The sequence below is a fragment of the Lepidochelys olivacea genome (assembly GCF_965140295.1).
Source record: "Lepidochelys olivacea isolate rLepOli2 genome assembly, chromosome: 1".
Taxonomy (NCBI): Eukaryota; Metazoa; Chordata; order Testudines; family Cheloniidae; genus Lepidochelys; species Lepidochelys olivacea.
Genome location: NC_140411.1, coordinates 12,569,855 through 12,813,647, shown reverse-complemented (window position 1 = coordinate 12,813,647; position 243,793 = coordinate 12,569,855). Strand labels below are relative to the sequence as shown.

At 48.0% G+C, this 243,793-nt stretch overlaps 4 protein-coding genes, 1 long non-coding RNA gene and 1 pseudogene across 8 annotated transcripts; 3 read left to right on the top strand and 3 right to left on the bottom strand.

Moving 5' to 3' along the window:
- Positions 1-475: 475 nt before the first annotated feature.
- On the bottom strand, positions 476-7,290 carry LOC311517950 (sialidase-3-like; annotated as a pseudogene). The gene is made up of 3 exons (XR_014714657.1): positions 7,048-7,290; positions 5,872-6,102; positions 476-3,490 (listed from the first exon to the last, which is right to left on the bottom strand). The product of XR_014714657.1 is annotated as a sialidase-3-like (transcript).
- LOC311517963 lies at positions 4,648-21,972 on the top strand. 2 transcript variants are annotated; one of them, XR_014710841.1, is made up of 7 exons: positions 4,648-4,862; positions 4,981-5,173; positions 8,777-8,838; positions 8,966-9,045; positions 18,523-18,576; positions 21,309-21,365; positions 21,512-21,972. It is a non-coding gene; the product is annotated as an uncharacterized lncRNA (long non-coding RNA). The 2 variants fall into 2 exon arrangements; XR_014710842.1 differs by lacking the exon at positions 4,981-5,173 and having other exon boundaries at positions 4,708-4,862.
- On the bottom strand, positions 19,939-35,355 carry SPCS2 (signal peptidase complex subunit 2). The gene is made up of 5 exons (XM_084623292.1): positions 35,204-35,355; positions 28,088-28,171; positions 24,821-24,980; positions 23,488-23,623; positions 19,939-20,921 (listed from the first exon to the last, which is right to left on the bottom strand). The coding sequence occupies exons 1-5, from the start codon at positions 35,240-35,242 to the stop codon at positions 20,735-20,737; spliced, it is 606 nt and encodes a 201-aa protein (XP_084479418.1). The 5' UTR covers positions 35,243-35,355; the 3' UTR covers positions 19,939-20,734.
- An 11-nt stretch (positions 35,356-35,366) lies between these two features.
- On the top strand, positions 35,367-93,431 carry XRRA1 (X-ray radiation resistance associated 1). Of its 2 annotated transcripts, none has more exons than XM_084623258.1 (18): positions 35,367-35,621; positions 45,132-45,241; positions 48,483-48,661; positions 61,498-61,569; positions 62,590-62,662; positions 66,138-66,235; positions 68,246-68,379; positions 74,442-74,543; positions 76,766-77,025; positions 78,298-78,338; positions 81,237-81,374; positions 82,717-82,810; positions 83,777-83,895; positions 86,252-86,563; positions 87,990-88,167; positions 89,830-89,945; positions 91,112-91,217; positions 92,335-93,431. In XM_084623258.1, exons 1-18 carry the CDS (start codon positions 35,509-35,511, stop codon positions 92,604-92,606), a joined length of 2,517 nt encoding a protein of 838 aa, XP_084479384.1. In that variant the 5' UTR covers positions 35,367-35,508; the 3' UTR covers positions 92,607-93,431. The 2 variants fall into 2 exon arrangements, with proteins under 2 accessions (XP_084479384.1, XP_084479385.1); XM_084623259.1 differs by having other exon boundaries at positions 35,447-35,590; positions 92,335-93,361.
- Positions 93,432-95,619: 2,188 nt separating this feature from the next.
- RNF169 (ring finger protein 169) lies at positions 95,620-145,571 on the bottom strand (the record flags this gene model as incomplete). Its single annotated transcript, XM_084617370.1, has 6 exons — positions 95,620-102,464; positions 106,012-106,111; positions 107,304-107,416; positions 109,257-109,403; positions 125,857-125,933; positions 145,256-145,571. 6 exons carry the CDS (start codon positions 145,569-145,571, stop codon positions 101,253-101,255), a joined length of 1,965 nt encoding a protein of 654 aa, XP_084473496.1. The 3' UTR covers positions 95,620-101,252.
- Positions 145,572-178,478: 32,907 nt separating this feature from the next.
- CHRDL2 (chordin like 2) lies at positions 178,479-240,227 on the top strand (the record flags this gene model as incomplete). Its single annotated transcript, XM_084613997.1, has 11 exons — positions 178,479-178,560; positions 205,124-205,236; positions 206,537-206,630; positions 208,082-208,224; positions 215,893-215,986; positions 218,032-218,087; positions 220,084-220,255; positions 221,588-221,782; positions 227,249-227,431; positions 232,677-232,769; positions 240,140-240,227. The coding sequence occupies 11 exons, from the start codon at positions 178,479-178,481 to the stop codon at positions 240,217-240,219; spliced, it is 1,305 nt and encodes a 434-aa protein (XP_084470123.1). The 3' UTR covers positions 240,220-240,227.
- Between the last annotated feature and the right edge of the window lie 3,566 nt (positions 240,228-243,793).

Here is a 243,793-nt window from a genome sequence, read left to right as displayed (position 1 = left end):
TCAGTGATAGCAGATGACAGGACAAGGAGTAATGGTCTCAAGTTGCAGTGGGGGAGGTTTAGGTTGGATATTAGGAAAAACTTTTTCACTAGGAGGGTGGTGAAACACTGGAATCGGTTACCTAGGGAGGTGGTGGAATCTCCTTCCATAGAAGTTTTTAAGGTCAGGCTTGACAAAGCCCTGGCTGGGATGATTTGGTCCTGCTCTGGGCAGAGGGTTGGACTAGATGGCCTCCAGAGGTCCCTTCCAACTCTGTTATTCTATGATTCTATGAAAAACTGCTCAGCAAGTCACCTATCTCCAGCACCCAGACACCCAGTTCCCAATGGGATCCAAACCCCAAATAAATCTGTTTTACTCTGTATAAAGCTTATGCAGGGTAAACTCATAAATTGTCCGCCTTCTATATCACTGATCGAGAGATATGCACAGCTGTTTGCTTTCCCAGGTATTAATCACTTACTCTGGGTTTACTAATAAACAAAAGTGATTTTATTAAGTATAAAAAGTAGGATTTAAGTGGTTCCAAGTAATAACAGACAGAACAAAGTAAGTCACCAAGCAAAATGAAACAAAACACACAAGTATAAACCTAATACATTAAGAAACTGATTACAGGTAATATCTCACCCTCAGAGATGTTCCAATAATCTTCTTTCACAGACTAGACTCCTTCCTAGTCTGGGCTCAATCCTTTCCCCTGGTACAGTCCTTGTCAGTTCCAGCAGACATCTTTGGCCTTGGCTCCACTTACAGATGTACAGTGCTGTGAGTTAAACCCGCCTTCGTACAGCTGAGTAGGGAAAGTGCTGCAGCCTGTCCACACTGTCAGCTGCCAGCGCACTATCGTGGCCGCATTTGCAGCGGCAATGGGAGCGGTGCGTTATGGGCAGCTATCCCAGCATTCAAGTGGCTGCAACGTGCTTTTCCAGTGGGGGCGGGGGTGGAGTGTGACAGGGAGCGTGGCGGGAGAGAGAGTGGATGTTTGGGGGGCTGAGAGAGTGTCAGCGTGTTGCCTTGTAAGTACAGACCCTCCCCTCCCTCCCCCGCTTGCTCTCACTCACCGAAAGCAAACGGCAGCTGTTTCTTTTTTTCTCATAGACGAGATAAGCAGCTGCTCCCCGAAAGGGTCCCCAACTCCCCTCCCCGCCTCTCTCTTCAAGTAAACATTGGCTGTCGGTGCTCCAAACGGAGCCCCCTGCCTGCCTCTCACTCATTCAAAGCCAACAGTGGCTGTGTTTGGTTTTTTGATAAGCAGCCCCCGAAACGGAGCTTTGAAACGGCACTTCCGCACCCGGAGTTCACAACAAAACAAAAGAGGATGCTTCAGTTAAAAGGATTATAGGGACTTTCCGGAGGTCAATCCGTGCGTAATAACCTTACTGCCCATTTACACTGGAGCTGGAGCATCTCAGCCAGTGCGCAACAGCTGTTAATCCTCTCGGGGAGGTGGAGTACCAGGAGCACTCCAGCCAGGGAGTCAGAGCGCTCTCTGTGCCTTGCCAGTGTGGATGGGGAGTAAGGTAGAGCGCTCTGGGAGGCTTTATTGTGGTATAACGTGCAACTGTAGCCAAAACCTTAGATGGAAAGCCGGGGTATTCTCTGGAAGATCCCTTTGTTCTGTCCCACCCCCTTTTATATCTTTGGCACAAGGCGAGAATCCTTTGTCTTTCTCTGGGTTCTCCCCCCTCCTTCTAAATGAAAAAGCACCAGGTTTAAGATGGATTCCAGTATCATTTTTATAGTGGGGACGCTGCACCCCCCCTTACCCATGTCCGCTCTCCCTGCCATCCCTTAGAGCTGAGGCTGGGAGCAGGGCCGTGGCTCTAGGAGCGGGAACATGGACATGGTAAGGGGACTGAAGCTGGGGCCACAGCTGGGGGTGGGGGCAGAGCCCCAGGCTCAGGGCCAGGAGAGGACCCCGCATGTGGGGCCGGGAGCAGAGCCCTGAGGCTGGCAGCCGGGACCCTGGGCACAGGGCCAGAAGCCAGGACTCTGGGTGCAGGGCCAGCAGCCGGGACCCCAGGTGCGGGGCCAGAAGCAGAGCCCCACATAAAACCTGGGGTTGCTGCAGCACCCCCCAGACCCCTAGTTCCTGCGCCTATGAGTTGATGTGATTCTAACCAGCTGGGGGCAGTGGTGGTCATTAAGAATTTCCATTGGAAGGGCATAAGAATTTTAGCACAGGGCTGTGGCACATCAACTCTGACAAAACAGTTGTCATAACTCCACAGAAATTATTACACTCATTCCACGGGCCATAGTTTGCCCACCCATGCCCTAGGAAGTCTCAGGCCCTGAACCAGGGACACCCAAAAGAAGAGGCTGCTTTTGGAAGCCCAGGCCTCATGAGGGTGGGGATCTTCGGGAGGGGTTGCCTCACTTACTCCCCTGGAGGACACTGCTAGTCAGATTTTAGCTTTGGTTCGGGCTCCTGCTCCAAGGAGGGGAAGGAGCCTCTGCTCTTCTGGAGATCATCAAAGCAGAAGAACTGGAGGGCGATCTCCTCACACGCGTAACTCACCCCGCACTCAAACAAGCAGCCAAACAAGAGCAGCGCTGGTGCCTACTGTAACATGGCCAGGTCCAAGTAACCACACGGCCCTTGGTACAGGAGCCAGGGGTGTCCCCACTTGGCCTCATTCAATGGGGAGCGGTTGAGGTAGATGCTCAGGTTGACCTGCTTGCGTTTATCCATCGGGTGGGAGTAAATCAGCCATGACATGGTGCTTCTGTGGAGGGCGGAGGCGGCATTCCCGCTGTTCGGAACAGGCAAGTCATCTCGTGGGCTGGGGCGTCTGGCTCTTCCACGTCATCTGCGTCCAGAAGCCCCATTGTCGGCGGGAAGCTCACCATGCTGTCCTTGCAGCTGTGAGGCGGCTCGCACAGCTTCTTGCATGAGGAGGGGCTCTCAAATGTCAGCCCCTGGTCTGTGCTGAGCGCAGCCACCCGGCATCGGCGCGGGGTGCGGGCGTTGCAGTACAGGACGGGGTCACAGGCCTGGCCTGCCACCTCGGCCACCTGGCACTCCAACGTCTTCATGCCCTTAATCAGCTCGCCCTTGTGCCACAACTGCCCGCCGTCATCACGATAAAAGACCAAGGACCAGGGCTGGGTCCAGCAGGGCAGCGGCAGGCGGCAGCAGCGAGCGGTAATGTGGTAGACGTAAGCAGGGATCACCAGCCGCCCGGAGCGGAGCTGCACCCTGTGCCCTGGCCCCACCACAAACGTGGCCCAGTCCTTCAAGTCTTCCCCAATCACCTGCTCCGTCAGGTCACGAGCTCCAGGTCCGGCCGGCGTCTCCGCTGCAGACGTAGCACAGCCGGGCGGCGTTCTGTCCAGTGCGGATCTGCCGTTGCTCTGAGATGCGCTGCCTCACGCAAATGAAGAACAGGAAGACGGTCTGACTCTTCTGCTCGTACACCGGGCAGGGGTTCATCGGGCGGTGAGCTGGTAACACTGCGCTCTTCAAGGGCTCCGTGGGCCCCCACTGCAGCGGGAGAGAGGGGGCAAGAACAGGTAGGTCAGAGGGGTAAGTGAGCAGGGTCCACTCCTCAGTACATCAGGATGACCATTCTGTACTGCCGCCTCAGGACTGGATGGGCCATGGAGCTCACACTTCGCCCCACCGCCAGGGGGAGCTGATGAGTCCTCAGCACTTCTGAAAACCAAACAGGTGCCAAAACGGGGCTCTCAGAGCCTCATTTTAGGCTGTTGGTTCTGCCTTCCCCTAAGAGAGCAGGGGCTGGGCTGCAGTAGCTCCCCTGAGGGCTGTGCTGGCTTCTGCTCTAGTGGCTTGGCTCTGCTTTTCCTCCCTACATGGATCCAGGCCTGAAATTAGAGACAAGACACATGCCAATCATTCAGTCACTCCGTGGGACAGGAACTGTTGCAATCCCAGCCAGTTCCCAGGTCTGGCCTCCCTCTCCTGAGCTCCTCTCTTGGACATTTACACTGCATTAGGAATGAGCCTTCCAGCCCAGGTCAGCAGTAGGGTTGCCAGGTGTCTTCCCCCGTCATATTCCTTAGTGGTGTGATCCTGCAAGGTGCTGAGCAGCATCAACTCCCTCCTCACTTCAAAAGGCAGGTAAAGGCCCCCGGCACCTCATCGGAGCGCTCTGCCCCTCACAGAATCTAGCCCTGCCCAGTTGCATCCGATGAAGTGAGCTGTAGCTCACAAAAGCTTATGCTCAAATAAATTGGTTAGTCTCTAAGGTGCCACAAGTACTCCTTTTCTTTTTGTGAATACAGACTAACACGGCTGTTACTCGAAACCTGCCAGTATCATTAGTTACTGGGGGGTGAATAGCCTGGAGAGGGAACGGCAGCACCGCGGGTGTACGGGGAGACTTTGGCAAACCAGTAAAGTGCCTGAAACCACTATGGCTTATTGCTAAAAGCAGCGAAGTCAGCAGGCTGTAAATTGGCCATTCAACACTCTCAGTTTGACGAAGGCAGGGGGTGGGGGAGTTTTGGGTGCCACAGAGAGGGCAGCTTGACCCCGTCCTTCCTGATAAGAATTGTGTTGAAGTGGCTGATACATGCATTTTTGAAGAGCAGGATATGCCACAGGAATGTCTATTGGGGCCTCAAGGCTGCAAACTCTGGAAAAACCCACACCTGGTTAATCGATAATCAGAAGAAACCTCTTGCTTGACTATTGAAACTGCTTACTTAACAAGTTTTCTTTAAGGGACATGTCATTCTATTACTAATGTAGAAATAAGGGGGAAAAGTTTGAGGTAGTTGGACTTTTTTTTGGACTCTCCCTCTGGATACATCTTGTAGTCCCCACTGGCAGACGGAAGATTTGGCCACTGGAAGCCTGCCGCTGTGCCACTCGAGAGCCACACTCAGCTTTGGTAATTATCAAGGGTTGGGGGTGTTTTACTAACCTTTTGCGGACGTGTGTTAGTGCTTGAGACTAAATAAAGTTTGGCTTTAAGTGAAAGCACTCTTGTGTTGTCCTCTTTGTGCCAGCCATCTATCGGTCGGACGGCCGTGTCTCCACTGATTTGTTTCCTGACACCACCTCGCACAGAGTAAAAGTTACCAAGAGCTATGGATTGAAAGAACCCCGGGGAACAGAATTTGGAGGACCCAGCAAGGATGTGGTAGAGAGGAAGGAGACGGATGGTACAAACAGTTTGTAGTTTGTCCATTGCAATAGGAGGTAAAAGACGGCGAAGTGGGGTCGCTCCCTACAAGTTCCCGTGTCGCAGTTTGCGAGTTAATTTATGTATACATTCCGTTACTGGGACTCAGAACTCAGGCTGATTGCCTGTTCGAGTTGAGAAATTATGTCCAGAGACAGGGGAACAACTGGAAAGAATGAACAGTTGAACATTATGTTGGGAAACAGCTTGACAGATTTTGTACAAGAGTATGGGGGTAATGGACCCTGGAAGCCTGGTGCCTTCACTGGCCCCGGAGCCTTCCTGCAGCTCCACAAGCAATGGGATATCTGGGTTAATGCAGGAAGGTGGGGAGGTCCGAATGGTAGGGCAAAGAAAAGGGCTGCTTTGCTGGGGTTGTGGATGGTTGCGACAACACTGAATCAGGAGATAGATTGGTTAAAAGACCAGGTGCAGGAACTGGAAAGAATCAGAGCAGAAAAGGAAGGTGAAGTAATTAATTTGAAGGCAGAATCTGATGCTCTCAGAGCTATGTCTCTGACGCAAGCAGCACAGATCGTAGGAACGCAGAAGCAGGTATGTGACCGTCCACCTTGCACAGAGTAAAAGTTACCAAGAGCTTTGGGTTGAAAGAACCCTGGGTAACATGGGAAGCGCTAATGCTGAGACACCTCGGGCTGAGAGCGGCAGCAAGCAAGGGGGGGGGTCTGCAGGGAAACAACGCACAAGGAATTACCTCGACCGAAGTCCCTGTCTTCCGACTTCGTCTCAGCACCAGGTACTCAGCGTCCTCGTCCCTGGCAGAGGAGCGTTTCTCCGTGAACGCCAGGAGCGTGTCTGTGAGGATATACAGCAGTGCGGGGACCCGACAGGTGACCTCACTCTGCGGATCCTGGTGGAAGAGAGTCACCTTCCCAGAGCTCATCGAAGCCTTGATCATGATGTCTCGACGTACCAGACACGTCAGCTGGGAGAGAAAAGGCATCAAGGGGGTTAAACCAATGCTAGCTCTGGAGCTTCTCTCAGCTGCAGAGCTGCATCCACCTGCTCAGACAGGAAACATTATTGGGCTCCTCAGACAGAACAAGCAATAAGCCTGAGCCACAGAGGTAGGAGTGCATTAATGGCCTGCTGCAGAGCTCAGCCATACATGGTTACAGCCCACCTCCAGCTATGCACAATTGTATTTCATTTTCCTTTTGCTGCTATTTCTTTGGCTCCCAACTCCCCAAAATGGACTTTGTTTCCTCCATGCTCTGACGCCGCCCAGAGTTTCCCTCACACTTCAAAGGGAGATGGGGCAGTTTAAGCCCCACCTTGAGGTTTTGTAGATAACGTCGGGAGAAATGTGATCATAACATTTTTAATTAAAGTGTCAATGAAAAACTTTGGCCTGTCTTTCAAACCATGCCACAAACAACAGCTCGGAGGGAGGGAGGGCAGAGCCAGGAAGTGAAAGAAACAGAAAGAGAAACCCCAAGGGATCAACCTAGATTAGAAAAGGGACATTTCACCTTAGTTAAAAAAAGAACAAACGCTGGCCACAGCGAAATGTGGACGAAGGCAGGATGGCCCTGTGGTTAAGCCACAAGTCAGGAGATCTGGCTTCTTTCCCCATCCCTGCCATAGACTCACTGCATCAGGCAACCAGCTCAGAGATCAGTGCTGCAAGGGTGCAAGCTTAGCTCCTACTGATTTCAATGAGAGCAGGATCCAGTTCTGATCAGTGAGGGGGGGCTAGGACACTGAGTTAGGGCCAAATTCTGCTCAATTATGCCAAAGTAATTTCTGGCTCTGGGTTTACATGAGCGTGACAGAGATCAGAACCCGGCCCCCACTGCCTCCAAGTGACAAACAGGGGCCTTCCTCCAAGCCCAGACTTTCCCAGCACCAGCCCAGTGCAGTAATTTACCGTCAGCAGGTGCCTGCCCCGCTGGAGGTGATCTCTGCAGTGCTGTCTCCAATGCAGACCGGCTCTGGAGTCTCCCTCCTGGCCTGTCTTTCTGCTCTTTCCAACGGCGAAGGGGGCAAACTAGACCAAGGAGCCTAGAAACAGCAAGAGAAGTGAAAGTAGAAGCTCTAACCCTGGCAGGGATTCAAGCCCTACTGAGCCGAGCTCAGCCCGTCCCCACGCGACTGGCCTGTCCCTCCCCTCCCGCAGACACTGCTTGGCCCAAGATTACTGCTAAAGAGACGTGCTACAGTGCCCCAACCCCAAAAAAGGCCTCCACACTGTCCCCAGTCATGGCGAGTCCCCCCAACAGACCTGGCCCCCGCGAGCCCTCATTGCACTGAGTCCCCCCCACCCCAAATTGCACCGATTCGGACGTGGAGACCGGGTCCAAATATTCGCAGCCGCGCCGGCATGGAACATACCTGACGTCGGTGCAGGGCCATGGCCTGCGCAGTGTCACGGGCCAGCACCGTGGCCATTTTGGACCCCATGGGCATACCACTAGGCCCAGGGTGCCCAGCCCAAGGCCTCATGCTTAGTGGCGTCCGAGCCTAGGGTGCTGAAGGCAGCAGCCAGTCGCCCCACCCCTAAGGGTGCAGAGGATTCGGCGGTTGCACCACCTCCCCTGGAACCCAGCCCAGTTCCTGAGCCAGACCCTGGAGTGGCTGGCATGGCCCTAGAGGTGGGGCAGGAGGTCCCCGAGGACAAAGTGGGTCTGGCGGACCCAGTTCCTCCACCCCCTTTGTCCTTGGGGACCTCCTGCCCCACCTCTAGCTCCGTGCCAGCCACTCCAGGGTCTGGCTCAGGAACTGGGCTGGGTTCCAGATGAGGCGGTGGCAGGCACCTCCGTCTTGGGACCGCCCCCTATAGATAGCCGTGCCCACCAGGAACTCCTGCGCAGGGTGGCACGGAATATGAACCTGCAGGCTGAGGAGGTGATAGAGCTGAAGGACCCTATGGTGGACATCCTGGCATCAGAAGGACCATCCAGGGTCCCTCTACCCCTCATAAAAACTATACAAGCCAGTGCAAAGACCATTTGGAAGACCCCAGCCTCCATCCCTCCCACCGCTAAGGGTGTGGAGAGGAAGTACTCCGTGCCCTCCAAGGGGTTTGACTACCTGTTCACACACCCACAGCCTTGCTCGTTGGTAGTGTTGGCAGTAAAGGAGAGGGAGAGGAGAGGCAGGGTCAGCAAGCCCCAGCGCCTAAACCTAACGACGCCAAGCGCCTGGATTTATTCGAACACAAAATTTACTCCTTGGGAGGTTTGCAACTCAGGATTGCCAACCAACAGGCAATCCTGAGCAGGTACCTTTAACTCCTAGAAGTCAGTGCTGAAGTTTAGGGAGCTGGTACCAGCAGAGTCCAGGGAGGAGTTTGGGGCAGTTGTCGAGGAGGGCAATGTTAGGTCAAGGAATAAAATTTGGAAAGGCTGCAGGGAACTCCCCAACAAAAATATAGGCCCACAGTCCTTTACTGCGAGCTCCAGTATCTATCACCTGTTGGTAGCCAAGCTAGTCCTCCTTAGGTAACCTCTCTTCCCCTTCCTCTGCTGGAATGAGGCAAGTGGAATCAGGTATATATAAACCAAACACATTGTGTTTATTTTGGGGAAACTGAGGAACATAAATGGGAACGGGAAAAATGCATAAAACAATAACAGAAACTTATTCTATTGGTACAGTAACTCAGAACATCTGTGGCCTGAAGCCAAGACCCAAACTAGACACCCGTGGAGTACAAAAGGTAAGTAAACATACAATGTCACCCTTCTGATGGTTGCTCAGGACTTCGATCCTTTGGCTTGTACAGAGCCTCAGGAGAGGAACTCTGAGGAGATCCCTTGATGACTCGTCCTTCTCACTGGCTCCAGATGACACGGCGGCAGGCTCACGGATGACAGCTGGGTGTTCACAGGCGAATGACAACGGTGGACGTTAACTGCTGCAGATGGTAAGCAATAGCTGGAGATGGCACTTGTCCAGAGTTTTGATCACTTGTGGAAGCAAACCTGCGTGCACCTGCCACTCAGATGGGCAGCTCCGAACTGAGGTAACTGACGCTCTTATATAGACTATATAGCACAAAATCCCTTAGGGCAGGGGTCTCAAACTCAATTTACTTTACGGCCAGTGCCAGTCCTCAAATCCTTCCAGCAGGCCAATAATGTCACTCATGTCACCCAGAACCTGCTCCCCAAAACTCTGCCCCCCAAAAAACTCCACTCCCCACTTGCCTAAGGCTCTGGGAGGGAGTTTGGGTAGGGGAGGAGGTCTGGGATAGGGGATTGGGGTGCAGGCTCTGGGAGGGAGTTTGGGTGCAGAAGGAGTGAGAGGTTGGGCTCTGGGAGGGAGTTTGGGTGGGGGAGAGAGTCTGGGGTCCAGGCTCTGGGATGGAGTTTGGGTGCTGGGTGCAGGCTCTGGGCTGGGGCGTGCAGGAGGAGGGGGTGGGGTTGCAGACTCTGGGAGGGAGTTTGGGGGCTGGGGTGTGTGGGGAGAGGGTACAGGCTCTGGGAGGGAGTTTGGGGGCATGAGGGGGTGTGTGGGAAGGGGGTGCAGGCTCTGGGAGGGAGTTTGGGGGCTGGGGTGTGTGGGGAGGGTGTGAAGGCTCTGGGAGGGAGTTTGGGGGCAGGAGGGGGTGTGTGGGAAGGGGGTGCAGGCTCTGGGAGGGATTTTTGGGGGCAGGAGGGGGTATGTGTGGAGGGGATGGGGGTCCAGGCTCTGGGAGGGGTTCAGGGGGTGCGGCGCTTACCTGGGGCTCCAAGGTGGGGCGGGCCGGGGGGCCTCTGTGCACTGCTGCCCCCAGGCACCGACCCCGCAGCTTCCCATGGGCCGCAGGGGCACTTGGGGTGGGGGCAGCGCATGGAGGCACAGCCCCACCCCACCACGGGGCCGCAGGAAGGGGCCAGCAGACACGTGGAGCGAGCTGGCAGACGCCACTCAGCTCCGCTGCGCTGCCGGGACCCCGGGCCATTGTAAATCACCTGGGGTGTGTGTGGGGGGAGCACCCGGGGGTGGCAGGTGAGGCCAAGGGAGAGACCCGGCCCCAAAACTCCTGGAGTCCTGCGGGCCACACGGGGGAGGTTCGTGGGCCGCAGATGGCCCGTGGCCACGAGTTTGAGACCCCTGCATTGGGAAACCCCATAGAATCCGCGGGAAAATCCAGTTAAAACTGGAACTTGTTTACTACTTGGGCCACTGCTGACCGTTGGAAAGGGCGGGAAAACACTCCAACTGCACAACCCTCCTGATCACATGACCAAGTCCTCCATTTTAGATAACAAAATGGGTTTCATACAAACATCATAAATCATAATACCAATAACCTTACAAACACAGCTTTAGGAATTTGCCCCTAACAGCAAGGCAGTGCCATGGACCTCTTTACAGGCCACACTGGATGCTGCGGACTCAGCAGCCTGCACCTTGTCCTCAGGGATAGCTATGCGGCGTACTTCCTGGCTGCAGGCCTCGGGGCTCTCGCCCAAGGTTCAGCAAACTATGCAAGACCTACCCTTTGACGGGGTGGGTCTGTTTGCCGAGCAGACTGACTCCAGACGGCATAGACTCCAGGGTGACAATGAAATCTTTGGCTATGCACACACCCCGGCAACCCAACAAAAGCCCTTTAAGCCCCAACCGCCGCAACAGCACCCGTATCCTCCTCGGCCGAGGCAGGAATTCTACAGGTGCAAGGGTAGGAATGGCAGGTGTAAGCCTTCTCATCCCCCATCTGACAGGTCCAGGGTACGACTAAGTCTTCCTTGGGCTCAAAATAGATATTTCGAAGGTGCACCTGAGGACGGAGCACCTGTGTCAACACCGGATCCTTCCCCGTGGTTTTTGAACCATCTATCCCACTTCTACCATGCATAGTCCCAAATAACATCAGACTGCTGTGTTCTTCGCACGGTGGAAATGGGATATTCTCTCCAATTCGGCTCCTACCGTCCCTGCCACCCCCCTTCCCCAACCCTCTTCAGGGACTCTTCTCATGAACAACTCCTTATCCAGGAGGTGCAGGCGCCCCTTGCCATAGGAGCAGTGGAGGAGGTTCCTCAGGAGCTAAGGGGCAAGGGATTCTATTCCCGATACTTCCTAATCCGCAAAGCCAGTGCGGCGGGTGGGGGGCGGTGTCTCAGACCCATTCTAGACCTGCGAGGACTCAACAAGTTCATGGCAAAGTTGAAGTTCCACATGGTCTCCCTCAATACAATTATCCCTTCCCTGAATCCGGGAGATGAGTTCGCTGCCCTCGACATGAAAGACACGTACTTTCAGATAGCGATTCGCCCTGCTCACAGACGCTTCTTGAGGTTCGTGATCTACCGAAAACATTATCAGTTCATGGCTCTTCCCTGCGGCCTGTTGACAGCCCCATGAGTGTTCGCCAAGTGCATGTCAGTGGTAGCAGCCTTCCTCCGAAGGAGGCAGGTGCAGGTATACCCTTACCTAGATGACTGGCTACTCAGGGGGCGCACCAGGGAGCGGGTGGAGTCGCAGGTCAGTCTGGTCACATCCATGTTTGAGAGACTCGGTCTCCTCCTCAACGTGAACATGTCAACCTTGTCACCGACCCACAGAATAGCATTTATCAGGGCAGTGTTGGACTCGGTCCAGGCAAGAGCATGTCTGCCTGAGTCCCAATTCCAAGCCATGTCATGCGTGATTCGATGCATGAGCGAGTACCCGACTATAACAGCGAGGAATTGCCTCAGTCTCCTCGGTCACATGGCCACCTGCACGTACGTGGTCCGGCATGCTAGGCTGGGGCTCAGGCATCTACAGACATGACTTGCTTCGACATGCTGCCTGGGGTGCAACAGCCTGGGCTTAGTGGTCACGGTACCACAGAAGGACCTAGAGTCACTCCAGTGGTGGCTCAATGCTCCGATGGTCTGCGGGGGAGTCCCCTTCAGCAGCCCTCAACTCTCCTTGTCTCTGGTGACGGACGCGTCAGCTCTAGGTTGGGGCTCACATCTGGGAGATCTCCGAATGCAGGACCTGTGGTCACAGGACAAGCTCTCTCTCCATATCAATATCAAGGAGCTGAGAGCTGTGCATCTCGCATGCCAGGCCTTTCAGCCTCAACTGCAAGGCCAGTATGTGGCAGTCACGACGGACAACACCACTGCAATGTTTTACATCAACAAGCAGGGTGGAACGCGGTCCTTGTCCCTCTGTCAGGAGGCCCTCAGACTGTGGGAATTCTGTATAGTCCACTCCATTCACCTGGAAGCATCATATCTGCCAGGAGTCCAGAACGTACTGGCGGACCACCTCAGCAGGTCCTTTCACAGCCACAAGTGGTCCATCTGGCCGGACGTCATTCACTCCATTTTCCAGAGGTGGGGGTTTCCTTTTCGCCGCTCGGAGCAACAGGAAGTGTCCAACATTCTTCTCCTTCCAGAAAAGCAGCCCGGGCTCAATCGCGGACACATTCCCACTACCCTAGGGAGGCTGTCTCCTCTGTGCCTTTCCCCCGATCCCTCTCGTGCACAAGGTCCTGCTCAAGGTCTGCAGAGACGGGGCAGAAATAATTCTGGGGGTACCAGTATGGCCTTGACAACACTGGTACACCAAGCTTCTGGATCTGTCGGTTGATGCCATGGTCATGTTGCCGCTCCTCCCCGACGTTACCACTCAGGACCACGGTCAGCTTCATCGCCCAGACCTACGGCCCCTCCATCTCACGGCCTGGAAGCTTCATGGCTGAAACTCATGAACTTCTGTGCTCACAGCAGGTAAGGGAGGTCTTACTCAGCAGCAGAAAGCCCTCCAGGAGGGCCACATATCTGGCAAAGTGGAAGAGGTTCACTTGCTGGTGGGACCAGTGTCATACACCCCCACTTCAGGTACTGTTACCTCTTATTCTGGAGTACCTTCTGCACCTGAAACAGCAAAGCCTGGCAGTATCCATAAAGGTACACCGAGTGGCTATCTCAGCTTTCCACCCCAGAATCACTGGGCGCTCTGTCTTCACCAGCCCCATAGTGGGACAGTTCCTCAAGGGTCTGGAATGGCTACATCCTCAGATTAGACAGCCTGTCCCTGCATGGGACCTTAATTTGGTCCTCTCCAAGTTAATGGGGCCCCCATTCGAACCGCTGATGACTTGCTCCCTTCTCTACCTCTCATGGAAGGTATCCTTCCTAATTGCCATCACATCGGCAAGAAGAGTGTCTTGAGTTAAAGGCTCTTACCTCCGACCCACCTCATACAGTTTTCCACAAAGACATGGTGCAGCTCAGACCTCACCCTGCTTTCCTGCCTAAGGTGGTCTCTCATTTCCATACCAGCCAAGACATATTCCTGTCTGTCTTTTATCCAAAGTCGAATGCCGGTAGCCGTGAGCAGGGGTTGCACTCCTTGGATGTTCAGCTAGCATTATCCTTCTATTTTGAATGCACTAAGCCATTCAGGAAATCAAACCGGTTGTTCATAGCGGTGGCTGACTGCATGAAAGGACTCCCGGTCTCATCTCAAAGAATATTGTCCTGGATCACGTCCTACATCTGCATGTGCTATGAGCTGGCCAAGACACCAGTCCCGGCAGTTACAACACAGTCCATTAAGGGCACAGGCCTCATCGGTGGCATTCCTGGCCCAGGTCCCGAACCAAGAAATCTGCAGGGCAGTGAGTTGGTCCTCAGTGTATTTGTTCACCTCTCATTATGCCATCGTCCAGCAAGCCAGAGATGATGCAGCTTTCAACAGAGCGAATTCAATCAGGAATTCCATAACTCCACCCCACCAACTAGGTAAGGCTCAGGAGTCACCTAATTAGAATTGATATGAGCAATCACTCGAAGAAGAAAAACGGTTACTCACCTCTAATAACTTGTTCTTCGAGATGTGTTGCTCATGTCCATTCCAAACCCACCCGCCTTGCCCTCTGTTGGAGTAACCACAAGAAGGAACCAAGGAGGGGCCGGGTCATCAGGGTCATATATTGAGTGCCGTGGAGGCGCCACTCCAGGGGGCTCCGCAGCCAACCTGACGGGTGCTGCTAGGAGAAAAACTCTCCGACAGCTGTGCACACGGCGCACACACACCTGATTGGAATGGATATGAGCAACACATCTTGAAGAACAACACCTACAAGAAGGTGAGTAACTGTTTTTCCCCTCTATTTGGCACTGGTGAGGCCACATCTGGAGTACTGCGTCCAGTTTTGGGACTACAGAAAGGATGTGGAAAAATTGGAGAGAGTCCAGCGGAGGGCAACGAAAATGATTAGGGGGCTGGGGCACATGACTTATGAGGAGAGGCTGAGGGAACTGGGGTTATTTAGTGTGCAGAAGAGAAGAGTGAGGGGGGATTTGATAGTAGCCTTCAACTACCTGAAGGGGGGTTCCAAAGAGGATGGAGCTCAGCTGTTCTCAGTGGTGGCAGATGACAGAACAAGGAGCAATGGTCTCAAGTTGCAGTGGGGGAGGTCTAGGTTGGATATTAGGAAACACTATTTCACTGGGAGGGTGGTGAAGCACTGGAATGGGTTCCTTAGAGGTTTTTAAGTCCCGGCTTGACAAAGCCCTGGCTGGGATGATTTAGTTGATGTTGGTCCTGCTTTGAGCAGGGGGTTGGACTAGATGACCTCCTGAGGTCTCTTCCAACCCTAATCTTCTATGATTCCTTCTGTAACACAGCCCAGCTGTCCTCTGGCTGCTTTGGCTGCTTTTCACCCTTTTTAAAGAGGCTTGCATAAATTCAGGTTGCCAAGCCTCCAGGATTGGCCTGGAGTCTCCAGGAATTAAAGATTAATCTTTAATAAAAGATTATATCATGTGATGAAATCTCCAGGAATACATCCAACCAAAACTGGCAACCCTAATTCAGGGCCTGACTCCGGGTAGGAGCCCTGGTTTATCCACAGAACTAGGAATGGGCAGTGACAGTTCAGGGCTTCTCCTTTTCACAACATGCCTAACCGAGGGCCAGAAGCTCATACAGAACCTGCCTCGATGGAAAGGTTATTAATCTGGATAAAACTAAGTCTCTGGCTCTTACCACCAAGCCATCTCCAGCCCCACATTACAAACAGCTCCCTATTAATCTGTCCAGATGGGACATCGAGCAGGTGGCAAGGGTCGAATACTTGGGCAGTGTTACAGCGCTGGAGGATGCTCAAAAGATGTGGGCGCTTGTATAGCAGCAGCAGTTGCCACATTGCGGGCATGGCATCAGACTTGCCACAGAGCTGTGGATCGATGGAAACATGGTCATAGCAACTCTATTGCAGGGCAGTGAAACATGGGTGCTGAGGAAGGCTGAGGAACATGGGATTTGTGTTTTGGAGACTTTCTCAGTTGCTCCATATTAAGTGGCAGGATAAGACCAGAAATGGGATGCCTGAAGCTGAACCCAGCAGCTGCCTCCCACCTGCACTGGTTCAGTTTTGGAGGCTGTCTCGGTACAGACATATTGTCATGAAAATCAGAAAATTCTACGTGCCTGTGCCCAGGAATGCCGCTACCCAGCCAGCCATCATGTGGGCACCAAAAACTGCGATGGCACAATAAGATTGCCAGTGGGGCACATAAACTGAATATCCAGCCAGACCACCTTAAGGACCTATCTAAGAGGTTGGTCTGCAAGAAGACCATGTCCCTTTGGGATTTCATAGAATCATAGAAATGTAGGCCTGGAAGAGACCTCGAGAAGTTGTCAAGTCCAGTCACCTGTGCTATACAGGACCAAGTAAACCTAGACCATCCCTGACAGGTGTTTGTCCAACTGGTTTTTAAAAGCTTCCAATGATGGGGACTCCATGCCCTGCTTTGGAAGCCTATTCCAGAGCTCAACTATCCTTATAGATAGGAAGTTTTTCCTAACATCTCATTTAAAATCTTCCTTGCTGCAGATTAAGCCTGTTAATTGTCCTACCTTCAGTGGACATGGAGACAATTTGATCACTGTCCTTTTTATAAAAGCCCTCAAAGTATTGGAAGACCGTTATTAGGCCCCCTCAGTCTTCTTTTTTGAAGACTAAACATACCTTGTTTTTTCAACCTTTCGTCACAGATCAGGGTTTCTAAGGCTTTTAACATTTTTGTTGCTCTCCTCTGGACTCTTTCCAATTTGTCCACAGCCTTCCTAAATTGTGGTGCCCAGAACTGGACACAGTACTCCAGCTGGGGCCTCACCAGTGTCAAGTAGAACAGGACAATTACCTCCTGTGTCTTACGTACAACACTCCTGTTAAAACACCCCAGAATCAGATCAGCCTTTTTGCAGCTGCATCACATGGACAACTCATTTCAGTTTATGGTCTACTATAACCCCCACATCCTTTTCAGCAGTCCTGCCACCAAGACCGTTATTTCCAACTTTGTAGTTGGGCATTTGCTTTTTCCTTCCTAAGTGAAGTACTTTGCACTTTTCTTTATTGAATTGCAACTGGCTGAATTCAGACCAATTCTTCAATTTGTCAAAGACATTTTGAATTTAAATGTGCCCTCCAAAGTGCTTGCAACACCCTCCCAGCATGGTGTCATCTGAAAATTTTATAAGCACATTCTCTGTTCCATTCATGGGGGACAGGTAGAATAGGCCAAGCCAAGCCACGGCTCTGTGCACCCTACATCCTCTCCTCCAAGCCGGCAGCAGCTTAGCTCCAGCCAGAGGCCAGCAGGTGAGTGGGGCTGGCCGGTGACCCCGTTCTGGGGCCAGTGCGCAACCCAATGATAGGGTGGCAGCCGGGTGCTGGGGCCAGCATTGAGGCCAGCTGGCGGCCCGGGGCTGCTCGGCTGGGGCTCCTTCGGATGTGGGGAGGGGGTGGGCCTCATTGGGTGTGGGGGGGCCCCTTGGGGCTCCAGCAGGCAGTAGGGGGGACTTGGGCAGAAGGGACGGAGTTGCATAGCTAGCATCCCCGAAGGGGGGGCTCACGTGCTGCCCATAAATCCATTATGCAAGACATTAATGAAAATGTTGAATAGTACCGGATCCAGGACTGACCCCTGTGGGAACCCACTAGATACACCCTCCCAAACTGACAGCAAACCATTGATAACTACTCTTTGAGTAGTGTCCCTACCTTATAGTAATTTCCTCTAGACCACATTTCCCTACTTTGCTTACGAGAATATCATGCAGCACTGTGTCAAAAGCCTTACTAAAACCAAGGTATATCACATCTATTGCTTCCTCCCATCCACTGGACAGTAACCCTGTCAAAGAAAGAAATTAGGCTGGTTTGGTCTGATCTGCTCTTGACAAATCCATGCTGGCTATTCACCCTGTTATCCTCCAGGTGCTTACAAACTGATTGTTTAGTAATTTGCTCCTGTATCTTTCCAGGAATTGAAGTTAGGCTGACTGTCTATAATTCCCCAGGGCCTTCTTGTTCCCCTTTTTAAAGTTAAGTACTATATTTGCCCTTCTCCAGTCTTCTAGGATCTCTCCTGTCTTCCAGGAGTTCTCAAAGATAATTGCTAATGGCTCTCAGATTGCTTCAGCTAGTTCCTTAAGTTCCTTAACTCTAGCATGAATTTTATCAGGCCGTGCCAACTTGAATACATCCAAGTTATCTAAATAGTCTTTAACCTGTTCTTTTCCTATTTTGACTTGCCTTCCTTTCCCCCTGGTTGTTAATATGAATTGTGCTGAGTATCTGGTCATCATTAATCTTTTTAGTGAAGACTGAAGCAAAATAGGCATTAAACACCTCAGCCTTCTTGATGTCATCAGTTATTAGCTGTCCTCCTCCCCTAAGTAGAAGACCTATCTATCTTTCTCCTAATGTATTTAAAGAACCTCTTCTTCTTGTCTTTTACATCCCTTGCTAGGTGTAACTCATTTTGTGCCTTAGCCTTTCTGTGCTGCTTTTTTGTACTCCTCCTTAGAAGTTTGGCCTCCCACCTTGTTGAGTTTCAGAGCCTGGGCTCCAGCCCGAGCGGGAATGTCTACACTGCTATTTTTAGACCTGCAGCTAAAGCCCCGTGACCCTGAGTCAGTTGACCTGGGCTTGGAGACTCAGAGCCCCAGGGTTTTCTCTGCAGTGTAGACATATGCTCATCAGCCTGCTACTTCCTTAGGTGATTGACAAGCCTAGGCGGCTGATGACCTGCAGAGAACAGTGTGGCACTGCCAGGCTAATGCTGGCTTGGCCGGAGCTATCACAATGATGGTAAACTGAGTCAGTGGTGGGTGAATTGCAACCATGCTAAGCATGAATGGAGCAAGGTCACTGGGACCCAACAGCAGGAGGGGTAGGGGAAGAGCATTTGTCACTATGTGCTTGGTTTCCAGGGACCGCGCTTAGACAGGGAGCCCCATAACAAGGTCTGAAGTTTGACTTTATATCCCTCTCCGGTGATTCCTATCCCTGTAAAACCCCTTCTGGAAGGAACCAGCTGCAGTAAACAGACCTACAGCTGGAGGCTAGGCTGTATGAGTTGATTTCTCAACTTCATTATTCTGTCCAAAACAGATGGATGTGGTTTCCTGAGAGGTTTCGGAGACACAGAGCCCTCCAACGTACAAGGTATTTAGACGAATGTTGTCACGTTCATGCTCTTCCTCTAGCTGAGCTGCACCTGGCAAGAGGGCACAGTGGGTGTGGGAATGGCTGCTCTCAGAAGTTCCTCACCATCCTCCAATTCTCATTCAATTCAGAGAGCACCCTGAGCAAACACAGCTGCTTCTCTTCTACTTCCTCCCCTCAAAAAAATAAGAAGTCAGGGTGGGAGGTTTCAAGAGCACTCAGGCTTGGCCAATCACAGCTCTCATTGAAGGAGGCTGCCATTACTTTGGCCAAGGCCCCGTGCTTGTGAAAATTCCTCCCTTCATGACACTGGTCCCCATAGCAGCCCCCTGCACTGCTAACCTCTCTTCACTCCCCAGAACAGGAACAAATTGTTCTCCACTACTTCCAGCACATTCCATTGCTTCCCCTTTTATGTATTATTCAACAAAGACGGTGACAAAATTTGTAAATTTTTGCTGTTTTTTGTACAGTGTCTACCACTGTGCACTCCTGATCCTTGACTGGGACCCTGGAGGCAATGCAAATAAGCACAATACAAACAGGTCATGTAATCTCACTTTTTAACATGAAGAAAGCGAAGTTCCTTCCAACCAAATGACATCACAGCGAGGACAACTCGTTTTGAAAGACAAGATGGGCTGTCTTGGCCCATTGCTGTTCTTTAAAGGGTGACAACCTAATTGTTTTGAAATTGAATTTTTTTTTTTTTTTCAAATCATTGAGAGACAAAGAGTACTTTTACTCTCCTGCTGATGGTTATAAAGGTGTTTTCAGTTGGGCAGTTTCTCCCTTGAAGTTTCCAAGAAACAGTGAAATGGACTCCCGAGAAAGTGCTGTCAAATGCACAAACTGAAGGGAGTCAAAGGCCCAGATCCACAAAGGGACTGGGACATCCCCAGACCTTAGCTTGGATGCCTAGGCTATGCATGGGGAGAGTTTCGGCCCTGAGAATGAGACCCACAAAAACCAGCACCCTAGGTGGGTTGTCTTCTAAACTAACTTAGGGTGTGTCCTAAGTCTCACACCTCTCAAGAGTTAGGAACCTATGTCCGAGATGGATGGAGGTACCTAGCTGTGCTTGTGATTCACAGATGGAAACCCCTCTTCTGGAGGCAGGTGCCTAAGCAGTTTCTCGCAAGAACAGCAGTGGTGCACTTAACTCCACACAAAATGGCAAAGGAAGGGCTATAAGCACATAAATTCCTTTGGGGATCTGGGTCTAACTCTTCAGTGTTAGTGGTCTCAGGTATGTATGTAATGTGGTAGTGGGTACCAGGGTTTTCTAGACAGGAATGTGATTTTAAGACAACTGGGCTCCGGTAATCTCTCCCCCATGAAGACCGCAACACCGTTTTCACATCTGTTCTTTCCTTTTATTGAAAAAAAAAATCATTTAGAAAAATGACAGTTTATATCAGGGACACAACTGAACAGAATCTCAATACGAAATATGCCAGTTGGACAAACATGAAGGACATTTACAGCTCTAAAAATGCCATTGCTTTTTTCACCTTGTCAATAAATTTCGTGCTCTAACATACAGAAGTAGCATATTTGCAGTCTCGATATTTTTCTCTTCCAACAGATAAAAGGATTTGATATAAAAATCGATCCCACCCACCCACTCCCCAATCAGATAAATATAAAAATAAAGAAAACACTTGTTTGTGAATGGACAGAGTTGTTTTACATGAAGGTTTTGTCCTGAATTCCTAACATAAAGATTCACTAAGAAAAAGATAAAATGAAGTCAGCAAAATGTGAATGCTAAAATCCCCCAAACACTGCATGGCACAGAGCTACATACTATAAAGCACTGCCAGGTAAAAAGGAGGAAGTCAATACAGCATTGAGCAAAAACCTCTCTCCTAAAGGTCTTTGATAGGTCAAATGTCATCCAACATCATCTCAAAAGTGACAGAGCAACCTGAAAGGCAGGTTAAACACTGCAACCACACAGGTCAAGACCGTCTGTAGCTTTAATCTGACTGCATTAGCTTCAAGATTTCAGATCCAAGTTTAAAAATCCTGCTTTATCCAGAATTAAATAGGATTTCAGGACAAAAACAGAGGCAAGTAACATTCTTTGCTATTTCACTTTATTTATTAGTATTAATTTAGCATGATCCACGCAGGAAGATGGCCCTTGGAATCATTATTTTGTTTTTCTTTCCGTGGCCAAACTGTCATGAAGCTTGGAGATTTCCGGTTCGTAGGCCTCCATGACTAATGTTCCATTGTTATCAAAGAATTTAGCAATAGATTTGGTGAACTCTGCTTCTCTCGGCTGTTTGGTTTTCCCGCTGATGAAAGTCAATTTCAGGGTGTATTTGTCATCAAACCTTGAAGGGACACAGAAAGAGAACGTGAGTCACAGTTTAGAGAGGGGGCTACTCAGATTTGGCACAGCTGTGTGGCTACATTGGGCTGAGAGCCTAGTAGCCAAAAGAACACCCCGAATTTGAACAAGTGACACATGCTGCAGCAATCCCACATCTTCACCACAGGTGTACGGCCCAGGTCCCAGCATGCAATGCTCCACCGTCTATGCACAAAGATGCTGCAACATGCAGTATCAGTAAATAACTCAATATTAAAGGATTTTTTTACTGCTCTTTTTGGGGTTAGCACTTTCTTAAATTAACATTAGAGTTAAAATAACTAGTAAAATTCAAACTTCTCCATGGCTGTTGATTGCTCTGACCTTACTGCTATTTTAATTCTAACAGGGTGAAACTGATGTAGATGTTAATGGGCAAGCTCATGAATTGTAACCCTGCTTTTTGGTAAGCATCAATATGCATTTAAGAGGCAGTTTTGCTTGAAATTATCTTGTTTTTTGTTTCCTTCAGACAGAGGAGTCCTGAATTTGCAGGAGAGATTCTCGTCTCCCCAAGCGACTAGCACTAACCTCATTTCTTTTTCTGTTAAGGTGCTCAAATGACATAGCGATAATAAAAACCTAGGCAGAAAGGCCCATCCATTCCTGAGTCTGCAAACAGACAAAATGAAGTGCTTTCTTCACATGTCAGTAAAGATCAGTCTCTCCGTGTCACAGTGGACCTGACTTCCTGAAAATGACAGTTTCCATGCCGTGAGATCAGTTCAACAGCCATGGAAGATTTCCACCGTGTGTGTATTAATATGTATCTATATGATCTTTTAAGGAAAACTGTGTTTTTAAGTCAAAGATGAGGTTAATTGGGCCACATTTTAGAAGCCACACTTTGGGGTAATGCCTCCCTGTTTTAAATGACATGAACCAATTCCATGTAAGCAATTCCTCTGCCCTTAAAAGCGAACTAACATTACTCCCGCTCCCTCCCCCACCTACTTCCTTCCTGCTCTGCTTTCATTGTTTCAGTTAATAAAATGCTTGTGTCTCCAAAAGTCTGACTGTTTTACACTTTAATTAAAATATATTTTACAGGCCAGGAATAGAAAGCACAATTAAATCACAAACAGGGAGGCAACCAGCTATTCATATAGGGAGAGATGTGTGTCCCATCTCTTCTGGTGTCATATCTTACAGCAACCAGTACCAGATGTTTTAAAGGTACAGGATTCCTTCCTAACCCATCAGTCAGTGATTGGTTTATGCTGGAAGCATGAGGGTTTGTAACCCTTATTCTTTTAACCTATCTAAGCTAACACTCTCCCCATTTAAAAAGTTTCTTTTTTGAATCATGCTAAACTCTGGGGACTCCAATATCTTGTGGCATCAAGTTATATATATTAGTTATAATAGGGGACAGAAAATTGAATACTGCATAAAAAGTTTAGCCATCTCAAAACTAGAAATCATGATAGGAGCTCAAATAAAAGCAACTAAATGTCCAATACTGCAATCTGCATTCATGCAAATAGAGTTAATGGGTCTACTTTTCTAAGGGCTGAAGGATCAGGCCTAAGTGACGAAAGGACAGAAGGAGTTGACTTAAAGAGAAAAGAGACTTAACTTGGCTAAGTAATGACTAAAAGGGGATGTAACACCAGACAAATACGGACGCAAAAAGGGTGCAATATAGAGATCCTGCTTCTCAACCTTTTTGGGCTCAGGACCCATTTGCAAATGTTTATGGCCTGTTGCGACTCAGTAAATAGTCTGGAGGTGGAGGCCCTGGGGTGGTTTCGGTTGGGTCCTGCCCAGCACTCACCCCACAGTGGCAAATCCAGTGCTGTGAGGCTGGCTGGGCGTGGCTCTCCGCTTCGGGCACTGCAACCTCCAGGGTTGCAGCACCACTCAGGTTTGGCCCCACCCCCATGACTGGACCAAATTTGTTTGCGTGGAGTTGTGACCTGGTTCTTGGGGTTGCAATGCCACTGACTCAAATCTGGCCTTCAGAGCTGGGCGGCTGAACAGTGGCGACTGCTGGCCAGGCATCCAGCTCTGAAGGTAGCGCTGCGGTCAGCAGCAGTGCAGAAGTAAGGGTGGCAATACCATGCCCACTATAGGGCTCTACCAACGGGTTGAGAAACCCTGATACAGAGAGCAGAAAACATGTGGGGTGATTCCACGTGGGTATTAACGGCAATAGAGCACAGGAAGAAAGACAGGCTCTAAGGAAGCAGGTCTCAGGTCATTCAGGGCTTTTGATAGAACCAACACTTTGAATATTGCCCAGAAGCCAACTGGGAGGCAATGCAGTACATGACACAGATGTAATATAGAACACTTTGTATAAGGCTTATGCCACAGTGCTGCAAATAAACACAGACACCAGCCATTTGGCTCCTGCGCTGCTCTGAGTAAATCTGTACAGAGAAAGATGACAGAACTAACAGGAAGCGGAAATGACATTCCTGCCCCACAGTAACTAGTAAGTAGGCAAATCCCAGGCCTCAGCAGGGTGTGGATGTTCTGTCATTATGGTCCTTTGGTAAATGTGGTTCTAGAAGCAAAAATACCTTTTTAGACTGGAGGAAAGTTGCCAGATGTCATCAGGGTCCATCCCTGCAGGATCTTTTCGATGTGCTACCAGGAAAATGCTCTTCTCCTTGTATGAGGTATAGATGGTCAGGATTCCCATCATCACAAAATAAGTTCGGGAAAGTTAAAGAAATTAAGGGAATACGAGAGCCATGCAACAGTAACAAGGAGGACATGTGAACAATGGAATGCATACAAGTAAATGATTCATCTCCACACAGCGGCTGGGGATTTAATTGCTTCTGACAAGATCATTTAGAGCTTGGTTTTTGGTTGACATTTTTATTAGTATGAACAAGTTAAATGCAAATATAATGTGTCAATCTCTAGCTCTTAGAAATCTTCCCACTACCACAAGACCACAGATCAATGCCTGAAGTAACATGAATGGTGGGCAAAAGTTTATCAGAACCTCTCTTGAACGAGACTTACCAAGGAGTCAGACAGAAAAATCAAAAGATTAAAAGACAATTAAGCGTGAATAGAAAAGAATAAATGGTGTTTTCAGTTACTTGACTGAAATTTCACTGGCTACATCTAAAGGAGGCCTCATGAAAGCCTGAGGTAGAATAAGCAGTGGAAATAATCCGTGTGTCTAGGGTCACACAGCAGGTCAGTGGAATAGTAGGGGTTAGAAGCCCAAAGCTCCTGACTCTCAGCTTTGTGCTCAATTTACCAGCTCACACTGCCCCCCTGAGACTATCTGCACAATTCAGAGAGATTGCTGTATATACAGAGAAATGTTGCACGCTTTAGCCATCACTCTGGACATGGTTAGTGCAGACAATTCAGGAGACTAACTCCTATAGCCAAACAGCAGAAACAAAGTCAGTATTCAGAATGGCAGAGAACATTGCTGAAAAAAACCTGAATGATAAAAGTTACTCAATACTTCACATTTACTAACTGTTCTCTAAATGTAACTTACATTTATACTGCTGTCCTCTTCCCAATTTTTATGTACCTGTTATTCCTTGATGGCAGCCTCAGACAATTGCTCTTGCTTGCCATTTCACTCCCAGCACCTGATCTGTAGTATCACAGGAAGCAGCTGGTGCTATATGAGTCCCTTTGCAGAAATACAAGTTTCTTCCACTAAAATAATGTGGAAGAGGACTTGGATGTTAAAATAAAATACTAAAATAGAAACCTGGCAAGCCCCACTGCCTGTGAAATTCAGACAGGACCTACCAGTTTTACTTCTATGTCTTCTAAAAGGGGGAAAGACAATTATGGATTTTTAAATTTTTTTTTTTTACTTGTTGGGGAAAGACAGACACCTTAAACCTGCAGCACACAGGAAAGGATATGATACCACGCAGAAAGCGAGAACAGGTTTAGATTCAGGAAAGGGATGCAGATAATCCCAAATCAAAGCCACGACGGCAAAGAGACAGGAGACTGTGCAGATGATGAGGCGACCATCAATCAAACAGAAATTCTCCACATACTTGTACTTTTCCAGGAGAACCTGATGGGAAAGCAAAGAGCCCAGTTTATTGCATACTTGGCTACTTTTACAGATGGCTTCCAAAGAAGAGTTAAATTAATTCTCTATAGATGCACTAATTTTAACTGCATAATCCAGATGATTTTAATTAAAGCATCCGAAAGGGAAAAACCAATTCAACTCCAGGAGCATCAAAGAAACAGCAATAAATGTGGTGAGAGTGCTGCAACTTTAGATATATTTTATATCTAATTTAAATAGTCTTTAAATGTACATAAGTTCTTTAAACTTTTCCTAACATGAGTAAAAGCCATTTTAAGGCTAACTAGCCAATTTTATTAATGGAAAATGACATGGTAATTGAGTTGGAAACATCTAAGAAAGCAAGTGATTTCTGAGTCGTTCACAGCTCTAGGAGGAGACACTCAATAGGAGTCTGATCCTGGAAACGTCTGCACACAGATCTGTCACTGGCTTTCATGAGAGTTCTGTACAGAGCGAGGCTCCAACGTGGAATCCGTGAAGGGACTCAAGTGTTGCAACACTGAGGGCACCTAGAAAAATCACAGAAGCAACATTGCAACACCCCCCTTTTCCCCTCCCCCAAACCGGGTTAGGCACCTAGGCTCCCTATACGATGAACAGGGAGAGACAGGCGCCTAAGAAAGCACTCCACCAAAGCCAGCCTGCTAGGTGCGGAGCCACCTAAATCAGCCTATGGGAGATGCTGACCGGGGTGGGGTGGGGGTGTTAAACCCTGCCCCTCTCATAGACACAGGCGCCTAAGTCTGGGCTCCAGGGAGTCGCCCAGCTCTGCTTGTGATTCATGAACCAGGAGACGATAGGCCTAAATTGTGTGCAGAGCCTAAAACAAAATGGCCGAGGGGAGGGCGAGGACCTCCCATACAACTCATTAGCCTAGTGGCTAGGGTACTCCCCCAGGATAGAGACTCCTGGATCATGTCATTCCTCCTCCTGATCTGCCACCTCTCTGTTGAGTGCCATTAACTACTAGGCTACACAGGCATTCTAATTTGGTCACTGGCCCAATTAGCACTGAAGTATTCCATTGCTGAATTCAAGTGGAACAACTTCAGAAGGAGACATTGAGGAAATCACAACAGAATATCCCATAGCCTGGTAGCTAGGGCACTCACCTGAGAGGTTGTTGCTCCCTGTTCAAATCCCTTCTCCTGCTGGGAGGGGAAGGGGGGGGAATAGGGGACTTGAACTAGGGGTCCCCCACATCCTGGGTGTGTACCCTATAATAGAAAATCAGGGTTGGAAGGGACCTCAGGAGGTCATCTAGCCCAACCCCCTGCTCAAAGCAGGATCAATCCCCCAACTAAATCATCCCAGCCAGGGCTTTGTCAAGCCTGACCGTAAAAACCTCAAAGGAAGGAGATTCCACCACCTCCCTAGGTAACGCATTCCAGTGCTTCACCACCCTCCTACTGAAAAAGTTTTTCCTAATATCCAACCTAAACCTCCCCCACAGCAACTTGAGACCATTACTCCTCGTTCTGTCACCTGGTGCCACTGAGAACATCCTCTTTGGAACCCCCTTTCAGGTGAATACTGGGTACAGATGTAGTGCACTCATCTTCAAAAAGATATACTGGCATTAGAAAAGGTTCAGAAAAGGGCAACGAAAATGATTAGGGGTTTGGAACAGGTCTCATATGAGGAGAGAATAAAGACACAACTTTTCAGCTTGGAAAAGAGGAGACAAACAGGGGATATGATAGAGGTATATAAAATCATGAGTGGTGGAGAAAGTGAATAAGGAAAAGTTATTTAGTTGTTCCCATAATACAAGAACTAGGGGCCACCAAATGAAATTAATGGGCAGTAGGGTTAAAACAAATAAAAGGAAGTTCTTCTTCACACACTGCAGTGTCAACCTGTGGAACTCCTTGCCTGAGGAGGTTGTGAAGGCTAGGACTATAACAGGGTTTAAGAGAGAACTGGATAAATTCATGGAGGTTAAGTCCATTAATGGCTATTAGCCAAGATGGGTAAGGAATGGTGTCCCTAGCCTCTGTTTGTCAGAGGGTGGAGATGGATGGCAGGAGAGAGATCACTTGATCTTACCTGTTAGGTTCACTCCCTCTGGGGCACCTGGCATTGGCCACTGTCTGTAGACAGGATACCGGGCTGGATGGACCTTTGGTCTCACCCAGTATGGCCATTCTTTTGTAGTTGAAAGCAGCTATCAAATCCCCCCTCATTCTTCTCTTCTGCAGACTAAATAATCCCAGTTCCTTCAGCCTCTCCTCATAAATCACGTGCTCCGACCCCCTAATCATTTTTGTTGCCCTCCATTGGACTCTTTCCAATTTTTCCACATCCTTCTTGTAGTATGGGGCCCAAAACTGGACACAGTACTCCAGATGAGGCCTCACCAATGCTGAATAGAGGAGAATGATCATGTCCCTCGAACTGCTGGCAACACTCCTACTTATAGAGCCTAAAATGCCGTTAGCCTTCTTGGCAACAAGGGCACACTGTTGACTCATATCCAGCTTCTCGTCCACTGTCACCCCTATGTCCTTTTCTGCAGAACTGCTGCCTAGCCACTCGGTCCCTAGTCTGTAGTGGTGCATTGGGTTCTTCCGTCCTAAGTGCAGGACTCTGCACTTGTCCTTCTTGAACACAAGGCTAAAGGTTAGAAGGGAGGTCTTTCCCGCCCCTGGCTGTTCTGTGTGGGCCCCTTGGGTGAGTTTGATCTGGAAGGTGTGCTCAGAGGGTGCCAACTGGATTGGGCCCGCGCACATGACTTAGGGGACCAAACACCTGTCTTTCCTGGTTTGTGAATCACTCTGGGGCTGAGGTAGTAGATAAGCCTCCAAATACCTATCATGACGCAGTAGTGCTTATGTTCAGGAAGGGAACAGGCGCTCAGGTGCCTAGAGTGAAGCTGCAACGAGCACGCCCAGAGGAAAATACTTAGATGCCAAGTGAGTTTAAGCACCTACTGGGTTAGGCAGCAGCCGAGTGGGAGTTTTGTGCCTCACAGTAGTGCCTAAAAATGAAATGTAGGCACTTAAGTACCTTTGTGGCTCCCACGGCAGTGATTTCAAAAGGCCCATCGGGAGGCTAGCATAGGTCAGTCAGTCAGAATATACCTTTTTGGCAGAATCATCCAAAGAATTTTTCACAGCTGATCCATCCCACTTGTCAATTTTTACTGGTTTGTCATCAATCCTCCACTGCAATGCAAATTGAGAAATCAAGTCACTTCCAAGAACTTGGCATGAGTAAACATTTTATTTGTAAAACACGTGTTTCCACACTGAATAGGAAGAGAAGAGCAAATGGTAACTCAAAACCACACTCAAAGGAAGTGCTCCATAGCAAGTATTATTTGTATATGAACAACTGCCCAAAGATTAACGAAATCTAGTACCTATTACACAATTGTGCTGCAGTACTGTAAGTGGTTTGTACCGCAATTCAGCATGATGTTAGACCTTCCAACCATGCTTTTTTCAAAGCAAACCTCAGGTTTAGTAGATTTTATTGTTGTGGCCATGATATACCAAGTTTTGAAAAGGTTTAATCTGATGAGTCTTATAAGCAGTGCTGTAGAAATGATCTCATAAAGTGACAATTTAAAATGGAGTGATTGTAATTTCAGTTCTATGCTTGCCTTTGCCAACAGATGCCACTGCCAGTGATAGGAATGTTAATGATGCTGGATGATTTGTTAATTCTTTTCCATCAAATCTTCCAAAGTACTTACATTTGCTATGAAAACTGTCTTTCTCTCTCTCTCTCAGGTTACAGGCCCCCCACCCGGGTCTGAAGCCCTCTGGCTTTGCCCTCCCACCCCCAACCCAGGGCAGTGGGGCTTGGCTGGGCTCAGACTTCGGTCCCGCCTCCTGGGGTTGTATAGTAATTTTTGTTGTCAGGAGGATGTCACGGTACAATGAAGTTTTAGAACCCCTGTCCTAGACGAATGAGAGATTTTTAAAGAAAACAAGAACAAAAATAATCCCCACTCTTTTAACCCAGCTATACACTGGCCATCTAGCCACTTGGCAGTGTGAGCTAGTGGAAAGAGCACTGCACTGGAACTCTGGAGACCTGGGTGCTATTCTCAGCTTTGCCACTTGTGTGCTGAGTGGCCTTAGGCAAGTTACTTAGCCTCTCTGTGCCTCAGTTTCCCCATATGTAACATGGGGATGACGACTCTGAACTCCTATGTAAAGCGCTTTGAGATCTACTGATAAAAAGTGATATGTACGAGTTGGGTATTATTATTACATTCAAATTTTCCACAAGTTGTCGCCCAGAGATGCGACCCTATTGCTTATGATGGACCAAGTATAACTTCACATGTGTAATACAAGAGTTAACTCCCTCCCTAAAGTCCATAAAACTCATAGCAATATCTGTCTTAAATTCATTTGGCAGGACTTTGCAGTACTGCTTTGAGCTGTGTGTATTTTAAATGGCCCGATATTTCAGTAGAACTTGAACCACACGTTAGATCCTGGTAGGAGATATTCTGAACTTGCATTAGTTCCCCTAAGTGAAGTTGACAAGATGACTTACTGACTTAGTGCCAGAAGAGCACACTTCTCTCTCTGGTTAAAATAAACTATTTTAAAATAAGATGTTTGCCCTGATTTACTTCTATAGGCGCTGAAAAATAATCACACAATTCTGCTCCGAGAGACACAGGCATGAATTGCTGAATGCCTAGGAAACTTCAGCACGTGTGCAAGTGCAGGAGCTGATTTTACAAGGCAGAGTAGTAACAGGCCCTTTGCCAGTAGTTAATATAGCCCTTGTTTTTGTGTAAGTTTAAAATAGAAGATATTTATGGAAGATCACTGGACCCCGATTTTTACAGCAATACTAAGGTTAGTATAGAATGAATCATAGCTGAGAAAACCCTTTCCCACAGATTATAACGGCATACAAGTCAATGATTTTTAGATTTTTTTCCACCCTCCACATTAGATCACCCACAGGGGTTTAGTTGAACATGTGTGTTTGGAGTCGGTGGGTGGGGGGAGAGAAGGGAAAGTGAAAAAGGTTGAGGGGGAAGGATTTTTGAGTTTCTTTCTAATAACTAGACTGGTACCCAAAGGTCAAGTAAGCTTTACATCCCCACACCACCTCTGAGTCCCTCAGTCCCTCCTTATCTGTTGGCAGAAAGAAACCAAAAGGAAGTTGAAGAAAATAATTCAAATGTCATGACTGCACACGAGCATTTCCTAGGCATCCTTCGCCAAAATATCTAGGCTCCATTTCTCAATTGGGGTGGGAGGGGAAGATGGGGGGCGGGGGAGAGGGAGTTTTATGGGAAAATAATTGCCTACAGGTGATTGTATTTTGATTACTAGAGCCTTAACACGTATTACTGTTCCAAAAAGAAATGACGTAAAAATGGCAGCTTCTTATGCTACAGATCTGCTGTGTGTGTCACTCAAGTGTCAAAAACAAGTTACTACTGTTGAGTCAGAGTCCACATAGAATAGCTTGATCCTATTCTGTTGCTGATGTACAGACTAGAACTGTGAACTGTCAATTGCAGGACCATGTTCTGTCCTCTATTACACCGGTAGAACCCAATGAAACCAACAGTGTTACAAAGAAGCAAAAGTGTCATTTGACCTGTAGAATCTTCGTTACTGGTGATGAAGTACAAGGAGAGGCTGGATTTTCAGGGCTGATAGAAAAACTAGGTTTCAGAGTAACAGTCGTGTTAGTCTGTATTCGCAAAAAGAAAAGGAGTACTTGTGGCACCTTAGAGACTAACCAATTTATCTGAGCATAAGCTTTCGTGAGCTCACGAAAGCTTATGCTCAAATAAATTGGTTAGTCTCTAAGGTGCCACAAGTACTCCTTTTCTTTTTAGAAAAACTAGCTTTTTACTTGTGAAATTGAACAAATTTGATCTGGACTTACTGATATAACAGGTAAGTTCAACAAGCCATTTAAAAGTCTCTTTTTTGGAACTGACCTGCCCCATTTGAGATGAACTGTGAAAAATCAAAGAAATTCTCAATTATTTCTGTGTGCCCTTTATTAAATTACCAGAACACACGTTAGCTACCGAATTGCTTCCCATTTCTGAAGCGACAATAACTAGTTCTCTTCACAAAGTCATTACTGTATTCTTGGGCTTGTTCCTAAAATAGGAAATGAAGGGAAAAAGTGACTTGGAATCCAAAAATATTTAAAGGGAAGTTGTCTTCATGTTCCATGATTAAACATTTAATACTAACTTATGTTAAAAGTGATCTCTGAACATTTGAGCCACTGAATAAAATGTCTGTGTTATAATAAAAGAATCCCTCTCATAAAATGAGAAATGTGTAAGAATTCAAAGGTGTCCATTATAGGGCAATTAGGGATAGATGATAAATATGGAGATGAAAGTGATTCTTTAAAAAAGTTTATTGACATGTTGGTCAATAATGTTCACTGCTTTAGTAACTGAGTGCCTCACATTAACGAATTTTGCCTCAACCCAGTGTGTTAGGATTTGCCCCATCTTCCTTTTTTTGCCTCAGTGTAGCTACCCTCATGCCAACCCTAGAAAATGCACAGCAGCTTGTTCAGGATGCAGCAGCAAAGGAGAAGCCCTGCTGACAGGTAATAATCTCTTCTAGAGGCTAAGTACAGTAGAATCTCAGAGTTACAAACACCTTGGGAATGGAGGCTGTTCGTAACTCTGAATAAAACTTTATGATTATTCTTTCTAAAGTTCACAACTGAACATTGACTTAACACAGCTATGAAACTTTACTATGAAGAAGAAAAATGCTGCTTTCCCTTTATTTTTTAGTAGTGTACATTTAACACTGTACTGTACTTGCGTTCTTTTTGGTCTCTACTGCTGCCTGATTGCATACTTCTGGTGCCAAATGAGGTGTATGGTTTACTGGTCACTTCATAACTCTAGTGTTCGTAACTCTGAGGTTCTACTGTACTTATAGGCTTCCACCCCTCCCAGTAACCATGTGCTTACGATAACGCCAAGACTCATTTGTTAAGCTACCACCATGTTAATACTTCCTTAAAGCTCACTCCTGCATCTCAGCAAGTTAACACACACCAACCCTCCCCACCCCCCCAAACCCAACCCCACCCCATTATGGAAGGAATTCAACATGTTCACAAGTCATTGCATGATCTTTACCTTGGTCCTTCCTCACCCCTTTCACCCTGTTATTCTCATTTTATTAGACTGTGGCATTTTTAGGAGCGTGAACTTGTCTTTTCACATATTTCTAGAAGGCACACAGCACATGTTAGGGTGCTGTAGACATAAATAAGCAGATGTCTTGCAAGGTCATCCGAGGATAAGCAAGGATATAGTCTGCACAAGTTGCTCCAGTAAAAACGCACTCGTATACTACATCCAACCCACAGCCTTGTATGACAAGGACTGAGTGAAAGTGACACCCGAGTTCTTAAACCACCTCACTGCCTGGAAGCAAGTCTCCTCAATAAGCAAGGGGCATAAATGATATTCTCTCTTATATTTGCAAGTAATTTCACCAATGGGCCTCTACTACGTGGAGCAACAAGGGAGCTCAGATCAGCCCTCAAAAGACAGTACAAGTCAAATCCCTGTCATCACTACTAATTGATTCCCATCTTACACTACAACACCAAAAGAGAGGGTTTCAGACCTTGAGGATGGAGCGAACATCTGCATGTTTAAGGATGGTTGGCACCCTCTCCTCCACATGAGGTTAAGTAGCCAAGAGGAACAAGTCAGCAGCCTATGTAGACTATGGTTGTAATAAATCTATTTAAACTCAACTAGAAAGACAGTCTGTCAGGTTGTGGCTATCAAAATCAAAAGGGCTGCACCTGATCTAGCTTATGGTCAAAGATGAACTGCAAGCCCTACTAATGGAGCAAGACAGTATGGAGTAGTCAGTATGCATAGTACCCAGAAAAGTTCTACCTGACAGTATATTTATAAAACACGAGAAGTGTGCTAAATATTTGTCCCTTGCCATGGCATACCTCCTGGCCTTAGTCTTAGCTCTTCTGTAAAGCTGAACACAAACCCTTGTAACCAAAGATATTCAGACACCAGCAGTTCTCCAGATATCACTTCACCAACATGTGCCCCAACTGCTCTGCTCCCTGAGATCACCAGGTTTCATCAAAGCCATCCAAAGCATCCAAGAATCAACATGAGTGAGAAAGAACAGCTCTCAAGTAAGAGTGTGTGCATGCATGCAAACAGAAATCCTGAGAAGAATACATCAGATTATAGTTAGGGTTTCCAACAGATTCAATGCACTGTTACTGAATGACTCAGTTTCTGCACCAACTGGACAGCCGCCATTTCAGAAGATAAAGATATTTATATTCCCCAGCACACATTTGCTTTGGTTGCACTTTACATAACCACAATTGAAGGCTTACCAAGCACACTGAAAAATAACGAGGATACTTCCAGAAGGCATCACACTAAAACCACAAACTGCTACCATTTGAAATCCGAAAATTAAACACATTTGCTTGCAGCAAGAAACCTGGAAGTATTTAATTTTTAAAAAACCCCATCGTTTATAGCAACAGTTAACGCAAGTGTTTTTAAGAGATGACTGCAGCTCTAAAAACATATTGCCTACAGTATATTTTGATCTCAAACTCGATTGTCCCATTCCAGGCCAAAGTCAAGGCTGGTGCAGAGAAAGGGAGAAATAAAGATGCAAACACCTGGCCCTTCAAAACTGGGCTGAGATTACCAAACTCACTTCATATTAATAATCATAGGGATTAGGCCAGATCTACACTACAAACTTTTCCCAGTATAGCTATGTCTGTCAGGAGTACAATGAGGTACAATCTCTAATTGACAAAACTGTGCCAGTAAAAGCCCCTCATGTGGGCACAGCTTATACCAGCAAAACTCACACTTTTGCCAGTGGAGCTTATTTTGCTCAGAGTAAGGTGGTGGTGGTGAGCATTTGGAATAAGGAATGCTAACATAAGCTGAAGTCATACTAGGAGTGCTTTGCTGATCTTGTATAGCTGTACCAGCAATATGCTCTTAGCGTAGACCTGGCCTTAGTTTCCTTTGTTTCGTTACTTCTGCATTTTACTTCCTATCATATGCTGCACATGCCAGGCAAAGAGACAACGTTGAAAAGGGACAAAGCAGAGGGACCAGTTACAGCTGTCCATTATTTCAAATGTGCATTTACAGAACCACACCTCTGTGCTGAGTAAATTCCGATAGCAAAATGCTCCATGAAGCAGGGTTGGGTACTAAGGAGTGCCTGTAGAGGAGCACGTTAATTGCAAAATGGGATGTTGGCAGAAGAGGGCTTGCTTGCGCCAAGAGCCCTGTTTCAATGCTCACACATAGCACATACATGCTAAGAGCACCATTTCAATGTACATAGGTGAGGAAGCCTTATGGAACCAAAGAGTCCCCCTCCTACATTCAGGGTGGGGAAAGGGGACCACATATGGGCTCAAAAGCCCTGCTTCAATACTCATGGGGAGGGAGCCATGTAGAGGTCTCTCGACACTCAGATAAAGGGTGTGAGGGATGCTCTTCGGGGGGGGGGGGGGGACATGGGTGCCAGGACTCCTGTGCTGAGGGTCACAGGACCAGCCCCAGATGGATGCCTGTGCCCCTGTACCAGGTCTTCTGGAGATAATGCTCTAAGGGGCCAGGGCCCCCACCTCAGGGTTCAAAAGGGAGTGTGTGTGCCAGGATCAGCCTGTGCCCAGTGAGGGTGACCCCTGGGGGCGCACAGGAGATGGCTGGCCGCGGGGGGGGGGGGGGGGGAAGGGAGAGACAAGGAGCAGCCTGCACCCAGTGAGGGCGATGCTGGGGGGGAGGGGGAGAGGAGGCGGCTCTGGTGGGACAGGGAGCAGCCCGCACCCAGTGAGAGGGATGCCCGGGGGGAGAGGAGGCGGCTCTGGGGAAGGTGGGGCAGGGATCAGGCCCGGGTGCCCCCGCCCATGCCCACAGAGGCCCCCCAAGGGGAGGGGCCTGCACCCAGTGGGGGGGGGGGATACCCGGGGGAGAGGAGGCGGCTCTGGGGGGGAAGGGAGCAGCCCGCACCCAGTGGGAGGGGGGATGCCGGGGGGGAGGGGAAGAGGAGGCGGCTCTGGGGAAAGGGGGGCAGGCATCAGTCCCGGGTGCCCCCCGAGGGGAGGGGCCTAGCCCCGGGCTGCAGCGCCTGAGCCCGAGGCCCCAGCCGCGGGGCGCCCCGAGCCCGCCGTCCCCTCCCCCAGCCCGCTACCTTCTCCAGCAGCCCGTTCTTGCCGCCCTTCGCCGCCATCTTCTCTCCTCCCTCCACCCCGCGGCTCGGGGCGAGCTGTGCGCCGGCGATTGGCTGCGAAGGGCAGCCGCGCGGGGGCTGACGGGATTTCTAGCACGTCCACCTCGACAGAATATTACTGCTTCCGCCGCTTGGGGCACGTGGCCGGAAGCGCGCGCCCCGGGGCGCAACGGGATACGTAGTTTTTTGCGTGGCCCGATGTGCGCGAGCCCTCGGGAGCGTCCCCGTTGCTATGGGGACGGCACGGGGAGAAGGCAACATGGCGGATGCCTGGTGGCCCTGGCAGGCGGCGCGCGGAGACTCCGCCAGGGGCTGACGCTGCCCAGGGCGATGACGAGGGAAGCACAGGTACCAGCGGCACCCACAGGACAGAGACGGGGTGAGAGGTGCCCCGCGCAGCGTCTTCCCGGGAGTGAGGCTAAAGGCCTCTCCAGGAACTGGAGGACCAAGAACTCTATGATTTTAGCCTCACCCCCCATGGGGGACTCCCAACTACGTCAGGCCGCGTCTCCCGCGCCAACCGCGCGCCCACTCCCCCGCCCCTCCTCTCCCACTGGTCTCCCATCCCCCTCACGCGCCGCGTCCCCCTCTGGTACCCCGCGCCAACCGCCGACTCCCCCGCCCCTCCTCTCCCACTGGTCTCCCATCCCCCTCACGCGCCGCGTCCCCCTCTGGTACCCCGCGCCAACCGCCAACTCCCCCACCCCTCCTCTCCCACTGGTCTCCCATCCCCCTCACGCGCCATGTCCCCCTCTGGTACCCCACGCCAACCGCCAACCCCCCCGCCCCTCCTCTCCCACTGGTCTCCCATCCCCCTCACGCTCCATGTTCCTCTCTGGTACCCCACACCAACCGCCAACCCCCCCGCCCCTCCTCTCCCACTGGTCTCCCATCCCCCTCACGCGCCATGTCCCCCTCTGGTACCCCACACCAACCGCCAACCCCCCCGCCCCTCCTCTCCCACTGGTCTCCCATCCCACTCACGCTCCATGTTCCTCTCTGGTACCCCACGCCAACCGCCAACCCCCCCGCCCCTCCTCTCCCACTGGTCTCCCATCCCACTCACGCTCCATGTTCCTCTCTGGTACCCCACACCAACCGCCAACCCCCCCGCCCCTCCTCTCCCACTGGTCTCCCATCCCCCTCACGCTCCATGTTCCTCTCTGGTACCGCACACCAACCACCAACTCCCCCGCCCCTCGTCTCCCACTGGTCTCCCATCCCCCTCACGCTCCATGTTCCTCTCTGGTACCCCACACCAACCGCCAACCCCCCCGCCCCTCCTCTCCCACTGGTCTCCCATCCCCCTCACGCTCCATGTTCCTCTCTGGTACCGCACACCAACCACCAACTCCCCCGCCCCTCGTCTCCCACTGGTCTCCCATCCCCCTCACGCGCCGCGTCCCCCTCTGGTACCCCACACCAACCGCCAACTCCCCCACCCCTCCTCTCCCACTGGTCTCCCATCCCCCTCACGCGCCGCGTCCCCCTCTGGTACCCCACGCCAACCACGCGCCAACTCCCCCGCCCCTCCTCTCCCACTGGTCTCCCATCCCACTCACGCGCCGCGTCCCCCTCTGGTACCCCACGCCAACCGCCAACTCCCCCGCCCCTCGTCTCCCACTGGTCTCCCATCCCCCTCACGCGCCGCGTCCCCCTCTGGTACCCCACGCCAACCGCCAACCCCCCCGCCCCTCCTCTCCCACTGGTCTCCCATCCCCCTCATGCGCCGCGTCCCCCTCTGGTACCCCACGCCAACCGCCAACTCCCCCACCCCTCCTCTCCCACTGGTCTCCCATCCCCCTCACGCGCCGCGTCCCCCTCTGGTACCCCACGCCAACCACGCGCCAACTCCCCCGCCCCTCGTCTCCCACTGGTCTCCCATCCCCCTCACGCGCCGCGTCCCCCTCTGGTACCCCACGCCAACCGCCAACTCCCCCGCTCCTCCTCTCCCACTGGTCTCCCATCCCCCTCACGCGCCGCGTCCCCCTCTGGTACCCCACGCCAACCACGCGTCAACTCCCCCGCCCCTCCTCTCCCACTGGTCTCCCATCCCCCTCACGCGCCGCGTCCCCCTCTGGTACCCCACGCCAACCGCCAACTCCCCCGCCCCTCCTCTCCCACTGGTCTCCCATCCCCCTCACGCGCCGCGTCCCCCTCTGGTACCCCGCGCCAACCACGCGCCGACTCCCCCGCCCCTCCTCTCCCACTGGTCTCCCATCCCCCTCACGCGCCGCGTCCCCCTCTGGTACCCCGCGCCAACCGCGCGCCCACTCCCCCGCCCCTCGTCTCCCACTGGTCTCCCATCCCCCTCACGCGCCGCGTCCCCCTCTGGTACCCCACGCCAACCGCCAACTCCCCCGCTCCTCCTCTCCCACTGGTCTCCCATCCCCCTCACGCGCCGCGTCCCCCTCTGGTACCCCACGCCAACCACGCGTCAACTCCCCCGCCCCTCCTCTCCCACTGGTCTCCCATCCCCCTCACGCGCCGCGTCCCCCTCTGGTACCCCACGCCAACCGCCAACTCCCCCGCCCCTCCTCTCCCACTGGTCTCCCATCCCCCTCATGCGCCGCGTCCCCCTCTGGTACCCCACACCAACCGCCAACCCCCCCACCCCTCCTCTCCCACTGGTCTCCCATCCCACTCACGCGCCATGTCCCCCTCTGGTACCCCACGCCAACCACGCGCCAACTCCCCCGCCCCTCGTCTCCCACTGGTCTCCCATCCCCCTCACGCGCCGCGTCCCCCTCTGGTACCCCACGCCAACCGCCAACTCCCCCGCTCCTCCTCTCCCACTGGTCTCCCATCCCCCTCACGCGCCGCGTCCCCCTCTGGTACCCCACGCCAACCACGCGTCAACTCCCCCGCCCCTCCTCTCCCACTGGTCTCCCATCCCCCTCACGCGCCGCGTCCCCCTCTGGTACCCCACGCCAACCGCCAACTCCCCCGCCCCTCCTCTCCCACTGGTCTCCCATCCCCCTCACGCGCCGCGTCCCCCTCTGGTACCCCGCGCCAACCACGCGCCGACTCCCCCGCCCCTCCTCTCCCACTGGTCTCCCATCCCCCTCACGCGCCGCGTCCCCCTCTGGTACCCCGCGCCAACCGCGCGCCCACTCCCCCGCCCCTCGTCTCCCACTGGTCTCCCATCCCCCTCACGCGCCGCGTCCCCCTCTGGAACCCCACGCCAACCGCCAACTCCCCCGCTCCTCCTCTCCCACTGGTCTCCCATCCCCCTCACGCGCCGCGTCCCCCTCTGGTACCCCACGCCAACCACGCGTCAACTCCCCCGCCCCTCCTCTCCCACTGGTCTCCCATCCCCCTCACGCGCCGCGTCCCCCTCTGGTACCCCACGCCAACCGCCAACTCCCCCGCCCCTCCTCTCCCACTGGTCTCCCATCCCCCTCATGCGCCGCGTCCCCCTCTGGTACCCCACACCAACCGCCAACCCCCCCACCCCTCCTCTCCCACTGGTCTCCCATCCCACTCACGCGCCATGTCCCCCTCTGGTACCCCACGCCAACCACGCACCAACTCCCCCGCCCCTCCTCTCCCACTGGTCTCCCATCCCCCTCACGCGCCGCGTCCCCCTCTGGTACCCCGCGCCAACCGCGCGCCGACTCCCCCGCCCCTCGTCTCCCACTGGTCTCCCATCCCCCTCACGCGCCGCGTCCCCCTCTGGTACCCCACGCCAACCACGCGCCAACTCCCCCGCCCCTCCTCTCCCACTGGTCTCCCATCCCACTCACGCGCCATGTCCCCCTCTGGTACCCCGCGCCAACCGCCAACTCCCCCGCCCCTCCTCTCCCACTGGTCTCCCATCCCACTCACGCGCCGCGTCCCCCTCTGGTACCCCACACCAACCGCCGACTCCCCCGCCCCTCCTCTCCCACTGGTCTCCCATCCCACTCACGCGCCATGTCCCCCTCTGGTACCCCACGCCAACCACGCGCCAACTCCCCCGCCCCTCCTCTCCCACTGGTCTCCCATCCCACTCACGCGCCATGTCCCCCTCTGGTACCCCACGCCAACCGCCAACTCCCCCGCCCCTCCTCTCCCACTGGTCTCCCATCCCACTCACGCGCCGCGTCCCCCTCTGGTACCCCACACCAACCGCCAACTCCCCCACCCCTCCTCTCCCACTGGTCTCCCATCCCACTCACGCGCCGCGTCCCCCTCTGGCACCCCACGCCAACCGCGCGCCGACTCCCCCGCCCCTCCTCTCCCACTGGTCTCCCATCCCACTCACGCGCCGCGTCCCCCTCTGGTACCCCACACCAACCACGCGCCGACTCCCCCACCCCTCCTCTCCCACTGGTCTCCCATCCCACTCACGCGCTGCGTCCCCCTCTGGTACCCCACGCCAACCACGCGCTGACTCCCCCGCCCCTCCTCTCCCACTGGTCTCCCATCCCCCTCACGCGCCATGTTCCTCTCTGGTACACCAGGCCAACCGCGCGCCGACTCCCCCGCCCCTCCTCTCCCACTGGTCTCCCATCCCACTCACGCGCCGCGTCCCCCTCTGGTACCCCACGCCAACCACGCGCCGACTCCCCCGCCCCTCCTCTCCCACTGGTCTCCCCTCCCACTCACGCGCTGCGTCCCCCTCTGGTACCCCACACCAACCGCCGACTCCCCCGCCCCTCCTCTCCCACTGGTCTCCCATCCCACTCACGCGCCATGTCCCCCTCTGGTACCCCACGCCAACCACGCGCCAACTCCCCCACCCCTCCTCTCCCACTGGTCTCCCATCCCACTCACGCGCCATGTCCCCCTCTGGTACCCCACGCCAACCGCCAACTCCCCCGCCCCTCCTCTCCCACTGGTCTCCCATCCCACTCACGCGCCGCGTCCCCCTCTGGTACCCCACACCAACCGCCAACTCCCCCACCCCTCCTCTCCCACTGGTCTCCCATCCCACTCACGCGCCGCGTCCCCCTCTGGCACCCCACGCCAACCGCGCGCCGACTCCCCCGCCCCTCCTCTCCCACTGGTCTCCCATCCCACTCACGCGCCGCGTCCCCCTCTGGTACCCCACACCAACCACGCGCCGACTCCCCCACTCCTCCTCTCCCACTGGTCTCCCATCCCACTCACGCGCCGCGTCCCCCTCTGGTACCCCACACCAACCGCCGACTCCCCCGCCCCTCCTCTCCCACTGGTCTCCCATCCCCCTCACGCGCCGCGTCCCCCTCTGGTACCCCGCGCCAACCGCCGACTCCCCCGCCCCTCCTCTCCCACTGGTCTCCCATCCCCCTCACGCGCCGCGTCCCCCTCTGGTACCCCGCGCCAACCGCCAACTCCCCCACCCCTCCTCTCCCACTGGTCTCCCATCCCCCTCACGCGCCATGTCCCCCTCTGGTACCCCACGCCAACCGCCAACCCCCCCGCCCCTCCTCTCCCACTGGTCTCCCATCCCACTCACGCTCCATGTTCCTCTCTGGTACCCCACACCAACCGCCAACCCCCCCGCCCCTCCTCTCCCACTGGTCTCCCATCCCCCTCACGCTCCATGTTCCTCTCTGGTACCGCACACCAACCACCAACTCCCCCGCCCCTCGTCTCCCACTGGTCTCCCATCCCCCTCACGCTCCATGTTCCTCTCTGGTACCCCACACCAACCGCCAACCCCCCCGCCCCTCCTCTCCCACTGGTCTCCCATCCCCCTCACGCTCCATGTTCCTCTCTGGTACCGCACACCAACCACCAACTCCCCCGCCCCTCGTCTCCCACTGGTCTCCCATCCCCCTCACGCGCCGCGTCCCCCTCTGGTACCCCACACCAACCGCCAACTCCCCCACCCCTCCTCTCCCACTGGTCTCCCATCCCCCTCACGCGCCGCGTCCCCCTCTGGTACCCCACGCCAACCACGCGCCAACTCCCCCGCCCCTCCTCTCCCACTGGTCTCCCATCCCACTCACGCGCCGCGTCCCTCTCTGGTACCCCACGCCAACCGCCAACTCCCCCGCCCCTCGTCTCCCACTGGTCTCCCATCCCCCTCACGCGCCGCGTCCCCCTCTGGTACCCCACGCCAACCGCCAACCCCCCCGCCCCTCCTCTCCCACTGGTCTCCCATCCCCCTCATGCGCCGCGTCCCCCTCTGGTACCCCACGCCAACCGCCAACTCCCCCACCCCTCCTCTCCCACTGGTCTCCCATCCCCCTCACGCGCCGCGTCCCCCTCTGGTACCCCACGCCAACCACGCGCCAACTCCCCCGCCCCTCGTCTCCCACTGGTCTCCCATCCCCCTCACGCGCCGCGTCCCCCTCTGGTACCCCACGCCAACCGCCAACTCCCCCGCTCCTCCTCTCCCACTGGTCTCCCATCCCCCTCACGCGCCGCGTCCCCCTCTGGTACCCCACGCCAACCACGCGTCAACTCCCCCGCCCCTCCTCTCCCACTGGTCTCCCATCCCCCTCACGCGCCGCGTCCCCCTCTGGTACCCCACGCCAACCGCCAACTCCCCCGCCCCTCCTCTCCCACTGGTCTCCCATCCCCCTCACGCGCCGCATCCCCCTCTGGTACCCCGCGCCAACCACGCGCCGACTCCCCCGCCCCTCCTCTCCCACTGGTCTCCCATCCCCCTCACGCGCCGCGTCCCCCTCTGGTACCCCGCGCCAACCGCGCGCCCACTCCCCCGCCCCTCGTCTCCCACTGGTCTCCCATCCCCCTCACGCGCCGCGTCCCCCTCTGGTACCCCACGCCAACCGCCAACTCCCCCGCTCCTCCTCTCCCACTGGTCTCCCATCCCCCTCACGCGCCGCGTCCCCCTCTGGTACCCCACGCCAACCACGCGTCAACTCCCCCGCCCCTCCTCTCCCACTGGTCTCCCATCCCCCTCACGCGCCGCGTCCCCCTCTGGTACCCCACGCCAACCGCCAACTCCCCCGCCCCTCCTCTCCCACTGGTCTCCCATCCCCCTCATGCGCCGCGTCCCCCTCTGGTACCCCACACCAACCGCCAACCCCCCCACCCCTCCTCTCCCACTGGTCTCCCATCCCACTCACGCGCCATGTCCCCCTCTGGTACCCCACGCCAACCGCCAACTCCCCCGCCCCTCCTCTCCCACTGGTCTCCCATCCCACTCACGCGCCGCGTCCCCCTCTGGTACCCCACGCCAACCACGAACCAACTCCCCCGCCCCTCCTCTCCCACTGGTCTCCCATCCCCCTCACGCGCCGCGTCCCCCTCTGGTACCCCGCGCCAACCGCGCGCCGACTCCCCCGCCCCTCGTCTCCCACTGGTCTCCCATCCCCCTCACGCGCCGCGTCCCCCTCTGGTACCCCACGCCAACCACGCGCCAACTCCCCCGCCCCTCCTCTCCCACTGGTCTCCCATCCCACTCACGCGCCATGTCCCCCTCTGGTACCCCGCGCCAACCGCCAACTCCCCCGCCCCTCCTCTCCCACTGGTCTCCCATCCCACTCACGCGCCGCGTCCCCCTCTGGTACCCCACACCAACCGCCGACTCCCCCGCCCCTCCTCTCCCACTGGTCTCCCATCCCACTCACGCGCCATGTCCCCCTCTGGTACCCCACGCCAACCACGCGCCAACTCCCCCGCCCCTCCTCTCCCACTGGTCTCCCATCCCACTCACGCGCCATGTCCCCCTCTGGTACCCCACGCCAACCGCCAACTCCCCCGCCCCTCCTCTCCCACTGGTCTCCCATCCCACTCACGCGCCGCGTCCCCCTCTGGTACCCCACACCAACCGCCAACTCCCCCGCGCCTCCTCTCCCACTGGTCTCCCATCCCACTCACGCGCCGCGTCCCCCTCTGGCACCCCACGCCAACCGCGCGCCGACTCCCCCGCCCCTCCTCTCCCACTGGTCTCCCATCCCCCTCACGCGCCGCGTCCCCCTCTGGTACCCCACGCCAACCACGCGCCGACTCCCCCACCCCTCCTCTCCCACTGGTCTCCCATCCCACTCACGCGCCGCGTCCCCCTCTGGTACCCCACGCCAACCACGCGCCGACTCCCCCGCCCCTCCTCTCCCACTGGTCTCCCATCCCACTCACGCGCCGCGTTCCCCCCTCGTACCCCACACCAACCATGCACAGACTTTACTGATCCACATCCCCCTCTTGTATCCCAGGGCAAACACTCCCCGACTCCACTGTGCTGTGCCACTCCGCCGTGTCACGTCCCCCACCGGTACCCCATGCCAACCACCTGCCGATCCTGTTGCTCTGTGTTCCCCGTCAGTACCCCAAACCAACCACGCGCCGACTCCATCATGTCGCATCCCCCCTTCATAGCCCACACCAACACCATCATGCCACATCTCCCCACTGGTGCCCCATGCCAACTCTTTCATGCTTTGTCCCCCGTTGGCACCCCAACACCAACCACGTGCTGACTGCTTCGCACCGCGTTCCCTGTCAGCACCTCCACACCAACCAGGTGCCAACCTCACCACTTCCTTGTGTCCTTCATTGGTAACCCATGCCACTACCTCACCACTTTACCCTGTCATGCCAATGCCACACTGACCATCATCATTCCTCCATCAAATCACTTGTTTAGATGTTTAATATTTGACATCCAGATTTTCAAACGTTGGCCTGTGTGACTTGCTCAAGGCCTCAGAACATGAAGATAACAAAGGAAATGATTAGTGATTAATCATTAATGATCTGGAGGATGGCGTGGATTGCACCCTCAGCAAGGTTGCAGATGACACTAAACTGGGAGGAGTGGTAGATATGCTGGAGGGTAGGGATAGGATACAGAGGGACCTAGACAAATTAGAGGATTGGGCCAAAAGAAATCTGATGAGGTTCAACAAGGACAAGTGCAGAGTCCTGCATTTAGGACAGAAGAATCCCATGCACTGCTACAGACTAGGGACCGAGTGGCTAGGCAGCAGTTCTGCAGAAAAGGACCTAGGGGTTACAATGGACAAGAAGCTGGATATGAGTCAACAGTGTGCCCTTGTTGCCAAGAAGGCCAATCGTATTTTGGGATGTATAAGTAGGAGCATTGCCAGCAGATCGAGGGATGTGATCGTTCCCCTCTATTCAACATTGGTGAGGCCTCATCTGGAGTCCTGGGTCCAGTGTTGGGCCCCACACTACAAGAAGGATGTGGAAAAATTGGAAAGCATCCAGCAGAGGGCAACAAAAATGATTAGGGGTCTGGAACACATGACTTATGAGGAGAGGCTGAGGGAACTGGGATCGTTTAGTCTGTGGAAGAGAAGAATGAGGGGGGATTTGATAGCTGTTTTCAACTACCTGAAAGAGGGTTCCAAAGAGGATGGATCGAGACTGTTCTTAGTGGTAGCAGATGACAGAACGAGGAGTAATGGTCTCAAGTTGCAGTGGGGGAGGTTTAGGTTGGATATTAGGAAAAACTTTTTCAGTAGGAGGGTGGTGAAGCACTGGAATGCGTTACCTAGGGAGGTGGTGGAATCTCCTTCCTTTGAGGTTTTTAAGGTCAGGCTTGACAAAGCCCTGCCTGGGATGATTTACTGGGGGACTGGTCCTGCTTTGAGCAGGGGGATGGACTAGATACCTCCTGAGGTCCCTTCCAACCCTGAGATTCTGTGATTCTCTGAAAGGGGTAAGAAAAGGGAGGATGAGGGTTAAAGCAGAAAAATAATTGGAGTCATATTCTATACTGACTCAAGCAAACATGTTCTGATATTTTAAAGATGGATTTAGCTGCCTATATTTGGGAACTCAAGTTTGAAAATTTTGGCTGTAATCTCTCCATCTCAGTTTTCTCTTGTATATAAAAGTCGGGAATGCCTACCATGTACACTCACAGGATTGTTTTGAGGATTTACTAGCTAATCTTTGTACAGTGGTTTGAGTAATATTATTAGCTGTGAAAGTAAAAGTACCAGTGAAAGTGTAAACTGGTTTATTTGTGCCTTGATCTTCTTAGTAACTCTGCAGACAAGATGGCTACAACAAAGCTGTATAAACTGGACAATGGAAACAGTTATGCAACCAACTGCTTCCCTGCCAGAAACATTTTGCGGACAAGTGAAGAAGGTAACATTTTTTTGACTGCTAATAGCTTTGTCACCCCGCTGTATAATACCATGTCAGATTCCATAGAACTGTTAAAGGCTTGGGGCCAGATCCTAAGCTGGTATAAAGCAATGTGGCTCCATTATTTTCAGTGAAGTTATGCTGACTTACGCCACCTCGGAATCTGGCAATTGGACTTTTGATTTGTCTCCATCACCCATATGTTAAAATATATGCGTTAAGAGATGAGTCTCATTCAGACTAGAAACTCTAGACACTTACTTCAGTTTGTGTGCAAGAGTTCTTACATCTGCATGCACTTAATGTACGAAAAGTCACTGGGCCAAATTTAGCCTTGGCATAAATGGCTTTTATGGGAACTGCACCCTTTTACACCACGGCTAAATTTGGTTAAATGTGATACTTTTAATTAGATTATCATCACAGACAGTAACTCAAGTGTAACTGTCACTATAATGATCTGGGGAGGGGAAAACCAAAGAAAATAACTCATTTTTCATGACACATGTATTTGCTGTCATGTGCATGTCATAAATGTACACAATGCTGTACATTTATGCCAGATGAATAAGAGCCCCTGCCCTTACAAACTTAGTGTAGAGTCATGTGTGAACACAACAAATTAAGACTATGTCTGCACCAGGGAACTGATCTTTGGTAATGAACAGATGGGACATCATAAGGGTAAGTACTAATGGTGTATTGTGTACACACTATTCATGCACTTTTAAGTTTTGCCTTGCACCGACACTTGCATAAGACTATGCCATCTCAGTTGCATTGTCTTCTCGTTCTTCTTCACAGCTCCCAGCACAGCTCCCTGAAGCAGTGGCTTCCGGGAGATTTCAAAAGGCCTTGTGGGAGCCCAGAAAATTGTAGAAGTTGAGGGAGGGATAGCTCAGTGGTTTGAGCATTGGCCTGCTAAACCCAGGGTTGTGAGTTAATCCTTGAGGGGGCCATTTAGGGGATCTGGGGAAAAAATTGGGGATTGGTCCTGCTTTGAGCAGGGGGTTGCACTAGATGACCTCCTGAGGTCCCTTCCAGCCCTGATATTCTATGATTCTATTTCCTGGGAAAGTCCCAGAAGGTTCCAAGACATGGAGCCATTTCCAAGTCCTTTTAGCCAAATGGAGGCCAAGAACAACGCTCACCTTTTGCTTCTTGCTCAACCAGAAGGGTTTCTGCTGGAGCTTTTGAAAAGTAATTGTGATGCTGGGAAAAGGACTTGGAAATGGCACTGGTTCTTCCTTAATTTTCCTCCTTGACACCTTTTGAAATCTCCCATGAGCCACTACCTCAGGGAAGTGTGCTGGCTATTGTTAAGTATCCAGGTGACAATGCAGCTACAATGGTGCAGAACAGCACTCATATATATGTGCAGGGAAAAGCTGCACCTGAAGCAGAGTGGTTAGTTAAACATTGCACCATTGGTACAGGCACTGGCTTGCACATTCATTTACTAATTGTTCAATTCTGTAGCGCAGATGCAACCATTGAGTCAAAAGCTCTACTCCAGCTCTCTTTGGGGTGGTGCAAATCTGCACCTCCTGCTACTAAGGGCTGTACCTTCATAACACATACTAGCCCAGCGGTGGGCAAACATTTTGGTCTGAGGGCCACATCTGGGTGGGGAAGTTGCATGCAGGTCCATGAATGTAGGGCTTGGGCAGGGGGTTGGAGTGCAGGAGGGAGTGCAGGGTGTGGGAGGGGGTGCGGTGTGCAGGAAGGGGCTCAGGGCAAGGGGTTGGGGCAGAGGAGGGGTGCGGGCTTTACGAGGGGGCTCAGGGAAGGGGGTTGGGGTTCAGGAGGGAGTGTACAGTGCGAGAGAGGGCTCCGGGCAGTGGTGCAGGGAGGGGCCGGAGTGCGGGAGGGGGCTCAGGGCAGGGGGTTGGGGTGTAGGAGGGGTGCGGGAGGGAGCTCAGGGCAGGGGGTTGGGGTACAGGAGGAGTGCGGGGAGGGTCGGGAGCTTGGGGCAGGGGGTTGGGGTACAGGAGGAGTGTGGGGAGGGTCGGGGGCTCAGGGCAGTGGGTTGGGGTGCAGGAGGGGGTGCGGGAGGGGGCTCAGGGCAGGGCGTTGGGGTGCAGGAGGGGTTCAGGATGTGGGCTCTGGGCTGGCGCTGCTTACCTGTAGCAGCTCTGGGGTGGCAGCGGCACGCACTGGGGCTAGGGCAGGCTCCCTGCCTTCCTGCCCCAGCCCCGCACCACTCCGGGAAGCGGCTGGCATCACGTCCTTGCGGCCCTGGGGTAGGGGTGGGGCAGAGGGCTCCGTGCACTGTCCTCACCTGTGGGTACCTCCCCCGAAGCTCCCATTGGCCACGGTTCCCTGTTCCTGGCTAATGGGAGCTTCGAGGGAGGTATCCACAGGCAAGAGTAGTGCGTGGAGCCCTCTGCCCCCCCTCCCTCAGGGGCCGCAGGGACGTGGTGCAGGGCCCGCAGCGCCACAGAGGGTGGCAATCCCGCAGCCCGGATCCAAAGCACTCAGGGGCCGGATCCAGCCCACGGGCTGTAGTTTTCCCACCCCTGTTCTAGCCCCTGGACTGTAAAGTATTTTGGGCAGGGGCCATCTTTTTGTTTTGCATTTCTACAGCTTCTAGCACAACAGAGTCCTGGTCCAGGACTGGAGCTCCCAGATGCTATAGGAAGACACACAATAATAATCAGAATTTGTAATGTAAACAAGTACATTCTAAAACTATGTTTAAATGTACCTGAAAATGTTCCAAAACTTCACCTGATACAAAGTGGACAGTTGTATAATCTCTAGGGCTTCATTTTAATGAGAATTTCAATAGGAATCACAGCCTGATGACCGGGTAGGACAGGAACAGTACTGCTGCAGCCAGAGATCCAGGGAGCAGCATCTGTCCCCTGTCATTGTCTTTAGCTATGTCCTATATATTTTGTGGGATTGTTTTGGCTGAGTTGATATCCATGAAAAACTTAGAAATTACAGAAAAAATCCAGGATTTACTTAAAAACAGTGGTAAAATTCTGCTTTTCTGTGTCTCTGGCAACAGGCTTGATATTTCTGTCCTTAACTGATGATCGAGTTGCCCCCGATTAATTATTTTATACACAAATATTTTACAGAGAGGTCATTTTTAAAAAACAGTGATTTAGCCATGTTTTACATCAGATCAAATGCCGAAGTGCCTAGCACACTGTTGGTGCTGCACAAACACATTCTAAGGGTTGTTTGCTTACTTTGATGTCTATTCCAATCTTGTACTTCCTTATGCCAGGGGCCGGTCACTGGCTGGTGGCTCACAGAGCTGCCCAGAAGACCAAATTTGAAGCAGTGATCTGTGCGAAATCCCTTCAAGAGAAAGTAGGGGGGACTCCACAGTACCTGGCAGAGCTCCAACACCATGGGTACACAGATGAAATGGTTCAAGAGAATATCCTAGATGGGCCATTTCTGGTGAGTGCCAACCTAACTAAATGAGGAGGCAAAATACTTGTAAATTATACTTGGCAGTTATATAGCACTTTTAATCCCTCGCTCTCAAAGTGCTTTCCCAGCTAACTGAGGAAGCATCACAACAGTCTTGGGAGGGCGCATCTAAGCATCTGGTTTAATATACCTTGGTGATCTTGTTACTACAGTTTCCATAGTATTGGAGTCAACTTATGCTTTTATCCTGGGGTCTATACTGTTCAGGCTGTGTGGGTCACACAGGTGATACCTTAAAAGCTGAGGTTCTCTTCCTTCTGTTTGGACCCCGTGGCAGTTTTTGAAAGAGTTAGGGACTTGCTGCTGCATCTATAGCCAAGTTATTCAGTAGTGGTCTGCTTGGCTGCCATCTTCCATGCAATAGGTAATTTCATTTCAGTGACAATACTGTACCTGCAGGCACAGGTCAAATATTACTTAGTGTGATGGGGCAAGGCCAGAAGGCTATAGAAAAGTAGTGGGAGATAGATATATTAGCTCCAGGCTAAACAAATCCCTGGTACCAGGTTAAGTGAAATGGAAGCTGCTCCAGGTCAATTAAGACACCTGGGGTCAATTAAGAACTTTCCAGAAGGCAGGGAGAAGGCTAGATTGATTGGGACACCTGAAGCCAATCAGGGGCTGGCTGAAACTAGTTAAAAGCCTCCCAGCCAGTCAGGTGGGTGTGCATGTCAGGAGCTGTGGGAGGAAGTTGTGCTGTTGGAGAGGCTGAGTAGTACACACCATATCAGGCACAAGGAAGGAGGCCCTGAGGTAAGGGTGAAGTGTAGCTTGAGGAAGTGGGGGAAGTAGCCCAGGGAATTGTACATGTCATGTTTCTAAAAGGTCAGCTACCATAGCTGATACTATTAGGGTCCCTGGGCTGGAGCCTGGAGTAGAGGGTGGGCCCGGGCTCCCCCCCTCACCCTTGCCCCCTGATTAATCACTGAGACTGGGAGACAACAGAGACTGTGCAAGGAAGGATAACTTCTCCTCACCTCTCTTGCTGGCTTATAAGACTGTGACCCTTGTCTCGAGAGAGAGAAGGGTTACGTGGAGGGTCACAGTGAGCCCCTGAGGCTAGCGAAATCCGCCAGGAAACGCGGGACCCACAGAGGCAAGGACAGAGCTTTGTCACATTAGATTGTAAACTTTTTGGGCTAGGGACTCTCTCTTTGTTCTGTCCAGCACAGTGGGGTACTGACACTAGTGCAATGCAGCTAATAAATAAAATTTTGAATTCTCTACTGCTGGAAGCGCTGCAGAATCCATGTGAACAAAAGTCAAGACAGACGTTAATGTATGCCTGGAAAATCGACCCAACGCCATTCCCTATGTCTCTGCTGCCCGTTTAATTCAGAGATTCAAATAAAGGTGACACAAGTGGAGTTTGCTCTGGTATGTTTGACACTGAGGCACTGGGGATTGATGCTACAGTACTGCCTGATAAGTCGCTCTGCAGTGCAGGTCTCATCCCACCCTCCCGTGTGGCAATATGTGCAGACTTTTCTACTCTTCATCTTGATTTCCAGCCACCTTTTTTACTTTGGTTCAGCTTTGCACAGGTAGGGAGTTATCTCACAGTTGCAGCCAATATAAAAATTCAGTTTTGTCCTGGGATGTCCTCTGTATTTTCTCCTCAAACTGGCTAGGTGACAACTGACACATCCCAAGCACTAGTTGAATTCAGTGAGGAATGCTTGCAGTATTCTGGGGGTAGCCTAAGGGAGCTGCTCTCTCAAGGCATCTTTCAAAGGGCCCGTGTGCCTTGAATTTCTTTGTGATTCTGGCCAGACAATACACAAGTTTCCTGGTTCACTGTCCTATCTGGGAAACAGTGCATGGTCTTGACTCTGAATAGATTCCTGTGATCTGCTGTCTGAGGAATCCTGGCTGGAGTATACTGCAGAAATTCTGAATGGGAGAAAATAATAAATCTATTAAAACAACATATATGTGATGGGAATTAAACTAAAACCATGAGTTTTCTGTAGAGAGATGCTGTATTTCCTCAAACACATGGGAGAACCTTGCTGATGCTGCCCCCCACATAAACCTGCTGGAGCCTCAGCTAAGTTATTGGCACTGCCTACGTTCATGTTAATGTTTATGTATGGAAGAGGTATGGTATTGCAGTATTTCAGAGTAACAGCCGTGTTAGTCTGTATTCGCAAAAAGAAAAGGAGTACTTGTGGCACCGTAGAGACTAACCAATTTATTAGAGCATAAGCTTTCGTGAGCTACAGCTCACTTCATCGGATGCATACTGTGGAAAGTGTAGAAGATCTTATTATATACACACAAAGCATGAAAAAATACCTCCTCCCACCCCACTCTCCTGCTGGTAATAGCTTATCTAAAGTGATCACTCTCCTTACAATGTGTATGATAATCAAGTTGGGCCATTTCCAGCACAAATCCAGGTTTTCTCCCCCCCCACCAACCCACTCTCCTGTGTGGACTAGACCAGGCTGAGATTGATGGTGGGATGGAAAGCCCTTGAGGAATTCCACCATGATTTCAACAATTTCCATCCCACCATCAGCCTGGTCCAGTCCACACAAGAGATCCACTTCCTGGACACTACAGTGCTAATAAACGATGGTCACATAAACACCACCCTATACCGGAAACCTACTGACCGCTGTTCCTACCTACATGCCTCCAGCTTTCACCCTGACCACACCACACGATCCATCGTCCACAGCCAAGCTCTGCGATACAACCGCATTTGCTCCAACCCCTCAGACAGAGACAAACACCTACAAGATCTCTATCAAGCATTCTTACAACTACAATACCCACCTGCGGAAGTGAAGAAACAGATTGATAGAGCCAGAAGAGTTCCCAGAAGTCACCTACTACAGGACAGGCCTAACAAAGAAAATAACAGAACGCCACTAGCCGTCACCTTCAGCCCCCAACTAAAACCCCTCCAACGCATTATTAAGGATCTACAACCTATCCTGAAGGATGACCCAACACTCTCACAAATCTTGGGAGACAGGCCAGTGCTGGCCTACAGACAGCCCCCCAACCTGAAGCAAATACTCACCAGCAACCACATACCACACAACAGAACCACTAACCCAGGAACCTATCCTTGCAACAAAGCCCGTTCCCAACTGTGCCCACATATCTATTCAGGGGACACCATCACAGGGCCTAATCACATCAGCCACACTATCAGAGGCTCGTTCACGTGCACATCCACCAATGTGATATATGCCATCATGTGCCAGCAATGCCCCTCTGCCATGTACATTGGTCAAACTGGACAGTCTCTACATAAAAGAGTAAATGGACACAAATCAGATGTCAAGAATTATAACATTCATAAACCAGTCAGAGAACACTTCAATCTCTCTGGTCACGCGATTACAGACATGAAAGTTGACATATTACAACAAAAAAACTTCAAATCCAGACTCCAGCGACAAACTGCTGAATTGGAATTCATTTGCAAATTGGATACAATTAACTTAGGCTATCTTGCATAATGACTTAGCCACTCCCAGTCTCTATTCAAGCCTATTTCCCCATGTTCTTTCCTACCCCACTCCCCCCCGCCAGACGTTCTTGTTAAACCCTGGATTTGTGCTGGAAATGGCCCACCTTGATTATCATACACAATGTAAGGAGAGTGGTCACTTTGGATAAGCTATTACCAGCAGGAGAGTGAGTTTGTGTGTGTGGGGGGGGAGGGTGAGAAAACCTGGATTTGTGCTGGAAATGGCCCAACTTGATTATCATACACATTGTAAGGAGAGTGATCACTTTAGATAAGCTATTACCAGCAGGAGAGTGGGGTGGGAGGAGGTATTTTTTCATGCTTTGTGTGTATATAATAAGATCTTCTACACTTTCCACAGTATGCATCCGATGAAGTGAGCTGTAGCTCACGAAAGCTCATGCTCAAATAAATTGGTTAGTCTCTAAGGTGCCACAAGTCCTCCTTTTCTTTTTGGTATTACAGTAGTTCAGGGAGAGAGGAAAACATGCTATGTGCATGGTCTGTATGTGTACATATCAAAGAGAGGTTTCAGAGTAACAGCCGTGTTAGTCTGTATTCGCAAAAAGAAAAGGAGGACTTGTGGCACCTTAGAGACTATAAATTGGTTAGTCTCTAAGGTGCCACAAGTCCTCCTTTTCTTATATCAAAGAGAGAGAGAGAGACAGGAGAGAAGAGAGCGGTCTGGGTTCTGCACATCTTGTTTTCCTGTTAAAGTTACCCTTAATCCACGCCCTCCCCCGGCATCTGCTTTATTGCTATTATAAATTATTTGGATTACAGGCACTCCTGGAGACGCCAGCTGAGCTTGGGACGCCACTGGGCTAGGCACTATATGTACACATAGTAAGAGATAGATCCTGCCCCGGAGAGTGTACAGCAAGTCAATCGCTGATATGACAATAGAATCCATAGTCGCTGACTCCTTGTCCAGTGACCAGACCACGCTCCCTCCTTTTTCCTAGGATATTACTGAACAGCAGTATTATGTTACAGAATATCAAATTTAAAGGACCTCAGACTGTGTATCAATGTCTTATTCCCTCTCCCCTTCATTTCCCCCAAAAGGTTGCATTACATATTGTATATATACGTACACACAAAAGTTGAATTAGGGCTTGTCTAAACATGAAAAGTATTCAAGAATAAGGTAGGCTGTGACTTGAAAACAGAAGAGCTCTTCCAGAATAACTCTATGTGTTGACAGGCCCTTAATATCTGGGGTCTGATTAAACCTGTAACTTCAGAGACAATCAGAGTCATGACAAAACTTCTAATTTCTTACCTTCCCTGGTTGGACCTACATATTAAATGGGTCTCCAAACATAGGCTATTCCTTATCAAAAACAGATTTTTTAAAAAAGAATGGAAATATATAGGTGTGTGCATTTGTTGCAGGAATTAGACTGCGTGAGATATGCCCACTTCCTCTTAATGGTGGTTCCCTGCTGGATACTCCGGAGAGCCAAAAATGTTTAGGGTTCCTGCCAGTGTGATCTGCAGGAGGGAAATTCCTCCCTGATCCTGATGATCAGCGCAGCCCTGTCCACATGAGCACAAGTCTCTACGGCTAAGCATCTGATCCCGTATATACCTCAAAATGACGTTACACACACCCCTGACATCCCTTGTCCTTATTTAGACCCTGATCCTTCAAGTTACTCCATGTGGGTGGGCCCCTGTGCCTGTGCAGACCCAAATGGGACCATTCTTCCTCTTTTTATTTTAATTATATTTCACGGGGTGATTTTCAACCTGCCTAAACCAGGCTGCATGTAGGAGCAAGACTTTTTGCATTACCTTTGATAGATGCAGACAGGAAACAGTTATAGGAAATATTCTAGATCCTTCATTAAAATCAGTTCAGTTCAGGTTGTGAGTTTACCTATCCCTTGGATAGTGTTTATGAAAAGTTTCATGTACTCACCATATGTTTTCTTTGGCTTGGTCTTCTGTAGCATAAGCTGCTTAAAGTCTTCAGTATCTGTGGCACTCCTTAGTGCCTCTGTGAAGCCATTCCTAGTCTGTGCTGCTACCACCAGTTGGTCATTGCTCTAAATATGGCCTTGCTTGCACTTTTCTCTCTCCATAGAGACACAACTCAGCCTTCCTGAGACTGACTTTTCAGAGTTCATACTGTTCTCATCGGCTTGATAGAAACACTAATGCGTGTGTGGATATAGACAGTGACTAAAAATTTCTAGAAGAACAGGAGGACTTGTGGCACCTTAGAGACTAATCAATTTATTTGAGCATGAGCTTTCGTGAGCTACAGCTCACTTCATCCGATGCATCCGATGAAGTGAGCTGTAGCTCACGAAAGCTCATGCTCAAATAAATTGGTTAGTCTCTAAGGTGCCACAAGTCCTCCTTTTCTTTTTGCGAATACAGACTAACACGGCTGCTACTCTGAAAAAAATTCCTAGGTTATTTGATGTTCTCTAATATTGGCAAGGCATGTGAGATCTCCTTTGTTCTGGGAGATGGTCTCTACTGACGAAGCGCGTATACTTGGAAACTTTTCCAATTTCTTTTAAATCAGACTCTTAGGCTGGTTTTATCAAATGTTATTTCTAGTTCAGCAGCAGAGAACATGGCAAGTTCTCTTTCTAGAGAGTCCAAACTCAAATAATGTCTTCCTGTTTGAACATTGTTCTCTCAAATTGTAAGTTTCTAAAAAATACTCAATCATAATTATACAATCTTAGCATTAAATATTAAATGGTAACAAATTAGGGCACTTTACTGTTCACATAAAACAGATTTTAAAGAAAATAGTAGTGTAAAAATCAACAGTTTGTACACTAAACACAGTTATATGAAGCTTAAAATTATTGAATCTAAATGCAAAGGGATGGATCCCCAAGTGTGCTAGAGGGAGGTAAAACTGGCTTTACACCACTTTCCTCCTACTCTGATCCTAGGGGCTCATAGGGGTCAACTGGCCTCCATTGCATATCAGAGCAGCTCTGGGACTGGTCTAACTTGTGCTGATGGATAATGACCCTCAAGAGGCCACTCTGGTGTCACTGCCCCTGGCATACCCCCAGGATGCCCCCTTTGCTGGGGGGGAATTGGCATCAGGCTGGATACAGCAATGTTTTTCTCATTAAATGTATGATTCTTTAGTTTAAGGCTTAAAAATTCACTCACCCCTGGTGAGCAGAAACTCGTCCTGGTAATTGGGGATGAGACTTAAAAATCAGCAATTTCTGCAGAATTTATGCTTTAATTTGGAAAAAAAAACGTTTCTTGTCCTTAAGAATATAAAATAAGCTTCCAAACATGACCAGATGCAGTGCTTTCTTTCTGATACTGCAGACAGACAGCTCAAATGTCTCTGTTGCAGCTCCTGGCTTTCCCAAGCATCAGTAGGGGGACGTTAACAAGACTCTGGTCAGTTTCATGGCTAGGATTCAGAACTCACTTTGGACAGCAATGAAACAGACTCTTCCCACCTACCCCCTTCACAGCAGCCCCCAAGAGGCTGTGAAAAGAGAGTTGTGGAAATCCCAAACAATTAGCTGGTTCTGGGATGGGGAAGCAAAAGCTGTTTCTTTTCCAGCAACAGAATGGATGGAGATTCTAATTTATGAAGACATCAAGTACTCAACGGCTGACAAACAGTGGAACCCCTGAGCAGAGTTCAGGACCAAGCACCCTGATAGGAATCCCAACAACCTCCCTATTCTCAGCATTTGCGGGACAGAAGTGGGGTTCTCACCATGGCATTGTTGACTATTGCTGGTGCAACCAACTGATTTATCTATACTAAAGTGTTTAACTGACTGGAGCGTTAATTGATTGCCAGTTAGTTTGTACGTGCTAATCTGGACACTACAAATGTTTGTGCTTTATACCATAGGCTGAGCCCTCCTTCCCTCCCCTTACCCAAAGATTTCTTGTTTCATCAGTTTTGAGTTAACTGACTGCTAATTAATTTGAGGTAGTTATCACATTTGTATCTGCTAGTATGGACACTCGTCAAACATTCATTCCAAGAAACAAACGTTTGTGATTTGGACTAGATGACCTTCTGGGGTCCCTTCCAACCCTGATATTCTATGATTCTATGATTTGCCATAGCCTGATCCCTAGGATAAGCCACAGACATTTGTATCCTGGAACAAGTTTATTACTGGCAAAAGGTTCAAGCCCCGCTTCTATCATTAAAAGCGATGTCTCCTTTGTTGGAAAAACTGTTTTAACTCTGGAATGTGTGAAAGAGGGAGAGAGGGCTGCAGATTGAAAATGGCTGTGGTGTACCAGTTAATAATGCCGACATTTAAACTATCTACCACTGATACTGAGGTGAATGAGGAAAATTTATACTAGAGATATAGTGTCAAGCTGTTTGCAGATTCACTACACAGTATCTGGTTACTTAAGGTTGATTTTCTTTGCCCTTGTAAGTGCTACATGCTGAATTTATTTTTAAAATGAAAGCTTAGGGACCTGAATGCCTAGGGAATCCTCTGATACTGCTTCCAGTCCTCACTTCCCAGCTGCTCCATACTGTTGCTACCCAACCCTCCACTGAGAATTTCCCAGAACAGACCTCCCTTTACAATGTAGAGCCATCTCACTATGCCAGTTCTGATTCAGTTTCCATGTTTAGTCTGCACCCAATATGAAATGGCAGCATAAAAACTGTTGATGTTGCTCTGTTTATTGGGTACACAGTGTGTATAAACTCATAGACCAGTGCGTCAACAAGTCACACTCTGAACGCTTATTTTATTAAATTTGAAAAAGGACAATAAATGCAAAGAAGTGCATTCTTTTGTTATGGGCTCTTCAGCAACATCCTGTTTGAGCACTTTGGCACAGATCCTCAAAGATATTTAGGCACCTAACTCTGATTGATTTTAATGGGAATTAGGTGCCTAAATGCCTTTGAGGCCTCGCAATTAGAAGTATGGCTGAATGACAAATGTTAACCAGAGATCCCTGTATCGGAAAATGGGTGTAAGATGCAACAAGACATTACAGGCAGGACTAGTTCAGCTCAGTTCACTCTAGTTCAGCAGCAGAGAATATGGCAGGACTCATGCACCTTTGTTCAAAGTGGTTGTGAGGATCTCTTAGGCTCTTGGCAAGAGAGGGTAGGAAGAATCTTCAGAATGTTGGTCCTCTAAAGCAGAAGAGCTGAAAAATAGCATTCAGAGTTCTTTAGGTTAGTCACAGAGGAGTGGGCAAGGTATGCAAAGGCAATGGTGGGAGTCCAGAATATACAATGAATATTCATTCCGAATTTTTAATTACAGGTATTTCCTCCGACGTTTCTTCTTTTCCGTATTGGTTCATCTGTGGCCCTTCCTCTGCCCTAAGACATAGGGTTCTTTCTGTAATTTCCTATGCTTACAGTGTGAGCAAGCTTCCATAAGAGGCGGACGACCAATGTAAAATTTCACCAGGTACAAGAAGGACCCTATGGGTACCCTCTCACCTTGGTACCAATGGGTACGATTGTTAAGGCAGCAAGGATCCCACCACTTCTTCTCCAGGAATCTCCTCACATCAATAGTACCATCTACCTTAGTGAAGTAGGTGTGCACTTTCTTACAAGCCTCCAGCTCATGTTTGGTAGATCCCATCTCCCACAGGTAAGGTCGCAGGGATATTAATTCAGCATCCAGTATCCCCACCAGAAAACCTTCCGATTTCTTTAGCCCATAGAGGATCATTTCCACATTTTGCAGGAATAGAGAGGGATGAAACTCAGTCATGGCTCGGCACTGCAGGTAATGTGGGTATTTCCCCATCACCTGGAAGAAATCAGTCTTCAAAAACTGCACTAGCTCATTCTTGTCTTCCATTTGGCAGAACCTAAAGATGATTTCCCTCTCTAGTACCCAAACATTTTCTTCACGCTTACTCAATGTCACTGGTGGAAAGTAACTGCAAGGTTCCCCCCAATGTCTGTTCAATTTGTAGATCAACAGAAAAATGATACCAGAATGGTTTGCTCTGGTACATTTGACATTGAAGCACCGGGGATTGATGCCATAGTACTGCCTGATAAGTCGCTCTACAGTGCAGGTCTCATCCCACTCTCCTGCATGGCAATAATATGTGCAGGCTTTCCTGTACTTCATCTTGATTTCCAGCCACCTTCTTGACTGTGGTTCAGCTTCCCACAGATAGTGAGATATTTCATGGTTGCAGCCGATATAGAACAGTTTGGTTTTGTCTTGGGAGGTCTTTTGAATTTTCTTCTCAAAGTGAGTAGGAGGCAACTGGCACATCCTGTGGCATTGGATGAATTTGGTGAGGAACCCTTGCGGTATTCTAGGGAATGCCCGATGGAGCTTTTCTCCCAGGGCAGCTTCCTGGCTCCCAAAATGTCCAGCCGCTCTGAACTCTCTTCTGGTTCTGGCCAGATCATCCATGAGTTTCATTATTCTATTCTGGTCTACCATGATGGTCTACTATGGCTCTGAATTTTTTCCTATCAGGTGTCACTGGGATCCCTGTTGGAGTACAGAGGGGTGATCTTGACAGAAAATAAAAAACAATAAATATATAAAACTAAATCTCGGATGTGAAAATTAACCCTGGGCTCTTCTGGAGAGAGTTACCCAAGTACTATTAACAGCAACTGGAGCTGCATTGACTCCACAAGCTCATTTGGGTCCCATCAGAGCTACTGGCAGCCATGTTTATGTTAACAGAATCTACTGGCATGGACTCAAACTCTGTGTCCCCAGTGCGTCCCCAGCTCCCAGTGTGCGCGCACAGGTAGTTTTAAGGTCCCTTGCACATTTCTTGGTGCTAGTTGCCAAAGGCCTCAAAACCCCAGCCTGGCAGCCAGCCATCACTGGGCGGCATTGGCTACGTCCTTTTTTACCTGACTACTCTCCTGCCATGAGGGGCGGGGGGGGGGACGACGGGACAGTCCTGTACCCCCCAAAGGTTCCCCTAGGCAGTGGCTTTGATGCAGTGGGGCGCTGTTGCAGTGGTGTAGAGCCCCCCCTCCCCCACCAGGGAGGATCGGGGCAGAAGTCTCCCATCGGCTTTACCCCTCCACTGTTGTTAGTGCCATGGGGCAGGAGGTCGGAGGGGCAGCACGGCGAGCCCCGGGCACTGGCCGGCGAAGACAGAAGGGGGCATCCCCAGGGAGTGTGCGGGTGCTGGGGAGGAGCTCTGAGGGGGGTCGGTGGGGTGGGGGGTGAAGGGAAGGGGGGAGAGTGTCAGGGGCAGAGGGGCGCTGTGGGGATGGTGGGGCGAGGAGCTGGGATGGAAGGATGAGGGCTGGGGGGGGCGAGGGGTCAATGGGGTGAGGAGCCGAGGGGGCGGGGGCAAAGGGAGGGGGAGCGTGGGGCAGGAGTTGGCGGGGCGAGGAGGAGCTCAGGGCCGGCCGTAGGGAAACGTGGCCACGGGCCCATGTGTAGTTTGGTGCCTCTGGCCCCGGCGGCCTCCCCACCCATCACCCCGCGGCCTCCCCTCTGCCCGCACCCCAGGCCTGGCCGGCGCCGGACGCTGTTTCCGTTGAGGCCTCGAGGGCTCAAGGCACGGGTGCGGTGCGTGTGGGCTGGAGTCTGGCAGGGGCGGGCCTCACCCTTTGCGGCGCGCCCCGCTCCACCAGGACCCGGGCCCTGCCGGCAGGGGGCGCTGCTGGGCTGAGGCTGCAGGAGGGGGCAGCACCTGCTGCCTTCGCCCGATCCTGAGCCCAGCCCGCGGGGCGCCGGTTGCTCCCCAGTCAGCATGTGGTTCCGGCTCCCCGCACAGCGAGCGCCCCGCACGCTGTCAGCTGGGCTCAGGCCGGCAGAACCGGGTCCCCTGCACCTTTTCACGGCGTGTCCTGCGGCAGCGGGCGGCACGTGTTACATATGTAACCCTTCTGCCCGTCAGAGTTGGCAGCAACAAAGGCCGGGTTGAATATGTAGGGGATTCATTCCAATAACACAATGCAAACCGGCTCGAGCCCCAACCCAGTGACCTGGGACAAATATGTACCACCCCCGCTGGGCGCCTCCAAGAGGCAATACTTCCCCTCTCGCAAGCACATAGTCTGAGTGTAGCAAAAAGCCTTTTAATAACAGAGAGAAATAATGTGGCATTATGTTGGGGAAACACCACCAACAGGATTCGTAACACAACCCATGAGCAAAAAAAACACCCCAAGCAAATTGGGGCATGCTCTTTCCCTTTGGTTCTTGAGTCCAGCAACCCCGAATCACCCAAAGTCCCAAAAGTCCAATGACCCAAAAGTCTCTGTCCCTGGTCAGGGCAGCCCCAGAGTTCGAAAGTTTATCTGCAGAGCTTTACCTCCCAACCTGGGTGGAGATGGGGGAGAAGAGAGGTAAAAGGCACCTTACATGATCTGAAGCTGACCGCCCCATAGCTCCATAGCGGCGCTCCGCTCCACCAGCTGCCCCACAAACTGCTTCGCTTGGCTCTGTGGCCCACAAACTGCTCCACTCTGCATCCCACCAGCAGCTCCCACCATCCCTATGAACTGCTCCACCAGCCTGTCCACAAGGCACTCCAGCCATCCCACAAACTGCTCTACAATATATCTTCAGGCTCCCCCACTACTTAACACAACACTCAGTGATTTCAGCTCTTAGGTGAATTCAGCTTGTAGTAGGGGAGCCTCAGTGCTGGGACACCATTAGCCCCAAGTGAGCTCAGCAGCCTGTAACTAGACTCCTAATAGAATCAAAATTAGCTCTGATATTCCACAGTGGAGAGAGGAGGACGTGCAACTAGCATGTAAGGCCCTCACCCAGGAGCCAATACCACCAAGTATTAATACTTGTCCCCAACCTCTCTCCATTCACAGAGTTTTGGAACCCATGACCCTTGCCTAGCAAGTGCTACTTAGTTGATGGTGAGTCCCTCCATCATAACAAAAGGCCAAATACAGTTCCAAGCACAGTTCCCATAATCAGGGTAATAACCATTTATTCTTCCTGCCCCAATAACGGAAACACTGGGGATCCCACAGCAGCCAAAGTGACCATTTGGGCAGGTATGGCCTCATTCTAGGCTGGGTGGGTGTGCCTATGCAAATGAGATCAGCCCCTGAAGTTCTTTTCCACAACTTGCCACACTTCACCACCAGATGTCAGGGTGGAGCTCATCCTGACACTGCTTACACATACGCTGGTGCAGCTCCTCTGAGAGCAGGGCACGTGGCCCCAAGGCATCATCCAGATAGTAAACCCCTGGCAGTCCTGGTCCTGGTCCTGGTCCTGGTCCTGGTCCTGGTCCTGGTCCTGCGCCTTCCTGTGTCCCGATACCCAACGGCTGAACCTGGAATTGCCTGGCTAGGCTGCAGGGCTAACCCTTTGGTTTGTGTTCCCAGATTAAGCTCCACTGTGTGAAAATCCCTTCAGATCTATGCTCTGTGGATATAAGCAACAAAAATCTGGTCTCGGTAAGTAGGAGATATTCTCTAAAATAAATGTGCAGAACCACCTCAAATCCTGAGAGAGATCCACTGTGTTAGCTCGTGAGTGTCCATGCTGCAGGCAAACAACGTGTGAAAATGCGGACGCCTACTTCCTCTCTGCAGCCAGGCCAGGCAACTGTGCACTTCTAGTATAACTCAGTGGTCCTCGACATTTTTGGGGACAGGACCCATCTGTAAACCTTGATGGCCTGCTGTGACTCAATAAATAGCTTTAGTGCAAAAATATCTGGCTTATTAAATATTTCTTACCCATGATACGTAATATACATGTTCCCATACTAAATATTAAATAAGTACCCTGGACATACTGAAGTGGTGGCTCCTGTGGATAGATGACTGGTGAAAATGTTCTTGGGGTGTGCGTGGCTGAGTAAAACTGTCAGGTCCCACACTCCCATGTGTGTGGACGGCAGGGTACAGGGGTGTCCCTGTCTCTATCCCAGTCCAGTGCGGAGGGGAGGCCTCGGAGAGTCAGCGGGTACACGTACTGTGTTGGAGAGTGAGTGTGCCCTGCACTCACCCTGCAGTAGCTGCTCCTGTCCATGGGATTGGGACTGGCTCCCCGCTCTGTCCCATTGGCTCTCGCCACTTGCAGATTTTCGGTGTCAGGCTCCTCTGAACAGGGGAGGGAGTCTAAGCCATCTGCCCACCCCAAGAAGACAAGAGGGGAAAGGGAAAGAAGAGGTGAAAAGGTCACCAGTCCTTTTGTGAAGATGGGATGCTGATGCTGGGGTTAGAGGGGTGAGGGGCCCAGTGAGGGGCTAAAGTGGAGTTCCTGGCTGAGCCATAAGAGACTGGAGCAATTGATCACCCAAGTTAGTAACTCTGCAGTGAAGACAGACCCTCAGACAATTGCTGTCCATTTTCAGAATGCACAGTAGGAAACAAATACTAAGAAGTGCTACAGCTTAGAAGTTGTGAGAAAAAAAGATCCAGCTATTTCAAAATGGGTACGAACACTTGTTTTTCTTTCTCTTCTTTCAGGCTAAAGAAGATGACTTTGAGCAGTTTGATTCTGTTGCTTATATCAATGCTACAGAAAACCTATTGACTTTAGGTAAGAAGGGACATTGCTGAAATGTAGACATATCTCTTAGACAGAGGCGCATAATACAGAGAAGCTAAACATCTCTGAGATTATGGCTAGAATCTCACAAATAGGTTTAAACAAGAAGACACATGTGGCGCCTCTAGGCAGGAGAATTGCTCCCCAGCATTCAGAAGATCTCAAAGCGCTGTAAGAAGGAGGCCAGTATCACTATTCCCATTTTACAGATGGGGAAACTGAGGCACCAACAGGTGAATTGACTTGTTCAAGGCCTCCCAGCAGGCCAGTGGCAGAAACAAGGAATAGAAACCAGGTCTCCTTAGTCCCAAGTGTTGGGAGCACAGGTCTGACAGACACCTGCTCTGATTTAACAGAAATTGCAGAGTAATCTTGTTCAGTGTTGCACATAAGTAAGAAAGATGCAACGTAATCACGTTTGTGAGGAAAATCAGAAGATGCAAGCAACTACAGCACTGGAAGAAACTGGTCTGAGTTAGCACAAAACTTGTACTGGCAGGGGTGGAGGATTGATAGGGAGAGACTAATAAATAGGTATGAGAAAAGATAACAAAAAGTTATATATATATCAGCCTAACGAAGGGAAGTTGAAGCTGTGAATTGTTTGGTGCTGGACTTGACAGTGGTGAGATCATCCTGATGTGTTTTCCCACTTGTAAGTAACTGATCACTGCTTGTTCGCGCTTTGTCTTTATACAGATTTGTAGACCCACTTGCAGAGTGGTGTATTTCAAGCCAACACAAGCCTAGTGCTGTATGATCAGTTATTACTTTGGAGAAAATAAAAGAAACTAATTTCAGTTGAGAATAAAAAAGTTAAGCTAAATGTTTCCTTCAGTGGTTCAAGGATACACCCAGATCAGAGGGGAGGAAACGTGTGAAACTGACTTACATCTTTGAAAAAGAGCAAATTATACTGGGCCATCATGTACTGTAGAGATCGTGTTGAGTTGAGGTGTGGTTTATATTTTCTTTCAAACGTGTTTGTCAGTAATATCAAGAATTTCCAGAGTTGTAATAATTAATTACAACATTTTTGAAGGGATATTAAACATCATGCTACAAGATTTAAGCTTGTGTCTCTGCTCTTGGAGATCAGGATGAGACCTAATGTGGGGAACAGATTGCCCCACATCTGCCTACTACAGGGCTCTTACACCTTCCTCTGAACCATCTGGCACTGGCCACTGTCCGAGACAGGCTATTGGACTGGATGGGCCTTGGGTCTGATCCATAAGCTGACCATCTTCCATTGTACCTGTTTAACCTTTACTAGCTTTACGACAGCATGAGCATAAGAGAACACTGGGGCATGTAATCCAGCTGGTGGGTCATCTTTATGGGGAGATATCTAGGATAGGCCAGGAAGGATTGAAGTATGGATGGTTGGCCATGCAGAGGAAGACTAAGGCTTGGTCTACACTTGAAAGATATATTAGCATAGCTACCTCAATCAGGGGTGTGAAAAAACCCACCCCTGCCCAGCGTAGCAACGCTGACATAACTGCTCCTACACTGCGGGTTATGTTGATGGAAGAGTGCTTCCGTTGACATAGCTAATGTAATTTGGGGAGGTGGTGTTCCTGCCTTGACAAAAAAGAAACAACCCTTCTGTAGGTATAGGCTGCTATGGGGCGATGTTGGCATAGCAGTGCCAACCTAGCTATGCTGACATAGTCTCTGCAGTGTAGACATACCCTTAAATGAGACAAAACTGGGAAACTGAAAACAGTGATGGTCAGGCAAAAACATTGAGGGATCGAAGATGTCAGTTTATGGGTGGGGTCTGTGAAGGAGCACACTAGAAGAGTTTAAACACTCAGCATGATAGGAGTTCACGCAGGGTTTTAAAAACAAAGATGGCAGCAGTTGTGAACCGGATCCTGAAATATATTGGGAGCCACTGGAATGATCTGAGGATGGGATGATGTCATGCTTTCTTATTAACATGGGAAGAGAAGAAGCAGTATTCTGTACATTCTGGAATGTAGGGGTTGGAGATGCTACGGGGAAGGGAGTTGCAGCCATCAAGATAAGAAGCAACCTTGAGGCATGGATGAAGACTGCAGCTGAAACAGGTCCATACATGGTCAATATTACCGAGGGGGTGAGAGCTGCATTTGGAGGCATATTTAGGGATATGCAGGATTGCTCCTGACACAGCCAGTAGGAGAGGGGATCGGAAGAGAAGCAATGGCTGGCATTATTTTGTTGGAAGTGGACCAATGTTCCTGAACACTTTTGGCTCCAATCCGGTCATTGATAGCACCTGGAGGACTGCCTGTGACACTCCATGTGTTATTAATTGCAGGATTGGGGTCCTAGTTGTGATCCATGTGGAGGCCATTCCAAATTCCCAGGACCCACCATAAAATCAAATTGCAGACTCAGTTCTTTACTTAACAAAAAAGGACATTGTTAACTCCCACCTCTGCACTCCAGTGACTCTCCTAATCCTTGGTGGGACAGATTGTTTTGGGTTCCCAAACTCCCGCTCTTGATTGTTTAAAGGGGCTAGCAGTTAGCTTCCGTGTTGGCCAGTGTTTTGTTTCAGTTTGTTTTGCTCAAGACTGGGAAGCGATGCTGAAAATTAACATTGAGCATTTTACAAAAAGGAGCTCTGGATAGCCCAAGGGGTACGTAATAGGATATAGAGTCTTTCACTTTGACTGCCGCCCAGGTTAGTAATGACTAAAAGTTGTTATTGTCTGATGGCTGTTCACTGGCCCTTCAATGGTGACTTTGATGGCCTCAGTCCAGTTCCTAATGGACATGGATACACACCACTAAACAATCACTAGAATTGGTACTGAGACCAGAGAATAAATGGCAATGGAGACTGAGCTCATAGAGGTGGTCGGTCCCTCTAGGGCAGGCTTGAGGCCACAGTAGCTTTCACTGCCATTACCCATGATGCACCTGATGTTTATATAAATAAGGGACTTTGGTCTCCAGGCTTGTCAAGCAGGATTCTCTGCTTGGTGTTCCTTGTGGTTCCCTCATGTTGTACCTCTTCACCCCATCCCTGTTTGTTCATGTTTTTATCCCCCATATTCAGTTAAGTGCTAAATGCTGCCCCATCACTCACCTGAGGGGGCAGGCCTTCTCTTGCTGTGTGGGTTCTGCCCATCTCTCAGGCTTTAGGGGCCAGTGCTTTTCACCAACACTAAATTCACTTATGAGAGATTTTCAAGGCAGCATAAGGGAGTTAGCTGTCCATTTTCCATTGACTTTCAGTGAGAGCTAGGCCCCTCACTGTTAGCCCCCCCCTTTTTTTTAAAGGCTAGAATTTAAAAACAAAACCATATAAATGATCATTAGAAATAAAATCTCCTTTGTTTTTCTCTCCCAGAAAAACATGGTCCCACTCTCTCCTGCCAGCTGGGCACCTTGGCTGGTTCCACAGCAAGATGTCAATTGTGCTTTCAATTTCTCATACGACTTTTTTCTCTTTTTATCTATTTAGAAGCATTTCGTAAGTTTTCTGGGCTAAGGGAACTAGAACTTTCCTTGAATGGACTAAGAAATCTTAAAATCAGCGCTGGAGACTTTCTGCACTTGGAAGTAAGATCAGAGGGAAGGTGGAAACCAAACTCATCTTCTACCCACCCACATTTAGAGTTGTCATAACCAGGTGTAACATTATTGAATATTTGTTATTAACATTATTTAGCAGGGTATTTGGATTTCATTGTGGATATTGTAAAGGAAACCTGAGCAAAATGGTGAAGATGTGGGCAGAATATATAATGAGGAATTCAATAAGGAGATTTTTATCTTTTCACCTTGGGCACAGATGTGATTCACATACTCCATTGGTGACAAGAGTGAATGTAACTATAGGCTGGTTGAAAGAAAAGGAGTACTTGTGGCACCTTAGAGACTAACCAATTTATTAGAGCATAAGCTTTCGTGAGCTACAGCTCACTTCCTCAGATGCATATCGTGGAAACTGCAGCAGGCTTTATATATACACAGAGAATATGAAACAATACCTCCTCCCACCCCACTGTCCTGCTGGTAATAGCTTATCTAAAGTGATCATCAGGTGGGCCATTTCCAGCACAAATCCAGGTTTTCTCACCCTCCACCCCCCCACACAAATTCACTCTCCTGCTGGTGATAGCCCATCCAAAGTGACAACTCTTTACACAATGTGCATGACAATCAAGTTGGGCTATTTCCTGCACAAATCCAGGTTTTCTCACATCCCCCCCACCCCCATACACACACAAACTCACTCTCCTGCTGGTAATAGTGTGTGTGTATGGGGGTGGGGGGGATGTGAGAAAACCTGGATTTGTGCAGGAAATAGCCCAACTTGATTGTCATGCACATTGTGTAAAGAGTTGTCACTTTGGATGGGCTATCACCAGCAGGAGAGTGAATTTGTGTGGGGGGGTGGAGGGTGAGAAAACCTGGATTTGTGCTGGAAATGGCCCACCTGATGATCACTTTAGATAAGCTATTACCAGCAGGACAGTGGGGTGGGAGGAGGTATTGTTTCATATTCTCTGTGTATATATAAAGCCTGCTGCAGTTTCCACGATATGCATCTGAGGAAGTGAGCTGTAGCTCACGAAAGCTTATGCTCTAATAAATTGGTTAGTCTCTAAGGTGCCACAAGTACTCCTTTTCTTTTTGCGAATACAGACTAACACGGCTGTTACTCTGAAACCTGTCGTATAGGCTGGTTGTTACTCAGTATTTCATGTGATACCCATGTTGGAAATTGGTGGGATGAGATGGTGATGCCTTCAGAATTGCTTTAAATTCCCAGGCTGGCTATTTTGGGGCATCTTTCATTCAGACACTGAATAAGGAACATTGAAAAGATTTTTCTGCTACTTTTATGGGAAAATGTCATTTTTAGATACAATTTTTCAGTGTTTTAACTAAAGCCAGTTCCTACATTCTTTAGAGCTGTTCTTTTAAACCAGTTATGTTCGTGATTAGAGGAAGGAGCAAAGTGTAGTCTTTAGAGCGCAGGACTGGGAGCATGGAGACCAGGTTTTATTCCCGCCCCTGCCAGAGGGATACTGTGTGACCTTGGGTGAGTCAAGGAACCGCTCTGTGCCTCAGTTTCCCAATCCCCCGAGACCTCTTCCATTTGCAAGCCAAGCTAGGCTTACACTGCACACACTCAGAATCATTTTGAAAGTGCTTTGAAAAGCTCCAGTGGAAGGTGCATCAGAAGTGCAAGGTATTATAAAAATATTTCCACTAATGATGACTTGAAAACTCTTCTGTCACAAAATCTTCCTTTTTCAGGCACTTCCCTGACAATTTCTGTTTCCCTGCTCACACCTGAACTGTTGTCACAGGTATCAGATGCATCTAAGCAAGGGCTCAATGCTGAGCTCTTCCTGCAAAAGGCTGAGCATCCTCCACCCCCACCGAAGTCACTGGAAGTTGCGTGTCCCCATCATCTCATAGGATCGGGCCTCACTGAATATTACTTACTTATTATTATTTATTAATATCCTATATATATAGGAAGCCATAAATAATTCCAGCAGAGGCCAATGTGTTTGTTTTTTGCTACATTGGGAATTTATTTTACCTTTCCCCTAGATACTGGATCTTTCTTATAACAATTTGTCTCCTGAGGATGTTCGGACATTGGGAGTTTTGTCTCAACTTAAGGTTCTTCACCTAACAGCCAATGGACTTAGATCTCTTCCTTCTGACCTGATAGTCTCAGAGAAGTAAGTCCAGAAAGAGAGAGACTCGTGAAGCATTATTCATTTGAGCTGAATAAAAAGACAGACTCTCACTGTGTATTATCAGTCTTTCTGAAATGTAACCACGGCACTGTGCTGTTTAAAAGACATGCTGTTGTAGGTAAGGTGAGGATCATGTAGCAGGTTACGTTGTTAACATGACTGTTGGATGGCTGTTGTCACGGCTGGCAGGCCAAGGATTGAGCTTGTCTTGACAGCAATCACTTCTTACCTGGAAAACTGAAACCTGTTTTTTTTTTTCTGGGTGAAAAAAATCCATCAGTGAAAGAGCCTCATGGCTGATGGCAGAGTGAGTGTGACTCTCCTGCCCCCCAGGAAATACGGAGTTGGCCAGCAGGTTAGATTCCAAAAGCACACAGGTTTACCGTGGAAAATCCAGCTCGATCAGTTAGCTGAAGAAGAACTGTGTGAGCTGCAGACTTCTCTCTGTCAGTCAGCTCTGAAATGGAGCTTCACTGGCAACGGATGCCCATGAGACCAAATATTCCCCTTCCCCTCCCACGTATGGTGACCAGATGTCCCAATTTTATGGGGACATTCCCAATATTCAGGGCTTTTTTTCGTATAGGTGATTTACCCTCACTTCCCTGTCCTGATTTTTCACACTTCCTATCTGGTCACCCTACTCTCATGGGTGATTGGGCAGGACAGAGCCCCCCTTACTAAAGGCTTGCACACAAGGTGCTGAAGACTCTGGATACAGTTCAGCAAAGCACTTAAGCATGTGCTTAGCTATAAGCATGTGATCAGTCCTGTTGACTTCAGCCCCATGGGGACTATGACAGCACCTGTCCCGTGATCAAGGTGGGAGAAGAACCTCCCATCCACCCCAACACCCAAGTGTTGGGTTTTTTTTTTAACAGCTGCCTCCCCTAGAAATCTAGGCCCTGCTCCCATCCGTCTCCCCTACCACTGCACGCCCAGCTGCTGCCTCCCATCCCAGAGCAGAAGAAGAGGGCCAAGCTGGGAACCTTTGTATTGCAGAATCTTATTTGTGCACTCCAACAGCTCCTCCTGTGTCAGCCCATTCCTCTGTAACTTAAAGGGGCCCAACCATCCAAACTATTGGGTGTCTTCTGGGAAGTTCTGAGCACTTAAATTCCCATTGAAGTCAAAGGTCCTCCACACCTTTTAAGAGGAGCCTGTCATCTGTGTGTCTTCTGGTTTGAATCCAGCCCAGGTTGGTAATTACCCCAAGTTGTTACCTATTTGATTGCCTGTGAGAGGAAAGCATGGTGGCCTAATGGAAAGAGCACTGGAGTGGGACTTGGGAGTCCTTGGTTCTGTTCCCACCTCTGCTGCTGAGTGACCTTGGGACAAGTCACATCCCCTTTCTGTGCCTCAGTTTTTCCCGCTGTTAAATGGGGATGATGATACTGACCTCCTTTGTATAGTGCTTTGCGATGTACTGATGAAAAGTGCTATGTAAGAGCTAGGGGTTCTTATGTGTGAAATGGATTGGTGATGTCATTCCAGTTTGAAGTGATCAGAGGAGTCTTTGCAATAATTGGCCCCTGTGAACAATTCCCCCTCATTCCTGAGTGCCCCCTTGTGGCTGGGCACTCTGATGCTGTGATTACCATCCACTTACCCTCTTGAGCCCCTTCAGACTCTACAACAGGCTCAATAATACCCCTCCTTGGGACCGTTGTTACCAAAACATCGTGCAAACAATCTGTAAGAAAACTCCCCAAACATGGACCATTTATTGTCCCCAGTCCTTAAATTCACACAGCATCTGGGACATCAATGTAGCATATACCACAGTCTGGCATCTTCCACTACATCCATGCTCTTCTTTGGTCCTCACCTGTCCTTTTGCCTGGACAGTTACTGCAACCCTTCCAGATGAAGTGTAGCCCTGCTCTTCCCAGCAGGCCCTTCCCCAGCCTCTCTGCTGGGAGTTCATCCTCTGGCATGGGTTCATCCTCACCAGGGGACCACTCATCACTCCCCCAGTTCCATTAACCTCTCATCTCAGAAAGGCTGTCAGCTGGGCCTGCTCCCCTGGCCCTCAGTTCTCTCTGGTTCCAATGTGCAGACACCAGTGGGTAAGCCCCGCCTTCAGTGGATCAGTGGATACTCCCCTGCCTTCAGCGCTATCTAGCCCTTGGCCCCAACTTGGAAGTCAGGAGGCACCTCCCTCTGCTGCTGCCTTGAGCCTTCTCCAGTTTGGGGAAGTCAGCCAGCAAACCACTCACTCACTCGCCCGCCTGCCCAGAACCTCCGACAGCCTCCTTCAGGGGCCTTTTCCCTCTCTATTCCTGCCTTCCAAGGTCAGAAGGTATCATTGGGATCATCTAGTCTGACCTCCTGTATAACACAGGCCATAGAGTTTCCCCAAAATAATTCCTAGAGCAAAGCTTTTAGAAAAACATCCAGTCTTCATCTAAAAGTTGCCAGTGATGAAGAATCCACCACGACCCTTGGTAAATCGTTCTAATTACCCTCCCTGTTAAAAAATGTACATCTTATTTCCACTCTTAATTTATCTAGCTTCAATTTCCAGCCATTGGAGCGTGTTATACCTTTCTCTGCCAGATTGGAGAGCCCATTAGTAAATATTTGTTTTCCATGTAGGTAATCAAGTCACCCCTTAACCTTCTCTTTCTTCATCTAAATAGATTGAGCTCTTTGAGTCTACTGCTATGTCATGTTTTCTAATCATTTTCCTGGCTCTTCTTTGAGCCCTCTCCAGTCTATCAGCATCCTTCTTGAATTGTGGTCACCAGAACTGGACACAGTATTCCAGCAGCAGTCATACTAGTGCCAAATACTGGTAGAGTAACCTCTCTACTCCTACTCAAGATTCCCCTGTTTATGCATCCCAGGATCACATTAGCTCTTTTGGCCACAATATCACATGGGGAGCTCATGCTCAGCTGATTATCCAGCACGCCCCCAAATCTTTTTTTGAGTCTCTGCTTCCCAGGATAGAGTCCCCTGTTGTGTAAGCATAGCCTACATTCTTTGTTCCTGGTTGTATACATTACATTTAGCCATATTAAAATGCATGTTGTTTGCTTGTGCCCAGTTTACGAAGCGATCAGATGGTGCTGAATCAGTGACCTGCTCTTCATTATTTACCAGTCCCTGAATTTTTGTGGCATCTGCAAATTTTTATCAGTGAGGATTTTATGTTTTCTTTCAGGTCATCAATAAAAATATTAAATAGCATAGGGTCTAGAACCAATATGTGTGGGACTCCACTGGACACACACTCGCTCGATGACAACGGCCTGTTTACAAACACATTTTGAGACCTATCAGCCAGTTTGTAATCCATTGAATGTGGTGCCTTGTTAAAATTATATAGTTCTAGTTTTTAAATCAAAATTTCGTGCGGTACCAAGTCAAACGCCTTACAGAAGTCTAAGTATATTACATCAGCACCATTAGCTTTATCAACCTAACTTGTCATCTCATCAGAAAACGATATCAAGTTAGATCAGCTCTATTTTCCATAAGCCGATGATTCGCCCTGCCCTCTTAGTAGGCCAAACTGGGAGCTCCTGTTTGGGTATAGGGGAGCTGGACCTGCTTCATTTAGAGGGGCCAGCCACCCTATGACAACCCCCTTGTTGACAGTTGGAATGAAAGGGCCAAGGCTGATATTTATTAGTTAGTGCTTGCATAGTGCTTAGAAGGCAGAAAGCCTTAAGGTTTTGTATAACTATTTACTCACCGGGGGATAAAAATCAACGATTGTTTAAAAATTAGGGAAAATCAGATTCTTTTCATTTAAGTTGGATTTAAAAATAAAGTGATCATTTTTGTCTTTTTAAAAGCTAAGACATTTAACATTTTCTGTTTACAATTAAATCTGAATTTATGATAAACTACATAAAGGCCTAAACTTGCTTCAGTCTATTCATATATCATGTAAATCATTCTTTGAGCAGGGGGTTGGACTAGATGACCTCCTGAGGTTCCTTCCAACCCTGATATTCTATGATTCTATGAAATAAATGTAACAAATATACTGAGCACACCTCATAAACTTTGACTAAAAAGTTAAAGGCGGCTGTTTGATATACTCAGTCGGGGGGAAACTTCTTTAACTTTTTAGGTAAAGCATTATAAATATGGCACAATATTCTGTACCTCTTTAAGTTAAGTATCAGGATTATTTTCAGTCTTTACAAAGGAATGATCGTTGATTACTTCTTTTTTCTAAATGTCAGTATTTTCCTCTTTCTCTGTGTGTGTGTATGCAGAAAGTCTTTTACCTAGTTACTTTTAGTTTCCAAATTCCATTTTGTAGAAACTTGAAAAATGTGTTTTTTGTGCATATTTGAAATTGAGTTTCAATTTTCATCCAGACGAAGCTTGATACAAGTAAAAAGTGAATTATCTAGTAAATAAGAAACACATCATTCACCATTTTCTAGCATACTTTTGCCTACTCTCATGATGTCTCACTTAAAGCTCTGGGCTCTTGGAGAGAGGTGATTATATGAGGATCTCAGCTTTCATCTGAAAAAATAAGAAGTTGCTAGCCCCCCTGGTTGCAGAGAATGAAAATGTGACCCAAGTGAAAGCTTAAAACCAGAACCCAACCTGTACTTTATTTTTAAAATCTCTTGATTTTTAAGATAATCTTGTGATGGGGGGTGGGGTTGGGGTAGGGGTAGGGGGGGCTGACTCATTATTTTTGAATGTTTGGGGTTGGCAATACTGCTGACAAAAAATGGAGATATTCCAACGTCAATAAATGTTACACTGAGCTGTAGGATTGCTTAAAGAGATATGTACAGTCGTAGTGTATCCTTCACGTTAGCAAAAGAAAAGTACAATATGTATTGCAAAGGTTCTATTTAGCTGTAAGTAATCAAATTAACATGTTTGAATGGTTATCACAACCAATGAGAATGAACTTTTCCTTGGGAAAATATCTAAACATACTCTTGGAAATCAGTTGTTTAAATCCAGGGTTTCTGCTTGCTAATTTAAACTGTGATTGAAACCAGTGGTTGAAATCAATCCGTCCTGCTGACCCCGCTCTTGCCCCTGGAGGGGGTCCTGAGGTCGGGGGTGAGGCACATTAGTGGGTGGTGAGAGGGAAGCTTGCGTTGCTGCAGTGCGCTACCTGTTCGGTGGAGAGGTAGTCAGCGTCACTGTCCAGAACAAGGAAAAGCAAAGAATAAATACGTAAAAATGAAGGGTTGGATTTAAAGAGCAAACACACAGGGAGAACTTCATGTAACTGACCATAATAATTTAGATTCCGATCCCCCATAGGCCTTTGCTCCTGGGGGTAGACCTCACTCACATGAACAATGCCATTGAAATCAGTGGGACTGCTCTCCTGGTGAGGGTGACTCCCTCCCATAAGGGTTTCAGACCCTTACTGAGCCCAGACCTGAAGGCCTAATTGTTAGGGGTACTAAGCACCACCAACTCCCATTGACCTCAGAGGCGTCATGGGAGGCACGGTGATCAGCTCCTCCCAGGATCAGGCCTTCAGTCCTTGCTCAGACAGCACTCCCATTGAAGTCAGTGATCTTGACTATGGGAATTTGACTGAGTATGGCCCTTAGGCCCAGTCCTGCTCCTTTGATGCCAATGTCAAAACTCCCATTGTCTTCTATAGGAGCAGGATCTGCTTCTTAAGGACTGTTGCCAATACTATGCTTAGAACCATCTTTAACATCGCTAAACCATGCCAGAAATATACCTAACGCCTCTAAATCGTGCCAGTAACATGCTTAGAACTACCTATAACATATCTAACCCATGCCAGAAACATGCTTCATGCATCTAAATGTCAGTAATATTCTTAGAACCATCTAATCTTGCCCATAACATACTTAAACAGCTATTAATAAGTTATTAACCCTTTATAAACCATTTACAAATGAAGTCTTAATGGAGCCTGTATTTTAAAAAGGTAACATGTAAAGTCTAAGGCTTATGTCTCTGGTTGAACCAGTGAAGATCTGTTTCTTGCACAGCAGCCAAAAATGTGTTTTTTGACTTCTCTCCACCTGTTTGATTTATTAATGAGATCCCTTTTGTACTTGCAGTGACAGCCCACGTTTAAGGTTTCCATCTCTAGAAGTCTTGTTGCTGGATGACAATGATCTTTCTCACCCGAGCATCTTTGTAAGCCTGGCTAATCTCCGCAGGTAAAGAAACCATCCTGCTGCAGATGTTTCTGACTTCTCTTGGCACACGGCCCGTCTCTGCTCACTGCCCTTAGCAACACATTGAAACTTAAAAATAAATGAGTCTTTTAACTCATTTAGGGTATTTTCCTTTCCACTTTGTTCCATCTTGGGAACTGTAGGTCAAATGAAAACAGCAGCAAAGTGACAATGACCCTCTGGCTGCCCTAAAATAAATGGGTGGGAAGTAATTCGGAATCATGCCAAATGCTTTTGCTCATGTCCCAAGGCTCAGGTAGACCCAGTAGGTTATTTCAGTCCAGCTGAGTTACGGAAGCCAGTGGGAAAAGTCCCTTTGATTTATTATCAGTATTAGCTATTCATACAGCCCACTGGTGGTTTGCGCTGCATTTTAGAGGCATCTGAGTCGAGGAGATCAGTAGGTGGAGAATCAGGCCCCAAGTTCTCGCCAGGAGGGAGCCACCTGCTGAAATAGAATCATGAACACAGTGGTGTGGTCTTTACACATGCGGTGTGTTATAGAACAATAGGATTTGAGAAGGTTTTTGAAGAGGGAGGAGTCTTGTAGGGGGCATGCAGCGGAGCAGCAGGGAAAGCTTGGAGGCGGGCGGAGGAGAGCCGAGTGAAATTTTTCAACTGAAACTTTTTTTCGATGAAAAAAGCAGATTTGGGGCACAAATTTGTGTCCGTTTTGCCAAATTATTTCAATTGTAAGTAGCCAAACAAAGTAAAATCCAAAAAAAAAAAAAAAAAGGGATATGTTTTGCTTTGATATTTTAGAGACAAAACATTTTGATTTTTTGCTTCAAAATGACTTTGTTTCCAACTTTCCTTTAGTTTCATTTTTTTTAAAAAAAGCAAAACCCTTAAACCACGGTCAAGATTGAAAGATTTGGTTTTGAAGGGTTTGAAATGAAACGTTCGGTTAGACCTGAAGCAGTTTTTCTCCCTTTTTTATTTGCTTCAAATTTGAAAAAATGTTTTTGGTTCAACCTGAAATAATTTTTTTCAATTTTTCGGAATTGCCATCAACCTGAAAACTCTCCCAGCTTTCGTGAGGAGTGTGTGAACAAGCCACGGGGAACTGGCAGGAGAGCATTTTATAATAATACCCTGCACTTCTATCACACTAAATGATCTGAAAGCCCTTTGTAAACATTCACGAGTCAGACACCACAGCACCCTGTGAGTTGGCTAAGTGTTGTTAGACCCATTTTACAGGAAGGGAAACTGAGTCACAAAGCGGTGAAGTGTCTCATGCAAGATCACTCAGGCAGTCAGTGGCAGAATTGGGACTAGAATATAGCCACTGTGGGAAGATACTGGGCTAGACAGACCTTTGGTCTGATCCCGTATGCCATTCTTATGTTCTCCTCTGACTTCTAGTGCTGACATTAATCACTAGATTGTATTTTTTTGCAAGCATTTTGGAACTGTAAGTGGCCTGGAGGTGGTGGTTTGGTCTGAATTCAAAGAGAGGCTCTATATGTTATTGTTCTTCCTCAGTGTAGACTTCCTGGAGTAGAATTTCATTGTCTGTGAAGTTCTGAAGAGAGGAGGACGGACAGATTGGGTGGGGATATGGGACTAGGTATCAGGAGCCCTTGATTTTGTTTCTGTTTCTTCAATAAATTTCCTTTGTGACCCTGAACCAGTCAGTTAATCTCTCTGGGCCTCAGCTTCCCCATCTGTCAGCTGGGGATAACCATGCTTACCTTCCACACAGGTTAAATTCATCAATGATTTTTAGCTGCTGTGGAGGTACAAAGTGTCGTTCTGTTCTTACAGCAGGATCCCACTTACCCAAACCCCAGGATCAGCACCTCCTGCTTTAACCAACTGCCAGCTAGTCTTCCTGTCTGTTAGAGCCCAGATAGCTGAGCAAACCTGGGGTCACTCAGGCTACAGAGCCCAATCCTGCAAGACGCTGAGTCTTTCCTGTGAGCTGAGTACTCCCATCGGCTTCCATGGGAGGGAAGGACCCTCAGCACCTTACTCGAGCAGGCCTGTGATTGTTACCTTAGCGTATTGCAGCATAGAGGAAGATCTGAGGGAGAAGCAGCTCTCTCCGAAATCTTCCTCTTGCGTTGTTATGGAGAAGTACAGCGTCCACAGAGGTTCAGGCACGGTTTCCCACTCCGGGTGCTAGTAACAGGGCTTTGTTGCATATTGTGCAGTGGTACCTTTCATTAGGCTTCACGGTCACTTCCTCTTCTGATCAGCCTGAAGCAGTTAAATCTGGACAAGAATGGGATTGCAGAGGTCCCTTACCTGCATCAAATGGAGAATTCCCAGTTCTCCCTCCACCCACCATCGGCAAAGATGGGCACCAAGGCAGAGTCATACAGCTTTCCGCCTAGATTTGGACAGAAGCATGAGCAGCCGCTGCAAGCTGGGGCAGGGTTGCAAGGCCAGCTGGTGACGGAGAAAGAGCAACTAGAATACTTAATTTTACAAAACAACCAGGATCCAGACAGGACAGGTAACAGCGCTGCCTTTCATTCCCGGCTCTCAGGGCCTGCTCCTGTTCCTGTTGAAATCAATGGGAACATTGCCATTGATTTTAGTGGGAGAAGGATCAGGTTTCTTAATCCACGGCTGAGCCTTTCCAGAACCATGTATCAGAGAGACTGCATGCCATGATTAAAACAGCAATACTGTGGAGGATAACGTGTGTGTGTGTGTTATGGGGAGTGTGGGGGTGGGTGGAGGAGACAGGTAACTCAGAGAGTGCCGTTCATTATGAGGTCAGACAAGGTGATCTTAATGGTCCCTTCTGGCCTTAAACATCTATATGGGGTGAAATCCTGGCCCCATTGAAATCAACAGCAAAACTCCCATTGACTTCAGTGGGGCCAGGATCATAGGCGCCAACTTTTCCCAGCGCCGGTGGGTGCTCGATCTCCCCCCCTCCTGGCCCACCGCGACTCCACCCCTGCCCCGCCCCTCCCCGCCCTGCCCCCCCCCCCATTCCAACCCCTTCCCCAAAGTCCCTGCCCCAACTCCGCTCCCTCCCTGCCCCTATTGGACTCCTTCCCCAAATCCCCGTCCTGGCCCTGCCCCTTCCCCAAGCGCGCCGCGTTTCCCCTCCTCCCCCCTCCCTCCCAGCACTTCCCGCTGCGAAACAGCTGTTTTGCAGTGGCAAGCGCTGGGAGTGAGGGGGGAGGAGGGGAAACGCGGCGCGCTCAGGGAAGAGGTGGGGCCAGGACAGGGATTTGGGGAAGTGCTGGGAGCTAGGGGGAGTGCGGTGCGCTCAGGGGAGGAAGCGGAGCTGAGCTGGGGCCGGGGAGCTTGGCTGGTGGTGGGTGCAGAGCACCTACCAATTTTTCCCTGTGGGTGCTCCAGCCCCAGAGCACTCACGGAGTCGGCGCTTATGGCCAGGATTTCACCTGTGGATTACAGTGCAACCAACACGCCCAGTATGTTGAGGCCCTCATCCTGCGCCCTTGACATCCATGGATGTTTCGCCAGTAGGCCGTGAGCAGTACTAGTTGCTATACTTGTTGGCAGACTCAGCCAGAGGCTTTGTTCACCATGAAGACGGTCTCGTCCAGCCTCAGACCGACACTGCATATATGTTTCCGATTCCCCTAGTTACGGGATGGGCCAACACAAAACACAGCTCCATTATGATTTATTTATCAATTATATTATCACAGTAGAACAAAAAGATGGTCCTGCCCCAAAGAGATGACCAGCTAAGTCCCATGCAGTTGTATTTAGAAGACCATGATTTGTTTGTGTTTTATTACAGAGGTCGTTGTCACTTCTGTCTCTCGAGAACCACCATTGCTGGTAAGAATTGTCTGCTGGCTTATAGAATCATAGGACTGGAAGGGACCTCAAGAGGTCACCTAGTCCAGTCCCCTGCACTCATGGCAGGACTAAGTATTATCGAGACCATTCCTGACAAGGGTTTGTCTAACCGCTCTTCAAACTCTCCAATGAGATTATGGTATAGGATGTGCATTCCAAAGTTCTCCTCCTCCTCGGGTTCTTCTCTTTAGGAGCATTAGCCTCTTTCTGCCTTATTCTTTAGAAACCCTTCTGGGAATGCCAAGGCCTTAGCAGCCGGAATGATTTCTGATCAATCGCTTGCCATAACCTGGAGTCTTGTTCAGCTAATTTTCACATACCCTGTTGGATTGAAGGTTTCAGCTCTTCAATCTGCGGTGTGCGTTCAAACTAAAGCTGTATACCATGTTGCTGTGTGGTGCTCCCCACACAGAGGGAAAGTGCGTTCTAACGGTTTCTGGGTCAGGCTGACAGGAGTCCAGAGTTCTGTCCCACCACTGCCAGTTTCTTAATCTGGGATCATGGTCAGGTGACATAGGCCATAATTTGGCAATTGGGTGCCTGAAGTTAGGCTCTGAAATCCATATTTAGGCACTTAAATAAGTGGCCAGATTTTCAGAGATGCTAAGCACCTACACCTCAGCTTCGCTCTCTCTCGGTTTATATCTGTGCTTCAAGCGAGGGGTGAAATTCCCATCTGGAGAAGACATACCCGCGCTAGCTCTGATCAAGCGAGCGCGCTAAAAAGAATGTAGCTGCGGTGGTGTGAGCAGTGGGAGGGGCTAGCTGCCCTGCGTACATACCTAGCATCACAGACAGGTATGTATGTGGGATGGCTAGCCCTTCCTGCCACTCGCAGTGCTGCTATGTTTTGCATGCTAGCTCACTTAGAAGCATGTGTGCACGCACACCCGGAGGAGAGAGAGTAGTTCTGATTCCATCCAGTAGGGGGCAGTTCATTACCCATTTCAAATATTAAACAACAAAGTTTGATGTATTTAAAAATTCTAGAAAATTCCACGCAGAACTCCAGCATTAATGCAACACGCAAAAGCAAGTTCTCTCAAGGCTCCCTGGCTCTGATGGATTAGTCTTTGTTTAAAGCAGATTTAATGCACATTTCTGTTGCTGTTTAAATAACACAGTTGGTCCTATGAACTATCCCAGTGGGAGCATTTTCTGAGGAAGACTCTGTTCATTTCTACTACTCCCAGGCACTTACACAGTGCCTTGCATGCAAAGGTCTCAATGGGCTTTACAAACACACAGCGGTGAGTGAGGGGAAAAAAGGTAGGGTTGTCACCAAACCAGTTGTGCCATTCACTGGTTGGGGCAGATTTTCCTAAAATGATCATTCCACTCTCCTTTCAGGCAAGCTCTCATCAACGGTGATAAAATATTGAATCACAGAATATCACGGTTGGAAGGGATCTCAGGAGGTCATCTAGTCCAACCCCCTGCTCAAAGCAGGACCAATCCCCAATTTTTGCCCCAGATCCCTAAATGGTCCCCTCAGGGATTGAACTCACAACACTGGGTTTAGCAGGCCAATGCTCAAACCACTGAACTATCCCTCACCCCCTGAGGAGGGTGACCCATCACCATTAGACTTCAGAGTTAACACCCCCTTGAGACTGAGAAGGGTCTGTGATGGGGTGTTCACCCTGCAGCAGCACTGAAGGGGTTCAGGTGGCTCAGAAGGGCCCAATTAACCTTATAGGCAGCACCTGTGGGAGAGTCTGGCTTGACTGATAAGCTCTAATTGAGGTGCAGGAGCAGGCTGGGCTTGTGTAAAGCCAGATGCTGAGAGCAGAAGGGGGCATTAGGAAGACTCTACAGTCACTCTCTGGGCACAGAGAGGTAGTAGGAGACCCAGTGAGGAGCAAAAACCCTGGTATTCTGTCCCTGACGGAAGGGGTTTATCTCGAGGAGTTGTGGGGAGAAATAGCCTGTGGGAGGCAGAGGAGGAAAGAGCAGTGAGGACTGATACTGTGCAGACCATGGCTGCTGATTTTAGGGTCCCTGAGCTGGAACATGGAGTAGCAGGTGGGCTCGGTTTTCCTACCCGCGACTGGGGAAGTGGCACCGACTGGGAATTCTAGAACACTGCCTGAGATGGCCCATGGGCAGATTGTCTGGTGGGACTTGGCTCCCTGGAAGGGGAAAACTGTATCGTGACATAGTCGGAGGGCTGAGTTACAGAGAGCGCCCCGAGTCCTGCAGAGCCTGTGGGGCGAGCGAATGACAGACAGAAGGGGGCACCAATCCAGGCAAGAGCTAATCCCCAGGCCTAGCCATGAGGAGGTGTCAGAGCAGGGAGTGAAACCCGTTACCGGGCCGTTCACATCTCTGATAGCTCTTGGTTTTCAGGCTACCTGTAGGCTCAAGCAGAGATCACAGCAGTGGTGTGTTTGGTTCCTATCTTGAAGGTTTTCATTACAACTATAAGGTTAGAGTTTTAATTTATTTAAATGAAGGCTTAGATTCTGGAGCATAAGATGCAATCAGCGGGGGAAAGTACCCGCTGGTTGTGCTGCCTGGAGCCAGGCCAATGTGAACATTGTAGATAGAATAACGGCAACACACCTGACCTGTTTCAAATGGGGAAACCGAGGCACAGAGCGGTTAAGTGATTTGCCCAAGATCTCGCATTGAGTCAGTGGCAGGCATGGGGATGGAACCCAGGAGTCCTGAGGCCTAGTCCTTGGTGTTAACCATTAGGCTTCATACATTATCTCTTACTTGGTTTCATTCCATGAGTACTTTGCTGATCTGCAGTGAGTGTGGATTTTTCATGGTAATTGGACTGGATTTAGATGTGACCATGTCCTGGAGATCCCCGTGTGGCAGCTCTGTCTGTCTCTCTCTCTCTCTCACCATTCTCCCTTGCTCTGTAAGGATGTTTTCGTGGAGGGAAATGACCGTTCATGTCTCGCCGACTCTGGGACTCTCCCTGCCAGTTTCAGGAACACCTTGATCCAGGAGTTTACACCCCCTCTTCCGGAACTGCGCTATCTGAGCCTGGCCAACAACAAGGTGAGTCAGCCCATGTGGTTACAGGTTGGTGCTTTCCGGAGTAGTCATGGCGAAATCTGGGCCTGTCAGGGGACAGGGGAGCCATTATTGTGCTGCTACGTGCAACTCGTTGGTATGCTTTCTTGAGGGAACTGGAAATACACTCACCCCGGAGACTTCCTGTGGCCAGGCGTGTTCTGCTGTACCATGGGATTGTAAGGAACTTAGAAACCTCTGTCCCCTTGTTCTATCCTAGACACTTGCTGTCCCCTCAGTGACTCCACTCCTGGCCTGGTGGTAGGCTCTAGGATTGAGGCTGTAGAAGGCACTGGGAGGCAGAGGTAGGGCCTAGGGCATTGCCCCAGCGTCAGGAGCTGGAGGCACTGTGCTTGCCTCTGGGTGTACTGGAGCAGCCCAGGTAGGAGTGGTCATTGCTGCACCTTTGAAATCAGTAGGCTCCAGTTGCTGGCTGCACGTCGGTGCAGAAGGGCGGGAGCAGAGCCTGCCCCTGCCCTGCCTCCTCTGAAGCTCCTGGCACTCTGTGCTCGGAGAGTGGGATTGGGTTGTGCCAGTGCGTGGGTGCAGTGGAGGGTACCTCCTCCTCCTCCTCACACCCCCACGCACAGTCAGCTGTAGTAACAGAGCAGTACTAAGACACTTGAGCACTAGGGACGGCAGAGTGATCCAGTCTAGCCCGCTCTCTCGCCTGGCTGCTACCTGAGTGCTGGGTCTTCCTAGTCAGACTGCAGCATGGCTGATGCTCACAGAGAATCTGCCTGGGGAAAGCTAGATGTAAATGGAATTGTTGTTCATCTTGTTATAAATTAAGATTGCAGATACACCCTCCTCTTTGCTATGGAGGTGTGGCTCATTGAGACTACACTTCCCAGCATGCATTGTTCCATGCTGATTCAAGCTACTGGACTGCATGTCCATGTGACAGATGAGGGTGGCTGCACCCCAGCCCTGCTGTCAGTGTTTACTCGGGAAGAACACAAGCTTTGCCCCTCAGAGAGCGTACCTGGCCCTTACACGGTGCTTTCCATCCATAGATCTCCAAGCACTTTACAAAGGAGAGCAGAATCATCATTCCTGTTTTGCAGATGGGGAAACTGAGGCACAGAGCTGTGAAGTGACTTTCCTAACGTCACCCAGTGGCGGAGCTGGGAATAGAACCCAGGGTCTCCTCAGTCCCAGGGCCGTGCTCTACCCACTAGACAGCACAGTCCTCTCTGTCCCCAAACTGCTGCCTCGGGGATTCAGCCCATCGGGTACCTTTATGATGACAGTAAAATCTGAGTCCAAGAGAGTGCCCCAGCGCAGGCAAGCAGGGAGTGCTGTGCCTTTGTATTTTATCTTGCAGATCAAAAATGAGGAGGACCTGCTAGCCGTGGCGCTCTTTCCCTCTTTGACGGAGCTGACATTCCATAGCAACCCCCTGACCACCCTCAGGAGCGGTACGGGACCAGCCAGGATCCCTGAGGGGTCTGGCCCTTTAAGAAGAAGGGAAACCCGCAGGGCCTGCTCCCGCTCCCCTGGAGTCAGTAACAAAACTCCCCTTGAGGTGCAGGATCCATCCATTGCTCCTTTTTGAAAAGGGGCTATTTCCACGCATTGCCTCGGTTTTGCTGCTCCAGCACCTGTTGTTCTGACAGCTGGCCGGACACAGGAGTTGAGGTGTTAGAGCTGCTGTTACTTTAAACCGCTGGCTGCCTGCTCAGGTCTGGGAGAAATCCCACTGGCCTTAGCCTCCATGACATCTGCAGGGCAATACGCAGGTTCTCAGTGTCCTGGGCCAGGGATGTGTCTCTTGGGAAGGGTTGGGCCTGTTACAGCCCTTGTGCTCTCCTGGACACTGCTTCTGTAGCTTTAAGCCACTCCAAAGTCTGCGGGGAGGAGGCAAGGCCTAGCCTATGCCCACATACCGGCCGGGGGGAGCAAGCCCTGTCACTCTAAATTGTGCGGAGCTGGAGCTTAAGGGAGTTAGGTGCATGACTCCACTGAGTTTCTGGGAGTTAGGTTCCCAACTCCTTGAGGTTGCTATGACTAGAGCTCCGGGCTCCTGAGTCCCATTGCAGTGACCGATCAGCTGCCTGTTGCTGATAGACCAGTGAGGACTGGGACAGATCCATCCCCAGCTGCTGCGTCTCATCGTGGCTCAGTGGAGCTATGCCAGTTTACACCAGCTGAGGATCTGCCCCAATGCTTTTACAGATTAAAGCTTCAATCCAGCAGCAACCGCTGGAAGCCAGAGGAGGTGCTGGCTCATTGTCTCACTGCATGAGTCAGTCCAGCCCCTGCTAGCCCGGAGAGCCTTGTCTTGGAACTGAGCAAAACGCGGGATCTAGAAGAGAGCTTGCTTTCTGCTTCTAGAGCGCCAGGACAGATACAGCTGATTTTAATACAGTCTCCTTGTTTGGCAGGTGATCCACCATTGCTAACCAGTTTCCTTCAGCACAGACTAGGGATTAAGCTAATTAGAAGAAAGATTTCAAAACTGGAGAAACCACACATCTTCATTCCAGTCAAGGCGAATAGGAAGGTATGAATGGATCAGCGTGGTAAACACAACCTTGAGCTCAGTGAAGTCAGTGGTAAACTCTCATTGACTTGCATGATTCTGACCGCTCCTGGCTCCTAGCACCTGGCTGACCCGACATTTCTAATCACTAGACAGTCTGCAGAGCGCTAGTCATGTTACATATTCAAAGAACACGTACATGAAGAATGGTCCAATTATTGTGGACTCCCCAGTGGTACATCTGATCCATGTCCAACTCTTAACAGTGTAGGAGGAGTTCACATCAGCCCAAACCAAATACTGCAGCAAAACGTTGCAGTACTGACAGAATTGTGCTTCTCTCTGGCTGAAAGCTCAAACTGCATGTTGTTCTGGGCGGTGGAGCGACAATCCTCACCCACCAACCACTAACGAGATGGTTTGAAGTTGCCCATTAGCTGTTTGTTCATTCCAAGTATAGACAAGATATCGATATCAATCAGCACAGAGAAATATGACAGGCTCCTAGCCCTGGCGATTTTACGGTCTAAATAACATACAGTCCGTATCATGGCCCCAGTTTAACAGAGCACTAAAGCACATGCTTAATTTTAAGCAGGTGCGGAATTCCAGCTCTATTAAGCACTGCAACTGCGTAATGTGACTTTCAGTATAATTACATGGGGCCCCTCCATGTAGTGAACCCCGCAGAGCATGCGGGACTCGACCCTCAAGTGAGAGGGCTTTGGAGGAGCATAGACGTCTCCATCCCATGGATCCAGGGGATCCGTAAAGATGGGCACCCCCTGATATATGGAGGCAGGAGCTGCTCTGCATGAATGACTGCTGCTCTGCTGGCTCCTTTCCTCCTGGCACATGCTTCATAGATTTGAAAGCCAGAAGGGACCCTTATGATCACATAGTTTCAACTTGCGTGTAATGCAGGCCACAGACTTTCTTCCAGTGATTCCTGCTCTGTGGCTCCAGCAGGGTCTGAGCTGCCACTAGCAAAGTCTTCCTGTGGCTGCTCAGTAGAAGGTGGGGGGCTTACAGGAGTTAAGGATGCATCAAGCATGATTTACTCCTGCCTGCATTTCTTGCAATAATGAATAAACTTCCCCTGGATGTCCAGCCAGGGCTGCTTCACCCTGAGATTTGCGCTGTCCAGCAAGTGCATCGCTAGGGTGTTGACTGAAGACAAGTTGCTTCCCAGAATGTGGCAGAGCCTAGCACATTCCTGACACTCGGCTCTCACAACCTGGCCTGGAAACTGTGGAATAAAAACATTCCCACGACAATGGCAATTAAATTCTGTTGTGGCTGAGCGAAGGTATAACATGGATTGCTCTGGTCTTTGGGGATGTGGCTAAACTATTATAACCAGCTTAAAAATGGATCAAGGTGCAGAGAAGGGCTACTAGGATGATCTGAGGGATGGAAAACCTACCTTATGAGTGGAAACTTAAGGAACTTGGCTTGTTTAACATAACCAAGAGAAGGCTGAGGAGAGAGTTGATCCATCTCTATAAATACACCAGAGGGATAAATACCAGGGAGGGAGAGGATTTATTTAAGTTAAGCGACAATGTTGGCACAAGAACCCATGGATATAAACAAGAAGTTTAGGCTTGAAATTAGGCAAAGGTTTCTAACCATCAGAGGCGGTGAAGTTCTGGGACAACCTTCCAAGGGAAGCAGTGGGGGCAAAAAACCTAACTGGCTTCAAGACTGAGCTTGATCAATTTATGGAGGGATGGTGTGAGGAGACTGCCTACACTGGTGTGTTGCCCATTGGTGACTGCCAGTAGCAAAAATCCCCAGCAGCCAGTGATGGGACACTACATGGGGAGGGCTCTGAGTTACTACAAGAATTTCTTCCCAGGTGTGTGGCTGGTGGGTCTTGCCCACATGCTCAGGGTCTAACTAACTGATTGCCATATTTGAAGTCAGGAAGGAATTTCCCCCCAGGTCAGATTGGCAGAGACCCTGGGAGGTTTTCGCCTTCCTCTGCAGCATGGGGCCTGGGTCACTTGCAGGTATAAACTAGTGTAAATGGTGGGTTCTCTGTAACTTGAAGTCTTTAAATCATGATTTGAGGACTTCAGTAACTCAGCCAGAGGTTAGGGGTCTATTGCAGGAGTGGGTGGGTGAGGTTCTGTGGCCTGCAATGTGCAGGAGGTCAGACTAGATGATTACAATGGTCCCTTCTGGCCTTAAAGTATATGAGTCATACCTGGATGCTGATGTTGGCTGTGTCTGCATTCAGGCCCTACCTACACACACCGTTTATTTAGAAATGCCACCGTCCCTTCCAGCATGGGTCAGAAGTCCTATAGGGCGCTCAGTATTTGTCAGGGCTCAGAGAGCTCTGGAGGTTCAGCCTTTACTTCTCTTCCAGGTAACATCACATGTCCCAAAGGTTCCAAAGCAGCTGCTGATGCTAGAAGCTCCTCTTGAGTCCTCCTTTTGGAAACTCTGGTCGGATACAGAAGGGGGTAAACTAGAGGAGTCTGAGGAAGGATCACATAGGTTGAGCCTGTCTGATCCTCTTCCGCCGATCAGACCATCATCAGAGCAGCAGCACCAGGAGCCTTATGATGCCGCCGAAATGCTTGGTAGCCATAGGGAGGTGCCGGAGAAAGAGAAATGTGATTCCAAGCTTGGCCCTGACAGCGCTGGAGATGACACTGAATTGTTCTTCCTGACTCAGGTGTGTGAGCGTGTACCGTGTGTGTCTGCCTAGTATTAAGCCAGCTTCACTTGTGAATTCATGAGGGAGGTATCTAGCTTTCGAGAGCCAAAGGCTAGTCCAGACATGCTCAGACGGTGGAAATGACCTTTGTTTTCTAAAAGAAGAAAGCATGGCATGCATGTAACTGAAGGTGGTGAGTCAATTCTCCATTTACAAGCCAGCTGGAAATAGAAATCCCAGCAGGAACAAGTACAACTACATGCCCAGCTGTGGTGTTAGTAGAAACCAAAAATCAATTCTCTGCTTTCCTGGTCATGCTTGCATTTACAAAGGTAACATGGTTGCAGGTGGACTAGATGGTTAGGCGCTTGGTAACTGACTATAGAACCTTGCCCTTGCAGTTACTGGTTCAAATCCAGCCCTTGTCATCAAAAATCATTAACGTCTAGTGGCTCTTTACTGATGTGTGTGAAACAAGTTGGTTGTTGCTTTTCTGTTCCCACTGGGAAAGTAACCACATCACAAAAGCCATTGGCACCAATCAATTCCCTTATTAGAAGTCTCAGTAGAGGTGACCACATTCAAGGGACTACTTGTGCATGGAAACTGAATTCCCACCTCTCCTCTTGAGGTGTTGGTCCAGATCCAGACTGAGGTGCATTGGCTGGGCAGAATGGTGAAGTTCTTGTTAGTTATTTGGATTGCAGTAACACCTACAGGCCCTAATTGTGCTCGGCCCTGTATACACATCGCACATGTACAAAACCGTCCCCAACCAAAGAGCTTCCGATCTCTGTAGGCCACTTCCTATTTTGCACCTGGCCTAGGGATAGTGGTCTAGTGGTGAGAGCAGGGTGCCAAGCACCAGCACTGCTGACTTCTGTTCCCAGCATTTCTAGTGACTCTCTGTGTGACAATGAGCAAACTCCCTGTTGGTCTTCAGTCTGGTCTGCACCAGGATTTTTCTGATCTGGAAACAATCCCATAGACAGGGCTGAGATGAGCTCAGGCGTCACTACTACCTGGTGTTTAACCTTAAGGTTGGACTGTGGTAAGAACAACTAAGCAGGTCTTAGCCTGTCTGAAAAATCCCAGCTTAGCAGGGATAATATAGGCTTCTCCAGCGGGGTTGCAGGTAAATTAACGCTTGGAGTGTGTTATGATATTAGATGCTATACTTTAATTATTAAATATTATTATTACAATGCATTCAATTAGGAAATCTCGATGCATCAAATTTGGATGTTTAAAGGCCATTTTTACCCTCACTTAAGCCCGAGTAGCCCCGAGGGGCTATGCAGTTGCAGTTGATGTAGCTGGTAGAATTTGGCTCTGAGAGATCTGCGTCCGATCTAGAGTTTGGGTGGGGTAAAGGCAGGTTTTTGGTGACTTGCTTTGCAATGAAAAGTGCCTGTTGTAAATCCTTTCCCCCGGATGTCTGAAGCTGGATCATGCGGATGACATCCCCAGCTCCGTCTGGAGACATGAACTGGAGGAAAGAGAAGGGAAAAGGAAACACAAGCCCAAGACACTGGGCAGCTGCATGTATATTCCCATGAAATATAAAGGCTATGAAGAATTGCTCCATGTGAAAACTGACCCTGAGTTCATTGAGCCAGTGGGTAAGTCCAGAAAGCTGATTTCTCTTGATCAGAAATGCTTGTTCTGTAGATCAGATGAGCTGGTCGGAAAGGTCCTTCTGACCTTAAAACCTCTGAATCTGAACCTGCCGTTGACCTTTAGGTTAGCAGGTGTAACTCAGAATCTGAACAGTCAGTGGAAAGAACCATGTTCCTAAAGTGCCTCTCTTTGCCCCTGAGCAATGTTGGTGTTAAACTGCTGCCTTTGGAGTTTTCCACAATAAGGGTAACGTTCACCTCTGGGCAGGGGGCCAGTACATGGTCTTTGTGTCACGCAAGTCCCTCTCGGCCCTATGAGGCTGGCCCTGATGCAGGGGTGCATTTTGGGTAAGTGGAGTGAACCAGATCATCCTTTGGCCCGGAATCTTATGCATCTCTTTGCTCTGAAAGGCCGTTTCCCTGGGGTAGTTGGGTACGATTCAGTCTGTCAGCTTCTGAGCCACCCAAGTATGAAAAGACAGCAGTTAGTGCTGGCAGAGCTAGAGGGCCCTGTGCTGGTGCGGGGTCTGCCCTTTCATACCTCAGTCTGAGACCCTGGCCACGTGGAGCCACTGAAGAACCAATGACCTATTTTGCAAGCAGAGGGGCATTAGCCTCGGTGTCCTGGCTAAATTCCTGCTCCCCAGGTTCCCCTGCACTTTCAGCTGGCTGATATTCTCCACTTCCTGTGAAAAATCCTGTTCTCCCCCAGGCTGGGCTGACTGCGGTTCTGATCCATGCAAGTGAAGTATTTGTTCATTGCCAACTGCATGCTGAGCTGGGTGTCTGACTGGCATGTGCGAGCTGAAGCCCTGTCTCAGTTTGCTTGTCATGTGCCAGTGAACAGCAGAAGAAATGGTCTGTATTCTTCCCAGCCCAGCCAGGTCTCCAGTGGCTGCCTTGACCCCATGCCGCACTGCAGGCTACAAAGCAATTGGAGCAATGCCGTTTTCTCATTGGCTAGCCAAAGCTGAGATCCAGCTTTCCCTTGGGAATGTTACCCTTGTGAACAACCATTCTCTAGCCTGTGTTGAACCTGGTGTATAGTGTGGATTTTAAATAGGGGCCGAGTCCTACTCCACAATGGGCCATCTTTTAGTGGTGAATGAGGTGTATAGTCCTCCAATGTCTTGTGTACATAGCTGGTAGATCCATTGGTTAATGGCAGTGTGATGAGGGGGGATTTGATAGCTGCTTTCAACTACCTGAAAGGGGGTTCCAAAGAGGATGGATCTAAACTGTTCTCAGTGGTAGCAAATGACAGAACGAGGAGCAATGGTCTCAAGTTGCAGTGGGGGAGGTTTAGGTTGGATATTAGGAAAAACTTTTTCTCTAGGAGGGTGGTGAAGCACAGGAATGGGTTCCCTAGGGAGGTGGTGGAATCTCCTTCCTTTGAGGTTAAGGTCAGGCTTGACAAAGCCCTGGCTGGGATGATTTAGTTGGGGATCGGTCCTGCTTTGAGCAGGGGATTGGACTAGATGACCTCCTGAGGTCCCTTCCAACCCTGATATTCTATGATTCTATGATGAAAGCAGCTAAAGATGATTTCTTATCTGATTAAATAGGGGAAGGCTTTTTGAAGAGATCTGTAAGTGCTAAGTGTTACTGTAATTGTCAGCCGCAGCAGGGGGTTTCTTCAGACACACCGATTTCCCTTTGTTCTAGGAATGCAGCAAAACATCCAGGCGCTGAGGCGTGCTCTGAAACAGCCCCTGGTGTATCGTGACTCGAAGGCGAGGCTCGACAGCGTGCAGAAGCCATATGTGCCCAGAAAAAAGAAGGTAAAACATTTAGGCTTTGATGGCAGAATAGTTATTTTTGTTCTCTGTCTATATCTGGAACTGGGTCCAAGCCAGAACTTTGGATCCAACCCCTGCCAAACTGCGCTCAGAACTTGGTAATGGACTCAAATGGAAGCCCTAGATCTGAATGTCCCCCAGTCAGATCTGGGTCAGAATTTTGTATCCCTGAGTCATCTCTTATTAAATCCTTCATCTCTTTTCATGTCAGGCTCCAAAGTTTTGGCCCAGTGCTATCAGATACCTTCTAGTCTAAGCAAGTGGGTCCCATCTCCTGATATGTCGCGTGTCAGGCTTCCAAGGCTGGTACAATAAGCTTCCCTTATTCCTGAGTGAAGAGTTTCTGTTCAGGGCCCCAGGCTATTGCTCATCCTTGCCTTTCATAGAATATCAGGGTTGGAAGGGACCTCAGGAAGTCATCTAGTCCAACCCCCTGCTCAAAGCAGGACCAATCCCCAACGAAATCATTCCAGCCAGGGCTTTGTCAAGCCTGATCTTAAAAACCTCTAAGGAGATTCCACCACCTCCCTAGGTAACCCATTCCAGTGCTTCACCACCCTCCTAGTGAAAAAGTTTTTCCTAATATCCAACCTTTCGTTGGATATTAGGACCATGGCATGCTCCAGACCCCCACCTTGCCATTACACGATCATTCCAAGCTTAATCATGGCATGTTGTGTGCAGTTTGAATGGGAACTTTTGGGCATGGGCTCACCCCTGCTTAATCTGGTACCTGGGCACAGTTGCCCAAAAAGATTGGCAACCATTGGTCTATGGTTTAGTGAGGAACTGTCCATCTCCAAAATGTTGACAGTAGCCCACCAGGATGGGTCGATGCTATGGAGTAAATTCTTACATTGCCGTAGAATGATGTAAGAGCCATGCTACTCTGTAATTGCACATCATGCAGCATTTTAGGTACAAAGGACAGCTGAGAAACATGGACCTGATGTAGATTGGCACATCTGAGACACGTCTATGACCAGCTTTGCTCAGGGCAAACTGAGCCGAGCACTTAGAACGGATAGGCCGTGTTTCCAGTGAAAGCGCAGTGCGCCGAACATTGCAGGGCAGGGTAGGAGAATAGTGGAAGATGACCAGGGACATGGACCATCACACCTACTCGTCATTGTCTGCTTTCCTTGTAGATGGGGAAGCCATCTGGCCCTCCGTCTCAAAAGACTAAAGCTGAGCTGCTGGAAGAAGTCTTCCTAGCCATGAGAGGCAACATGAACATCACAGAAGTTCCACTAGGTATTTTCCCCTCTGTATTTCTGCTCACTACTGTTCACTTGCATGCAAAGATTGTGATAGGACAGACCTGTGCAAATGTTGGAAACATCTGCATTCTGAAGTATTTGAAATTAAATGTGTGTGGTCCAGTGACTAAGGGCACTAGATTTGGAAGACAAGTTACCTATGTTCCACTCGTGATTTTTTGACAGGGACTTATGGGTGACCTTGGAAATGTCCCTTCTCTGTGCCTCAGTTTCCCCATCCCTCTAGGAGGTGCTGAGTAGCCTGTACAAGTTAGGCAGTAGGCAGCATGTTATAGTCTCAGACCCGCAACAGCCAGGGCGCGCATGGTACTCCGTGATGTGAACCAGGAACGAATCATGAACTGGACCCTGCTGCCATCTGTTTCCTCAAACTAAATGGAAAAATGGCTTCCTAAAGTGGAAAAGTACAAAACCAGAGTGTAGCTTCCGGGCTAACCAAGTACCTTCCGCTGCAGGTTAAACAGACCACTAACCAAGTGGAGGCACCGTGTTCAAATTTCCATTCTAAAGTCCGTATTTTCAGGTTTTATAACAGAATAATCCTGAGAACAGGGGCCACAGCATCAAGCCCTGTAACTGACCTTCACCCCACTCTTGTACTACAGTCAGCCCCATTTGACAGAGAAGGGAAACAGAGGCAAAGGGAAGTGACTTGTCCAAGGCCAGACGAGTTGGAGTTGAACTCAAGAATGCCAGGGGCCCAATCCAATACCTAGGCCATTTAAACCTCTCTAGCTCCAGAGCAGAACCTTTCATCCCAAACTCTACTGTTTGTGCTCCCGACGCATCAAAACCTAGCGTGGGAAGAAGCAGTCCCGTTTGGAAGTAGTTTAGTGAGTGAGGTTCTTCAAACAAGGTAGCTGGAGTCCAGCTATCTATGGACTAAACCATTTTACTGTATGGACCCAATCTGTGCAGTCCCAGTTGCCTACAGTAAGAGCTGCGGCTGAGTTCAGAGCATAGGATCTGACCTGACAATGTTTTCTGTATCAGAAGTGGGAGGGAAGCAGTAAAGATCAAAGTCACAGTGAGATTTTAAAAGACCAATTCCAGGGGAAACATAGTGAGATCATGTTTCTGATCTTCCCTAGCATCTGTTTTGCGAAAGAAGAAATCCAACCGGAAGGAGTATCAGGAGGCTCTGAGGTTGATGAAGGAATTCCACAAGAAGTACAAGGCTGCTTTGGCAACTTCCAATAAGGTGATTTGCAAGGAGAGTGTGAATAGCCCAGAGCCGGGGCAAAGCCCCACTCAGGAAACTTTTGTCAAGATAGAGGAAAGTAAACCAGACTCTCTGCCTCAGGATACGGATTTGGAGAAAAGCTCATCTCGTAAGAGGAGCTTAGTGACATTTGCTTTGTAAACGGGTCTGTGGAGAACAGGAGCTTCCTAACTTTTGTGTTTCTTTCTAGATATATTTTTGAGTTAGTTTTATAACGAGGTTAGTGCGCTTTTCGGAGCGAGGGTTGAAAATGCAGCACAGTGAAAAGGTTTGTGTGTAACATGCCAGGACAATTGTTCTCACTTGAGTCCACATAGTTACAACTGCAATCAGTGAAATAAACAAATAGCTCACAAAACACCCAGTCAGTTATTGCCCTGCTGCTGCCACCAGCAAGGCGTCTGCCGCTATAACGTGGTTATTCTGAAGTAAGGAATCCAGCTGGCTAACGTGCTGCTCCAGGTGTGGATGGGGGCGAGTGTAGAACTCCTTTCATCACCCAGGGTGCAGTGCAGTGTCTGTAGATGGGTGACAACAAGGGTGGCTAAAGGCACTCGCCCGATGCCAGCGACGGCTTCATAAAGTAGTGAAAACAGAGGGAAGGGCAACAAATGGAGCTGGTTTCACATGTTGCCATACTAACTTCAGCTCATCTTAGCAGAACATTCATTAACCCTGCCTGGTTAAATTTACATGGACGACGAGTTCTCTTCCATGCCCCTCACACCTACTCCACATGGATTGCGGACCTAGGAAACTAACACATTAAAGTACTTGTATTTCGAGCATAGATAAGCAAGGTGAGGATTCCACTCCACGTAACTGAATCATTCTGAGCTAGGAATAGGTAAGAACTCAAGACAAAATATTAAAACATTTTCTAAGCAAAATATACTCCAGCGCATGCATTTTTGCGAGTCACACCTGTAGCATAACCCCGCAATCAGGCACCTGCCTGGTGGTTGTGTATCGCAGTGGTGTCTTTCCCAGAGCAGCAGGGGGGCTGGATTTGTGAAACGTGTGAAGCTGATACACTCTTTGTTTCTAAGGCAAGTGCACTAACTCAGGTGACTGCTGGAAACTTATCCAGCGTTCAGCTTTTAAAACAAGTTACTAACCATTCACTCCTACCCTGCAAGACCAGCTGCTGCTGAGCTCACCTTGCTTGGAGTACAGCAATAGCCCAGAGAGATTTTAAAAAGTTCTACATGGCTCAGAATTGAGTTAGGAAAACAATGTGTGGGCTGAGTCGTATTTAAAATTAAAGCCCCTCCCCTCAACTCTAGAGGTGCAGCGGCAGGGCGAAGGAGCACCATTGTAACACCCGTTGCTACAGTGGCTGCGGAGTTGTTACAGACCCGGTTGCTCTAGGCCGTGTGGCAGCAGTTTGACTGTCTGAATGGGCTGTGTTCATGTTTGTACTGAAGTACTTCGTGCAGCACTCATCAATGCAAAGACTAATTTTCCTGTAAGAGGCAGATGTTTGACAGAAACAATCACAGGGCTTGGGGGGAAGTGACCTGGGAGGAATGATTAAAAGAACTAGTGTGGGCCAAATTCAGCCCTGAAGGGATTCCACGGTACTTGGGCTAATTTACCTAAACCAAATCTAAACCAGTGATAATGCTCAGCATATGCAGGGGGGGAAGATGGTAAACACCATGGAAGGGGGAAGATACTATTTTTGCTCGGCAAGCTGAGATGGCAAGACTGCATCCAGGGCTGGTGGCCACATTTTAAAGGGGATGTTGAAAAGTTGGAGAGGGCACAGAAGAGCCGTTAAAACTGATCTGAGGTGTGAATGTGAGAGACTGAAAGAGCACCACCTGTTTATCAAAAAGAACGAGAGGGGAATTTAATCAGAGCATATAAACACCTTCACAGAGAGGACAGCAGCTACTAAGGGCTCTTTTCATTTAGCAGAGAAAGGTGTAACAACTCCCAGTGCCCCCCCTGCAGTTGAGAGCCAGAGAGGGGGGGGGAAGAGAGAGACAGAGAGTGTGTGTGTGAATGTCTGTCTATCTATCTGGGCCAGCAGGAGAAAGAAAACCTTGGCCCCTTTAAGGACTGCTCCCCTCACCTCCTTGTGGGCTGGGGGGCACTCTGGTGCTGGCTGGACAGAACATGACTGCTCCCTCAGTAGCAAGGGAAGGGTTTTGAAGCCTGCCACCATGCCTGGGGGCAGCATTCTGTAGAGATAAACTCCCCCCATGCTTGGGATCAGAGCACCAGGTTTCTGAACTTTTCTGGGAGGATGCTAGTTGCCTGTTACAGACGGGATACCTTTCTGGAAGAGATGCTTTAGTCAAATTACAGGGCTCAAGCCAGGGTGAAATTCTGTGGCCTGTGTTAAGCAGGCGGCCAGTCCAGATGATCTAAAGGTCTCTTCTGGGCTTGGACTCTATGAATCTACACCTTAGCATAGGAAGTGTCCCAATGGCCCAACTCCAAAACCCTCCTCTCCATCTCATTTCTGCAGCCAGGGTTGGCTCCTGTGTGGGACGGCAGCTGGGCATTAGAAGGACCATGGTGGAGGCCGTCTTTCATTCTCCTTCCACCTCGCTGAAGTTATCCTTGACTATACAGCAGAGGTTCTTGTTCTCAGCTGTATTGCTACTGGTGATTGTACCCTAGCCCTGCCTCTGCTCCCACTGACTGCAATGGGAACAGAGTAAGACTATGGCAAATGCCAGCCCTGTGATACGTGGAAGCCCCAAGCCTTGGCTGCACTACAAAAACAGCAGTTCAGGTCTCCTGTGGTTAGCAAGGGGAGGGGGCCCTCACCAACACAGGCAAAACTTTGCGCTGTTTGGACTCATGGTGTCATTGTCTCAGCCCAGTACCAGTCCTACCCTCGGAGCTCTCAACTGCCACTTACCACCTGCAGGCCACCCAGCCCCAGCCCGGCCTTTTCTAGCAGCACTGGCCAGATGGTTACTTCACTACACGAAGAATGTGTTTTATTATGGCAAACTGGAAGTTTCAGCAGCTGTTTTTTTGCATACCATTTATAGAATATCAGGAGGTCATCTAGTCCAACCCCCTGCTCAAAGCAGGACCAGTCCCCACCTAGCTGGGGCTGTAACAGGTTAGAAAAGACACAGGGACGGACTTGCTCGTTTTCACATTCAGCAACTTCAGGCCAAACAGGTAATTCACTACAAGAACCTTGTTTTATTCTATTTTAACTTCTGCCTTTGTCCTGGGATTAGAGCCCTCTTCGCTGCTGTTAAAATGTACAAGGTATCTGTATGGCTGACACAGGTCTAGTTTGGGAATTTTTTACTCTGCTTGAAATAACAGAAGCCACAGTCCCATAGAACCATGTCCCCACATGTTATTTTACCCACACATTACACACATGCAAGTAAATAAGCTTTCAGCAAACTCCACTGTGTTTTATAATGTGCTGATGAAGCCACAGTGATTCAGCTGAGACCCTAAATGACCTTTTGTCTTTTACTGCACTGGGTTTTGAACAGCAAGTTGAGGATACACCACAGCACAATAATTTAAAGCATATTGGGAAAAATGTAGCAACATCTATCTTGGTTTTAAACAGTTTGACAGTAAACACCAGAAAACCAGGCGTACACATGATCCCATCAGTTAAACGATTTTTTTCTTTGCATAGTGAATAGCTAATTCTCTATCTGTTTGATGCATCGCAGTGTTTTAAAGATACAGGGAAGAAAAAAGTTTGCATCAAACTCACGTACAACACGGAGAGCGACCGTTCCGGCTTCCGAGCTGCAGTTCAATCAGCGGACCTGGCACAGCTTTGAGCTCATTGTGAAGATCCACCAAAGATCCCCTGGAGCTCGATCAGTGACTTTCTGGACCTTCATGTCCACATGCACAAGTTGACTAAGGACTGGTCTTTAGTTTTCATTTCTCGTCCCCTTTAAAAATTGGGGAGGATGAGTTTGTATGAAATATTTTCCCTTCTCACAGAACAAGCTCCTTACCAACCTTTCACTTGAAAACTATAAGATGGCAAAGAGGTCCGGAAAGTCCAGCAGAGAGCACTGCAGGGCTATCTCCTTGATGCATGGCTAAAGGCCTGGTTTTAAAATCAGTTATAGTCTTTAAGGCTTCTATCTCCCCTTTGCTTTCACTGACAAAAGACAAAGAAGCACTTGTTTAAGCTGTACTTCAAGACTAATCCATACTGCATGTACAATACCATTTGAAGAAAAATACTGACAATATAGGACAGTGTTACACAATCATCTTCTGCACAATCCATTCTTTTGGCACTTTTCCTTCATTTTTTTACTGATGTCTGTAGTCACTAACCCCCCACAAAAAGAACCTTAATACATTTTTTTCCATCTAGAAATCTACGTAGAGTCAGAGTTGGTTTAAAGTCCTGTGGCATCTTTGGCAGATTCAGTCATTCACCTACTAAATGAAATCCCTAACCCCACCCCTTCTGGTCACACAGAAGTGCAATAAGCAGTGCAATTACTTCACCAGCAACAGGGCTGCCACAGCTGAGCCCCATTTGATCTTACAGGAGGGCAGTAAGGTGAGAAACTTTCACATTTTGGAAAAATTTGTACATGCCTTCACCTTCACGCAAACTGCAGGGATTGGTTCAATTCCTTAGAGAATGTGAGATCAGAAAGGAGTAGGATGCAAAACAATTGCCAAAATAGAGATTTTTAATAAAAATCTTTTGTTGTTTTAGTGTCTCCAGACATGTGGAGATCTTTGACTCCATCCATGGTTCTGGTGTTTCCACCAGAGCTGCTGGCTTACTGATACTTCTCACATGGCATTAGTTGTGACAAAGGAAGTGTAAACTGGACCTCTGAATGCACGAGGGGCTGGGAACTTCCGTTGTTTGAAGTGCAGTTGTATACAGTACCCTATTTTTTACCCAAGCTTTTCTAGGAACGAATAAAAGCACTGTTCATGTTAAAGTAGTAAAACATTCCAACAGAGTCATCAACATTCCATCAACTCGAGTCTCCAGCCTCCCAGGCTCAGTGCACACAGAGGTGCACAAACCAGGTGTCTGATCCAAAGCCCAGAGTTAGTGGAAAGACTCAGTGGACTGACTTCACTGGACTTTGGACCAGGCAGTATGGGCCCAATCCTGCTCTCACCGACTTCAAAGGGAGTAGGACTCACCTATTCTAGCAAACTGGAAACTCTTTCTTGATCTTTAAGCAACTAGATGGAGGATAAAATTATAAATATAAACTAGTTCTTTTAAGAAAGGTTGAAATTAATGGACTAAAATCCTACACCATATTTTGTGGACAAATACCCCTTGGAAATATTAAAACCAACCCTGCCACATTATTTAAAGATGCTACTGCATACGAGTAATAATGTCTCATAAAAAAAGTGACAAAGATTTTTAGGATCCACAGTTATTCCTCACGAGGATCCCAAAATCAAAGGCCTCCTTAAATAAATACTGATACAATGGACCATACATTGTAAGGGCTTTTCTATTATGGTCCGGACCTGCACCCACTGAATCAATGGGAGCTTTGTATTAATTTCAATGGGATCAGGGCCTTGGATTAATCATGTAACAGTCTGCAGAGTAGGGCCCTTTGTGTGAACGACCCATAGATAATAAAGTACATAACAGACATTCTAGCCTGGTTCTTTTCTATCAAGCTATGTTAGCTTGAGGAACTGTCATAATTGAGGCAATGGCTCCTGCACCTCCATTGAGACTCAGATTTAAAATAAAAAAAGAAATTAACACATAAAACCCAAGTGTTTAAGTGACCTTTAAAAAAAAACACACAAAAGGACGCTGGCCTAGGTGGGTAGGACTCAAAATCTCATTCTCAGGAAAGATACATTCAGCTTGTGAAACCCACATAAAGTGAGTTTCTCAAAAGCTCTTTTGTTTAAAAAAAAAAAAAAAAAAAAGCCAGCAGCCCAGGCCTAGAACAAGGCAAGGTAATTGAGTAAGGAAGCCTGTTTCAAGGTATTTACTTGGGTGGTGCGAGGGGGACGTTGAAAGAGACTTGGGGGGGGGGGGGGGCGAGAAGAATCAAGAATACTCTTGGATAGTGTAAAAAAAGCTTTTGCTCGGAACAAAAATAAAAGAAACTCAGGATTAAAGACTGCTGCTCCATCCTTAATGTACTCTGCTGTTCGTAAGTACTGATGAGACCAAATTTGATCATCAGTAACTCTGACCCATGCAATCCCACTGACTTCAATCAAGTCAACGACTCGGCAGTTTCCTTCAAATTCACTGCTGGCTTAAGTGAGTGCAATGCAGGTCAAGTCACTGGAGTTGTATCAGCTTAAAATCAGCTGTGCATTTGGCCCAGAAAGGTTGCAAGTGTGTAACTAAGGGCAGAATTTCCTCTCCGAAGAGGATACAATAATACACAACCCATGAGCTACAACAGTTAGGCACAGCAGTCCAGTCTAAGAGAGTGCAGAAAGCCAGCATCAACTTCCTGGCTTCACATATTAGTTTAATAGCCAGTAGTTTTTTGTGTGTTAATACGAGATATATATTATGTCATCATTACTACAAGATTTCTCAAAATGAAAGTGTCGATCTGTTGAAATATAGTATTTAAAATATATAAATTTTATCCATTAAAATATAAGATTTCTTTTGTTTTAAAAAAAATCCAGTTTAAAGCAGTAAAAAGCTTCAGGGTCCTTGTAGTTATATGAATAAGTGGCAAGCCGGAGACGAAACCAATTCCTTCGTTGCCGAAGGCAAGCCATTCATCATCATTTAAGATGGAAGGAGAGAGCAAAAGACACGGCAGAAATAGATGATTAAAATCCTTTTACATCAACCTCATTTGTATGCTGCATTAGCAGAACCTCCCCGCACTCCACAGGTCAGCTGCAAGTTTGCCAGCTGCTTGGTGTACTGCTGGTTCAGTGTGTTTCAGGTAGCTCTTTAAAATGCCAGTGTCACCTAGTATAAGGAGCAACAAGATATTAAATTGGCAGACTCACGTTTCTGAGGTGGGGGGGGGGGGAAATTCCACTGAAAGAACAGAAGTTCCATCGTCTAGAAATTCAGGATTCAAGAGTGACATTTTTGAGCCCATTACTGGTGGTAATCAAGAAAATTATTTCACTCAGTAAAACAATTGCGAGGACAGGCCTGAGATGAAAGGGAGAAAAGCAGAGGTTCTTTGGGAAGGAAGCACACTCATTAAACAGTGATCATGGACATTTATCTTACCTAATGCACTGATCTATATTCCGTGTAATTGGTCCGAGAGAGAACAACGAACACCCTCCATGACACAGACAGACAGACTTCATCGGGCTGCTTAAAACATCAGAGTGATTTGGGTCAGATTGTGGCATAAAGCTCAACAGTGAAAGCCTTGTGGGAATTCTCACTTGGAAAGGGCTTCATGTGGTGATTGCTGCATGTGGGGAGGAGAACACGCTCTCCACTGGATAGGGGCCTGGACTAGTCAAGAGTCCTGTTTTCTATTCCCAACTCTACCACTGACCCTGGGCAAGCTGATAGAGTCAAATGACTGGATGCTACTGTCTTTGGAGAGCCCCGTTTGGGAGATCTAGGACCAAGAGTCTGAAAAGTGCTGAGCACCCCCAGCTCCCAATGACTTCAACTGGAATGGGAGGTGCCCAAAATTAGCAGCCGTTTTGAGAATTTTAACCTTTGTGTGCCAGTTTATACATCTCTAAAGTGAAGATAATGGATAATTACTGCTACCAAACACTTTGAAACCTCTGTGTAAACAGTGCAGCAAGCGTATTACTATCACTGCAGTGCACACATTCCCCGACCCAACCGTGGCTGGTTTGTACCTAGGGAATGAGCACTACACAGGGCTCCCATGCTGCCCATGTCCAACCGATTCATTTGGGTGGCTCTTTTCCTTACTGATGCTTCTCTTCCTAAATGTCCAAGATGAGTAAAACCGTGTTGATTGGTCTCACCTTTGTGCCACCCCAAGAGAGTGGGTTGGTAGTATTCACTTTACCGTCTCTTTATAGCTAAGTTTTCTGCGATATTACCAACATCGATTAACTAGTTTTCAGCAATGCATTTTCCGTGAAATCCTTGGTTTGCACGTTTCCTACATTGCATATGGTCTCATTAAAATAACCCCTGATCTACATTGTCTAATGTATTTCATTTTTTGTGCCCCTGGGAGGTGTTACTGAATCGTATCCACTATCGGTGTATCCATTTGCTCCTTAGTTGCTGGGACAAAAAGGAGAAAGCATGGCTCATAATCTTAACAGTGGGACCCCTTAATAAAGAGGCTATCACAAACCAGGGAGTTTACATCACTATGGTATAACTTACGATCCATTCACAGTATCTGGCTGCAGCATAAGGGAGAGTGTGAAACAGGCACAGGACTGGGGGTTGGAGAGAAACAGTCTAGATGATTTATGTAAATGTGTTTTCAATCCCTAATTTCTGTCTGACATGATGCAGCAGGCTGGACATTGGATTTACAAGGTCTTTATCATTGGGCTCATATACTCTTGGTATCCCATTAGTAAGATGGCCACCACCAGCATTTAACTCAGAAATGTCACCTACTATGTATGAGTACATTTCAGTGTATACATGGGGAGGATCGGCTGTCTTTCAGAGTGATGGACAAAACGGGACAGGTGAATTTTTGTTTTTAGCCTGCAAGGACCCTGGCTTCAGCGTGAACTGGATCTAAAATGTCTTACCATCAAAAAGAAAAAAAAAATTGTGGGTGGTTGTATGACAAGAAAATAGCTCCTCCTATGGGGTATTTTGATAAACCTCATGTCCTCTACAAAAGGCAACATTGTTCATAGGTGCTGCTTTGCACCTGTAGTGCTCTTTGACCGCAAGAGATATTGATCTACTCTTGCTTTCCGCCTATCCATTGTCCTGTTTTCACTGTCAAAAATTCGCTGCAGTTGTAAGGCTAGCCTCCTGTCTTCCTCCTCCTGCTGCAGCTTCTGTTCCATCTCCCTCACTAAAGGATCACCTGTGGCCAAGCCCATCTCGCCAGCGGTCTGCCTCAGTCTTTTAACCGAACCATTCTGTTCCAAGTGCTTTGTTTTACAGTGTCTCTTCCGTCCTCGTCTCAGTGAAGGGGGCTGTTCGCCAATCACATTTTCAACAGAATTGCAGGTTCCATTTTGTACGTTGATTAATTCACTATTGTTCAGGTATTTAAGCTGCTTTTTTCCTGCTGTCTTGATAGAAACTCCTAGCATACTGTTCCCTGGCAGTGCTGGGTTGACTCCAATTATTCTTCTGGTCATTATTTTTGCCCCAATGCTAAGACAAGATTTGTCCAGATATGAATTTGTTTTTACTTCAGATACATCTGAAACTTGAGTGTTCAGAGAGGTTCCATTTGATCTTGTATCTAGATCAGAGGAACTGCCATCCATTGTTAAGGCCTGTGAACGGTTTTTCTTGTTACCAGCCCTTTCGAGCTTCACTTCACTGATCGAAGGGAAATAATCTAACTCTGTGTTTGTGTGTGCCGCAGTATCAGGTAGAATTTGATCATTTAAGATTCGCAGCTGCTCTTTACTGGAGTTAGCAATGTCAGGAACCAGAAAGTCCTCTCCGGTCTCTGAAGCCAGAGATGTAAGGGTAGCTTTACAGAGAGTCTTTTTAATCTGGCGCTCCTGAAATATTTGCTCCCATTTTTTCAGGATTCTGGGACTAGCTTCATAGGTGGTTGGTTTCTGCAGGCTTCGGTTCAGGTTCCTTGGAGTAGACTTTATAATCAAAGGACTCAAGACTTTGCCGTCGGGAAGCCTCTTGGGAGGAGTGCATGGTGAGCAGACAATAGGTTTGAAATGATTGAGCTCTTCTGAGATACTGTCATTGCTCTCAGGGCTGATGGATCGCTCCGGCTTGTGCAGGATGGAGAGTGACGAAACAGAGTTGGAAACCAGACGCTTTTCTGCTGTCAAATCTGGGGCAGAGAGGCAGCGATTGTTTTGGGTGGATGACAAAACTCCAACGATGGGAGTTGACGCACTGGTCACAGATAGAACCTGTAAAACAAGTCATTGGGATTAGAAAGTTTGTCATTGTAGTGATCTAAAAAGAGGGGCCAGAGTAAGAGTGAAATGGGTGAATCACAAGAGAATAGGAAACGCTACAAATCACTCAAACAACTAACTAGACCACTAGTTCCTAATCTTTCAGGCAACTGTACCTGTTTATCAGGCCACGATGTCTGCTGTACCAGCCAGCAGCCTCAGCCACCTTCTTCCTTTGGGCCAGCAACTTCCTTATCCCACCACGTCAATAATGAGCACTAAGTCCAGCCTTGGGGCTAGGCCCTGCAGTCCTGCTTGCCTTCCATTCAACTGTGCACTGTCAAATCTGGAATGCAGCCTGGGGTGCTCCAGATCCTGCAGCAAGTCAGACTAAGTGACTGTGGCTGGTTTGAGCACATTGAATGGCCCACAGGTAACAAGGGAGCACCAGAATCCACCACAGCCTGGGTCCCAAATTCATCCTTAGCATGAGGGCTGTGCTTGGGACATCAAAGGAATGGAGAGTAGCTAGCCAGAGCGGTGGCAAAAGCTCGACGCACAGGAACAAAGAGGTTGATAACCATGGAACTAGACTAACTCAAAGAAAATTTACCAAGGGTCGTGATGGATTCTCCATCACTGGCAATTTTTAAATCACGGTTGGATGTTTTTCTAAATGATCTGCTCTAGGGATTTTTTTTTGCGGGGGGGGGGGGGGGGAGTCCTGTGTTATATAGGGGGTCAGACTAGATGATCATAATGATCCCTTCTGGCCTTGCAATCTATGAAGCTACGACATGCCTAGTAGCAGCATGACTGTACTGCCAGGGGCATGCTGTTTACAGCGAGTAAACTCAGACATTTTCTTGCCATCAACTGATGTATAAGAAATGGCTGATCCAGGCTTTAACACGCTTACTGCAACAAACGAAGGGAAAAGGCTGGCCAGAGGACACTGAATAGGGTAAGGTAAACAAATCTCCTGTACATTATTAGCACACAAAGCATGGTTTCCAGTTTGCTAGTGATTAAACAACAAGGGAGCTGGCAGCAGAGACTCCTTAAGAGCAGCACGGCCAGCCATGTTCAAAGACATTTCTAACACTGTCATATTTAGGAGCGTGAGGTCATACAGCTACAAATAACAGAGTAAAAACTACATATACACAAATGCAAATGAGTTTTCCTTTTCAAAGTCAAGGTGATTTTATATGGTGGTTAGCCCCGGCACTGGAATGACTTTTCTTTGTTCAGTTTAGAGAGAGGGGATTTTAACAAGCTTATGGCTCTGGAGTTAATACAGGTTATGGAACATCCTTTTCGTGGAGCACTTGTTCTCTGGGCAGGTCCACTCACAGTCTACTTTAAAAAAGATCTGGGAGCTGGGAAGACAGATTACTTTTACAGTGCCTCATTCTGGACTTGATCCAACTCCCATCAATTTCAATGAGAGTTAGATTAGGTCAGGGATTCTCAAACTTTCTTGCACCACGACCCCCCTTCTCACAACAAAAATTACTACATGACTCCAGCAGGGGGAACTGAAGCCTGAGCCCACCCAAACCCTGCCGCCCTGGGTGGAGGGGCCAAAGCCTTAGCGCCCCTGCCCCAGGTGGGGTGGGGGTGGGGGGGTGGGGAAGAGGTCAAAGCCGAAGGCCAAGGGCTTCAGCCCCAGGCAAGGGCCTGTAACATGAGCCCTGCCACCCGGAGCTGAAGCCCTCAGGCTTTGGTTTCAGCCCCGGGCCCTGGCAAGTCTAATGCCAGCCCTGGTGACCCCATTAAAACGGGATCATGACCCACTTTGGGGTCCCGATCCATAGTTTGAGAACCACTAGAAAGAGGGTCCTTTTTTAGGAGCATGGCCCATGACTGTCACCTCAGGGAGGTCCACAGTACTTTGTCACCAAGACTATTTATGTCACCTGAGCAGGACCTACGAGGATCTCCCCATCTTGCAAGCAGGGTTCCCCACCAAATGGCTATCCCAAGGGTTCCTTTGGCTTCCGACAGTGACTGGATGCTTAGCATGATTCCCCCCCGCCCCTTGTGGAATGAAGATGAAGCAAAAGCTGAAGAGAAGGGGATTTGGTGCAAAAAGTGGACAGTCCTAGTAAAGGAGACAGATGCAGGCAGAAGAGGGATGGTTCCTTATTCCTTCTTGAAAGAAGTGAAGTTCTGGGGAGAATGAGGTCATGAAGATCTCTCGCTGGAAAGGGAGATGTGGAGGAAGAGTGGAGCTTCCCTCTAGTGACTGGAGGTGAAGGCTCTGATGGATGTAAGGTGCAGTGGGGGGGGGAGAAAGGCTCTGGAGCAAGGGCTCAGCCAATGGCTGCAGGGGACACCCCATCTCCATGCAAGAAGACTCAGCAGAGAGTGGAGGGAAGGTAGGAGAAGGGCCATAGGTCTCATAAGAAGCCCCTGCCACTGAAGCCCTTTGAAGCATACCACATCCCCCATATCTCCTACCTGGACTGGGCTGGGCCTTCTGGAGTGGACATGAGGCACCTGATACTTGGTGCGACTGGACTAAATAACACTGACTGAATCCACTGTGCTGCTGCCAGGCACCAGGAGCCTGCAGGCCAGAGAGGCAGAAAATGGCCGAGTACGTGGAGATTAGTGGTGGAGTAAAAGCACAGACAATGATATCAATCAAATTGCTGCTGCTGGGGAGATCAAATCCTGAGGCTGATGGTGCTACAAAGGCCTTAAGAGTCTCAGAAATGGCGCAAAGGAAGAAATCTGCCAGACGCGCAACAGCAGCCCAGTAGTTAGGCTGGAACGGCAGACGGACATTTGCCTGAGCAAATCATGGGTTGGATTTTCAGAGGTGCTTAGTAGCCACAACTCTTACTGAAGTCCATCCATGCCAAAGGCACTCAGCACCTCTGGAAATCAGGCCTCCTGTTCTCCCTCTGCTGGGCCTGTAGCACCAGTTCATTCACAAACAGAGCCCCATTGACTTCAGCAAGAGCAAGACTAGACCAACTGTTCCTCGAGAGGCGATGTTAATCAGTGACAGTAGACGAGGAAGGAGACAGAGACCAGGTCAACAATGATCATTTCTGCTCCATTTTAAAAATGATCTGCAAGGGGTGCGGGGCAGGGGCGGGGAGATGGAATAACTTTTTGCTAAAATGCAGAGGTTAAAAAGTAGTTTGGGGGAGAGATGGAGACAGTTGTTTTTCAAGCTTGTGAGAGAGCTATTTTTTAAACCACCAGTGAATCAGGTTTGAAAAGAAATCTGATTTACAAAAAAGGAAGTGGAGTACCCTTCGAATTCCCTGTTACCACATAATGCTAGCAAAAAAGTGTGTGCACTGTCCATTTTTCTGTTCAATTACTTCCAACCTGGACTGGCAGTCAGCTCCTGCTGTAAATCGTAAGGGATTGATTAGCCATACGGATTTAACATCAAACCTCTGCTGACACAATTTTTTTGACCGATAGATAGATGGTCTCCAAGTAACTGTCAATGTATAGCCTTCAACAGCATTTCTATGAAATGTACAAACTTCTCCCTCACTGGATGTAATATATTTCCAAAAACATCTGGTACCTTTGTTCTGTTGGCTGGGGCTGATCTCTGCCTGCTCTTTGATCGATCTTGAATGGTGTCATTGCAACTCTGACTCCTTTCCAGTTTGGAGGTTAGGTTCCTAAAAATCAGGAATGTGTAAAACATTAGACTGTGTATTAATTTAAAAACAGCACATTTCATGGCACCATCAAGATGGGCACATAGCACGTTCAGCTTATGTGCACCAGGTACCTGTGTCATGCAGGAGGCAGGGGTAGCCACCAAGACAGAATCTAGCTTGCACAGGATACCTCCCAACTACCAGAGCAGGGGGAACTTGGAGGGAGATTATGACTGATCTGTTTCCTGGGCCACTGCAATAACATATTGCTCTACACCCAGGGCTTATGGCAAAGCCACAATTTAGCCCTGAATAAATGCATGACATTACAGAAACCCTTGTCCTGTACTACCCAATCGCCCCCACTTGTTACACTTGATGCAACCAATGAGAGTAAAGTTATAGAAGCAGCTCCTTGGAGTTGGGGCCAGCTCTTGGCATTTGTGCCCTGTCCCTTTTGAGAACCGTATAAACAAACATTTCTATATATGAACCTACCATGTAGATCTTTATAAACTACAGAGACTGTAAATGTAATGAATTTTACAATACATCCTTCAAAGGACACATACCCTATGCATTATTCCTCAATTCTATGGCAACCGTGGGACAAATAGGTCCTATTCTCGATCAAAGGTTTAGAAAAACTAGCCTATGAGAAAAGGTTAAAAAAAACTGGTCACGTTTCATCTTGAGAAAAACAGGCTGAGGGGTGACCCAATATGTCTACAAATACATTAAGGGCCATTATAAAGAGGATGGTGATTGTTCTCACGTTCACTGAAGATAGAACAAGAAGCAATGGGCTTAATCTGCTGCATGGCGGCTTTAGATATCAACTAGAGTTAATAGTTAAGCACTGGAATAGGCTTCCAAGAGAGGTTTGGAATCCCCATCAGAGGTTTTTAGAACAGGTTGGACAAACTCCTGTCAGGGATGGTCTAGGTTTACTTGGTCCTGCCTCAGCACAGGGGACTGGACTTGATGACCTCTTGAGGTCCCTTCCAGCCCTACATTTCTATGGATTCTATGATTGTATTTGATCATTATTCAATACTACATTTTCTAAAACTGTAATAACTTATTTTGGGCTGTGGTGACTGTTTGAATTAGATTTAAGTACTTCAGGGATGTTTAGAACAAAAATATGAAAGGAGTAATATTTATGTTCGTAACAGACAGCCAGTGTGAACTAAAGTCTGTTTCTTACCCTGTCAGGAAGGCAAAAGAATAGGTGCTGCCTTTGGAGACAAAAGCCGACCGATGTGTGTGCTTGCTCTGGAATGGTTCTTCGTTCTCTGAATCCGAGAGGCGTTCAGGAAACTGAAGTTAATAAAGGAAGAATCAGCCGGCATACACAAAAAAGTCACTCAGAAAATAGATATTCCTCGGGAAAATGCTTCGAGTCTCCAAAAGTGGCGACATTTGAAGTATGTAAAGAACAGAATGCGAGTGCCAGCTGGTGAATGGCGTCATAGATCTATTAACTTGCCTTAAGCTAGAGCAATTTATGTCAGCCGAAGATCTGGCCCAACGTTTTTGCCACTTGGAAAAAAAATGAACTTATATGTGCAACTGTGGTTCAGTGATGAGCATTTCATTATCAAATGCTACAGGATTCAGAGCCCAAAGTAAGGCACTCAGCAAACAATACTAAGAGAGCAACAGTTTGATATCAGCGTAACCTTTATCAACTATAAACTATTCTATGGTACTTTCCACACAGTCTATGACTGATATGGGCAAGAGCCAAAGCTAAACAAGAAGTTACTCTTTTACCATGCTGCCATATATTCCCCTGATGACTCGTATTATACACATTTGTAGATGTGTATTTCTACAAGTCTGAACATGTGTGAGAAAGAGGATACATGCAATGGTATGGTTTGCTATACAGGTTTTATCACCACAGAGTTTGAAACGGCCACATTACTCATAAGTGGGGAAGCCAGAAGCGAGTTAAACAGATCACTCCAAATGGGAGCCAATAAAACCTTCTTGTGGCACCTTAGAGACTAACCAATTTATTTGAGCATAAGCTTTCGTGAGCTACAGTTCACTTCATCGGATGCATAAAAGTGGAAAATGCAGTGAGGATATTTTTATACACACAGACCATGAAAAACTGGGTGTTTAATCACTTCAAAAGGTTTTCTCTCCCCCCACCCCACTCTCCTGCTGGTAATAGCTTATGCATCTGATGAAGTGAGCTGTAGCTCACGAAAGCTTTTGCTCAAATAAATTGGTTTGTCTCTAAGGTGCCACAAGTACTCCCTTTCTTTTTGCGAATACAGACTAACACGGCTGCTACTCTGAAATAAAACCTTCATTCCACATCATCCTGTATTCCGAAAATGTCACATGTCTGACAGATAAATGATTTTAGGAATGTTTTTAAAATGTTACTGGGACTATCTCTTGTATTCCTTCCCCCTAGAGCCAGGTACCTTAGTCACTATAAAAAGAAAAGGAGTACTTGTGGCACCTTAGAGACTAACCAATTTATTTGAGCATGAGCTCAATGATGCATCTGATGAAGTGAGCTGTAGCTCACGAAAGCTCATGCTCAAATGAATTGGTTAGTCTAAGGTGCCACAAGTACTCCTTTCCTTTTTGCAAAGACAGACACACGGCTGTTACTCTGAAACTTAGTCACTATGGAATCCAAACGTACAATGCATAGAAGAGTATTCAAACCTCAAAAAGATGACCTAAGGTAGGTTTCCTATAGCTAAAAATACCAAAACTGTACAGTCTGGTATCTCAGGTCCTTCTAGAGCTAGAAAGAAATCAAACAAGTTCTATTGGGAAATTACAGCTTCATAAGAACGGCTATACTGGGTCAGACCAAAGGTCCATCTAGCCCAGTATCCTGTTTTCCGACAGTGGCCAATGCCAGGTGCTTCAGAGGGAATGAACAGAACAGATAATCACCAACTGATCCACCCCCTATCACCCATTCCCAGCTTCAGGCGAACAGGCTAGGGACTGGCTCTATCCCTTCCAATGACATACATCCCCTAGTTTCAGTTGTGCAGGAGTCAGAAACATCAGATCATTTTTTACGTGTAGAAAAGTGATTACTGATCCAGGACTGAATGCTGTTAGTCTTGGGTAGGTTTAATGCTATATCTGGGGTGGGAACAGTGTCGTATTTACTTACACATTCTTGATTCGTTTTAAGCATTAGTGGTTCATCTTTTTTTTGCTGTTCTTCCATTTTTCTTTTTCCCACTTCCATGTCTTCTAGAATTAGCTTGTGGATCAGATCCTCAGATGTTTTTTCCTCTTGTAATTTTTCTCCCCTCAACTAGCAATAAAATAACAAAGGAGATAACATAACATACTTGAAATTGCCTGTATTAACAGCCTATGCATTTATTGAATTAAACATGGAACTGGGAGCCACAAAATCCTGTATTCTAATCCTGGTTTCTTACAATGGTTCACCGTAGGAAAGTTCTTTATTCCGCCACATGCCTCAGTTTCCCCATCCATAAATGGGGGGAGAAGGGGAGCGGGAGGAGAGAAAGTGAAGAAAGGAGGGCAGAAACAGGAGCAAAAATTGTATGACCAAATGCTGAAGTTGGGGTTGAGGGTACATTCTTTTGATGCATGGTTTATTAATACTTCTCAGGAGAAGACTAAAGTGATTGGTCTGAGTAATACAGAACCTCGCTACAGGATTCATATTAAGTCTTTACTCAGTAATGGGAAGTGTGAATTAAAGAGAGTCTGCTCTATTTCTTTTACTATGGGACACAATCTCAGAGGTTAAGGAGTCCTGTATACAGGATTTAAATAGAGGTAAATAAACCAGGATTTTAAAAAGTTATTTCTGGCAATCTGTCTGAAATCCTCCCCACATCTTCCCTCCTTTCCCTTGTCCCCCAGAATTTGTAGAAATCCACATGGAATTATCTATTTGTCTTCTAATCTATATGGTTCTATTTGGATTTTATTTTAACGTCCAGGTACAGTGAGACATACAAGAATGTTTAAAAATTTATCAGACAGTAATGAGGATCTTAGGGATAATGGTAGCATGACAAATGGGAATGAGGCTATGGAGGTAGATATTACCATAATTGAGGTAGAAGCGAAACTCGAACAGCTTAATGGGACTAAATCGGGGGGCCCAGATAATCTTCATCCAAGAATATTAAAGGAATTGGCACATGAAATTGCAAGCCCATTAGCAAGAATTTTTAATGAATCTGTGAACTCAGGGGTTGTACCGTATGACTGGAGAATTGCTAACATAGTTCCTATTTTTAAGAAAGGAAAAAAATGTGATCTGGGTAACTACAGGCCTGTTAGTTTGACATCTGTAGTATGCAAGGTCTTGGAAAAATTTTTGAAGAAGAAAGTAGTTAAGGACATTGAGGTCAATGGTAAATGGGACAAAATACAACATGGTTTTACAAAAGGTAGATCATGTCAAACCAACCTGATCTCCTTCTTTGAGAAAGGAGAAAGAAATAGATTTTTTAGACACAGGAAACGCAGTGGATCTAATTTACCGAGATTTCAGTAAGGGGTTTGATACGGTCCCACATGGGGAATTATTAGTTAAATTGGAAAAGATGGGGATCAATATGAAAACTGAAAGGTGGATAAGGAATTGGTTAAAGGGGAGACTACAGCAGGTCATACTGAAAGGTGAACTGTCAGGCTGGAGGGAGGTTACCAGTGGAGTTCCTCAGGGTTCGGTTTTGGAATCAATCTTATTTAATCTTTTTATTACTGACCTTGGCACAAAAAGTGGGAGTGTGCTAATAAAGTCTGCGGATGATACAAAGCTGGGAGGTATTGTAGAGAAGGACCGGGATATCCTACAGGAGGATCTGGATGACCTTGTAAACTGGAGTAATAGTAATAGGATGAAATTTAATAGTGAGAAGTGTAAGGTCATGCATTTAGGGATCAAGAACAAGAATTTTAGTTATAAACTGGGGACGCATCAATTAGAAGTAACGGAGGAGGAGAAAGACCTTGGAGTATTGGTTGACCACAGGATGACTATGAGCCACCAATGTGATATGGCCGTGAAAAAAAGCTAATGCGGTCTTGGGATGCATCAGGAGAGGTATTTCCAGTAGAGATAAGGAGGTGTTAGTACCATTATACAAGGCACTGGTGAGACCTCATCTGGAATACTGTGTGCAGTTCTGGTCTCCCATGTTTAAGAAGGATGAATTCAAACTGGAACAGGTACAAAGAAGGGCTACTAGGATGATCCAAGGAATGGAAAACCTGTCTTATGAAAGGAGACTCAAGGAGCTTGGCTTGTTTAGCCTAACCAAAAGAAGGCTATGGGGAGATATGATTGCTCTCTATAAATATATCAGAGGGATAAATACTAGAGAGGGAGAGGAATTATTTAAGCTCAGTACCCATGTGGACACAAGAACATATGGATACTAACTGGCCATCAGGAAGTTTAGACTTGAAATTAGATGAAGGTTTCTAACCATCAGAGGAGTGAAGTTCTGGAACAGCCCTCCAAGGGAAGCAGTGGGGGCAAAAGACCTATCTGGCTTCAAGATTAAACTCAATAAGTTTATGGAGGAGAAGGTATGATGGGATAACATGATTTTGGCAATTAATTGACATTTAACTATTCATGGTAAATAGGCCCAATGGCCTGTGATGGAATGTTAGATGGGGTGGGATCCGAGTTACCACAGAGAATTCTTTCCTAGGTATCTGGCTGGTGAATCTTGCCCACATGCTCAGGGGTCAGCTGATCGCCATATTTGGGGTCGGGAAGGAATTTTCCTCCAGGGCAGATTGGAAGAGGCCCTGGGGGTTTTTCGCCTTCCTCTGCAGCATGGGGCATGGGTCACTTGCTGGAGGATTCTCTGCACCTTGAAGTCTTTAAACCATGATTTGAGGACTTCAGTAATTCAGACATAGGTGAGAGGTTTATTGCAGGAGTGGGTGGGTGAGATTCTGTGGCCTGCATTGTGCAGGAGGTCAGACCAGATGATCATAATGGTCCCTTCTGACCTTAATATCTATGAATCTATGAAGGTGCAAACATAACCTCCGTAAACAGAAAACACTCAGGGCTATCTTCCTTGGATATTAAGAACAGCAGAATTCTACAAAAACCTTACAAAAAGAAAAAAGCATCTCTTGTGGACAAAGAATTTTTGTGCTCTATTTTGGAGACCATATAGATCTTTCTCAAGCCAAAGGGTTAATGTTGGCATCCAATAACATGTTTGTACAAAGGCAACTGAGAGCTTTGTTTCCATTTGACTTAGAAGTATGCAAAGTTTGCCCTACAGTATAAAGTTTGGAAGCCAACAGCTCCAAATTTGGCTTGGAAGTTACTCTCCATGTACCCTTCCCCAGATATACCCATTTGGATGCAGTAGCTTCTGCAACAAGTAGGTTTCTTTAACCTGGAGGGGGAAAAACAGTGGAAAACAAAAACAAAAAACCCACCACCAGAGCAGAAACAACCTGTGTTCTAATCAATGGGAGACTGCCTAGGAATTTAGGCCCAAAATTTTTGTTTGAATGCAAACAGTTCAGGGAAGAATTTGCAACATGAACACTGCATTACTGTGCTAAGGCATGAGGAAAAGCAAAAGCAAAACAGACTCTCTTACTTGTAACACCCAACTTGTGAGAAGTAAAAAGAGTAGATTCCTAGAAGTTTCAGTTTTGACAATCTCAGATGTTATTAGTAATTATAAGTAACAGCTCTTATTTTAACCTGGCTACGTCCTTTTAATATCCCAGAGGCCCTGATCGCTATTCTCAGAGCTTCAGAGAATAATCCCTTGCAAGTAATCTAAAGGAAAAGGATTTGTTTGGTTTTTAAAGTGATCAGTTTTCTCATTTCCTGAGATCAGAAATTCTGTTCCTATATGCTCAACATATATTTCCAGAATCTGTGAAATTCACATTTGATATCTTCTCTTCCTTGAACTAGTCCAGGTTTATGTAATCTTTAAAGGTGTCCCCCGTCTTAGGTGAAACTTCTCTGTTGCTGAAAAGTGACATGTCAGCACATGCCACAGGTAGGAGTTTCCCTACTGATTTCACACAGTTTTTTCCTTGGAAACTCTGTAGAGAACTGGATGCAACTATGGATTTACTCAGTATTACAAGGCCTTCTCACCTCAGCAAAATACAAGTACCCAAAGCAAGTTGCTCAAAACAAGAAAACCATCTTTTTCTTTTGCTTAGTAAGATGGAAAAACAAATATCCAACTCTACAGTGTGCTAGTTTATTCTGAAACAAAGTCATCCATACTGACAAGAAGAGTATTTTACTGGAGTATCTAAATCTAATCAACACTCTTCAGTAAAATAAATGGAAGGAAGGAGGGAGGGAACAAAGACAGGCAGACAGAAAGACTGCATTGTATTCGACTGCAAAGGGTTAAACTAGAGTCAATGTTTAGAATTTCTAAGGTGCCTTACATCTTAAAGAAAAATGTAAACACTTTAAACAATCATTACTCACACTTATAAGGTAAGCAAGTATCACCCCCATTTTACAGGTGGGGAAACTGAGACAAAGGTTAAGTGACTTGCTTTAGATCACAGAGGAAATCTAAGGGTATGTCTACACTGGCAGAGTTACACCACTGGCAGTTCTATCGCCGCTCAGAGCGCTGACTGAAAACCACTGTTGTGTGTTCACACTGTGAGCTGCCTGCGCAATAGCGCGTTCACACTTGCAGCGGTATTTGGAGAGGTGCACACTGGGCCGCTATCCCACAGAGCTTCTCTTCCTCTTCTGCCACTAAGAATTGTGGGAAGGTGGAGGAGCTGGCGGGGCATCCTGGGTCCTGTCCCAATGTCCCGTGATGCATTGCTTCATATCCCAGCAATCCCTGTGCTTCCGTCTGCATTTGGCACCATCTTTCAACGGCCTGTGTACTGTGTGCTCTGCCTCTTCGGCCTGCAGGGATGCATCCCATGCTGTTGACCAATATGCTGCTTGCTCTCACTAACACGTCACGAGTGGCAGTGGAGTTACTCCTTAAACTACAAAGGCAAGAGGAGTTCGACACTGATCTCACCACTCAAGGTAGCTACAACATGAGATTGCTTGTGGCGTTCACGGAGGTGATGACCACAGTGGAATGCCGCTTTTGTGCTCGGGAAACAAGCACTGAGTGGTGGGATCACAATGTCATGCATGTTTGGGGACTGTGTGCTCTCGACCCAGCCCTGCAGCATAAGGACACGAGAATGAGAGCTGCCCTGTCACTGGAGAAGCGCGTGGCGATTGCACTGTGGAAGCTGACTACTCCAAACTGCTACTGATCGGTTGCTAACCACTTCGGAGTGGGAAAGTAGACCGTTGGAATCGTGTTGATGGAAGTGTGCAAGGGCCATTAATCGCATCTTGCTCTGAAAGACCATGACTCTGGGCAACATGCATGACATTGTGGATGGCTTTGCACAAATGGGCTTCCCTAACTGTGGAGGAGTGACAGATGGCACACATATTCCAATTCTGGCACCAGACCACCTAGTCACTGAGTACATTAACCGGAAGGGGTACTTCTCAATGGCTCTCCAGACACTTGTGTGGATCACCGTGGGCATTTCCCAGACATTAACGCAGGCTGGTCCGGAAAGGTGCATGACGCACACATCTTTCGGAACACTGGCCTGTTGAGGAAGCTGCAAGCAGGGACTTTCTTCTTGGTCCCGAAGATCACCATGGGGAAGCCGAAATGCCTACTGTGATCCTAGGAGACCCTGCCTACCCCTTAATACTGTGGCTTACAAAGCCATGCATGGAGCACCTTAACAGCAGAAAGGAGAGGTTCAACAACAGGCTGAGCAAATGCAGAATGACTGTTGAGTGTCATTTTGGCCATTTAAAAACCTGCTGGTGCTGCCTTTATGGGGGCTGGACCTGGCCGATGACAATATTCCGATGCTTATAGCCATGTGCTGAACGCTCCATAATATTTGTGAAGGGAAGGGTGAAAGCTTCACTCAGGGCTGGACCGCAGAGGCTCAGCACCTGGAGGCTGAATTTGAAGAGCCGGAGACCAGGGCTATTAGAGGGGCGCAGTGCGGAGCCGTAAGGATCAGGGATGCTTTGAGGCAGCAATTTGAAGCGGAAAGCCACTAATATTTGTTGCTATGCTCAGGAGTGCAATGCTTGTAATGCTAGGAGGTGAAGATGACATAATGGCATATCATAGAACACCACGGTTGGAAGGGACCTCAGGAGGTCATTTAGTCCAACCCGCTGCTCAAAGCAGGACGAATCCCCAATTTTTGCCCCGGATCCCAAATGGCCCCCTCAAGGATTGAACTCACAATCCTGGGTTTAGCAGGCCAACGCTCAAACCACTGAGCTATCCCATCCCCTTAAGCCTACAGCACCCAGTATTCTCAGGAGGTCTCCCATCCAACTAACCAGGCCCAACCCTGCTTAGCTTCTGAGATCACACGAGATTGGGCGTGTTCAGGGTGGTATGGCCATAGACAAAGCCCAGAGAGAATATCAGGGTTGGAAGGGACCTCAGGAGGTCATCTAGTCCAACCCCCTGCTCAAAGTACGACCAATCCCCAATTTTTTTTTGCCCCGATCCCTAAATGGCCTCTTTAAGAATTGAGCTCATCGTCTGCACCAATCACAATGAAGGTATAAGAAACTGCCTGTTGCTTTGCAGGACTCTGTTTGATTTCAAGGAATGGAATAAAGATGGCTTTCAAACCAACATTTTGGAGGACAGACACAAAGGAAAAAAAACAAAACAAAAAAACTCCACATCAGCACTATGGGGGATGGGGGAAAGGGAGGGTCCCAGAAGGAGGCGGGGTCCCGGGACAGTTAAAGATTTGTGTATGTCCAGGTATCATATCCAACCTTGTCCTTTGGAGTACAGTGCAGTGGGCACTGTACTTCAGCAGGGCTAAACTGCAGAGGGATGGGTGTTGAGTGGAGTGGGTACTGGGAGACCGCAGGGCTGGACTGTGACGGGGCAGGAGTGGAATGCCGCAGGTACAGACGGGAGCCAGGAGATTGAGAAGAGTGTGTTGGTGGTGTCTGGGAGGCACCTGGGAAAGAGTTTTGAGATAGCGGCTGCAGGGGAGGGCAGGCATGGAGCTGCTCGGTTTGCAGCGTTAGTAGTGCCCGGACCACGTCCGCTTGGTGCTTCATAACGTTTAAGAGCTGCTCCGTGGCATCATCCTGGTGCACCACGTTCTCCTTTCGGTTCCTCTTCTCACTGGCCTGCCACTCCTTCAATTCTTGTTTTTCGGCCGCAGAGCGCATCATGACATCACGCAGAAAGTCCTCTTTAGTTCTTCGTGGCTGCTTTCTAATTCTGCGCAGCCGTTCAGCTGGCAACAACAAAGAGGGAGGCTGGGCTCCCAAGGTCATATATGAGAAGCCAAAATGGAACATTTTACAGAAGCAGCATTGTTTGCAATACACAGACCACTGATTCAGTGATTAAAAACACAGCCACTATTCACATATCTGTCACTAACTGGCTCATCCTAGGCAAGCGCACATGAGCCACAAGCCCCCCAAAATGGTGAGTAACCTCAGGGGAAGGGGAAATCAATGTTTCAGAACCGTACTGTACACGTGGTTCTTGGGGAGAGCCAGTGCTGTAGAGAGGGCCTCATAATCATTCCTGTCCCCACATTTTCCACAGGCTGTGTTCATTAGGGAAGATATCTTGCTGCTGAGGGTGAGCAGGGAATCAAGGGAGGGTCTTCTCTAAGACTTCTGCTCTGGCCCTTATGCAGCTTGCCTGTGTGCAGCAATAGTCCCCCCCAGTGATGGCAGAGTGGCATGGGAAAGTTACCCTTAATGGGGCAAGAAACAAAGCAGGTCTGCCAAAGAACCTGCGGCAGCGGATTGCCCAGTATCTCCATGAGAGTTTCCGGGAGATCTCTGAGGCAGACTCCCGTGAAATGAGGGAGTCAATCAACACCCTCTTCCACCGCTCAGACTAGGCATGTGGTGTATGCACATCATACAGATACAAGCCTTCTTTCTGCAACCCTCCTGTCCCCAACAACTCGCTTCAGCGATTCCCAAAATCAAAGCCACTTACCAGGGGCCTCCTCTCCTGTTTGTGCTTTGCCAAGATCCGACAGCTGTGACTGGCTAGTCTCCTCTGGGGTAGAGGAGAGCTCCTGACATCTCTGACCTCCGAGTCATCCTCTGCCTCTGGGTCTCCCTCCACATCCTTGTCCAAGTTTTCCTCCTCCTGGCTCGGTCCACTGTCGACTGGCACGCGTACCACAGAAGAACCCACAGTGGTCTTCTCAGTGGAGGTGGGATTGCCATCGAGCATCGCGTCCAGCTCTTTGTAGAACTGGCAGCTTGTAGGCGCAGCACTGGAGCAGTGGTTTCCCTCCTGCCCCTTGTGGTAGGCATTCTACAGCTCCTTCCCTTTGACCCTGCAGTGCACTGTGTCCCAGTCATGGCCCCTTTCAGTCATGCATCGTTAAATCTGTCCGTAGGTATAATTCCTATGGCTGGAGCGCAGCTGGGACTGGACAGTCTCATCTCCCCAAATGCTGATAAGGTCCAGCAGCTCGGCATTGCTCCAAGCGGGGGATCACCTGGTGCATAGAGCAGGCGCGGCCACTTGGAAAGATGCCCTGAGACCACTGCACTCGTCACTGAGCAAACAGGAAGGGGACTTTCAAAACTCAAGGAATTTAAGGGGTGGGGCTCACGGTTGGTCACCTGAGGGCAGGGCAGTAGAGTTCAAACTGATGTGCAGAGAGGGCAGAACAGGCATTGTGGGACACCTCCTGGAGGCCAACTGCAGCGCTGTAATCGACCAGGGTGTTTACAGTAGAACCACGGTGCCGTAGGCCCAGCGCAGAAAGCTCTCCACCTCTCGTCGGGCTGGGTTTTTTACAATGCTGCAACTGCGCAGTTTCTGCGCACTAGGTGGCTTGGCCATGTGTGCACCACAGGAGTTACAGCGCAGAAAGCTGCTTTACTACGCAGAAGCTTGCCAGTGTAGACAAGGCCAATGTTAGATATGGGATCTGAACTCAAGAGTCCGGGCTCCCACTTATATTTTTAAATAATTTTGGCCATCGAAAAAGGAACTAGGGACCACGAATAAGGAGCTGTACCACAAATAAGGAACTGAAAATAAGGAACCACCCTCAGTTTCATGCTATGTTGCCCCTAGTGTTTAGGACTCTATCCAAATAATGATACAAAGCGATATTATGAAACTCTCATTACAAGAGTTAAGTGGGACAGTATTTAGCCCTCAAAATTTTACTTAGCGTAAAAATTTTGGGGTTTTTTTTAAGTTGTGTATTAGTTACATAAGGTTTGGTGATAAGTGATAGAGAATTTTCTCAACTGACAACATGTCAGAAGGATTAAGTTGTTCTTTGCTCACAGGATGAGATTTGGGGAATATCCCCAATCCCCTCCTTTTTCAGATGAGGTTCAGAAAGGGTATGTACACATTGTGAAGGGAAGGAAACAGGGTTCCAGTCTGGCAATGGGGAACAAAGATTGAAAAGAGGAAGATAGACAAAAAATTCCATCCTCAAAATACACAAGTGGAATAGTCAAAATGCCAGAAGCACATTAAAATACTTTTCCTTTTTGCTGGAATGGAAATGAGAAGGATTGCTATCAATTTTTTTCAGGTCAAGAAATAGTTACAAAAAGATCTCAGAATGATCTACAGCTGCTACAACATTACTGTGATTAAAAGTGGGCTTATTACACTGAACTTCAAATTATATATATATATATATATATATATATATATATATATATATATATATATAAATAAATCAAAACTCCGACACCCAAACAGACTCAGCAGCACTTAGATTAGGACTGCTGTATACTCAATACTTGTTGACTGACCAGAGCTATGCAAAGGACTACAAATCAACTACAAGTTCACTAACCAGAAGATGTATCCTGCACAGTGCTCATATAAAAGGTTTGTGGAACATTGGGAGGAGGATGGGTGAGTCCCCCCTGAAGTTCCAGGCATCTAGTGGTTTGGAGGAGCAAAATCAGATGTCAGAATTAACACCCCATTGAAATGCACTAAGGCACTTCAAACCCCTGTAGTTACCAGAGGCCACTGTAGCTGAGGGTGGAATAGCAGCCATCACACAAAGTTGCCAGCAGCTGATAGAAGAAAGATATTCCCTCAAGCCCAGCAGAAATCCCAGGTACACATCCTAATTGGTTGGGCTGTGTGCTGAGACCAGGACTTGAGCTATTTGCAGTTCACACAATTCAGAAAGAAAAACTGCAACTAGTCACATCTCCTTGGAGACAGACAGACAGACATACAAAAATTAAATTCTGCAGAAATGATGAGTAAGCCCTGTATCTCACCAGGGAAGGTCTCCTCCTCACCATTAGGAAGTAAATTTATAAAATCCTGGCATGGCTGATACATTTGGTAGAGGTCTAAAGTTACACTCATTTTTTTTAAGCCAAGAGGCTCAGTTATAAAAATATTCCTCTTTAAATTAATTTTTTTTAAAGTTGTAATTTCCTAACTATAGTGGTGTCCATTTAAGTTAACTGATAAATTAGATATTTACATGAATAAAATCTCTATGCACCTAATCTTTTACCACATTCCCGACAGTGGTAAAAAATGTCCGAAGCCATTGTGCTTGGTTTACACTAGAGGTTTGTCTAAGATAGAGAAATCAATTAATTGTAGCATCCCTCAGTTGACTGATTCACACCTTCCATCCACTTGCAAATGTGTTTTAAATCAATTGAAAAGACCACAATCAATAACTCCTAGGGACAAAGCCTCCATCAACTGAAGCTCTATTGACTGTATGTCAGTGCTGCAACTCACTGCTAAAATCAGTGCAATCAACTCTTCCAGATGTCACTCTTAACCTTAAATCTGCCCCTTTGTTATATGCATTATGCTGGTCTTCAGAGGCTGCTGAATTCTTCAAATGAAGACTGCAAAGATTATTTCATTAGAAAAAATTATTTCCTTCCCTATGCAGATATGCATATATACTATCCTTATCAAAAAGAGCTCAACCACTTTTGGTCAAGCTTCACAAAAAACAAAACCAAAAAAATACAAAACACCCCAAAATCCCACCTTCGCACAGCCCCAATCCAGCAAATGGATCTGCTGTCAGAGGCCCTTGCTCTTGTGTGGAGCCCTGTTGAAATAAACAGGGTTCTGCATGCGTCCACACAAGCAGATCTGATTACATGATCAGCGCTTATGCCTGGAAAAAATGAACCTTTCAGAAAGTTATGAATAACTCAGAACTGGGGGGCGGGGTGTTAGAATGGAAACTATTATCGTAGCTTAACTACAGCAGTCACTGCCCCATTATGACATTTCTAGAATGATGACTAGCCACACGAGATAGTTAAGGGTTAGAGTTCAATCATTTCAGTGATGTGTGTGTAAAAAATGCTTCTTTTTTAAAAAAGGGGAAAACACCCAAACAGTTTAAGTCCAAAAGGGCTGAATGGATTCTCCTCAAATATTTCCGAGTTCATCTTTTGGCTAATACCAAGCATTGAAAGCTTCAGTTTGACAGATTAAGATTCTGAAAGAGTTATAGTAAGGAAAGGGGAGATTTTACTGCAACTGGCTTTGCAAACCTACTACATTCACTATTGCTCATTCTTCTATAAACCCTGTATAACAAAGATGGTGGAACTGCACCAAGCAGGTACATTTTCACCTTTTGGAAGGCAACCGAAGGCTGATCTACACTACAAAGTTAGATCGATAAAATGTAAGTGCCTTGTTATTGTTATATAATAAAACCACCTCCCTTATGGAGCCATGATTGAGCTACTGGGGCCAATCAGTGCAAGGGCAACCCTAACAGTTCTCCAGCAGCTACCCAACAATGTCGCATTCCTTGTGACAGTGACTGTTCTGGTCACAGTTGTACACTCCACTGCCCAGGGGTCACAGAGACCTGAAGCCATCCCTGCTTTACATCCCCCTGAGTATTTTTGAAATGCTTTTTCCTGATTGCCCACCTTGGCAGGCACACCTAGCAACTCTCCCTAGCAATTGTCCAACCAACCATGCCAGCTCCATGTACTAGATGTCCTCTGGCTAAGCGCAGATAGGAGGTATGGGATCTCCTGGGCCATTGGGGAGAAGAGGTTATGCAAGCAGAGCTGTGGACCAGCCACAGCAACATGGATATTTAAGAGCAGATTGCACAGGGAAGGCAGGCAAAGGGGTACGACAGGATCAGCAGAAATGCAGCATGAAAGTGATGGAACTGCGCCAAGTAAACCAGAAGGCCAGGGAGGCCAACAACTGATCTGGTCATGAGCTGCAGACCTGCTGCTTTTACGACAAGCTGCATGCCATACATGGTAGAGACTCCACGAGTACCTTGCAGGCCACCATGGATAACTCAGGAAAGCCAGAGACCTCTGCTGTGAACAGCCAAGAGGAGAGGAGAGATGCGATGGGGTGGTCCGGCTATGCTGCGAGCCAGGACCTGTTTGAGTATAGCCAGTTCCACCAGCTGAGCGCAAGGAAGGGGAAGGAACCTCAGGTAAGTGTGTGCATCCACTTTCCCTTACAATGTTTAAATTTAAAAATGGCACCCAGCCCCAAATTAACAAGACACAGGTATCAACTTTTCACGGTTTTACTCGTATGAGAAGAGGTAGAGGTACAACAAACAGATGTAGAACTGGCATCTGCTATTCATTCCCCTGTTGGTTTAGGCAAGTGAGAAGGGGGGGGGGGGGCAGGGCAGAGCAGTTTACATACACAGGAGTGTCTCTTGTATCTCCTGAGACATATCCCTGAGAAACTTTCATGGAGATATTGTGCAATCCTCTCCCAAAGGTTTCTAGAGATGGCTGCCTTATTTCTTCCTCTGAGGTAGGGTACTTTCCCACCCCACCCCACGATGCGTTCAGCTAGCATCATTGCAGTAAACAAGCTAGCAGCATACAGGCCTCAAGTCTTCAGGGTGCCAGCTGTGCTCTCCGTGCCTTTGTCACCCTCAGAAGTGAGGTATCAGCTAACCACACCACTACCTGTGGAAAATAGTGCCAATGTTGACTGCCATCACCCTATTCTTCTCTTCCGCACCCTCGTCCCCGGTGGGCCATATTCACTATGGCTGGGGCTGGCGACCAGTGCTGTCTTAAGGCATTCCAAAGATGAAGGATCAATAAGCAGTCTTCTTAAAAGTGTTTATGGGAATAAGAAAAGTGAGTTCTGACACTTATCTTTCCCTTTCCACGATGATTGTAAATCCAATGGTACATGTGTCTGTTTTGGCTGTAGCTGCTGCTCTGGCAGCCTTGAGATGCCCCCTTCACACTTGCAGAATGCCTGACTCTGATGAGGAGGAAAAGAAGAGGATTAGAGCAGCCATGTTCAGTGAGATCCTGCAAGCCAGTAGTGCACTGGCCTGCAAGAAAAGGGCCTGGAGGGATACCATAGCAGACAGCATGGAGAAGGAAAGGGCAGACAGGAGAAAGGTCCAGGAATCTCAGCAGGAAAAGAATAGGGAGATGCACCCGCACATAATGGGTCTTCCCAGGCAGCAAACACAAGTGATGCACACCTTGGTGAACCTACAGGTCAAACAAAAAAACAAACAAAAAAAATCCCAGAACTTCCCACCCTTTGCTGTCCTTGGAGAACTCCATATTAGCAGATCCCTATACCCCCCAACATTCCACCTGGCATCATGGGCCAGGATCCTTATCCCTCTCATGCCACACCGGGGAACAAGAAGGAAAACTACAGCTTCACATACACACCAGCACACAGGTTCTCACAGGTCAGTGTATGTAGCCATGTTGGACTACATTTGTGCACTGAAATGGACTGAAATGTTTGTTCGCTGCCTTTCCAATTTCCAATTTCTATTCTCTGAATGTTAAAAGTTTACCCGTTTCTTGCATTTTTGCACTGTTTTTGCCACTCAATGACGTTCTATTTGAGGAGAATACAGTTATCTTTATTAGTTCACAACACATGCTGCAGAATGCAAAGCAGTACTCAAAACATGCAGTACTTGTAAACAAACAGGAAGGACCACATAAATCAGAGATTCAGGAAAACATACAGTCATTTATAAAATGTACAGCAAGCACTATACAGTTCTTAGCAGCACCCAGAGCACCAGGCCAGAGAAGACTGCAGCACAGAACGTTACTGCTGCTGACTGTTCATGTGCTCTTTCAAAGCCCCCCCTCTACGGCATAGCTCCACACTGAATCCTTTTAATGGCCCTTGTGTCTGGCTGCTCAAAGTCAGCAGGCAGCCGCTCCAGCTCCACCTCCACGGCAGCCTTTTCCCACTTTGCCTCACAGATATTATGCAGGACACAACAGGCAGCTATAACCATTTGGATCTCAGTGAGAAAAATATCCCATCTAGTGAGTAAACACTGCCAATGTCCCTTCAATCTACCAAAAGCATATTCAACTGTCATTCCGCACCTATTGAGCGGGTAGCTGAATAGTTCCTCGATACGGTTGAGATGGACAGCATACAGCTTCCTGAGCCAGGAGAGCAAGGGCTACTCTGGGTACCCCAGAATCACTCCTGGATTTCAGTATCACAAATGGTAATCTGATGGCTGGGAATTTATGTCCCTACTTGCAGCTTTCTGAACAGTCCTGTGTCCTTAAAGATGCAAGAGTCTTGCACCTTCCTGGAGCAGCCCACATGGATATTGGTGAAGCATCACTGGTAATCCACCAATGCTGGCAGAACCACAGAAGAGTAGCCTTTTTGAATGACATACTCTGTCCAAGGTGCTACAAAAGGGATGTGCGTACATCTATCGCCCCACTGCTGTAAATCCATCCACTATGGCCTACACATTGCTGAGAGTTAGAGCCTTACATAGCAGGAGACAATTAATGGCCCTACCCATTTTTATGACAATGGCCCCAACTGTTGATTTTCCTACTTCAAAATTATTTCCCACTGACTAGTAGAAAACAAGTATTTCAAGCTTCCACAGTGCAACTACCATTAGCTTCTCATTTATCAATCCAGCTCTCATTCGGGTATCCATGTGCTGCAGTGAGCTCAGTACATAGATCAAGAATGTGGCTTTTCGCATCTGAACGGTCTGTAGCCACTATTCATTGTTCAAACTTGCATTATGATGTGATCCCACAGTGTTTGTTTCTCTGGCCCAGAAGCAGCACTCCACCATCTGAAGCTGCTCCGTGAATGTCACCAACAACCTTGAACTGTTTTTCACTATGTCCTCCAGCAAACTGTCCTCCAAGAAATCATCACGTCCACCATTGTTGCAGTACACCTCTACCCCAATATAACGTGACCCGATAGAACGCGGGTTTGCATACAACACAGTAAAGCTCCAACACGCTGCTCTGTGCAGCGTGTTAAGGGTGCAGGGCTGGGCCGGGGCCAAGGGGTTGGATAAGGGGCAGAGGGTCATGGAGGCAGTCAGGGGCTTCTCCCCCCCAGGTCTGGGAGGCAGGAGCTGGGGGGGCACTTTTGGGGGCCCTGCAGTCCCAGACTGGCCCGGGGAATTAGCGGGGGAGGAGGGGCGGGAGCAGCCTGCTCTGCTTCCCTTGCCCCGGCCCCAGCCGTGTCGCTCGCGGTAAGGCCTTGGGGGAAGGGATCCCCCTGCACTCACCAGCAGCGGCGGAAGGGGAACAGCCCAGCCCTAGTCCGCTCCACTCCGCCAGCTCCCAGCCGCTGCGCTCTGCTTCCCGCCGCAGGGGAGTACGGGCAGCGTCCTTTCTCCAACCTCCCCGCACTCACTGGCGGCAAGAAGCGGAGCACCGCGGCTGGGAGCTGGCAGAGTGGAGTGAGCTGGGGCCGCATTGCTCAACTTCCCACCGCTGCTGATGAGTGCCTGCCAGGGGGCGAGGGGTGTGGATAGGGATTGGAGCAGTCAGGGGACAGGGAGCAGGGGGGTTGGGTAGGGAGTGAGGTCCTGGGGGTGATTAGGGACGGGAGGGTCTTTGGAGGGGGGGGGGGGGGGTCAGGGAACAAGGAAAAGGTTCGAAAAGCAAGTTCGATATCACGCGGTCTCACCTATAACGCAGTGAGATTTTTTGTCTCCCGAGGACCGCGTTATACCAGGGTAGAGGTGTATTTCCAGCAGGTCTGCAAACAAGAGGATTGTGTGTCCTGTATTTGCTGCATTCGTGAGAATAGTAGAGAGGTCTGCGGGCTCCATGCTTCTGTCAAAGATGGTGAACACTGAAAAGTGCTGCCCAAGTTTGTGAGATTTAAAAATAATTTAAAAAAAAAGGGTGAGAAAGTTATGGGACATGATGGCATTATGGGACAGAGAAAGCTGCATTCTGGGAATTTGACCCCTAGCTCCTAGAGATCCTGGGATACTCATTTCTACTCCACAATCCACTGCAAAGAGTTCCCAAAAGGCATCACACCAGATGGTAGTGCATGGCACACAGCCTTATTCATCAACACAAGCACTCCTAGTGAACACGCGCAGCGCTGATGCAAATAGCCAAGTATGCATGCGCATGAGTGGTATACAAACTTTGGAGGTTGTACCCTAACGTAACTTGTGTCAACCAAAGTTTGTAGTGTAGACATGGCCTAAGATAGCAGTTTGCTGGTTCCAGAACTACTGACAACTGCCAACATTTTCCTGAATTGACTGAATGGTATGAAGGGATAAATGACCTTTGTTTTAGAAAAGAAAAGAACGCTTTGAATTCTCCATATAGGTAAGCAGGCATATCTGTAAGGATTCCAAGTTACTCTGGAAGAAAGTCACAATTAAACAAAATACTATACCTTCTTCAGCTGGCTTTCATATTCCTCACGTAATTCCCCAGGTTTGCTTAACTTGATGGGTGCTCTGAATATAAAGTCTAGAAAGAAAAGAAAAAAGGGAACATACTTTAATGTATGATAATTAGGAATATCGTCAAGCTGCCCTTGTTACACTGTCTTGCTCTCCCAACTCAATACACAAAAGTGTTCTGAGAGCTAAGTGCCAAGCAATAACACTTCCCTGTTCTATAGTACTTCTAATGTTCTCCAAACGTTTTACAAGCAATTAAGCGTCATAACCCCCAACGGAGGTGTTATCTCCATTTTACATGCATGTAAACAAACAGTACTTAAGCAACTTGCTTGAAGTGTTACAGTGTGTCAGTGGCACAGGCAGAAATAGAAACCAGCGCTATGCTATACTAAACTAAACTAGCAAGACCATCTACAAGTCTTTACTTACAAAGGCAGTACAATATCCTTATTCCTATACATCTCTTGCTTCCATTTAAACAAAGCTATTAATCGAAACATAATTTCTGAATTTTGTTTAAATGATCTGTTACATTTATCAATATACCTATGAGATCTACATTCCATTCACCTACACAAACATTTTGCAGTGTGAACTTCTCAATTAGCTGTCTTATTAACTATAATTAGAAAACAGAGCTTGTATTTTGTTTGCAATGCACTGAGTAACTTCAGCATTCTTAAGTCTCACACAATTTATTCAACTCTTTCCTGAGTACACTAAAACAAAACTAAAGAAGTAGAAACAAAACCAAGTTTATCATCTTGGTGAACAGTCACTTTTAAGGTTCCACAGCAGTAGGTTTTGTTACTCTATTAAGCTCCTAATGTCAGCTTAAAAGTCCCCACCCACTTTTATACAGCACAAGTCTGAACCAGTTACACTCTAGAGTCAGAGAAATTTTTAAGAGGAATTCAAAAGAGCGAAAAACCTAAAAAAAACATGTTTCATACCCATGATGCAGCATTAATACAGGCAAGCTAGGCCTATTTTATATAAAATTTATGGGGTTCGTTTTTTTTGTTCTATAATTTTATTCAACCATCCCCAACCTCCACCAAAAAAAAAAGGGGGGGGGGAGGGGAGAGAGAGTAAAAGGTTTTATGAAATGAAACAAAACCACAAACCATGTAAGTCAGTTTTTAAGCAGATTTATTCCTCAAACGTAAGAGGGCATACTTATAGTCCAAAATGAAAAGTTCACAACTGTGTAACTAACTTAAAAGAACACAACAACAGAGTCTCCAGCTTACTAACTAGCGAGGTCCTACCACTCTTTTGTGCCTGCTTTTCAGTATCAATATCTACATCAACCTACTTGCTTTTAGAGTCACTTGCCTATCACAAAATTTCAGCCATGCTAAAAACACACACTCAACTGATAGAGAGCTGGCTGGACAGTACAGGCATTGTAAAAGTTGAAAAATTTTGAATTCAACTCGTCGTCTTCCATGACTTAGCTTTCATGATTTTCCAACATTCTGATACAACAAAAACACAAGACGACCTCCTTCAGAAGGGTGAATTTGGGGTATACATTTGGAGCTTCAATTTTAAATACTAGAAAGAAGGAACCAGTATTGCCAGCACCAAAAGGTTCATAAAGCATGAGATGAGAATTTCAGAAATAAATGTTGGGTTCATTTTTATTTGTCCTTCTGGTCTTTCTGCCTTTAGGGAGCAAACTGTCAAGCTTTTCTGGTCAACCATTAATTGTATAAATTTACTTTGCTTTTTTAAATTAAAGCTGAAATTTCTTCTTAGTCCCATGACTTCAAGAGTTACGACGCTAGAAAAATATGAGACTTATGATAGCTTCACTAGCATTGACAATTCCATCCCCTAAGTTTCATCCTCTTCTCAACCTAACAGTTTTGTATTTGGGACCAGTCACATGGGCTAAAGTAACGGAAAAGTTCCAGAGCTGCTCCAAACCGTTTTTCAATTGTGTCCTTGAGCAGCTCCAGTTCCTTGTTGTTAATTTTAATAAAGCCAGATTTCTGCTGAGATGGTGTTGCAACAGTGGAACCTGTAATATGCCTAAAACAACCTTCAGTTGCATTTCAACATTTAGGACTTGTCTTTAAAAAAAAAAAAAAGAAATTAAAAAACCATGAGTTGCACCAGTATAACTAAAACCATGATGCTAAACCATTTCAACTAAACTGGTACAACTCTGGGTATAGACATTCTTACACCATCTTATAATCTTCTTACACTGGTTTAGCAACCCAATATAAGTGAGGTTTAAACTGACATAAGAATATCCACACAAAGTTACACTGGTTTAGTAAGTTGGTTTAACATCAAACGGCTGAAACTTTGTGTGCATATGGGCTCTGTAGATCCCTTACTATGTAAAACACATTATGTGTTATGAACGAAGTCCTTATACCTAATGTATTCACCACACTTACAATATCTGGAGTCAAATACAGACAGACATGGGGCCAGACTCTTAGCCACAAGTAGCTGTAAAGCCAGTTTAACTAGCCAGCTAAGAATTCCCCGGCACTATGGTGCAGAGCCAGTATAATCAGGTTTTCACCCTCTGTCATTGGTTCCTGTGTAGGGGCACAGCTATACCTGGCGGCTCTTTGGGTCTCCTAACAGATGTGCAGAGCAGCTGTAAGTTGTGAAAGAGGCAGAAGCTGCCCCCCCAAACAGCCCCAGGACAAGGTGTGGATGGACATAATACTGGCATAGTCACTTTTGCCATCCCTACATACACACCCCACTTGGTTCCAAGCACAGCTCAGACAAAGCCACTAATTTAGTTCTCAGTCTCACAAAGTATCTACAGCTGAGTTGCATCATACGCGCATTTAACTTACGCAAATTCAACTGTGTGTGCTTGGCCGAAAAAAAAAAAAAAAAGATACTTGTAAATAGTGCGGGCGATTCCGCCCACCATTACACTCAATGAGCGTGAGATGGGAGACGTGAATCTGCTGTTCCCTCAGTCGGTCTCAGTTCCCATGTGCCTCTCACAGTGTGAGCATCTTGCCCTGCTGAGTGTGATTCTAGTGTTTAAAGATACTTATTTTTTTGTACATGGCCCCTAAACGCAAGCCAACTACTTCATCTGGTGCTCAACTGAAGAAACAGCGATCTGTTGGAAAAACGCTGGAGGAAAAACTGGCTGTGTTGGATTTATTGAGAGACGGTATGTCGGTCTCCAAAGTGGTGCGTAAAAATGGCCACAACGAATCTAGCATCCATGCCATCAAGATCTGAGAGAGAGAAATTCGTCAAGCTGTGGCATCAAGTGCTCCAATAACTGTTAAGGCGACAAGCCAGATGCATGATAAGACTTTAGTGAAGAATGAAAAGGCATTAAACTTATGGCTGGAAGACAAACTGTAAACGTGTGCTTATTGATGGCAACACATTGCGAGAAAAGGCTCTTAGCCTCTACGCACTGTTCAAACTTCCCAAAGAGGGACAGCCTTCTGATGAGAAGGAATTCAAAGCCAGCCACAGGGAGCTTAACAGTTTTAGGAACCGCTTCAACCTCAAAAACGTGCAGACTACTGGTGAAGCTCCATTTGCCAATGAAGAGGCAGCAAAAGCCTACCCCGAACAATTGAAGAAAATCATAGAAGAAAAGAGCTATCTTCTGGAACAAGTTTTTAATGCTGACGAGATTGGGCTCATCTAGAAAAAAAATGCCCAACCGCACTTACATTTCAAAATCAGAAAGACAAGCCCCTGGCTTTAAAGCAGCTAAAGACCATGTGATTGTGTTGTTTTATGGCAATGTGGCTGGGCATTTAATAAAGCTGGGCTTGCTCTACAGGGCTGCAAATCCCCGTGCCCTAAAAGGCAAGAACAAAAATCTGTCTGTGTTCTGGCAAATAAATAAAAAGGCTTGGGTGACGGGAGCATTTCTGGATTTTCTGGATTATTTCTGGGTTGGTTCCACAAGTGTTTCATTCCAGAGGCCAAGAGGTACCTCGGAGAGAAAGGACTTGACTTTAAAGTGTTGCTGATCATAGACAATGCTCCTGGCCACCCTGAGGCACTCCGGTTTGCGCATAATGATGTTGAAGTCGTCTTTCTCCCCCCCCAATACCACGTCCATCCTCCAACCTCTCAACCAAGGCGTGATTCGCTGTTTTAAGGCCATGTACACGAGGCTTACATTCTCACAGATACATAGCGCTATGGATGCTGATCCCAGTCTTAATGTGATGGAGTGCCGGAAGTCCTTCACCATTGCTGATTGCATCACTTATATTAAACAGGCAATGGATGCAATCAAGCCTGAAACAGTCAATGCATGTTGGCGAAACCTATGGAAAGAATGTGTGAATGATTTTAAGGGTTTCCCGACCATTGACAAAGTGAAACGCATTGTTCAGGTGGCCAGGCAGGTGGACGGTGATGGCTTCGTCGACATCCTTGAGGAAGAAATTGAAGAATTAATTGAGAGCCATAGAGACGCATTGACTAATGAAGAGTTAGGGGAACTGATAAAATAGTCTATAGAAGATGAAGATGACGACGACAAAAAGGAAGAGCCAGCAAGTTGGAATCAGTTTTTCCTCCAGCGTTTTTCCAGTTTTTCCAACAGATCGCTGTTTCTTCAGTTGAGCACCAGATGAAGTAGTTGGCTTGCGTTTAGGGGCCATGTACAAAAAATAAGTATCTTTAAACACTAGAATCACACTCAGCAGGGCAAGATGCTCACACTGTGAGAGGCACGTGGGAACTGAGACCGACTGAGGGAACAGCAGATTCACGTCTCCCATCTCACGCTCATTGAGTGTAATGGTGGGCGGAATCGCCCGCACTATTTACAAGTATCTTTTTTTTTTTTTCGGCCAAGCACACATAGTTGAATTTGCGTAAGTTAAATGCGCGTATGATGCAACTCAGCTGTAGATACTTTGTGAGACTGAGAACTAAATTAGTGGCTTTGTCTGAGCTGTGCTTGGAACCAAGTGGGGTGTGTATGTAGGGATGGCAAAAGTGACTATGCCAGTATTATGTCCATCCACACCTTGTCCTGGGGCTGTTTGGGGGGGCAGCTTCTGCCTCTTTCACAACTTACAGCTGCTCTGCACATCTGTTAGGAGAATCTTGCTGAAGTGTTACAAGCAGCGAAAACACTTGAATGATTTCTGAATACGATCCCTCTGTGGAACGAAGCCTCAAAAATCACACGTAGTAGTATGGACTATTTGAGACCATATCAAGAAATGTTTGAGCGGCTCAAGAGACAACAGCGACAGTTGCTGATCACTTCAAGGAAAAACAACCAGCAGCAGATTAGCCTACGCAATCAACTTCTTGAGCTGAACCAGAGCCGCCCCCTTCATCTACGACTCGCTCTCTGTTACCTCCATCTCCTGGATCGACATCAAGCCCTGATGATCCCCTGTAATTACCCCCCGTAATTAAAAATACAGTATTGTAAAATTATATTTAGCATATGCACTCTATTATATACTGTACATTACTGTATACATTATACATATTACTGTACAGGGTTGTACAGTATATACAAAACCATGTGCAGTAGACTGCACTTTACGGGTGATTTAAGGGATTTTCAAGGGTAATTTTGACTATACGTGATTTTCGCTTTACGCGCTGACTTTAGAACCTAACCCCCATGTAAGATGAGACTCCACTGTGTTGGGAAGTTGGGCAATAATCTTCTCCCCCCCTTAAATGAGACTGATCAGGGAAGAATTCATTTTTAAACTTTCAGAATGTGCTTTAGAACTCTATTAGATTACTACTTACATAATAAGGCTTAGTGTGCTGAACCACCATACGTTATTTAGGAAGACTGGTCCCCCCTCCCACTTTACTTTTGTTGTATGAAAAATGGTAAAGACCTCCATGTCGCACCCTTCTCTACATTCTTGGATGACAGCTTCAACCATTTGGACTCTGTATTCTGTGGCTATTTTTTCAGACACAGAATCAATATTAAGAAGGAAAGCATTCTTTCCTGTACAGATGTTTGTAGACATTATCAGATAATTTCTTATCTTTAGCCAATCATCTTGCATTACTGTCAATATTGATTCTTTAACTTCTTTAATTTTTCCTTTATTCCCTCACTTTCAGTATGGGGCAGTGGAAGTTTAAATCTGTCTGGATGTGCATCCAGGATGATGTCCTTCAAATGTTTCTTTAAATTCTCACTTAGTACATTCAAAAATATGAAGACTGAAAAATAAGATGAACTAGCTAGCTTTATATGGAAACATCATCAGATGCCCTGTTCATCTTCCAGAAGCTCCTACATTCTGCTAAACCAATTCCATCCTACAAGTTCATAACTCCATCCACTCTCAACAGTTAATCCCGCCCCCTGGGCACGCTCCTCTCTCTCTGAGCATTTAGAGCATGTCTTCACTAGCAACATTAGAGCTCTCCCAGCACTATAAAAAAACCTACCTCCAGTAGGGGAATAGCTCCCAGCGCTGATGCACTGTCTACATTGGCACTTTACAGCGCTGAAACTTGCAGTGCTCGTGTGTGTGTGTGTGTGTTTTCACACCCCTGAGCGAGAAAGTTGCAGTGCTGTAAAGTGCCAGTGTAGACAAGCCCTTAGACCACTGTCACTCTTGGTTTCCTGGTAGACATCATAAAAACTTTGAGGGTCTCCCTGCTTCCCTTTTTACATTTTAAAGTAGAAAATGTTTTCATTCACAGACAGAGGCTAGTGCTTTTAAATATAAATTATGTTTATGTAAATATTTCAGTGATACAGAGGTGCAGAAATGGGGGCAGGAAGGAAGGAAGCCCTGATAAAACCTATTTATTCTTTTATCTTCAGAAAAAGAAGAAGTTTTTCACAACCTTCAAAAGATTTAAGGATGTGAACACTGAGTAGGGAAAGGAATTCCTTAGAACAATCCAAGGACTATAACTAGAAGCTAAGGACAGAAATTAAGAAAATTTAGGCTGGAAAAAAAAAAAAGAGTAGTAATTTCTTCCTGAAAGTGAGATCTAGTAAGTAGCCTGCTCTCTCAAAGAAAGTGGTGGAAATTCCATTATTTAACTAGACTGGGCAAAGCACTAGAGAATGCACTGCAGGGAAGAATCCTGCAATGCCAGAAAGAGAGAGACTAGATGACCTACTAAGTCTTTTCCATCCCTATGATAGTAAAGATGGTCTTCGAGAGTGGAATTCATTTCTCAAACCTTAGCAAACACTTATACTATCTTAAGGTTTGGACAATTTATGTCATAAATTTTGTAATATCCCCACAGCCGTCCCAAAACATGCAGGCAGTAGAATATACTAATTCCCAGGAGTCAGACCTGAGCAGCAGCAACCAGAGCAGCACTGGGACAGAGGAAGCAGGCCATCAGAGACGTAGGATGCTTTCAGAACCCCTGGCAGCAAAACTGTGAAGTATACTGAAAATTCACAGAAGAGGAATAAGGGAAGGTGTAGATGCGGATTAGAGCTGAAACAGATTTGGGAAGGAGACGTACAGAAAGGTGAGGCAACAGGCAAGCAATAAAATACAATATAATATAAAGCGGAAGCACTTTGAGTCAGCAGTGGAGGAGCATATTAGCCAAGGCATCCAAACAGAAGGATTCATATATTTCAAGGCCAAATGGGACTTTGTAATAATCTCCAAAATCATCGGCCTGCTAAAACTTAACAATAGCTAGGCAGCAAGTATGGTGAGACTGCTGCCTATCATGCTGACCAATACTGTCTCATTGTTTCCTTCTGCTGCCTCATCTGTCAGTATCCACCTGTTGTCTGTTTTCTGATTGCAAACTCTTTGTGGCAGGTACTATGTCTCTTTGTTCTGTGTTTGTACAGTGGCGGGCAGAGTGGGGTCCTGGTCTGTACGTAGGGTTCATAGGTGCTACTGAAATACAAATAATCTACTCCGACCTCCTGCAAAACATGAACCACAGAATTTCACTTAGTGGTTCCTGCTTCCAGCCTAATAACTTGCAGCTTAACAAGATCATGCATTTTAGAAAGACTTCCTATCTTCATTTAACGACTGCAAGTGCTGAAGAATTTACCACATGCCTTGGTAATCTGTTCCTATAGTTAATTAGGGAGATGATGGTAGAAGGGATGGTTCATGGGGGAAACAAATGTAACTAATAAGATTAGTACCTTTATGTTTTGCTCACATCTGCGTATTAGGATTTGTCTGGCTTGTGTTTTTAGATTATAAATTCTTCAGGGTAGGGACCTTGTTTTATGTGTGGGTACAACATCTCACATAAAGGGGCCTCAATCCTCACTGGGGCATTAGGGTGCTGCCACATAATTTAATATTTGCATTACCACCAGTGAGTTAACAAACAAGTGCCCTTAAATTGCCATGCTAGATGCAGGCCTAAACTGTATCTAAATTTATTGTTATTCATTTTACTATGGCAAATATTAGACAGCATAATAACATTATCTCTGCAGGTTATGGCTAGCAGAGAGTGAGATAAAGATTTCCCCAATTCAATTACCCCCATGCTAGGACAGGGAAGTCACAAACTTCCTGCTTCTTGAAGCTCTTTCATAATTAACATGCCATTTTATGAATGACAGCAATGCACTGAATACAAACAAGCTGCCAGATTCATGAAGGCCTACTAGAACTGGGGGTAAGCTTCAACTTGTAAAGAGATATTCCTCCGACCTAGAGCGGCTTTGTTTCATTTTTTGAATGCAGTGGGAATAAAATGGGCCCCCACCTTATAAAAGACACACAGAGCCCTGAGCAATTCTCAAGTGCTTGTGTGGAGACGGAAAGGAAGGGGTTTAATTCAGTGTGTGTGTGGGGGGGTGGATGGCTAAAACTATAGTTTGAGTTATAGATAACTATTTTTATTCTCATACATTTTTGCTGCTAAGTGTTCTAGCTTCAGCTGTCCCAATCTCTGCTGGTCAACAGAATGAGGTACCAAATGCTGTCTTCAGCTAGGAGTCATTGCCACTCGTACAGCAACTCCCTCCTTCTGTCAGTCTCCTACCCCTCTACTATGGCTCTATCCCCCGCTTCACATTGTTTGAGCTGTTTCTCCCACTGGGTCCTTGTCTATCCTGGGAAATGGACTGTTTAGAGCAGTGGTTTTCAACCTTTTTTCATTTGCAGACCCCCTAAAAAATTTCAAATGGAGCTGCAGACCCCTTTGGAAATCTTAGGCATAGTCTGTGGATCATAGAATACCAGGGCTGGAAGGGACCTCAGGAGGTCATCTAGTCCAACCCCCTGCTCAAAGCAGGACCGATCCCCGACTAAATCATCCCAGCAAGGGCTTTGTCAAGCCTGACCTTAAAAACTTCAAAAGAAGGAGATTCCACCACCTCCCTCGGTAATGCATTCCAGTGTTTTACCACCCTCCTAGTGAAAAAGTTTTTCCTAGTATCCAACCTAAACCTCCCCCACTGCAACTTGAGACCATTACTCCTCGTTCTGTCATCTGCTATCACTCAGAACAGTCTCGATCCATCCTCTTTGGAACCCCCTTTCAGGTAGTTGAAAGCAGCTATCAAATCCCCCCTCATTCTTCTCTTCTGCAGACTAAACAATCCCAGTTCCCTCAGCCTCTCCTCATAACTCATGTGTTCCAATCCCCTAATCATTTTTGTTGCCCTCCGCTGGATTCTTTCCAATTTTTTCACATCCTTCTTCTAGTGTGGGGCCCAAAACTGGACACAGTATTCCAGATGAAGCCTCACCAATGTCGAATAGAGGGGAACGATCACATCCCTCAATCTGCTGGCAAGGCCCCTACTTATACAGCCCAAAATGCCGTTAGCATTCTTGGCAACAAGGGCACACTATTGACTCATATCCAGATTCTTATCCACTGCAACCCCTAGGCCCTTTTCTGCAGAACTGCTGCCTAGCCATTCGGTCCCTAGTCTGTAGCGGTGCATGGGTTTCTTCCATCCTAAATGCAGGACTCTGCATTTGTCCTTGTTGAACCTCATCAGATTTCTTTTGGCCCATTTCTCTAATTTGTCTAGGCCCCTCTGTATCCTATCCCTACCCTCCAGCGTATCTACCTCTCCTCCCAGTTTAGTGTCATCTGCAAACTTGCTGAGGGTGCAATCCACGCCATCCTCCAGATCATTAATGAAGATATTGAACAAAACCGGCCGCAGGACCGACCCTTGGGGCACTCCACTTGATACTGGCTGCCAACTAGACATGGAGCCATTGATCACTACCCAGCTTTCTATCCACCTTATAGTCCATTCATCCAGCCCATACTTCTTTAACTTGCTGGCAAGAATACTGTGGAAGACCATGTCAAAAGCTTTGCTAAAGTCAAGGAATAACATGTCTGCTTTCCCCTCATCCACAGAGCTAGTTATCTCATCATAGAAGGCAATTAGATTAGTCAGGCATGACTTGCCCTTGGTGAATCCAGGCTGACTGTTCCTGATCACTTTCCTCTCCTGTAAGTGCTTCAGAATTGATTCCTTGAGGACCTGCTCCATGATTTTTCCAGGGACTGAGGTGAGGCCGACTGACCTGTAGTTCCCCGGATCCTCCTTCTTCCCTTTTTTAAAGGTGGGCACTACATTAGCCTTTTTCCAGTTGTCCGGGTCCTCCCCCAATCGCCATGAGTTTTCAGAGATAACGGCCAATGACTCTGTAATCACATCCGCGAACTCCTTTAGCACTCTCGGATGCAGCACATCTGGCCCCATGGACTTGTGCTCGTCCAGCTTTTCTAAATAGTCCCGAACCACTTCTTTCTCCACAGAGAGCTGGTCACCTCCTCCCCATACTGTGCTGCCCAGTGCAGTAGTCTGGGAGCTGACCTTGTTCGTGAAAACAGAGGCAAAAAAAGCATTGTGTACATTAGCTTTTTCCACATCCTCTGTCACTAGGTTGCCTCCCTCATTTAGTAAGGGGCCCACACTTTCCTTGACATTCTTCTTGTTGCTAACATACCTGAAAAAACCCTTCTTGTTATTCGGAACATCTCTTGCTAGCTGTAACTCCAAGTGTGATTTGGCCGTCCTGATTTCACTCCTGCATGCCTGAGCAATATTTTTATACTCTTCCCTGGTCATTTGTCCAATCTTCCACTTCTTGTAAGTTTCTTTTTTTGTGTTTAAGATCAGCAAGGATTTCACTGTTTAGCCAAGCTGGTTGCCTGCCATATTTACTATTCTTTCTACACATGAGGATGGTTTCTCCCTGTAACCTCAATAAGGATTCTTTAAAATACAGCCAGCTCTCCTGGACTCCTTTTCCCCTCATGTTATTCTCCCATCAGTTCCCTGAGGGAGTCAAAGTCTGCTTTTCTGAAGTCCAGGGTCCGTATTCTGCTGCTCTCTTTTCTTCCTTGTGTCAGGATCTTGAACTCGACCATCTCATGGTCACTGCCTCCCAGGTTCCCATCCACTTTTGCTTCCCCTACTAATTCTTCCCGGTTTGTGAGAAGCAGGTCAAGAAGAGCTCTGCCCCAGTTGGTTCCTCCAGCACTTCCACCAGGAAATTGTCCCCTACACTTTCCAAAAACTTCCTGGATTGTCTGTGCACCGCTGTATTGCTCTCCCAGCAGATATCAGGATGACTGAAGTCTCCCATGAGAACCAGGGCCTGTGATCTAGTAACTTCCGTGAGTTGCCGGAAAAAAGCCTCGTCCACCTCATCCCCCTGGTCCGGTGGTCTATAGCAGACTCCCACCACGACATCACCTTTGTTGCTCACACTTCTAAATTTAATCCAGAGACTCTCAGGTTTTTCTGCAGTTTCATACTGGAGCTCTGAGCAGTCATACTGCTCCCTTACATACAGTGAAACTCTGCCACCTTTTCTGCCCTGCCTGTCTTTCCTTAACAGTTTATATCCATCCATGACAGTACTCCAGTCATGTGAGTTATCCCACCAAGTCTCTGTTATTTCAATTACATCATAATTCCTTGACTGTGCCAGGACTTCCAGTTCTCCCTGCTTGTTTCCCAGGCTTCTTGCATTTGTGTATAGGCACTTGAGATAACTCGCTGATCGTCCCTCTTTCTCAGTATGAGGCAGGAGCCCTCCCCTCTTGCACTCTCCTGCTCGTGTTTCCTCCTGGTATCCCACGTCCCCACTTACCTCAGGGCTTTGATCTCCTTCCCCCGGTGAACCTAGTTTAAAGCCCTTCTCACTAGGTTAGCCAGCCTGCTTGCGAAGATGCTTTTCCCTCTCCTCATTAGGTGGAGCCCGTCTCTGCCTAGCACTCCTCCTTCTTGGAACACCATCCCATGGTCAAAGAATCCAAAGCCTTCTCTCTGACACCACCTGCGTAGCCATTCAGGGGTCCACGGACCACAGGTTGAAAACCGCTGTTCTATGGTAACAACAACCTTTTGCAGACCCCTAAGACATAGTCTGCAGACCCCTAGGTTGAAAAGCACTGCGGTAGACAGAAGCCATACTAACAAATCAAATATTATTTGGCCTTTGTATGAACAATACCATTCATGTTTAAAGCACATTAACTGGACAGGGTAATTGAGGTAAAATGTTTTCAAGCTACCTATTTTTCTAGTCTATACAAGGACACTAAGGGCAAAACTGTGTTTAACATCATTCTTATTAACACACTTTCTAACAGGATGCACTTGCCCAGCATAGACAAGATCTGTGTTTTTGCCTCTCACTTGTCTCCCTTCTTACACAGGATCATATGTTTCTTTTCCGCCATCCCCACTGCCACCTTCAGTGCTCTCACAAAAGCAGAAGCACAGTGAAACTGACATGATCCTCATACATTTCACTGTACAGAGGGTTTTTTGTCTGGATTTCTTCTGTTGACAGTCAGCCTTGGGTTATGCACTCCCATTCCCTCCGCCAGACTCTTAAGGAATTTATCTTCTTTGTCCAATGGTAAAAGTTCTATTTTATTTTAGTACATGCCCAAAATTAAGTTTTGTTAAAAGGGAGTCTACAAAACTTAGTTTTAGTTTCAACAACAACAGAACACTCCCTCACCAGCATGAGCCTCCTGGATACTATTATCAGATTCAACAATGGAACCCTACAGACTATATACAAGAAACCCATGGATCACCATACTTATCTTCACAGACACAGGCCAGGTCTACAGTACAGAATTATTTCAGTACAACTATGTCGCTCAGGGGTGTGAAAAATTCATACCCCGAGCGATGTAGTTATACTGACCTAAGCGTGGTGTAGACAGCACTACGTTGCCAAGAGAAGCTCTCCCGCTGACATAGCTACTGCCTCTTGCCGAGGTGGATTAATTACGCTGACAGGAGAGCTCCCATTGGGGTACAGCGTCTTCCCTAAAGCGCTACAGCTGCATCAGTGCAACTGCGTCGATGCAGTGTTTTAAGTGTAGACCTGCTCACACTCACCACCCCAAACACACCAAGAAATCAGTTATCTACAGCCAGGCACTCAGATACCACAGGATATGATCCATAGAGAAAGTCTGGTATACACACCTTAACACACTTAAAACTGACTTCATCAAACAAGGACACTCCACCAGAGAAATAGATTGCACCATGGAACGGGCTACCTAAATATCCAGAGAGAAGCTGCTTCAATATGGGGAAAAAAAAAACCCAAAACAAAACCCTCTGACTGCACATCCTTAATGGTCACATGCCACCCCACACTGGAATCCATACAAGGTATCATCAATGAGGACTCCACCCTGAAAGACATCTTTCCTGAACCCCCTCTTCTGGCCTAAAAACAACACCCCAAATCTCATCATCAGAAGCAAGCTCCCCACAGATCAGGACCCACCAGTTCACAGTGGCACTAGGCCCTGCTACAACAACTGATGCAAAACCGGCAGACAAAATTCCACTGCTACAGTGGTCAATATCCCCCCAACACACCTTTCAAATCCATGGGTCCTACTCATATCTATCACAACATGTGGTATATCTCAGCCAGCACACTAAATGTCCCAATAATAACATGACTGAAACCAGTCAATCACTATGCTCTCAAATGAACGTACACAGAAAAATGATAGGAGCACCATATCACCTGTGGGTGAATATTTTTCATGGAACAATTGCTCCCCATCCTCAGGGGAGCATCATCTCCTTCTTCTGTGTTTTATGCAGGACTCAATCTGGTAGACATACCATGACATGGCCTCAGACCACATCTACTGCCTCTTGCCTTAGGACCTGATCCTAGTTTGTGAATCCTACAGAGGCTTAGGCTTGAGTTCAGCACTGAGTGCTCAGGAATTTCAGGACTGAGGTGGCTGTGTACATTCCCAGTAGCAGAAATTTAGTCACCTACCAGGTTAGGCAGCAGCTGAGCAGGGGTTATGAAAATCTAAATTTTGGATGTAGACATCTAAAGTGGCAGTTAGGCACTTAGTTTCCCTTGTGAATCCCACCCCAAAGTCCTGTCTACATTATTTTAAATAAAAAGAAAAGGAGTACTTGTGGCACCTTAGAGACTAACCAATTTATTTGAGCATAAGCTTTGAGCTGTAGCTCACGAAAGCTTATGCTCAAATAAATTGGTTAGTCTCTAAGGTGCCACAAGTACTCCTTTTCTTTTTGCGAATACAGACTAACACGGTTGTTACTCTGAAACCTGTCATTATTTTAAATGGTTTAAGAGTGGTAGCCGTGTTAGTTTGTATCAGCAAAAACAACGAGGAGTTCTTGTGGCACCTTAGAGACTAACAAAGTTATTTGGGCATAAGCTTTCATGGGCTAAAACCCACCTCATCAGATGCATGGAGCGGAAATTACAGAGGCCGGTATAAATACACAGCACACGAAAAGATGGGAGTTGCCTTACCGCTAATGAACCAATTCAATTAAGATGGAAGTGGGCTATTCTCAACAGTTGACAAGAAGGGGTGAATACCAAGGAAGGAAAAATCACTTTTGTGCTAATGTACAGTAATAGTGCTAAGTGTAGAAGAGGACCACCACTGTTTTAACACTTCCCCTACACAGAGTTTCCTCAAATTTTTAAAGCTAAGCCCAGTTCCCTTTCAACACTGCCATTTGTTAAAGACCTACCCACAACCTGTAGACACTCAAGGTGGAATATCATATGATGAAGATCTACACAATCTACTCTAACAATAGTGACATATCACTGAGTTAACACCCCCTGCAAAGCAGAGGGCAGTTCACACCTGAGAGCTACCCTTTCAGGTACATTGCAGACAACACTGCAACAACTACTCTTGGGTTTCATTTTGAATGTTTTCTACACAACCAAGACAGCTAACAATTTACTTATCTTTTGGGGGGGGGGGGGAAGGGTAGAAGAGATTTAAGAACAGTCTACAGGTTCGTCCACGCCTTTAACTCAGGGGACATGGACTGAAGCTCTACTGCTGATGCTCAAGCAGTGGAGATACGCAGCTACAGGCTACAACTAGAGTTAGCCAAACTCATCAACTGGATTAGCAGAATGAACGGATTAGCAATCACTTGTCATGTGTTGTTTCACAGCAGAGTGTACTAACTCAGAATAACTGCTGCAATGAAGACAAACCTTATGTTAATGTTTGAGAATGAGAAAGTGAAACTAGCTAATCTGTTTACACTGTCCAGTCTCCAGAGGGTAAACATCAGTATTAATGGTGCATGGCTAATGAAAAAGCATCAGTGGTGAAGAGTTAATTTTTTAAATGATCAAGTGTTATAGCTACAACTTTTAGAAGAAAGTTGTTTGTAGTGAGTGTTCCCTCAACTGTGTTGCCTGCTTTACAGATAGACAAGGAATTAGCCAAAAGAAGTGATGAATTTAGTGCTAGTAAATATTTTGCCAAGAAGAGACTCCCTTTGGCACAAAACTTTTCTCTTTTCCTAACACCATACAGATGAACTGACCTTACTTTTACCAGCTGACTAACCTGATGCCAAAGAAAATACCTCAGTAATCATTTACTTCTGGACTATATATTTTGCCAGTTACAAAATAATTCCCAATCTGCCATCTCAGTCTATAGGAAAATTTTCAATTCTACACCCAAAATTATGGTAATGAGTTTTAAAGACTTTGCACTATTAATCTGAAGCTAAGCATATACAGAGAAGAGGAATAATACATTATCCACACCCCGAGACCTCAGTCTGCCCTTCATTGACTTTTCTAAAATAAATTCATGTTGTCACTATTTGTTGACTAAAATAGCCAAAAGATATTTTAATACAGTAGTTATTTTATTTCCTTTCACTCTTCTCCCCTAAGAACAGACCTATTACAACTCACTACAGAGAAACTGGTTAAAAGCTCAACATTGTAATAAAGTTGGTTTAAGGCAACTGCCATGTACTTACAAGCTTAATTCTAAAGTATTTTGTCTTGAGATATCACTTATCAATATCTCACACAATAACCCTGCATTCACTTCAACAGTAAGAACCACTAGTCTCTGTCTCTACTGCCTGCTTACATTCATAAAGTAACCTACGTTGGGGTGCTTAAGGACCTTCCATCTAGTTTTTTTGCTCTGGTTCCTCTCAGCACACACCCCAGTCAAACAACATTTAGGGTGATGGGTAAAAAAAGTACAGCATGAGGGCAAATGCAGCTCAAGCATTATAAATGATACCTATGGTTGACACCAACTTTTCTATTTAAAAGAACCTCATAACTGGGTTCAAAAAAGAACTAGATAAATTTATGGAGGACAGATCCATTACAGGCTATTAGCCAAGATTGACAGGAACACCACCTCATGCCTTGGGTATCCCTAAACTCCCAACTGCGAGAAGCTGGGCCTGGGCCACAGAGAATGGATCACTCAAAATTGCCTTGTTCTGTTCATTCCCTCTGAAGCATCTGCCACTGTCAGAGACAGGACACTGGGCTAGATGGCCCATTGGTCTGACCTAGTCCGGCTGTTCTTGTCAACAGGAGTCCAGTCAATTTCAAGGAGTTAAAGTAATTCTAGGTACTCCCCTTGACCCAGAGCCCACCTGTCAACGTCTGTGGTATTCGAATCACAGTGCGTTAGCGATTCATGTTTTTCTCTTCCATGTTGGTATGACGCACACAAATAAAGTGAAAAACTGATTACCTATTTAGAGGACACAGGTACAACTGATTAACTATATGATGTAGTTAAATGTAGAAATGAGAGAAGTGGCAATGCCACCTTTCCCTCTACTCTTTCAATTCACCATTTTAAGAAGTTATTCTAACATGAGCAAGTCAGCTCAAGAAAAACTGAGTTTTTGGACTTTATTTGATCTTGTCTCTTGACTACAGTTGCATGGCCAACCCAGACAGTCTGAGAAGCTACCAGCTCCTGTAAAGCGACCAGCTTCAAGATGAGATGTAAGAAGCTGTATGTTACAGAAAGAGAGTTTGCAATCTGTTCTAGTTTACTGAAAGCTTGTGTGGCCTTCAGCGTAATGGTTAATTACTGATGTGACAGGATATGTAACCCTGGATAACATATCCTCCCTCAATACAGACCTACCATTTTTAGAAAGTCAGTTCTATCGGACAATGGCATGACTTAGGCTGAGAAGCAGTAACAAGGAGGCAATGCTAACACCAAGAAAATAATCACAATACATTATGACAACAAGGTCTTAATCCACCCAAATTAGAAGGATGGGGGCAAGAGAGTTCACACATCACTGAGTCAATATTTCAGGCTTTCTGTAGACTGAGGCAGACAGCCTTTTATGGATTATTTATTTGGAAAGTTCACTATGCAGCTATGAAGGCTAGAATAATTTTGAAAGGCTGTGCAGAATTTGCACAATCTGAGCATATATCTATACTGAGCCCAAAACTCAGTCACTCCAGCCCCTTTCCTGTACCCCCATTCAGCAGAATATCATAGAGGGAGAAAGAACCCAGTGTCCCCCATGAGCTGAGTGCCACCACTCTAAGAAATGAGCTGAGCCCCTGGAGATTTAGTGCATGTAATCCCCTCATCCCCCACTGTGTGATCGTGGTGAAAACAGCCCCTTCACAGCCCTACAATACTCAATACATGTAACCCACACACCACACTGTGTCACTGATCCTGGGGGGGGCACACCCTCCACAGCCTAGCACCCTGCCCCAGGCTGAGTCCCATGCACTCAGTGCATGTAACCCCTGCATCCCAATGTCTCACTGATCCTAGGGGGGCCACTCCACAGCACAGCACCACTCCCCCAGTGCTGAGCCCCATGCACTCAGGGCATGTAACCCCCCCCCCAGCACTGTACGTCACCAATCCCGGGTGTGGGGGGGTGGGTTGTTCCCATAGCCCAGCGCCCCTCCCCCCAGCTGAGCCCCGCGCACTCAGGGCATGTAACCCCCCCCCCCCGCACTGTGTGTCACAGATCCCGGGGGGGGGGGTGTTTCCCATAGCCCAGCGCCCCTCCCCCCAGCTGAGCCCCACGCACTCAGGGCATGTAACCCCCCCCGCACTTTGTGTCACCGGTCCCGGGGGGGGGTCCCATAGCCCAGCGCCCCGCCCCCCGGCTGAGCCCCGCGCACTCAGGGCATGTAACCCCCCCCGCACTGTGTGTCACCGATCCCGGGGGGGGTCCCATAGCCCAGCGCCCCGCCCCTCGGCTGAGCCCCGCGCACTCAGGGCATGTAACCCCCCCCCCGCACTGTGTGTCACCGATCCCGGGGGGGTCCCATAGCCCAGCGCCCCGCCCCCCGGCTGAGCCCCGCGCACTCAGGGCATGTAACCCCCCCGCACTGTGTGTCACCGATCCCGGGGGGGTCCCATAGCCCAGCGCCCCTCCCCCCAGCTGAGCCCCGCGCACTCAGGGCATGTAACCACCCCCCGCACTGTGTGTCACCGATCCCGGGGGGGGGGTCCCATAGCCCAGCGCCCCGCCCCCCGGCTGAGCCCCGCGCACTCAGGGCATGTAACCCCCCCCCCCCCCCGCACTGTGTGTCACCGATCCCGGGGGGGTCCCATAGCCCAGCGCCCCGCCCCCCGGCTGAGCCCCGCGCACTCAGGGCATGTAACCCCCCCCCCCCGCACTGTGTGTCACCGATCCCGGGGGGGTCCCATAGCCCAGCGTCCCGCCCCCCGGCTGAGCCCCGCGCACTCAGGGCATGTAACCCCCCCCCCGGCTGAGCCCCGCGCACTCAGGGCATGTAACCCCCCCCCCCCGGCTGAGCCCCGCGCACTCAGGGCATGTAACCCCCCCCTCCCCGGCTGAGCCCCGCGCACTCAGGGCATGTAACCCCCCCCTCCCCGGCTGAGCCCCGCGCACTCAGGGCATGTAACCCCCCCCTCCCCGGCTGAGCCCCGCGCACTCAGGGCATGTAACCCCCCCCTCCCCGGCTGAGCCCCGCGCACTCAGGGCATGTAACCCCCCCCTCCCCGGCTGAGCCCCGCGCACTCAGGGCATGTAACCCCCCCCCCGGCTGAGCCCTGCGCACTCAGGGCATGTAACCCCCCCCCCCCCCGGCTGAGGCGAGGTTCCGGAGGCGGCCGCACCTTCGTCCGGCGCTCGCTGCTCCCCGCCTCCTCCCGCGGCGGCGGCGGCCCCGCTCTGCTGCCGGCGGGCCCAGGTGGAGAGGCGGCTGCGGCAGAGCGGGCAGCAGAGGCCCGGGCCCTGCAGGCAGCGCTGGAAGCAGGAGCGGCAGAGCGAGTGGCGGCAGGGCGGCGTCACCGCCTCCACCAGCGCCTCCCGGCACAGCGGGCACTCCGCCCGCGCCGCCGCCGCCTCCTCCTCGGCCGGCGCCCGCCGCCGCCGGCCCCGCCGCCCCGGGGCCGCGGCCCGGCCGCCAGGGCCCGCCGCCGCCGCCGCCATCTTCTCAGCCTTGGCAGGGACTGGAGCGGAGCGTTAGGCCGCGGCGCCGCCCACCTCATCCATATTCAGCAGGGCAGGGCGGGTAATATTCATGAGCCCGCGCGGCCCCGCAGAGTGTCCCCGCCCCCTCGGGAATCGTCCCCAGGGGCGGGGCCGCCGTGCCCCGCCCCCTCGCGTGAAGATCCCTGACGTTCCAGGCTGGTCCCGCAGGGGGCGGGGTGCGCAGCTGGCCTCCATGCCCCTCCCCCACCCGGGCCAGCCTGGTCTGCTCCTCGAGCACCCCCCCCCACCTGGGCCAGGGATACCCCGGCTTGCTCTGCCCCCCTCCCCCAGCACCCCACTGCCCCAGCACCTCCCCCCCACCTGGGCCACGGATACCCCGGCTTGCTCTGCCTTCCCCCCCCCAGCACCCCACTGCCCCCGACCTCCCCCCACCTGGGCCAGGGATACTACAGCCTGTTCTGTCCCCAAACATGCCACTGCTCCCCAAGGCCCCCCACCCACTTGGGCCAGGGATACCACAGCCTGTCCTGCCCCCCCCAGCACCCCACTGCCTCCTGACCTCCCCCACCTGGGCCAGGGATATCCCAGTTTGCCCTGCTCCCAAGCACCTCACTGTCCCGTCCCCCCCCCCACCATCCATACCTGGGTCAGGGTTACCCCACCCTGTCCTGCCCCCCCAGCCCCCTACTGGCCCCCTGTCCTATCCCACCCAGGCCAGGGTTACCCCAGCTTGCCCTACCCCCCAGCACCCCCCTGCTCTCCTGACTTCTCCCACCTGTACTATGGTTACACCAGTCTGCCCTACCCCACTGCCCCCCTCGTGTGCTCTCCCAACCCCCCCATTGGGTTCTCCCTATTCCACCACAGGGTCTCTGCCCCAGCCTAGAGTGCAGGTGTAGGGGAAGCAGGAGCCCTGTTCCTCATTTACCTCAGAAGCAAGGGGTTGGGGGAGAGCTGGAGCAAGGGGGTTAGTGAAGCATGTAGGGGACAGCCTGAGGAGAGAGCCCAGAGGAGGGCTGGGGTGAGGGGAAGCCATGCCTATGAGGGTTGTTGTGATGAGGGTGGGAGTGAGCGCCTTGGTGAGCTTGGGGAGAAATGCAGGAAGCTTTCACCAATCCCACCTCCCTCCCCTTTAGCGGCCCACTTCTCATCCTCTCTAAGCCCCCACTCTTCCCCATCTCACCCCTCAGCCAGCTTTCACCTCTGCGCTCCGCTTCTGGGCTGCCAAACCCCAATACTACAGTGCTCCCTAGGAAGGGGAAACTCCCTAGGAAGGGGTACGTCTACACTACGAAATTAGGTCAATTTTATAGAAGTCGATTTTTAGGAAGCGATTTTATACAGTCGATTGTGTGTGTCCCCACTAAGTACATTAAGTTGTCGGAGTGCATCCACAGTACCGTGGCTAGCGTCGACTTTTGGAGCGGTGCACCGTGGGTAGCTATCCCAGAGTTCCCGCAGTCTCTGCTGCCCATTGGAATTCTGGGTTGAGCTCCCAATGCCTGATGGGGCAAAAACATTGTCAACGGTGGTTCTGGGTACACGTCGTCAGTCACCCCTCCCTCTCTCCCTCCGTGAAAGCAATGGCAGACAATCATTTTGCATCCTTTTTCCTGGATTGCCTGCACAGATGCCATAGCACTGCAAGCATGGAGCCTGCTCAGATCACTGCTGCAGTTGTGAGCATTGTAAACACCTCATGCATTATCCTGCAGTATGTGCAGAACCTGCAAAAGCAGGCAAGGAGGAGACGATAGCGCGATCACGATAGTGATGAGGACATGGATGCAGACTTCTCTCAAAGCACAGACCCAGCAGCTGTTTATTGCGAGAAGCCGCTGGGGATGGTGTAGCAGTGATCAGAGGACAGCAGAGCAGGATCTAAAGCCTGCAGTAGGGGGCAGGAATCGCAATCCCCAATCTCAGGGGCTGCAGAAAGAGTTAGGTCTCAAAGAGCTGGACATTGTCATAGCAAGTCCTAGACCAAGGATTCAGCAGGGGCAGGCTGAGAGCCCTCCACTCCTAGGGAAGTTTCACTCTGAGCCCCTAGTGCTATACAAGAAGCTTCAGGTGGTTTCCCATTCCCTTTTCCCCTCTGTCCCCTTCCCACACTTTCTTTACCTCCCTTCTCCCCATCTCTTACTCTCTGTAAGAATCATACAAGGACCATGGTTAAACAGTGAAAGGAAAAGTCAGCGAAACTAATATTCCAATTGTTATTCCTGCTTGCTGTGTGCTCCACTATATCTGTGAGAGTAAGGGGGAGACGTTTAAGGTGGGGTGGGAGGTTGAGGAAAATCGCCCAGCGGCTGGTTATGCACAGCCAGACACCAGGGCGATTAGAAGAGCACAGCAGGGTGCACTGTGCATCAGAGAAGCTTTGAAAACCAGTTTCATGACTGGCCAGGCTATGGTGTAACCTTCTATTTGTTTCTCCTTGATGAAAACCCGCCCCCCTTGGTTCACTCTACTTTCCTGTAAGCCAACCGGCCTTCCCCCTTCGATCACCGCTTGCAGAGGCAAGAAAGTCATTGTTGTTTCAAAATCATGCCTTCTTTATTAATTCATCACACAAATAGGGGGAAAACTCACAAGGTAGCCTGGGAGGGGTGGGGGAGGAGGGAAGCACTGGTTGGGGTGGGGGATGAGGGGAGGAGGGAAGGACAAGGCCACACTGCACTTCAAAACTTATTGAATGCCAGCCTTCTGTTGCTTGGGCAATCCTCTGGGGTGGAGTGGCTGGGTGCCCGGAGGGGGGCCCCCCGCCACGTTCTTGGGCGTCAGGGTGAGGAGGCTATGGAACTTGGGGAGGAGGGCGGGCGGTCACACAGGGGCCGCAGCGGCGGTCTGTGCTCCTGCTGCCTTTCCTGCAGCTCCACCAGACTCCTGAGCATGTCAGTTTGCTCCCCCATTAGCCTCAGCATTGCATCCTGCCTCCCCTCATCGCGCTCATTTAACACAGGGGTTGGCAACCGGCGGCACGCGTGCCAATTTTTGTTCCGTTCACTCAGGCCGGCAGCGGGCTGAGTGGAGCAAGCAGCTAGAACCCCAGACCGGCAGCGGGCTCAGCGGCTCAGCCTGCTGCTGCTGGTCTGGGGTTCCGGCCACCGCCTCCTGCCAGCTGGGGTCCCGGGCGCTGGCCCCGCTCAGCCCAGCCTGGGGTTCCATCCATGTCCTTGGAGATTTTGGCATATATATTGGGATTTCATCTTTTGGAATGGAGTTCTGCCTGGGCGGATTCTTCTCCCCATACAGCAATCAGATCCAGTACCTCCTGTTCCATCCATGCTGATGAGCTCGCCACGCTGGCCAAACAGGAAATGAAATTCAAAAGTTCCCGGAGCTTTTCCTGACTACCTGGCTAGTGCATCTGAGTTGAAAGTGTTGTCCAGAGCGGTCACAATGGAGCATTCTGGGATAGCTCCCGGAGGCCAATACCATCGAATTGCGTCCACTGTACCTCAAATCTGGAACAGCGATGTTGATTTTAGTGCTACTCCCCTTGCCGAGGTGGAGTACAGAAACCGGTTTTAAGAGCCCTTTAAGTCGACAAAACCGGGTTGGTTGTGTGGACGGTTTTAGTTTGAATTCGATCTAATGCAGCTAAATTTGACATAATTGCATACTGTAGACCAGACCTTAGCATGATCCCTGTTGCAGATGCAGCAGGTCTGGTCAATGCCTAACGCGGCACATGACATCAGGCACCACTGTCTCTTCCGCTTCTGCCCCTTTCTTGTCCACACTCTCAGGCCGTCACCTCAGTACACCCCAAGAGCCAGGCCAACCCTCATTGCTGCCTCTGGGCCTTGCTCCCACCTGCTCAAGACCAACAGCAAACAATTTTACCCACTGCCAGTTGATGCTTAAGACACTAAACCAAAGGCTGAGCCACCACTAGACAGATCACTAGGATAACCAGATGAAAAAGAAGCTAGGCTTACAAATCCCTGCCCAGAACTGGCAGGTTAACAGACTGTCACGCTACACGGCTACAGCTTGCTCTCAAATACAGACTCAGGGACCATAAACAAGAGGTAGAGATGGAGTGAGAAACCACTGTATAAATCCAGAGAGGTGAGCGTGGCAGCCATGGGGTGAGAGGAGCAATTGAAAGACACTTTCTATTCGTGTGTCCAGAATAGGAGGGAGCGTGAAAGAAATTACCTCACAGTAGCTGAAATGTAAAGGGACTTTCCATTAGTAAATGATGAGAAAAACAAAACATGGATGAATAAAACTAGGGACACAGAGGGACAACATCACCACCAAGTCTGGAATGGACAGCAACAAAATCACAGGCTGAGGGTAACAATCCTCCTCCCTTTGCAGATACCACAGTGAGCAGACAGTATAACGTTCTATTGTTGTCAGCTAACCATCTGCTTTAAATTCCCAAGGCTCTTTAGGGTCCTTAAGAGCCTCCTCTTGCTCTCATCTACCATAGAACTCAAGCTGCCTCCATCTAAACCATACAGCTCAGGCCTCTCTTACAGCACCGTCTTCCCCCACTCCCGGCCCACATTAACCCACCACAAAACTTGAGCTACCCCAAAACCCATTCTTCACATCATTACTCTAATCCCCCCCCCCAACAAAGCTCATGTTTCCTTCTCTTTAAAAAGATGCCAGATACTTTGTTATTAACAAGACTCTTCTCTATTTGCCAAGGCTATTGTGGTTATTTACAAATTCTCTTTCTAGGATCCAGCCAGATGCTTCTTTTAAAGCCACATGGATCTGAAGCTTCTGACTTCTTTTAAAGTCTTTAAATAGCAACAATTAAATACAATTCTGATTAAACAGAAACAGGCTAAGTCAGAGGTTTTCACACTGTGGTCCGCGAGCTCCATTCAGGTGGTCCGTGGATAGTTCCCTCTGAGGTGCATGCCTGGGCAGCTGCACTTGAGAGAATGAAGGGCCATCCACCCAATTAGTGGAGCCACGCCTTGCCTGGACCCTGGAGAAGATACACATATAAGGGTGAGGTGGTGGCTTTGGGGGAATAGGGGGTAGGTGGGAAGGGGCAGTGAGGTGAAAAGGGGGGGGGGAATTTGGAACATGCAGTTCTGCGGTGGCCAGAGGAGGTGACTTTCCCCAGCTTCAGGGCTGTGGCTGGCTGCCAGGGAGAGATGGCCCTACTCCCCAGCCCCAGTGCTGTGGCAGGGGACAGACCCTCCCCCTCCTTCCCAGCCCCACCTCAGGGGCTGCTGCAGTGCGGGAGAGAGGGCATACCCATTGCATTAGAAAGGTAAGACTACTGGTATTAAAATATGAGTGGTGTGCTTTTATTTGTAGAATAAAAAATGTTAATTATTAAGGTTTTTTTTTTAAAATATAGCGCTTTTATCCAAAGTGCTTTACAATAGTTAGCTAGCGGTACAAACAACATTTGGAAAGATCATTAAATGATCTGCCGAGACCCTCAGCAATGTTCAAGTGGTCCATGGAAAAAAAAATGTTTGAGAACCACTGTGCTAAGCCCTAGATAACCCACTCTCCCAACTATCTATGTTCTCACTCCAAACTCTCTGGCTTGTGTCTATAAACTCAGGGGAGCTCCATAGGTAAGATTAGTAGGTTATAAACTTCCTGCTGGATTAACTGGCCAGGCAAAAAGGGCCAAATGGTAATCAAACCCTATGATTTAACTCTTGCTGGAGCTGGATATACCCCTGCAGTAAATAGCGGGGTAGTGAATTTTCTTTCCAGGGATCACTATATGCTTCCAACACTACCAAAGAGTTAGGAAGACTGCTCGAAACCTCAGTCTCCCAGCATCACAATAACCCACCGCAGAGCTTGGGCTGCTCAGAGCTCCACTCTTGGGTCCCATGAAGTTCAAGCATTTCCAAAAGGCAATCTTTCCCCACTGGTTTCACCCAGGGATTCCCACCCCTTTTTCATCCACAGCCCCAAAACTTTCTCCTCAGTGAGGACGCAAGATGGTGGAGAATGAGGCTCTAAAATTAACTAATTTAGAGTCTAAGATCAGGGGGTGGAGGCAGGGATCTTGTCATTTTAAAAATCTGCAAGGCAACAGGCTTAGTTACACTGTTTCCACGGTATGCATCCGATGAAGTGAGCTGTAGCTCACGAAAGCTCATGCTCAAATAAATTGGTTAGTCTCTAAGGTGCCACAAGTACTCCTTTTCTTTTTACTGTTGGATAAGTTCCCAGTCTTGCAAGTGACTCGGAGGGGGGGGGGGAAGGGTGCAATGCTGTGTGCCTCTTGAGATCAGTGTTGAGTATTAGATATTTAGCTGTATTAATACTAATAGAAATAATTAACAGATGTTTAACAATAATAATCCTTGTGTGAATAAGGCAAGCAAGATTTGGCCTCTAGAAGCAAAGTAAAAAGAAAACGGGGCAGATGGGCCTTCCTTGCTCATTGATTAAACAAACAAAAGTTAATGGGGGGGGGGGGCTAGCTTTTAAGTATTTTAATCATGGAAGGTGTGAAATTAAAGGGGTTTGTTGGGATGAGGAAAGCAAAATGCTTTTCAGATACTTTTAGGCGGGGGTTGCAGAATAATGGCTGAGGAGCAGTGAGTGTTCGTGCAAAGACCCCTCCTGCTAGCAGAACTCTGCGGATGCTGCAAGTGCCAGCCTGCTGGGTAGGGAGAAGAGCACAGCCAATAGCTTGGAAAGTAAACAACTCCGGCTCAGGCATCTGGGAGTGGGCGTGTGCAGCAGAGCGCGGGTGCGTGCCCTGCCGCTGCCACACAAGCCCCTGCAATTCAGTGTTGCCGCTGCTTCCAGCTGCCTGAGAGCAGATCTTTGGGGACATTGCAGTAGAAACGTTTCCGCACTGTGCAGGATTTGAAGAGGTGTTTAAAAATCAGCTCCAGGGTAAGAGCAGGTGGTTTTGAATGAGAAAAGGTTAAAGGAGACAGTCTGTGAAATCCAGATTCACATGCCTTTCCCAGGAATCAGGGACATGTAGGCCTTGTCTAATCTCTCGGGACTAGTAGCTTGGAGAAAAGAAGCTAGACAATTGGTTACCTACACGAACACTGTTTGTAGCTTCAGATCCATGTGGTGTAAAACACAAGCAAGGTACAAAGGGACCCTGCCCCGGCACAAATCATGGGCCAGCCAAGAACTGGCCTAATGATTTATAGGGACCCTAAGGTATTGGAAGAGGAGGAATCAGCCTGTGAATTGCCTTCCCATCTGGCCTGTTACTGGAAGGGCTGGGAGGATCAGAATGCTTCCTTCTCTCAGGTCCCATTCATGACTGATATAAGGTCAGCTGGTGAGTAACAATCTGTACTGGATACAGGGTACCCAAAAGAACAGGTCTGGCCTAATCTCCCTGAAACTGGAACTACAGGGGGAAGCAAACAGCTTGCAACCTGATGTCTCTGCCTGTCACACTTTGGAAAAGGAACTTGTGGTTAGATCACTTGGATGGGCTGATTATGACAGCTCAGAACCTGATTTCCTCCCCCCGAAGGACAAGCTGGGGAGGCAAATCTCTCCTGGCACCTTGGAACTCTAGGCATCATTAGGGCTGCACTGACTAGTTTGCATTTTTAAGGCTCAGTCCATGGAGGCCATGTGGCTGGCTTTGCCATGCCGTCAGAACAGCAAATGGCCTGGGATGAGAAGATGTTAGGGCCAGATTTGGAAAGGTATTTAGGAACCCAAACATGCAGGTAGGTGCCTAGTGAGATTTTCAAAAGCACCTAAGTGTCCGACTTCCATTGATTGCACTTCCATTGATTGATTGATTCCTTTAAAACTCTGGTTCTTAGTGGCTAGTGAGGGGCATTCATTTGCCAGTCTGCCTAACTGCAAAAATACCCCCGAGCTGTCCTGGCAGGGTAGCGTTAGTTGTAGAAAGAGAACACTTCCCAACTCAATCCCAGGGTTGGCTCTGGATATTTTGATGCTTTAAGCATAGTAGGGTGCCCTTAAAGGGGCAGAGCCTTCTAAATCAGCAGTTCTCAGCTGGGGCGGGGGGGGTCTGAGACCCCTGTGGGGCCGCAAGCAGGTTTCAGGAGTAGTCGGGGGCAGCGAACTCCTCCCAGGTCCGGGTGGGGAGGGGGTAGAGCAAGCTCATGGGTGCGGGGGTCACAGAATGTGCCCTTTCAAAAGGGGTCCAGTTTAAATTCCTGCACATGCCCCTGGTGCTTTGTAAAGCACCTTGAGATCTACAGTGTAAAGCACTGTGAAAGTATTGTCGTCTTCTTCCTTGCATTAATCCCATCACATGGGGTCCACTCTGAGTCCTTTTCCCATACAAGTGCTGAGTATTGTTACTTATTCATTGATCTAATAAACTCTTTGCGGTGGGGAACCATCTCTTTGGTTTGTTTGGTCAGCACGTAGTACAGTGGGATCCTGGTCCAATACTGGTATGTTTAGGTACCACAATAATACAAGTAATAAATAATAATAATAATTATTGACTTCAGAGGGACTTGTGTGTCCTCCATTCCCCTCAGGATCAGGCCCTAACTGGGGGAAAATAGACTCCTGTAGCTCAGTGCAATGGTGGAAGAAAAGAAAAAAGTTACTGATTATAAATGCCTGTATGATGTGGCTATTATGAAAATTTGGTGGGTCTGTGCTATGAGGACTCTTGGCTTGAGGTAGCACTTTTGAACAGAGCAACACATCACATTCATCATGGAAGTGTGAAATCCAGCTGTGACTTTCCTTTGTCAGTGAGGACACAGCAGTCTCAGGCCGTGTGTAAATTACTAATATTAATGCTATGCCTTTATAATGTGATGTGCACTGAAGAATCTGAAACACTAGGTGAGAATAGCATCATTAGCCTTATTTTACAGAAAAGGAAACTGAGTCACAGGGAGGTTATGAAGCTCGCAGGTTGATACAACCAGTGGAGACCCATTTATAGAACAGAGGGAATCCTAATACCTGTGCTCTGAACTACCACCACATGCTCACTTGCTCCCCTGTTGTAACTGACGCTAGTTCAGCTTGAACAAGTGTTTAATGGTTCATCCCCATGGCCAGCAGGGGCCAGAACTGCTCCATGAAATGTTGACCTGCCTCCCTCTTCCTGTATCTGAGACAAGGAGTCTGTTTCTGGCCAGAGAGGGATAAGTACAGGGGTCTGGATCGCAGAGGGCACTCTAATTCCTGACACTACTTTGGTTACAGGCTATTGATATTGTACGCCCCTAAGGAGATCGTTTGTTGCCTTATGCACGAAATCAAAAGGGCCTATTTATCCCTCTGTCTGGCCTGGTATTCGTTTCCTGCAGACGGAGCTGGCCCATTGAGAAGTTCCGCAGAATAACTACATCAGCTGTTGCATTTTACTAGTGATCAGCAGTAACAGCCAGGTGCTCTGATGGCCTTTTCAAACTGAATTTAGGCTAAATCATAAGATCAGAGCAAAACTGTCTCCACCGCGATGTTTGTACAGGACCGAGCGCACCAAGTGCTCAGTAAAATAATAAGTGTTTACTGACTAATTAATTGCTTGTCTGCCCTTGAATACAGTCCTAACATTTAGGCAGTTAGCTACAATTCTACCCACACCCCTTCCCTTTTAGGAAGGTTTTGCATAATGTCTAAATATAAATTGTGGGTGGAGTGGCAATTTTGGATATTTCGGAGCCTTGGCAGTGGTCAGTCCAGAAAAATATACAGTGATTTGTTTCAAGTATCTAAGCAGTAGGCAAAGAGCAGTAGGCTTGAGTGCGGGTTTAGCAACCACGACCTCCTGAATTCTAACCCCAGCTCTGACTAATTCCCTCTGCCACTTTGGGTATGCATCTGAAGCCCTCTGCCTCAGTTTCTTTCTCTGCCAAATAATGAAGATAATAGTTCCTTACTTCACAGAAGTGTTATTTACAGGGCTCTACCAATGGGGTGAATGTGGGTGAAAACTGTGAGCTCAGGTGGGAGGGGCTGTTCTGACTAGTTTACATGGGGACAGAAGGTTCCAGGTAGGTTATGGATGTAGCCAATGTGGGGCGGGGGGGGGGGGGGGAAGAGGGGCCCTGCTGGCTACCAGATCTGCCTAAATGAATCACACAGTAAATGCCCGACATAGACTTCCTGTGCTTCTGGATGGGTGCTAATTAATCTACCAGTGAAGACTCAGGGAGGATTAATATAGCAGTAAACTGCTGCTTTGGGGAGTTATCTGGGACTTTCCCCTCTTTGGGCTGTATGGCCACACTAGTTGCTCATTGAATCTCTGTGATGGCCCATCAAACTACTGGACGGTCCAGTGATCAGGGCACTAGCCTAGAACTTGGGAGACCAAGCTTCAGTTCCCTGCTCCACCACCAACTTCCTGTGTGACCTTGGGCAAGTCACCTAGCCTCCCTGGGCCTCAGTTCCCCATCTCTACAATGGGGATAACAGCCTTGCCCTATCTCATGGGCAGTTGTGAGGATAAATAAATTAAAGCCTGTGAGCTGCTCAGACACGAAGGGAACCCGGGTTGTAGATGATGCCCCACACTTGTACACAGTTGGTACAATATGTTTGATTATTATAAAGAAAGGCCAGCATTGTGGCCAGTTCTGAAAGGCCTATGGATCAAGTGCTACAGAGCATAGCGGGGCTTATACATTACTTAACCTTTTGTTAATGGGGAGAGATACGCCCGCTCAGCTGAAAAATGCAATGGCTGCCTTCACCCAGGGGTGCAAGTAGGGCGGTCCTGTACGCCGTACCATTAAGATATTTATTGCCGATACGCCGTACCAGAAAGACACCGGAGCAGAAGGTGGGGCCGCCCAGCTCCTCTGGCGCTGCTGTACCACCCCCAGCCCCGCCCTTCCATGCAGCTGCATCTCCTATCTGGGGTCTGTACAGCCTTGCCCGAAGACAGGGCTGGGGGTGGTACAGCCACACCAGAGGAACTGTGAGCCAGGCGGCCCCACATTCTGCTCCTTTTGCCGCTGCAGTTCCAGAGAGCCCTGCGGTACAGAAGTCTGTATCTGGCGCAGTGGGAGGACAGAGCCCCACCCCCAGGTAACATGGGATGGGGAGGAGACAGAGAGAGCATTGGGGGCCCAGGCTGGGGGTGGGGTGGGAAGGAGTCATGTGGGGGGGTCACGTGCCCCCCGTTTAGCTGCTGCCCCCCCTTTGTGTCCCTCCCATGAGTCGCCTATGCGCAGCGTACCAGTAAGAAATAAATTCTGCTTGCACCACTGCCTTCACCCCAGTCTGAAGGGAAGGGCTGAGGGTTAATAAATCCCCTTACTGAACTATCTGGGCCTTTTCATTCATATGTAGTATGGGGGGAGCAGAGATATAGCCCCACAGTCAGAAACACTGGCAGCTGTAATGCAAGCCCCAAAACCAGTGGGAGTGGGAATTTTACATAAATGATGGGAAGAAAGCAAAGGGATATCTGAACAAGTTGTGAAAAATAGCGGTTTTTTAGGGTTAAGCCTAATTTCTGCCCTTCTAGTGCAAATTGGGTCAGTATGGCTTAGTCCATAGAGCACTGGAATGGGACTCTGGAGACCTAGTTCCATTCATGGCTCTGTCACTGACTGCTGGGTGACCTTGGGCAAGTTACTTCCTCATTTTGTAGATGTGGAAACTGAGGCACAGATTGGGGATGATACTGCCTCTTTTGTAAAGTGCATTGAGATCTGCTGATGCAAAGTGCTATACAGAACCTAGGGATTATTATTATAAATCTCAAAATTGCACCCATTATCTGTTTGAATTCCACATCCTCCTCAGGTTTCAGAGTAGCAGCCGTGTTAGTCTGTATCCGCAAAAAGAAAAGGAATACTTGTGGCACCTTAGAGACTAACAAACCTCAGCACATGAGGTTCCTAAAATGAATCTATTTGTCCCTGGTTGCTCTAGGGAGCTCTACATCTCCTGGCTGCTCCAATAAGTCATATAGAAGGAGCTCATTTCCATCAAGTACAAACCCCTGAATGGAACAGTAGGACGGAACATGCTTTGACAATCCAGCTGAGTATGTCCTCAGATGTATTTCAGCAAAACTGTTAATTGTATAAATTGGTTCCATTTCTTCTCCCAGTTGAACCTAAAACTGGTTTGCTTTAAAGCATAGGTTTGACTTTTCTCCCCCAACAGAATCTCAATATTGCTATCAAGATTTTTTTTTTTAAAAAAACCCAGTTAAATATAGCAAGAGAAACAGATTGTCTCTAACCCATAAACACTTCATGTTCTGGACCTGCAACCAGCAGCTGCTAGGTTAGAGCATGGAGCAGCTCCTTCCCCCAGCAGGGTGTATGGTGTAGTCTCTTAAGTGGTTTGGGATAAACAAGCCCCCATGCAGAATTGAACTCATTTTGTATCTGTGCTCTCATTTACTTTAGCCATCATCCCACACGTGCTTATGGGACATCCCCTAGCAGAGTTGTTTTTGGTGCAAGGTTCAAAAGTTGTTGAGCTGGACAGAGAGCATAAAGAAACTCGCTCTTGCATTAAGGAGAGCATTGCTTTAGGAGCGCTGAGTTACTCCAGCCCTGGTAACAAATAATAAGCAAAACTTTACTGAACGGTCTCTGCTCTTGGGTATTGTCGTTATAGCCACAGACACGACGTTTTTCATGGGAAGGCAATAACTCCGTCAAGGATGCCTTTTCCTCAGCCTCTGTCTGCCCAAAACTCTTTATGGCCATTGCACCGTCTCTAGCTAAATCTTACATCAAACAACTCCCCTGAAGCCTGAGGAGGAAACTGGACTTGAACTAGGAGGAGTATAGGGGCATGCTTTGTAGGGAGGGAGATCTACAGACAAAGAAGTGCTGTCTCATATACCCCCCTAGGACTGTTCCAGAGGGAGACAATCTCACATAGGTCAGCTGGTCCATACACCTCCAGAAAGGTTAAGTTCTGTGAGGATCGGGTTTTAAGATCCACGGGAGGATTGCTGGTGAGCGCAGCAGGGGGCGTAGAACTCAGGTGCAAGGGGCTAGTTTGAACGGTTACTGGGAGAGCTGGAACATAGAGGACCAGAAGGCTCCATGACATTTGGGAATGGCAGTTGTGGGAATGGCCAGCAGGGGTGGAGGGTCAAGGGGGGAGGAGATAGGAACCCTGCTGGCTCCTGGGCCTAGCTACAATTTAGCCTGCTGTAACTAGCCACTACAGACGTTGCCTGTTTACCCGACTCTACCTGTGTGATGTGCTAACCTGCCTGTCTGTGGAGAACATGGGAGCAGGGATAGGATAGTATCAGCTATTTTAGACACAAGCAATGAACTCAGTAGGAAGATGCCCTATTCTCACCAGGTCTTAGTGAATTGAGTGTAATCATAGACTCACAGTCTTTAAGGCTAGAGGGGATCATCATGAGCATCTAGTCTGACCTCTTGCACATTGCAGGCCACAGAATCTTGCCCACCCACTCCTGTAATAGACTCAGAACCTCTGGCTGAGTTACTGAAGTTCTCAGATCATGAATTAAAGACTTCAAGTTACAGAGAATCCACCATTTACATTAGGTTAAACCTGCAAATGACCCATGCCACATGCAGCAGACAAAGGCAATGTCCCCCCACCCCCGGGTCTCTGTCAATCTGACCTTGGGGAAAATTCATTCCCGACCACAGATATGGCAGTCAATTAGACCCGGTGCACGTGGGCAAGACCCACCAGGGAGATGCCTGCAAGAGAATTCTCTGTACTAACTCAGAGCCTTCCCCATCTACTGTCCCATCAGCGGCTGTTGGGGACATAATCATGGACTGTTTTTTCAAGACAGAACTATTTTGTGATGATTTGCCAAATTCACTCATTTATTCCTATATTTAGGCTGACCGATTCCAGGATTAGTTTTCAAACACACAGTAGGAATCAATCCAATCTATCGATGCGGCACTTATCCCTGTAGAATCTGAGCATTGCGCAAAGTTACATAAATCCCTCTCTCTAGGGGCTATTCACAGATTTGGGAAGATCCCTTATATAATTATTAGAATTCACATGATTTAATTCCCATATGGAAGAGCTGATAAAATATATTTTTGGCATAAATGGTAATAGAAAAAAATTAACTTTTCTTTATGGCAAACAAATACAAAACATATCTATGAAGCTGTAAGCACATTAGGGCAGGGGTTGTCTCCATATAGCACCTAGTCCCTGATTGGTGCCCCTTGGTGCTACTGTAATATAAATAATCATTATAAACACCTACTTTAAAAAAGACACTATGGTGAAATATCAGAGTACAATCCAGACTAACTGAGTAGCTGTGTCATCCCTGCCCTCTACCCTGGGGTGCCCTTCACAATGCCTTGCTGCTGTAGCCTCCAGCATGTAAAGTCACTCTCAGCGGTGTGTGTGTGTGTGTGTGTGTGTGTCAGTCATACCTTGGCTTCTACCAGCCTTGGTGATTACCAAAGGGTCACCCCAACACACTCCCAGTCTCAGATTTCCCCCCGGAAACATATGTTCTCTCCTGCCCAGCCCTCTCCTTGACAGTACAATTATATGAAGTCAGTTATTCCTTTAAGGGAATAATATGCACACAACTTGTTACCCCAAATGGGGTTACCCAGACTCTTGAACACACAGGATTAGATAAAACAATAAAGCAAGTTTATTAACCACAAAGAGATTTTAAGTGAGTACAAATAATGAGCTATAAAAGTCAGAAATAGTTATAAGAAAAATTAAGGTAAAATGCTTACTAGCACCTATCAAACTATATTAGATTCAAAGCAAAGTTTTCTCACCACATGCTTTCAGCAATCCTACTGACCAACTCTTTAGGTCAGGACCTCTGACCCAGAGTCCAGTGGTGCTTCCTTTGTCTCTCCAGGTGCATTGAATGTGATGGGCAGGGAGAGAGAAATGGGTGTCTTGGGGTGTTTGCCCCTACTTTTTATAGTTTCAGTTCCCCTTTTGAAAAACATTTCCAGCTGGGAGCATGGCGACAGGCAGTCTGTGTGGAAGTCCATGTTGTTTCTTTGCCAAGATGTAGATTTTTTGCCCCTGCCAAAGAATGGCCACTTAGCTGGTAATGGTCCACCAGCCTTGCTTACACCTGGCTGAGGCATCAGTGTGCCCTTCATCTCTGAGGAACTAGTCTGGCCACTCCCCAGATGTATCTGAAAAACATACTTTTGGTCATGATTTCAGATTATAACTTCACATAGAATGCTGCTATGTGCATTTGCCATGATATGATTGATCAGCAAATTATGAGTTTTTAAATGATACCTCAGAAGGCGTACTTTGTGTAAACATAATTACAGTAGTGTGTAGGGGGTGAACACTGTAGGGGTCAATTCTGTCACATCCATCCATTAGCAACTCTGTCTTGAAAGGACCCAGAGTTTCAAAATGTTAATATCATTACAAACCAATCAGCCCTAAAACATTAATTGGTAGTTATCCTTAAACATAATGAACTTGACCTTTTAGCATTATTTATTGCAGTTAATTTGGTTTGAGTATATTTATTCCTAATAGATTTATAAATGTGTGGTTAGATTAGGGAATAAAACTGTATGTGTGTGTTTATTCTGTATTGTACAAGTTAAAAAATATGCATTGCCTTTCTACATGCATTTATTGATGACAAAAAGAAAAGGAGTACTTGTGGCACCTTAGAGACTAACCAATTTATTTGAGCATGAGCTTTCGTGAGCTACGGATCCGATGAAGTGAGCTGTAGCTCACGAAAGCTCATAAGGTGCCACAAGTACTCCTTTTCTTTTTGCGAATACAGACTAACACGGCTGTTACTCTGAAACCTGTCATTATTGATGACAGTTTATGCTAGAAAGCGCACATCTCCAAATACTTTTACTTAATGTCTGCTAGTGGAAGGGTGGTCTTCAGTTTTCTTATGACTGTTCTTACGCATTCAACAGCGAATCAAGAGGGGATTTCCACTTCTTTGGCTTAAACGAAGGGGTTGCCAGGAGGAAAAGGAGGCAGAAAAAATGTCCTGAGACATCACAATGTAATCAGGTGGCAAATTTACCATTTGATTTAACTGGGTCTCAAAACCTGTATCAACAAAGATATCATGGTCTTCTTCAAGGGCACATCTTTTACCAGTGCATCTTCCATCGCTGTCACATACACCTCTATTTCAGCCAAGAACACAAAAGCATTTTACTTTCACCAACAGCGCTTCTAAACTGTGTGCTGGAGAAAGGAGATATGACCAGTCATCTCCCAAACCAAGAGGCCCAGCTTATGCTGCTGTTTCTCCTCTAGGACAAAAAAGCTGTCATGAAAAGGGCCAGTTGTTATGTTTCTGAATAGTGAGGTATAAAACCGACCACTCCTGTGTCCAGAAAAGCAGCTAGAGTTGGGAAAGTGCCATTTGGGGCAGGAAACTCAATCCTTTCCCTTTTTTTTCTGTCTTGTATTGGATCCACCAACATACCATATTTGATCATGTTTTCTCAGAACAGCTGGGCACTGCTCAAGTTCAGCACAATCACCTGCCTGGGTCAGGATCACCCTGCAAAAATGTACAACTGGATGAGTTGTGCAAAGATTCCTTGCACATCTGAAGTCTCCTCCTTGATCTTCTCCAGTTTATAACCAGGTGTCTCAACTCTTGGTTTTGGGATTGTCTTGTAGGTGTTCTGCGTAGGTTCCTGTCAAGGTTCCTCCCCCACTCTGAACTCTAGGGTACAGATGTGGGGACCTGCATGAAAAACCTCCTAAGCTTATCTTTACCAGCTTAGGTCAAAACTTCCCCAAGGTACAAAATATTCCACCCGTTGTCCTTGGATTGGCCGCTACCACCACCAAACTAATACTGGTTACTGGGGAAGAGCTGTTTGGACGCGTCTTTCCCCCCAAAATACTTCCCAAAACCTTGCACCCCACTTCCTGGACAAGGTTTGGTAAAAAGCCTCACCAATTTGCCTAGGTGACTACAGACCCAGACCCTTGGATCTTAAGAACAATGAACAATCCTCCCAACACTTGCACCCCCCCTTTCCTGGGAAATGTTGGATAAAAAGCCTCACCAATTTGCATAGGTGACCACAGACCCAAACCCTTGGATCTGAGAACAATGAAAAAGCATTCAGTTTTCTTACAAGACGACTTTTAATAAAAATAGAAGTAAATAGAAATAAAGAAATCCCCCCTGTAAAATCAGGATGGTAGATATCTTACAGGGTAATTAGATTCAAAAACATAGAGAACCCCTCTAGGCAAAACCTTAAGTTACAAAAAAGATACCCAGACAGAAATAGTTATTCTATTCAGCACAGTTCTTTTCTCAGCCATTTAAAGAAATCATAATCTAACAGATGCCTAGCTAGATTACTTACTAAAAGTTCTAATGACAGGTTTCAGAGTAACAGCCCTGTTAGTCTGTATTCGCAAAAAGAAAAGGAGTACTTGTGGCACCTTAGAGACTAACCAATTTATTAGAGCATAAGCTTTCGTGAGCTACAGCATAGGATTGCCTGATCCTATGCATAGGATTCGTGCATAGGATTGCCTGATTGATCCATAGCTCTGGGGCACTTGCCAACAACTGAGCGGCCTAATCTTCTGTGCGTAGTGTATCAAATACCATTTATATTGACACACAGGAACAAGCCTAATCACAAATCTGTAGATAAACAGCCAGATGAAGTTAAAATGGCTGCTAGCCTGGTGAAGTTTAGTCTGCTGCTGCAGGCAGGGCTTGGACCTGGGTGGCTGGGAATGTCAGTCTGTTTCCCTAGCAGTTGCTTTTGGACAGGGAGTTTCAGAAGAAAAGGGAGGGCAGGTTGAGAAGGTTTCAACGGACAACTGGGTTAGAGAATGATTAGGGGAGGGAAAAGAGCGGGGGCAAAGTTAAACAGAAGCAAAGGGGAAGGAGTACAACCTCCCTGTGCCCTGTGAGATGGCAGCCTTGGTTTTCCTGACTTGGCAGCCCTAGGAAAGCTACCACCCTATCATAGCAGCCTTGATCTCCACAGCGTTTGCCCCCTTAGGGCTTGTCTACACTTAAAACGCTGCAGCTGTGCTGCTGTACCGCTTCAGTGAAGAAGCTACCTAGGCCAACGCAAGAGGTTCTCTTGGCTATGCAAGTAGTCCACCTCCCCGAGAGACTGTAGTGATACTCCGAATAATGGGTTTTGGGTGCACCTAGGATGACCTGCCTCTCGCCCCCTTTAATCTGTCCTTTCCGAGGTATACATTTCCAGGGTTGTTAAGGAAAACCCTAAAGGACACAGATATAACGTTCTGATAAAGTAATTGACACAGGCAGTATTCTTTCCCAGAACAGAGGATCTTTTTATTAATGTAGCTAGTAATCCCTAATACGGTATGGTCTAAAAACCCAAAAGGCGGCACAAAATCCCTTATACAAACCCCTTACTGCGAGTTTAAAGAGCGTTCACAACAGCATATAATTTAAATGATTCTAACCAAAGCGCTTTATTACAAATGTCCAGTTTGCAACAAGTCGCTGACAGCAGTTCTTAAATTTGCTATAAAGTTTACATTAAGTTGCAATTAATAACAGAATTTTATGCATTCTTATCAGCACACACACACATGCTAATCCTATATACTATCCTCCACTATATTTATACTACAATTAAAAATAGCAGGCTTAATTATCAATCTGTTGGTATCCCTTTAAATCACAGTTGCTGCCTGCCACTGCTCCTCAGCTCTGATCAGTCAGCTTCGCTCTTGTCCTTCGGTTTTGCTCTGCTCCAGTCTTCTTTATTTTTCTCTGCAACAGCTCCCCCTTACCCGTCCTTTCCCGATTGCATTCTCTCTCTCCAAATTAAATTCTGCCTCCTGGCAGCTGCACTCTGACTCTCTCTCCTGCAATAACTTTCCGTTCTTAGAAGCAATTACCTCATTTGCACATGCTCAATATCAACGCTTACCTCAGAGCTATGATTGACAGCTCTGACCTTTAGAACAAGTTATGAGTGGACAATGACCAGCCAGCTAGCTGACCTCTCTCTCTACCCCGTACCGCACATGCAAAGTAGCTATTAACTTTGCACATGCTCACTGCTGTTGATTACCGCAGAGTTATGATTCTGCCAGTCTGTACACACACATTTGGCCTTTTGCCAAGTCGCCATCTTAGAAATTCTGGGGATGCAGGAGGGGGCTCCAGGCTGGGGGGTGAGGCAGAGGGGTTCAGGGTGTGGGAGAGGGCTCTGGGCTGGGGCACGGGGTTGGGGTGCAGGAGAGGGTGAGGGCTCTGTCTGGGGGTGTGGTCTCTGGGCTGGGGCTGGGGATGAGGGGGTTGGGGTGCAGGAGAGGGTGGGGCAGAGCTCCAGGCTGGGGGGTGGGGCAGAGGCGTTCAGGGTGTGGGAGGGGGCTCTGGGCTGGGGCACGGGGTTGGGGTGCAGGAGAGGGTGAGGGCTCTGTCTGGGGGTGTGGTCTCTGGGCTGGGGCTGGGGATGAGGGGGTTGGGGTGCAGGAGAGGGCTCCAGGCTGGGCGGTGGGGCAGAGGCGTTCAGGGTGTGGGAGAGGGCTCTGGGCTGGGGCACGGGGTTGGGGTGCAGGAGAGGGTGAGGGCTCTGTCTGGGGGTGTGGTCTCTGGGCTGGGGCTGGGGATGAGGGGGTTGGGGTGCAGGAGAGGGCTCCAGGCTGGGGGGTGGGGCAGAGGCGTTCAGGGTATGGGAGGGGGCTCTGGGCTGGGGCACGGGGTTGGGGTGCAGGAGAGGGTGAGGGCTCTGTCTGGGGGTGTGGTCTCTGGGCTGGGGCTGGGGATGAGGGGGTTGGGGTGCAGGAGAGGGCTCCAGGCTCGGGGGTGGGGCAGAGGGGTTCAGGGTGTGGGAGAGGGCTCTGGGCTGGGGCACGGGGTTGGGGTGCAGGAGAGGGTGAGGGCTCTGTCTGGGGGTGTGGTCTCTGGGCTGGGGCTGGGGATGAGGGGGTTGGGGTGCAGGAGAGGGTGGGGCAGAGCTCCAGGCTGGGGGGTGGGGCAGAGGGGTTCAGGGTGTGGGAGGTGGCTCAAAGTTGGGGCAGGGGGTTGGGATGCCGTGGGGGTGAGGGCTCCATCTGGGGTTGCAGGCTCTAAGGTGGGGCTGGGGATGAGGGGGTTGGGGTGCAGGAGGGGGTTTCAGGTTTGGGGGGGGGTCATGGCTGGGGCAGGGTGTTGGGGCATGGGCTTACCTCCGCCAGCTCTTGGTCAGCAGGGGAGCTCAGGCAGGCTTCCTGTCCGACCTGACTCCGCGGTACGCCCCGGAAGCAGCCAGCAGGTTCAGTAGGCACTGCCGCCGCACCTCCCATTGGCTGCAGTTCCTGGCCAATGGGAGTTGCGGAGCTGGTGCTTGGGGCCCCCGCACCTAGGAGCTGGACCTGCTGTCTGCTTCTGGGGCTCAGTGCGGAGCCAGGTCAGGTAGGGACTAGCCTGCCTTAACTCCACAGCACCGCCGACTGGACTTTTAACAGCCTGGTTGGTGGTGCTGACCGGAGCCGCCAGGGTCCCTTTTTGTATCTTTGAAAACCGGACACCTGGTCACCCTAGTGGACAGCCAAAGGGGGGACTGCAGAGTGAAGCTGGCAGGATGAGAGTCTTCTGCACAGTCCCAGATGTAGGGAGTTGTGGCTGGATAGAAAGCCCTGGCTGGGGGGTTTATTTTCCTTTTGGGGAGAAGGCAAAGAAGGCAGGTCTGGCCTTGTGTCTCCCGCAGCTCAGAGATCACAAAGATACAATACCTCTGGGAGGAGGGATTGTGCTCAGCTTAAGGCTAGGTTGGAAGGCTGTGTTTATTTTGAATTTAGCATTAATAAAACCAGGCCCCAAGAAGGGCTATTATTGGTCTCGTGAAAACCCTTCTGTTTATGTAGGAAAACCTGGGGAAACCTGAGGCAGGGCACTGCAGAGCTACTACTGGCCACGAGGGGGTGGCAGACCCTAGGACCCAGCCTATGACTGAGAAATAGCATAAGAGAAACATTGATGCTTTTAATCTAAATACCTGAAAACAGAGTGTCTAAACCAACTTTATTTTAATATGCCTTGTTAGCTGGCTACATATTTCCCCACTGATGGAAGGTGTCCGCCAACACCAGTGCACCGGACACAAGTAAGGGGAAATTCTGGCCAAAGATACTGTAGTACCACAAGTAAAAAAAGGGTTTCTTGCAGAATAGTAAAAAAGTATCAAACAATCTTCAGAAACATTAACAGGCAAAATTAAGCTAGAATTCGAACTGTCGGTCCAAGAGTGCCAGAAGTCAGTTTACAGAGTTGAAGGAGTTTTAATATTTTCTCACCAATGTCTTGGTCAATTCAGCTTCTGTCATCACAGCTGTATGTATGAGGTATGACCTCAGCTCTGGAGAACCTGATTAAAGGGGCACCTACTGGTTTGCAAGTTCAGGGTGGTTCGAGAGAAACAGAGGAAAAGTAGGTGATCTGGTCACTGAATTCACTCTAACCCTCATGTTTTCTATTCACTTGCGAAGGGTTTGTTCCATCCACATCCTGAAATGGCTTAAACCCCCCCCACCCCCCCAACTTGAACAAAGAAAGTCAAAATGTAGCTTAGATCCTTAGTACAGGTCCAGTGGAGAAATAGCGAAGCATTTGCATCCTTTATGATACAGCCTGTTTGTTTGTTTTTTAAGCTTAAACAATCCCCTGAATTTATCTGATTGAAGATCAGTGCCAGGACAAGCTCATCATTGGCATGGTTCAACACACCGATGAAATTGCTCTAAAAAGCCTATACGAGCCTATAATAATGCTTTGAAACAGGCAAAGAGTTACTCAGGCTATGTCTACACGAGCACTTTTGTTGGCATAACTGATGTCGCTCAGGGGTGTGAAAGAACACCCCCTTGAGCAACGCAAGTTACCCTGACAGAAGCCCTGGTGTGCACAGCGCTCTGTCAGCGGAAGACGCTCTCCCGCCAACATAGCTACCGCCACTCATTGGGGGTGATTTAATTATATCGATGAGAGAGGTCTCTCCCATCAGAATAGAGTGGCTCCATGGGAAATCTTACTGCGGCGCAGCTGCATTCGTACAGCTGTGCTGTTGTAAGCTCTCTAGCAGAGACATGGCCTCAGTGTTCCAGCTGAGGCCGCGTCTACATTAGGAGCACTTTGCCGGCATAGATAAATTATACCGGCAAAGCATTCCTAGTGTGGACGCAACTTCTACCGCCAAAGCTGTGCTTATTCTATCCCCCACCAAGAGAAGGTCCTTAGAAAAGAGGAGGAGCACACACAGTTTTTGTACTCCAACAGCTGCGCCAGTTAGGGGTGTGATTGTTTACCGATACCGTTATGCCTGTACAAAACCTAACCACATGGGGGGAGGGTTGTACTGCATTAGCTATACTGGTATAGGTCAAGCAGTACAGCTTGTGTACACACAAGCCCCCAGCGGTGATTACCAGGCGCTTAGCTAACCACTAGCACTAGAGAGGTTAAAATAAGATACTAGATTGAGAGGATGGAAAAGAAAGGGAAGGGGGCAGCCCCTCCTGTTCAGTGCTTAGCGTTCAAGCCTTGCAAGTAAATCCCTGCTCTTATGGAAGTTGCCATGACATCCGTGTCACCTGAAAGACCACGCTTGGCAATCTGGATATTGGAATGTTGAAGGAAATGGAAATTCTATAGCCAAGAAGGGCCCTTTTCTGTGAATGCTCCATGTCAGTCCCTGCAAGGGATGTCATTGGTTTCACCCCTTGGTGTCCCCATGGAGTGCAGCTCCCTCAGAAGGGTGTGGATAGAGAAGTCTATGCCCATTTCTGTGGTCTGAAGCCTTGCTCAGTGTGCGCTGCCCACTGGCTTATTCACATTCCCCGCCCCCACAGTTGTCCTCTTTGCATCCTAATTGTGTGATCTGAGTGATTGTAATTTTATATCAGGGGGTAACCGTGTTAGTCTGTATCCACAAAAACAACAAGGAGTCCAGTGGCACCTTAAAGACTAACAGATTTATTTGGGCATAAGCTTCAAAGAAGAGGGGTTTTTATGCACGAAAGCTTATGCCCAAATCTTTTAGTCTTTCAGGTGCCACTGGACTCCTTGTTGTTTTTGTAATTTTATACTGTTACATTGAGTTTGTTTTAGCCTCTGTTGTTTCACAGAATGCCACTCAGGTTAAAAAAATAGAACTTGCTAAAAAAAAAAGGACCATAATTATGACTTTTACTATGCACAATGGTAAAATTAAATTAGAAGAAATTTTAGGATTAATACTTGGTATGTACTCAATCCAAAAGCCAGAGCGGCAGTACATGCATTCAAAGAAAGTCTCCAGTAGATGTCTCTGTTATACAGAGCCAGGCTTTGCTCTAGTTATTACTGCAGATGGTAACGTGTTCCCAAAAAGCAAAACATTTCACATTTACAAAGCCGTGGTGGGCCAGATCTGGATCTGCTACACTAGTGGGAATCTGGAGAAATCCACCAAAGTCACTGTGATCAAAACCTGGCCTCTATTCCAAGTAGAGTTACTAGGATATTTCCATTGCTGTGGCTCAGAGCTTCTGTTTGCTGCAGTTTGATAGCTTGCACTCTCTCCTCTTGTCTTTCATTCACTGATTCTGCTTTTTAAACCTTGCCCCTGGAGCAGGGGGGGGTGTCAGCAATTGCTACCCACCAAGTGTGCACATATGAGGGAAACTTACATACAGTTATTTAACCCGTATCATTCCAATGAATTGAGAACAGGATTTTGTGGGCCTCTCCAACATATACTGCCCACACTGATTGAACCCTTCTGTCAGAACCTGGATTGGACTTTATTTCAGTGTCACGAGCACTATGTCTATATAATCATATTTAGAGATACCCGGTTACCTGAGATAAAGGAAGTTATATAGCACAGCACTAGGCTACAGATGACATCCTAAGACTGGAGAGCACTCTATACTGAACTCATGCTGCCCTGTGCAGCCAAATGTACTGAACTTGTTTACTTACTGAATCAGTAGAAGAACACTTCCAGCATGTGAGAAGCCCTTACCTCTTCCCCTCTCTATAGAAGGTAACATTATTTCACTTCTGAAGCTCTTCAACCTTCACAGCAACATCTGCAGACCTAAATTCAGATCAAGAGATGGGTTACTGGATCACAATAGTCCCACTCAGGGGGCTTGTGTAGATGATTCACAGTACGGCTTGGATGTTTGACATGAACATTGTACTGCATCAGGCATCAACCCCACCCTGGTCACTATGCAGGCATTGTACTGTAATATACTCAATTTGTTTCCTCTGTCCATAATGCTGGTGTCCTCCTTGTCCCTGACTTTTCCTCCCCTGGACCTCCCATGTCTGCCGTCTGCCTATCACCACCTCCCTATCATTTTCTGTGTAATGCCACTGCCTGGACTCCAGCTGAAAGCCTATCCATACCTTCATCTCCTCTTGCATTGCAATTCCCACCTCTCCAATTTCCTGCATGTGTGTAATGCTGCTGCCCACCTTTGCACAAATAAACACAACCATGTCATTCCCACGCTTAGCCCATGCCACTGGATTCTCATCTTATTTCAGGATCCATTAGAAGACTGCTCATTTTGGTTTTAAAGTCCTCCCTAGACTTGTTCTACGTGATTTAACAGGCCTTTATCTCTCCTTCCCTCCCTGCTCATCCAATGCTGTCCTCCTCTCTCCCTTCAGAGAACCTCATCTCTCTTCTTGAAGCTCCTGTCGTCTGGAACATCCCACCTGTGCCTCTCCATGCCACTGACTCATTGTGATTATAGATTATTTGAGTATTGACATTGTGCTTGGCAACATATTCAGGCATAGGAAGATAAGAGTCCCTTCTTCAAGGTCTTCACTTCTAAATCAGACGCAGATTAAATCATTCAGACTCCCCATTTATTTTGGTGGATCATCTGAAACACAGTGTTCCTGCCTTACCTCCATCTCCCACAGATTATTTGACTTCAACACTGTAACTAGAGGTGGTTAAATTATTTGTGGTGAATTATATTGGTTGGGAACTTAGCCCTTTTTCTGCTCATGAATCCTTAGCAAACTGATCCTGATTTCTGAAAAAGTATTAGATCCTCCTAACTATTGTGACTGGCCACCTAGCCCACTTAGATTTCATTGCTCGCTTGTTACATTGTCAAACAAGCATCTTTGCACTTTCTCCCATGCTGCCTCTCCCACTTGTAAACATCCCAAAAACCACCTCGTTGTCCCCTTTGAAATTCCTCCTTCAAACTCTCCTTTGCTGTGATGCCTACAGAAAGCTCAACAGCTGGTGTGCTGTGATCTCTGCCTGTTGTGTTAACCACTATCATCTCATTGTTTCCTTGTGCTCCTCCATCTGTTTGTCTGGATCCACCTAAATCTTATACTTAGATTGTAAGCTCTTTGAAACAGGGACTGTCTTTTTATGATCTGTTTGTGCAGTGCCTAGCACAACGGAGCCATGGTCCATGACTGGGGCTCCTAGGTGCTACCACAATACAAAAAATAATGTTAATAGATTTGTTTCTGCTTCCTGGTTGGAATGGATGAAATTCTGAAACAGGACATTGACAAATAACAGGAATTCCCAGACTGGATCAGACCTGTAGTCCATCCAGTCCGCAGTCCTATGTCTGACAGTGGCCAGCACCAGATTCATCAGAAGAACATGCCAAAAACCTGATAATGGACAATTATGAAATAACCTTTCCATAGGAAAAGTTTCTGTTTAACCCTCATCAGCTAATGGCTGCCTCATGATCTGAAAAGTGAGGGTTTATAGCCCTTTTTAGTTAAAAAGAAATCCTCTCTAAGATTCATGTTCACACATAGATACTTTTGATTGCAAGAGATTATGGCTGTTTTTACGAGGAACAGACATTCCCCAACTTTGGCTTTAATTTACTGTGAAAGAGGGAATGATGTACCATGTGTAACTTTATAAAGCACTTTGGCATACACTTTGCATTAAAGAAGTTGTTATAAATAATGTTACACACAGTACATCATTCCCTGTTTCTCAGTGATCTAGCACTGTACTAGAGTAAGTGTGACTGACATACCATCCTTCCCGAGTCTCTGATGTCAGTGAAACATATCAGTTGGGAGCAATGGGATAGAGTAATTTATCAGGTTGGGTGTCTGGCTGGAAGACCCTACTGAGGTTCTCCTCTGAGACTAAGATACATGCCTTCACACAGCTATTGGGATCTTCCATTGGGTGTGATCTATCACAATAGAGAGGGAATGTCCTCAGTGATCGTTTCCCTGTGAACATGTGCGATGCGATGCTCAGACACTGATTTTCATCCAGTATTCCGTAGAGAGTCACCCTCAATGGACTGCTCTGCTCTTACCTGCATTTGGCCACTCATCAAAATGGAACTGGAAACAGGAAAGAAGGTGGCAGAGCAATGTGTACTAAAACTTACAGCCTGGGGTGCCCTCCCTCGAGCTTCTGTGTTGCTGATCCACATACAGGTGCTGATTGCCTTGAGACAAGGAGTTTCCTTCAGCTCCATGCTCAGCTTCCAAAGAAGCTTGTTGCTGATGCACTTTGGGGGTGGTTTTCTGGGGGAATCTCATAGCTCAGTGACATGTCTTTTACAATCAGACTGCTCTAATGAGGCCTAAAGCAGAGCTGGGTCCATGAATGCAGGTCAAACGATTAGCCCAAAAAACAGGTTTCAGAGCACCCCTAGAATAACCTACCTATTGCCCCCTTAATCTGTCTTCCTAAGATATGGGTCTCCAGGGTAGTTAAGGATATACTTGAAGGACACGGATAAATGATTGACACATTGAAAGAATCAGGATTCTTTCCAAAAACAAGACACCTTTTTATGAATGTAACTAATAATCCCTAATATGGTAATACCTGAAAAATCTAAAGAGAACACAAATCCCTTATTGCCAGTTAAAGAGCATTTTCAAGCTGTAATAACGTACAGTTCAAATGATTCTAAGTGGATGCGCTCTGGAACAGGTGGCCAGTCTGTTACAGATCACTGACAGCAGTTCTTAAATTGTACTTTAAGTTTAACATATATAAGTTACGATTAACACCCACTCATGCATCTTTATTAACCTATACACAGACATACTGTGCTATGCTATAATTAAATCTCGCAGGTTTACTCTGTCCACTGATTTCTGTTGCTGCTGCTTTTCCAGGTCTGCGTCTTTTCTGTTTTCCTCAGCTCCTGTTTCTCCAGCTGTTCCTCTCCTCTCTGCTCTCTTCCTTCTCGGCAGCTCTTAACCTCCCTGTCCGTTATACTGTCCTGTCAGCTATCAGATCTTTCTATACATATTCGTATTCCAACATTCCAAGCATTCCATTGGCTAATTGTTACATCATCCTACTTGTTCACATCCTATTGACTAACCGTCAGCCCTCGAGGGCCGTTGTCGGTCAATCATCGTTGTTTACTACTTTCTGTGACCTTTGCACACAGCATGCTGTGACCTTTTACCTGCATTCAGTGGCTATGTGACCTTTAGCCTATTTTTGTACTGCACATGCTCAGAAATATCATGTGACCTGCAGCTTCCAATGGTGGAGTGACTTTTGCTTGTTCAAAATCGAAGCCAGGGACACAAAATGGAGTCGGAGGAATTTCTCCAGTATTGGTGCAAGAGATCAGGTCATGGAAGACAGTACATGGCTGAAATGAGCCCCCCGGGGGAAAAAAGGGGTCTCAGTGGTGCCCTGAATTCGATGTTTTCCCCCATGAAATAGCACGTCTTCATTACAGTGAATGATGCTGGTAGCCTGCCAGTGATGTGGGTTTAGCAGTTTGTAGGCTTTAGAAACGGAATAAACTGCCTTGCATTTAAAATGGTCTTGGGGGTAGATCCCTTCCTAGCCTGCATCTCTTTGTGGAAGCAGAATGAGGGAGCTTTTAAATCCTGAGGTGCATTCCTGTCACAGAGAGGAAACATCTGCTGAACATGTAGATTGTGAACAGTGCCCTCCGCATGGGTCACCTGGGCAGGGTGTGGCACTTTGGGTGCCTACTTTAGGAGGGCAGGATGGCGGGTGAGTGCAGAGTCTCTCTTGTTGCCAATGCTACTGCCAGTACCCTGAATTTTAAGAACTATTCCGCTAAAGCAGGGATGCGGTTTCTTTCCTTAAAGAAGAGTATATGGAGGATTGAACGTTTGTGTAACAACAAATTGTCATGTTATTTTAATGAGTTTTCAGGCAGCCTCCATAAGAATTTTTCCAGTTCAATATTTGTGTCAAGTTGCGATAGTGACGCACCTCCCTGCCTGGCTGAATGGAGGGAAAAGCAGGATTTATTTATTTATTTTGGTAAAGGAGCAGCACGTAGAAAACTCATCCTACGCCCTGAGCGTGGATAATTGCTGCCATCTCTGAGCTTTGCACTTATAAAATTTCTGTCATGTCACCCCTCACTCTGCCCGGCTCGTCACAGGAACCGGGTGGTCACTGATAAATATGGTGAGTGCTTTTCAAAGGCCACTGCAGGAAATCCCAGTCACCACAGCTCCACTTAGAGTTGTCAGTTTTGGTTGGACTTATTCCTGGAGGTTTCGTCACGTGACATAAACTTTAATTCTGGGGACTCCAGGACAATCCTGGAGGTTCGGCAACCCTAGCTCCAATCCAGATTTAGTTAACAAATTCTGTCTTTATTAATTACAAGTAAACCCATGAATGTTCCTCTAGAGGTGCTCTCTTTATCCTCCCAAGCACAGTGAAGTCTTATTACAGATCCCAGTTCAGACATCGTTCTCAAAAGCTGCTGGGTCCTACATCCTCCAGACTTGGTCTTTCTGCCTCCTTCTCAGTAACCTGGACCCACACAGTCCCCAATGAAACTAGTCTCTGGTGTCTTGAGAGTCCATTCCTGGCACCTTCAGCCAGGTCCTGGAACAACCCATCTCTATCCGGCAAGTCTCAGCTCTCTCTTCTAACAGTCGTTGCCCAACTGCCAGCATTTGAATGAGCATCCCATGGTGTAGGGGCACTGGAACAGGGAGAGGGGGGGCGGCCGAGGGCCATGGCTCTCCCACTTTTGAAAGGTCCATGATTCTCCCATCCATTTTTTGTCAGGGGCCAGGGGAAGCTGGAGCCTGGCCTCGGTAAAAGCAGCCCGGGGAGCCTGGGCAGCTGTGGGGAGCTGCAGACCCTCTAACTTGCCTGGGCGGGAGGTCCAGGGGGCGGGGACACAGGCTGGGGGCTGCTCTCGGGTCCCTGCACCCTGAGCAGGCGGAGGGGCCCGAGCTCCCCAGACTGGCTCTGGCTTGGCTAGGGGGTGGGGCCTCGGGGGGAAGCGGAGGGACAGGGATGGAGCCACGGAGGGTGTGGGACCTCGTAGCCTCCCCACGTGTGGGAAGAGTCCGTCACCCCTGCCATGGTTACTCTTTGCAGCCCAATGGACTTCAGAGTCCTCAGAAGTCACATCAGCATCTCACATCCAGCTGCAGGTTTTACTTCCCGCAACCCCTAAACTAACATAAACTAACTTTAATTCAGTTCAGCACCCAACCATCTCCACACCCTGGAATAACACCTGTGCTTGATGCCAGACTGACTTTTATTTCCTGCCTCTGTCACCTGACATCAGGTTATACCTTTGTCACATGGCCAGGGTCAGTATCCCTTGACATCAGGGGCTACCGTTGCAGTGGAGAACCAGAATAACTGCATTGTCTCAGACTTTGTATATGATCAGTTCTCTTCTCTCTAAGATACGTATTTTCATAACCTTGTCAGCAGACACACATTAGAGATGTTTTCAAACGTCAGTGCTGCCGTCTTCAGGAAAACAGTTCAGAGGATAAGGCAGAGGGTGTCTCTAGTGGATCTTTTCTTGACCCAAAGCTATTCAATAGCTTTGTCAACGATCTGGAAGAAATATCAAATCATTTCTGGGAAAGCTTGCAGATGACACAAAAATTGGTGGAGCGGTAAATAATAATGACAGTTCAGTTATACAGAGCGATCTGGATCATTGGTAAGCTAGGCTCACTTGAACAATATATGTTTTTATACAGTCAATTGCAAAGCCTATATATATGAACAAAGAATGTAGGTCAAACTTACAGGATGAGGGACTCTGAAAAAGACATAGGGTTCATGGTGAATAACCAACTGAACATGAACTCCCAGTGCAATGGTGTTTTGAAGATGGCGAATGCTATCTTGCTATCTTTGGATATATAAGCAAGAGAATATTGAGTAAGGTTAAGGAGGTGGTATTACCTTAGTATATGGCATTAATAAGATTATTAATGTAATACTGGATTTCTGGTGTCTGTACTTCAGAAAGGCTATTGAAAAATTGGAGAGGGTTCAGAAAAGACCTACAAAAATGCTTTAAGGGCTCCTTAATCTAGCAGACAAACGCATAAGAAGATCCAATGCATTACCTAGGGAGGTGGTGGAATCTCCTTCCTTTGAAGTTTTTAAGATCAGGCTTGACAAAGCCCTGGCAGGGATGATTTAGTTGGGGATTGGTCCTGCTTTGAGCAGGGGGTTGGACTAGATCAGTGGTTCTCAAAGCTGGTCTGCCGCTTGTTCAGGGAAAGCCCCTGGCGCGCCAGACCCGTTTCTTTACCTGCCACGTCGGCAGGTTCTGCCGATCGCGGCTCCCACTGGCCGCAGTTCACCGCTCCAGGCCAGTTGGGGCTGCGGGAAGCGGCAAAGGTCAAGGGACGTGCTGGCCGCCCTTCCCACAGCCCCCATTGGCCTGAAGCAGCAAACCGTGGCCAGTGGGAGCCGCGATCGGCCGAACCTGCGGACGTGGCAGGTAAACAAACCGGTCTGGTGTGCCAGGGGCTTTCCCTGAACAAGCGGCGGACCGGCTTTGAGAACCACTGGACTAGATGATCTCCTGAGGTCCCTTCCAACCCTGATATTCTATGATTCTATGATTCTATAAGCTGAAGCTAGACAAAATCAGACTAGAAATAAGGAGCATTATTTTAAGCAAAGGTAATTAACCATTGGAACAACTTACCTAGAGATATGGTGTATTTTCGTACAATCACTTCCATCACCTGAAGTGTTTAAAGCATGACTGGATGTCTTTCTAAAAGATATTACCTCTTTTGACCTGAGTGTTTAGCCAATATTAGGAGTCTTGCAGGTTATTTCAGTGAAGTGGAGAAACTGATGATGGAGTCAGGTATTTCTTTGATGAAATCCTGAATATTTACAAAGAATGTACAAAGTTTTGTTTCCCTGAGCACAATAGGAATCAAACAGCAGGAGACAGTTTTTTTGCTCACAGTTCCAAGCCTCTTTCAGCCAGCACTCCACCCAAAAAGTTCTCTCTGTCTCTAGGCTTTTTCTTAGACCCCATTTCCTATGCTTGTTCTGGCTGTCCTCTTGGATTTCTGCTGCTTCTCTCTCACATGCACAATCACACAGTTGTAATTAAATCAATCCTCCATCCTATCATTTGTTAACAGACTCCCAGAAAAACACTTGGACTGCATGGCTCAGCCATTGCCCTGGTTTACATGTGGTCTAGTCCATGGGCAGTGGTTTTGCATTGTTTCAGCTATCACTAAACACACAGGCATTTAATTGCTCCCGCATTTAGCATGAATGGAAGGCAGCTATCCTGCTCAGCAGTTCCAACAAGGTGGTGGTGTGATTGCCATAGGTGCCAACACCGTGGGCGCTCCAGGGCTGGAGCACCCACTGGGAAAAATTAGCAGGTGCTCCGCACCCACCAGCAGCCAAGCTCCCCTCTCCTTGCCTCCTCCCCCCCCCAAGTGCGCTACATCCCTGCTCCTCCCAGCCCTTCCCGCCCCCCGCCGCCTAACAGCTGTTTGGTGGTGCTTAGGACTCTCTGGGAGGGAGGGGGAGGAGCAGGGATGCGACATGCTCAGGGGAGGAGGTGGAGAAGAGGCGGTGCAGGGGCGGGGCCAGGGGCAGGGCGGGGCAGGCACCCACCGGGCAGAGGGGAAGTCAGCGCTTATTGTGATTGCCCAACCTCCATCATAACAATATGCTCTAGCTCAACCTGAATCTTTGGGCTCGATACAGGAGCTAGTGGGTAAAATTATGGCCTAGGATAGACTAGATAGCCAGAATGGTCCTGTCTGGCTTTGAACATCAGACTAGATAGTGTTAATGGTCCCTTCTGGCTTTGAATCTTTGAGCCACAAGTACTTTAGTTTGCTGTGTTGGCAGGCTAAGAACACTTCCGCACAAGGGCCTGGGAAAGACAGACAAGTTCTCCCACAAAACACGGCACAGCTCTATACAGCACTAAGAACCATGGGCTACGCCTCAGAAATCCTAGCACCTGACCCAGGTTAATGCAGCGCCAGCTTGGACGCAGCTACATGGGTATGACCTGAGCTTGGCTTAGCAGGGTGGACATTCACACCCAGGGTTGGCTCACCTGGCTGCCTGGACTTGGGTAAAGTGCAGTGAAGACATACCCTGGGAGCAGGATATGTTTCCCCGACTGGGGACATATCAGATGTGAAACTGACGATACAGCCTTTGATGTGTTGTAAGAATCCCTCAGTATGGTTTTTTTTTCTACAGAAGGGATAAGGTATTTGGGGGGAAGGGAGAAAACTGCAGGGTGGGGGAAAAAATCCAAGGAATGTTATTCACCGTGACGGGGTTGGGGGGGGCGGGGGGAGAGAATATTCCTGGGAAGGCTGCAGACAGGGAGGGGTTAATATGTTTCCACTCTTTCCAAATCCTCCTCACTGAAGCCCCTCCCCTAGTGCAGCCAAGAAGCAGAGGAATTTTACAAAACTTAAAAAAAAAGGGGGGGGGGAATAAAAAAAATAAAAAGTGCTGTTTTTTTTTCTTTTTAAATAACAACTAACAGAGTTCCTCGCTTTCCCCCAAAGGAGGCGCCTTTGATGAGACTAAAACAAACTGCTGGCGGGAGCTCTGTGTAAAGAAGGAATTAGCTGTGTCGTGCGTGTGTCTCATATGCTGACTCTGTGGCTGCTTGCTGCCTTCTCTTAAGTAGCTTTTTGGATATTGAGTCCTTTTTAAGCACTCTGCAAAGAAAGTGTTTGGGGTTTTGGTTTTTCCCCCCCTCCTCCCCTTGAAAGGAAGAATGATTCCTGAAATCAGAGAGCTTTCCTTTTTCCTGGGATTTTTGCTGCTTTTTATTGCCTCTGAGATTGAAGCCAGAGCTCGTAAGTAAAGAGCGATTAAAAAATAAGATATAAAGGAATGATTAAGGATGAGAAGTAGGGGAGGGAAGGAATTGAATGATGGGGACCAGGACTGTGCAGTTGTCTGCTGGGGAATTTTTCCTCAAGAGATTCTGTGTCTGGAAGGAACGATCATAATGGATAATTAATGATAATTAGGAAAGGCTGCATTTGGCAGGAATAAGTGCAGAGATGCATGTATCGCTAGCATGTGGTCTCCCTTATGCTGACAGCAGTGGGTACCAGGTATGAAAACATAGGGTCAGATTCTAACCTGGGTCCCACCTGTGTAAATTCTCTTCACTGGCTCTATTACTGCTTTCCACTGGTGTAGCCGAGAACTGAACCTGAGTCACGAGGTTGTGAACAGCTCAGTTGCTAGAGACAGCTTTGCCTTAAAGAGCGCAAGCTACTGATTGATGCTCCGGATTGTACTAACCAGACATCCGTACTCAGGTGACAGAATGCAGTGTCAGTAACATGTCAGTGAACCTCTTGCCCCAGAAGAGACTCTCAGGTGCGGGGAGTTATGATTTTTGAGCAATCTGCTTTTTGCTCCAGTGGTGTTCCAAAGAGAAACGAGCAATGCTTCAGCAGCCCTGCTTGTGGCAAGTCTGTAGTAAGGAACGCAGAGCCCGGTGTTCCAATGGATTGACGCTGGGAGGCTTGTCCTTTCAGCTACAGAGAAAAAAAGATGCTCTTCTGATTAGATTGCATTCCTAGAATGCAGGAGATCTGACCTCTGTTCCCAGCACTGCCACAGGCTTGCTGTATGTGGCCTTGGGCAAGTCTCTTAACCCCTCTGTTTCCCCATATGTAAAATGGGGCCAATAACACTGTGGTGTTCAGTGTTTGAGGTATAAGTCATTACAGTCTCTAAAATGCTTAGAGATCCTGTCTTTAGGGTATTGGCTTCATATTTGACCATAAAGTGCCTTGCATGCAGGCATCAGTGATTATAACAGAAGTGCTAACAAAGTTGAAAGGTTTGTTAATAAACAGATAGAAGTATTTGCATTGAAAACTAGTGTGGATGCATGCTCTTCTGCCTAGCTTCTAAGGGAGTTGTTACCAGTAAAGCTTTTGTTTATAATTTCTTCTCTCTCCCTCCCGTCCGAAGTGAGTACAGTGCAGGCTCTCTTTAAGTGCAGTGAGCTATGGATGCTCCTTTTCTAGACAGTCTTGTTTTGAGAACCCACATGCTTCTGGTCCACCTGCAAGCGTTTCTGATATCTCCCCTAGCAATAGCCTCATGCTCACCCTCGCTGCTTATGCTGAATATCCTCCATGCCTGGGTCTTCCTCTCATGGCAGACAAGGCTGTAAGAAAAGTTTTCCAAGGCAAGCCCAGATAACTGAGAATCGTTCCACTTTCTGAGAGAGCTAATCAGAAGGCAAAAGTATCACTAACAGAACCAATTCCTAGTATTGTGATAGTTGATACTAACCAAAGGGATTGGGAAGGTATTTGAAGCCCCATGCTTCAGGGTTTAAGACATTCCCTACCTATTAGGGATTAGGATGAGATTTTCACGGGAGGCAGGTTCTCCCACATCTGCTCACTGTGGGGTTTCTTGCACCTTCCTCCGACGCATAAGGTGCTGGCCATTGTCAGAGGCAGGATCTGGTCTAGCTAGAACTCGGAACTGATCCAGTCTGGCAATCCCTACCTTGTTCTTGCTTCTCAGTGGCAGGTAGGAGCTGCAGATTTCCACTGACTGGGGAATATCCTTTAGAAACAATGGTACCAGGCACATATACGATTCTGTTACTTACTTTGCAGAACTTCCTGTTCCCACCAGCTCCCCCAAAGAAGATATTTTTTCGGAGCAATAGTTCTGACTGGAAGTATATATCTCAGCCTGGTCAATTGCCTGGCTGTCCTTCACTACTAACAACCTGATTTAAGAACAAGGGCATGGTTGGCTTCTTTTTCTAGTCTGCTCTCTTCACCTTTCCTCTCTGCTCATGCTATACAGCAAGCCTATTTTGTGCCTTCATAAACCTATCAGGGAGGTTGTTTTGCAGTGGGACATAAGCATGGACATCTTTCTGCTGGCCATGATGCAGGAGTTCCTTCTTTGGCATCTGGTCCACTGACATGGGAAAGCCCTATCCTCCAACCCCAGCAGCTCCTCGCTTTACCTCTGAGTTTCAGTGAGACAGGCGATATTGCTGGTAGGGGATGTTTCTGGCTAGGGAGTCAGGAGATTATTTCATTCACAGGTTTTTATTCACCAGATGCAATAACATCCCAACATGCGATTTGGAAACTGGTAAACTATTGGTAATGCAGTTTATCATATTGAAACAATAGAGTGTTGTGGCCAAAGTTTATGGCGTCATCTGCTTCTTCGTCTTCCTATTCCCCAGCACATAAAAGTGTTAGGGCTTAATCCTGATCTGAGTTGTGTGAGTAGATGTTGCTCAAATCAGCTGAGCCACTTCACACATGCTTTACAGCTGATTTTGCAAGGCACATGGCAATTCAAAACTACATCTCTGAGATCAGTGCTAACTCAGCTGAGGGCTGTCCCAGGGAGCAATGATTTAACAGGGCTGGGAAGATGGAGGGGTGATGCTAGCTGGGGATCTTAAAAGGTAGAAGTAGGAGCCTTTAGCTGGTGAGCTAAAAGAAAGCAGGGCTGACTGTAGACATAACTCTCCCCTCTTCGACCAGAAGAGGTCTCTCTTTTACACAGCTAGACAGCGGCTACTCCAGCTCCTGCACCTGTTAACTTGTCTGCTTTCAGCTGTCGGGCAGCGAGCAAGTTCCAAAGGGTTCGATGTTGTTCTAGCCAAGGGCTTCAAAAGTGATTCAGTGGCAGCAGAGGCTGGTAGATTTTAGTCTGAGCGTATAGACACCCTGTGTGTGCCAGACCTTACTGTGGCTATGTGTGCTGTGGATTCACTCGTGTAGGTCCGGATTCTGCCACCCTTATCCCAGTGAAATCGGTGGCTTAGATTGTTCCTTCCCGGGGGAAAAGCAGTCGGAGGGGATTGCTTGGGAGGAAGCCTACATGGGAATTTCCTAGCTGAGATTTCCCTGAATCATCCTCTTTTGGGGTAGTAGAGATTTGCTCCCCTGCGGAGAAGCTGTCCCTGGGATCTGCATGAAGCCTTGTACCTCTGCAGCAGCTTTGTCCCCTCCTGACCTCCACCCCACCAATTTGGCACTACTGGAGCTTTGCTACCGGTGATTATCCAGAGCAAACCTGGCAGTTTATTAACTTCAGAGTGTAGATCCGTGGGGTTGGAATGTGGACAGAGCACATCCTCTGCGAATCCTGTCCCTGGCCCACCCCCTGCTCCCAGGCCCACCCTGACTCCATCTCCTCTCCAGTAAGGATCGCAGACAGCACAGAGAGGTCTCTGAGTGTGAGTACAGTGCATTGAGTCCCTGAGCCCCTCTTCTGAGAGGAGGGATGGTCCAGTGGTTAAGGCACTAGTCTGGGATCCAGGTGACCAGGCATCAAGTCCCTGACCTGCCACAGATTGTGTCACTTAGCCTCTTAGTTCCTTATCTGTACAATGTAGAGAACAACATTGCCCTGCCTCACAGGGGTGCTGGTGGGAGGATAAATACACTGAAGATTGAGACGGGCTCAGATACTGCAGTGTTGGGGGCCATATAAGCACCTTAGCTAGATCAATTCCTCGTGAAGGAAGGAGGATCAGTGCATGGATCTAGCTGGGATGATCTAGAACAATGGGATGGCATGAAAAGTGAGGTATTACTCAGTGTAAGGGTGGTGGGTCTGGCTGTTAGTGTGATGACTCAAGAGCCCAGCCCAAAGCATTGCACCCCCTTATATAATGTAAACTCCACGCTAGCACAAACCCAATAATAACAAAATCAGTCAAATACATACGGTTAGTAGCTAGCGACTCTATAAAGATCCTGGTGGAAACTGATCTTGCAGAGACCCGTTTTTAGTGCGCGTGCTCAATCAGAGGGAGCATGTCTGTGGCTCCTTGAGCTGGCATTTGTAGATTTCTCCAAACTGGGAAATATTAGATTGACTGGAATGGAGGTTTGTAGTGGGAAATGAAACCCCTCAGAGTTTGCACAAATAACCTGGGGATGTGTACAGAACGGGAGGGATGGGCCAGGTGTTAGGGTGCTGGCCTGGGACTCAGGCCAAGTGGGTGCAATTTCCTATGCACTACAGAGTCACTGCAGAGGTGGGAGGGGCTGGCTGCCCTGTGGAGGTAGCTAGGATTTCAGAGGGGTACCTACTTGGGGTAGCCTGCCTCTGAGGTCATAAATCAGTCAGAACTAGCTTCAAAGCTGGAATTTACACCTCTGGCTCCAAGTGTAGATGTGCCCTTAGCCTGGGCTACACCTCAAATGTAGGTTGACCTAGCTATGTGGCTCAGGGTGTGAAAAATCCCGAGAGACTAATTAAGCCAACCAAAGCCCCATGATAGACACCGCAGGTTGACGGAAGGCATTCCAGATGGTGAGCACTCATTACTGAAACAGGGTTCAAGCATGGTAATTATTTATCAATACATCACAAACAGTTCACAGCCGTTTAAGGCAAGAGGTGCAGAGTAACTTATTCATTAGAAATGAGGACCGGCAGCTGAGCAGAATGCAGTTACCTGCAGAGAAGTTTTAGTTGGGGATTGGTCCTGCTTTGAGCAGGGGGTTGGGCTAGATGACCTCCTGAGGTCCCTTCCAACCCTGATCTTCTGTGATTCTATGAAGTTAGCGCAGGCCACCAGGATTTGTATCCGTGTTGTTCCAGAAAGTGCCACGAGATTTATAATGACCTCATGTGGTCATGATCACAGTTTTAGTCCTCCTTTGAAGGGTGACACCTCCCCAGAAACACAGTGCCCCCAACACCCTGCCAGGATATTGCTTCAGTGTTGACTCAAGGAGGAACGGACCAACTAATGAAACTCTAGCGTTGCTTCCTGCAGTGCTCTGGGTTTCTTTAGTCGTCTTCCGGTTGGTCCAGATCCAGGCCAAACTATCAGAACTGACAAGATCACATGTCCACGCGCATTGTCATCGAAGTATTGCTCACACCACTGTAGTTAACTATGGCCTGGTGCAAGAATTGTAATCTGTGCTGGCACAAGTCTTTAATGGAACGCGTAGCAAACCTAGATATGGTCCAGTGAAAAGCAATAAAAGACATGGAAAGAGTCCCCCCGGGGGGGAGAGGCAGTAATGGTTAGGGCAGTTCAGAATACCAAGGAGAGAAATAAAAGCTGATGTGAAAGAGGTGTATGAAATCAGAGAGGCAGAGTGGTCCAGTGACAACTAGATTGGGAGTTAGCAGGTTGTATTGTCGACTCTGTCACAGACCTGCAGTAACCTGACCCTGAGTAAGTTACTTCCCCTCTGTTTCCCTTTGTCTGGTCTAGTTACATTGTAAGGTCTGCCGGGCAGGGACTGTCCGGTACGGTGTGTTTGTACAGCGCGCCTAGAGCTGGGGCTTCTAAATGCTACTGTAATGCTGGCAGGGGCACCAGACCAGGGGGAGCCAGGGGCCATGACTCTGTCACTTTTTACCCGCCGTAAGGCCGAGTGACAGGGGGAGGGGGTGGTGAGTGGGGGACAGGGTCTTGGGAGGAAGAGGTAGTGCGGGGGTGGGGTCTTGCATGAAGGAGTGGTGTGAGGGCGGGGGCTTGGGGAAAATGGGCAGTGCAAGGGCAGGGTCTTGGGGGAATGGGTAGCGGGAGGGCAGGTGCTTGGGGGGAAGGGGTGGTGTGGGGGCGGGGCCTTGGGGGCATGGCACAGCGGGGCGGGGCCACGGTTCGGATGCCTGTGCCTCCCCCCTTTTAGGGTGCTTCCGCTGCTCCTGATGTCTGGTCTAGCGGAGGTCAATGAGGAACATGGATTTATCCTTCCTCAATCCACAAAAACAAGGAGGCACCCAGTTTTTTGATAAAAGGATGATAAAAGGATGATAAATCTGATAAAAGGATGTACTGTTTGACACAATGCACAATTAACCTGTGGAACCCACTGCCCTGGGATATCATTGAGACCATGAACTCAACAAGAATGTGATTGTGGTCGCATGCACTTTGCTAATGTAGAGGGAAACATCAGTGTCACTGGAGAATCCAGGAACAATTATTTGACCAGTGAGCCTTGAAGTCATCTTGACATGTTTTTTTAGAGACCGCTTTCCATTAGACCTGATCCAGCTTCCATTAAAGTCAACAACAAAACTCCCAATGACTGCCTTGGATACCGGGTTAGGCCATCAGCTGGGAATGACCCTTTAATGGGGCTGTCCAAGGAGTGCTCCAGTTAAGAAGATTTCACTTTACACTAACGCCTCCATGTCTGGTGGGGAGCAGGTCATGAGGCCTCATTAACGTGCTTTGAGATCCTCAAATGAGACGTGCTGTGTACAAGTGCAAAGGGAAATTATTTCCATGTATGTGCAGTAGCTACAACCCCCTAGAAGCCCAATGGTGCTGTTTAGCACCAGGACTTGGTGCACGTGTAGAAGTCAGCACTGATACAAGAGTGGCTAAGATGCAACAGGCCAAGAACCCCGCCTGTTTTAACAAGTCCCCTTCACAGCTTTTTCTATACTCTTCCTTCAAAGCCCTTCATAAACACAGGGCTGCCAGATCAGCTCCTGGACTTTCTATACCAGGTGTCGTTTTTTACTTTTTATTTACAACTGTGCTTGAAACACTGATGCTGATTAACACACACGCAGAACAAGGTTAGCTGGTGAGGGGCATGACCCTGATCAAAGCCTATGGCAACTAAACCCCTGCTCATTTGTACCCTAATCTGAAATCTACATGAATCTACAATCTATGGGCATAACAAGGATTGACACAAAAGCCTGAAAAGGCCCAGAGGAGGATGGATTCTTTGTGAATATTGAAATATACATGAATATAAGGCCCGATCCAGTGCAGTCAGTTGAAATGTGTCCATTGATTTTAACGGGAGCAGGATCTGGTTCACAGTTACTCTGGGTTTGCCCCAGCGTACTGCCGCTGAACTCCATTGATTTCAGATGAAATATTAATTTTATGGTCCTTAGAGATTCCATAGCACTTTTCACAAGAGTATGAACCCCAGCTAAATTCTAATAGCCTGCTTACCTAAAATTCCCCATCTCTTTTCCATTGGATACAGTATTTTTCTTCAGTCCCTCAGCTACACATTAGTGTGGGGTAGCTGCCCACTGTTTAAAGGCTGCTGTGATTCTCCCCAGAAGTGGCTGCATGTGGTGGGGAAAATGAACCTTGTAGCTACAATAGATTGTAAAGCACTTCAGGATGAACAGGGACAAGAAAAATGTAAGAGATTATTACTACATTCTATTTCAGAAATTGGGGGTGGAGGTGGGGTAATCCCGTGGGATATTTTGGACATGGGTGAGGGGGGGAACAGCTGCCCAGTGAAACATTTTCAGCCACATGAGTGGAAGAGGGAAGAGCTGATCTCCATGTAGAATTTATGGACCTGTTGGCTAAGAAGGGCTCCCCCGCCCAAGTCAGGAGCTCCCTTGTATTCTGATAGGTCTAATCCCTTTGCAAGAGCAAGAAAAAAGTCTGTTCTTTTGGTGCCCTTTGTGTGGATGATGGGTTTAATGAGTCCAGTTATCCTCTCCCTCACCCTGGGGTAACCCCACAGGGTCACACCAACGTGACCCCGGCGTGAGAGGAGACTCAGGCCTACTTACCTGCGAGTGAGCACGAGACTTCTCCGCAATCTGATACAGGAGGGGCTGGGAGTGTAATATAGAATTTCACGTGTCCCAGCCAATCCCCTTGCTCGTGTTTGGAGGAACCAGAATCAAGGGGTTGTGCGTGTATGTGTGGGTGATGTGGACCTTCAGTAAATTTTATCCTTGATCATTTAATATGCCCCGACAGAAGTAAAATGAAAACATAGCTCACCCTGAGTAGGTTGACTCTTTTTATAGCCATAACATTATGTTTCAATAACAGCTACGCACACATGTGGGCTTGGGAACCTGCCCAACAGGCCTCTCCCCTAACTGCCTGGCCGTGTCTAAGGACTTTCAGTCCAACAATGCCACTGTCAACTCAGCACTTGCTACAGTGACTGACAAGCTGACCAATAAATGCACATTCTTAGACAGTCTCTTTCATTTGGCTGGCCCAGTCCAGAACTCGCTGAATACAGAAGCAGCATTGGAAATGGATGCACTGCATTGTACATGCTTTGGGTCATAGCCTGAGCTGATGTAAACTGATGAAGATCCGTTGAAATCAATGGAGCAATGCCATTTACACTAGCTGAAGATCTGGTCCATTATGTAGGATTGTTGGATTGCTGCCCCAGCATTAGCTGGATCCTGACGCTACAAAATGTTTAGGGTCTGACTCGCAGAAATGTAGGACTGGAAGGGACTTCGATAGGTCATAAACTCAGTCCCCTGTACTGAGGCAAAACTAAGTATTATCTAGACCCTCCTTGACAGGCATTTGTCTAACCTGTTCTTAAAAACATCCAGTGATGGAGATTCCACAGCCTCCCTAGGCAATTTGTCCGGGTGCTTAACCACCCTGACAGTTAGGAAGATTTTTCTATTGCCTAACCTAAGTCTCCCTTACTGCAATTTAAGCCCATTGCTTCTTATCCTGTCCTCAGTGGTTAAGGAGAACAATTTATTTCCCTCCTCTTCATAACAATCTTTTACCTACTTGAAGACTGTTATCATGTGCCACCTCAGTCTTCTCTTCTCCAGCCTAAACAAACCCAATTATTCAGTCTTTCCTCGTAGGTCATGTTTTCTAGACCTTTAATCATTTTTGCTGTTCTTCTCTGGACTTTCTCCGATTTGTCCCCATCTTTCCTGAAATGTGGTGCCCAGAACTGAGCACAATACTCCAGTTGAGGCCTTATCAGTGCTGAGTAGAATTAAAGAATTGCTTCTTGTGCCTTGCTTACAACTCTCCGGCTAATACATCCCAGAACGTTGTTCACTTTTTTTTGCAACAGTGTTATATTGTTGACTCATATTTAGTTTGTGATCCACTATCATCCCCAGATCCTTCTCTGCAGTGCTCCTTCCTAGGCAGTTGTTTCCCATTTTGTATTTGCGCAATTGATTGGTCCTTCCTAAGTGGAGTACTTTGCATTTGTCCTTCCTGAATTTCATCCTGTTTATTTCAGACCGTTTGTCCAGTTTGTCCAGTTTGAATTATAATCCTATCCTTTAAAATGCTTGCAACCCCTCCTATCTTGGTATCATCCGCAAACTTTATAAGTGTATTCCCTGTGCCATTATCCAAATCATTTATGAAGATACTGAATAGAAATGGGCCCAGGAGCAATACCTGCAGGACCCCACTCAATATGCCCTTCCAGCTAGACTGTGAACCGTTGATAACTACTCTGTGGGAATGCTTTTTCAACCAGTTATGCACTCATCTTATAGTAGGTTCATCTAGGTTATATTTCCCTAGTTTGTTTATGAGACGGTCATGTGAGATAGTATCAAAAGCTTTACTACAGATTTACCTAGTGTCAGGGACCAGACCAGCCAGGACCAGCTGCTGGCCTGTTTCCACTAACTCCCCTGCTTGCTGCACTGCCTTGGAATTGACAGAATGGCCCAGCCCCTGACTGGCTGCTGGTTTAGCAGTCCTGCTTATAAGCCGGGCGTCCACACCAGATCAGTGGCTGCTTGATGCGTACCATGCCTTTACCTGTGATTGCCCTTGTTCCAGTCCCTCCAGCCCCTGCTCCCCTCCAGCCTCAGACTGCTAGCTTTGATCCCTGTCTCTGCCTCTGGCTTATGACTGTACTTGACCCTCTGCTTCTGGCATTTGGCTTCTGTCACGCCAGTAGTGATCCCTGGCTCCACCTCTGCCTTATGACTGGTTTAACCCCCAGCTCTGGCATTTGGCTCCTGTTGCTCTGGTACTGACCCTTGGCTTATTTCCTGAACACAAACTGGGAGGCCGAACTCTCACTTCAACCACTAGGCCTGCCCACCACAGCTCGGTCAGCAACACTGAGCTTTTTGGGATCTGCTCATATTTCACAGGCGAAAGCTAGGTTCACATTTAACTGCAGATGACGATTTAGGGGATGAAATGAAGAGGATTATTTGCTTTGTAGGTTCAGCTTAGATCAAGAGATTGTTGCCCCTGAAAGAGAGGCAATACTGAGGGCCAGATCTTCAGCTCTGGTGAAGTCAATGAATCATGCCAAATTGCATCAGCTGTAGACCTGATGAATGTATGACCTCCAGCAACCTAAGAAAGCAGCACGTAGAACTCAGGTCTGCACTAGACAGAGAGGAAAAAAGCAAATCAGATTCTTTCCTTATTAGAAATATGAGCATCATATCTGTGACTGACGACCAGGTTAAGCTTAGAGAAGGCTCTTTTCCACCCCCGTATTTGAATGGTTTGTCACTGAGAACATCCCTTACTGAATTAGGCAGTCTTTCCCAACACAGGCTGTGATTACGCTACATGGGCTCTGCGGATCCAGCTTTATGGGTATAGTTCTAGAGACAGATCCGCCGGGGGTAGATACAATGTATGCCAACAGCAATAGCTCAACCGGTGTCATAACATCATGTCCCTGAATGACGTTAGCTATGCTGACAGAAGCACCCACTCAGCGAGTGAGTCTCAGAGCCTGGGTGGACAGATTTGCTCTATGGTGCTAAAACCAGCTGTAGATGTTTTGGCTTGGAAGCCTAGGGAGAGGCGTGGGCTTTAGAGTCTGATCTCCAGCCCCAGCCCAAATGTCCACACAGCTATTTTTAACACCGTAGCCTAAGTCTGTTGACCCAAGCTCAGACTCGCAGCCGCTTGCTGTGTAGACGCACCCTGAATGGCTAGAATAGCAAGTATTGACCAGACACGTTGATCTGAACATTCACATAGTACAGGATCGTCTTCAATGTCAGTGCTGATTTCTGCTTGCTGTATTGTCTGTCATGGACATGGGAAACAGCAGGGAGAGCTTCCCCTCTTTTGATATTTCCGTTTCAGACCTCATAGGCTATTGTTATGTACCTTGCAGGGGCTAGTCAGCACTGAATATGTAGAGGTATTTTCCTGACAGCTTTATCTGGGTCTAGGGAGGCCATTGTTTACTCTGCAGTTCTCTAGTGCCTTCTATTTGAAGATCAAAACCACTTTACCAACGCTAAGGAATTAGGATTTGTAACTCCCCTAATTTAGAGATGGGGGACCAAGGCTGTTATTTGTGTGAGGTCACGCAGAAAGCCTCTGGTAGAACTGGGATTAGAACACAGGGCTCTTCACTTGTAGGGCTGGGCTTGAACCACAAGATCAGCCTTCCTCCCCTAGAAAGCAGCAACAATGTCTAAATGACTTTGATTAGCCATTGCCTACAGTCTAACTCCAGAATTGGTTTCTAATCAGAGATCTATCCAGGAAGCCAGGGTCTGAAATAGACTGTGGTTATGCTGTCTTTGTTTTTCCCCTATGGTTAATTATTATTCATTGAAGGGCACAGGGACAAGCACAGGCATGACTGAGATCTGGGATGGCCTGTGTGTACGTAGGACGTCTAAAACATGGGGATACATGGGATCACATTGGTGGCAGTTCTCAAGGTCTGAAAGAGGTTTCCATCCAGCACAGTGCATTGGTCAGAATCAGAAAACAGTGCTCTCCCCAGGCTTGCCATTCAGGTCCTCAAAGAATCAATCCTGAAGCACTTACATGAGAGGAAAGTGATCAGGAACAGTCAGCATGGATTCACCAAGGGAAGGTCATGCCTGACTAATCTAATCACCTTCTATGATGAGATTACTGGTTCTGTGGATGAAGGGAAAGCAGTGGATGTATTGTTTCTTGACTTTAGCAAAGCTTTTGACACAGTCTCCCACAGTATTCTTGTCAGCAAGTTAAAGAAGTATGGGTTGGATGAATGCACTATAAGGTGGGTAGAAAGTTGGCTAGATTGTCGGGCTCAACGGGTAGTGATCAATGGCTCCATGTCTAGTTGGCAGCCGGTGTCAAGTGGAGTGCTCCAGGGGTCGGTCCTGGGGCCGGTTTTGTTCAATATCTTCATAAATTATCTGGAGGATGGTGTGGATTGCACTCTCAGCAAATTTGCAGATGATACTAAACTGGGAGGAGTGGTAGATACGCTGGAGGGCAGGGATAGGATACAGAGGGACCTAGACAAATTGGAGGATTGGGCCAAAAGAAATCTGATGAGGTTCAATAAGGATAAGTGCAGGGTCCTGCACTTAGGACGGAAGAACCCAATGCACAGCTACAGACTAGGGACTGAATGGCTAGGCAGGAGTTCTGCGGAAAAGGACCTAGGGGTGACAGTGGACGAGAAGCTGGATATGAGTCAGCAGTGTGCCCTTGTTGCCAAGAAGGCCAATGGCATTTTGGGATGTATAAGTAGGGGCATAGCGAGCAGATCGAGTGACGTGATCGTCCCCCTCTATTCGACATTGGTGAGGCCTCATCTGGAGTACTGTGTCCAGTTTTGGGCCTCACACTACAAGAAGGATGTGGATAAACTGGAGAGAGTCCAGCGAAGGGCAACAAAAATGATTAGGGGTCTGGAACACATGACTTATGAGGAGAGGCTGAGGGAACTGGGATTGTTTAGTCTGCAGAAGAGAAGAATGAGGGGGGATTTGATAGCTGCTTTCAACTACCCCTGAGAGGTGGTTCCAGAGAGGATGGTTCTAGACTATTCTCAGTGGTAGATGAGGACAGGACAAGGAGTAATGGTCTCAAGTTGCAGTGGGGGAGGTTTAGGTTGGATATTAGGAAAAACTTTTTCACTAGGAGGGTGGTGAAACACTGGAATGCGTTACCTAGGGAGGTGGTAGAATCTCCTTCCTTAGAAGTTTTTAAGGTCAGGCTTGACAAAGCCCTGGCTGGGATGATTTAGTTGGGGATTGGTCCTGCTTTGAGCAGGGGGTTGGACTAGATGACCTCCTGAGGTCCCTTCCAACCCTGATATTCTATGATTCTATGATTCTATGATGCAGTCAGTGAGCACTGTGTTTTGAAGAACTTTTTCCATCTTGTAGCGGATAGAGTTTCATCTTGGGAGAGCGGCAAAGGCCTTTGATGGAGTCAGACACTCATCTCACAAGCTACCACAGGATGACTAAAAAGGTCCAACTTCTGTGTGCTGTTCCCAGCACAAGGAGCTCTAACCTGCTCCCAGGGAAATCAGTAACAAAACTGCCATTGACTTCACTGGGATCATCAATGGGCTGGTGAAGGAGCGCACTGCCCCTTTAGGGACAGGCTGGAGCTTACCACCACGACAGCCTGGTGTGGAACGAAGGAGGCCCCGCCCTGCCCTACGGCTGGGCTATTTAAAGAGGCAGCTGAGCGAGAGAGAGAGGGCAGTAGAAGTGGGTGGTGGGTTCTCTCTCCGGCTCCCAGAGACCAGCCTGATCCAACTCAGAGACTTTGTTTGGTGGACGTTTAGTGTGAGAGCTCTGAACCAGGGCCCTTAGGTGAAGCCCTCATGACTGTGTATTGTGATTGCTCCTGTCCTGAGCCTCCATTAAAAGGGGCCATGCCATTTTGTTAGTGTGTGGTGGCTTCTCCTTCCCACAGGCTGTTAAAGTGAACCCATTGCTGCCCAATCTGGGTAAATCAAGGTGGCATGCAGGGATGGTACAGGCCTTTATGCGGCCCCAAAGGATCATTCTCAAAAAACCACATGATCTGATTAAGAAGATGGTTGAAGGACATAGGACTGGAAGTGGCCTCCTGGGTCATCGAGTCCAGGCCTCTATGATGGGGAACAGGTGCGAGTGCCACTTTAATTCTTTTGTTTCATTTCTATCATCTGCAACAAGGAAGCCTCGTGTGAGGCTCTGGGAGGTAACCTGACCACTACAGCTCTTCTTGAAGCTTCTCAGCTCCTTGAGTGTGTTACCTGGAGCAGACATAGCCCCTTTCTGTGTTGGCTTCCACAGGTGCCTTGGCTTCCTCCTGCCTCTGGTCTTCCCAGCAGTAAGGTGGGGCTGCCAGTACTTATCTGCCCTGCAGGGCTGTGACATTGCTTATTTATTACATTATCCTTTCAACATGGACTGAAAAATGTATTCTACCTAGCACACCCTCTACTGGGCATCCGGACAATAGGTAAAGCGAACCACCTGGAATCATTGTCCCATGGCACGAATAGCAGGCCGCTCCATCCATAGTAAATAAATAGCTACCACCACCTCCCCTCAGGATCCAACAGTGAACAAACCCCCCTCCATGCCCAAAATGCCTGGGGTTTGTAAGACGAGTGGAAGATTGGAGATTCTTGGAGATTTTTAAGAACAGGTTAGACAAACACCTGTCAGGCATGGTCTAGATCAGGGGTTCTCAAACTTCATTGCACTGCAACCCCCTTCTGACAATAAATATTACTACATGATCCCAGGAGGGGGGACCGAAGCCTGAGCTTTATTGATCTGATGCGGGGTGGGGAACAAAGCTGAAGCCCAAGGGCTTCAGCTCCGGGCAGAGGGGCCTGTAACTTGAGTCCCAACAGGCAGGGCTGAAACCCTCAGGCTTCAGCCTCAGGTGATGGGGCTTGGGCTTGGGCTTTGGCCCTGGGCCCCAGCAAGTCCAAGTCAGCCCTGGCGACCCCATTAAAATGAGGTGATGACCCACTTTGGGGTCCCAACCCACAGTTTGAGAACCACTGGACTAGATAATACTTAGTCCTGCCATGAGTGCAGGGGACTGGACTCGATGACCTCTTGAGGTCCCTTCTAGGCCTGAAATTCTATGATTCTGTAAGATTAACAAATCTCATCTCTGATGGACTGAGGGGCTTGGTGGGGAATCACTGGCTGAGTCTTGCTAGTCTATGCAAGGCATGTCCATTGGAGCCAATGGGAGCAGCGGTAGGGAAGGGACCTGTTGCTCGTAAGGTGATCTGTAAATGCTAAAGGCCTGATTCTGCTGTCTCTTACACTGGTGTAAATCTGGAGTAACTCCACTGAACAACACCAAGTAAAGCTGATGAAAATGGAAGGAAGAGAGTCACCGTTGCTGTTATCACTGCCTGCAAAGACGAAGGGGCTTGAACGGCCATTGCTTTAAACCTTGTGGAGTTGTTTACACTGGCACAAAGTAGGAGTAAAATGCTCCCTCACATAATGTGGCTACTCTGTGGCTATCCATGGTGCTACTTGACATGAGCACGGGGATGAGAATCTGGCCCAAACTATTTGTTTTTCATGAAGAGTTGTCATCCTCGCAACTCAAGCTCTCTTTCTGCTGGATCCTGCCCTGTTATCATAATCCTGCCTTCTAGTGTCAGCAAATGGACACTGATCTGGGCACATCGCAGATTTAGCATTGGGACTTCCTTGCAGGAGGATGCTGGAGTAAGACCTTGTTTAAACATTAGCCACACTGGGAATTAGCATCCCTTCAACCACATGCTACCCTCCCGCGGAAGCATAAAACAAGCACCCCAAATGCAGTAAGGTAGCAGGTATCACATAAAGACACAGGTTCTCCTTGCTTGTGAGGAGGGAGGATTTTGTGCCAGTTACACCAGTGAATCTGCTGAGAAATCCACACAGAACAATGTGGACCCTGGTGTACCCCTGATGGGTCTCTGACCCTCACTTCACCGCGAGGTCTTGGGATTAGGGAGACTGGGAATCGTGAGAGCTCAGTGTGTGAGCTTGGGCAAGTCATTTAACTCTTCTGAGTCTCAGTTTCCTCATCTGTAAAATGGGACTAATGACGTTCCTTTGCAAAGTGCTTTGAGATCTGTGGAGGATAATTGCTAAGTATTATTCTTGTTCCCCTTGCTGCACAGTCCTATTGGCTTTAGCTGCCAGGACCTTATCATTCTACCCTCTCTCCCAGCTGGGCTGTGAGCATAGAGGGGAGACGTCCTCAGCTGCAAAGGGGAGCTTGCCCGTCCAACCATTGCTCTCCAGCTCCAGACCCTGAAGTGCCACCTCCAAACCTCTGCAGCTCCACAGATCATCAGAGGGAGGCCCATAGTGGCGCTCCCAGTTGTTCAGATTTAAGGGGTGAAGGCTGTCTTGTTTTCTCCTCCTTCAGAGGGGGACATGTGGGCCGCCGTAAGGAAAACCAGTGAAAGCCATTGGAATGGGAAGCCAGGGTATGGTTTTTCATTTGGTACTTAATATTTGAAAGTCTTCACCGTGAAAATCCTCTTTTTATAAAACAACATGACATTTGTGAGCATGTTATTGCTGAAGACGGCAATAAATAAGGAGACTGGAGCCCAAGTGGCAATTTACAGCCCCAAATGGCTTTTCTCTCAGAGCAAATTGGGAAGATGTCCAACATTTGACCTATGAAAATGAAATTATTATACTGGCATGGGAAAAAATGATCTGAACCCTGAAGCTTCTAAGCCTCCTCCTTCATTACATCTCTGGATCACCTTTAACCAAACAACCATACGCTTGGTGCCAACTATGCACTGGAGTGCTGCTGAGATGCGGACAAGTGTCTACGGGTGCCTGAAACTACCAGTTCTTTGTAATTTTAATGGCAGGACCTTTGCAGACATTAATCAGGCTTGCTTTCTAGGGCTGGATTCAAACCAGAGTTCCACTTGTGAAAGACGAGTGATTAAACATTTAAACCATCCAGCCAACTGGCATGGGGAGTCTGCTAGCTTAGCAAAGCTATGTCATATTAAGGTAACTATATTTCTTCATCTTCGGCATAATTCATTAAGATGCTGCAAGCAGGGAAAAATGAAGTCATTATTCACCCTTTTGAAAATTATTATTTTTTTACTAGTTTCCTGCAGTTGCGTAGATAAACACAGTCCTTGTGCCGTTGGTCATTTGCTCTAAGACCTCGTCGCTCCGAACCATCGGGGTGGGAAAGATGAGTTTGTTGATTTATCTGGTTTGGCGTGAGTTACGTGAGTGGTTTTGGGAACTGAATGACCACAGATTTGGAGAGAATGGAGACCCCCATGGATCCACCCAGAATGCAATGCAAACGTCTACATCAACACTGAATGCCATTCTGTTTGTAATGGAATTTTCTGCTGTAATTGACAATGCAGCCATTGTATCACATTAAACATGGAACGTAAAGCCTGTTTTTTGTGCAGTCACTTAAGGGACTAACAAAAGGTGGTCTTAACACAGAGGTGGGTTTAATCCTCAGGAAGCTCTAAAATCTATGGCTCCTGCGGAGACGCATTCAGATGGAAATAGAGACAGAAGTGGGGTTTTAAAATGGACTACAAGCACAGCGTAACCCTCTTTCACCACACTGAATTGCAACTCTGTTTGGTTCTACTCCTGCCTGTGTAATTACAGTGCTGTATAGACCAGGTATCTCCATGGCCCAGTTCAGTTCAAGGAATTAAGGGCAACTGTGGCTCAATATCTGCCTCTATTTTTAAGGTTCAGTGCAATGGATAGATGTCATCCATCCACTTTTACCCATCGGTACCAAGATGCCAAATGCTATACCTAGAACAGCAAGATTCAGTCAGAATGGACTTCGACTGCTTTACTAACTGGTTGTTATTACGTGTCACAGAAGTGTCTGGAGCCCCCATTATGATGCAGTTGCCAAAGATATGATGAGAGACTGTCCTGGCCTGAAGAGCTTACGCTCCAAATAGACCACCAGACAAAGGGTTAGAAGAGAAGCAGAGGTAAAGTGAGTTGGCCAAGGTCATGGGCAGAGCTGGCACATGAACCAAGTCCTTCCAAGTACCAGACCAGCAGCCTCTCCACCACATTACCTGGCCTTCCGCTGCCAAAGTGAAATTCATAGACTGACGGAATCATAGGACTGGAAGGGACCTTGAGAGGTCATCTAATCCAGCGCCCTGCACTCATGGCAGGACTAAGTATCATCTAGACCAGTGGTCCTCAAACTGTGGGGCATGCCCCCCAGGGGGGCATGGAGGAACATTTCGGGGGGGGGGAGGGCGTGTAGTGGGGCCTGAGCCAGCCCCACAGGGGGCAGGGTAGGAGCACTACCCAGTCGCACTCTGTCCTCTACTCCGCTCACAGCCCAGCTCTGCCCTCATTCCCTCTCCACCCCCAGGTCAGCTCTGCCTCTTGCTCCAGTTCCCTCGCCCTCCCCAGTTCTGCCCCAAGCTCCGCCTTCAGCTGAGCCAACTGTGCAGTAATGGGGCGGGGGGGCCCAGACAGCTGTTTCATGGCAGCAAGCCCTGGGAGGAGAAGTGGGGACGCGGTGCGCTCAGGGGAGGAGGTGGAGGTGAGCTAGGGTGGGGTGGGGCAGGGAGCAGCTGGTGGGTACAGAGCACCTACCAATTTTTCCCCGTGAGTGCTCCAGCCCCGGAGCACCCACTGAGTCGGCGTCTATGGCAGCAGCTTCCGGGCAGGTACCTTTCTCTAGATACTGGTCTTGAGGGGGATGGCTAAGCAGGGAAATGATTATACACTTTATGCTGAAAGTGGCAAGATTTGAGCTCATCTTGCTTTCAGCTGGTAGGGGAATGTGCCTACAAGATGTGACACATCCCTCCATGTACAAGGCAGCTACCCTGGCTCAGCTCTCCGGACTGCACGGATGTTTGTTCCACAGGGAGGTTAAAGGAGCGGTTGGGGTGTTACATCAGCATGTGTGTCGTGTGCTGTGGAGCAGAGGAGCTTCCAGCAGACGATAGGGCACCTCATGGCGGAACAGCCGCTAGGATGTTTTAGAAGAAGAAGCAGCCAGGCAGCTCACCTCTGTTCGCAAAAAGGGAGGCTGGCTTCTGAGCAGCTGGGCTTTGGGACCAGAGCTGAGCCATTTCTATCCTCCAAAGGTCCCTGCTGCAGCATAAGGGTGAGATCCTGGCAAAGTCAATGCCATTGACTTCAGTGGGCTAGGATTTCACCCCAAGTGCTCAAAGGCACCTTGCTCCCACTGACAGTCAATGGGGGTTGGGCACTGCGGCTTTGAAAGTGAAGACACCAGTCAGTACCGCCTGGAACCACGGGACAGCCCCAGACTGGGGTAAGATTTTAAAGCACTGTAAATCCTTAAGGTGGCATAAGAATTTCAGCGGCCTTATGGCAACATCATCACCTGAGCGACCTTAAATCCTCCTGATGACATAATCTGTTTAATCACCTGAAATATTTAGGGTGGCTTAAGCACTTTTAAACAGCTAATAACGTACAGTGACAAGTGTGTACTTATTGATGACAGAGCATAAGCCACTCAGTCTCTAGGACTGCTAGCTGCCTGTTGGCATGCATTGAAGTGGGCATGCTTCCAGCCAGATTCTGATCTCAGTTACGCCAATGTGAATCCGGAGCACCTGCACTGGTTCTGGTGGAGAAACTCCAGGTTTACACAGGTGTAACTGAGATCAGTCTGGCTCGGATTAAGTGACCATATCAAACAACACATACACACACACATGTGTAGTATCTTTTACTACACTATATGCAAGAGTCAGTTTTCAGTCATTCATACATACTATTATCCAACCAATATGTCTGTCTTTGGGGAAAATTCCCGTTCAAGTCAATAAGAGTTTTGCCATAGACTTCAACGGAAGCAGGATCTGGGCCCTAGCTTTTAGGTTTCTGCAATATATAGACCTGTGATTTTAATGCTGGTTGGACAATGGCTTTTTTCCTGAGGACAATTTCAACTTTCGGTCAAAAACCTGAAAATGTTTTTGGTTTTCAGCAATTCTCCGTCAAAAAATGTTTGATTTTTCAGGGGGTTTGGCTTACATTTTACAGCCAGAAATTGCCCAAAACAGAAAAATGTTTGGCCCAAAACTGGAACATTTTTGATTTTCAGGTTTTTTTTTTAAAAAAGGAAAAGTTTCCAGGAAAACAGACACTTTCCACCCAAATTTTTTTTGTCAAAAACCCAATTTTCTGTCAGTACATTTTTGGCCAGCCCTGCTGTGAATATTATTATTTCAGGGTGTATGAAAGTGGGCATTTCAGACACTGGCACAAAAGTGTGATGTTCCTGTGCTCTGTTTCCTGTATTGAAATCTAAGAAGAAACACTGGGTGGAAAAAAGTAGATGAGATTCTAAGCCACGCTCTAGCAGTGCAGACAGGCTGCAAACCTGGTATGAGAGAACTGCTGATGATTCCCCCCTGTACTTGAGAATCATTTTACAATCTAAGTACGCAAGACAGAATTGCTGGCCCTACAGACAGGGAACTGAAGCGCAGATGCTTATATGTGACTCAGCCAAGGTCACTCAGGAACTCTTTGGCAGAGCTGGGAATTGCATGTGGGCCCACCTATGTCCTACTCCAATGCCTAACCCCAAGAACACCCTTAACTTTGGTTTATTGTGTTGTATCTGTAAGCAGGGTCTGAATGAGTTCTCCCCTGCCAGCTAGCTGGGAGTGGGGAGAGACTTCAGGAGTAAACTGTACACACCTACTGTATGTACAGTAAAATGAACACACCTACTGTGCCAAGATATCCAGCAGATAGAGTGGTGTTGCTCAAAGTGATCGACTTTGGCTGGTGTTGGATTACAAATCACTTTAGTACTGAATGCAGGGGTAGTGAAATGCTGTTATCAGTGTTGTTATCTTTATTGTATGAATAAACGGGAGCAGAACTGTGCTTAACCTGTCCCAAATGAGGGGGTCACCCTCAGCTGAAAGGACCTTGTTAAGCCAGGGGCTCAAATGCCAGAGTCCTGTGAAAGTAAGAGGGGTGGGGACAGGTGTCCCAGCCAGGAGGTGTGGAATCTCCCTAAGTCTGGTTTAACCAGTTTCTTATTCCTCACTGTTCAAAGATAGAGCTAAATAGGCTCCATTAGGAGCCTTTGTTATTTTAAGTGCTCAAATGAGAGCTGAAATCACTTGCGGTGGGACAGCATTTTTGCCCAGCTGGCTAAAAGCTGAAAATCACTAGGAGCTGACAACCACTAAAAGACTGACCTGCAGAGGTCGCAGCAGAGAGGCAGGTAGTAGCAGAAGGTAACTGACAATCAGCCGGCATGAGCAGCAGGCAGGAGCAGCTAACCGTAGTGGTTAACAAGCGGCCGGTGGGAGTGGAACAAGTGGCTGGTGGGGCAGCTAGTGGAGAGGAACTTCAGCTGACAGGGCGGCCAGCCAGAGCAAGTGCTAAGATAGTGGAGTGAGCAAGGTGCCTTCTTCCCGGGCGAGAGGTGAACTCACACAAATGCACCTCTGAACCCTGAATCCTCATTGACCACGGACAACCACTGTGAGTGGGGTGTGGTGAGGGAGCAGAGAGGGGCACTGAAAAGGAACTTTTGGTTGTAGGACTCAAGAACACGAGGCGTAAGGCTCTGCCCCACGCACTCTGGGGTGGGCGTCCTGCTCACAGTTCTATGTTTATGAATCCTGCTTGTGGCATTTCCCCTAATTAACGTCGGGTGACTTCCCGCCTTTCATTAAAAGTTTCTTTTCTACACTCAGTCTCTGTGCTTGCGAGTGGGGAAGTATGGCCTCTCAGAGGCGCCCTGGAATGGTGTGTAATTTTCCCAGGTTACGGCGTGGGGCTTGAGCCGGTTCTGTGTTGTAATGTTGAAAAGGAACCCCTAGGTATTGAACCCGACCCTGGTTGCTGCCGGCTCCACCTGGCAGAAGGGTTACATATATAAGATACAGGAAGTAATTGTCCCACTCTACTTGGCATTGTTGAGGCCTCAGCTGGAATACTGTGTCCCGTTTTAGGTGCCAGGCTTTAGGAAAGACATGGATAAACTGGAGAGAGTCCAGAGGAGAGCAACAAATAATAAAAGGTTTAGAAAACCTGATCTATGAAGAAAGGTTGAAAAAACTGGGCATATTTAGTCTTGAGAAAAGAAGACTGAGAGGGGGACTTCATAACAGTCTTCAAATCTGTTAAGGGCTGTTCTAAAAAGGATGGTGATGGATTGTTCTCCATGTGCACGGAAGGGAGGACAAGACGTAATGGGCTTAATCTGCAGCCAGGGAGATTTAGGTTAGATATTAGGAAAAACTTTCTAACTATGAGGATAATTAAGTTCTGGACCAGGCTTCCCCGGAAGGTTGTGGAATCCCCTTCACTGGAGGTTTTTAAGAACAGGTTGGACAAACAGCTGCCAGGGATGGTCTGGGTATACTGGGTCCTGACTCACTGTGGAGGGATGGATTAGATGATCTCTCGAGGTCCCTTGCAGCCCTACATGTCTATGGTTCTATGACTGTAACTCTTTTGGAATACAGTAATTTTACCTGTGTACGTTTTGGGCCTGATTCTGATCCCATTTATATCAATCTAGCTCCCTTGACTTCAGTGGAGTTACTCCTAGTTTAGGTCCTTTCTGTTTTCCCTTCCATGTCCTTTCCATCCTTTGCTTTATCTCATTCAGTTTCACTCATCGCTTCCACATATGTCTTTTATAATCCAGCTTTGTCCCGTAGGGCTCGATGCAGAGTGATTCCTGCAAAGGGCCGAGCCTCCTCAGCCTCAGTTGAAGTCAGCTAAGCACCTTGCAGGATTGGGCCAAGATGGACCAAAGGTCACTCTTTGCTGGCACTGTCTCTTAGCCTGTTTAGCTGTCTTCTCCTCCTGAGGTTAGTCTCCATCTTACATGTGTGTCCGAACTCAGCTTGTTCTGTAGCCAAGTTCTTCTCCAGGATCATGGCCAGCCTTGCTTGCAATTGGCCCGCACAGTCTTATCAGCCCTGCTGAATTCTTCTGCGAGCAACTGTTCATGTCTGTTGTCAGCTGGGCTCAAACAGGGCAGTGGCTCAGGGTACAAGAAAGAGAATCCCATTCAAGTCGCTGGGATCTATCAAAATGGAATCTTCAGTGCTGCTTTCCTAGAGGCCAGACAGTTCCGGGCTGGGTGGATCCACCCAGGAAAACACCCCATCAGCCTCGGTCGTGGCAGAGGGCCCTGGTGGCAGAACATCAAACAGGGAAAGAAGTCTGTGGATGTGCTTATTCAGGACTCGGCGTCCCGCTGAAGAAGTCCTATGGAGTTAGAAAGGCCCCTCTGCAGTGGGAACCGAGGGTAATAGTGGAAAGGGTGCGGGGAGCCATGTGGTGCAAGGAGGTGCCATCACATGTCAGTGAATCGGGCCCATTGCACGTATCCTTCAGGTTATCCTGTCCCAAATGTAGCTGCTGTAACTGCTGACAAAGCGTCCTTGGTGGCACCGTAAAGATGAGGGGACGAGGCTCCCGGCCTGTGACTTAGTGGCAGCACTGAGCTCAGTCGAGTGTCTGATCCCTTGGCCTCCTCCCTTCCCAAGCTGGCAGAGCTCAGGAGCGCTGTGGGAGTGGGTCTCAGTGTGCTGCGCTGTTCAATGGTCATCCCGCTAGCCAACGCTGGAGCGAGGCTGAGGTGCAATGTGGGGAGCCCCCTCCAGTGTGCTCCCCCTGCACGAGGGAGGCTGCAGTGCTGGGTCTAGAAGTCTGGAGTGAATCCAGAGGGCGCCTCAGTCCAAGGTCTGACTGTGCCAGGTGGTGAGTGCAGCTCTTTTCCCTTATCCATTGGCTGGTTCCCTACGGCAGCTGTTAAGGGGTTAAACCCAGATTTGGGATGCTCCTGAGCAGAAAGGACGCCACCTCCCCCTTCCTGTGCACCTGCAGGGAAGAGGCCCTGCGCCTTGCGCCCAAGCAGCAGGGATCAGCACTGCGAGTGGGGCTGCGCAGCCAACGGACATGGGGGATGTCGGACCATGGCTATGCCCCTGCCACCCAGGCTCGGGGGTCAGGGCTGGGAAGGAGGAAACGCTTGCTGGCCCTCCAAAGCGCACCGGGACTCTGGGAGCAGCTGCTGCTGTGGTCCCCCCTCTCCCCGGAGCCCCTTGCAGCATGGCTAGCAGGAAAAGCCTCAGTAGAGTCCTTAGCATGTGAAAAAGGCAATGACAGCGTGGCCCTTGGGCAGCCTGTCCTGGGGTCCCAGCTCTGCCACTGACTCACTATCTCTTAGGCCAGCTTTCCCTGATTTCCCCTCGTACTGGGGGACTCGTGACTTTGCTTGAGGTCTGTGGCAGCGGTGTGGGCTCCGCGTCTCTGAAAACCAGGCCCATGGAAACCGAGGAACACAGAGACTCAGGCCCACTTGTTCAAAAGGGGCCTTTACTTGTGAGTGTCTCAATTTGCAGGAGCCCAGTTTGAGTCACTGCAGCTACTCGAAAGTGACGCCTGTTTGTTGCTGACATTAAACCTTACTAGTCCCAAGGAAATCCACACGCACAAGGGGGTCGGAATATAGCCCCTTTCTAAAAAAACACTGATAAGGGAAAATGCTTCCCTGAAAATGTCAGGGGACAGTAAATGAACCATTGCCGCTTGTGGTATCCTGGAGCGCTAACACCATTTAGCCTTGTGCATTACTACGATGATTATTATTTGCGTCACAGCAGCGGCTAGATGCCCTCGCTAAGATCAGGGCCCCATTGTGCTCGCTACTGTATGACCTCCCAGGCAGAGCCCATCGAAAGAGACAAGACACAGCTGAAACGTAACAACCTTCAGCTAAAAATGGTTTCAGATAGCCCTACTGATGTGAAGCAGTCACGAGCTAGAAGGCTATGCTGAGTAACGGTCCCACGAGCTGCAAGGCTCCTTTTACCATCCCACAACACGGAATTCTCTTTACACGGAGACAAGTGCTGGGCCAGATTCACCTGCACTCAGTGACGTCAGGGATGAATTTGGTCCAACTCCAGTGAAGTCATTAGAGTGATGCCAGGGATGGGTCTGGCTCACTACATTTAAATCTACAGCGACTTCACAGCATGTTATGGGATGGAGCGAGAAAGCAGTTTCCCAATCTCAGCAGCTCACGCTCCCACAGACGTCCACAGTGGCAGAGACTGGCTGGCTCTGTTTAGGAATGCTTGGGGGGATGGAACAAATCTCTCCTGACTGAAGAGCCAGTCTGATCCCTGGTAAGGCCTGTCTCTGCTGGGGGCGCGTATGGTGGAAAGGATCAGACAAAGGTCTGCACTGTACACCGTCCTGAGACGGTCCCAGTGGTTTGCGACTGCTACTGAAAAGGGGCTGGGAGAATTCTCTTGAGTTTAGAGCAGGGGGCTACAAGTCAGGACTCTTTTGTTCCCAGTGTGTCAGCGATTATATCCACCTACCTCAGAGGGTGTGTCTGGAGACCTTAACTGCTTGTCCAGCGCTTCGTAGCGGCACAGCACCCGTTCTTAGTGGAGGCTGGGGCAGCTGAAGTTTTTCTTTCAAAAAGTGGCTTTTTTAAAAAAGTGAAAAACGTTCTGAAAAACATTGTGTCCTCGACATTTTCCGATTTTTGACCAAAAAATCCTAAAAAGGAAACCACAAAAATAAAGAATAAAAAAAATCCCCCCAACCCCCAAAATGTTCAGAACCAAAAAAACCTGAAAAATGTTCAGTTTTTGATTTTTTTTTCCTTCAAGGAAAACCTGAATTTTTTGGAGGAAAAATTTCAATGAAAACAAAACCATTTTCATTTTTGTCTACATTTCTTGCAAAAAAAAACCCTCAATTTTTTTTTCAGCTGGCTCGTCCGTTCCTGTCTTGCTTCTTCATCTGCCCTCCGTCCCTTTCTTTCTCTCACAGGATTGCCAACCCCAAATGTTCAAAAATCATGAGTCAGGCTCATCAAATATCATGACATTGGCTTTGAAATCATGAGATTATGTGAAAATAATTGATTTGGGTTCTTTTTATTTGCCTTCTGCTTTTTGACACTTCAGGGTGCACTGGGTCACATTTTGAAGCTTTCTCCACAGCTGCGAGGGCTAGAAACTTACTTTTTCTTTAAGAATGAAGGCTGAAATCATCACTTATCACTTGACTCCAGGAGCTGGGGCTTTAAGGAAAACAATAATTATCCTGAGTCTCATGACAAAATCATGAGAGTTGGCAACACTGCGTCTCACTCACTGTCTGGATTAACCCTTGCATGTCCTGCAAGCTGTGACCCTCTGAAGTTGACTCTGTTCTGGCCACGTGTTTCCCAGACTGTAACACTAAAGCCGTCTCAGATCTCTCTGCCTGACAACTTATCCTGGCAGTGCTGCTGGCAACACAGCATGGGGCATCCAGGATGAGAGAGCGTGACAAACAGAGCTGGTCGGAACATTGCCAATGAAATGGAATTTCACCACAAGATCTTGTTTCATTGAAGCCTAAACGTCCAGAGATTTTAGAGTGACAAGGTGGGTGAGATAATATCTTCTATTGGACCAACTTCTGTTGGTGAGGTAAAAGATATGACCTGCCCCACCTTGTCTCGCTAATATCCTGGGACCAACATGGCTACATCACGGCATACGTCCAGAGATATATCGGTTTCAACAGTTTCTGGTAAAAAAGACTGATGTCGCATGGTTGAGGGGTTAAGGCCCTGACCTGGGATGTGGGAGACCTAAGTCCCTGGTGTGCCTGATTTAGAGCAATTTGGGATGGAAAACTCTGTTCTGAAGCAGGCAGAGCAGGGACTTGAATGTTGGTGTCCCACGGGTCAGTGCCCGGACCGCCAGGATACACATTCTGAATCGAAAAGCTTGGGTTTGCATCTTAACACGGACACTAGAAAGTATTGGCTCAACCTTGCTGATTGACTGGGGAAGGATAATGCGTTTCTAAGAGCGCTCCCTTCTCATGCATAACGTCTGCCTGTTTGATTTTCAGGTCCGGATATGTTCTGTGATTTTAATGGCAAGAAGTACGGTCCAGGAGAGAGCTGGCATCCCTACTTGGAACCCCAGGGGCTGACGTACTGCATCCGATGCACCTGTTTGGAGGTATATCGTCACAGTCTAATCTGTCGTGCTGATCTACAATATGAGAACAGGTGTCACTGGTTACCAGACTTGTTTATAGTGGGCTGCTGGGCGTTAACCTAGCTTTGGCGGCCTTTAATCAGCCCAGTTATGATGGCAAACTGCAGTTGGCTTAAGGGTAACCAGCTGCTGGATTAGCCTCATCCTTTCTGGAAACTCATTTCACAACTGAATCCCCCGGATGGCGAAGCTTTATCACTGGCTCTCACAGCTTCGTAAACTGCATTCTCCCGGGAAGCCATGCTGGTGGATTATGGGTAGAGTTGTGGTGGGGTCCTGACCCATTGAGGGCTTTGATGTTCAGGGACAGGGCCCTGGACTAGCAATGGAAGTGGACTGGGAGCTAATGGAGGGACTGGAGAACAGGGGCTGATGGCCTTGCAGTAGCCCATCCTGCTGAGGAGACTTGCTGGAGCTGGAGCTTCTGCATCTTCTGCTATGTTGAGTCCTCCTAAACACAGGGAGAGCCTGTCTGGAGTGACAAACACACGGGTCCCTGGGGCCAGGGCCAGGAGCAAAGGATGACATTCCCCAAAGAAGACTGAGGCTGCATTGTGCTAGGCCCTGCACAAACACATAATAAGAGAGAGTCCCATAAACCTGACAGTCCAAATAGGCATAAGAACGGCCATGATGGGTCAGACCAAAGGTTCATCTAGCCCAGTGTCCTGTCTTCCGACAGTGGCCAATGCCAGGTGCTTCAGAGGGAATGAACAAAAAATCATCAAGTTATTTATCCCCTGTTGCCCATTCCCAGCTTCTGGCAAAGGGTGGGAGGGGAAGCAATGGCACAGAGACGGGAAGTGCCTTGCCTAAGGTCACAGGGAGAGCGAGGAGTAGATCTCAGGTCTCCTGAGTCCCACAGCAGTGCCCCAGGTACAAGACCATGGAGCCTATTGGATCAGATCAACTTAGTGAAGAGTCAAGCAATGCTGAGGCTTTGCACTGTTTGGATGAACAGGGAGCTCTGACAGGATCGGGGCACGGGGCAGAATGTTTACAGGCCAGCTGGCCCCTCTAGTAACCGGTCAGACAGCCTCATAATCATTGTACTTGTCAAGGATCAGACGCTGGTTAGCAGCTCGCGGTGGTACCCAACAATTTAAATACAACTGCCCAGACCCTAAGCTGGGGTAACTCAGCCTAGTGCCTTCCACTTCTGGCTCAGTCCAAAAGGCCAAATAAGGCAGCATCTTCATAAAGGCCTGGGGGGGAAGGATTTTTGTCCCTGAGCAGCCCTGTTCTCTCTCCCTGCAAACAGAATGTGAATGTGAGCTGTTACCAAATCCAGTGCCCAGCCCTGCATTGTGTAAAGCCTGTCACTGACCCACAGCAGTGCTGTCCTCGCTGTGCAGGTAAGTGGATTTCTGGAGCAGATTTCTTTGTTCCACATTTCTGTTTCTCTGGGAGCTCAGTTTCTGTTGAGGCTTCTGCTTCTGGACAGTCAGGGCGTGAGGGAAACAGTAATCATAACAACGCTCTGCACTTATAACATTGTTCTTAGCTCTAAATATTTATATTAGGAGAGGGTCCAAAAGCCCAATCGGGAACGGGCCCCCCGTGTGCCGGGATCTGTACAAACCCAGAGGAGACAATGCCCAATAGAGCCAGATCACCGACTGGTGTCAGCACGGACATTAAGGGAGCTGTGCCAATTTCACCAGCCGAGGAGCTGGCCCACAGAACCCCCTTTGCCCCCAGCGATGTCAAAACACTTGGTGAAAGAGGGCAAAAATGGTTGTCCCCATTTAACAGCAGCACAGGGTGGCCCTGAGACCGGCTCAGTGCCTCACAGCCTGGCAGGGCTGGAAATAGCTCCTGGATCACATGATATTTTGTGAGGAGGCCGTGGGGACACGCCCACCCAGGTGAGGCTGAACTGGGTGCGCGGACCCAGGTGCTGGTCTCCTGCATTAACTCTGCGACGAAGACACACCCTTAGTCTCTCTGTTCCAGTGTATCCCTCTGCAAAGTGGAGACCATCTCTCGGGGGCGCTAGGATTACTGTGTGTAACGAGCTTTCGTGGCCTCAGAGGAACGTTGCTGTAGATGTACAAACTATTATTATTCCACCTCACTACTGGAAACAGACGCGCCGTCCGGGCCGCTGCATGACAGGACAGGAAAACATAGAAATCTGAGCTAAATCCATCAAACCCTAGTGGTTTTTGTCACCCCTCCCCCCCCCCCCGCTCCAAACGTATAGCACTGCATTGTGGCTTAGACAACGTGCTCACATAGTGATGGATATGAGGTGTTCAGAATCCTCCCTTACACCCTTGTGCAGGCTACCCGGGGCAGGTGGGCCACATCTGGTGCATTGGTCAGGGTAAGGAGCAGAATCCAGGCTCTCCTCATTCCCTGCCCCCTTCCCTGCATTGTGGGGAAGAAAGTGCTGTCGGGGCAGGGGAGTAGCCTCTCACCACCCTCTGAAGCCAAGGGGAGAAAGGGAAAAAGTGTGGCTTCCTTATCCACAAGTCCTTCCCTTTTACTATGGCGTCTTTGGCAATCTAACTCTAATTTTAAGGTTAGCAATAATCTGACAGAGAGCCAGAGCAAACTGTCTTTATGGGCTTCCTTCCAGCCAGAGATGGCCCAGGCCAGGCTGGATCCGGGGCTGGGCGGGGGGCTGATAAAAGTGTTCCGTGTTTACATCTCCCCTGGAAGATGGTCCCAGCTTCCCATTATTCAGAGCAGCGTCAGCGGAGAGGATCTGTTTAGTGTCAGGGTTTCAGGTCCTGCATGCCGGGCCTGGGAAGCGACGAGACTCAGCGGAGCTGTTGCTGTTCCTCCTCTCTCCCTGTAGAGCCGCACACGCCGTCTGGTCTCCGGGCGCCTGTGAAGTCTTGCCAGTACAACGGGACAACCTACCAACCAGGGGAGATGTTTACCACAAGCGAACTCTTCCCTTCTCGGCAGCCAAATCAGTGTGTACAGTGCAGCTGCTCCGTAAGCTATTTTTGAATCAAAGGGAGTCGCAATGCTTTATCTGTCAGGTGGGCATGGGTTTGAAGGGGGAGGACGTGGTCAGGGAGTGCCAAATCTTTGTGTTTTAATCTTTATGTCGCTACAACAGCATCACAATAATCTGACCAGCTATTCCAGCTCAGCTCCGTAAGGGGTGCTCCCACTGGGCACGGCTGGCATGGCAATGTTATTCCCCATGAGCTGATTCTGGTAGCCATCCTCATGTTGAATAGTACCTCGCTCCATGAGGAGTCCCATTGGCTTCCGTAGGACTATTCAGTGGCGTCAGGTAGTGTATCAGGGCCTGTCCCTTTGGATAGGATTCTGCTCTTACCCTGGTGTAATCTGGAAGATCTTCCATTGTAGTCAATGGAGTCACAATGGAGTAAAACCTGCATAAGTGAGAGGAGATTTGGATCCTTCCCCATTACATGAGAACGATCAGACTTGATGAGAGACAGGAGTTCTCTGGCCAACCGACACCTAGGGCTGGATTCTGATCTCTTACACTGGTGTCAATACAGAGTAATCCCATTGACTTCAGTTGAGTCTCTCTGGGTTTACAATACTGTGTTGAATCAAGTTCAAGGTCTTAGTCCTTGTCTTCAAGGTGCTCGCTCAATGGCCTGGGCCCATGTTATGGGGCTGGTACAGCCTGCAGTTGAGTCTGGATGTCCGCCCTTGGCTTCTGAGCCGTACAGTCTAATGGTCGGGGTCAATAGGGTGCCCTCCCTTGCAGGGCTGCATGGCCTAGTGGCCAGGGTCAATATGGCAGCCCTCCTCATCAGGGCTGTGTGGCCCAATGGTCAGAGTCCATAAGGCTGCACCTTCTCACAGAGATGTGTGGCCTAATGGCCAGAGTCAATATGGCTGCCCTCTTCATCAGGGCTACGTGGCCTAGTGGTCAGAGTCAATAGGGCTACCCTGGACCAGCAGGGCAGTGTGGCCTGGTGGCAGGAGTGGTTGGAGAGGTGAGCTGTTGCCTGGGGTGGGTGGCAGTAAAGGTAGGGGGATCCGGGCCCTCCCTACTCCACTGGGTCCCAACTCAGGGCCCTGGTGGTGGTGGGGTTGCCCGCCACCTGCTCAGCGGGGAGCCTCCTGAAACATGCTGAGCCAAGCCCTGGTTCTTTGACTGTTTCCCTGTTAAGTTCCCCCGGGCTATTTCCTACCCGTTCCTCCACAGCTAGTTGTCTTGGGAGTCCCACGGCCTCTCCTCCCTCTGCAGCGTTGGATGCCTAAGCGTCACTGGTCATCGCTGGCTGGCTGGCCACCGCGAACTGGAGTGTTGGAGGTCCCTCTGCAGGAGCATGCAGTGCACCTCCGTTCTCTTAGTTAGTGAGCCCTGACTGAGCTGAGTTGCTCCCTTTAATATCTAGATTCCAGCTGGAGCATGCCCAGCAGACATGCGGGGGCATGGCCTCCTTGGCACACAGAGTGTGGTGAACCCCTGCTGAACCAGTGTGGGTTTGGTACACCCCGTCACAGCCCAGGATATCTAAAAGAGCCTAAAGCTCCAGGATGAAGACCATGGTTGAAAACTTCACTCTGGCTCGATAGAATTTAAAGCTCATCTATTCAGGAGACAGAACTTTCTCAGGCGTTGGTCCGGGACTGTGAGATGAACTCCCACAGGATCTAAGAGTGATCGCAAACCTCACCACCTTCTGCTCCCAGTGCAAGATGCACTTCTTCCACTTGCCTTCTCTGACATGAACACAGAGCAGCATGGACATTGCAAAAAATGCTCCCATAACACCCCCAAACAAAACACTGCACTGCACACACAATTCTCCCAATGGGGAGAGGTTGAGAGAGAGAGAGAGAACGAGTCACACGTGACACATGTCGGTCACATCACTTAATGCACGACTGGAAGGCGCTCAGACACTACAGAGATCAGGGAGGGATATGCATCAAGATAGAACAGAATAGAAATCGAATAGTAACCAAGATCAGAATCTGCCCACTGAGTGTGAAGATATGAAGACTGCATTAGGACCAGATTTTAGCTATCCTGCTTATGCTTAGTATTTTCCTTCCACAAGCAGCCACCATTGATTTCTATGGGACTACTCGTGAAGTAAGGTGCCACTCAGCGTGAGTAAGGATGGCAGGTCTTGGATGGCAGGACTTTTCACCTGGGAAGATGAAGGGCCCTCCAAAAACTTCTGACCACACCCTGACTAAATAATTCCTTCCTAAAAGCTACAAAAGATCCACCCTGCTACCAGTGCAAGATTGCTCCCTACTGTCCGTTTTCTAGTGCCTCGTCCATCTAATTGTAAACATCCAAAGTTAAGACCAGCAGAGGGGATGGCTTGGAATCATCCATTGGAGTTCACCACAGAGACCTTGCTGGGCTAGAAGCATTACTGTGGAGATGGAAGCACTTGGAAGAGGAGGCTTGGCCGTACACCAACACCTTTGCAGCATGGCTCCTGTGTGCTTAGAAATCCACTGAAGCCATTACATTACCAAGCTAAAGAGCAGATTTCATCCAGGAGCAAGTTACTGAAGCCCAGAGCAGCACTGCATGCCTTAGTAAGTTACATTGCTACCCAGGGTTTGCCTTACAGCCGTGAGGTTGGGACCATTTGTAGCAGAAAACCCTGCAAGAGTCTGTATCTTGTGCTTTCAAGGCAGATTCTGTAGTGAACTACTGTGATTCTCCTCAACTGGTGACCCCAGTGTTGTGGGTGTTATGACCCACTGTCATTATGAGACATTGGCTGTGAGCAGACTCCTGTCATCAGAGATAGTCTTAGCTACTTTGTGTAATCTCTGTTTAGCTGCTGAAGAGCAAATCATTGGTAGTGGATCATCTTGTTTTTCAGTTTGCAAACATTGCCAATGGGCATTTGATGAATATTTTTCTTCCCAGAAAGCCTGAAAGCCTGGGAGCAGACTCAGACAGGGACTTGGCTCGACTCTGGTAGCCTTCTGCCACAGTGTCTTACCCTGTCTTTGCAACAGATAGTGTTAATGGCCTGTTGAAAACCGTGTCCCAACTCCTGTTTGCTTTTTGAACTCTACTAGACTGGCGAGCGCACAGTTTGTCCATTGTAAGGCCCAAAGATGGATGTCTAATGTGTGATGATTCCAGGGCTCAAGATGCCAGTAAGCTGAGTGTCTGAGGATAGATTGAGTGGCTTCTTCTCATCTTTCCTGTTTCTCCAGGAGTAGAACATAAAACTGCCGAGCAACGACCACTCTAAACTTGGAAGGCGTGTGGTAACATTCCAAGCATCAATAACCTCTCTCTGCATGTCCCAAAGCCATAAAAAGGAGAGTTCTGTACAGAGATTGCTTTCATTCCATTTATTATATAAAGATATTAAAGGGGGCCAGATGGCTTATGGGGTTGTAATTGGGTGTGGAGCCTTTCAACTCCAGATCAAGTTCAGCATGAGAGCGTCCAGAAGTCGTTACTACCAGAAGGTTCTTGGGAAGACTACGTGGAATGAGTTATTGGTCTCAGACCAATTCCTAATGGATGGGTCTCCTCATCACAATGGACACTGGCTCCCTTGTTGGAAGTCTCTGTGGAGGAGCCAAGGATTGAATGAGCCCTGGACAGTGGGGATGGTAAACTAGTGCTAGTACGGCCTGGGGCTTAGTCTTCAGGACTGATAATTTCACATCGATCAACTGCAGTGAAGTCACGCAAAAATTCATTTGAAAAAATAGGAGGGCTTGATTTGTTGTCGTCTTGCACCATGTGTAGTCATTTACCCCTGCGCCAACAGGGCCAAGTCCTCGGTCCTCACTAAGGTGCTTTACACTTCAGCTGACATACTCAACATGAATAAGGATGGCCAAATCTGGCACATAGAGATAGACAGATAGACACGAGTTATACAAAATATATAATTGATGGGGCTGGTTCTTCTCATATTTACACCAATTGTATACCAACATAACTCCTGTTTGATGCCCTTGCTGAAGAGAGGAGACCCAGACCCAAAAGTTTTGTATATATTTGTATGTGTGAAATATAAACAGATGGAGAGGGATGCTTCCGTCAACAATTATATATCACTGCAGAGTTTGGTTTTACTGTCTCATCTGCTTTATGTGACACCGCTGATCAAGAACTCCCAGGTTTGTATGTACTTGCTGGATGCGTTGGATTGCTTTGCTCTGGTTCTCTGTTTATTCAGTGTCTTGGACACTAAGGGGAAAATAAAATGATCACAATGAAGCCAGCCACCAGTAAGATTGTGATTGGTCGTGTCTAATTTTGCCAGTTGCTGAAACAGCTGCACGAACAGCTGGTCTAACTAACCTCTTTGAAAACTGCACCAAGTGCATGGTCTTTGGCATAAATTCTTTTATTTATGGCATTTGCCTCTCTTCCACTTGGCCCATACATACGCAGTTCTAAGCAGCGACCTGACATTCTCAAGGGTAAATAAGGAAACAGTCATCCGTGACCTAAAAACAAGCAAGGGCCAAATTCCAGCAGCACTGAAGTCAGTGGAGATAGTCTGGATTTACACCCCTGACCCAAGAGCAGCATTTGGCTCAAGCCTGTCTTTGTTGAGTGGAGTCCCAGGATATTAGAGAGATAAGGTAATATCTTTTATTGGACCAACTTCTGTTTTAGGTTGGTGTAGTTAGGTCGATGCAGTGTCAGTGTAGACGCTGTGTTGACTGTTCTGGCTGTCAGTCCCTGGCACTTGACAGCCAGAGCCCCGCCATCTGGGGCTGACAGTCGGAGCTGAGCAGTGGGGCTCCAGCTCCAGGGTAGCAGCCTGGTGGGGCTCCAGCTGTCAGCCCTGGGCGGTGGGGCTTTGGCTGTCAGTGCCCCGCCATGCTCCACACTGACATCCGGGGCATGTGGGTCGCGCACTGCCGACAGAAGGAGCTAGTGTGGACATGCGAAACCAATTTAATTACTGCGGGGGCTGTATATCGACGTAACAAAGTCAACTTAGTTTTGTAGTATAGACATGCCGAGTGGTTCAGTTTGGATCCATTGATTCACAAGACTTGCTTCCTTCTTATTTCCAAAAAGAAAAGGAGGACTTGTGGCACCTTAGAGACTAACCAATTTATTAGAGCATAAGCTTTCGTGAGCTACAGCTCACTTCCTCAGATGCATATCGTGGAAACTGCAGCAGGCTTTATATATACACAGAGAATATGAAACAATACCTATTCCCACCCCACTGTCCTGCTGGTAATAGCTTATCTAAGGTGCCACAAGTCCTCCTTTTCTTTTTGCAAATACAGACTAACACGGCTGCTACTCTGAAACCTTCTTATTTCCATTCACCTACACACAACACCCTTGTCTTTTCTCACCTGGCAGGGAAGAAGCTGTCAAAGGATCTAGAGACGTTCACAGTTAGTTTAATTATCCTCAGTTGGGATACTATAGGTACAATGAAAAATATCCCTGACCCAATGCAAGGGGGAGAGGTCCCTGATATCTATGGGGTCTGGATGGTATAAAAGCCTCATACCAGCTCTCTCTGATTTCTACCTTGCGTTCTGCATAATGGACCAAATTCAGCCATGGGGCAAATGAATGAAACTCCATTGTCTGCAGTGGAATTGTGCTTGCTTACACCCAGGCTGAAGTTAGCCCATTATTCAGACTTATCCATAGAGCGCTGATCTTTTCCAGGCACCTCCCTACCAATAATAAATATTAGTGAGTCTAAACCACAAAATCCATCTCTGGATCCAGATTACAGATTGTTGGGAGTGCTTGGTTCTGCGGGTTTGGATTGACCCAATACAGAGATAGAGCAGAGCTGTAAAATTTGGATCCGGATCTGGGCTCAGATTCCAAACTCCATTTCCCATCTGGCTTCCCCACAAATCTGGGGGTGAATGGATATGGAATGAGAACTTGGCCTGCTATGATGCTGGTTAAACATGGCTGTCACTAGCAGGAGTCTAGCCTGGTTTCCCTAGTCAACTGGGCACAGACTGATTTGGGCACAGACTCATAAATATGAGACTCAGTTTTCCCCTGAGAATCATGCTAATCAAACCAGGCTATAATCAATTCCCTTCTTAATCCATAATGCAGTTTTCATAGCATAGTGCTCAAGCCCAAGATCTGACCACACTCATCAAAAATATGCTGGGACCCTGCTAGTGAAATCTGTTTATACAGTCGCACGGTGGCAATTGTTGTTTGGCACTGTTCACACACTGTGGAAGATCAACACTGTCCCTGCCCCAAAGAGTTTACCATCTCAGTGTGGGCTGGGCCCTACCACGCACACTCATTTGAGCATGTGCTATATAATACAATGCAACACTGCTTGATTCTGGTCCTGTCTGGTGGCTGGGGACTGGTCATGATTTCTTTCCCTAGTGGACAAAGACTGCAGAGCCTGATCCTTAGGTGGTGTCAATCAGTGAAGCTCCATTGAAGTCAATAGTGTGCTATCAGTTTACACCAGCTGAGGATCTGGCCCAGGGCCGGTGCAAGGATATTTTGCACCCTAGGCGAAACTTCCACCTTGCGCCCCCCCCCTTCCTTTCCCCTCCCTCTGGAGCATCGCTTATTATAAACTTTCAAAAATGAATACCGCATAATGGGGCATTGTTCATTAGAATTAATACACGTTTGGCTTGAAAAGTTATTCATTTCATTATTTAGTCTTCATATTTAACGAAAATAAATGAATAACCGGACAGTGTTGACATTGTTATCGTTTTCGCTTTGCACAGCATAGCTACACACGTGTATTCGCACGCGATAAACATGTACACTCAAGTACTGAACATACCCACACAACGGACACACAATATCAGCGAAATGACGCAGCAGCACTTGCCAGAGTCTTAGATCTGAAACAGCTCAACAAAACTAGTTAACCTCAGTCAACAATCTCCGAAAACGAGTCAGCTTAGCACTATAAACAGCCTGTCAGAACGGGGGACGTCCTTGCCACTTTGTACCCTGGTGAAGCAGTACGCTTGTGCCCGTGACACAGCGCTGGCATAGGCTATAGCTGTAATGTACGAGAGAACGACAGGTTAAAATGCAAGTTCAGCGACGTTTCTCTTTTCTTCATTCATTCGTTTTCCAGCAAGAGCGTAAAAAAACATCGGGGGGCACCGCTTTTTGGCATCCCCAAATCTTGGCGCCCTAGGCGGCCGCCTAGTTCGCCTAGTGGTTACACTGGGCCTGATCTGGCCCAAGGACTGTACACTTAGAGACAAACCTGGGGAAGGGTGCTCCAATATGACAGTTTCAGATACTTAGCTCTTCTATAGCACTTTTAACCACTAGATCTCAAAATGCTTCACAAAGGGGGTCAGTATCATTAGCCCCATTTTACAGATGGGGAAACTGAGGCACAGAGTGGCAAGCAACTTGCCCAAGGTCATCCAGCAGGCCAGTGGCAGAGCTGGGAATAGAATGCTGGTCTACTAAGCTATGTAGATTGAAGCTGGAATGGAGTAATTGCAAATTATACAACAGCTGCCCTTATTGCTATAGCAAATTGAGGGCCCTATCAATCCAACCATTTTTAAGAACTTCCCACTGAAATCAAATAGTGAAATCTGCTTAAAAATCAATGGCACAATTTGGCCCCTGGCTACTAAACACTAAGGGTCACTGTACTTGTCCGGACATTGTTAATGCAGATGATGCATCAGGTTGTTTTTTGTGCTTTCTAGGAAGGCCAGATTTACTGCGGCTTGGTGACCTGCCCTGATCTGTTGTGCTCCTCTCCTCTAACTGTGCCAGACTCCTGCTGCCAAATCTGCCAAGGTAACATGGGAACCAGTCCCTGCTACTAAGTGAGGTCTGCTGTCAGGTCAGTGGATGGGAATCACAGTCCTGGCCGTTAGCCAGGAGGGGGAATGTCGCACTTATTAAATATGACTTTGAATATCCATGCTGTAAATTGCACAAATCTCTGCCTCCGGGTCACCAGCAATGGTAAGAGAGTCTGACACATGCAAAGCCTCTTGGGCCAAATTCTTCTCTGTTCCAGCAGTGCCCCTCCGCTGTGTCTTTGTGTGGAGTGTAAGTAGGATCAGTGTCATGGCCTGAGTCGAACTCCTTGTTAACTGGCGCTGTTATATTATGTTAGTGACATGAAACCCTCACGGAAGTTCATTTGTCAGGCTCAGGAGAGGCTGCTTTGCTGGTGGAAATCAGACTGGGTATCACTATTATTGTCATCGCTCGGATAAACTGGTGAAAATGCCACAGTGGCATAGTCATTCTCAGGGGATAAGGACACCCTGAGGTTATTAAGAACCTCAGTGGCATTTTATGCTTGATTCTCTAGCTCTAGTGACTTTACTGTCATTCATCGAGATTTACACCAGGGTGAGTGGGAAGACAATCAAGCCCCGTGTTTATATGTAAAATTCAGAGCAGGGAGTCAGACCAGCAGTTTCACATCACGCTGTTGCTGTCTACTAAAATGATAAACAGTTAGAGGCCCAAATTTTGCTCTGTTACACCAGGGTAAATCTGGAGTAACTCCACAGAAGTCTGTGGAGTTCTTCCATATTTAGAGCAGTCTAACTGAGAGCTGAAATTGGCAGACGTGTTGCCAGCAGCCACCAGAAATGGTGTGAGACAAACAGGGTTTTAGACAGAGTGCCACCGTCCCCTTTTCATGTGTAATTATTGGGGTTACTCTGTACCCCAAACTCTTAAGGAGCCAGTAGCGTTCCCAGTGTACCATGTCCTGGCGGCAAGCACTATAGGTGCTTCAGCTAGGCTGTGTAGGCATTAGCCCTGGGGGTCTCCATAACCACTCAGCCACACGGCTCAGGGAAAGGTTTCTGATAGATGGGGCTGGCAGGGAGAAGGCTGTAAATACCCTAGGTGCAGAGGTTTAAAGGTACTGTTCAAAGTGAGCAATAATGGCTCCTGTTTGCGTCCCTGGGGCAGTCCAATTGAGTGAGGGTCAGGGCTTTTCAGGCCTAGTGCTCAGGGAGCCCCTCCCCATCCAGTCTCTATTCAAGCCAATAAGCATTGTGGGTTTCCAAGCCAGGCTCTGTTAGTCTCTCACTGGGGCCCCTTTGCAGTGGTTCCATGCCCATCTGCTGCTGCTCCCCCATAAGTCTCACCCAGACCTGTACCCAGCTGTGATGTCTAGCAGTCACAGCCTGTTCTGTATGTGGCTCTGTCCACAGTTCCTGGGGTCTCTCTCCAGCTCCCTGCTGCCATGCAGCTCCCACCCACAGACAGCCTGGCCACTTCCTGCTTCAGGACCTTTCCCGTCCCTGGCCAAGGGTAGGCAAGTGCTATGGGGATGGGGCTAATGGGAACATAGTCCCTTCTTAGCCAGGAGGAAGGGGATGTACAGTGGGGAGGGAGCTGCAGTCCCCTGCTTTGCAGATCCATCACAAGTGCTTTACTGCACTCCAGTGAGGTTTTGACTAAGGTGACTGTATTTACAGAATCAAAAACCTCTGGGACACTTTAGGGGCAACATTTTCTAAGGTGGTGGAATGCTCGCTATAGCAATACGTTTGGAACCGACTTTCATAGCTAGAAAGAAAAAAAACTACAAAAGTTTGGACTGATGAAATGAAAGAACCAGGACATTTCAGGAGTTCCTGGGATGTGGTGACACAAGGACTGTCCCCAAAACCAGGATATATGGAGACTTTAGTGGAAACTAATATGCCATCCCATTGATGCTCACATTGTATCTGTGCCCTGCGGCGTCCTTTAGTGACTAGAGTGTCGTTCTCGTTTTGGGAGTCTCCTACACCAGAAGCCAGGTACTTGCTGAGAGTAATTCCCATCTTAACCTTCTGCGTTTCCTGTTGTAACTTTGTGTTTTACAGACGGTTCCTATGAGAAGTCAATGGAAGAGGAGCCCCTGCAGTTAAACAGAGGTGTTGTACGTGATGTTTACATTTTAACAATCCAAGTGTCCCTTCTAAAATAAACCACATCGCCAATTCATGGAAATCCATGTTTCTGCAACACTTGCCCTTTAAGCTGTTCTTCTACCAAAACCCAAACCAAACCCCCAACAGTAACAACAACATTTACCCCAGGCAGAGACTTTATCCCAAAAAGGGAGACGTGTCAGAGACTCCATGAAATCCACTAGAGACTCCATGATGCTATTTATTTTACATGGAAGTTGCTCGGATACTGTGGAGATGGGTGGCAGGATACAATCCTGGAACCAACAGTGACCTTCACTCATCAGAAACGTCTGGAAGCCCTTTCTGAATGCAAAGGAGCATAGAGATGATGGCCCAGTTTTAGCTCTGCTCACCACTCCAGACCAATGGTCCATCTAGCTCTGTATCCTGTCCTCTGACCGTGGCCAGTGCCAGATGCTTTAGAGGGAATGAACAGAACAGGGCAATTATCGAGTGATCCATCCTCTATCGTCCACTCCCAACTTTTGGCTGTCAAAGGTTTAGGCTACCAAAGGTGTAGGGACACCCAGAGCATGGGGTTGTGTCCCTGCCCATCTTGGCTAATAGCTATCAATGGACCCATCCTCCAGGAACTTGTCAAATTCTTTTTTTAACCCAGTTATACTTTCAATGTAACGTGGGAGCGGAGAGGTGTAAGTAGTTGCACACATGGTTACTGGTAGGGCTGGGAATAGAAGCCAGGTCTCCTGACTCCCAGTTAAGTGCCTTACTCACTTTAAAGCGCTGCTGGCCACTGGCATAGTCACCGTAGCTCTGAGCAGGTTTAAATGATATGGTGGTTTAAATGCCAGAGGCAGTCGGAGCCTTGTCTACCTTGGTGCTGCCCCTGTTTTGAGTGGCACCAGGGTTAGCTGCAGAAAACAGCCAGGGGCAAACACAATCTAGTTCCCGGGCAGTGGCAGCAACTGCTTTTGCTCAGAATACTGGTGTCTCCCCTTTCCTTCGTACACATGTAGCCCATTCCCCAGCAGCATGGCAGCCAGAGCCTGAGCGGGATGGGAGCATGTTTTCCTGCTGCCTCGCTGGCTAGTCTTTGTAGCCACACTACTAGGGAGGAAAAAGTGAGCTCCTGGCTCCTTTAGGTTGATTCATGACTACGTTTCAAGTTGGATGACCAATGCCAGGTTTGCGGCATTCGGTCACTTATAGCTTCTTGTCCTTACTCTTTCCAAAGCCCTGTGGATGAAATGCCAGGACCACACCTCTCCAATCTATAAAACTCCAGAAATAGCCACAAGGAAATCCTTTGTGCTATGTGTCTTGTCCCATTTTTCTCTGGAATCCCAAAGCCAGGAGCAAGGTATTCCCATGCAGTGGAGGATTACCAGTCTTGAGAGAACATTGACTTTTCTGCTGGCCTACGGCCTATATTGACCTCGGGGCTGGGTGTGTGTGTGTGTGTTCCGGGATAAACATGGAATATGACCCATTGTCTAGGTTTAGAAGCCAAGAGTAGCTTTGCTAATGTCAGACATGGTATTTGACTTGACAGGTCTTGTGGGAGTGGGACTGAGTGGCAGGAATCGAGGAAGGGTAGCAAATTTCAACTCTACCATTATTGAGAGTGTTACGGTCACACTTAGAGGCCCCACTGAAGATCAGGGCCTTATTGTCCTGGGCGCTGTACGCACATAGTAAGAGAGAGTCCCTGCGCCAGAAAGCCTGCAATCAAAACAGATAAGACAGAAGGGGAAACAGAGGCACGGAGAAGTGAAATGATTTGCCCATGGCCACCCAGTGGCAGAGCCAGGAATAGCACCCAGGTCCCCTGATTTCTATCCATCTCAATGCACTCTCCACTAGACTCTTTAGAGGCTAAGCATTTCCCCTTCACAGCCCATGTGCGCGTGACTTGGAGCTAAACTTTCCCATAAAGCGCCGCAGACAGAGCAGCCGAACTGCCTGGTCCTCAGTAGTATCCTTGTTTCCGGCCTTTCACAGAGACATTCTCAAGACCAGTGCTTGGGGGATCCGGTGAGCAAGAGATTGCTTGGCGAGACTGCTTCCGCTGTGATCAGTTCCTCACTGGAGTTCCTTCCCAGGGGCTTCAAGCCAAAAGGAGGCGGAGTTGGCACCACCGTCAAATTCATCTTGAAAGAAAAGCACAAGAAAGGTGACGGGCTGTTCGTTCCTGGGGGCGAGGTTTCTGTGTGTTCCCTGGGAAGAGGGCATGTGACCTCAGCTGGCTTCCGGAGCGCAGCAGAATCCAGTTAATTGGCAGCCACATAAATGGCAGACTGGGTGGTGTAGGGTGGGGGTGTCACGTCTGCCCAGGACGAGTCAGATTAAATGCCATGCCTGGGTGGTGAGCCCATCACATCTCTCTTAAGGGGTCAGCTCATTACTGGTGGCCAGCTTGTGCCTCCCAGATGCATCTTCCATTCAGGGAACTACCTCTTTCCAGGCAAAAGGAGAGTTTCGGGGGAGGGTTAGCTTCTGTGGCCTCCTGGGACAGGGATCCTTTCAGTGGGGACGAACCGGTATGGGGCACAAGGTCCCTCCACAGTCTCCCTGGAAAACCTGCAGAAACATTTACACAGCCTGGGCTGGGACTGTAGTAACTTTTCTGTGGAACTGCCCCTCGCGTTAGTGGCAGAAGTGGGCTAGTTCCTGTCAGCACAGCCCTGCTTGGGCATCCTTCTCCAGGGGAATCTCTGGGGATACTAGAAAGTGGGGTGAGGGAGTGAGACAACCCTTGCGGCCTCCTGGAACTGTGTGGGAAAACACGGGTAACTTGGGGGTGTTTTCCTTCTCCAGCTCCGTCCTGGGTATTTGTCTCTAGGAGGGGACATTCTGGCCCTTGGATGGGAGACTGCCAAGGAAGAGTCAGAGTCCACAGCAACTTGTGTGGCAATTCAGTAGGTAAAAAGAAAAGGAGGACTTGTGGCACCTTAGAGACTAACCAATTTATTTGAGCATAAGCTTTCGTGAGCTACAGCTCACTTCATTGGTTAGTCTCTAAGGTGCCACAAGTACTCCTTTTCTTTTTGCGAATACAGACTGACACGGCTGTTACTGTGAATTCAGTAGGTGGCGCTCTTCCCTCGGAGTAGTGCTGAACAGATGCATGTTATTAAGGAGCCCAGCATTCTTCTTTCAGATACAGTCCTGACAACTCATGCTCATTAAAGATCTCAATGCACCTGGCCAAATTCCAACTCTTGTGGCTACATTCTGCTGCTTAAATCCCCCTTGCAGTTTCAATGGGCTCTCATTTTCATACTCACCTTCTGTCCTGAAGTATTCTGTGATATTGCTGCTGCCGTGTTGTGCCCCAGAGGGGGATGCATTGCAATGGTGGGTGTTGCAATCCCTTTGACATAGTTTGCCTGTTAGTTTGGTAGTTTTGCAAAGTGCTTTGAGATCCATTAGGACGAAAGGCACCGTACAGAGGTACAATATGATTATTATTATTTATTGTTCCCCTTCTCTCTTTCTCTTTCAGCTTGCGTTTACAATGGGAAGACCTACTCCCATGGAGAAGTGTGGCATCCTGTCTTCCGACTATATGGAGTCCTACCATGCATCCTATGTACCTGCACGGATGGGATCCAGGACTGCCAGAAGGTTACATGTCCCAAGGAATATGCTTGTGAATATCCTGAGAAAGTAGAAGGGAAATGTTGTAAAGTATGTCCAGGTACGTGGGAGAACAGATAGACTATCCTCCCCAGCATTTGCTGCTCTCTCCTGGTGTTTTGACTTCATTTATTACTGGCTTCTCTTTCCTTTGGCTAGTTTTAATGCCCCGATCCTACCTATGCACTTGCCGAACTTTAAACAAGAGTAATCATGTGACTTCAGTGGAATAAGCACACGTATGTGTTAACAAAATTAGGGCCTTACTACGTACATGAACACATGGACTTTTGTGTCTCCTGATTGGCTTCTGGTCTTTTTGTGAAAGCTTTCTGGCTTGAATCATAGGGATTAGATGAAAAAGAACTGAGGTCTCCTGATCCGCCCTCCCCCCCCTTCGAATGAAGGAGAGTTTCCTAAGTTATGTCCCTCTGTACTTCATTTAGCTTTACAAGTTTAAGCAAGGGAACTTCTCCCACTTCTGTAGGAGTCTATTTGGAACCAAGGAGCAGGAATTGCTGAGTGAAGTTGTATGCGCTGTGTTCTACAGGAAGTCAGATTAGATGATCACAGTGGTCCCTTCGGACCTTGAAATCTATGAATCTCACTGCTAGGAGCTTTTCCCCAGTGAACGTTTACCGCAACTTAAATACTTTGCCGCAGCCTAAATGATTCCTCCGAGGCCCTTCCATTACTCGTAGGCTATCACATCCCTCCCACTTTATCACTGGTTAGCCATGTCATATGATTTTGGTATTGACTTCGGTGAGGAGAGGTTGGGAGCTAGGGTTCGTGGGTTCTAGTCCCAGCTCCGCCACTGATTCATTGTGTTGTCTGGGGCAAGTCACATAATTATTCTGTGCCCTAGGCGCTCCCATTTGTAAAACCACGCTGTGCCTCAAAGGACTGGTTGGGAGGCTTGCTACTTGTTGGGCAAAAGCTCTGAACGGCACAACAGGGGTGCAATTTGCTATCATTGGAATCAGTGCAGTACAGATGGTGATGCTATGCCTCCTCTATTGGGCCATCTTGGTGAGACATACACTGACTTTAGTGGGGGTTTTGCCTGCTTTAGGACTATGGAGGCCAGTGTTGGCAATGGTGGTGGAGGAGGGCAGGCTGGGTACACCCCTGTTAGCATCATGCTAAATCCAGACAGCTAGCTGAATGCTTATGGTATGGTCATTGCAAAACACCCCTCCGCTTTTCTCTCTCTGTCAGGATGACGATGTCATTTACATCAGTGTAAATCAGGAGGAACTCCACTGCCATGGAGGGAGATACACCAGTGTAGGACTGGTGTGAGAGCAGAATCAGACCCCATATTCTCACTCCTAAAATAAACTCCCTGTGTTTATTTATAACCAGACTTTCTCTGGAGTAGTGTGAAAAGCTTACCAGCCAAAAGGGCGAGAGAACAAGGCTAAATTCAGCGGTGGGAGGGAGCTCCTCTGAGTTCCAGGAACCTCAACCAAATGCAACAAACTGGCTTCCAAATATGAAAGCGAATTCTTAATTACTGCAGAAGCCAAAAATTGACGACGCACGTTCGCTTGGGAGTGTTAAAAATTGCCCAAGGTTGTAAATATCCCTCCAGCCACCACCCTCCCAACTGACAAGGCAGACCAAATTCAGAGGTGACGTGTAAGGGAGAGTGGGTGACACCTCAATAAGTAGGTGTGAGTGAATATAAAGGGGGCTGATTCTGATCTCACTTATACCTGGGGCCTGATCCTGGAGCTACACTGATACTGTCATAAATATAAAGGGAAGGGTAAACCCCTTTGAAATCCCTCCTGGCCAGTGGAAAGCTCCTCTCACCTGTAAAGGGTTAAGAAGCTAAAAGGTAACCTCGCTGGCACCTGACCAAAATGACCAATGAGGAGACAAGATACTTTAAAAAGCTGGGAGGAGGGAGAGAAACAAAGGGTCTGTGTGTCTGTCTATATTCTGTCTTTGCCGGGGATAGACCAGGAATGGAGTCTTAGAACTTTTAGTAAGTAATCTAGCTAGATACGTGTTAGATTATGATTTCTTTAAATGGCTGAGAAAAGAACTGTGCTGAATAGAATAACTATTTCTGTCTGTGTATCTTTTTTGTAACTTAAGGTTTTGCCTAGAGGGGTTCTCTATGTTTTGAATCTAATTACCCTGTAAGGTATCTACCATCCTGATTTTACAGGGGGGATTTCTTTATTTCTATTTACTTCTATTTTTATTAAAAGTCTTCTTGTAAGAAAACTGAATGCTTTTTCATTGTTCTCAGATCCAAGGGTTTGGGTCTGTGGTCACCTATGCAAATTGGTGAGGCTTTTTATCCAACATTTCCCAGGAAAGGGGGGGTGCAAGTGTTGGGAGGATTGTTCATTGCTCTTAAGATCCAAGGGTCTGGGTCTGTAGTCACCTAGGCAAATTGGTGAGGCTTTTTACCAAACCTTGTCCAGGAAGTGGGGTGCAAGGTTTTGGGAAGTATTTTGGGGGGAAAGACGCGTCCAAACAGCTCTTCCCCAGTAACCAGTATTAGTTTGGTGGTGGTAGCGGCCAATCCAAGGACAACGGGTGGAATATTTTGTACCTTGGGGAAGTTTTGACCTAAGCTGGTAAAGATAAGCTTAGGAGGGTTTTCATGCAGGTCCCCACATCTGTACCCTAGCGTTCAGAGTGGGGGAGGAACCTTGACAGATACGCACCAGCCAAAGGTCTAGCCCCTGCTTTACTTTGGGGCCATCCCATTGGTTTAATTGAAACTATTCCTGATTGGCTGGGGAAAGTGAGCTCACAAACCGGTCCAGTGAGTCTGAACTAGTGTAAATGACCTGCCAATGGGCCAGAAGAGAGGGGTGCAGCTGGAAAAGTCCCTACCAGGCAGGTGTCGGGAGGTGCCAATTCAGAATAGCTATGCCCAGGCTAGATTCCCCTTTCAGATACAACTATTTAAATCAGGAGTCACCCCACTAAAGTCAATGGAGTTACCCGTGTAAAGCCAGTCTAAGAAGCCCAGGGGAGGATCTACTTTAATATACATCTTCTGACACCTTCCTCTCATTCACTGATCAGGACAGGAAGATTTGCTTTGTTTTCCTGGAGCCCATGCCCAAAAAGCATGAGTTGCCCCAATAATAACACTGTACAGAGCACTTAGAATCATAGAATCATAGAATATCAGGGTTGGAAGGGACCTCAGGAGGTCATCTAGTCCAACCCCCTGCTCAAAAGCAGGACCCATCCCCAATTAAATCATCCCAGCCAAGGCTTTGTCAAGCCTGATCTTAAAAACTTCTAAGGAAGGAGATTCCACCACCTCCCTAGGCAACGCATTCCAGTGTTTCACCACCCTCCTAATGAAAAAGTTTTTCCTAATATCCAACCTAAACCTCCCCCACTGCAACTTGAGACCATTACTCCTTGTCCTGTCCTCTTCCACCACTGAGAATAGTCTAGAACCATCCTCTCTGGAACTACCTCTCAGGTAGTTGAAAGCAGCTATCAAATCCCCCCTCATTCTTCTCTTCTGCAGACTAAACAATCCCAGTTCCCCCAGCCTCTCCTCATAAGTCATGTGTTCCAGACCCCTAATCATTTTTGTTGCCCTTCGCTGGACTCTCTCCAATTTATCCATATCCTTCTTGTAGTGTGGGGCCCAAAACTGGACACAGTACTCCAGATGAGGCCTCACCAATGTCGAATAGAGGGGGACGATCACGTCACTCGATCTACTCGCTATGCCCCTACTTATACATCCCAAAATGCCATTGGCTTTCTTGGCAACAAGGGCACACTGCTGACTCATATCCAGCATCTCGTCCACTGTCACCCCTAGGTCCTTTTCCGCAGAACTGCTGCCTAGCCATTCGGTCCCTAGTCTGTAGCTGTGCATTGGGTTCTTCCGTCCTAAGTGCAGGACCCTGCACTTATCCTTATTGAACCTCATCAGATTTCTTTTGGCCCAATCCTCCAATTTGTTTAGGTCCCTCTGTATCCTATCCCTGCCCTCCAGCGTATCTACCACTCCTCCCAGTTTAGTATCATCTGCAAATTTGCTGAGGGTGCAATCCACACCATCCTCCAGATCATTTATGAAGATATTGAACAAAACCGGCCCCAGGACCGACCCCTGGGGCACTCCACTTGACACCGGCTGCCAACTAGACATGGAGCCATTGATCACTACCCGTTGAGCCCAACAATCTAGCCAACTTTCTACCCACCTTATAGTGCATTCATCCAACCCATACTTCCTTAACTTGCTGACAAGAATACTGTGGGAGACCGTGTCAAAAGCTTTGTCTTCTAGAGTCTCAGTGCCCCTCTCCCTTCCCTGGCAGGGAGGGCCAGCAGATGACCTGCAGATGGGGACTGATCAATCCTATGTGGTAGGCCAATGTGTTACATTGAAATGAAATGTAAATGAAAAGGCCAGATGAAATGAAATGAAAGGGCCAGAGCCCCAGCTAGTGTAGACAAACATAGCTTTGCTGGTTTCAACGGAGCTGTGCAGATCTACAGCAGCTGAGGATCTGACCGAAAGATTGGTAAATCATCCCCCAAATTCAAGAGTGTTCAGATCCAGGGATTGGGTTTGAGCCCTACTTTATCCCCGCTGAAGTCAATGAGGGTAGGTCGATGCAGCATTTTAGAGCAAGCCTCCCAGCGTGGGTTGACAGATTTGGGCGAGTGGGGCTTGTGCTCATGTGCTAAAAACAGCGGTGTAGACAAACTGTGTAGACAGCACTTGGAAGTTGCAGCTCGGGTTCTGAAGCACACACCCCCCGGATATACCCTAAGAGACCCTTATGGGTAGGGAGAGCGAATCAAGTTGAGCTCCACCGACAGGATCTGAGATAAGAATTTTGCTCCGTTTTGTTTTGGGCAGGTTTTCAGTTTGCTGCTATTTGACCCCTACCATTTTCTGTGTACAACACAGAGGCTGTGAATTGGAAAAATAATGGTTTTTAACAATCCACATGGCAAATAACAGAGAACTTAAAAAAAATCTACCTTCACCATTGCTAACGCTAGGGTATGTCACTATCTCAGCATTCAATAGCAATACGGTCATGGTCTCCGTCCACTTACAGAAAACTCAATGGTCTCCTTTTAAAACTCATCATAATATTCGGTGCTCCTTATTTTCAGATAAGTGCCTTAAGACTCAATTATACTACAGTCAGAGGTGTGATTGGAGCTTGGGTAGGCATACCCATGCTAGTTTTGCTCTAGCTAGCATGGCTAAAATTAGCAGTCAAGACACAGGCATGGATCCTGGCATGGACTAGGCATGCGAGGACATGCTCAGGGTTCTGGGTGGGCTTGGACAGCCCACACTGAAGCCTGTGGTGTTGCGTCTTCACAGCTATCGGTACGCATGCTAACTAGATCAAAGCTAGCTCAGGTATGTCTACCTGAGCTGTAATCACACCGCTAATTGCAGTGTGGACTTGCTCTGAGTCCTGGTCTACATTCTCTGCGCCGCTCTTATTGGCTACAGAGCTGCGAAACAACTAATGCTGACTTTGTTTGTGTTTAGATGCCAAAGTCAAGCCGACTGATGAAATAAATACCCCCAGATGTGCCCAGAATCTGAATAGGGTATTGGTCTACATGTTTGTGCCACCCGGTTCCGAGAGCCCACAGGAAAACCTGAGAAAAATTGCAATCGAGAAAGACTCTTCTGAAGAGGTGGAAATTTACAGCTGGAAACTGGTAAAAGGTGAATCTGGTGAATGAAACCAGCAAATAATTTTTAAGGGTTATTTGAAGGGTCATTGGCTATACCTGTTTAGTCTCCTCTCCAGCTTTGGCAGGAGAATCATGTTTTTGGCTTCTTTCAGCAATGCTCCTACCTAGGTAATCTCAGTCTGCTGATTTGGAGACATCTCCATGGTTAACATTGATTGTAGGTAGATGTGTCTAGTAACCCCATTGTAAGACAGACCTGATGCACAGTAGTTGAGTAAACCAGTCTGGATAAAATCTGACCCTCCTTCAACCACTGCCCTTGAATTCACACCAAACCCAAGGTGAACTCTTTCTGACATTCAGAAGAGTTCCATTCATTCCTTTTCATTTTTGCCTGATCCGTGTCCTCTCCATCTTCCACCCCAAACTGAAAGAGCAAAGATTGCAATACTGCAATAAAACACTTCTCATGGTATACTGACTCAACAGGAAACAGCAAACACTGGAAATCAACATCACACAACATGTCCAGTTCTCCAGACTTGATGGATTTGGATCCAAACTTCTGAATACAGATCTGACCCAAAGCTCTCAATTTTTGAGGTTGAAGTATAGCTAATAAGCAGTAAAATGAGAGGAGACCTCAGATTAAACAATATACATATAGTATGGTACCATGCAGTTTCCTCAGCTGGTTAAGTCAGCATCACTCCACTGATTACTTCACTTGATCTACACTTCAAATGATCTACACCAATTTACAATAGAAGAGGACTCAAAGTCCCCTTTTCAGTCCTACATCCTATGTTCCTATTGACACTGGATCTGTTAGCCACTATCCACTGCCCATTGTAATTCAGATTCTTGATTTAGTAGATGATTGCTCTGTGGGTCACCCATAATAAACTGGAGCGGGCTAGAAGGCTCTGGGTGCTTGAAAATAGAGGGTATTATTATATCAGAAGATCTCCATTTCAGTTGTTCCTTATGGTTCACTAAGCCCATATTCTATCCATACCCATAAACGCCTTCTTTCTTTCACTGGCCAGGTTCTTCTTCCTCAGGTGACCTCTATAATATATAATATAATATGAAGGCTGTACCTATCTAGATTTTAATAAGGACATCCATCACCATGGTATCTGAGCTCCTTCACTGGAGTACCCATCCTTCCTAGGCCTGGCTCTGTTTCCAGCCAGGGCTGCTGAGATTCACAGGCACTGAAGGACTGTCACAGTCTGAGACATTGACTCAGGATATCAGGCCAAGTTCATTAGCAGACACTAGCTGCTCATCATTGGTTGGCAGGGGTCATTACCAAAACAGTGCATGGTGTGGTCTTCCCACCTACCAAGGCCAAATGCTTAATGCCTCCAGGGAGCTTCCAGCCCTGCCAGCCAAGACAGGGAAAGTCCTCATCCAAGAGCCCAGCTCTGCTCTTTTGCTTGGCAGCACAGAGTGTTACTGCTGGGAGACTGTGTGAGCACAGTCACGTATGGATTCCACCACGGCACTGTATTTCACTTGAGTAACAGAAGAAGACTTGTGGGTGGAGGGAGGCTGGGAGCAGACCACTGGAGTTCATCCACCTCACTATTGTGTGTGACCTATAGTATTTCTCACCCCTAAGCGGCATTATCTATTCCTGCTTTGGTACAGGCTGTGTCTATACATCACTTCAATGATAATAGTACAGGGCCTGATTCTGGGCCTGTGGAAATCAGTGCAAACTTTGCCATTGATTTCAGAGGGCGCAAGAGGACACTCTTCATGTGTTTCATCTGAGGATCTCAAAGCACTCTGTAAATATAGAATCACAGAACTGTGGGGCTGGAAGGGAACTCCAGAGGTCATCTAGTCCAGCCCCCGGTGCTGAGGATTAAGTACACCTAGACCTAACATCATCTTAATTTAGTAAGCGTGGCAACACCCTTGTGAAGCAGGCAAGTGCTGTTATTTCCTACGGCATTATAAAGCACTGACATTGCTTTTTAAATCTGTTTCTATGCACTGGGGTGGGGCTTAGAGCTGGGGGCAGAGAACAGGAAGAAGTGGACTTTGAGGAGACCTTCTCTTAGCCCCCTGCCGCCATTGCTGTCACTCCATAGCCGGACTCGCCGGACTCCTGGGGAGCAGATAGATGAGCTGAGCCCTGTAGTCATGTCACAGGGTGGCATGCACATACTGGCTTTTTCTGTCCCTGTCTCTTTTTATTCAGGCTGTTGATAAGACAGTTTTACGGAGCATTTTAGCAGATTTCTCTGTCTCCCCCCCCCCCTCTCACGCATGTATGCTGCTGTCAGGACTGTGTGGCACTCTCTATAGACACACACTCGGAGCTGTGTCAGTTCACAAACAGACACGCACATGGTTTTCTCACATGGCTAGGGCTGTTGCCTTTGCCCATTAGGAAAGGTGAATGAAGGAGAAAAGCAGCAGCAGCAAGGATCCCCTCAGGAAGCTGAGCTCCTTAAGAGGACAGGACATCTGTCTCTCTCCACCTATCTGCTAACCCCGCTGGATCCTCTTAGCCCCTCAGACAGAAGACTTCTTCTCTGTGAAGCCCCTCTGGGTCCTACTGAAATGGATGCTCCAGTGTGATCCATAATCTACTCTGATCTTTTATAGCTAAGGAAGTTTTCTAGTCATCTAACTAAGGTACTTACATGGCCCCCATCACCAGAGTATCCAAGCAGCTTCAAACTCCCAACTGTGAGGTAGGGCAGGGCTGTTATCCCCATTCTCCAGATGGGGACCTGAGGCCCAGAGTGGCTAGGTGACTTGCCCAGGGTCATATGGGATGTTTGTGTCAGAAGAGGAATCAAACACAGGTGTCCCACAGCCCAGGTGAGCACCCTATTCACTGGACCATACTTCATCAAGTCATTAATTAAGCCTCTAAGCACTCCGGTGAGGGAAGTATATCCATTTTACAGAGAACGCACTGAGGCTGCCCAAAGCCACAGATCAATTCAGAGGCAGAGCCAGAGCCAGAACCAGAAATGGAGCCCAAGAGTCAGGGCTAAGGCTGGGTGACTTTTTATTTTGGCTAATAGTAAACTCACCAGAAAATACATTTCTCTGGGCGCTGAAACTATTTGTGAATTTAGGTCAAATTCGGCAAGTAGCTTCAACTGAAAAAAACTGAAAACAAGAATTTTGGAAATGTCCAAAACGGTGATCTGAAATGACATTTTTAAAATGTTTCATTCGACCAGAAGGAAATGTTTTCAGGTTTTTTATTTCATTGAGAAGAACTGAAAAAAAACCCCAAGACCTCAATTTGGATTTGAAATTAACAGTTTTTTTCTTCGATTTTTCAATTTGGCCACTAAATCGAAAAATCAAACATGATTCCCTCAGTTCTAGTCATGCCTTTGAGTCTTCTGCTTCAACCACTAGCTGACACTTCCTCTCACATACCAGACCAGTGGAAACAGAGGTTGCCCTTGGCTGAAGAGAGGCTAAGTGAGAGGGTGAAGAAGGATGTTCCAGGCATACCTGGCATGTTTGTCAGTAGTTCACTACTTAAGATGAATGTTATAATACCTAATCCATCTTAAAGGTCATTTCCATTGCTAAATACATGTTCTGGTTTTCTTGAATTAAACAATTGACTCAAACGCCCCCGCTCGCAGTCTGACTCTGGCACAAAAGAAGCATAACTCTATGTAGAAATATTTTTATATTTCCTAGTCAAGCTACATTGCTAAACTGGGGGATTAAAAGAAGTGTTGGCTGCTGAATGCCTAGAAAAATGAAATATGGATCAGCACCAGCCAATGCCATGGACACGGGAACGAGGGGCTCTGAAAGGAGGGGTGCGGAGATGAGGCTGGAGGTGTTTGTCAGGAGGGCCATGAGAGAGAGGGTCCTGTTGTCATATTGTTATTGTCTGTGTTATGGTAGTAGCTAGAGGCCCCAGGTGAGATCAGGCGCTAGGTGCTGTACAGCACAATGGGGCCTGGGCCTTGGCCTTGGCTGCGGTCTCCAAGTGCTACTGTTATTAGTTATTCCTATTATTACAGAGATATTTTGAAATCATGATAACTCAATGGAAGGGTTTTTGTACCTTCCTCTGAAGTATCTGGTATTGCGATTCTCGGAGACAGGACTAGATAATGGGGTGCGAGGCATTACAGAGGGATCTCTCCAAACCGGGTGACTGGGCAACAAAGTGGCAGATGAAAGGCAATGTTGATACGTGCAAAGTTAGGCACATTGGAACAAATAATGCCAACTATACGTATACAACGATGGGTTCTAAACCAGCTGTTACCATCCCAGAAAGAGATCTTGGAGTCACTGTAGATAGTTCTCTAAAAACTTCTGCTCAGTGCGCAGCAGCAGTCAAAAAGGCGAACAGACTGTTAGGGACTACTGGGAAAGGGATAGATAATAAACCAGTAAATACTGTAATGCCGCGATATAAATCCATGGTGCGCCCACATCTTGAATACTGCTGCAGTTCTGGTTGCCCCATCTCAAAAAGGAGATAGTGGAACTGGAAAAGGTTCAGAGAAGGGCAAGAGAGATGATCAAGAGTATGGAACGGCTTCCATATGAGGAGAGACAAAAAAGATTAGGGGTGTTCAGCTTAGACAAGAGAGGACTAAGGGGGGAATCTGATAGAGGTCGATAAAATCAAGACTGGTGTGGAAAAAGTCAATAGGAAAGGTTTATTTACTTTTTCCCACAATACAAAAACCAGGGACCACTTGATGAAATTAATAGGCTGCAGGTTTAATACAAACAAGAGGAAGTACTTTTTCATACAATGCACAACTAACCTGTGGAACTCATTGCCATGGGATGTTGTGAAGGCCAGATGTATACCTGGGTTCAAAAAAGAACTGGATAAGTTCATGGGGACAATGGCTGCTAGCCAAGATGGTCAGATGTGCAACCCCATGGTTGCGCTAACCCTAAACCTCTGACTACCAGAAGTCAGGGGTAGAAGACAGCAGTAGATCTTTCCATAACTGCTCTGTTCTGTACATTCCCCTTGAAGCTCTGGTAAAGGCCACTGTTGGAGACAGAATACTGGGCGAGATGGACCATGGTCTGACCCCGTATGGCAACTCTTGGCTTTTTATTAGATGGACCACAGGTCTGATCCAGTCTGGTGCTTCCACTGTTCCTATGCTTTTACCTTTCTAATTAGCTAACGAAAGAGAAGGTTTTTTTCCTTGGTGGTGGTGGGGTTGTTCTGTTTTAAAATGGAGCTAAGATCGAACTAGCTGTAAAATGTTCATGCCGATCATCTCTGTCCCCAGGAATATTTCATTTGATACAGGTCAAGAAGATCAGGAAAGAGGAGTTCAACCCAGAAGCGCAGAACTTTAGGCTGGTCACCAGAACAAATGAAGGTACAAATAAAGGGTAAATCTTTACTTCTGTAACCTCCTGGCAAGAGCAGACTGGGTTCATCAGCCATCCCATAAAGACCTTTTGTACCCCCCTGAGCAAAGAGGGGGAATGAAATGTGGTGCGAGCAACCTGACTTGTCTACGCTTAACAAGGGGCACAGACTAAATGTCTTTAAACATGCCCAGTCTGCTCTGTTACCAGTCACTCTTTCACTTTATGACGTTTGGAAAGACCAGCCAAATTCCTTAAAGTGGACATGCAATTACGCAACCCAAAGGTCACATCTCTCCAAAGTCCGTAAAACTGTTTGATTTTTATATCTAATCCATCTGGCATTACCGGAAAAAGTGATGCAATGGCTTTGAAAAAAATCTCCCCAAAATATTGAAGCTCTCCTTCGTGTTCCTGGAAGTGTGTAAATGTTGTAATAATTTGGCATCACCAGGCCACATACTGACAGAGAGTGGTTGTGGCAGGCTTGAGCTGCGTAGTCATTCACCGCTTGGCCCATGCCAAGACTGATCGTCTGATAGCTGCTCAGCAGCCTGTGTAACATGAAAGTGAGGGTCTCAGCTCAGTGGAGCCGTGGCAGAGAATCATAGAAACGTAGGGCTGGAAGGGACGTGAGTCCAGCCAGGAGTGGAGGGAGGTTCCTAAAAGTGGCCACCAGCACCCGAACCATGGCCCTGCCCCCTAAGGCTCTGCCCTCACACCATCCCTTCCCCCAAGACCCCACCCCCTGCTTTCTCATCTCTGGCCCCCTGTTGCTCGCCCTTACGGCCAGTGAAAAGTGGTGGGGCTGTGCCCCCCTGGTCCCCCCGTTCCAGTGCCTTGCTTTGTGGCAGGACCTAGTAAACCTAGACAGTCCCTGACAGCTGTTTGTCCAACTGTAGCGAGGCGCAGCTGGGCCCCTCTAGCTTCTGCCCCGCTGCCCTCACAAACCAGTCAGGGACGCCTCGGGTTGATGCAGTCGCCAGTGTATTTTATTTATATCTATTTCCCACCACCACCTTACTATCTATATACAGGATTTTACAGCCAAGGTTCACAAGCAGCAGACCAGAGCCACCAGTCCCTCTCAGCCTCTGCCTCCCTCCCTCCCAGCCTTTATAACCCCAGCTACTTAGGTTGGCAGGTGTTTCTAGTTGCCAAGCAGGCAGGGCTATTCAGCCAGTCCCGATCCATTCCCCTTGATTGGGGCTGGCGTGGCAGGGGGCTGATTAAGCACTTTGTGCCCAGCACCCTGTCACACCAACCTGATCTTAAAAACCTCCAGACTTCAGAGGGTTTTGAAGCAGGGTTGTGTGGGATTACTTGCCATCTGTTTGGTGGCTAACTAGAGGACTTTAGTCTCTGAGGCCATCAGTCCATGGTTCCCTCCTGGTCATTTCACGTATCCAGGTAGAGTTCCCCTAGGCAGCGTCGACTGACTCCATGAACTCCATTGCAGAGCAGTGATGCTGTCGGGAGAGTTCGTTTTAAACCTTTGATCCTTGTTCCTGTCCCTGATTTTTATTCTTTGTCTCCTGTGCCCGCTTAAATCCTGGGTTATCTGGCCCATCCCTCACCTGAGGAGACAGGGTCTTTTGTTGCTCTGGTGAGCTCTGCTCACAGTCTCTGGATTTAAATAGACTGGCACCTTTTGTGAGCACTCACATTCTTGAGTCATGCATAATGCACCATTGTTTAAAGTCACGCACAGTGTAGATTTCAAGAACAAAAATTAATTGGGCTGCAAAATGTCCAAGGCAGACATGCCTAAAATAACTGTTTAAAATTCCTTTTGTTCATCCTTATTTCGCCCACACAAGGATTAACACCATGTCATTGTAATCCTGTTTTTCCCGATGAAGCTTCCGATGACCTAAACACCCTGCTCTCTGCAATTTCACAAGTGCACTGCTTCGAAAGGGACTGTGGTGTGAAAAAATAGCAATGTTGTGAAATCACCAATTACAGTTACCGAGGTTTCTAGGAAAGCCTTGGCCAGCAATTGTCCAGTGACAGGAGACTAATTCAGCTAGAAAATATTCCTCCCGGAGATGACAGCATTAGGGATACACAATCCTTCCTGGGATTACAGGTGCTGAGATCAGCTACTGGGAGAATAAGGAAGGGTTCAAAATACTGTATAGAATATTGGAATCAGAAACTTACTAGCAATACAAAAGACAGCTTCCCCAGCATCTTCCGTGGCTGATTTTTAGATGGGTGTACAACAATTATTGTAAAAAGAAAAGGAGTACTTGTGGCACCTTAGAGACTAACCAATTTATTTGAGCATAAGCTTTCGTGAGCTACAGCTCACTTCATCGGATGCATACTGTGGAAAGTGTAGAAGATCTTTTTATATACACACAAAGCATGAAAAAATACCTCCTTCTACCCCACTGTCCTGCTGGTAATAGCTTATCTAAAGTGATCACTCTCCTTACAATGTGTATGATAATCAAGTTGGGCCATTTCCAGCACAAATCCAGGTTTTCTCACCCCCCCCCCCCACACAAACCCACTGTCCTGCTGGTAATAGCTTATCTATAGTGACCACTCTCCTTACAATGTGTATGATAATCAAGGTGGGCCATTTCCAGCACAAATCCAGGGTTTAACAAGAACGTCTGGGGGGGGGGGTAGGAAAAAACAAGGGGAAATAGGTTACCTTGCGCTATATTGATGACATCTTCATCATCTGGACCCATGGAAAAGAAGCCCTTGAGGAATTCCACCATGATTTCAACAATTTCCATCCCACCATCAACCTCGGCCTAGACCAATCCACACAAGAGATCCACTTCCTGGACACTACAGTGCTAATAAACCATGGTCACATAAACACCACCCTATACCGGAAACCTACTGACCGCTATTCCTACCTACATGCCTCCAGCTTTCACCCTGACCACACCACACGATCCATCGTCCACAGCCAAGCTCTGCGATACAACCGCATTTGCTCCAACCCCTCAGACAGAGACAAACACCTACAAGATCTCTATCAAGCATTCTTACAACTACAATACCCACCTGCGGAAGTGAAGAAACAGATTGATAGAGCCAGAAGAGTTCCCAGAAGTCACCTACTACAGGACAGGCCTAACAAAGAAAATAACAGAACGCCACTAGCCGTCACCTTCAGCCCCCAACGAAAACCCCTCCAATGCATTATTAAGGATCTACAACCTATCCTGAAGGATGACCCATCACTCTCACAAATCCTGGGAGACAGGCCAGTCCTTGCCTACAGACAGCCCCCCAACCTGAAGCAAATACTCACCAGCAACCACACACCACACAACAGAACCACTAACCCAGGAACCTATCCTTGCAACAAAGCCGGTTGCCAACTGTGCCCACATATTTATTCAGGGGACACCATCACAGGGCCTAATAACATCAGCCACACTATCAGAGGCTCGTTCACCTGCACATCCACCAATGTGATATATGCCATCATGTGCCAGCAATGCCCCTCTGCCATGTACATTGGTCAAACTGGACAGTCTCTACGTAAAAGAATAAATGGACACAAATCAGATGTCAAGAATTTTAACATTCATAAATCAGTCGGAGAACACTTCAATCTCTCTGGTCACGCGATTACAGACATGAAAGTTGCAATTCTTCAACAGAAAAACTTCAAATCCAGACTCCAGCGAGAAACTGTTGAATTGGAATTCATTTGCAAATTGGATACAATTAACTTAGGCTTGAATAGAGACTGGGAGTGGCTAAGTCATTATGCAAGGTAACCTGTTTCCCCTTGTTTTTTCCTACCCACCCCCCTCCTCAGGTGTTCTTGTTAAACCCTGGATTTGTGCTGGAAATGGCCCACCTTGATTATCATACACATTATAAGGAGAGTGGTCACTTTAGATAAGCTATTACCAGCAGGACAGTGGGTTTGTGTGTGTGGTGGGGGTGGCGGGGTGAGAAAACCTGGATTTGTGCTGGAAATGGCCCAATTTGATTATCATACACATTGTAAGGAGAGTGATCACTTTAGATAAGCTATTACCAGCAGGAGAGTGGGGTGGGAGGAGGTATTTTTTCATGCTTTGTGTGTATATAAAAAGATCTTCTACACTTTCCACAGTATGCATCTTATGAAGTGAGCTGTAGCTCACGAAAGCTTATGCTCAAATAAATTGGTTAGTCTCTAAGGTGCCACAAGTCCTCCTTTTCTTTTTGCGAATACAGACTAACACGGCTGTTACTCTGAAACCAACAATTATTGTGATATTTAACAGTAAAATAAATCTGAACCAATATACAACAGCACTTATTTGTTATAGTGTGTCCCCTAGCCATCTGAAATATATATATAAGGCCCCTTTACCATAGCCTCTGAGCAGCTCACAATTTGTAATGTATTTATTCCCTTAGCACACTTGTGAGGTAGGGATGTTTTATTATCCCCATTTTACAGATGAAGGAGTAAGGCACACAGAGACTAAATGACTTACCCTAGGTTATACCGAAAGTCTATGGCAGTACTGGAAGTTGAACCCAGCGATTTCGGATGTCGGCCTACTGTCCTACCCACTGGACCATCCTTATTCTCTGACTCAGCTGACACTCTGTATGAGTTTAATGACAATAAGAGCTAGGCAAATACTTAAAAATATTTTCCACTTGAATATTTAATCTAAGGTCCTTCCCAGCCCTTTGTACAGCCGCATGCCAAGGTTTTACTAGCAAGAGTGTTTGCCGAAAAGGAATTTTAAATTTGTAATCCAGAAATCTAGAAGAAAAGGAATTACACTTAGCCAATAAGAGGCCAGAGAAAAAACCCATCACAGGGGGGTTATGACCAATCACAACAAGGTTGTGGTTTGTGACCAATCACAACGAGGTAACAGAATGTGAATTTCAGATTTCCAATGATGAGCTGGAGAATTAACAAATTTCACCCCCAAAATGTGTTGAATCAGTTTTAATAATGAATACATCTGAGAAAACTGTGATACTTTCTTGGATGCTCCGTGAACACAAAAAGAAGTGCAATTCTTCCAAAACCCACACAATACGAATGATTAGTACTTAACTAATATGATTAATACTTAACACTTCTATCACTTACCATATTGAAAGTGCTGTATGAAGGTAAAGGGCCAGATCTTGAGCTGGTGTAAACTGCCTTCACCAGCTGAGGATCTGGCCCTAACTAATTAAACTGCCCAGTACTTTTCGGAGGTAGATGAGGATTATTCAATCCCCATTTCACAGATTGAGAAACCTTGTAAATTGGGCGATTTGCCAGAGATTACACCAGAAATCTTGGGCAGATTGAAACCACATCTCCTGACACCCACACGCTATTTTGCGTAGCTGTATTATAGTAGTGCATAGAGGCCCCACTGACATCATGGCTCCATTATACATGCATGGTAAGAGACAGTCCCTGCCCCTAAGAGTTTATAGTCTAGATAGACAAACCAGAACTAAGAGGACGAGGAGAAAGAGGCACTGACATGTGAACTGACTTGACCAAGGTCACACAGCAAATCAGTGGCAGAGCCAAGAATAGCATTCAAGTCTTCTGAGTTCCAGAACAGTACCCTAGCGCCACACTGCCTCAAATCTGCCCTTCCTCCCAAGGATCATGGAATAGGTTGGAGGAAGGTGGACGATTTTAAACTGGAATGACCGGGAGCCGCTGGAGTATGGGTATGAGGGGGATGTGATTGTTTCGTATTGTGGGTGTATTTCTGGGAAGCAGCTTGCTATATATGCTTGATTCTAGAGGGTGGGGATCTAGGGGGCCCAGAGTGGGAGGAATCTGTGCATAGCAGTTTATTTCCATGACAATCATGCATCGCCTCCATCGCTATTCAGGTTGAAAACAGGAAGAAAACGGTAACGACATAAGGACCCCTGGGGTGCTGGTTTTCTCTCAATTTCCTTCCTTATCTAACCCCAACACTAACCCTAATCCTAAACCTTTCACTGTAGCTTTTGGGCAGGGGGGCTAAGGTCTTTTTCTATCTTGGGTTTGCGGTTCCAACTGAAAATCATAATGGAAAACTGATGTGGAAAGCCCCTAAAATCACCCCTGCAGGGATGGTTTCAGCATCTCCCCCCTGCGTTTGAAATCCCCATGCTCTGTGGAATCCCAAAATGGAGTCAGGGTTGATGGGGCACTACGCTAATGCGAATAAATAAAAACTAACGATAATGTAAGTTCACTGTTGGCAGGTCTCTCTGGTGAGATCTTACAGACGTAAACATCCTCGATGTAGCATGGATTGTAAAGACCCCAGAGCACAGATTAGGAGTTTAGCTCTCATCTTCCTTAGCCACCTTTCTCCCAACGTAGTTTTCTGAATGCTACCCTCTGCCCTGTGGACGGCTGAGTTTCAGAGGTGATGTGATCCATGGAGATATTTGTCTTTACTCAGACACCACTCCCCTTGTGCCTGAGCACAAACTGCAGGATCAAGTCCATAACTTCATCGATTTTAAGGCCAGCAGGGATCACTCTAGTCTGACCTCCTGCTCAAAACAGGCAACAGAATTTCACTCTGCAGTGGAAGGAACTATTCTTCTATAACCGAATCCTTTGCAAAGTCCTCTCCTTTAGGATCTTTCAGGATGGAAGGTGCGACATTAATGGTCTCATTGTTTCACTGCTAGGGCCCTACCAAATTCACAGTCCATTTTGGTCAATTTCATGATCATAGGATTTAAAAAATAATAAATTTCATGATTTCAGCTATTTAAATCTGAAATTTCGTGGTGTTGTAATTGTAGGGGTCCTGACCCAAAAAGGAGTTGGGGGGGGGTCACAAGATTATTGTAGGGGGGTTGCGGCCCTGCTAGCCTTTACTTCTGCACTGCTGCTGGCAGGGTGCTGCCTTCAGAGCTGGGCTCCCGCCCAACAGCTGCTGCTCTCCAGCCACCCAGCTCTGAAGGCAGAGCAGAAGTAAGGGTGGCAATACCACAATCCCCCCAGAATAAACCTTGTGACCCCCCTGCAACTCCCTTTTGGGTCAGGACCCCCAATTTGAGAAACTCTGGCCTCCCCTGTGAAATCTGTACAGTATAGGGTAAAAGACTAGATTTCATGGGGAGGAGATGAGACTTCACAGTCTGTGATGCGTTTTTCATGGCTGTGAATTTGGTAGGGCCCTATTCATTGTACTCCCCCATCTGTCTCTTGTCTTATACTTAGACTGTAAGTATAAGATAATACTCTCTTTTTGTTCTGGGTTTGTACAGCACCTAGCACATGGGGTCCTGGTCCATATCTAGGGATCCTGGTGCCATGATAATACAAATAATAATTATTTATTAGTATTACATTCCCAATAGGGCAAGTTTCAGAGAGTCATCTGTAGTGAATATACATCTGTCTTCTCTTCTCATATAGGTCACTGGAACAACTTCAGAGCCCAAACATCAGGGCTTAAGATGACAGAGAGTCCAGAGAAAGAAACAAAGAACTTGTAAAAAAAAACACAAACAAATATATATATATGAAAAAGTTGCATTATTAAATAAACTCGCACAGCAATAAAAGGAAAAAAAGACGGATGTAAACTAAAAACTCAAGCAATCAAACCAACGACGACAACAGATCTGAGTCTGAAACACGGCTACAACCATGGATGTGACACCCTTTGGAATGTTCCCAGAGATGGGTTGGGGGACTCAACCCCTTGTCTCCTGCTCGTCAACGATTTCAGGTGTGCCAAAAAAGGAGGAGAAGACAGGAGTGGTGCACTGTGAAGAGAGAAAATACGGGCTCTGGTTCCCATCTGTTTTATATCTCTAGCGAGTATCATGGGCGACCAGTGAAACAGTACAGGAGTCTTATTCCTTCTACCGTTATCATCTTAAAGGAGACCTGCAAAGAGACAAAATCGCCTTTGTTTCCTTTTTAAGCATCATTGTGATGTACAAAGCATTTGTTTTGTTTAAAATACAAACCAGCTATATTACTTTAGAAATATCAGCTCTTGAATCTGTTTTAGCTGGAAGACTCCTTGGAGGACTGGAGAACTAGTGATGTTATAAACCCATCATGGCAAATTTCCCAGGGATGTAGCCTCTTTGCAGACTGACCTAGGCCCTAATTCAGCCAGGAGTTCAAGTACAAAACATTAATCCCGTGAGTAGTCCCACTTCCTTCAGTGGAACTATTCATGTTCTTAAAGTTAGGTGACATGCTTAGGGTCCTGGCTGAATCAGGGTCCTAAATAGGGACAACAGAGAGGGAAGAGGATTTTTAGTTCAATTGTTTACAGAGCTTTATATTTCCTTTGATTTACTTACCACCTATTTCACTCAAACTCCTGACAAAGAGGAAGGAGGGAAAACCCTCCTTGTGAAGGATTCGAACATCCTTCACCCTCTGTCTTCAACTGAGAGACAAAGAAGCTCCCACTCCAGTTCTCTCGTCCTCGAAGGAGACCTCCAGCGACAAAATAGAGATGACAAGAGTTGACAGTCCTGATGTTTCTAAGGTGGAAAAGGGGCATATTTTTCTGGAAAACACTACGGGTGGAAGTGGCTAGGCCTCCTTTCTGCACCACGTAGAAAAAAATGCAGAACCAACAGATTATTTTTTCTCTTTGCAGGCCACATACATTTACTTTTCAAGGCCATACGGTGATGGGCACCTTCAGGCTCTAAAAATTAAAACCCATTCATTATAGTGCTTAGAAAGCCCCAGGATATCCAAGGGCCCAATTCATCCCTAGTGTAACTGCACCACCTTCAACAGATAAATTGGTTAGTCTCTAAGGTGCCACAAGTACTCCTTTTCTTTTTGCGAATACAGACTAACATGGCTGCTACTCTGAAACCTTCAACAGGGTTACCCCAGGGTTGAATATGGGCCAAGGTGTGAATTTCCAACCCCCTATGGTTTCCCTGTGCTCATTTTTTTACTCTCCCCATTGAGAATTGCCACTGGCCTAGCGCTTTTGTTTGGTTTTATGAACTGTAGGGAGTTCCCTGAATAGCTGCCCTCCCAGATAGACATTATCTAGGCAAAGCACCGGCTAACACAAGGATGGGCCCCTGATCCTTCACACAGCTTTTGCTCCGGTAATCCGACAAGAATGTTCCCCCACCGCTGGGGTGTGGCCAGGCTAACCAGACACCATTGTCACTCCTTTATTGTCAGTAGGTTCCTTTGTGCACCTTTCGCACCCCCCTACTCCCCCCGAGCACACAGGTGATACAGTGCAAACCATACTCTGCTGTCAATGACACTTGTGTAAATCCAGAACAAACCTACTGAAATCAATGGAGCCACTGCAGATTTACACCGGCGTGGCTTGGAGGAGAAGCAGGGCCATCACCTGTGCAGTGCCTATATGGCTCCTAGGGTAGTAGGTGAAGGCACTTGACAAAATGAATGTCGCTGAAGTTCCTCTGCGGTTGTTAAGTCCAGACCGTGAGAGGGCAGCAGAAACAGTTCCTTGTATCCATCGGCTGGGAGGTACACGTGGTAGAATGGGACTTAATCAATTAGCACAGCCTTCCACGTGGTAGCCAGACTTGGATATTAATAATGCCAGTATAAAGCCAGGGCAATGACATTGGCAGTGAGTCTGGCCCATTGACTGTAGCGTGTACATTACCAAAGCCTCTTGCATGGATGCGGTGTCAGCCAAAAATGTTCAAACTTGAGTGCCTAAAGCCAAGCACCCAACTCCGGGTGTTCAGGAGTGCACAGCACCTCTGCTTGCTATTGCATCCATGTGCGGGCCAGAGGAGTTAGCACTGCACTAGTCGTATCAGGCAGGCTCCTAGGTTACTGGGGTTGCCTTAAATCACCAGATCCATCTCACTGCAGTTCTAATCCCGACTTCAAATTCTGGGGAACCAAAGGCAGTTAAAGGCACCAAAATGAGCAATAAATGCCTCAGCACCTGCCAGCGATTCCCTGAAAAATTCAGCGTTTGCCAACGATAGTGCTTCCTGCTACTATCTACCGCATTAGGCTAAATCCTGAGGCATGTCTGATACCGCTGGGTGGTCACTGGTGGCTTCTTACTGGGAACCACAATACCCACCTGAATGCATGACAGCAATTTAGACACCTTCGCAGGTTCTTGCTGGCACATGTTTGCAAATGAGACGAACAGCACCACCCTGAACCAGCCCCATATTTCACCCCCTTATAGTAAGGGTCTCTGGGAGTTCCAGTCCCCGCTTTCCCCTGGCTCCAGGGGAGCAGTAAACTCGACCAGCCTTTCTCCTAGTGCAGGTTACTCCCCACTCCGGGCAGTGCTGGCCATTGCCCTGGGCAGGGGCAGCTAAGGCTCTGCCTACTCGGGAGAGATGGGGAATTGAGGACCATCAGTAGCTGCCCTCCCCTCTTGCAGGGTCAGGAGACATGTAGACAGGGGTGTGAGGGGGGAGCCTTACATCCCTTTCCTCCCCTGCGGGGGCTTGCAGCCAGGCTCACACTTGAGCCCTGTCAGCTTGCAGGTGGAAGGAGATGGTGCTTTGCCTGACACACAGTAGCTGAGCGTGAAGCGCTTTCCCCTTGTCCCCAGCCTCAGGAGCTGCCTCTGACGGTAACCGCAGCCCCATACTGACGACCTCGCACACAAGGAGCATAGTCATCCCAGGTGCTCAGAGTCAGTCGGAGCTGAGGGTGCTCAGCGCTTCACGGGATCAGGCCCTGTGGAAGAAAATGCTGCTTCCCATCCCCATCGCCCATCCCAGTCAAAATGGCCTGGAGGTCCCTGCTGCTCTATCTTGTTGCTTAGGAACTGCCAGGAAACATTAAGGGTGGGGCCAGGGAAATCCTTCCTGGCAGGGGTGCCCGCAGTATGTGAAGGGGGCTGATGCAGCCCATGGTGTCATATAAAGTGGCACCCAGCCGTGCTTTCCCTGTGGCGGCTGGGTGAGGACTAAGCCGATCAGCAAGCAGGTTTGCACTGCTGACGACTCCAAGCAACAAGCAATTGCTGGTCCTTGATCCAGGCTGATCGGGGCAAACGCTATGGTTGTACTTATTTTCTATTGAAACTTTATGTTAATTTATAGGCAAATTAGGGGGCTG

Coding starts and splice junctions, on each gene's coding strand:
- SPCS2 (XM_084623292.1), bottom strand. CDS start 35,242: ATGGCGGCGAAGGGCGGCAAGAACGGGCTGCTGGAGAAG. Junction 28,172..35,203: donor AGAACGGGCTGCTGGAGAAG/GTAGCGGGCTGG, acceptor TTTGCATTGCAG/TGGAGGATTGATGACAAACC. Junction 23,624..24,820: donor TCTCGCTTTCTGCGTGGTAT/CATATCCTTTCC, acceptor AACTTTCCCGAA/CTTATTTTGTGATGATGGGA.
- XRRA1 (XM_084623258.1), top strand. CDS start 35,509: ATGCCTGGTGGCCCTGGCAGGCGGCGCGCGGAGACTCCGCCAGGGGCT. Junction 61,570..62,589: donor GCAACAAAAATCTGGTCTCG/GTAAGTAGGAGA, acceptor CTCTTCTTTCAG/GCTAAAGAAGATGACTTTGA. Junction 88,168..89,829: donor TGAGTTCATTGAGCCAGTGG/GTAAGTCCAGAA, acceptor CCTTTGTTCTAG/GAATGCAGCAAAACATCCAG.